The following is a 279,739-nucleotide window of genomic DNA, read 5'->3' as shown; positions in this document are numbered from 1 at the left end:
CCCAAGCCCCCAGAAGCACTCTGCAGTGCTCCGCATGGCCCATTTTCACCAAAAACGCACCTGTTTTTGGCCTACCGAATGCTTCTGGGGGCCTGGGAGGGCAAAAACGTGACACGCGGAGGGCTTGGGAGCCCAAAAATGCCCGTATTTGGTCTATAAGACGCACCTAAATTTTCACCCACTTTTAAGACGGAAAAAACATGTGTCTTACACTCCAAAAAATACAGTATACTGATTTTTAAACCTAGGAGGCTGAATATAGGTAGTCACCAACTTACAACCGTAATTGAGCCTGGAATTACAGTTGTAAGTCATGTTGGTTGTTAAGCGAGTCACCATATGAACATGATCAATTTTATGATTATTTTTTTTTTTTGCAGTGGTCATTAAAAGAACCCATTATACCCAATAGGTGAGGGTTTTTTTTGCTAGAACTGGGAAGTAAATGCCGGTTTCTAGGAAGAAATGGCAAAAATTGCCATCACGTGACCACAGGGCTCTGCAAATGCAGACAGATTGTCAAGGGCAGGGGTCTCCAACCTTGGCAATTTCACGACTTGTGGACTTCAACTCCCAGAATTCCTCAGCCAGCATGAGGAATGGCTTGGAGACTGTTGCAATATTTTCAGGATCAGACTCAATAAAGATAATAGAAGTTAGAGCTTTAAATATATTTCTTTTTAATTATGATAGGCATTCTATATTCACTGAATATTCAAGGTAGAAGCGAGCGAGAATGGTGAGGGTGGCTCCTTATATATACAAGGGGTGGAGCTAGGAATGGGAGTGGTAAGTTATGAATACATTAAAGTCCAAAGAATAAGTTAACCTCTGATGTTCCATATATACATTATTTACACATTGGAGAATAAGGCATTTACATCTGACAAATCCCCCTCTAAATGCCGGTTCGTTACACAACACCAATTACATTCTGATTCAGGACAATATAATACATATAATTTAGAAGTTAAATATTTGTGTTGTTTAGAAGGTAAGGGTTTTGTTAATATGTCAGCTAATTGTTCAGAAGTATCGCAATGTATTGCTTTAATGAATCCGTCTTGAGACAGTTGTCTCACATGCTTAAACTTTATATCAATATGCCTGGACCTTTGTCCAATTGCATCGGATCTGGATATTTCAATGGCCGCTTTATTGTCTTCATGCATAATAAATGGTAAAGTGGGTTTCTTCCAAACATCAGTGATCAGATCATTGAACCATACAAGGTTATTTGCAGCCTTGGACAAACAAACATATTCCGCTTCTGTAGTAGAAGTGGCTACTAGTTCTTGTTTACCAGTATACCAGTAAACTGGACAATCATTCAATAGAAAAACATAACCAGAAGTACTCTTTCTGCATGATGTATCACCAGCCCAATCTGCATCAGCATAACAAGTAATTTTTGGTTCTCTGTCATTATTGGGTTCCAGCATTAAACAAAAATCTAATGTACCCTTCAGATATCTTAGAATTCTTTTGACAGCTTCCCAATGATACAAGGTTGGTTTACTAACATATCTTGACAATAGATTGAGAGGTAATGCAATATCTGGCCTAGTCCAATTAGATATATAAAGGAGTGAACCTATAACTGATCTGTAAAATGTGTTGTCTTTAAACTCAGGGGAAGATTCATCAGTGTTTCTAAGAAAATCAGTTTGCATAGGGGTGTCACAGGTTTTGGCATTATTTAAGTTACATTTGTTTAGGAGTTCGATGATTTTATCTTTCTGTGTAAGTTTGAATCCCCTTTTAGTTTTGTTAATTTGCACACCAAGGTATTTATTCACTTTACCCAGAGATTTCAGTGAGAAGTGTTCATTTAACTTATTTACAAAGATTTCCCTGCTCTCTTTATGCTTTCCAATGTATAAAATATCGTCCACGTAAATTAATACAAATTCAATATGATCATTACTCTTTTTTACAAAGAAACAATTATCAGCAGTGGTGGCGTTGAAATCCATGGTCTTAAGTACTTTTACCAAGCAATCGTACCATCTTTTGCCGGATTGCTTTAATCCGTACAGACTCTTATTTAATAACCAAATTTCGTTCTTATTAGTGTATTGACTGTGTGGTGCTCTTACATATATTTCCTTATCTAATTTTGCATGTAAGTATGCGGTCTGTATGTCATATTGGAATACGTCCAGATTGAGTGCAGATGCTACTACAAGGGCTGTTTTGACACTCTCTGTTCTCACTGTGGGTGAATATGTATCAGTATAGTCTTCTGGATATTTTTGTGCATAGCCTTGTGCAACTAGTCTAGCCTTGTATAAGGTATTGCCTCCTTCTAAGTTCTTAATTTTATAAATCCACCTGGTACCTATAATTGTTTTATCCTTAGGTGCGATCGCAGGTGTGAATACATTTAATCCTTGTAAACTTTCCATCTCTTTTTCCATAGCTAGTTCCCATTTTTCTCTTTCTTCATGTGGAAGTTTCAATACTTCTTCATATGTATTAGGTGTTATTTGTTCTTCATTCATATGCATTATGTAATCTTTGTATTTATTTGGTATTTGGTTTCTATTGTTTCTAATAGTTCTTTCAGGCTTGCTATGGTTATCATGCAAATATCTAGCTTCCTTTTTTGTTAATGTGTCTGTCTTTATTTTATGCTGACTATTAGTCCAAGTTTTGGTTTTGTTCTTACTTTTGTTAATATTTTGATTTTCTGTTGTTCCTTCCTCGCAAGATATCGTATCTTTACATTTATTAGGAAATATTTCATTAAGGTGCAATTTTGACCAATTGGCCTGTTCATGGAACACAGCTGTTCTGGATACTATAAATTTGTTATTACTATCAATAAATCTGTACCCTTTGGTTCCAGTTTCGTATCCCATGAATCTTAATCTCCTGGATACGTTTTCTCCCTTTCTCCTCAATTGTTTAGGTATGTGTACGTCTGCAGTGACTCCAAATATGTGCATGTGTGATAATTTGGGTTTTCTATTGTACATCACCTCATATGGTGTCTTATTCACAATACTGGACCAGGTTCTATTTTGAGTGTAATTCGAATAATGTAATGCCTCTGACCAAAATTGTTTGCCTAAACCAGCATCCTCTAATGTGCACCTAATCATGGTTTGTAGTGTGGAATTTTTCCTCTCTGCAACTCCATTTTGAAATGCAGAAAAAGGATTGGACGTGAAATGTAACATTCCTCTATCCTTTAACCATTGGGAGAATTCTTTAGACATGAACTCACATCCCCTATCTGTCATAATTTGCTTTATTCTGATATTATGTTGTGTTTCTATACGTTTGTAGAATTCCTTAAATTTCTGAAATGTTTCATCCTTGTGCTTTAATGTGTAAACAAAACCATATCGGCTGTAGTCATCCACTATTGTTAGGAAGTAACGTTTTCTATAGGTAATTGAGGGACTTAATGGACCAACTAAGTCCATATGTACCAAATCAAAAATATTGTTAGTTGATCTGTTAGATTTTTTTGGTCTGGGACTGGTTTTTAGTTTGGTGGATTTACATACTGAGCATTCCAAATAATTTTCACAATTTTTTATTTTGACACCTTCTGCGTGTTCAGTCATTTTTTGTACTACAGGAAAGCTTGCATGTCCTAACTTCCTGTGTAAGATGTGAGCACACTCATCATGAATTGGTTTACCTATTTTTGGTTTCTTTTCCTTGTATGTATTTTTGTGATCATGAGTTATTCTACACTCATCATTGTCACTGTTACTGACATTTTCATCATCTGCTTCAATACAATCTTCCATATTTGAATCAATGTTATGTAAACATCTTTCTTTAGTTATCAGATAGGGTAGACCTCCTTTTATCATTACAGTACCTACATTTGTTTTGTTCTTTTCTATAGTTGCTTTCCCCTTTGAGAAAACTATATTGATATCAGATTCTCTGCTTAATTTTATGGCACTTAGTATGTTGTGAGGTATTTCTGGGATTAATAATACCCCCTCTATTTTCCCTAGACCAGGCAAGGTCACATTTCCTTTGCCTAGTACTTGAACCTTTTCTTGATTAGCTACCTTTATCACAAACTTATCTTCTATAAATGAAGATAATATACTTTTGTTGTTGGTGGTGTGATTTGTTGCACCAGAATCAATAAGCCAATTGTTATTCTCATCCTGCTGTGTTCTGGTGCTGTCTTGTTTATTTAGCCCATTCAGTGACCCAGATTTCCTCTCTTTTGAATTTTCTCTACCCCCTCTACCTTCTTTGTAATTTGGTGGACTTCTATATTTGTGTCTATCTGTGGAAGATTGTCTGTAATTATATTTGCTCTTATATTCTGGCCTATGTCTCTCTCTTGAGACTTTGGGGCAGTCTCTTCTACTATGTTCCCTGGATCCACAATTGTAGCATCTAAAGGCCTCATTATGTTTATCTTGAAAGACTACTTTCCTAAAAGGTTTGTGGTCTGTTTGGTTACTGGATCGATTTTTTCTTGAATTGTCTTCTGCTATCAATTTGTTAGATAGGCTTTCTATGGATAAATATCCCAAATTAATGGTATCTAAGTGTGACATAAAGCTATCCCATGATGGATCAAGTGAATTGATAATAACACTTTTCATTGTTTGATCTGAAATCACTTCCCCCCTCAATTGTAGCTCAGCTCTTATTTTGTTTAGATTTATCAAATGCTCACTTATAGAAACCCCTGGTTTTACTCTAGAGGAAAAGAAATCCTTAGACATTCTTGTGGTTGTAGCTACGCTATCGCTGTGAAATAGATTAAACATGCATTGAATTATTTCTGATACTGTTAGGTTTGGTTTGATGCTATGATACATTGCAGGAGACACGCTAGATATTATTATGAAAAATGCTCTATGATGTAAACAATCTATTTTTAAGGTCCAAGGTCTTCTTGGAGGGCTAGTTATAAAGAATAGTAAATTTTCTTTCATGAAAATAACCTGAAGCTGTTGATACCACTCTTGTAAATTAATGCCATCAATTCTAAGTTTTGGGAAGTCACTGGGTAAGTTACCTACATTATTCTGTCCATTACTTACAACCTGGGGCAGTCCGTGATCTCTCAAGTGCAGGAAGTTACAGAACGGCATTGGGATGCTTGCAATGAGTCTGCGCGGTTCTCTGGCCAGTTCAAGTCTTTCTGGGTCGTCTACGTAGTTTCGCACATGCGCGTTGCTCATTTCTTCTTTGGTGGCGTCGTGGAAGGTTCTCTCCCTTTCAGCTCTCTCGATCCGCTCCTCCTCAGATGAGTCGGTCTCTGGCTCGGTTTTTGGGGTTCTGGTGGTGGCGACGGTTCTTTTCTTCTTTTTGTGTGCGTTGGCATTCGATCTTGTCTGTGGTGTAGGGCGAAATCGGCATGGCTCTCTGGGCTCGGGCGTCGTCGCTTTCGAAGTCAGGATGGGAGCGTGCAGGTCTTGAGTCGCCGGTTTGATTTCTTGCTTCTTCGTAGATGTCTTGGTAATTTTCAGTCTTGGCCCAAAAGCAGCAAAAAGCGTTTTTATTGCTGATTTTACTTGAGATTTTGTTAAATCGTCTTCACTTTCTGATTTTGGATCATCTGAAGAGTTTGAGACTTCTTTCTCACTTTCTTCGTCTGATAGTGTTTTTCGCGCCAGAAATTTTGAACTGAGCGTTTTGATTGGCTCTGCTCCATTCTCTTTTGAAGTTCGTTGAAACCAAGATGGCTGCCATTCAAAATTTCGCGCGGGATCACATCTTTTCTTTTTAACAACTATTTTCTCAGTAGTCATCTCACTTACGGTTTTTTGATCTTTGGGTTTTTCTTTAATGACGTTTTTCTCTCTCGCTGCTCCGCTGTTCTTCAGCATCTCCTGGAGGTCCGCGATGAGACTTTCATCATTCTTTTGACTTTTTAGTATCTTTAATATCTCTGACCTGAGTTCGTTATTTTCTATTTCGATTTCTTTCTGGTCATTATTTTCACTCATTAGTTCTTCTTCTTCAGTGGTGTATTCTTCGGATTCTCTCGAAATCGCATTGGTGGATTCGTTGATCATCTCTTGATCAGTTTCTATTTCTTTGCTGTAGGCCCTGGTGTTGGGCCTATCTTTCTTGGACATTTTTAATTACTTATTGAGTCAATTAACCATCCTCTGCTACCAGCTTGTTGCAATATTTTCAGGATCAGACTCAATAAAGATAATAGAAGTTAGAGCTTTAAATATATTTCTTTTTAATTATGATAGGCATTCTATATTCACTGAATATTCAAGGTAGAAGCGAGCGAGAATGGTGAGGGTGGCTCCTTATATATACAAGGGGTGGAGCTAGGAATGGGAGTGGTAAGTTATGAATACATTAAAGTCCAAAGAATAAGTTAACCTCTGATGTTCCATATATACATTATTTACACATTGGAGAATAAGGCATTTACATCTGACAGAGACCTTGGCAACTTTACGACTTGTGGACTTCAACTCCCAGAATTCCTCATGCTGGCTGAGGAATTCTGGGAGTTGAAGTCCACAAGTCATGAAATTGCCAAGGTTGGAGACCCCTGATTAAAGGCACAAAAAATGTAATCACATGATGGGAGGCGGCCATCGTAACTTCAAAACCATGTTCTAAGTAGCTCTGGAGAGGTCCATTTCAACTTCGAAAGATTGCAAGTTGAATATTACTTGTATCTATATGAAGAAGTTCTCTTTTGGACAGCTTCTGACACCCCCCCTCCCATTAAAGAAATGATGCACCTTAAAGAGCATCATTTCTTTAAGGTGATTCCGGACCAAAAGATGATATCACTGTTGCCCAGGGAATGCCTGTGAGGGCTCCTTAACTTCTGGTTTCACCATGTGGAATGGGTGGAGCCTGAGGATGAAAAAGGCAGAGCTACAAGGCCTCAATCCTTTGGAATGTGGCTTTCACTCAGAAAAGCATTTTTTTTCCCTAACCAGGCAATTTGACCTGGTGGGATTTGGCCTGTTTTGCATCATTCTGCCAATTGTGGTCCTTGGCACCACCAACCTCCCCAGACTTTTAAATAAACCCCGTGTTTTCAAATGTTTGCTCGCCCCTGTTTTGTCGCACTGCCTGAACTAAGCCTCGGATGGGCAGGGTGAACTAGAGCAATTCAAGAATGCTCCCTCGTGTGCAATGCTCCAGCTGGAGGTTTTTATTAAAAAATCTTAACATTTTCAAAGAAACTTTGGCAACCTGAAGTTGTATGAACATTTATTTCCTAAAACAAGAATTTCAGGAAAGATCCTAGCCAAATGTTGCAGTTGAGTTCCTAAGTGGGAAACTGCAAGAGTCTAGCAATAGCGCTTAGACTTATATATTGCTTCACATAGCTTTACAACCCTCTCTAAGCAGTTTACAGAGTCAGCATATTGCCGCCAACAATCTGGGTCCTCATATTACCGACCTCAGAAGGATGGAAGGCTGAGTCAACCTTGAGCCTGGTGGGATTTGAACTGCCAAATTGCAGGCAGCCAGCAGTCAGCAGAAGTAGCCTGCAGTACTGCACGCTTAACCACTGTGCCACTGTGTCTAACCCTTCTAAGGATTCTGCAGAAATGACTTTCTGGGCAAAATAGCAGAGTCCTCCTGAACACTTTTCTGCTGAAGGCTCAGACCGATTTTTTAAAAATATATTTTAACAGGATACTTTTAAGCAAAAGATCTCTGGTGAGCCTTTGCCTTAGGTTGCTCCTCAAACTTCCCATTTGTGTGAGAAATTGTGTGACCTTCTGCAGATCTTAGTTCCAGATGATGGTTGATGGCAAATTCACTCCGTCTTTCATAGTCTTCATTCCCCAACAGACATGCAAAGTTTTACAAATCTTTGACCCCACTTGGTCCATGTTTTGGGATACCATTATATGTCCTTCAGTTTGTTTTGGCTGAAATCTATTTTTATGCAAATTTAAGATGTTTTTGGTTGATCCTTTCCTAAACTGATTGGTATCTTGACTGCCCAATTGTGAGAATGATTAATTTTTGTATGATGTCTTGTGTTCCAATTGCTGCTCATTATGGGTGACTTCAAACAGCATATTTAGCACAGGACAGTTCATGGCTAATAATTGCCTTCACACATGCAGGGCCCTTTTTGTGAAGTAGCTCAATCCATTTACTTGGTTAGTTAGTTGGGGGGGTGGGTATCAGTGTATTATGTATTTCGCTAAGAAAATTAAGGGCATTGTGTAAATATATTTTCTTGAGTTAGTGCTGGACTTAGTTAAAAAAAATATTAATTCAATATTTAACTTATTAAAAAAGGATTAACATCCACCACAAAGACAAAATCTTTCTAATCTAGCTGTGTGTATATTAATGCAGAATTTTCCATAAATGTGTCAGCGGCTTTAAGCTATCCCATGCGAGTTCTAAAAGCCCTGTGAAGTTTTTTTTTTAAAAGGGAAAAGTTTTAATTAGCATTTGCATTTGTCAGACTAAGTAGTGTTGACTAATAAATAAATAATAAAATTGTTTATTTTTGCTTTACCTTTAAGAACTAAAGAGGCATCATGGCACCATTCCAGTTTTTTTCACAACAACCAGTTAAGTTGGGTTGCCAGAGGGTACAACTAATCTAAAGTCACCTAGTATATATCTATGGCTGAGAGTGGATTTGAATCAAGATATTTCTGGCCTTTTCTACTTACCCAGTCCTGCTACATTTACACTGGCCCTTTCCACTTCCCCAAATATTCCATGGTAATTCCTGACGGGTGGGAATCAGAATATAAAATGAAAGCAAACTCCACTTCCTTCTAGCACTGATGATGTTACCTAGTTGGGTAATAAAACATCTCCAAGCAAACAACCAAGCTCAGAGAGCATCAGATCCTACAGTTCAACCCTAATATTCTATTAGTATGCTCAGTAACCCTAACCCTTCTGCCAACCTAGCAGTTAGAAAGCATGTAGAAAAATAGGGACCACCTTTGGCGGGAAGGTAACAGCGTTCCGTGCGCCTTTGACATTTAGTCATGCTGGCCACATGACCACAGAGGCGTCTTTGGACAACACTGGCTCTTTGGCTTTGAAACGGAGATGACCACCGCCCCCTAGAGTTAAGAATGACTAGCACATATGTGCGAGGGGAACCTTTACCTTTACCTTATGCTTACTATGCTGCCCATCCCTCCCAATTTTGACTACCCATGCAAGCACCAGTTGTAGTTTGCCCCATCTTCAAGGGCAGTCCCACATCTTCAATGTACTTCAGTAGCCTAGTGTGCATGTCGTAAATGCATGAATAAATATTTTATATATTCAACAGGTTCTCCTACATCTACTGAAATCTCTTAACTTGGCCAAGCCTCTTTCGTCAAGTCTAAACCAAAATCTTAGGGTATGAAATTTAGAGTCACAGAGTTACAACTTCATTTCCTAGGAAAAGTTATAATAGTCCCAGCAATGGCTTTTTGAGAACATATGGCTTCTACTCAGGGGTGGGCTGCTGGGGGTTGGCAGGGGTTTGGGAGAACCTCTAGCTAAGATTCTGTTGTCAGCACTTCAACCTGCATTTACTCTAGTGCTGACATAAGAAGGAGAAGAGGGGGCAGCTGGCAAGAGGACGCTTGACTTCTCACCTACTTATTTTCCCTGAAGATAATATCCCCTAGGAGATGAGATGGGAGGGGGGACATTCCTGGGAGCTGAAGTAGTAGATACGGGGAGAGTGATCTGGGAAGAGGGCCAATGAGACGCAGAGAATTGGGGAACGGAAAGGGAAGGTTTGGGGTCAGGAAGTCAGTATTGGCTACGCCACAATCGGGGACAGGTTGTCGTGCTTAATAAAATGAAAGATTTCTTCAAAGACTATTTGTTTGGAAATGCAATTTATTTTATTTGAGACGACATCGAAACCTGACATCTGTACAGATCTGAGAACCCCCAAATCCCACTCCTGGATGGCCTTGCCCACCCCTCCCCTCCCCTCCCCTACCAGGAGTCCCCATGAGGCCCATTTTGGATGCAGGTAAGTGCAGGGCGTGCATGGAGGCTGAAGGACGGTGAAAAACAGGTCTACCGGAAGTTTGGGAAGGCCAGAAACAGGCCTGTTTCTGGCCTCCAGAGGGCTTCTGGAGCCTGAGGAGGCCGTTTTCACCCTCCCGGAGGCTTGAGGAAAGCGTCCAGAGCCCAGGGAGGGCAAAAACGTCCCCCCCCTCACTGTGGTGCAGGAGGCCAACTAGGCCACACCCACCATGGCCACGCCCACCCAGCAACTGGGCAGAGAACCCCTTGCTAACATTTTTGAAGCCCACCCCTGCTTCTACTCCTACAGGCAGCATGGCCTGTCCCTAATGATCAGCTTCTTCTATTATTTTATAGGTTCCTAGTGCAAATCCTTGAGAATATGGAGTGGACTGTCGAAGGTTTATTAAACCTTGGCTGGCCACCGTTGCGGAGAGGGTAATTCTCACAAACAGGACTGGAAGTGCTGCTGCTGACGGGTGCCAGCAGCAGCAGCAGCTATGCTCCACTTTGAAGACTAGCACAGATTCCCGTTTTCAAAGCCCGTCTGTCTCTTCACGGTCTTGGCACGGCCCCCAGTCGCTTGCTCACCCACTACCCTGTCTAAGCCTTGCTCTAAAAATAATGCTGATGGATTTTCCAGAAGCAGCCTTGCCTAGGTCTGAAAACAGCTTTTGATCTTCAGAAGTTAAATCTCCGGCTTTTCCCTTGGTGGAACAAGACATCAATTATGGGCCTTTTGTACACAGGCCATCTGGAAAAATAATGGTACGTGGCTGCAGTTTGGCTCGGCTGGCTGGACAATGGCTTTCTTCTTCTTCTTCGTCTTCTTCTTCTTCACCTAACTCTTCACAGGTGGTCGGTTGGATTTATTAATCGATCCTTCAGAAGAAGCTGAAGGCAGCGGGAAGCGGGGGTGGGGGAGAGAAGTTGTACACTGGGATTTAAGATGAAAGAGCTGCTGGGAGGGAGACTTCTGCAAAATTAGATTGCTGTTTCCATTTAGAGACAAAAGAGATAGCGAGGCCAATTCTGGAGCAATTAATCTTCTTGAAACAGTCAGATGGGTAGTTCCTTCCAATATCTGCTGCATGAGTTTTCGGATACCAGGTTCCATATTTCATGGAATATATGGGACGTTTGCCAATTAATCACAAGATAGATTTTTTCCCCCCTCGTCTCACGTAGGACAGAAGTTCAGAACCTGTAATCCTATATCTCCTGGGTGCAGTGCCCAGGGAACTCCAAAATTTGCTATCGAATTGTAATTTTTGATAGGAGAGAATCTGAGCTTTATTATGACAGAGCCAGCATGCTTTGCAAATGATCTGGAAGGAGGGCTGTGGGATGTTCATGAGCACCACATCTTACTGTTGCTCATTAAAGCAACCCAATCTTCTCCAGGCTTCTGTCTATAAAGAGACATTGCTGCCTTAAGAACTCCACCCATTAAAGTTAATGTGACACTTAAAGCTTCCTTGCTAAGGGTTACCATCGTAGCCAGGGGTGGGTTCTAAATTTTTTTACTATCGGTTCTGTGGGCGTGGCTTATTTTGTGGGCATGGCTTGATGGTCATGTGACAATTCTTTAGGATTTAGCAGAGGTACTGTGTTCTGTCCCCGTACCACGCACACACCCCCACAGACGGCCCGGAGTTAATAAGCCACACGACAAAACTCTTTAATGATAAAGCTGGCAGCAACCCAGTGGCTAGCTGCCAATTCAGACTTTACTCACACAAAACAATGATTAGTCCAAATGCAGTCCGATAAAGCAGGCAAAGTCCAGTAACGCAGAGATCATGGAGTATTTCCAGTTTTTGCTCATCACAAACTGAACCGGCCACCACACCCACATTTATACCCTGTGGGGTGTGGTCCAGTGACTCAGCTAATCTCTGGCACGCCTTCCCCTCTGCTGTGCATGCTTCTCCCTGCGCCTCTGTCGAGGGTCCAGCCAGCACTTATCTTCCTCGTTGCTGTCCACCTGTGGCTGCGGGGATGTGCTTGGTTCTGAGCCTATCGTTTGGACTTCGGTGTCCTCCGGAGGCATTGCCAGAGAGGAGGGTCCTGGAGAGGGAGGCCTTGCCAACTCCTCCCCCTCACTCTCAGAGTCTGCATCTGTCGATAGCCCAGGCTCAGGTAACGGAGCCACAACATACTGGTCTACCAGGCTTTTAACTGCTTGCAGAGCTGTACCGGTCTACTCATTTATTTTTGCAGGCACTGGTCTACCCATTTATTTTTGCAGGCACCGGTCTACTCATGTATTTTTGCAGGCACCAGTCTACCACCAAACTGCCTTTTACCACTGATCAGCTGTAGGGTGGCCCTTTGAAGCCCCGCGGCAAGAGTTTAAACAATTTTTTTCCTTCTAGCTGATCAGCTGGGACTCAGGAGGCAGCAATAGATTGGGGGTGGGGCCAAATAAAAGGTAAGAATAACATGGGGGGAGCGTGGGGGCGTGGGGCATGGGGGCAGAACCGGTTTGGGGACATCATATTGTCACTGCTACTGGCTCGGCAGAACCGGGAGGAACCGGGAAGAACCCACCACTGGTCGTAGCTGGGCAGATTTGTGCTTAAGCTGTTGTCTACTTTTCTCCCCCTTTCTCCTGGACACTCACAGTGTCACTATTGTAGTTGTTGGGATTAATTTAGATTAGGAAAGTAGTAAATGAAGGACATCTTTCTCACTGCATTTTTGGATCTAAAGTCCTCAAGAGAGAAAACAAAGAGAGCACAGGTAGTCCTTACCTTACGAATGGTCACTTAGTGACTGTTCAAAGTTATGACGTACCTACCTCTCCATGGATACTTAGGATCCAGTTCTGAAGTTTCAATGCCCCCCTGCAGTCACCTGACCACATTTCAGGTGCTCAGCAAGACACCTGCATTGATGGCCATTTGCAAGATCCCACGGTCGTATAACTGTGTTTCATTTTTTATTTTTATTTTTTACAAAAACCAGCATTTACTTCCAGTTTTTGGCAAAAAAAAATAACCCTAGCAACAATTGGTTTGCTTAACCACCATCACAAAAAAGGTCAGGTTGATCATGTGGATGCCCTGCTTTATGACTGTCGTGACTTATGACCATAATGGGAAGGCTCCATTACTGTTGTATGTGAATTTCATCAATAAACCTTCTTTCCAAGCAACTTCCATGAATCCAGTGTCTTTTTCCCCACTTGGAAATGAATCCAAAAGGATATTTCTTCCAACAGTACCTTAAGAAACAAAAGTAGAACTGAAAATGTCCCAAGGTGCTTTTTTTTTTCCAAGAGACAACTAGACTTTCTGGTTTTTCTTTGAAGACGTTTCGCTTCTCATCCAAGAAGCTTCTTCAGCTCTGACTGGATGGTGAGGAATGGAAGGATTTATACTCCTTACAGACATATGGACATCTGCATTCTTTTAGTGGCTTGTTAAGGTCACTTGGAGGCTTATCTGTGTCATCAGGGTCACCTGAGTGGTGCAAATTGGTGTGGAGACTTCTTGGAACTGTTGAAAGGACTGTGTTGTAGATTGGAGATAGATGAATATTTCTTCAGAGCTGAAGAAGATTCTTGGATGAGAAGCGAAACGACAACCATGACCTGGATGACTGAGAATTGTCACTGCGTTTTTGTGTTTACCAGCTGAGCTCATTATTTCTGGACTGTCAGACTTTCCGTAGCTTGCCAACTTTTGTTATCAGTAACTGATATTACGTGTATTCGCATTCCTTTCTTCGACTTCACACTTTCTTTTGTTCTCTTGCCAGAAAGGTCCGGCTGAGAAATAGCCGGCACGAACTTATTCAAAATGTAACTTATTAGATCAGTTAGGTGTTTTATTTTCTTTATAACAAATAAATGAGTTTTCTTAGAAAATATCTTCGGGTTTTGTTTTCTTAAAGAATACTTGCAAGGAAAGGTCTCGATCCGCCCCTCGTAATCAGGTGCGATTATCCCAAAAGCAGAATGGGATTAATCAACGCCCTGACAAGAATCTCCATAGACATATAGAGCTGAAAAGTCAGGACTGTGCAATGCTTGTGATGTTTGATTTCCTCCTGCAGAACAAACTATATATTTGCAAGCAAGTTCAACCTTTTAGAAAAAGTCAAAGATGAAGCAGCGAATAGCTACACTTCAGTTATTCTTGGACAGATAAACTACCTCTAAAAATTGGCATTTTGCTTTGCACTTAAGACAGCTCCCCTATTTAAAATCTGCTTTATGAAATTAGCATCTAAAAAGAAAATAGGAACAAGAAAATTCAGTGGAACAAGAAACTGTGGACTTCAAGAAAATTATCTACAGATGCCCTGGTGCTTAGAAGCACCATGTTCACAATCTCAGATACAAAATCTTACACAGCAGATTGTGTGTAGGATTCTAAGTGTCAAGTTTTCTATTTAAAACCAAGACGGAAAAGAGGGAGCTGTTAGAAAACCACTCAGTGCCTAAAATAAAGGTTCCTTTGGACTAATTTTCCTTTCTCCTGGTCTGTAAAAGCCATGACACAAATCATGGGAGACTTACCTAAATTGTGGAGACCATATTCACTCATGCCTTCAAAAGTTATGAGTTATCATTTTCACTTTTGTCCTTGGTCATGCTGGCTAGGGTAAAACTCAAAATAACCGTAGGGGTTGCATTCAGTTGGGGCAACCTGGCAAAATCTACTTCTAAGCTTCCCAGCCGGGGGGGTGGGTTCTAAATTTTTTATTACCGGTTCTGTGGGCGTGGCTTATTTTGTGGGTGTGGCTTGGAGGTCATGTGACTAGGTGGGCATGGCTAGCTGGTCAGAGTCATTTCTGGAAGGTCTTCGCACTTATGACCAATCCTCGCACTTACGACCCGACTCATTTGTTTGCTTTTAACACTGATCAGCTGTAGGACGGCCCTTTGAAGCCCCGCGGCAAGAGTTTAAACAGTTTTTTTCCCTCTAGTCATCAGCTGGGACTCAGGAGGCAGCAATAGATTGGGGGTGGGACCAAATAAAAGGTAAGAATAACGTGGGGGGTGGGAGGGCGGGGGGGAGAACCGGTTTGGTGATGTCATATCGTCACTGCTACCGGCTCGGCTGAACCAGACCAAACCGGGAGGAACCCACCACTGTTCCCACCCAAACATTAAGCAGGTCTGATTGGATAGAGAGGACCATTGGTTTGAAAGAGGGGTAAAAGACACTATTTGTGTTAAAATTAAGCAGCTCTCTCTCAACAGAGGCGGAGGAATATAACACTACCTGTTTACAACATACAGTAGTGGCCAAAATTGTGGGAAAAGTGTATTTTTGGGGTTTGATAGCTAATAACACCATTTTTTTTTTTTTTGAGTTTCCGGATAATCCTATACCACTGCTGGAATGGCCTGGGCATAGCCCAGACCTTAACCCAATTGAAAATATATGGATCCAACTAAAAAAACTTGTTAATCAGAAGCGACCCAGCAATAAAACCCAGTTAATAGAAGCAACCGTTCAATCTTGGTTTCACATTATAACAGCTGCAGAAAACTAAAAGACTTGGTTCACTCCATGGGAAGACGTTGTAAGGCCATAATTCATATTAAGGGTTACCCAGCTTAGTATTAACTGACATGGTGATAATTTTTGTATATTTTCAGCCTCCGGAGGACCTCCGGGGAGGTGAGGAAGGCCGTTTTGCCCTCCCCAGACTCCTAGAAAGGCTCTGGAGGCTGGGGACAGCAAAAAACAGTGCTTTCCCACTAACCCCCAAGGCCCTCCAGAGGCAGGAAACAGCCTGTTTCCCTACTTCTGGTGGGCCCAGAAGCCCCGAAAATCAGCTGGCCAGCGCATGCATGCGCGCCGGAGCTGAGCTCAAATACCCACTGATATGGCTAAGCGTGCCACCTGTGGCACATGTGCTATAGGTTTGCCATCACGGATCTATAATGTTATGGTAGTACTACAAAAACAAGTAGTGTTATTAGCTAGTTTTAGAAAATACACTTTTCCTAAAAGGTTTCCACAATTTTGGCTACTACTGTAGTCCTTTCAGCAGTTCCAAAAAGGTTCCACACCTGTTTGCACTCTGATTCAGGTGACTCGGAGTTGCCAGATAAATCACTTTGTGGCCTCAACAGCTCTCAGAGAGAGTGCTAACAAGCAGATGATTCCAAAGGAGTATCTATCCCCCAACCATTCAGTCAGAACTGAGGAAGCTTCTTGGATGAAAAGCAAAATGTCTTCCTCAAGAAAAAAAACAACAACACACACAGCCCAATTGCCTTTTGAAAAGCACCTTTGAGACAACCATGACCTGGATGACTGAGAATCTCCATAGACCCTACTTTTCAAGTCTGAATAAGGTCTGTCAGGTGCTGCCATCTGCTGAAATAAAGACTTCCCTGCTATAAATGCTAGCAGGAATTGGAAGAAACGGCTCATAAGCTGTTCAAGAACTAGTGGGAGGGATGCCAAAGCTCAAAATACCATCCCAAAAACTCAATAAAAATTGACCCTTCTTTTTATTATTTAGAGGAAAGTTATTCAGTATGGGGCAAGTAATCATGTTAATTCAACGCGGAGTGTTTCTGAACCGGCTCTGCCTGCTTCTTTATTGTGGCTCCATCTGTTTGGTGTATGATTGAAGGTTTTCACTCAAAAGACAAGGATTATACAGCAATAGATTTGTTGAAGGCCTTTGGTCAATTTCTCCCTTGATTGTCTAGAACAGGGGTGTCAAACTCAAAGGCGGGAGCTGGATCTGGCCTGCAGGATGCTTAGATCTGGATGCTTAGATCACCACCTGGAAACAGTGAGGGGTCGGCCTGCGGTGCCTCTGCCCTGTGCCAGTGCCAGTGCCCTCTGCCAGTGAAAACAGAGCTTGGGAGGGCCCTCCTGAGTTCCATTTTCACTGGCAGAGAGTTGCAGGAGCCGTCGCAGCCAGAAACGGAGCTCGGAAGCCTGTTTTCGCTGGCAGAGCACTTGAGCCACCACAGGCACCCCGACATGATGTGGGAGGGCCACGCCCACCCTGGCCACGCCCACCCTGGCTCCCTGAGGTCAAACACAACCCTGATGCGACCCTCGATGAAATCGAGTTTGACACCCCCGGTCTAGAATCTAGCCTAGATTAAAGGATTAGCAATAAAACAGGAGCACCACCAGTAGATGGCAGTCACTGTCCTCCAAAATAAAGAAAACAAAATGTATGTGTACCTTTTTTTTAAAAAAAAATCCTCTTTTTGGTCTGAATATGAAATTGTGGACGTTGGCTGCATTCTCATATGTACAGTAACTCCCAGGATTTGGAATCTTTTAAATTTCTTTGCAAGGTTGCATAATCACACTATCAGAAACGTTTGTAGATGGAATATACTAACTAGACTTAATAACACGATTATAGGGTTCATTCCTAACTTTATCTGCAACATATAATCCCAAATAAAATATTCTTTTAACCTGCTTTATAGCTCAAGAATGGTCAAACTTTCTCCTGGCTGGTTGCTTTATATCTTCTGTCGAGAGGTTTTCTTTAGCAATACCAACATTCACAGGGGGGAAAGGGGGTTATACGACGTATGCTTTCTATTTACATTTGCTGTTTCTAAAAAGCACAGGCCTTCTTGAGTTGTTTACAGTGTTTGCTTTTCCCCTTAGCGCAAAAGTCAGCTGGTCTTTGATAGACTGTACATAAACTGAATGCTAAGCCTGACTGTAGAAAATGGAGTGTCAACCCACCAAGACAACTGAAATATCTTGGGTCTATTAAACCCGAATTTCCAATGACCTCTTGGCGGTCTCCATATTTACAACTTTATCTTCACCTTTGTATAAGGCAAGCTCAGTATGTCGTCTTTGTGGTGTCTCTAAAAGATGCATAATTCTGTGCAACATTTAAAGAGCTGGAAGGAACCTTGGAGGTCTTCTATTTCAATCTCCTGCCCAAGGCAGGAGACCTTATACCAGTGATGGCTAACCTTTTCCGGGCCATGTGCTCAAAACATAAGTGTGCGCCCAAACCCCCAAAATGCAATATATGTTAGCCATACATTGCAGAACTACCTCCTACCGGCCTCCCACCGCCCAGTGCGCTCACATAGGACTGCCCTCCTCTGGGTCCCATCGGCCAGACAGTGTCAGCTGGCGGCCCCCAGGATGAGGGCGTTCTCTGTGGTCGCACCGACCCTCTGGAATGGTTTACCCACTGGGCTCCGTACGGCCCCCGACCTCCGCACCTTCCGTGCCGACCTAAAGACATGGCTCTTTCAGCAAATTCCCTGATCTGCCGTGCATTTTAATTTGGGGCATTTGGGGTTTTAAATCGGATTTTAATATTTTAATTCTATTTATTGTTGGGTTGTTTTATTCTGTCAGACGCCCCGAGTCCCTCGGGAGAAGGGCGGCATATAAATATGACAATAAATAAATAAATAAATAAATAAATAAATAAATAAATAAATAAATAAAATGTGCGGAACCAGCGCCTGCGCCCCACCCCATGCATGCATACATGACCCCCTGCACGAGCCTCACCCATTCATGCCTGCACAGCCCCCAACATGCGCCCCGCCCATGTGCACCCCACCCCCCATGCATAGCCCCCCGCATGCCCCCCGCGGCAGAGACCTGACTGGCAGGCAGGAGGCGTGTGTGCATACGCAGAACTGAACTGGGGCGACGGCTCGTGTGCCATCATATCAGACGGGGTGCTCCATGCCACCTTTGGCATGGGTGTCATAGGTTTGCCATCACAGCCTTATACCATACTGAACAAATGGATGTCCAATCTTTTCTTGAAAACCTCTAGTGATGGAGCACCTACAACTCTGGGAAGAAAGCTGTTCCATTTGTTAATTGCTTTCACTGCCAGGAAATTTTTCCTTAGTTGCAGGTAGGATCTTTCTCTTTAACAAGTTTAACAAGCGCTCCATGGCATTGGACCTGGGTATCTTCGAGACCGTCTTCTGCCACCAGTAGCCTCCCACAGAGAGGGTCTCCTCAGGATGCCATCGGCCAAATTATGTCGGCTGGCGACACCCAGGGGGAGGGCCTTCTCTGTGGGAGCCACTGCCCTGTGGAATGAACTGCCCCCGGAAATGCGTAAGATCTCCGATCTCTGTGTATTTCGCTGTGCCTTCAAAACCTTGTTGTTCCGCCAGGCCGGGCTATCAATGTAAAGATTTTAATTGATTTTAAATGTGCGGTTTTAAATTTGGGGGTTTTATAATTGAGCCAATTATTTAATAATTTTAATTATTTTTAAATTTTGTCTGTCTTTGTGTTTTTAATCAGGCTGTACACTGCCCTGAGTCCTTCAGGAGAAGGGCGGTATAGAAATAAAATAAAATAAAATATTAAAATAAAATAAAATAAAATAAATAAATAAATAAATACTTCTTGTCGTGCCCTCAGGTGCTTTGGAGAGTAAGTCAACCCTCTCTTCTCTGCGGCTGCCCCTCAAGTACTGGAAAACTGTATCAAGTCAGGGTAGTTAAAGCCCCCCATTACTGTAGTGGTGTATTTTCCACACACCTTAGCTAACTGATTAACAGCAAGTTCATCTATTTTCTCTGCTTGATTGGGTGGGATTCTATAGGAATGTCATTTCTTTTTCCTCCAGTATTTACCCAAATGCATTCAAGAGGGCTTTGTTCTCTGGTATTACATATTTTTTTTTAAAAAAAAATTGATTTATATGCCGCCCTTCTCCGGAGACTCAGGGCGGCTTACAATGTGTTAAGCAATAGCCTTCATTCTTTTGTATATTTATACAAAGTCAGCTTATTGCCCCCACAAACTGGGTCCTCATTTCACCTACCTTAGAAAGGATGGAAGGCTGAGTCAACCTTGAGCCTTGGAGGGATTCAAACCAGTAGTAATTGCAGGCAGCTGTGTTAATAACAGGGTGCTTAGACCACTGTACTATCAAGGCTATTGCTGTAGAGGTGTAGTGATTTCTTACATACAATGCAATTCCACTTCCTTTTTTGCTGGGTCTGTTTCTTTTGAACTATTTATATCCTTCTATAGAAAAAATATTGAATTCCAAGGAGGGATTAAATAAATGCATGGCATCACCCCACCAGTGACTTTAAAGTCTACCAGTGGTAATAAAAACATTCCCAGTTGCTGAAGACATGTCCCTCCCCCAACATGGATGTTGCCATATTTGTCCATTTAAGGAAGCAAAATCCATGCATCCGTAGGCACCAGGTTGGGGAGATCTGCTTCTGGGACCATTTGCCAAAATCAAGACTTAGCATCTGCTGAAGCCAAGATGAGACAAAGAAGAAAACACAAACTTCAGGAAAAGATTGGCAAAAGAAGGGACAAAAATAGAGAGGAATATTTTAATTTGTGGGAGAAAAATGAGCAAAGAATTTTGCACTCCGTGTGTTTTTGTGGCTGACACAAGTAACACTTTTCTTGTTGGTAGTGAGGATTTCAACTCTGATATGCCCAATTCCTGGCTGTAATAAACATCAAGCAAGAAAACATACAGTAGTGGCCAAAATTGTGGAAAAGTTTTTGAGAAAAGTGTATTTTCTAAAACTAACTAATAACACCACTTTTTTTTTTTGGAGTAGTACCATAAAATTATATATCAATGGAAAGATAATTTAATCGAGAATGTAATGAGATAACTTTTATGAAGGATTTGCTATTAGAATAGCAGTTACAGTATAAAGAAGAAAAGTGAAACACGTAGAAAAAACGAGATATACAAAAATTATCACCATGTCAGTTAATACTAAGTTGGGTAACCCCTAGTATGAATTATGGCCTTACAACGTCTTCCCATGGAGTGAACCAAGTCTTTTAGTTCTGCAGCTGTTATAATGTGAAACCAAGATTGAATGATTGCTTCTATTAACTGGGTTTTATTGCTGGGTCGCTTCTGACTAACAAGTTTCTTTAGTCGGCTCCATAGATTTTCAATTGGGTTAAGGTCTGGGCTATTCCCAGGCCATTCCAACAGTAGAATATGATTGTCTTGAAACTCCCCCCAAAAGTGGTGTTATTAGCCATCAAATTTCAAAAATACACTTTTCCCAAAAGGTTTCCACAATTTTGGCCACTACTATTCTAGATTACAAAAATCTTGCGCCCCTTAAATTCAAACAATTAGTCCAGGGAATGTGATTTATGACAGGGTAGTACATGTAGCCAGTGGTGAAATCCAATTTTTTTTACTGCTGGTTCTGTGGGTGTGGCTTGGTGTGTGTGGGCATGGGCGTGGCTTGGTGGGCGTGGCAGGGGAAGGATACTGCAAAATCTCCATTCCCACTCCACTCCAGGGGAAGGATACTGCAAAATCTCCATTCCCACCCCACTTCAGGGAAAGGATATTGCAAAATCTCCATTCCCACCCCACTCTGGGATCAGCCAGAGGTGATATTTGCCGGTTCTCTGAACTGCTCAAAATTTCCACTACCGGTTCTCCAGAACCTATCAGAACCTGCTGGATTTCACTCCTGCAGGTAGCCAAGAAAGGAAAAACCGCTAAGAAAGAAAAGTTGCACATTTCCCAAGTGACAATATTTTAATGAGGCAACATTGTTTGAAGCAAGCACAATTTCAAAAAAAAAAAAATTCCACAGGAACTGAACTGGGTTATCTAGAAATCAAATGATAGACAGACGGGATTCGGGAATCAAAGCGTCTGACCCTTTCGCCCTCCCCCCAAAGAGAGAAGATACATGTTACATTAAAGCATCAGAAGGCTAGTCTGGTGATTTTTGGAGCGGCTCATTCAACTGAGCTTTCGCACAAAAGCGTTGCTATTCTGAGGACAGTTCTTGTGACACACACAGCTAATAATGGACATCACCGGATGTTGGATGGTGTTGCCTTGAGGGCAAAGAAATTTCACCTGGATTGTTTTGGTCATGTGTGGCGTGCAGCATCGTCCATCGTTGCAGATGCCACAGTAACGGGGTTTATACATCTGGATGCTTGTGCAGTTCTGGTATTCCAGATGGACAGCTGTGGGAGACTTTATAGTTCGGAGGCATTTTTTCCCCTTCTACGAGAAAGAACCGAACATTAATTTGGTGGAGGCTCACATTCAATTTGATGCAACATTGTCGTGATACATTAAAATGGAACGGGTATCATTTCTCTACCATCACTCTGCTAAACAAATAATTCCCTCAACAATGTCAAACTATTTACTAAGTCTGCACTACTATTAATCTTCTCATTGTTCCTATCACCCATCTCCTCCCACTTATGACTGTATGACTGTAACCTTGTTGCTGGTATCCTTAAGATTTATATTGACTTGTTTCCCTATGACTAACTATCATTAAGTGTTGTACCTTATGATTCTTGACAAATGTATCTTTTATGTACACTGAGAGCATATGCACCAAGATAAATTCCTTGTGTGTCCAATCACACTTGGCCTATTCTATTCTATTCTATTCTATTCTATTCTATTCTATTCTATTCTATTCTATTCTATTCTATTCTATTCTATTCTATTCTTTTATTCTATTTTGGCTGGAGACCACTTGTAAAGCTTTTTGGATTAGAATGGAAGCCAGACTGTCTGGGCAAGGATGCTAAATAAGAAATCTGTGCAGAAAATGTTTATGAAGATTCTCAGTCATCCAGGTCATGGTTGCCTCAAAACTGCTTTTTCAAAAGGCAACTGGACTTTATTTTTTCCCTTGAGGAAGAAGAAGACGTCTCGCTTCTCATCCAAGAAGTTTCATTGGTTCTGGCTCGATGGTGGATGGAGGGGATGGAAGGATTAGTTCTGATGGAAGGATTAGTTCTGTGCAGAAAAATGTTGCATGGAAAACTTTACCCTTAGACAAGTCTGGCGTAATAAAAATACCTTTCACATAAAAAGGTATTTAAAGGCCAGTCATCTAACAGATGAGCACAATTCAACTCGACAATTCGACACACAATTCGACACACTGACGATGTCTCCTCGAATGGTGACAAAATGTTTGCAACCGAATTGCCAAGCTCGGAGCTCAGACCAACAGTCCAAAGTCTGGCAATTTCAGAATTGCGTGGTTATAGTGAAATTGCAGGAAAAAAAGTGAGAATTAACGGAAGACACCACTTTTCTTATGTACACAACGTTTTTTTTACAAATGGGTTCCTACAGGCTGTAAATCAACAATTGGCGGGTTAAGATGGACCTTATTTCATATATTTACTTTTGGGGATCTTAATGGAAATTTCTCCTTAGTTCTAGGTTGCTTCTTTCCTTGATTAGTTTCCACCCATTGCTTCTTGTTCTACCCTCAGGTGCTTTGGAGAATAGCTTGACTCCCTCTTCTTTGTGGCAACCCCTGAGATATTGGAACACTGCTATCATGTCTCCCCTAGTCCTTCTTTTCATCAAACTAGACATACCCAGTTCCAGCAACCATTTTTTATGTTTTAGCCTCCAGTACCCTAATCATCTTTATTGCTCTTCTCTGCACTCTTTCTAGAGTCTTAACATCTTTTTTACATTGTGGCGACCAAAACTGGATGCAGCATTCCAAGTGTGGCCTTACCAAGGCATTATAAAGTGGTATTAACACTTCACGTGAACCCAACTCTTCTGCCATAAAAGGGAATAAATGTCCATTACCCCAAATGTCTCTTCTTTTCTTAGAGAAAACTTTCCCAGAATAATCTTATAGTACCACTGGGAAGTCTGACGCAGAAAGTTTGACATGGCTCAAAATCTTTGAAATATCCTTGGAGGCAGACCCCAATTATTCAACCACACCAGCTCATTATTTGTTAAAGAAACATGGAAGGTTGGGATATAGATGGAATCAATTCTTTAAACTGAGAGTTGAAAGATGGCCATATTGTTGTATGGCATGTGCTTCCAGTAGTACATTTACTGCTACTTCGGAATTAATTAATACAAAATAGAGCTGGAAGGGACCTTCGAGGCCTTCTAGTCCAACCCCCTGCTCAAGCAGGAGATCCTATAACATTTCAGACAAGTGGCTGTTCAGTCTCTTCTTAAAAATTCTCCAGTGATGAAGCACCCACAATTTCTGAAGGCAAGCTGTTCCACCGGTTAATTGTTCTCAGTTAGGAAGTTTCTCCTTAATTCCAGGTTGCTTTTCTCCTAATGTCAAGAATGACAAAGGTCTTCCAGACATCTAAGATACTGCCTAGATGGCCTTATTTTGGCGATCCAGTAGCACTGCAAGCTACTATTTGGACCCAGCTGTTACAACGGTACTGATGGTAGCGCCTACATAAAACCATATAGGCTAGCTCCCAAAGACACCTGTCACAAGCATAGATTTTCGTAAGTCTATTTTGTACTGGGCTCCCCCTAAGGGAATCTTGCTCAGCTTGTACTTTCTGGTTTTGCTGGGAGTCCCAGGGTGGATAAAAATCAATGATTTTTAAAAAAAATCAAAAAAATCAGATTTTTTAAATTTAAATCGGATTTTTTTGATTTAAATTGGATTTTTTTTATTTTTATCGAATTTATTTTAATAAAAAACTTTGGGGGTAAAAATCTATCGTAAGATAGTTTTCTATTTAAGATACATAAATAATTTAGTTTATTCAGCATGAAATGGAGCTTAGTTATGTAGCATGAGGCTGTATATTCTGCAACACTGGGACTATCGGTGAGTCAACAGTGGGTCAAAGAAGTAGCAGAGATGACAGTTGCTCTTTAAAAATGATGATTTAAATCGAGTTGATTTAAATCAAGCCTTTTTACTAGTGATTTAAATCAACTCGATTTAAATCAAATCCACCCTGGCTGGGACTACAATTCTCATAATTCCTAGTCAACACGATAATCAGGAAATCCCAGCCACATATCTAGTTTGCTGATATGTTCGCTGCAGCATCAGATTCCATATTGTACTCACAGTATATATGAGTTCTGACTAAAGGAATGTCCGCACTGAATCAGTTTTGTGAGTAGAATTATAGAATTAACAAATGGCTTGAGAGATCGTAGGCCATCTTTTGAGACGTTGGCTAGTCTGCAACAGTCCCATTGCTCTGATTGCACTTGTGTTCAGTGTGTGATGGGAGACTACCAAAAATCTATGTTGTCGCAATGACAATTCCACTTCCAAAGCCACTTCTGAAGATAGGTAAAGGTAAAAGTTCCCCTCACACATATGTGCTAGTCGTTCCCGACTCTGCTCATCTCCGTTTCAAAGCCGAAGAGCCAGCACTGTCCGAAGACGTCTCCGTAGTCATGTGGCCAGCATGACTAAACACCGAAGGCGCACGGAACGCTGTTACCTTCCCACCAAAGGTGGTCCCTATTTTTCTACTTGCATTTTTACATGATTTCAAACTGCTAGGTTGGCAGAAGCTGGGACAAGTAACGGGAGATCACTCCATTACGCGGTGCTAGGGATTCGAACCGCCAAATTTTCAGATCGACAAGCTCAGCGTCTTAGCCACTGAGCCACTGTGTCCCTCTTGAGTCACTGCGTCCCTCTGACGATAAATGCACCCTAAATGACCTACTGGATCAGGTTGAGATTCATCTAGTCCACAAGTCTCCAAACTTTGCAACTTTAAGACTTGTGGAATTCAACTCCCAGAATTGCTCAGCCAGAATTTCTCAGAGTTGAAGTCTACAAGTCTTCAAGTTGCCAAGGTTGGAGATCCCTGGTCTAGTCCAGCATGGTATTTCCCACAGTGGCTCAATCTAAGAAACCCAGGACGCTCACAAACAGGTTGGTAGAAATAACTGAAATGAGGAACTTAATAACCATCTCAACCTTTACCTCCAAGCCAAAATTCTACATGCTCTTCTCTCCAAAATTAATACAGAATTAGCACCAGCACTGGAACGTACCTTATCAGGCGGTGGACTCTTTTCACAGGGGCGCACTTCACATAGCCTCATCTCTTTCACCATCTCACACATCGGGTTCTTGTTGGTGACTCTGGTGGAGGCTCCCATGCCACAGCTGGTGGAACAGGCGCTCCATTCCGTTGTCTGCTCAATGCAGTTAGAACTGGAGTCAGAACCTTCAGCCCCCAAGGTAGCTTCCTGTCTGAATCCTGAAGGCAAAATTGCGACAATGAACTGCTCAGTTGCCCACAGGTTCTCACACAGTAAAAGATTAAGATATTAGCTTCAAACTGGAAAGGATATAGTTGGCGATCAGTGCATGGCTCAATCATGTCCTGCAGGCTACAAAATACTTTTATCACCCCGTAATGGAGTTCGAGCTCTAAATGGAGCTGAGCATTTACAGGCCGGATGCCCTTCCTGATGCCTATGCAGAGTTCACAGCAGATATTTTCTCTTTGCGCCCTAATAGAGAAACATCCGTCACTGCCTATTATTGAATTCTCATCCTTCCAAGTGGAGGCTACTAAAGATTATAATTTTTGCAAAAAAAAAAACTCCAAACAAATTCAGCCATAGGGGCCACACCAAGAAACATATTATACAGGTCCTCTGTGTAGCGGCGACTGCGGGAGGCTCCGCCTACCTGCCCGGATGGCTCCGCCTACCCGCCCGGACGGCTTAGCGCATATACAGAAGCATCGCGCACGCATGCGCATGTGTCCATAAGCGAACCGGTAGCGACCGAAATTGAAACCCACTACTGGATTACATGCTGGTTGCCAGTGCCTAAATTTGATCACATGGGTGCTGCAACCATTGTAATTGCAAACACCTGTCATAAGCCACTTTTTCAGTGCTGTCATAACTTCAGTCGCTAAACAATTGGTCATAAGTGGAGGACTTCCTAATAATTCACCATCAAAAGACATTAGGTGGATGAAGATGATAAAATAAGAATTTATTGCAGAGAATAACCTAAGTAGGGAAATAGAAACATTACATTGAGTTTCCAGCTGTTATGTTATTCCTCTTCTGATTGTTCATTGATGTAAAGGTTGACAACTAATTTCTCTTTCTCAAGGTATTTACTGTCTTTTTTTGTACACCACATTGATTTAATATTTGTTTAGTTTGCTGCCTTGGGTAGCTTCTCAAGAGGAAGTCTATAAATATTTCCATATGAGGGAACTGTAATTTTAAAAAATGATTTTCAAAAACATATGTATTTTGTAATACAGCAAGGATAACCTTGACTGTAAGGTCCCAAATCTATACTCAAGACAGATTTGTAGTCAATCTAATATAGACTCTGAGGTTTGAAGGGCTGCATTTCTTTAATAGGCTAAACTTAATTTTATATAAAGATAGTTCTTGACTTATGACCACAATGGAGCCCAAAATTTTTGTTGCTAAGCGAGGCAGTTGCTAAGAGAATTATGCCTCATTTCACGACCTTTTTTGACACAGTTGTTAAGTGAATCATTGCAATTGTTAAGTTAGTAACATGGTTGTTAAGTTTATCTCGCTTCCCCATTGACTTTGCTTGTCAGAAGGTCGCAAAAGGAGATTGCATGACCCTGGCACACAGCAACCGTCATAACTATGAGTCAATCTGAATCTTGACCGTATGACCATGGGGATGCTGCAATAAGTGTGTCATAAGTGTGTCAATTAAGTCATAAGTGTGAAAAACCGTCATAAGTCACTTTTTTCAGTGCCTTTGTAACTTCAAACGGTTACTAAATTAACTGTTGTAAGCCAAGGGGCTACCTGTATATGGTAACATTAGCTACTTACAAAATTTCATAGCAATATATAATTAATACCAGCAATTAAAGGGGAAAAAAAAATCAAAAATAATAAAAGCACACATGGAAACATCATGTAAAATATATTCAGGAGCAAAGAAACAATAATCTAACAAAATAAAAGCAGCAATTAAAATTCAAAGCAGTATTGTTATTCAATGTTTTGGGAGAATAAAAACGACTTTGTCTAAAGAAAGGCCTTATGTGGTAGAATGCAACAGCTAGACTGTTCCGGGTCACTATTTTCTTAGCTAGGAAAATAAATATTTTTAGATTTTAGGGCTATGACTGGCCCTCCAAAAATTTGAGCACTCTTCTCAAAATCAACCATTAAAGTGCAATTTTTCATAACACAGAAAGAGAAATTTTTGGGAAGCAACCACACTGAACGTAACTTTAAAATAATTCTCAATTACATTTCAATCCAATGATTGACACCCTCCAGAAGTAGGTTCTACTACTACTGGTTCTGTGGGCGTGGCTTATTTTGTAGGCGTGGTTTGATGGTCATGTGACAAACAATTCTTTAGAATTTAGCAGAGGTACTGGTCTACCAGGCTTTTAACTGCTTGCAGAGCCGTACTGGTCTAACCATTTGTTTTTGGAGCATACCAATCTACCCATTTGTTTTTGGAGCGCATTGATCTACCCATTTGTTTTTGGAGCATTCCGGTCTACCCATTTGTTTTTGGAGCGCACTGGTCTACCACCACACTGCCTTTTACCGCTGATCAGCTGTAGGGCGGCCCTTTGAAGCGCCGCGGCAAGAGTTTAAACAGTTTTTTGCCGCTTTGCCACCACCGAGAACATCGGAAACCGCTTTCAGGCAGCTTGGCCTCAATTGCCAATCTACCACCACCGAGCGGTTTACAAGGAGCGGATTGGTTCTAGCCGATCAGTTGGAAGGCTTCTTGGCTTCTCAATTTAAAGCTACGGCGTCTTGTTTTTTTCCCTCTTCTTTGTCAAGTGAGCCCTGATTTTTTCCTTCTAGCCAATCAGCTGGGACTCGGGAGGCAGCGAATAGATTGGGGGTGGGGCCAGGCAGAGGTGGTATTTACAGGTTCTACGAACTACTCAAAATTTCCACTATCGGTTCACAAGAACCAAGGAGAACCGGTAGCAACCCACCACTGACACCCCCTCTTAATTGTTCAACTGTGGCCCAGGGCTTGTCCCTCCAGGAGCCACAAATTCACTATGTTGGTTTTCAAGTTTCTCCTCACAACCTTAAGAATTGAAAACTTCAAGGCACCAGTTTTCATGTTCCCTAAATATCTTCTGTTCGTTCAATGTGGTTGTCAAAAGATACCCAGGAACCTTAAGATCAGCCTTTCTCAGTGAGGTTCTCCGGAATTCTAAGCTTCTACAAGAGGTTGCGAGAGAGAACTTCTACAATCGTAATCCGTGAGAGATTATGATTGGGGGGAAAAAAAAACCTTTGTAAACTTTGCATGCCAAAATGGTGGGAATTTTTATGCATGATTGATGATTCCGTTGCCAGCCTGCTGTTTTGCTGTTGCTGTAAACATCGTAAAACATGGATTGTGCAGGCTTAAAGAGAATCGTATGGTGGAGCTTGTATGCAATTTCCCCCCCACCCCAAATTTTTATGCAGGGGTTCATTGGTGGTTACTGTAATTGAAAACACCACATAGGATATTTATGGTATAAAATTAGTGAAATCTCCCTCCCTATGAATTGCATACATGAGGACATGACATAATATCTCCTCTCCTTGAGAGCTTAATGGAAGACGGGCAGCGTATAATATTCTGATAGTGCAACTGACACAGTGCAATTGACACAATGCCTCCCCATAGTTATAAATTACCTTTGTGGTTGAGTACCTTGATGTTATTCAATGTTTTAGACCAATAAAAGACAATACAGGGAGGTAATTTATACAAGCTAACTCACAAAAATGGCCCTGAATGTTATGTGAAGGTAATTATTAGCCATGAACTGTCCTGTGTTAAATACGGATAGTTCTTGACTTACAACAATTCATTTAGTGACCATTTGAAGTGACGACACTGAATAAAGTGACTTATGGTCATTTTTCGCACTTACGACCTTTGCAGCAGGGGTCACATGATATACATTCGGATGCTTGACCACTGACTCACATTTATGACGGTTGCAGTGTCATGGGATCCTCTTTTGCGACCTTCTGACAAGCAAAATCAATGAGGAAACAAGATTCATTTAACAACCGTGTTATTAATTCAACAACTGCAGCGCTTCACTTAACAAATGTGGTGAGAAAAGTCCTAAAGTGGGGCAAAACTCAACAAACTTTTCACTCAGCAACATAAATTTTGGGCTCCATTGTGGTCGTAAGTTGAGGACTACCGGTATTTCTGGCTCAGGGTTGAAATGATGGGTTCTTGGTGGTCTCTGAGCTTAGAACCAAGGAACTTTCATTTATTTTCTGTTTCTGGTCTTTGGCTGTTATAAAGTTGGAATGCATCTCCATGTGTGCCGTATCTCAGGGGTCTCCAACCTTGGCAACTTTAAGACTTGTGGACTTCAACTCCCAGAATTCCTCAGCCAGCAAAGCTTTGAAGCCAAAGCAAAGCTGGCTGAGGAATTCTGGGAGTTGAAGTCCATAAATCTTAAAGTTGCCAAGGTTGGAGACCCCTGCCATATCTGACTGTTTTGTATCGATAGCCATAAAGCAATTTCATTAAATGCCTATTTTTTTAGGTGTTTTTTGAATCAGTTTTCACTTCCAATGATTGACTGAACAAGAGTAGAAAATGTCTGGAACACTCTACCTGATCCTGTTGTTAGTCTCGCTAATCCCCATACCTTTTACCTTAAACTGTCTACCGTGGACCTTTCATGTTTCTTAAGAGGTCCCTAAGGGGGCGTGCATAAGTGCATCAGCGTGCCTACTGTCCCTGTCCTACTGTCCCCATTTATATGCAATCATTCTATGTGTTTATGGCTGTGTTTTGCCTACTTATATCCTTTTATTTGTGCCAATTTTTTTCATGTGTCCATGTCTATGTCTATACAGTTGCTTGTTTCCTTGTACTTGCTGATAGATAGATAGATAGATAGATAGATAGATAGATAGATAGATAGATAGATAGATGATGGATGGATAGATAGATAAGTAAGTAAGTAAGTAAATAAGTAAGTAAGTAAGTAAGTATCCCTGTAGTTTCCTTAGGGAGATTTCAGAAGTGGTTTGCCATTACCTCTTTTCTAGGGCTGAAAGGGAGGGACTACCCCCAAAAATCATCCATGCTGAAGGTGACATGGTCTCCCAGTTTTTAGCCTAGTGCCCTAACCACTATACAAAACTGCCTCTAATGTCATTCCTTATTACAGGACATTGGAAGGAGAAGAAAGCTTTTAAGTTAAGGTTTTCCCACAATACTAGTGTTTTGTTTTTTTTTAACACTATCACACTGATTTCACATGAGCCTTATGCTATAAGATTTAAACTGGAAGTTTTATGAGTGGCAGAATTTGGTGGCACGAAACCAAAAATGAATCGTGGTCTTGGATGACTAATCCCGCATGGCTTTTAAGCATTATATTTAACCTTAGGGCCATCTTAAGAACTGAACATTTGATTTAAGGTTGTTTTGCCACGTTGAGAAGGAAGCCAACATAAGCAAGATTTCTCCAGTCTCCCATACCATGCATAGTGACTTTCCCAATACAGTCCAGAGAGGCACAACCATTTTAAGGTTGAAGGCCTTACTTGGTCCTTGAATAATGCGCCAAGAAGTGTACTCTAAAAAAGAATTTAGGACCAGGACAAAGAAATGTGAATCACCAGCAGAAGAAGAAGAAAAACACTTAACATGATTGAGTATTAAATGCAAGTAACAGAGAACAATGTCATTTTCAATTAACTTAAATACAGATAGTCCTTGACTTATGACCACAACTGACTCCAAAATTCCTATTGCTAAGCGACACAGTTAAGTGAGTTTTGCCTTTTTTATTGCCACAGTTCTTAAGTGAATCACTGCAGATGTTAAATTAGCACAGGTAGTCCTCGACTTACGACCAGAATTGAGTCCAAAATTTCTGTTGCTAAGCGAGACATTTGTTAAGTGAATTTTGCCCCATTTTACGACCTTTCTTGCCGCATTTGTTAAGTGATTCGCTGCAGTTGTTAATTTAGTAACAAGATGTTAAGTGAATCTGACTTCCCCATTGACTTTGCTTGTCGAAAGGTCGCAATCAAGGTCGGGATCCTATGACCCCAGGACAGTGCAATTGTCATAAATATGAGTCACTTGCCAAGCATCTGAATTTTGATCACATGAGCATGGGGGATGTCGCAATGATCTTATGTGTAAAAACCGGTCGTCAGGCATTTTTTTTTCAGTGAAGTTGTAAGTCTGAACAGTCACTAAATAAACTCTTGTTAACTCAAGGACTTCCTCTAATATGGTTAAGTGAATGGTTGACTCTGCTTGTCAGAAGGTCCCAAAAGGGGATCATATGATTCCAGGAAATTTTCAGTGTCATAAATATGAGCCAATTGCCAAAAGTCTGAATTTTGATCAAGTGACCATGGGGATGCTGCACTGGTCATGTGAAAAATTGGTCATAAGTCACTTTTTTCAGTGCCGTTGTAACTTCCAATGGTCACTAAATGAACTGTTGTAAATTGAGGATTAGAAACAAATTTTGAAGGGCTCCTAGGGCCGTGATGGCGAACCTATGGCACATATGGCATGCGTAACCATATCAGATGGCACGCGAGCTCAGCTCCAACATGCATGTGTGCACTGGCCAGCTGATTTTGGGGCCTACCAGAAGGCAGGGAAACAGGCTGTTTCCTGCCTCCAGAGGGCCTGGGGGGGTGGGGTGGCCCATTTTTCTTTCTCACCTGGCTCCAGATCCCCTCTATGAGTCTAGGGAGGGCGAAAACAGCCTTCCCCACCCACCCCCCTTGGAGGCCCTCCGGAGGTGAGAAATGCCCCGTTTCCCAACTTCCGGTTGGACAGGAAGTGACGTTTTTTGCTGTCCCCAGCCTCCAGAGACTCCTAGAGAGGCTCCTCTGAGGGGGTGGGGAAGGCTGTTTTCGCCCTCCCTAGACTCATAGAGAGGATCTGGAGCCAGGTGAGAAAGAAAAATGGGCCCACAGGGCCATCACCTGCCAGGAGGGGGGGGGTTGCGTGCGCGTGGGCGGGGCGCATAGAATTATGGGTATGGCCACGTGTATGTGGGAACCTCCCCCGCTCCCCCCCCCCAAGCACGTGATGGCAAAAAGGTTAGCCATCACTGTCCTAGGGCTTCCACATTCATTTTACTCTTTTAGATCAACTTGATGCAAGGAATTAAGCCAGAAGTGTTAAACTCAAGGCCCATGGGCCGGAGGTGGCCCGCAGGGCCGCCCTGGGAACAGCGAAAAACTGGCCCATGATGCCTCTGCCAGCGAAAACGTGGCCCTCCCAAGCTCCGTTTTCACTGGCAAAGGGTTGCAGGAGTCCGTCCCAGCCGAAAACGGAGATTGGGAGCCCATTTTCGCTGGCAGAGACACCGCAGGCCACCAAAGATGCCCCTGACACAAGTGACGTCAAGTTGCCACGCCCACCCTGGCCGTACCCACCCAGTTGTCTCCGCGGTCAAACACAACCCTGATGTGGCCCTCCATGAAATCGAGTCTGACACCCCTGAATTAAGCTCTCCTAATTTCTTCTGGAAGAGATCAGAGATCTGTAACACTACACGAAATAAACTCAAATGCACCGAGACAGAAACGTATGTTCTTATCTGCCATACATTCCCAAGAATTGTGCCCCTCCATGACTGGCACTGATAAGTCACAACTGGTCTTGAAGGGTCGCAAGAGCACAGTAGATACTTCCGAAGAAGCAAAGACACCACTCTAAAGCCTTTATACCAGGGGTGAAATGTAAAATGTGTTTTTTGTCGGAAGAGGTTGTAGAAAAAATGCTTTTAAAAGTAAAAAAAAAAAAAAAAAACTCTGATGATCGTGCAACTCAGCTGAGTATGGTGTGAGTGGGGCGCACAGATTTTTGCTACCGGTTCTCCGAACCACCCGCCGACATTACTACCGGATCGGGCGATCCGGTCCAAACCGGGAGCATTTCACCCCTGCTTTACACCAGTGGTGGGTTGCCCCTGGTTCACACCGGTTCTATAGAACCGGTAGTAAAACCGGCAGGAGGCCCCGCCCACTGACCCTGACATCATGAAAATGCTTCTGTGCATGCGCAGAAGAGTGTGCACGCGTGCAGCCCCATTGCGAACCGGTAGTAAACGTAAGTAGAACCCATGCCTGCTTTACACACCTTCCATTGCAAAGTCTGCAGTGTCCTCCGTTTTAGGATCACACGACCACTGTTCACAGCATTCCTTGGGAACTTCAACTTTCCTTGGGAAGGGGCATTCGGGGCCAGGAAGCAACAAATCAACATTGCAGAGGGGCACACAGCTGATCTGTCCATCCCTGCAGGTACAGTGGTATTTACAGTTGGGCTGGAAGGTTTCCCCACTTCGATAAATAATCCCATCAAAAACACAGTTGTCTCCTTCAAGGTCTGAAGCAGAAGAAAAATAAATAAATCAAGCTATGTGTGAATCTTGATGAACGTATCTTTTCTTTTATGTACACTGAGAACATATGCACCAAGACAAATTCCTTGTGTATCCAATCATACTTGGCCAATAAAAAAATATAATTCTAATTCTAATTCTAATCTAGCTTGTTGGAATTCTCAGGTCATATCAATACCAAGAGCAGGAAAGAAAACCAGCATGAAAAAGATCTTAAATCTTCAAAGAAAAACCAGAAAGTACAGTTAAATCTAGCAAAAAGATGGAGCCATCTTCAAGCTGAATTCCTGGTGATTTCATGCACATCCATACAGCATTCTTGGTACCAATGTGACCATTTTTTTTTTCATTTGATTTATATGCCGCCCTTCTCCGAAGACTCAGGGCGGCTTACAATGTGCTCAGCAATAGCCTTCATCCTTTTGTATATTTATACAAAGTCAGCTTATTGCCCCCACAACTGGGTCCTCAATTTACCTACCTTAGAAAGGATGGAAGGCTGAGTCAACCTTGAGCCTTGGCGAGATTCGAACCCTGCAGTAATTGCAGGCAGCTGGTCTTAATAAGCTTAATAACAGGGTGCCTTAAACCCCTGTACTACCAAGGCTCTTCTTGATTTATGGATTGTTATGGATTTATGGATCTTGATTCTTAGTCATCCAGGTCATGGTCATCCAGGTCAAATAACAATCAAAGAGGCATCCCAAAGGTGCTTTTTCAAGAGGCAACTGGACTTTCTGGCTTTTCTTTGAAGACGTTTTACTTCTCATCCGAGAAGCTTCTTCAGCTCTGACTGAAGAATTTCCCCTCCATTCAGTCAGAGCTGAAGAAGCTTCTTGGATGAGAAACAAAACATCTTCAAAGAAAAAACAGAAAGTCCAATTGCCTCTTGAAAAAGCACCTGTGGGATGCCTCTTTGATTGTTATTTGGATTTCTCAATCTGCCCCAGAATTCACTGACAGTCTCCCATCCAAAGAGTAACCAGACCTTACCCTACTTAGCTACTCTGCCCAGGCAAGCTTTTTCTGATCTGTTTTTTTTTTTTTAAAAAAATTGAGATAGATCAGAAGGAAAGGAAAGCTGGCTGGGGAATTCTGGGAGTTGAAGTCCGGTTGGGACCCCTGCCTCAGAAGATTCCTCTCCCTCCGAGAGACAGCGCCTCTCGGGCCGGGAGCGACAGGAAAGCCCCGTTCAAGAAGAGGCCGAAAGTGCCTGCGGGAGAGAGCTCGAGAGAGCCGTTTACCCATACAGACGCCCAAGCCGGCTTCCCTTCCCGCTGCGCGGTCGCAATACAAGCCGGCGCTCTCATCGCAGGGCGTCGCTTCGGAGCAGTTTTCCCCGCGTTGCCGGGCGCAAGTCAGACAGCAGGAGCAGCCGTCTAAGACCGGCGGCACGCCGGGCTCGCAGGCGGGCGGCTCGGCGGGGCACTCGCACGGCAGGCGGCACCGGCGCTCCGGGCTGCGATCCTGCAAAGAGCAAAAAGAGCGAGAAGCGGCGTCAGCGGAGATACCACCTTTCCCCAGCCGCGCCGCTCCGACGCGCAAAGGCAAACCTCGGCCAGGGTCCCCGGGGAGAGGAGGAGGAGGAGGAGGATGCTGGGCGCTTGGGAGCCGGAGAGGCAGCCCAGCCGCTCCCGCCCTGCGTCTCCTTGCGCCTTCCCCATCGCGGTGGATGCGCCTCGCCAAACGCGCAAGCCTCCTTCGGCAGCCCGTTTATACCCGGCGCCTCCACGATCCGCCTCCGCCGGTTGGATGCGCGGCGGGCGCGGCAGAGCCAATGGCGGGCCGCGGTGTCGTGTTCGGCGCCGGCCTGAACAGGTGGCGTTGGAAAAAGTTGTTTCCAGGGTCTATTAGAGAGGACTTCAAATTTGGCCGCTTTAAGACTTGTGGACTTCAATTCCCAGAATTCTCCAGCCAGCTATGCTGGCTGGAGAATTCTGGGAGTTGAAGTCTGCCAAGTTTGAGGACCTCTGTAAAAACAGAACAGAATCCAGGTAGTCCTCGATTTACAACAGCTCGTTTTAGGGACCGGCACTGACAAAAGTGACTTAGGACCGTGAAAATGTATTTGAATATTAGTAGCTCGGGTTGGTTATTGTTGTTGTTGTTAGTTGCGAAGCAGCGGTGGGTTCTAAATTTTTTTACTACCGGTTGTGTTGGCGTGGATTATTTTGGGGTGTGGCTTGGAGGTCATGTGACTAAGTGGGCGTGGTTAGCTGGTCAGAGTCATTTCTGGAAGGTCCTCGCACTTACGATCCGACTCATTTGTTTGCTTTTAACACTGATCAGCTGTAGGATGGCCCTTTGAAGCCCCGCAAGAGTTTAAACAGTTTTTTTCCCTCTAGTCATTAGCTGGGACTCAGGAGGCAGCAAGAGATTGGGGGTGGGACCAAATAAAAGGTAAGAATAACGTGGGTCGGTGGGAGGGGGAGGGCGGGGGGGGGGAGAACCGGTTCGGTGATGTCATATCGTCACTGCTATCGGCTCGGCCGAACCGGACCGAACTGGGAGGAACCCACCACAGTTGCGAAGTCGTGTCCGACCCATCGCGACCCTATGGACGACGTCAGAGGTGGGTTTCAGCAGGTTCTGACCAGTTCTGGAGAACCCGTAGCGTTAATTTTGAGTAGTTCGGAGAACCGGTAGTAAAAATTCTGACTGGTCCCGCCCCCATCTATTCTCTGCCTCCCAATTCCCAGCTGATCGGGAGAAAATGGGGATTTTGCAGTAACCTTCCCCTGGAGTGGAATGGGAATAGAGATTTTACAGTATCCTTCCCCTGCCATGCCCACCAAGCCACGCCCACCAAGCCATGCCACACCCACAGAACCGGTAGTAAAAAAATTTGAAACCCACCACTGGACAATGTTCCACCAGTCCTCTACCATCCTCTGGAGTCCATTTAAAGCTCACGCCGACTGCTTCAGTGACTCCATCCAGCCACCTCGTTCTCTGCCGTCCCCTTCTTCTTTTGCCCTCAATCGTTCCCGGCATTAGGCTCATCTCCAGTGAGTCCTTCCTTCTCATTAGGTGGCCAAAGTATTTGAGTTTCATCTTCAGGATCTGGCTTTCTAAAGAGCAGTCAAGGTTGATCTCCTCTAGGACTGACCAGTTTGATCGCCTTGCAGTCCAAGGGACTCACAGGAGTCTTCTCCAGCACCATCGTTCAAAGGTCTCAATTCTTTGGCGCTCAGCCTTCCTTATGATCCAACTTTCAGAGCCAGGGTTCGTAGGGTTGGCTTAATTTGGACTGGCACAATTCAAAGCACACTGACGATGTCTCCTCGAATGGTGACCCAACTTTTGCAACCAAATTGCCAAACCAACAGCCCAACGTATGACCATTTTTCACACTTACGACTCTTGCAAACGTCCCCTTGATCACATGATGATAATTCGGGTGTCTGACAACTGACTCGTATTTGTGATGGTTGCGTGTCCCCGGGGTCAAGGGATTCCCTTATATGACTTTCTGATAACCAATGGGGAAGCCCGATTCACTTAACGACATGGTGATTTGCTTAACAACTGCGGTGATTCATTTAACGAACGTGGCAAGACAAGTCGTAAAATAGGGCAAAACTCACTTAGCAAATGTCTCACTATCAACATAAATGTTGGGCTCAGTTGTGGTCGTAAGTCGAGGTCTACTTGTAACGAAGTTGGAAGGGACCTTGGAGGTCTTCTAGTCCAACCCTCTGCTCAGGCAGCAAATCCTCTACCATTTCAGACAAATGCTTGTCCAATCTCTTTTTAAAAACTTCCAGTGTTGGAGCATTCTTAACTTCTGGAGGCAAGTTGTTCCACTGATTAATTGTTCTAACCATCAGGAAATATCTTCTTAGTTCTAGGTTGCTTCTCTCCTTGATTCGTTTCCATCTGTTACTTCTTGTCTTTCTGTATTTGCTGTTGCTTGTATAGCTATTTTCTTTTCTCTTTAGTGATTATTCATTTTTATTTTATGTGTGCTTGTTTAATAGTAGTGGATCCTTACAGTTTAATTTTGTCTGGAGTGTCATGAAAACGTTCAAAGTCAGAGTAAAAGATTGGTCCGCTAATCACGTTGACTCGTTTTATTTATTTTTATTTATTTTATTTACTTTATTTCGTCAAGCATGTATTTTATGACAGATACAGGTATAAACATAACTATAAATACATGAAAAGGATACAAATAAAAGAAAACATTAGGACAGGGATGGTAGGCACGCTGATGCGCTTATGCACACCCCTTAGTTCCGTTCAATGGTGTATCTCTTCACCAAAACCCGCTGGAAATAATTCCAGACCTCTATAGATGTAGAAGAAACTTTGGGGGAAGTTGTGTAATACTTGAGAGAAGATGGGGTTAGGGGTGTCCACAGTGGTGGAATTCAAATTTTTATACTATCAGTTCTGTGGGCATGGCTTGGTGGGTGTGGCAGGGGAAGGATACTGCAAAATCTCCATTCCACCCCACTCTGGGGCCAGCCAGAAGTGGCATTTGCCAGTTCTCTGAGCTACTCAAAATTTCCACTACCGGTTCTCCAGAACCTGTCAGAACCTGCTGGATTTCACCACTGGGTGTCCATCTACTTGTGGCTCCTAGAAGAGGTGATTGGGACATCTGATGATCCCGAAGGGCAAACTGGCAGATGTGTGACTTTGCTAATCTGGTAACCCGCTAATCTCTGGTTAGCTAATTGGTGGCTGGGGCGCTGTGGGAACTCAGTGCCAGTGGTTATAGGTAGTCCTCAATGTACGACCACAAATTCCTGTTGCTAAGTGAAACATTTGTTAAGCGAGTTTTGTCCTCACTGTTTTACGACCTTTCTTGGCACAGTTGTTAAGGGAATCACTGCAGTTGTTAAGTTAGTCACATGGTTGTTAAGGGAATCTGGCTTCCCCATTGACTTTGCTTGTCAGAAGGTCACAAAAGGAGATCCCATGACCCGGGACACTTCAACTGTCATAAATGAGTCCGTTGCCAAACAGCGGAATTTTGATCACGTGACTGTGGGGACTCTACAATGGATGTTAGTGTGAAAAACAGTGATATTAAGTCTCTTTTTCAGCGCCGCTGTAATTTTGAATGGCCCCTAAAATGAACTGACGTAAGTTGAGGACTATCTGTATTTAATAATAGATTTTAAAATGATTAATAAAAGGAAGTGATATATTTGTTTCCTGCTGATTAGTACCTCTAACAATATAATTGATTTTATTAATGGGGGAAGGGCAGGGGTGAAATGTAAAATTTGTTACTACTGGTTCTGTGGGCGTGGCTTGGTGGTGGTGGGGTAATGTGACTGGGTGGGCGTGGCCAACTTTTTTTTTTTTTTTTTACTTTTCAAAGCATTTTTTCTAATGCTTTGAAAAGCCTCTGCCGATCAGGCAACTCAGCTATGATCGTCAGAGAGGCTTTTTAAAAAATGCCTCTCTGCTGATCAGGCAACTCAGCTGGGATCATCAGAGACTTTTCAAAGCATTTTTTTTACCACCTCTTCGGCCAAGAGGTTGCAGGAAAAAATGCTTTGAAAAGCCTCTGACGATCCCAGCTGAGCTGCGCTATCATCAGAGGCTTTTTTTTTTTACTTTTAAAAGCATTTTTTCGTCGGAAGAGGTTGTAGAAAAAATGCTTTTAAAAGTAAAAAAAAAAAAGCCTCTGATGATCGTGCGGCTCAGCTGGGCATGGTGGAGGGGGGCGCAGGGATTTTTGCTACCGGTTCTCTGAACCACCCACCGCCATCTCTACCGGATCGGGTGATCCGGTCCGAACCGGGAGCATTTCACCCCGGAAGGGTATCACATAAAGTCATATAGTACCATTTTAGGGGTGTCTGGCACCACAAAGTTTGAGAATGCTTGTACTAAGCTTCAGTCAGATGCAGCATATTATAATTGGGTTGACATAGAACTCCAAGTTCAAACCCAAGAAATGTAAAAACATAGAAAACTGACACAGAAAAAGACCTAGAAAAAGAAGCCACATTATGAATTAGCATGCAGGATAAGCATTTAACAGATTAACAGAGTTGGAAGGGATCTTGTAGGTCATCTAGTCCAACCCCCGACCATACACCATTTCTGACAGATGGCAGTCCAGTCTCTTCTTGAAAGCTTTCAGTGATGAAGCCCCCAGAACTTCTGAAGGCAACTTCTGTTCCATTGGTTGATTGCTCTCACTGTCAGAAAATTTCTCCTTACTTCTGAATCTCTCCTTGATCAGTTTCCATCCATTATTCCTTGTCTGGCCTTCAGGTGCTTTGGAAAATAGCTTGACCCCCTCCTCTCTGTGGCAGCCCCTCAAGTATTGGAAGACTGCTATCCTGTCTCCCCTGGTCCTTCTCTTCACTAGACTAGACATACCCAGTTCCTGCAACCGTTCTTCATATGTTTTAGTCTCCAGTCCCCTAATCATCCTGGTTAATCTTCTCTGCACTCTTTCTAAAATCTCAACTTCTTTTTTATAGTGTGGTGACCAAAACTGTATTCTAGGTGTGGTCTTACTAAGGCTTTATAGAGTGGTATTAGAACCTCACTTGATCTTGATTGTATCCCTCTGTTAATGCAATTTAGGATTGCAGTGGTTGTTTTGATGCTGCCGCACACTGTTGGCTCATATTTAATTGGTTGTCCACTAAGACTCCAAGATCCCTCTCACAGTTACTGCTATTAAGCCTGGTATCACCCAGTCTATATGTGTAATTTTGATTTTCTTGCCTAAGTATAAGACTTTACTTTTCTCTATATTGAATTTCATTTTGTTAGATAGGGCCCAGTGTTCATGTTTGTCAAGATCCATCTGGATCTTGAGCCTATCATCTAGGACCATGATGGCGAACCTATGGCACGGGTGCCACAGGTGGCACATGGAGCCATATCAGTGGGCACATGAGCATTGCCATAGGTCAGCTCCAGTGTGCATGCATGCTCCAGCCAGCTGATTTTTGGGCCTTCTGGTCCCACCGGAAGTTGGGAAATGGGCTGTTTCTGGCCTCCGGAGGGTCTCCGGGGGGATGGGGAAGGCTGTTTTTGCCCTCCCCAGGCTCCTAGAAAGCCTCTGGAGCCTGGGGAGGGTGAAAAACGGGCCTACCAGGCCCACTGTGCCATCGCGTGTTAAAAGCAGAGGCGAGGTGTGGGGGGCACACGCGCATGTGTGGGGGTGGGGTACATTGAATTATGGGTGTGGGCACGCACGTGGGTGACCTCCCTGCGCTCCCCCCACTTTTGGCGCACAACAGCAAAAAGGTTAGCCATCACTGATCTAGGATGTTCACTATTCCTGCCAGCTAAGTTTCAAAGCCTAGCTGCTTTGGCTTATAAACCATGGTTTATGACTTAGAGTGATGTGAATCTAGCCAATTATGGTTTATTCACCTAATCCTGGTTAAGATAGCAATGACGTAGTGCAAAATGTGAATCTGTTTTTGTCTAGGTTTGTCTAGGTACCTCATGCTGAGGTAAAATATGGTTGCTTGGTGACTATCCTGCAAACCAGCGCAATTGTATTTATTCCGTTAACCATAGATCTGTTATAAACAAACTAGCTTATTATATGATTACTAATTGTGACTTAGCTCAGTGTAGGAAACATGCCTCCTTCCCCCATTTTAGTTTCTATCGTGCGAACATTGGAGATAAAGTGGAGGATGCTATAATCTTTCAACAAAATTTGATAGGCATTCCACCAGAATTTCAATTGCCAATTCATTTCCCCCCTTTCATCCAGCACAGTTAAAAGCGATCTTGCAAGAATTCGTGATGATTACAAACATCAGAAAAACAAATACCCTCTCCTTCAATAGCCGCTTTCTTCTTGTAATAAAAAATGGCACCAGGACCAACTGATGAGCACTTGCAAAATGCTTTTCATTTCCTGATCTTCTTTAAAGATACCTATTGATGGGGAGAAAAGTAGAAACTCCAGAATGGTTGATGAGATTCCTTGTAAATTCGAGGCATGCCATGACTTTGTACTCTCTGAACATTCAGAAGTGAATAGCTATGTTCTTGAACTGTTTCCAGCCATAACTTGTGAACTTGTGGAGATGAATCAGGCTGAGCCAAAGGATTGAGAGTACAATGTGTGTATCCTGGTTTAGAATATTTCTTGAACTCTGAAATTAGTGGTGGGTTGCCCCCGGTTCGCACCGGTTCTATAGAACCAGTAGTAAAAGCGGCAGGAGGCTCCGCCCACCAACCGCGACGTCATCAAAATGCTTCTGCGCATGCGTGCGGCCCCGCTGCAAACTGGTAGTAAAGGTAAGTAGAACCCACCCCTGTCTGAAATGTATTGCTTTGGGCCCAAACTAAATATTCTAGCTCTTTTCAAACCTTCTTCTTCTGGAGAAGAAATGAACTGGCCTTCTAATTGGCCTTGTGCTGCAGCTGGAACAGTCTGGACTTGAACCAGGGGTGAAATGTAAAATTTGTTACTACCGGTTCTGTGGGCGTGGCTTGGTGGTGGTGGTGGTAATGTGATTACCGAGTGGCCAACTTTTTTTTTTAACTTTTCAAAGCATTTTTTCTAATGCTTTGAAAAGCCTCTGCCGATCAGGCAACTCAGCTGGGATCGTCAGAGAGACTTTTTAAAAAATGCTTTGAAAAACCTCTCTGCTGATCAGGCAACTCAGCTGGGATCATCGGAGACTTTTCAAAGCATTTTTTTTACCACCTCTTCGGCCAAGAGGTTGCAAAAAAAAAAATGCTTTGAAAAGCCTCTGACGATCCCAGCTGAGCTGCACGATCATCAGAGTTTTTTTTTTTTTTTACTTTTAAAAGCATTTTTTAGTTGGAAGAGGTTGTAGGAAAAAATGCTTTTAAAAGTAAAAAAAAAAAAGCCTCTGATGATCGTGCGGCTCAGCTGGGCATGGGGGGGGCGCAGGGATTTTTGCTACCGGTTCTCTGAACCACCCACCGCCATCGCTACCGGATCGGGCGATCTGGTCCAAATCGGGAGCATTTCACCCCTGACTTGAACACTCTTAAAACTGTAGAGATGATAATAGATTTTAGAAGAAGCTCTCCTATTCTACCACCTCTGACAATATTAGGTAACGCAGTATCAACAATAGAGACCATAACATGTTTAGGTTCTATTATCTCCAAGGACTTGAAATGGACACCAAACATTAGAACCATCATTAAAAAGGAAGAATGTTCTTCCTGTGTCAACTCAGAAAACTCAGTTTGCCCAAAGAGCTGCTGATACAGTTCTACAGAGGAATTATTTAATCTGTTATTTGCACCTCAGTAACTGTCTGGTTTATGTGGTGGCTCAGTGGCTAAGAAGCTGAGCTTGTTGATCAGAAGGTCGGCAGTTCAGCGGTTCGAATCCCCAGCGCCGCGTAACAGGATGAGCTCCCATTACTTGTCCCAGCTTCTGCCATACTAGCAGTTCAAAAGCACGTAAAAAATTCAAGTAGAAGAATAGGGACCACTTGGGTGGGAAGATAACAGTGCTTAGTTATGCCGGCTACGTGACTATGGAGAACGTCTTCAGATAGCGGTGGCTTTTCGTCTTAGAAATTGAGATGAGCACCGCCCCTAGAGCTGGAAATGACTAGTACGCATTTGCGTGGGAACCTTTACCTTTAACTGTCTGGTTTGACACAGCAACCAAACAGGTCAGGTACAGATAGTTAGGGCTGCAGAAAAAATAATAATTGCAACCAGCCTGATTCCATTGAGGATCTATATACTGCATGAACCAGAAAGAGGACTGAGAAAATATCTACAGACTCCTCACATCCTGGACATAAACCAGAAAATACTAAAGGTAAAAATTACAGGAGAAGATTTTACATCTTATAAGTGAATGGAGCAGAACAATTTAACACTGGAGGATATTTTGGAACAATGGACACAGAAGTTAATTTTAAGAATGTCTGTCATTATAGACAACTCTGTTTAAATGATGGTATGGAAGAGGAAAAAGTTCTTGACAATAATGAGACTGATCTGAAAGTGGATTTAAAAAAGATAGACTACAACACCAATATGGAAAAATATATTACAGAGGATATACAAATGAAACGAGGATATCTTAATAATTAAAAGGGACATATAAATAACAAACCAAAGGAATAATCTGAATAACATTTCCATATTGGATTTTACAAAAGAATCTTGTTAAAGTTTTAAAGACAAGACAGAGAAAAATGGAAAAGAAATCAAATTCCAGGACATAATTTGAAGGTATTAAACACCAAGACTGTTAAAAGTAAAGGGAAGAATATAAAGTTGGTTTATTTGATCAAGGTTAAAATAGATATGTTATTATCTCTGGTAACCCTTAATGGACCCTTAATGGATTTCCACTGTTGAAAATTAACCATTTTGCTAAGGAATGTTGGGATGTGACCCCGGTGTGATTTGGAGTCACAAGTAAGATGGGCAACTGCGGAACAGGAGTTGCCTACCTTGTTTTGGAGAGATTTTTGTTGTTGGAAATTCTTGACGGTGGTCATCTCACCACTCTTTCCCCTCCCTAGATTCCTCTACATTGGTCAAGAAATCTTGGAATTTTTCTGGAGGAGGAACAGATAGGAGCGGTTGGTAGGGGAAAAGAGGGATGCTTATCATTTAGAAAAAATGTGCTCAAAATTTGGTTCAGTTAAATGTGGAGTTTAAGATGCTCTTACATCTCTGGGTCTCCAATTTTTAATAAAAATCACTATGGTTTGCAAAAAGTCATCCTGGCTGTCTTCAATGTTGTTTTTACCTAACCCTTGTTGACTGTAAATCAAGACTATATGAACCACCACATTTGGGCAGAAATATTAAGGAAAGGGAGGAATTGAAAGGCAGGCAAGCATAGTCTTGGCTTTGATAGGAACAAAGGACTATTTCTGGAATGCATTGTTATGCCAAGACCAACAGTCTTCTGTAAAAATAGCTCTGGGCACATGTAAGTCTTTGCTGCATATTTCACTTAAACTTCACATGCTTAATTTGGAGTTTAACTGTGGATGCCATTTTACATTTTATGCTATAAAAATGTCTTATGAATTGATAGAATGTCACAGTTTTGTTCTGGGCAAAGCCCGTTCTTTATCAGCGAGAGGGATGGGGATGAATGGGGAAGGATGGGAATCTTATTTGTGTGGCATTCTTTCAGAAATACCTTATGTTCCTTCCTAAAAGAGATGGATCGACCTCGGATGGTTTTAAAATAATGGATGATGAAGGAATGCTTCTTTAAGTCCATGGCTGACCTGGGGAGTTTCAATCTGCCATCTCCGGGCATGGATCTGGGGGCTGCTCTGGAGTTCATGGATGGGGAAGAACAAACTCCAAGTCAACAAGACTAAGCAATTCTGAAGGCTTCCCAAGCTGGGATATTTTCCATCTTTTGTCTCTGAATGAAGTTGAATTCCCCCATAAAGAGCTGGTGCAAATTTGGAGGGTCCTCCTTGACTTGTCAACGAAAATGTTTGTGTAGGTTCACATTGGGCAACAATTGCACCAGGGGTGGGTTCTAATTTTTTTTACTACCGGTTCTGTGGGCGTGGCTTATTTTGTGGGCGTGGTTTGATGGTCATGTGACAATTCTTTAGGATTTAGCAGAGGTATTGGTCTACCAGGCTTTTAACTGCTTGCAGAGCTGTACTGGTCTACCCATTTGTTCTTGGAGTGTCCTGGTCTACCCATTTGTTTTTTGAGTGCACTGGTCTACCACCACACTGCCTTTTAACACTGATCAGCTGTAGGGTGGCCTTTTGAAGCCCCGCGGCAAGAGTTTAAACAGTTTTTTTCCTTCCAGCCGATCAGCTGGGACTCCAATCAGCTGGGAAAAATTGGGGCGGGGCCAAATAAAAGGTAAGAATAATGCGGGGGGGAGGGTGGGGGGCCGAACCGGGAGGAACCCACCACTGAATTGCACCCAGAACTAAATCAGAAGTCTTTTTTTCCACCTTTAGTCACCTCCTGGTTGGATGGAAACTTTGGAATGTAAATAAAATCCCCAAAATCACAGCACTTACATCCAGTGGTGGGATTCAACCGGTGTAACAACTGCTGTAACAACCAGTTTGCTGAGTGCGCGCTTTAAACACACAGTGCGTTTGAAAACAGCTCTAAAACTTACCTTCTATTTCAGCCCCGGTGAGTAAAACAGCTGTACAGCCAAGATGGGCCCAGATGTTGTATTCTGCTCTAGTATTTAGGAGTTGACCCATTAAATAAATATTCCTTCCACATACCAAAGGGATAAGCACATAATATCATATTGAATTAAAGTCTCTTATTATCTCTTCTCCACCCTTCTTAGTTATTTGAATCACTAGCTTAACAGTAAAAATAATCGCATAGGTTCAGAATTTCTCTTGAGAAAAATGAGCCATCCTCTGAGGCTTTTTTTCTTTCTCTGTCTCTAATTCTCTCACAGATAGAGGAAAAGATTGTCCAGAACAAGCATAAAGAATAAACCATTTTTTCCCTAAATATACAAGTTCATAAAGAAGGTCCCAAGATCAATATCCAGTAGATAGGAACCAAAATACTGAAAGTATTTTTGTTAATTGGTATTTTGTAGGATGATTAGCATAGCAGAGGATGCTAGTGTCAGACCTGCCCCAGTCTGATCCCTTAGGGAAGAAAAACCCTCGACTCCATTTGGTTGAAGTCAAAGGCACTTTTACTAAGAGATACTGGTTGCAGTCAAGTCAGGTGGAAATTGAGTTCCCATGCAAAAAGACAAAAACTATTCCCTTCAGTCCCGTTCCTCTTCCCCATGACCAGTCCAAACCCAGCCAATGCAATGCCGCCTGGATGTTATGGGAACTCTGAGGTGTTTCAGCTAGTAAATTTTCCACATCCAGGGCAAATGGCCTTGAAGATGCCTTGGCACGAACTGGTCCCACGGTGATCTGCTTTTTTTCAGCTGTCATCCCCCCTCCCAAATTCCTACAGAAGAATGCATACAGGTTTATTGCTGCCCATTGGATTTTCCCCCATGCCTCCCCCCACCCCGTGTCTTTTGATAGCAGGATGCCAGCGCAGCACCAAGCCAAAGATGGTGGATCTGACAGTTAGCTTGGATGGACAAGCAAACCTGGTTCATCTAGTGCCGTGATGGCGAACCTATGGCACGGGTGCCACAGGTGGCACGCGGAGCCATATTGGTGGGCACGCAAGCTCAGCTCCGGCATGTATGCGTGCGCCAGCCAGCTGATTTTCGGGCCTTCCGGGGCCACCAGAAGTCAGGAAACACACTGTTTCTGGCCTCCGGAGGGCCTCGGGGGGGTGGGAAGGCCGTTTTTGCCCTCCCCAGGCTGCTAGAAAGGCTCTGGAGCCTGGGGAGAGCAAAAAACGGGCCTACTGTGCCCACCGTGCCATCGCATGCCAAAAGTGGGGGGGAGCACGGGGTGTGTGTGCATAGAATTATGAATGTGGGCATGCATGCGTGTGACCCCACCGCACTCCCCCCGGTTTTGCCACGCGATGGCAAAAAGGTTAGCCATCACTGATCTAATGTCAATCCATATTATGACTTTGCTGGTTTAGGCATAATGTCTGAACCCAACTTATTGTAGCTAACTTAAGATGGTGAGCAAATTATAGCTTACTGCAATGTATAAATTCAAAGAGTGCTTTCATAGCACAACAAGTGACATTATAATACATCATCCCAATTAATATCAGGGTCTCTCTCTCTCTCCCTCCCTCCCCCCTCTCTCTGCCTCTCTCCCTAATTATGACATAAAGATGGCCTGGGAGATGCTCTTTTCTGGCAAGTCCTCATGATGTTGGAGCTGAGATTTTTATTAGCTCTGAGAATTCCTGGAGGAACACCGCATCCATCACCCTGTCTGAATTGGTCTCCCAGGACCATTCTCCGGCAGCTGAAGTTTCTGTATCTGCATACACAATATGCCACAGTTTATATATTTGTCATATTTAGAACCTATCTGTTCCAGATAAAACCAGCTATTTATTTATTTATTGGTTCGATGTATATGCCGCCCTTCTCTGGAGACTCAGGGCGGTTTACAATGCGTTAAGCCTTCATATTTTTGTATATACCTGCTTAGTAGGGCTTTCGGGGGGGCCCCAAGCGGTGTTCTTTTTTTTAATACAAAGTCAGCTTATTGCCCCCACAATCCAGGTCCCTCATTTACCTACCTCGAAAGGATGGAAGGCTGAGTCAACCTTGAGCCTGGTGAGATTTGAACTTGCAGTAATTGCAGGCAGCTGGTGTTACTTAAGCTATGTACATTTCACAAACATAATATTAGTATTTGTAGTATTTGTAGAGCGGGGGGTTGGACTAGATGACCTCCAAGGTCCCTTCCAACTCTCTTACAGTTACCTGTTATTTTTAAATTTCCATTCAATCATATCCAGTGTCTTGGAGACTGCCTGTACAAGTCGCTGCAGTTTTCCTGACAAGCTTTTTCAGAAGGGATTTGCCATTGCCTCCTTCCTAGGGCCAAGTGAAAGTGACTGGCCCAGGTCACCCAATTGGCTGTGTATGTAAAATGGGATTAGAATTCTAGGTCACCTCGTTTTTAGCCTGGTGTATTAATTACCACATAAAACTGGCTCTAACATGAGCATTAAAATCTAGCAATTATACAAATATCCCTAAACCCATAAAATTGGATTTATCAAATCGGTAAATAATAGAATAGAATAGAAGAATAAGAATAGAATGGAATGGAATGGAATAAATAGAATAGAATAGAATAGAATAGAATAGAATAGAATAGAATAGAATAGAATAGAATAGAATAGAATAGAATAGAATAGAATAGAATAGAATTCTTTATTGGCCAAGTGTGATTGGACACACAAGGAATTTGTCTTGGTGCATACACTCTCAGTGTACATAAAAGAAAAGATACATTCATCAAGAATCATAAGGTACAACACTTAATGATAGTCATAGGGTTCAAATAAGCAATCAGGAAATAATATCAATATAAATTGTAAGGATACCAGCAACAAAGTTACAGTCATACAGTCATAAGTGGGAGGAGATGGGTGGTGGGAACGATGAGAAGATTAATAGTAATGCAGACTGAGTAAATAGTTTGACAGTGTTGAGAGAATTATTTGTTTAGCAGAGTGATGGCGTTCAGGAAACAACTGTTCTTGTGTCTAGTTGTTCCGGTGTGCAGTGCTCTATAGCGTCGTTTTGAGGGTAGGAGTTGAAACAGTTTATGTCCAGGATGTGAGGGGTCTGTAGATATTTTCACAGCCCTCTTTTTGACTCGTGCAGTATATAGGTCCTCAACGGAAGGCAGGTTGGTAGCCATTGTTTTTTCTGCAGTTCTAATAACCATATGAGTTACTTACGGAGCTGCAAACACCATTCACAGAACCGGAATTGTAATGGGGAAAAACAAAGCTATCACAAATAAATTCTAGCCTCTTCTTATACCCCCATGTCCATTTTGGCTTTGGATGTACCAGGTGTCATAATGATGTCTTATTATTGCTTAATAAGAGTAAATTTGACAATGGAATCAATGAGGGGGAGAGGTGGATCTTCCTTCTCCCTAGGGCCTAGATCGAAGTAGAAGCTAGATGGACAACTGTCTTAGATGTCTATGGAAATTCTCAGTCATCCAGATCACAGTTGTCCTATAGGTGGTTTTCCAAAAGGCAACCTGGTTTTTTCTTTGAACATATTTCGCTTCTCATCCAAGAAGAATTGAAGAAACTTCTTGGATGAGAAGCAAAACCAGAGCCTTGGTAGTACAGGGGTTTAAGGCACCCTGTTATTAAGCTGGTTATTAAGACCAGCTGCCTGCAATTACTGCAGGGTTCGAATCTCGCCAAGGCTCAAGGTTGACTCAGCCTTCCATCCTTTCTAAGGTAGGTAAATTGAGGACCCAGTTGTGGGGGCAATAAGCTGACTTTGTATAAAATATACAAAAGGATGAAGGCTATTGCTGAGCACATTGTAAGCCGCCCTGAGTCTTCGGAGAAGGGCGGCATATAAATCAAATTAAAAAAAAAAAAAACGTTTTCAAAGAAAAAAAACCAAGAAAGTCTGGTTGCCTTTTGGAAAAGCACCTTTGGGACAACTGCCTCAGATCGAATTCCTGATTTAAATGACCTTTTCCAATTCTTGGATTCTATGATTCTAAGCCCTGGACTGACCTTGCTGACTTTATGATTGGGCATGATGGTTGGTTCTATGGTTGAGCATGAAAAATTTGGCATGGGAATGGCTAAAGACTTGAACATTGGGCGCTATCTAACAAAATGAAATTCAATGGTGAAAAAAAGGAAGGTTCTACATTTAGGCAAGAAAAACAAAATGTGCAGGTACAGTATATGTGATATCTTGCTCAATAGTAGTAACTGTGAGAGGGATCTTGGAGTCCTAGTGGACAACCATTTAAATATGAGCCAGCAGTGTGCAGCAGCTGCCAAAAAAGCCAACACAGTTCTAGGCTGCATAAACAGGGATAAAATCAAGCTCACGGGAAGTGTTAGTACCACTTTATAATGCCTTGGTAAGGCCACACTTGGAATACCGCATTCAGTTTTGGTCACCACGATGTAAAAAAGATGTGGAGACTCTAGAAAGAGTGCAGAGAAGAGCAACAAAGATGATTAGGGGACTGGAGCCTAAAACATATGAAGAACGGTTGCAGGAACTGGGTATGTCTAGTTTGATGAAAAGAAGGACTGGGGGGGGAGACATGATAGCAGTGTTTCAATATCTCAGGGGCTGCCACAAAGAAGAGGGAGTCAACCTATTCTCCAAAGCACCTGAGGACAGGACAAAAAGCAATGGATGGAAACTAATCAAGTAGAGAAGCAACCTAGAACTAAGGAGAAATTTCCTGACAGTTAGAACAATTAATCAGTGGAACAACTTGCCTCCAGAAGTTGTGAATGCTCCAACACTGGAAGTTTTAAAGAAGAGATTGGATAACCATTTGTCTGAAGTGATATAGGGTTTCCTGCCTAAGCAGGGGGTTGGACTAGAAGACCTCCAAGGCCCCTTCCAACTCTGCTATTCTGTTCTGTTCTGTTTTATTCTATTCTAAGTGGATCAAAGTCAAGGGGTGGGGGTGGAAATTGCACTGAATTCCATAGCTGAACATGTTAATCTTTAGTGGATGGATTACTTGGTAGTAACCCTGAGTCACAGGGACTAAAAGTGCTTGGAAATAAATTGCTAGTGGGGAATCTATGGGTCTGTTTATTTTGTTTAGCATTTTTGGCTAGAGGCAGGAGGGTAGCTCTTCTGTTTTGTTACTGGCCTGTTCCCATGGAAATAAATACCTACTAGGTTTGGGATGTGTAAAGTATAAATAACAGATAATTTGTTTTTGTTTTTTGTTTTAAGTACGGAAGCATTCAGTAACTGTTTCCACAGAAAATGCATATGGCATGATGAATCAGATGATGAAAGATTCAAAGGAAATGACCAGCATTTCCAAGCCTAAAATGGTAGTGTCATTTGTTCAACAACTTCTACCTAAAATGGTGGTACCGCTTGTTTAACACCTTAGGCAGGAGATATTTCAAGGAAATTAACTGATGTGGCATGTACTTGCAAACCTTCTTTACTCTTCCTTTGATGGAAGAGTAAAAAAATTGATGAAAAATTGGCCCCAGTATGGACATTTAAAAATGGAACTTGTTAGAATTTGGATCTAGGACTGAATCTATGGTGAAATAGATCCATAAAATAGGTTGGAAAATTGAAGCTTGAGTGGATAAAAGATACTTCATGAGTTAGTATGGCACAGCACAGGATCATCACAAGTAATGTGCAATATTAGGAGTGAGGTTAGAATGCTGGGCTGATGATTTTTTTTTTTTAATTTGATTTATATGCCGCCCTTCTCCGAAGACTCAGGGCGGCTTACAATGTGCTCAGCAATAGCCTTCATCCTTTTGTATATATATTTTATACAAAGTCAGCTTATTGCCCCCACAACTGGGTCCTCAATTTACCTACCTTAGAAAGGATGGAAGGCTGAGTCAACCTTGAGCCTTGGCGAGATGCGAACTCTGCAGTAATTGCAGGCAGCTGGTCTTAATAACAGCTTAATAACAGGGTGCCTTAAACTCCTGTACTACCAAGGCTCTGATTGGCAGTCTTGCGTTCAAAACTCGTTGCTGCTATGGGGTGAGGTGAGCTCCTGTTACATGCTCCAGCTCCTGTCAACCCAGCACTTTGAAAGAGGGTGACCGCAAGTAGATAAATGGGTACCACTTAGGTGGGCAGCATCACAGTGCCGAGAAAGGAGCAACCTCTGGGTATCCCTGAGCAACAGTATGTCACCAGCAAATACTTCCCCCACAGTTGTATTAGTATCTGCAATATTATGTACCTGCATATCACTGGTGAAATCTCAACCAGTTTACTACCAGTTCGCTGGCTGTGCATGCACACTGCATGCACGCATGCACAGTTTGCACCAAACGCACGCCACCCCACCTTCCATGGCAGCAACAACACAAATCAGTTTGGGATCCCTGAGTTAGACTTCCTAATCCCATGAGAATCCCAGTTAAATTTGCTGCTTCCCATGATTAGTGATACGATCAAAGCATCCCTTCAATTTGAAAGGAAAAGAGGATTTAATCTCTCCGTCCAGGTTCTTGATTCAGCCCCAAACATTGTGTCTCCATTGGGAAAAGCCACAGTAAGTAGACAATAAACTGATTTGGCTTAACCCCCTTTTAGGCCTTTTCACTCTGAGGATGCAAACAGGTTTATTCTTTTTAATGCAATATGATGCATGTGTGCAAAGGTAGGCATTATGTGGGCCTATGTATGTGGTCTATAATTTTCCATCTGACAAATGATTAACCAACATCTTCTTAAAGACTTCCAGTGTTGGAGCATTCACAACTTCTGAAGGCAAGTTGTTCCACTGATTAATTGTTGTAACTGTCAGGAAATTTCTCCTTAGTTCTAGGTTGTTTTTCTCCTTCGTTAGTTTCCACCGATTGCTTCTCGTCCTGCCCTCAGGTTCTTTGGAGAATAGCTTGACTCCCTCTTCTTTGTAGCAGCCCCTGAGGAATTGGAACACTGCTATCATCTCACCCCTAATCCTTCTTTTCATCAAAGTAGACATACCCAGTTCCAGCAACTGTTGTTTGTATGTTTTAGCCTCCAGTCCCTTAATCATCTTTGTTTCTCTTCTCTGCACTCTTTCTAGAGTCTCCACATCTTTTTTACATCGTGGCGACCAAAACTGGATGTAGTATTCCAAGTGTGGCCTTACCAAGGCATTATAAAGTGGTATTAACACTTCCCATGATCTTGATTCTATCCCTGTTTTATCCACCCCCACCCCTTGACTTTGATCCATTTAGAATAGAATAGAATAGAACAGAACAGAATAGAATAGCAGAGTTGGAAGGGACCTTGGAGGTCTTCTAGTCTAACCCCCTGCTTAGGCAGGAAACCCTATATCACTTCAGACAAATGGTTATCCAATCTCTTCTTTAAAACTTCCAGTGTTGGAGCATTCGCAACTTCTGGAGGCAAGTTGTTCCACTGATTAATGGTTCTAACTGTCAGGAAATTTCTCCTTAGTTTTAGGTTGCTTCTCTCCTTGATTAGTTTCCATCCATTGCTTGTTCTCATTCTTCATATGTTTTAGCCTCCAGTCCCTTAATCATCTTTGTTGCTCTTCTCTGCACTCTTTCTATAGTCTCAACATCTTTTTTACATCGTGGCGACCAAAACTGAATGCAGTATTGCAAATGTGGCCTTACCAAGGCATTATAAAGTGGTATCTAAACCACTAGTAGGGTAAAAGGTTGCTTACCTCTGAGGTATAATACTGCCCTGCAGTCAAGGCCTATGCAAAAATGAACTGAAACCTTTTTGACTGTTCAGATCAATTCAAAAGTCCAAATAGCAATAGCACTAAGCACTTAGACTTATATACCGCTTCATAGTGCTTTAGCCCTCTCTAAGCGGTTTAAAGAGTCAGCATATTGCCCCCAACAATCTGGGCCCTCATTTTACCCACCTTGGAAGGATGGAAGGCTGAGTCAACCTGTTGCCCAAATCCAGTTTCTCTGTCAGTCCAAATGTTCAGATTGGATTGATTCCAAAGTCTGATTAGAGTTCGGATTTCAATTTATGCACAACTGGATTAAATGTGATCAGTATATAATCGTATGAAACTAATACAATTACTATTTCTGAAGCCTCCTATTATCCATTTCTAGATTGAGTATAAACAACGAGAGAGGAATTTTAAACAAGGTTGTTGTTCTAAACTAGGACTGTATGAAACAAAGAAGATTTAAGACTAAATTCTGGCATAACACAGGCTTAGAGTTAAGGATGCTGTGTGATTCTATAATTTCTAATATCTTTCCATAGCCATTCCACAAGGATAAGCCTTAGCACCAGCTGCCATGATAAATAGCTCACGCAAAGGAAAACAGTCTTTTAATTTCAAAAAATGAAAAGAAAAGCACGTTCCTTAGCTGATTGTTGATACTACTTGGCTAGTCAATCTTGTCAGTCAATCATGAATCAGAAATTCTGATAAAGAGCCAAATATTGTGCCTGGACAATATAAAATAATCAAATTGGAAGGGACCCGGGAGGTCTTCTAGTCCAACCCCCTTCCCTTCCCTTCCTGCTTTCCTTTCCTTTCCTTTCCTTTCCTTTCCTTTCCTTTCCTTTCCTTTCCTTTCCTTTCCTTTCCTTTCCTCTCCTCTCCTCTCCTCTCCTTTCCCTCCTTTCCTTTCCTTCCCTTCCCTTCCATTCCCTTCCGTTCCTTCCCCCCCTCTTTCCTTTCCTTTCCTTTCCTTTCCTTTTTCCTTTCCTTTTTCCTTTCCTTTCGTTCTGTTTCTCCAGTAGACCTGATCTGCAGTTGTACCTGCTAAATTCCTAAATGTTAGGGAGGCGAAGCCAACAAAGGAATAGGCCTCAGGCTCTTCAATGAAAATATTTTAATGTTCTGGCGAGCCATGCATAACTAGAAACTATTTTAAAGAAAAAGTATTCCAATCCAAACATGGATTATACCGTATATAAAACACGATCACTTCTGTGGGCCTCACCCGGTGGACCCCTCCCTATTGATTCAAGAAATATTTCATACATATTATGAGTCTACAGAAGCTAATCCATAAGGGCTGTGTTAATAAAAATCGCTTTACATCAGCATGGTGTTGGTTGCTTAGTCATACAAACTTGTGGATCAGTGAAAACATCACAGACTACACGGTTGCATTTTGGACTAATATTATAGCTCATTTCAATACAGGTAGTCCTCGACTTTCAACAGTTCATTTAGTGACCGTTCAAAATGATGATGGCACTGAAAAAAGTGAGTTATGACCGTTTTTTTCCACACTTATGACCGTTGCAGCATCTCCATGGTCACGTGATCAAAATTCAGATGCTTGACAACTGGTTCATATTTATGACGGTCGCAGTGTCCCTGGGTCATGTGATCCCCTTTTGCGACCTTCCAATAAGCAAAGTCAATGGGGAAGCCGGATTCACTTACCGACCGTGTGACTTACTTAACCGCTGCAGGGATTCACTTAACAACCGTGGCAAGAAAGGTCGTAAAATGGGGCAAAATTCACTTTTAAACTGTCTCACTTAGCAACAGAAATTTTGGGCTCAACGGTGGTCTTAAAACGAGGACTACCTGTAGTCCTTTTGTGAGATGACTAAGGCGCAATCCTATATATTTGCCTATATATACTGCAAATGTCTCATTTGAAAGTACACCATTGGTTGGAATTCTTGTGTTTAAACTTTAAGCTATTTCCCAAACAATCTTGCTAATCCAAGCTCTGAGAGGATGAACCACTTCCAATCCAGTGCATTACTGGCTGCCTGGTTTGCCATCACTATGTGTTCTGCCCCAGCTACGGACCCCAAAGAATGCAGCACACACAAAGTCTGTACAAACCTTAGTTTACTAAAATAAAATCAGTTTTTTTCTTCAAACAAAGGCTGTTAATTAACTTTCTTAGCAGCCTGCAAGAATCCAAAGAATAAATAATCTTAATCTTACTGTGGTTGGCAGAAAGCCCAGAAGCAATTTGCAAAGAACTAAGATCAAGGCACGAAGGTATGTGAACTAAGTTGTTCCCTGCAAATTGCTTCAGTCGGCATTCTTCCTTAAATAGGCTAAGGGAGTGGCCAATTAGCCCCAAGCCTTACACTCGAGGAGACCTCCTCCTGAGGAGCCACTCCTGCCTTTTGGCAGCTCTGCGCGCCCGTGCATTGAGAAGAGGCTCCTCCTCTTCGTCCTCTTCATTTAAGGGAGCTTCTGGAGGTTCTGAAGGCCCTGGCTGAATCCCCGCCTCAGACACTACATCTTCTCCAGCCTCCTCATTGTCCGACTCAGCTGGTGCAGCACCACACCAGCCTCCTTGCTGTCTGAATCAGCTACTAACTGCACAGGCTGCGTACGGGCCACAACACTGTGATTGAAAATATATAGATATGGTCAGGGATGGGTTTCACTTACCTTTGCTACTGGTTCACTTGTGCGCGTGCCACTTCTGTGCATGCGCAGAAGCTTCTGCGCATGCGCAGATTGTATTTGATGACGTGAGGGTGGGTGGGTGGAGCCTCCCACCACTGCTGCTACTGGTTTGCCCGAACCGGGGCGAACCAGTAGCAACCCACCACCGGATATGGTATATAAGCACCTTTATCTATTCATGACTGTTCAGCACTATTTTTCACTAGACCCGAAAGAAGGCAGAAAATGGACATTGAGAACTAATCAAGATCATGAGGAAGAAGTCAACAAACTGATAAGAGAGCAACATGAATTGCCTAGCTCAGAGGTCAGCAACCTTAAACACTTAAAGAGCCACAAAGGTCCTAACTGGAAGCCCCGTTCAATTCTGGAGCCGACTGGAAGTCTGGTTCCCCCACCATAGAGTCTCCTTCTAGCATGGTATCCTTTTTTCCTCTGCTGACCGGAAGTCCGGTTCCCCCACCATAGAGTCTCCTCCTAGCATGGCATCCTTTTTTCCTCTGCTGACCGGAAGTCCGGTTCCCCCACCATAGAATCTTCTCCTAGTGCAGCATCCTTTTTCCTCTACCTGTCCTAACCAAAAGCCCTATCAATTGTGGAGCTGACCTGCAACAGTGAGCTGCAGCAGAGGGATGAAAAGAGCCACATGCGGCTCCAGAGCCACGGGTTGCTGATCCCTGACCTAGCCTTAGGTAGTTGGTTAGAATAAAAAATTGGAGGGGGGGGAAGGGAGTCCTTATTCTATTTATTCGTAGCTTTCAAAAAGACTAGCTGGTTAGGGTTCTAAGTAGGTCTTCTTCCCGCTCTTTCCTGACACCCCCAACCCCCAAATTGATGATGCTACAGGCAGCACATCAAAAGAAATACTGGAGAGAAACCCCCAAGAGTCATCCTAAAATATCTTGAATCTTTGGAACAGTCAATATTTTTTCAGGTCCTAGCAATAGGAAATATTTTAATTCTTTGACTTTCCTGGATGGTTTCTTCACAACATTCCACCTTTGTCCCATCTGCTGCCAGCTATCTATGGTTGTAATTGTAACCAAGCTCAGCTAATAAGAACATGCTATTCATCAGCATTCGAGGCCAGAAGCTGAGAAGCTGGATTCAAATCAGCACCTACCTAAAGCACAGTGGGTTCAATCTGCCCCCCGCCCCCATTCTGAAAACAGCTGTTGGATCTATTACTGGGTGGGATGTTTTAGGATTTGGCAGCCCAAGAGTCAAAATGTTGCACCAAGATAACCCGTATTCTACGTGGCATCAAGCCAAACCTTATGATTGGTTTCATAAAAGGATAACCCAAGCATGGATCTGACTCCAGATGTTATCAGGACAGAGAGGATGAAATTCCATCCATGAGATGATATATGAAGAGTAATCTGGAAATCTAATAAGCCTTAGCCTTCTATTTCTTATTCAGTATTATTCCTTTGAACTCAAAACTGAATGCATAATGACTTTTTTTTTTGTCCAGGTATTGACTAGTTCCAAACCTGCTAAACTTCAGCAAGATTAGCAGTTCATGGAGCACTATGAAATGTGGCTTGCAAAAATCCAGATTGCCACTCATTGGCAGGGAAGAGATACAGAAATCTCTAACTCTTATCATCTAGCAATCATCTAGATTTGTTGTTGTTAGTTGCGAAGTCGTGCCCGACCTATCATGACCCCATGGACAACGTTCCTCCAGGCCTTCCTGTCCTCTACCATCCTCTGGAGTCCATTTAAGCTCACGTCGACTGCTTCAGTGACTCCATCCAGCCACCTCGTTCTCTGTCGTCCCCTTCTTCTTTTGCCCTCAATCTTTCCCAGCATTAGGTTCTTCTCCAGTGAGTCCTTCCTTCTCATCAGGTGGCCAAAGTGTTTGAGTTTCATCTTCAGGAACTGGCCTTCTGAAGAGCAGTCAGGGTTGATCTCCTTGATTGGTTTGATTGCCTTGCAGTCCAAGGGACTCGCAGGAGTCTTCTCCAGCACCATAGTTCAAACGCCCCAATTCTTTGGCGCCCAGCTTTTCTTATGGTCCAACTTTCACAGCCGTACATTGCAATGGGAAAACATTTTCCCCAGTTGCATTGGGTAGTCCTAATTACATGCAATTTTAATCTAAGCAGGGAACCTCTGGTTTGCCATCATAAATGTGACAAAAGGAAGGGTTAGGGTTAGGAAGGAGGTCAAACAGGAGGGTCATGCTTTGGGTGTCTTCAATTAAAGGCTATCATCTTATTGGGCTTCTATTGGTGATTCAAGGAATATTTCATATGTATTATGAGTCTCTAGTAGCTAATCCTTACAGCTTTTAAAATAAAAGTTGCTTTAGAACATAGAATAATAGGGTTACAAGGGACCTTCTACGATAGCTCAACCTCTGCTCATGACAGGAGAGCCTATACCATTTTGGACTATCTTTGGGCTTGGTGGGGTAGATACACATCATCATAGAAGAATAAGAAAATAAGAGCTGGAAGGCACTGTGGAGGTCCTCCAGTCCAATCCCCTGCCCAAGCAGGAGACCCTGTACCATTTCAGAGAAATCACTGTCCAATCTCATCTTAAAAACCTCTAATGATGGAGCATCCACTACTTGGGGAGGCAACTAATTCCATAGGTTAATTGTTCTCACTGTCAGGAATTTTCTCCTTAGTTCTAAGCTGGTTTTCGCCTTGATTAGTTTCTGTCCACTGTTTCTTCTCCCATCTTCAGATGCTTTGGAGAATAAGTTGACCCTCTCTTCTTTGTGGCTGCCCCTTTAGATCAGCATGCTCTGTCCTGTACTCTGGTCTACCTAACAAAGCTGACATTAATCATGAGTTCTTGCATAAACCATTTATAAGCTTTATATGAAGAGCATTATAGGCAGGGGTGAAATGCTCCCAGTTCGGACTGGTTCGCCCGATCCGGTAGCGATGGAGGCGGGTGGTTCGGAAAACCGGTAGCAAAAATCCCTGCCACCCTCCCCCCCCATGCCCAGCTGAGCCGCGCGATCATCAGAGGCTTTTTTTCTTTTAAATGCCTCTGATGATCCAAGCTGAGTTGCCTGATCGTCAAGCTGAGTTTGATGATCCAAGCTGACGATCCAAGATGATGCCTGATGATCCAAGTTGAGTTGCCTGATCCGCAGAGGCATTTTAAAAAAAGCCTCTGACGATCAGGCAACTCAGCTGGGATCGTCAGAGCCTTTTGAAAGCATATTTTTACAACCTCTTCGCAGAAGAGGTTGTAGAAAAAATGGTTTTAAAAGTAAAAAAAAAAAAATGGCCACGCCCACCCAGTCACATTATCCCCCCCACCAAGCCACACCCACAGAACCGGTAGTAACAAATTTTAGATTTCACCACTGATTATAGGTGATAATCTTCACCTTCAATTATACCCAGAAGCCAAATGAATTGTGCCTTTTCTGCCACAGCATCTATTCTTTGGAACATCAAACTCTCCAAAATCAGACTGGCCCCAACTTTGCTGTCCTTCTGTACAAAGTTGAAGACTTGGATGTCCTCAAGTGACTGAGGTATCAGGCTGTTGATGGTCCATTGAGAAGTTTGCCTATTGCATTGGTAGGTTAATACTTGGTGACTGGTTTTTTTAAAATTCTGCTAATATTGTTTTTTGTTTTTTTTTGTATAGTTTGATGAATTGCTGGCAACCCAGAGTTGCATTTGTAAGTTGGCCGGTCATGTAAATAAATTAAATCAATCATTTATTTGCTTGCTAATGTCTCAAGAAGCTTTTGCCTCTTTCCCTAAGCGGTTGTGGCAGTAAGTAAAATTTACTGGATCAGGACTGATTTTATAGCACACTCAACTTGTCACAGATGGGAAAAGCGACAGGTTTCAGGAAGAACAGGAAAGAGCCACACAGCATTTGGAGGAAGGGACATGAAGTACAGTGGTGATAATTTCTTGCTGCCAAAGGCTTTCCACCAAGGCAGAAGAATCTTCAGCCAATTGTGCTCCACTTTGTTCCTTCAGCCAGCAGATGCTTTCAAGAATTGTGTTTTCGTTGGTGAGTCATTCTTAAGGAACTCAATGGGGAAAGACAGCACGTAATCCCTTTTAGCAATGCTTGGCCTTGGTTATCTCTTCCTCTAGTGCAGGGATCGGCAACCCGCGGCTCTGGAGCCGCATGTGGCTCTTTTATCCCTCTGCTGCGGCTCCCTGTTGCTGGTCGGCGCCACAATTTTGAGAGGAGCTTCCTTTCTGTGGGAAATGGGTCCAAATGAGTTTTTGAATGTTTAAGGTTGCCGAGCCCTGCTCTAGTGTTTAATCTGCACAACCTTTAGAGCTTTTTAGGGCTGTGCCCTGCTTTGAATTCAGGTTCTAAACAAAAAATGTTTGCTTGCCTTTGGACTTCCATGCACACAGAAACCTCCTTTGGAGTTTACAAAATACAGAATAACAGGGTTGTTATTGTTATAAAACAAAAACAAAAAAATGGGCAAAAATACACAGATGACTAGAAAAGTTAATAAGAGAACATGTAGATTTTAAACCTGAACTTTTTTCATTAGGGATGATATCAGAAAAATTTGATAAGAAAATGATGTATTTAGTATTACATGTTTTAACAGCAGCGAGGATTATCTTCGCACAATATTGGAAAAATGAAGAAACACCGCAAGATGAAGAGATCATTAAGAAGATATTAGACTGTGCAGAAATGGACAGACTTACATTGAAAATCAAACAGAAAGAAGACACAGAATATTACCGTGTTTTTCGGAGTATAAGACACACCAGAGTATAAGATGCACCTTAGTTTTTGGGGAGGAAAATAAGAAAAAAGCTGATTGGCAGGTAGATTGGCCTTCTCGAATACCCCCAATCAGCTGTTCCCAGAGGTGAATTTTAGCAACAGGTTCCTTGGTTGTGAGCTCTGTGCCTTGCTTTTTTTTTGCTTTTTTTTTCAGCCTCTGAAACTTCTGAAACTCTGTTTCAGAAAAAACTTTTTTTCCTACCTCTGAAAGCCTCCGAAACAGCTTCAGAAAAAAAGCCTCTGAAGCTCTGTTTGGGGGCTTCTTTTCTGAAGCTTCGTTTCTGATGCTTTTTTCAGCCTCTGAAACCTCTGTTTGAGAAGCTGGGCGGGGCTACATTCAGAGTATAAGACACACCCAGATTTTCACCCTCTGTTTGGGGGGAAAAAGGTGCGTCTTATACCCCAAAAAATACGGTACCAAACACAGAACTTATTTTACCACTGGTTGGAAAAAAGGGGTGGAGAGTAAGAATGGAATCTGTACTATTAAGCCAATTAAATACCCAGACAACACAAAGCCCAAAGAATTGTTATTAATAGAAAATTAATAAAAATTATTTAAAAAATACAGAATAACAGAGCTAGAAGGGATCTTAAGAGTAGCGGCCCCCAACCTTTTGGGCACCAGGCACCAATTCTGTGGAGATAGGTTTTTCCGCGGACCAGAGGGGACATGGTTTCGTGTGCTGCCTAAATCCTGCGAATGGGGCTTCACTTGTTTGCGCATCCCAGTTTCTGACATACCATGGTCTGGTACTAGTCCAAGGATGAAGGGTTGGGAATCCCTGCCTTAAGAGGTCTCCTGGTCCAACCTCCTGCTCAAGCTGGAGACCCTATACCAGTGATGGCTAACCTTTTTGCCATCGCATGCCAGGAGTGTGTGTGTGTGTGTGTGTGTCACGCGCACGTGTGCCCACACCCATAATTCTATGCACCCAGCTCCCACGCATGCACGCGTGACCTCCCCCAACTTCTAGCATGCAATGGCATGGTGGGCCTGGTAGGCCCATTTTTCTCTCTCCCCAGGCTCCAGAGCCTTTCTAGGAGCTTGGGGAGGGCGAAAACGGCCTTCTCCACTCCCCAGAGGCCAGAAACGGCCTGTTTCCAACTTTCGCTTCCACAGGCCTTCCCTCCCCCCAAGGTTTCCCATTTCCCTACTTCCGGTGGGCTCAGAAGGCCCGAAAATCTGCTGACTGAATCTGCGCTCTAGCTGAGCTCGTGTGCCCACCGATATGGCTACACGTGCCACTTGTGGCACATGTGCCATAAGTTCGCCATCACGGCCCTATACCAATTGTTGGAAGAAATATCCATCTGGTTCAGTTCCAAGCCGGGAGAAAGATATTGGAAACATAGAGGCTGATTGGAAAGATGGTTTAATGATGAAGCAGAAGCACATGTGGGGTTCTGGGCAGCTGACCACCTGGAGTTGAGAGTGAGGGGTATTTATACCTTCTCTTGGGCTTTGAACTTGAACTTCCTGTTCCTGTGCAAGAAGGTGTATTCTATTGGCTGTTGTAGGGGTCATAGCTGGCTCTGTAGGTTGTCTGAGCCAAACTTGGTTGAAGCTTGGTCTGCTGATGCAATGAAGGGGCTTGTTAGGCAATTCCTATTCTGGCTAAGGGCTTATCCTACGTTTGTTCAGCCCTTAATGCAAGCAGTAATGGGTTACCAAATCTGCATTTCTAAAGCTGCCCCAGCTCAGTATCTGCTTGAGAGTGGGTGGGCAGGGAGCTGAGGCTCTGAGTTTCTGTCTCCCTTAAGATTTTTGTTTCTCTTTTAGGGTGTTGGAAGAAATATCCTTCTGGATTCAGTTCCAAGTGGGGAAAAAGACACTGGATTCATGGAAGTTGCTTGGAAAGAAGGTTTATTGATGAACAGGATCACATAGCTTGAGTTCCTGAAAGGATCACATGGCTTGAATTCCTGAGCTGGAAAAAGGGCAGACTGCTGAGAGTGTCTTGGTTTTATGCCCTCTGTTGGGCTTTGAATTTGAGCTTGTATTCTGATTGGTTGTCAGACTCCCATGGGGCCATACAGGGGCAACTCTGTAGGCTGTCCTGAATCCCAAGCTTGGTTGAGCCTTGCTGGGTGATGTAATCTTCCCAGGTGCCATGTGGTGAATTCTGTTGTTAGATAGGTAGAGGGCTAATCCTACCTTTGTTGGATCTTGGGTGAGGGCATTTGCCTATGAATAGACCTAGCTATCTCTTTATCTCTTAAGCATGGACATCTGCTGTGGGCTATTGAGGGTGGTGTGGGCTATTAAGAGTGAGTCTGTTCCCTGCCTAAAAACATGTTTCTCCATTTCTCATCCAGGGAAATATAATATTCTGCCTTTTTAATATTTCCTAGAAATATTTCATTTTTCTAGGAGAGGGTGGGTGCTAACTTCCTACAATGGGAAATATTTTATCCTGCCTTTTTAAAATATTTCTCAAAATATTTTATTCCTGGGGGGGGGGGAGGGTAGCTTCCCACACATTCTAGAGTCTAGACCGGGGGGGGGGCAACTGTGGCCCTATTACAACCTGTGGACTTCAACTCCCAGAATTCCTGAGCCAGCTTGGCTGTATCAGGAATTCTGGGAGTTGAAGTCCACAGGTTGTAAAAGGGCCACAGTTGCCCACCCCTGGTCTAGACAAATGGCTGTCCAATCTCTTCTTAAAAACCTCCAGTGATGGAGCACCCACAATTTCCAGAGGCAGGCCATTCACTGATTAGTTGCCTCACTCTCAGGAAATTTCTCCTTAATTCAAAGATTAATTCAAAGTACTCTCCAGCTCGGTAAAAGTTCACCTCGGTGCCCCAGTGTTCTATAAAAAGTAAAATAAAGCAGCTTCCAAGTCCAGCCTGAATAGTGGTTGTAGACTCCACACCGCTTTCTGGGCAGCAGTATGGCAATGGTACGTTCCTGCTGTCTTCTACTTTTTAAAAAATGACTTTCTAGTCTAGCCAAAGCCCTGGACGCTAAACAGGACTGACTCTATTTAACTTCTGAGATCAGCCAAGGATGGCCACATGCTGGTTTCACACCCCTCCTCCCCTACCCCGGTTCTCTACTACACGGAATAAGGATGTCAAGTAATGTTACAGTGCCATCTATTGGTGGAGAAGCAAGTTCTGGGCTTCACAGCAACCTTTGTGGATGGTTGTAGTTCTCACCATCCTTAGTACTCTGTATCAATAGAGGAGAAATATTTGTAGCTCAGGGTTGAAATGAAGGTCCTTGGTGCTCTCTGAGCTTGGTGCTTTTCTTGCAGGCATTTTATTACCCAAAGTAGTTGACATCATCAATGCACTGATGACGTTACCTTGTTTGGGTAATGAAACATCTGCAAGAAAGCAACCAAACTTGAGAGAGGACCAAGGAGCCCTCAGTACTCTGTATCCCAGTTTGCCCTATGTTAGAATAGCATGAAGAGCCCATTGTATATGATTCTACCCACTTTCCTATTAAACATTAGAGCTGGGAAATGAACTTTCAAGCCATCTGGTCAACTTTTCTGCTGTACTTTTAGGTACACCAATGCCCAACCTTTTTCTGTCTTTTTACTTGTGATACATTTTCTGTACATAAAATGTTAATTGGAAGCTGCACCTGGCATAGAATGTGCTAGTATGAAGGTATACTCTTCTCATCGTTCCTATCACCCATCTCCTCCCACTTATGACTTAACCTTGTTGCTGGTATCCTTAAGATTTAAATTGACTGTTTCCCTATGACTATCATTAAGTGTTGTACCTTATGATTCTTGACGAATGTATTTTTTTCTTTTATGTACACTGAGAGCGTATGCACCAAAGACAAATTCCTTGTGTGTCCAATCACACTTGGCCAAGAAAGAATTCTATTCTATTATTCTATTCTATTCTATTCTATTCTATTCTATTCTATTCTATTCTATTCTATTCTATTCTATTCTATTCTATTCTATTCTATTCTATTCTATAGGAGCAGTTTGGTACACTCATTTATTTACGGCTACTTGTGAATCAGTCTCTCAATACATTTTTGGATGAAATTCAAGGAGCTGGTTGGTCAGCCATAAACCTCTCCCTGGTAGAAGGTTTGATTATTTGTGGGTTTGCTTCAGAGGAGGGTTTCACATAATTTTACCACTGGTTCGCCGCACACCAAAAATGTGAGCGCATGTGCACACACGCTTGCTTCACTCATGCGCCTTCCACTCATGTGCGCGGCCTTCCATGCATGTGCTTTGCTTGTGTGCGTGGCTTGCATGTATGCACGCAGCTTAGAAAACATGGCTAAATAGGATGGCATAGTGCCGGGACAGGTGGACAGGCCCGCCCGCAGGTCGCCACAACTGGTTCGAGCGAACTGGTCTAAACCAGCCTGAACTGTCTGAATACCTCCACTGGTTTGCTTGTCTCCAAATATCTCAGTCTGTCCCACAACTACACAATACCATCTGATGGGACCTGGGATGCATTCTGTCCTGTTGTTCTGTTTTTCCTTCTATGATCATGTATATCGATCCCATCAAGCCCAAAGAAAGTCCGGAATGGTATATGATTTCCTGCCATGGGCAGAAGATTGGTCTGAAAGACCTCCAAGGTCCCTTCCAGAGCTATTATTAGTGATGGCTTCTCTGGATGCCAGCTCAGAAAATGAGGAAGAGCCGACTCCAGGGACTTTGGAAGTGGGGGGGTGCGGAGGAGTGTGGGAAGTTGCTGAGGGCCCAAGTCAGGCGCGTAGAGGCCAGGCACATTGAAGGGGTCGCTGGAGGAGGGACCAGATGAACACCTGGATGGTGAAGAAAAAGGAGATGCACAGTTGCAGCTGGAGAGCTCAGAGGCCCCACTGGAAACACTGGATGCAGAAGGTGCATAGCTGCAGCCGGCCAGCAGGGACGAGGAGTTGCCTCCTCCATCTGATCTACGGACATGCAGGGCAGAACAGAGGCAGGCTCAACAGAGGTCGGCGAGGCAACTCGTGAGGAGGCAGCCTCACTCCTCCTAATGAGCTATACCAATGAGCGCCTATTTAATCAGATGAATGGAGCAGGGGGTTGTTGGAATCTTATCTTATTCTAATGCACCAAAAGGAATTGTAATAAAATGCCTTTTCTTCCTTTCCCCCCTCTTTTATACCCTTTCCCCTCCCTTATTTTTCCTCTTATTTATTTTTGCATTTTATATTATAAATTCATTTTAAAAAAGGAAACAAGCACCCATTCTGCTGTGTGCATGCTTTGCCTTCGTGAGTTCAGTTTCCTCGACTCTGGATTGTGCTGTGCTTGTGTGTTTACACCTTGGTTTTGTTCATGGATTTTGAACTTCCACCTTGGACTTTGCGGACTTTTGCTTTTGGATTTGGTAACCTTGTGTAACGACTGAGCAGTGTTGGGTTCAATAGGATTGAACCTTGCATTGGGTGCAAGTAGAGACCTAGGGGATTAACATTGAGGGCTTTGATTATCACGAAATTCGGCAAAATCCTTGTGTGTGTTTGTTGTGGTCCGCCAGTGGCCAGCAGAGCTGGCAGCATATTCAGTCAGTGAGGAGGTTGGGGAGGAACATGGGCCAGTCCTGAATCTGGGAAAGGCTTGGATGAGGGCTCTGCGTCAGAGGCAGAGAGGGGGCCAAGACCACCTGGTAGTTATGAGATGCCTCTGGAGTCAGACATCAGCGAGGCAGAGGAACAGTTGGAGCCTGTCCTGGAGTGTGCGCATGCGCAGAGCTGCCAGAAAACAAGAACAATTAAGAAAGCAGGGTTGACTTGGGAATAAGGCTACACCTTGGAGATGATTGGCCCCTCCCATAGGACATAAAAGAGGAGTGAACGGGACGTGGGCTTTTGCAGGAAGCAATTAATTCATTTTGGCCGATTCAAGATTTGAAAGTTCTTTTTGTGACTCTGTGCCAAGTTTGGCCTTGCTCTGCGTCTGGAAATTAGCTCTCTGGCAACATTCCAAGTGAGATAGGTGGGTGTTGATAACCTTCCTCTGAAAGACTGTTTGTCAAGCTTTGCGGACTGTAAATGAAAGTAATTTACAGTCTTATAAATAAAAGAGGTTTTGCGGGACTAAGACTTTGCTTCATGCTTTCTAAGGAAGCCTAGGACAGAACAGTGTTGTGCATGTGGACTAAAACAGGACATTATTCGATGTTCTATGTTTTGCTGAGCTACTCTGGAGGTTAGAGTGTTCGATTAATTATAAGGATAAATTCCAATAAAAATATAAAGGGAATGTAAAACAGCCGAGCTCAGATTTACGAGATTTTGAACTATTGCACACCTCCTTTGTTGTGATAGCAACAACGGCAGTAGTAAGGCCTGCTGAAGTGTTGTATGGCAAAACTGCCCATCCAGCAGTTCTAACCTGCTTCTAACTTAAATACATTTTATTTTGCTTTGCAGACACAGCCCTCTTTTGACATGGGACATGAATTACACAATAGCTTCAACTGTCAAATGTATTCCCCTTTAATAGCAGTCATATATTTGCAATAGGAAAAACAACACATTAAAACCACTTTGTGACTTGAATCTGAACCCATCTTCCATAACCAGACTGCAAGCAACATGCATCCAATTAAATAACCTGATCTGCCATTAAGTGCTCTTTCTCTGGTTCACGTTTGATTTCTACCCGATAGCAATTTACAGTAATGTAACACAAAACGTGGGATATGAGAGGCATCAAACAGTACAATAATCTAATTGTATGATCTTTCCCCAGAACCTGAAGGGTGAAAAATGAAACAGAGCGTACAACTTCAAATATAAAATTGTGAAAGCACTAATGTTCAGAGGGAGACAAGAAATTTCCAGAACAATTAAGCACAAACATTTTCATAAGCAGAAACGAATGTATTGGAAACATTCTAAAATATTAGTCGTTTTGCTAAAATAAAAACAAGAAGCTTCTTTGGCTTCTACATCTAAAGCTGATAAATAAATGAGTTTATATGATAAATTAGAAAAGGGAGGGAGGGAGAGAAGGATAGAAGGAAGGAAGGCTGGCTCTCTTTTGCTTCCCAGTTATAGGAAATGGGATTGCAGAGTCTTAATATTTGTACAAGCAAAATTTGTATCAATGGAGTATGCATAGAGTCGCCAGTCCATCTAATTCTTTTAACTTGCCCCACTAGCAAATTTTTAGATAAAAACTGTTCTTGAATAAAACATGTTTCCCTTGAATATAGGCACATAACTTCAAATACATGACCACAACATTTCTCAGGTTTACTACACCAATGGAAAATGAATTGTGACATTAGTTTGTCATTTCACTCATGGATATATATATATATATATATATTTTAAAGCCACAACTATCTTTTATGAAAACATCATTGTCTAGCAAAGCTACAACTAGATTCTGGTTAGGCAGAACCTAAACACATGAAATATTTTCTCCTGCTGCAAATTATTCTTTCAACAGAGACACAACACAGTATTTGTAAAAGGTTCCACTTTTGTTGATAGTTTAGGATCCTTGTGTGACCTGGCTTGTATGAGTATCAGCATAAAACTTATAGGAGTATTAATCTATTGTGCAATGCTAGTAAGGTTTAACAACTCAAACAGGAATTCTATTTTGGATTACCAGAATTCTGGTAATCTCCCAATTCACAGGGCTGCAATTCTTGAAAGATAAACATGTGCTAGATAGTGCATGGGGAATGGGTAAGGTCAAAATTATAAGGAAAAATGGAAAACCTAAGAGAAACATCCTTGTTTATTTTCCTAAATTAGGAATTTTAGGAATTAAAAATAAATTGTGTGCATGTGTTCTTATTTTAAGAATAAAATAATATATTCCTTGCACTTAAAAATAATACTATTATAGTCTGGCCTAAGATTCAGAGGTTGCAATCTGGTACTTGTGAATAATTCTGAGAACCGAACTCACCACCTTTTGGGCCTAGGAAGGTATAGCAATAGCAATAGCACTTAGACTTTTGTACCGCTTCATAGTGCTTTTACAGCCCTCTCTAAGTGGTTTACAGAGTCAGCCTCTTGCCCCCAACAATCTGGGTCCTCATTTTACCCACCTCGGAAGGATGGAAGGCTGATGGAAGGGATAATTAAATCCTGAAATTTGGCAGTCCATGTCAATCCTGCTGAAATTAGACAGCTGGGCATGGTGGACCGTAAAGCATGGTTTTTTCAGCTAAAAAAACCCAGCAATACAAAGTACAGCCTGGGTTCAAGTCCCGAGTGCCACCCAATGGGGTGAGCTTCTGTTACATGCTCCAGCTCCTTCGAAAGCATGCAAATGCAAGTAGATAAATAGGTACCACTTTGGTGGGAAAATAACAGAGCTCTGTGCACCTTTGGTGTATAGCCATGCTGGCTGCATGACCACAGAAATTGTCTTCAGACAATGCTGGCTCCCTTGTCCAAGAAACGGAGATGAGCATCGTTGTCTTTCTTGATTGCATGTATGCGATATATTGCACATTTGCTAAGAGCTTTTATTTCTCCTATAACCATCAGAGCACCAACATTCAATTGTCTGCTAAAGATAGTATTATAATACTGTGGGATGAGGGAGGGGCAGGTTGTAAGTTAATAGACACAATGTTCTTGGGAAGATCAACCTAGCAACTGAAAACATTGGCTGAGTGGAAACTGTCCCAGCACCAGAGGTGAGATTCAAACATTTTTACTACCGGTTCGGTGGGTGTGGCTTGGTGGGCGTGGTATGGCTTGGTGGGCATGGCAGGGGAAGGATAGTGCCCCCATAGATGGGGGCAGGGCCAGTCAGAATTTTTGCTACCAGTTCTCTGAACTACTCAAAATTTCTGCTACCAGTTCTCCAGAATTGGTCAGAACCTGCTGAAACCCACCTCTGCCCAGCACAATATGTTTCATGCACAGCTGACATATCTAAAACATTGCAACAGAGAAAGAACCTGGGGAAGGAAAGAAGGAGAAAAATGTAGGTCACTGAGAAAATTCTGTGGAGCAATGGATGATATTTTGGGGCCCTCCATGCTGTTGGTAGAGAGGTATTTCAGAAACATTTGTGTGGGGAAGAAAACAAAAGATTTCATCTGAAAACGAGGATGAAAGTGGTTGGTGTTTTAACAGAAATTTCTACCTTATTCTCACTGAAGAAAGAATATAAATATATATACACAAAGGCCACTATTGCTATTGTCTGCCTCTTGTCAAGCTAGGAATTTTGTTGCATCCCAAACTGATAATAATCCCTTCTGTTCCTAAAACCTTGCTTCTTAATACTACACCCACTTTTGGGGACATGGGAATGGTGCTGCTGAACCGAGATAGCAGCTGCGGTACAATCTCAACATAAACACAGATTTTCCCCACCACCACCCCTGAGAGTGTATATACTGTACTTATGGCATGGGTTGGGTGTGTTCGTCTCAGTGCTTTAGAAAACAACAAAAGTATTCCAAAACATCCTTTTGAACGCCACTCCTATTTGATGGGACACGTTGGACTCTGTTTGAGAGTTGAGCAAAATCAGCTAGGATGTAGCGGAGCTGGTGGCCTCTTTCCGATGCTATAATTTCCATCTTCTTAAAGCCAGGGTGGTGCTGCATCCATAACACACCGTTGTTACAAAGGAAAAAATCTGGAGTGGAAGAGGAGGCACGGAAGAAGAAATAGAAAGGAAAACGGGTATCAAAAGTTTGGCAGTTGCGCTGATCTTTAATGTTCGTTTTCTAGATTGTTATTTTCACACAATAAACATAGCACGTTGCACTTCTTGAAGCATTCAGTGTTTCGTAAACTTAATGTTTGTATTTGGCTTACTTCAGTGGTATGTTGCTCCCGGTTCGGTCCAGTTCTTTAGAACTGGTAGTAAAAGCGGTGGGAGGCTCCGCCCATCTGCCCAGACGTCATAATTGACGATCTGCGCATGCACAGAAGCGTTTGCATACTCCCATTGCGAACCGGTAGTAAAGATACGTAGAACCCACCCCTGGTTTACTTCATAGGAAGGGAGCATGCGCCCACATGGGTGATGTATGATCTTTTGTTGTATGCTGGGTATGTCTATGGAGATTCTCAGTCATCCAGGTCATGGTTGTCCCAAAGGTGCTTTTTCAAGAGGCAACTGGACTTTCTGGTTTTTCTTTGAAGACATTTTGCTTCTCATCCAAGACGTTTTTTCAGCTCCATAGACATTGAGTTGTAATTAGTTTTTGGGGTTGTCTTACAGGTAGTCCTCACTTAATGACAGGCCTTAACTTCAAAGTTATGATAGATCAGATCACCCCAGTGGTGAAATTCAAATTTTTTTACTACCAGTTCTGTGGGCGTGACTTGGTCGGCGTGGTGTGGCTTGGTAGGCGTGGCAGGGGAAGGATACTGCAAAATCTCCATTCCCAGCCCACTCCAGGGGAAGGATACTGCAAAATCCCCATTCCCTCCCCACTCCTGGGAGAAGGATATTGCAAAATCTCCATTCCCACCCCACTCTGGGGACAGCCAGAGGTGGTATTTGCCAGTTCTCCGAACTACTCAAAATTTCTGCTACCGGTTCTCCAGAACCTGTCAGAACCTGCTGGATTTCACCCCTGGATCACCCCCAAAACTACTTACAACTCAACATTTATGGAGCAGAAGAAGCTTCTTGGATGAAGCTTCTTCAAAGAAAAACCAGAAAGTCCAGTTGCCTCTTGAAAATGCACCTTTGGGACAATGCTGGGCTGGAACCCTGAAGACCATGAATACTTAAGAGAGAATGCAGTGTAGTGGTTGGAGCAGAAATTCTCCACCTTTAAGTTGCTAAGGAAGAGAATGCGAAGAAGAGGCTGTAGGCACTTTTGTAAAATGGCAGTCTATAGGACAGTGATGGCTAACCTTTTTGCCATCGCGTGCCAGGAGAGGGGGGGCGGTCGTGCATGCATGTGCCCACGCGCATGCGCACGCAATCCCACCCACCCCCGCTCCTGGCACATGATGGCCTGGTAGGCCCATTTTTCTTTCTTCCCTGGCTCCAGATCCTTTCTATGGATCTGGGAAGGGCGAAAACAGCCTTTCCCACTCCCTTGGAGGCCCTATGGAGGCTGAAAGGGCCCATTTCCCAACTCTCGGTGGGACAGGAAGTGATGTTTTTTGTTGTCCCCAGCCTCCAGAACCTCTCTAGGAGTCTGTAGGAGCCTCTCTAGGAGTCTCTGGAGGCTGGGAACAGAAAAAAAGTCATTTCCTGTCCCACCGGGAGTTGGGAAATGGGCCCTTTCAGCCTCCGTAGGGCCTCCAAGGGAGTGGGAGAGGCTGTTTTCACCCTTCCCAGATACACAGAGAGGATCTGGAGCCAGGTAAGAAAAAAAAAACGGGCCTTCCCCACCCCCCGCAGGCCCTCCAGAGGCAGGAAACAGCCTGTTTCCCTACTTCTGGTGGGCCCAGAAGGCCCGAAAATCAGCTGTCCAGTGCGCGCATGCGCCCCAGAGCTGAGCTGGCGTGCCCACTAATATGGCTCCGCGTGCCATAGGTTCGCCATCACAGCTATAGGAGAAGGCCTACTCCATGGCAGTTAGAGGGCTCACAATCTAGCCACACTGATGAGCCTTCTTCCTATTCGGTAGTGCTGCTGTCACCTGCTGAGCTCCACAAAGGTGGTAATAAGCAGCATGAAAGAATAGCTCACTACCCAGATTGGGACCCAGAGTTTGGTGCTGCCTGGGAAGGATTAAAACAGCCCCAACCTCCTCATAACTGGAGAGTTTGTCTCTTAGGGGACTGGAGCAGGGGTGGGTTCTACTTACCTTTACTACCGGTTCGCAACGGGGCCGCGTGCGCTTGCTTGCTTTGCTCGTGCGCGCGCAGAAGTGTTTTGATGATGTCAGGGTCAGTGGGCGGAGCCTCCCGCCAGTTTTATTACCGGTTCTATAGAACTGGTGCGAACCGGGGGCAACCCACCACTGGACTGGAGGCTAAAACATATGAAGTACGATTGCAGGAACTGGGTATGTCTAGTTTAATGAAAAGAAGGAGACATGATAGGAGTGTTCCAATATCTCAGGGGCTGCCACAAAGAAGAGGGAGTCAAGCTATTCTCCAAAGCAACTGAGGGCAGGACAAAAAGCAATGGGTGGAAACTAATCAAGGAGAGAAGCAACTTAGTTCTAAGGAGAAATTTCCTGACACTTAGAACAATCAGTTGCCTCCAGAAGTTGTCAATGCTCCAACACTGGAAGTTTTTAAGAAGATGTTGGATAACCATTTGTCTGAAGTGGTGTAGGGTTTCCTGCCTAAGCAGGGGGTTGGACTAGAAGACCTCCAAGGTCCCTTCCAACTCTGTTATTCTAATCGATTCTAAAAGGGAATTGAAAGTGAGTGTGGGTGTGTCAAGAAGGGAGTCAAACTGGAAAGGCAGTAGAGATGTCCTTATCCCCAAAGATAAGCAGTCTTCAGCGAGGAGAAGAAAACTGCAATTCTTGGAGCTGCAAGACCGACAGAGAAGCAGAGCTGAGAACAGGTGAAGAAAAAAAGACTGACCACAGTCTGCAAGCCCACTGCATGTAGCAGCCCAGATGCAGAATTCCAGAAACTAGTTCCAGAAAGAGAGGCCTGTGAGGGCTGGCAGAGAGAGAGAGAAGTCTATTTGCCAGCCTATAGAGAAGACAAAAGGGTTTTCATGTGCAGATAGACTGCGATGGGCTACAGGAGCAGAAGACCCACCAAATGACTATCATAATTCAGACAGTCATTAAATGAATGGTCATAGGAGTGATGCGGTGGCCTTGAGGTGGAGCTCTCGTCTCACAATCAGGAGGCTGTGAGTTCGATCCTAGATAGAGGCAGATATTTCTCTCTCTCTGGGCACAATGAGAATATATCTACCGAACCAATCTCCGTATTGGCATCAGGAAGGGCATCCGGCCAGTAAACACTCTGCTAGCTCCATTCAGTTGCCCAGACTCTACCCTGCAAGGGATTATGGGGTTGCTAAAAGAAGATGGTGATTAAATGAATGCTCATAAATCGAGGACTAACTGTAGTTAGATTTGGCTGATCACCGAACATCCCTGAGTGATACTCACCGCAGCTGCTATGCTTAAATTATATTCATGGCTATCTAGAAGTGCTCCGTGGGTGGTGTTGCTTGAGACGAGATTGGTGGTCTTTAGTGGGTGACTGTGCAAAGATGTTGTTGCAGTTTGCAGTAAGAAGGTCCCAAAGTAGAAGACAAAGACGGCTGCGTGGTAAAGGAAATCCTGGGGGAAGCAAAAATGCAAAAGTAAAAAAATTGAGAAGATTGAACATTTGCAGGAATCAAATGATTGGCTGCGCAAAATAGATTATGTCTCATGTCATCACATTATTCTTGTATGTCTAAAAGGGTTTTGAAGTATTTCTAGCAGGACTACCAGATTCTGTAGCAGCTTTGTTCCCTATGCTATCCGTCTGGTAAACTCGCAAGATTCATTTTTCTCGCCATATACATGTATACATCCGAACTAGACTATGTCGTTTCTCTGTGTCATATAATAGATGTGGGTACATGCATAATTTTCTTTCTTTCTTTCTTTCTTTCTTTCTTTCTTTCTTTCTTTCTTTCTTTCTTTCTTTCTTTCTTTCTTTCTATCTAAGGGGCTATAAGTGGCTAAGACGCGGAGCTTGTCAATCGAAAAGTCAGCAGTTCAGCAGTTCGAATTCCTAGTGCCGCATAACGGGGTGAGATCCAGTTACTTGTCCCAGCTTCTGCCAACCTAGCAGTTCGAAAGCACATAAAAAATGCAAGTAGAAAAATAGGGACCACCTTTGGTGGGAAGGTAACAGCGTTCCATGCGCCTTTGGAGTTGAGTCATGCCGGCCACATGACCATGGAGACGTCTTCGGATAGCGCTGGCTCTTTGGCTTTGTAACAGAGATGAGCACTGCCCCCTAGACTCAGGAACGACTAGCATATATGTGCGAGGGGAATCTTCACCTTCTATCTATCTATCTATCTATCTATCTATCTATCTATCTATCTATCTATCTATCTATCTATCTAGTCATGTTTTATTTATTTATTCAATTTATATACCGCCCTTCTCCTAGTGGACTCAGGGCGGTGCACAGCCAAAACTAAAATACATAACAATACAAAATTTAAAATTAATTAAAAGAATTATATACTTTGGCCCGAATTAAAACAATGCGAATTAAAACCCATTAACAAATTAAAACTAAACAATTAATAACCATTAAAAAACTAAAAAGGGGGGCGGGGTTCACGCCAGCCCTGCTTGCTGGAAAAGAAGTGTTTTCAGGGCTCGGCGAAAGACCCGAAGATCCGATATCCTTCGTATCTCCGGGGGCAAATCGTTCCAGAGGGCGGGGGCTGCCACAGAGAAGGCCCTCCCCCTGGGGGTCGCCACCCGACATTGCCTGGCCGACGGCACCCTGAGGAGTCCCTCTCTGTGGGAGCGTACTGGACGGTGGGAGGCTATCGGCGGCAGAAGGTGGTCCCGCAAGTACCCAGGTCCTATGCCATGGAGCGCTTTAAAGGTGATAACCAATACCTTGAAGCGCACCCGGAAGACCACTGGAAGCCAATGCAGCTCACGCAAGAGAGGTGTCACATGGGAGCGACCCCTCGCTCCCATAATCCCCCGCGCGGCCGCATTCTGCACCAGTTGGAGCCTCCGGGTACTCCTTATGTAGTGTATATTGGAGGTAGTGACCCTTTGAGAGCTGTATGCAGTGAAATTTCATTTTAATCTATGCTGATTAGTGTACATTCAAAGTGACAATAAAGTTATTCTAAATCTAAGTCTAATCAATGGAACCCAGAACATGCTATTTATGTCTGTTCTTACAGGATGAAAAGAAGCTAAAGTCCATCTAGTAGCTAGAATTAAAATGAGGACTCCAGCTTCTGTTAAAGAAAGAATGAAGGACTGAGTGTCCATGGAGATTCTCAAGGTCATCGTTGCCCCAAAGGTGCTTTTCAAAAGGCAGCTGAATGTTCTTGGGTTTTTTCTGCAAACCGCTTCTCATCCAAGAAGCTTCTTCAATTCTTCTTGAGAAGAAGCTTCTTAGATGAGAAGTGAATGCTTTCAAGGAAAAAAAAACATGTACATGTATACATCCGAACTAGACTGTGTTGTTTCCCTGTGTCATATAATATAGGTGGGTGTATGCATAATTTTGTAATACTCTATTAATTTTGTCATGTATACGTAGTGTTTATTGAAGGTGGTGACCCTTTGACAGCTGTATACAACGGAATTTCATTTTAATGTATGCCAATTAGTGTACATTCAAAGTGACAATAAAGTTATTCTAAGTCTAAGTCAGAATTAATTTGCAGAATTTTTTTTGGCCTCAGGGCTGGGATTACAACACAATATCCAGGAGTCTGCCATTCCTGTGGTCCTGTCCCTAGGTAAAGGTAAAGGTAAAGGTAAAGGTTCCCCCGCACATGTGTGCTAGTTGTTTCTGGCTCTAGGGGGCGGTGCTCATCTCCATTTCTAAGCCAAAGAACCAGCGCTATCCGAAGACGTCTCTGTGGTCATGTGGCTGGCATGACTAAATGCCAAAGGCGCACAGAGCGCTGTTACCTTCCCACCAAAGTGGTTCCTATTTTTCTACTTGCATTTTTTTACGTGCTTTCGAACTGCTAGGTTGGCAGAAGCTGGGACAAGTAATGGGAGCTCACCCCGTTACGCGGCACTAGGGATTCGAACCGCTGAACTGCCAACCTTCTGATCGACAAGCTCAGCGTCTTAGCCACAGAGCCACCATGGTCCTGTCCCTAGGCAACTATTAACCAGGAATGATCCCGCTTAGCATTGGAGGCCAAAGGTGGGCAGAAGCAGTTGACTTATGGAGACATATTTTTACTGAAAGGAATGCACGATGTAATATTATCACTCTCAGGGTGAGCCTGCTGTTCTCCCTTCTGCCTGCAGTTCCCAAAGCTGAATCAAGAAAACATGACAGTCGTTTAAGGCAAAGAAAAGAGCAAATGCAATTTTTTAAATAAGAAAAGCTCTTTAAGTCTACCCATCTAATTTCTACCCCTGTGTGAGTGTGTTTGTTAGTCTTAACTCTTGGAGAGGGCAGGTTTTGGGCAACATTTTCAGAAGTGTCCCAAAGGTGCTTTTTTCAGGAGTTTCTTGTTTTTTCTTGCAGACAGCTGGTCATTTGCATCCTTTTAGAGCACGCACTTGGAGGTTTATCTGTGTCCTCAAGGTCACCTGAGTAGTGCTAATGGTTCTTGTAGTCTGCAATTTTTCCTCTGGAAATCCATTCCTTATTCCCACAACATTCAAAGGGTGTCCACCCCAAATTGGATAGCTAAAAGTTTGTAGAGGTTCAGTTGCCTCCTAAAAAAGCACCTTTGGGACAACCACGACCTGGATGACTGAGAATCTCTACAGATTTTCAGAAGTGGCATGTGATTTCCACCTTCCTCTTTCGAAGGCTAAGTCACCCAGCTGATTTTATTTCTAAAGCAGGACTAGAGCTGGTTTGGTCCAAAGCAGTGGTCACCAAGTGGTGGTCTGTCGACCACTGGTGGTCCGCAAGAAAATTTTGGTGGTCCGCAGAAAAATTATTTGCATTTTTTATATTGCACTAAATCAGGGGTCCTCAAACTACGGCCCCTGGGCAGGATACGTGCAATGAATGTTTGTGTTGCTGCAGAGAGTCTCCCCATTCAGGGTCTTTTTGTACAGGTTGGAGGGGGCAGGAATTCTGACTTGGGGTCTGTATACCATATTTTTCAGACTATAAGACACACTTTTTTGTCTCCCAAAAGGGGGCAAAAATGTCTGTGCATCTTATAGACCAAATATTGCCGAAGCCCAGCCTACCCACCAGCCATTTTTTGGCCTCCGCACGCCCTGTTTTGGGGCCTGTTTTCAGCCTTTTTCAGGCCTTTTTTCAAGTTTTTTTTTGAGGCTTTTTCAGCCTGTTTTTTTGGAAAAAACAGCCTTGAAAATGCCCCCCAAAAGCCTCAAAAATGGGCCAAATGAAGCTCAGAAATGGGCCAAAAGAAGCCCAGAAATGGGCCAAAAGAAGCCCCAGAAATGGGCCACAAAAAGCCTCAAAAATGGGCTGCAAAAAACCTTGAAAACAGGCCGAAAAAAGCCCCCAAAACGGGCAAAAAAAAAAAAGGCCAGAAAAAAGGGAAACCAAAATCTTTTTTTGTTGTTTTCCTCTTCTAAATTTAGGTGCATCTTATAATCAGGTGCGTCTTATAGTTTGAAAAATACGGTACTTAGAATTCCCAAATGCCCTTAATAAGGAACTTTCTCTTATCTTGAATAAACTTATCATCATGAAATGAGTGGATCTGTCCTCTCATTGACTGCTGATTGGTTTAAAACAAGAGAAAGCAAAGATGGGGGGGGGTTGGAATAGAAAGTTTCTCCTCAACAAGGGGGAAATTAGATGGCCCACAACCTATTGATTTTTCCAGGAAGCAATCATAATGTGTTTATGCCCAGAGGATATAAGGAAAACTAGTGGCCAGTCTCCTTCAGAGATTTATTGTTTCTCTTGTAAATGCCTGAGGATGATTGTGAACTCAATCAAATTGTATCCTCACGGCAATTCCAGTCACATCTCTGAACACAGCCCTATTAACAAACCATTCAACAATCACCATGGTTTGTATGAAGCCCAGGAAGAACGAGAAACATTCATTCAATTTTAATTTTAATGCAAGTCTATTAATTTCCTCATTCTCCTAGGTGAATACGAATAACAGAATTGGAAGGAGTCTTGGAGGTCCTCCTGTTCTTTCATCAAACTCAGTCATCTATGAGTTGAATCTGCAGATCAGTGTATCCTTGGGACATAATTATGTACAATAATGTTTTACAAGAACAAAAAATTGATACCAAAATTTGGGCCAATTTATTTTCCAAAGCATCAGAGGGCCGGACAAGAAACAATGGATGGAAACTAATCAAGGAGAGACGCAACCTGGAATTAAGGAGAAACTTCCTAACAGTGAGGACAATTAACCAGTGGAACAGCTTGCCTTCAGAAGGTGTAAGTGCTTCATCACTGGAGGTTTTTAAGGAGAGACAATCACTTGTCTGAAATGGTATATATAGGGTCCCTGCTTGAGCAGGGGGCTGGACTAGAAGACCTCCAAGGTCCCTTCCAACTCTATTCTATTCAGAATACGGGAGAAAATTACGTCAGGAACAAACGCATGCCAAACGTAGAGATTTTCAGGTGGATTTTTAAAAAAAACCAAAAACAACGTTGAAATGCTCACGATACAGCAGACCTGACCAGGGTCATTTTAGGTTTCAATGTTTACTTTAATACCGAGCAATGGATCTTTCCTTGTTTACTGTGCAAACAAAGGCAGAATTAAAGTTAACTCGGCTTGTGAGTTTGCAGCTTTCCAGAGCAAAGGTGCCCTTGCAATCCCAAAAAAGAATAAACAAAAGAAAGCCAAAATCCACAACCAAGGCATCAAGAGAACACACAAGTAAATCATCATGAACTTCCATCTTTACAAGTTCATATGCGTGCACAAACATTAAAAAAAATAACACAGCAGTAAGCTACAATTGCATTAATGGAATTGCTCCTCCTGTGGATTTATAGCATGGATAATTCTTTTGGATTTGGGCCTGTATACTCAGCAATTCGTCAAGTAGCTCCTTACAATTGGCATTCTTAAAAGGAGTCTCGGCTTCCTTCCGTACTTACTGTGATCTCCCCTATACTCACAAAAACGGTAATTCAAGAAAACTTTTCACTTTAGATAAAACGTACATGCAGAACATGCAGGAATAAGCCATTCTTTCATCAACCATCTCTATTTTTTTTTGTTTCGCAATACTTAGCAGCAACACATTGGGCAGTGACAACTCATTTCTAGCAATGGGTCTTCTAAAACAAACAAAAAAAAAAAACAGCCTTCATTTATTAATACCGTGTTTCCCCGAAAATAAAACTCTGTCTTATATTTTTTTGAACCCTGAAATAAGCGCTTGGCCTTATTGCCATGTGCTCAAAAGCCCGATTGGGCTTATTGTCAGGGGATGTCTTATTTTGGGGGAAACAGGGTAGTACAGATAGTCCTTGAGTTATGACTTTAGGCTTAGCGACCGTTTGACGTTATGATGGATCTCCCCTCAGGCTACCTTTCCCCAGTTATGATGGCCGCCTCCACCCTTGAGGTCATGTGATCACATTCTGGGCACTCAGCAACCAGACTATATGGTCACATGACTACAACTTATGATTTTTGCTGGAAAATGGTGTTTACTTCAGGTTTTGACAAAAAAAAAAAGCACATTGCAGTCAATAAGTTTGCTTGATGACTGCAGGGTTTGCTCAATGACCACTTCAAAAAAAGGTCATAAAATCAGGCGCAGTCATGTGATGACCCATTTAATGACTGGCACAAATTACAACCATAATTATGGGTTTAATTACAGTTGTAAGTCAAGGACTATTGTAGGAGAATCTGCTTTATTAATCCCGATGATTTAATGTGCCAGATCCAACACTAAGGCAGTGTTTTTAAAAGCTTTGTTTCAACAGGTGCTTGGATTGTTTGACCCAAGCAAACCCCAAATATGAACCTTCTCTAATCTGGCATCTGTAATGGCTAGAAGGAAGAACCTTGAGGTACAGGAGGGAAGAACTGCAACCAAGTTAATAGTCAGATAAGAGAAATATGCGTGCAAAGCAGTTATGAGTTGTTACTGGTTCGCCCTAGTTCAGATGAACCGGTAGCGGTGGCAGCGGCAGGCTCCCCCCACATGCCCAGACATCATAAAAACGCTCTGTGCATGCGCAAAGTGCCGTGTGCTCATGAAGCAAGCACCTGCATGCTCCCAACAGCGAACCGTTAGCGAAGAAAATTGAAACCCACTACTGGTGCAAAGCAGAAATATAATTTGAGAGTACCATTTCAGACATGACCCAAAGGTGCTCTTTTTCAAGAGGCAACTGGACTTTCCAGTTTTTCTTTGAAGACGTTTCACTTCTCATCCAAGAAGCTTCTTCGGCTCTGACGGGATGGTGAGAAATGGAAGGATTTATACTCCTTGCAGACAGCTGGTCATTTGTATCCTTTTAGAGAGTAGTTGAGGCCACTCGAAGGTTATACTTTGTGACACCAATAAACCTCAACGAATCCCTAAAAGAATGCAATGACCAGCTGCCTGCAATGATTGTAATTTGAGGACTACCGATATGCCGAAGCAAAATAAATCACCTTGTAGTTTTGTGATAAGTATAAATTCATTCCTGAAAATCCCTCTGACTTGTTCCCAGTGTTTTTTTTTTTTAACTTGCAGCCTTTTTGCATGCTTACCAAACGGTTCCAGTCGATGGCAATTCTCTCTCGATAACTGAAGAGGAAGACCGAAAGGAAGGAGAGGGAGGTGAAACAGGCCGTCACAGATACAAACATTACCCAGCCTTGTAGCAGAGGCAAAGGAACTTTTGTAGCAGCTACTAGTATCCATACAAGTGCTCCAAAAAGCTGTAAGACACAAACATATAAAGAAACGGTAAGGAAGCATACGCACATACATGCCTATGACTCTATTCCTTTTTGTGACAAAATTATACATACCCTGTTTTCCCGAAAATATGGCCTATCCAGAAAATAAGACCTAGCATGGTTTTTATGCCTGCCTAATATAAGCCCTACCCCCCAAAATAAGCCCTACTTAGGAGCCTGCGCAGCCCATTCCATCTGGTCGCTCACAGTACCGCAGGGTGGTGGTGGAGCTGCCTCATGCGCCTTGCACCGGCTTACCTCAGGGCCCCTGCAGCCAGGCCATCCATGCCCCAATACTTCTCAGCAGCAGCCATGTGCAGCAGGAGCTCACATGGCCGCTGGCCCACTTCTTCTGCTAGCTTGTGGCCAAAATGGAGCAGGAGGCCGAGCAGTGTGTTGGTGCTGCGGCTGTGAGGCAGGTGTCAAGGTGTTGATGGCTTGGCTGCAGGGATCCTGAGGTAAGTCACTGTGGGAAGCATGGGGCAGCTCCACCCCCCATCACCTCATGGCCACGGCACCAATGCTCTGTTGCGGCCGCGAGGAAGCAGAAGAAGTGGGCTAGTAGCCACACGGCATCCTGCTGGATGGGGCTGCTGGAGCTGCCACTGCAAGGTGAGGCAGTTGTTGGGGCATGGGTGGCCTGGCTGTGGGGGCCCTGAGGTAAGCCAGTGCGGGTGCATAGGGCAGCTCCATCCCCTCCACCTTCCGGCGGTGGCACTTATTTTTAGCTTTTTGCTCTACAGACCTGTGAAGGTCACAAATACAAGGACTGGTTGGTTGCAAAGTTAGTTTTTAATCACTGTTGCAATAATGAATAATTATTATCTGAGACAGTCACTAAACAAGGACTACTTATATGTTGTTGTTTTTTTTTTGGAAAATATATGCAACTCACCCACCCACCCACCCAAAAGACACCCCCCCCCAAAACCAAACACTACTCAAAAAGAAATTATATGCAGATAAATCTCCAGGGCTTGTGTATTTTTAAATTGACAAGTAATTCTGTGGTAAATCTTTTCCTGTCACTTGCTTAGGAAATCAATAGAATTTCTTTTTTTTTTAAACAAGGTGTTAAAACATTTGGGGGAAAAAAAAGAAATTTAAAAAAAACCCCAGCATTGCTACTAGGCAAAAGCGTTGATTTTTATACTGGTTCTTCTTTACCCTGTCATGGAGAAATTAATCTGATATACTTTATCATTGTATCCCCATGGGAGAATGTCTTTCCCTGCTTTAAGCCGCAATGTGATATCCACTTATCTGGGAAGAAGATTCCACTGAACATAATGGGACTATTTTAGACTTGCACAGAAATGTACTATAATTTCTTATATTATTCAGGTATTTGAAAAACAGTCGATACTTCTTTTGGGTCTCAAAGCATGTTTCATTCACAGAACAATCTGGATCAATCGACTTGAGCTTCTTTAAAGGCCCAGTGTCTGATTTGACAGTGCGCTATCCCAAAATAGGAAAACCCCACAAAAATAGACAACAAAACCCCCCACAAAAAAACATATGAGTGCATTGTCTGCTTGTTATACATTCCATCTAAGGCAGTGTTTCTCAACCTTGGCAACTTGAAGTCCATTCATCTTCAAGTTGCCAAGGTTGAGAAACACTGATCTAAGGTCAGACTGTCAACATCACTTAAACTATAGCTGGGTCGAAGTTTGGAATCCGTATTTAGGATAATTTGGTCTTTAAGATTATGATTACTGTAAGATTAAGACTGCAATTTATACAGATAGCCCTTGATTTACACAACAGTTGATTTAAATTAAATACATGCCAGCTGTCAAGTGTCCGAATTTTGATCATGTGACCATGGGGATGCTGCAACAGTTGTAAGTGTGAAAAACAGTCATAAGTCACTTTTTCAGTGCCACTATAAACTTTGAATGGTCACTAAATGAATCATGGTAAGCCAATGACTACCTGTATCTTGGTCTGGTCTCACAATGCTTCTTCACGATCAATCAAATTTGGCTAGGTCAGTGGTGGGTTGCCTCCAGTTCGGACCGGTTTGCTAGAACCGGTAGTAAAACTGGCATGAGGCCCCGCCCACTGCCCCAGATGTCGTCATCGGAGATCTGCGCATGCGCAGTTCCCGTTGCGAACCGGTAGTAAAGGTAAGTAGAACCAGGGGTGGGTTCTAAATTTTTTTACTACCGGTTCTGTGGACGTGGCTTATTTTGTGGGTGTGGCTTGATGGTCATGTGACAATTCTTTAGGATTTAGCAGCGGTACTGCTCTACCAGGCTTTTAACTGCTTGGAAAGCTGTACCAGTCTACTCATTTATTTCTGCAGGCACTGGTCTACTCATGTATTTTTGCAGGCACTGGTCTACCCATTTATTTTTGCAGGCACTGGTCTACCCATTTATTTTTGCAGGCACCGGTCTACTCATTTGTTTTTGGAGGACGCCGGTCTACCACCAAACTGCTGTTTACCACTGATCAGCTGTAGGGCAGCCCTTTGAAGCCCCGCGGCAAGAGTTTAAACAGTTTTTCCTTATAGCCCATCAGCTGGGACTCAGGAGGCAGCAATAGATTGGGGGTGGGACCAAATAAAAGGTAAGAATAACGCAGAGAGAGGGTGGGGGGGGGGTTGGGAGGGCAGAACCGGTTCGGTGACATCATATCATCACCGCTACTGGCTCGGCAGAACCGGGAGGAACCCACCACTGGGCTAGGTGTTGCCAATTAGCTGGGTCCTGAAAATAAAAATGAGTTAAAATAAAATTATAAAACAGAAGCACAATTGCTGTTGCTTTTTCTCCACAGAACTTTGTATCAATCAACAATACAAATCCCTTCAATTTGAAATAACTCTCTCCAACCACTGATATTAAAGGTAAAGGTTCCCCTCGCACATACGTGCTAGTCATTCCCGACTCTAAGGGGCGGTGCTCATCTCCGTTTCAAAGCCGAAGAGCCAGCGCTGTCCGAAGACGTCTCCGTGGTCATGTGGCCAGCATGACTAAATGCCAAACGTGCACGGAACGCTGTTACCTTCCCACCAAAGGTGGTCCCTATTTTTCTACTTGCATTTTTTTACCTGCTTTCGAACTGCTAGGTTGGCAGAAGCTGGGACAAGTAACGGGAGCTCATCCCGTTACACGGCACTAGGGATTCGAACCGCTGAACTGCCAACCTTTCAATGGACAAGCTCAGTGTCTTAGCCACTGAGCTACCGTGTCCCAATCACTGATAAGGTTTATTTTAGCCAAATAAGCATGTTGGGAGGCTAAGGAGTTTAAATGAGCCACATAATCCAAATCTCATTCTATTCAATGGAGCATCTTCCTGATGTTGTTTGCCTGTCTTTTTGATGGGAAAACAAAAAAAGATTTTATGGAATTAGAAATTCCATAATTCCAGCATAGATATCATACAGAGACGAATCCAGCTTCAGTCTCCGACATCTGCTCATAATAGATTTAACAAGGATCTCTTGACTAGAAGTCTGAAGGCAGTGATTGAAAGTAATCAATCTCATCTCTCTTCGTGCATATAATAAAGAAATACAGAAATATTTTGGAGGGCTACATCAAAATTGAAGTGTGTTGCTTTTTTTTTTTTTTTTACAGCTATGCCTCTGTGTCCATGTAATGATTCATATTCCTGTTGCCAAGACAACATAAGTATGATGCCAGTTCCAACGCCAATTACTACTGCAAGGCAATAGTTAGTTAGTTTCGGTTGATTCAGCCACAGGGACGTGTCCTTCGAATCGCCCAGCTACGGCAGTACAGTTTTGTTAGGGCACGTTGCCTGTGCTACAGCAAGGCTGCCAAATCACATGCATAACATCCCAACACTATGGAGCCATTCACGAAAAACCAGTGCAGGCATTTGAAACAAACAAACAAGCCAAAAAAAAAAAAAAAAAAAAAAGGCTCTGCTGCCAATCACAACAGCTCTCAACTCCTTTTCTGGATTAAAAAAAAAGCTTGCAAGGAGGCTGTAAGTATATTTGGTTGAACCTACCGGTACTTACAATCTCCCATAGACACGGGAAACCCGATTATACAAGCCTGTGTGTTCCCACGGGAGGTTTTAAACTTGTTGAATGGAATGGGACAGCCACGGAACTATCAGAATGCCTGCTTTATTTTCTATTTTTAATGCTTGAAGAGGACTTTGGTGATCCCTGATTTATTGGGGTTATGGAGGCATTGTAGTTGAAGGATCAGCATAGAGGGGGCCCTAACAGATTTAACAGAATAACAAGAGTTGGAAGGGACCTTGGAGGTCTTCTGGTCCAACCCCCTGCTCAAGCAGGATACCCTATATCATTTCTGACAAGTAGTTACCCAGTCTCTTCTTAAATGCCTCCAGTGATGGAGCATCCACAACTTCTGAAGGCAAAATGTTCCACTGGTTGATTGTTCTCACAGTTAGGAAATTTCTCCTTAGTTCTAGATTGGATCTCTCCTTGATTAGTTTCCATCCATTGTTTCTTGTCTTGTCTTCAGGTGCTTTGGAGAATAGCTTGACTCCCTCTTCTTTGGGGCAACCCCTCAAATATTGGAACACTGCTATCATGTCTCCCCTAGTCCTTCTTTTCATTAAAATAGACATACCCAGTTGCTGCAACTGTTCTTCATATGTTTTAGCCTCCAGTCTCCTCATCATCTTTGTTGCTCTTCTCTGCACTCTTTCTAGAGTCTCCACATCTTTTTTACATCGTGGTGACCGAAACTGAATGCAGTATTCCAAGTGTAGCCTTACCAAGGCATTATAAAGTGGTATTAACACTTCACGTGATCTTGATTCTATCCCTCTGTTTATGCAGCCTAGAACTGTGTTGGCTTTTTTGGCAGCTGTTGCACACGGCTGGCTCATATCTAAATGGTTGTCCACTAGGACTCCAAGATCCCTCTCACAGTTATTCCTATTGAGCAAGGTATCACATATACTGTACCTGTGCATTTTGTTTTTCTTGCCTAAATGTAGAACCTTACTTTTTTCACCATTGAATTTTATTTTGTTAGAAATGAATGAATAAATGTTAAAGCAATTCTCCAAGCCAATTTATATCTAGCATAATGAAGGTGGAGTATCTTTTTCTCATGTTTGTTCCTTTTCAAAGACTAAGGATTTTTCCCCCTGATCTGCCCACTCCTTCCTGTAATAGTCTGACTCCCAGGATCTATTAGACACAGATCACAATGTATGACAACTGCAGGAACGCATATCCTGAATGAAATAAATACTGAAAGTGAGATTTATCCGCCAGAAGAATAAGAGGAAAATAATGAAAGAGGATGTGGAAGCTGCTTGGAACAGGGTGAACAGAATTTCATAATTTCTCATCCTAATAGGAAGTACAAAAGATTATTTTGGGTGGGATGACGATGTGAAAGGAGCTGCAGATGAGATAAAAATGCATCGAAGAAAATACTAATTACTGCAGAATAAATGGTAGAGAAAATATAGAACCATTTTGACAGAAATGAAATACTTTGGAAGTGGGTTAAGAAGGCTAAGCAAGGAACATGGAATTGGAGTTTAAGATAAAATTGATGAAAAGACTTGAAGTGATATAGGTGTATGTGAGTTTTCTAAGCACATTTTTAGAGATTTGTATAAAACGATAACAATCTATGCAAGTGGGGATTGTAACACATGCTACTAATATTAGAGCTCAAGAATAAAAAGATGAAGTCATTAATGCAGCAGCAATGTTGCAAATTATGTAAAGTTTTGTGCAAATATGAAGTTAAAGATTGGTTGCCAAAAGTGTGAGAATAAATGAAGTAACATACAAGAGAAAGTATCTATGAATTTTCATTCTAAGCCCATCTTCTTCAGAACTTCAACAAAGGGAATGGGTCTTTCAACTCCAGTTCTCTAGTAAAAAAAAGATCAGTGTTTCTTAACCTTGGCAATTTTCAGATGTGAAGACTTGAACTCCCAGAATTTTCCAGCCAGGATGGTCCCCAAATCTTATATTGTTAAGGTTGAGAAACACTTATCTATGCCAAAAGAGGAGAGGATAAAGGTAAAGATAAAGGTTCCCCTCGCACATGTGCTAGTCATTTCTGACTCTAGGGGGCGGTGCTCATCTCCATTTCAAAGCTGAAGAGCCAGAGCTGTCCAAAGACGTCTCTGTGGTCATGTGGCCAGCATGACTAAATGCCAAAGGTGCCCGGAACGCTGTTATCTTCCCACCAAAGGTGGTCTCTATTTTTCTACTTGCATTTTTTACATGCTTTCAAACTGCTAGGTTGGCAGAAGCTGGGACAAGTAACGGGAGCTCACCCCGTTATGCGGCACTAGGGATTCGAACCGTTGAATTGCCGACCTTTCAATCGACAAGCTCAGCATCTTAGCCACTGAGCCACTGCATCCCTTCAAAGAGGATAGCCTTATGCAAATGAGGGCAGAGATACAGCCTCTTTAAAAGTTTTAAAGAAGTGATGATTTAGCAAGTATAAATGTCCCACTGATTGAATTTAATCATTTCAAAGAACGATTAAAGAGGCAGGAGCCATGTTGTAGTTTGTTACTGGCTATCCAATTTGGAATTTAAGAAGTCCTGTCCAGCGTCCATCCAGATAGTCTCGTGTCTTACATGACCATAGAAGCACACTTTTTTTGCCCTCCTAACTGTAATTTGGTCACATTTACTGTCCTGCAAACTGAAGAAGGAAATTGACTTTATGATTCCTGGCAGAATCACTGCATTGTTCTTAATGCGCTGATCCTGAAACATTTCTAGACACCAGCAGCAAAAGTTTATCGCTATGTCCTACTGTATTGAAAAATGAATAATTTCCAGGAGAATTTGTTACGTAGAAGTAGATACGCATATCACAGGTGTCATCACTGGATAGGTAAATGTTTGTAAGTGGTGCCCAGAGTCACCACTTGACGAGATGGGTGGAACATAAATCAAAGAGGGAGGGAGGGCGGGAGGGAGAGAAGAGAGAGAGAGAGGGAGAGGGGGGGAGAGAGAGGGGGTGAGAGGGAGAGAGAGGGAGAGAGAGAGGAGAGAGGGGGGGTGAGAGAGAGGAGAGAGAGGAGAGAGAGGGAGGAAAAGGAGGAGAGAGAAAGAGAGAGGAGAGGAGAGAGAGGGGGGGTGAGAGAGAGGAGAGAGAGGGAGGAAAGAGAGGAGAAAGAGAGAGAGTGGGGGAGAGAGAGGAGAGAGAGAGAGGAGAGAGAGAGAGTGAGTGGGGAGAGAGGAGAGAGAGGAGAGAGGAGAGAGAGAGGGGATGAGAGAGAGGAGAGAGAGAGGAGAGAGAGGGAGGAAAGAGAGGAGAGAGAAAGAGAGAGAGGGGGGGAGAGAGAGAAGAGAGAGAGAGAGGAGAGAGACAGGAGAGAGGAGAGAGGAGAGAGAGAGGGGGGTGAGAGAGAGGAGAGAGAGGGAGGAAAGAGAGGAGAGAGAAAGAGAGAGAGTGGGGGAGAGAGAGAAGAGAGAGAGGAGAGAGAGAGAGAGGAGAGAGAGAGATACTCAGAAGTCACTTAATTTCATTTTCTCATGCCAATTCACACTCTCTGTGTCTAAGAAATTAAAACATTGTAGCATCCCAATCAACATATGTATTATATGGATATTGTAGAAATAACCAAAGGATGGACTGGGATCATACATCATAGTAACCCTAACTGTTTTTGCTTCGTTTTGACTTAGTGTGATACGTGACTCCAGCTATTTTAATTGTTACTATAATCAAATAGCATTCCGTATGTTAAAAAAAAAAAAATCCACCACCAAAAGCCAAGCTAAGCGTGGCTTCTCGAATTTTTCCCAAACCTTTTATGAGAAGCGGCCACAGTTATTGTATCTTCTTCTACGTAACAATGTAATATGTTACGCCTCTGTGTGTGTTCCTGTTCTCTTATAGCGTTCCTACTGTATGGGCATGTATGGGTGTGCTGGGAAGCATGAATCAGATTATATATGCACAGTTCTGAGTCATGTGAAGCAGGAAGGCAGTGGGTGGGAGGCTTAGAATGGAGAAGTCATCAATATTTGTAGCTCTGGACTACCCTGCTTGCCCTCTGGGATGACATCCCCCTCCCCCAAGATCCAGGTAACTGTTACCTGAGGATTTTGGAAGCCACTAAAGAGCCAATTATGCTCCTAAACTCTATTGGATATACAGCAGTGGCCAAAATTGTGGAAACCTTTTGGGAAAAGTGCATTTTTGAGGTTTGATGGCAAATAACACCACTTTTTTTGGTGGGGGAGTTTCAAGACACTCATATTCCACTGCTGGAATGGCCTGGGAATAGCCCAGAGCTTAACCCAATTGAAAATCTATGGAGCCGACTAAAGAAACTTGTTAGTCAGAAGCGACCCAGCAATAAAACCCAGTTAATAGAAGCAATCATTCAATCTTGGTTTCACATGATAACAGCTGCAGAACTAAAAGACTTGGTTCACTCCATGGGAAGACGTTGTAAGGCCGTAATTCATGCTAAAGGTTACCCAACTAAGGATTAACTGACATGGTGATCATTTTTGTATATCTCGTTTTTTTCTACGTGTTTCACTTTTCTTCTTTACACTGTAGCTGCTATTCTAATAGCAAATCCCTTATAAAAGTTATCGCATTATATTCTTGATTAAATTATCTTTCCATTGATAATATATATAATTTTATGGTACTCCTCCTCCAAAAAAAAAGTTATTAGCTAATTTTAGAAAATACACTTTTCCCAAAAGATTTCCACAATTTTGGCCACTACTGAACTTCCTTCTGTTTTACAGGTAGTCCTCAATTTACAATTGGGAGCAAAATTTTCACTGCTAAACAAGAGGTTGTTAAATGAGTCATGTTGAATTTTATGACTTTTTTTTTTGGCCATGGTTGTTAAGCGAACCACCGCAATTGTTAATTGAATTAGATAGTTGTTAAGCGAATCCGGATTCTCCCATTGAGTTTGCTTATCAAAAGCTGGCTAGGAAGAAAGCCAAATGGTAATCAGGTGTTAGAGACACTGCAACCGTTGTAAGGGATGGCATGCTGGTTACCAAGCACCCAAATTTTGACCATGTGTCTATGGGGATGCTATGATGGTCATAAGTGTGAGGATTGATTGCAAGTCTCCTTTTTCAGGGCAACTAGGTTTTTTTTTTTTTGTCTTTGTACTTTAAAAAACAAAAAAGAATAATTGTAAGCTGTCCAGAACATTGCGAACTAAGCAACCTATAAACTTAAGATATATATTTTTAAAAATCAATAAAAATAAAAATGACCAACTATTCCTTTCACCAGGGAAAAATATCTGATTTCTTTTTCGCTATAGCCTCATTTTTAAACTCATTTTTAAAGGGTTTCCCCCCCATCACATCAAATTCAGCCCTATTCTGATCTATTTTAGAGAATTATCTTGCTGACAGGTGGACAAAGAAAATACCCACCATTTACATAATTTATTTCCACATTTATTAGATTGGAAAAAATAAAAGAACAAAAAACCTCTATTTTAAACAGCTTCTTGTTATCCCTCTCTTCACATTAATCCCCTTCCACAATGGCCAACTAAATGGATTTGTCCTGCAATAAAGTAGCATATTTTGATAGCAAGCAGGCACAAAATGACAGCAGTAATATATACTACCCATTTTGTTCAGGGCTGGCTTCATATCATACCCTTTACTTGGTTACTGATTCATTTTTCAGCTTTGCACAATCCTCTGTATTATAAGCTAATTAAATGGGGTGAGTTTCTCCATTCAACTAAGTCATTAAAAATCTAACTACAGTAATCAAAACCAATCAAGGTTAGCATATCGTTTGAATATAAAAGCTAGTTTAACTCACAGACAGGTGATAGGTAGTCTTTGACTTACGACCACAATTGAGCCCAAAACTTTCATTGCTAAGCAAGACAATTAAGTGAGTTTTGCCACAATTTAGGGCCTTGCTTGCCACAGTTAAGTGACTCACTTCAGTTGTTAAGTCAGTAATATGGTTGTTAAGTGAACCTGCCTTCCCCATTGATGTGGCTTGTCAGAAAATGGCAAAAGATGACCACACGATCCTAGGACACTGCAACCGTCATCAATACATGCCAATTGCCAAGTATCCAAATTTGGATCATGTCACCAGGGGGATGCTGCAATGGTTTCAAGTGTGAAAAAAAAGGCCATAAGTCGCTTTTTTCAGCACCGTTGTTAACTTTGAACAGTCAGTAAACAAATGGTTTAAAGTCAAGGGCTCCCTGTATTGCAATACTCTTTCAATGGGGCTGTCCTTGAGCACCATTTGGAAGTTATAACTCAGGGGTGTTAAACTCAAGGTCCGGGGGCCAGATCTGGCCTGTGGGGTGCTTAGATCTGGCCTGTGGGACCATCCTGGAAACAGTGAAGGACCAGCCCGTGGAGCCCTCCCGAGCTCCATTTTTGCTGGCAGAGAGTTGCAGGAGTCCATCACAGCCGAAAATGGAGCTTGGGAGCCCGTTTTCGCTGGCAGAGCACTTGGGCCGCCACAGGCACCCCTGACACGAGTGACGTTGAGCTGGCTCTCTCACCCTGGCCCCCCAAGGTCAAAGACAACCCTGATGCGGCCCCGAGTTTGACACCCTTGTTATAGCTGGTCCAGATTGTGACAGCGCAGGCAATGATGAACACAACATGACATCCCCCTCTGGTCATCACTAATTTAGGACCTGCACTGGTCACCTATTGGCTTTCAGGATGCAATTCAAAATTCTGGTGTATCCCGTATACAGATTCACCCGTTTGAGATGGGCGGGTATACAAACTGAATGAATGAATAAATGAATGACTAAAAAGCTGCTTGTGGAATTAGACCTGGTTATTTGAAGGAGTGCCTATCACAAATAGTTTCTGTAAGGCCTGGCACAGTGGGTGTGTTATACATCCCTTTAATTAAACAGTACTTTCATTTATCAGGACCTAGGAAATAGGTCTTTTGACATAATATTGGCCTCTGGAAAAAATATCTTCCCAGAGATTCATATAGCTCCCACCCTGATCGACATTCTAAAGATCATTAAAAATCTAGCTTGCTTCCCTTAATGTTGAGCCTCTGTTAGTTTTATTTTATTTTTTTTGTAAACTGTGTATTTTCTTTTCAGATGTACACAATTTCCTCTCTTTATTTTATTGTTCTTACTTTTTAAAAGGCATGATGCCCAGAGTCACTTGCAGCCAGGTGGCCTCTAAATTTAATACAATAAAATAATAATAGTTTAATGGGTCGTGTGAATCCAGCGGCTGAGCAAATTGCAAATCCAAATGTGTCTTGTTTGGCTTTGATCCAGAATGCTGTTTATATAGCCAGCTACTTATGATTTATTCCATAAAATAGTATCTGGAAGGCCAGGGGACAGAACTTTCTGGGACAGTAGCAGGATTGTGCTAGAGAAAATTTGCAGAAATCTCTTGGGGAGTTTGTCAGAGTTCCTTGCTAACAAAAAAATAAAAATAAAAAAATAAAAAATAAAAAAATCAACAATTACATAATATTTAACATTATGACCATGCAGAGTGATGAGACAATGTGGAGAAGAGCACCAAGGAACTGCTCCCAGCAATTTAGTCATGCCTTCAGGGATAGAGTAACAAAGAAGATGTTTCAAGAGTTGTTTCAAAGTTTTATCCTGTGTAAGCAATGACAAGTAGAACAATGTTTGAGTAGGACCTGTGAGATGTTAGCTTTGTACACTGCTATCTAGCTGCATTAATCACTCTTACTTTCCTACACTAATTTGGTTCCAGGAAAGAGTAAGCGAGAGAAACAGGATATCATTGTTTTTCAGACCACCTGTTAAATGCAGGAAAGAACCAAGGTGGTTCAGATACAGGTTTGTTGCATGCTAAAACTCTATACAAGAATCTGAACCACTAACGGTCCAAGTAAATTGGTGGTAGATAAGAGTCAATGGAATTCAAGGTGGGCCAGACTTAGATCTCTTATGGACAATAAAGACTTGAGACTGATGAAGCGTTTGATTCCCTCCTTCGGGGTCAGACTGCTTATCTCCTTCATCACCAAATAAAAAACTTTTGGTGCTTTGTCTTCCCTATTGATTGTCTGTGACTATCTCTGCAATGTCCAGATGGCTGTAGAAGGCCACCCAATGATGCTGTGTGATGTCATGGAAAGGCAGTGGTGGAATTCAAATTTTTTTACGACTGGTTCTGTGGGCATGGCTTGATGGGCATGGTGTGGCTTGGTGGGCATGGCAGGGGAAGGATACTGCAAAATCTCCATTCCCACCCCACTCCAGGGGAAGGATATTGCAAAATCCCCATTCCCATTCCCTCCCCACTCCTGGGGGAAGGATATTGCAAAATCTCCATTCTGACCCCACTCTGGGGCCACCCAGAGGTGGTATTTGCCGGTTCTCCAAACTACTCGAAATTTCCATTACCGGTTCTCCAGAACCTGTCAGAACCTGCTGAATAGCACCCCTGTGGAAAGGGATGGGACAATCTGTTGTAGGGTTTTCCTGGAGAGCTTTAAGAGCAGGAGGCAAGCTTCCTTTAACCACCTGAAGACGTCTTTTTCACATTTATGACAAATGTTTTGATGACTCCCATCCCCAAAAAGTAATTAGTAATTTTTTGGGGAGAAGGGAGTAATTTTGAATTTTTTGGAGAAGGAGAAATTTGGCCTCTCTGCTGTTGAACTCATGTGACACTATGTCCAGATGCTGGAGGCCCTGTGCAGACCATATTGATCTTCCCTGTACTAAATCATGATTAAACAAATCATGGTATCATATAATAGGTGAGCTAGGCATTATGACATCCCTTTAATCTCACCTGTCAGTGAAGACAAAGTCAGAAGAGGGTGAAGCCAATCCCTAAAATGAGCTGGTGATGAGATGGGACTTTTCTCTCTGATAATTGGGCTGCTAAGGGGGCATTCAGGTGTGTCTTGGGACTTCTCTGTTACCTATCCTTAGTGCACCCTGATCCTGTCTCTGCAAAGAACAGCAGGAAGAATGACATTCAGATACCGAGCAGGCAGGCAGGAAGTGGTTGGAGGAGTAATAACAGAGTGCAGTTTCAACAACATAGGTGTGCTCGAGAAAGGTGTAGGAGAAATAGAGATTAGACTATCAGAAAACATTGCCAGCTTGGTTTCTAGAAAGGATCTTTTGGTTTATTGGCACTATGGGAGATGAAAATCCAGCAAATAGAACAGAATTAACAGAGTTGGAAGGGATCTTGCAGATCTTCTAGTCCCACCCCCTGCTCAGGCAGGAAACCCTGTACCATTTCAGACAAATGATTGTCCAACCTCTTCTTAAAAACTTCCAGTGTTGGAACATTCACAACTTCTGGAGGCAAGTTGTGCCACTGATAAATTGTTCTAACTGTCAGGAAATTTCTCTTTAGTTTTAGGTTGGTTCTCTCCTTGGTTAGTTTCCATCTATTGCTTCTTGTTTTGTCTTCAGGTGCTTTGAAGAATAGCTTGACCCCTTCTTCTTTGTGGCAACCCCTTAGATATTGGAAGACTGCTATCGTGTTCCCCCTAGTCCTTCTTTTCATTAAACTAGACATACCCAGTTCCTGCAATCGTTCTTCATATGTTTTAGCTTCCAGTCCCCTAATCATCTTTGTTGCTCTTCTCTGCACTCTTTCTAGATGTTCTTTCTTTTAAATGCTGTCCTCTCCCTAACAAGGAAATCACTCAGTCTGAGACTTGTGTGCATCATAAAAATGTTACAGGAATTTTAGGAACCTTATTAGAGAGAAGTGATGACAAATCATGCCTCTGAACTGACTTTAGTGGCATGTAATCAGTTGTCATCATCACAACACTTTTTGTGCTGTTTGGAAACAAAAACAAGCTGATCTTGAAAGAAAAGGGTGTGGTGATGTTTTTTAAAAAAAGCTAAATAAGAAGTACAACTGAAGAGGAGATGCTCTGCGGGTATTTTGTCCCATCTTGACTTCTAGAGATAAATTTCCTCAGGTATAAAGGCAGGAAGAGATCTCCACTTGAGATTCTAGAAAGCTAGTTACATAAAACTGGGCTAAATTACTACCCACCCAACAGATTTATAATTAAATGAGAGAGCAGGAAGCTTTTAGCTAAATGGATAAGGGAGAACCAAAGTGGAAGGCAAAGGTCTAACGCACAAATGACTAAAAAAGGATACGCCACTGAAGCAGATCCCCACAATAATCTGAATTCCAAAAACGAGTTCATTTCCTGTGTTCCCCTCACACCCCACGGTCAAATCAATAAACCGTGTTAGGCCTTAACATTCACACCATATGCTAAGAAAACATTCGGGTGCTCACAATATCCTAGACTAAGAGGGGAAGCCCCTCCTCCCCATTTTATTTTAGCTTAACCTATTAGGCAGTCCTAGTTATAATAAGATCTGCATCTACCAGCTATTCTGCTTTGAGAAATGCAGCAGCCCACCAGGAAAACAACAGGGGGGAAAAAATTGGAATATTCTACAGTGAAGGCCTTGGGGGAAAATATGCAACATAAATAGGAGCGGGGAAAAGCTGGAGCTTGAGGCTGACGTCGCCAGAAGTTGGGACAGGCGGCTGTTTTTTTCCCCTCTCCTGAGCGTCTGACAGCTGTATGCAAGGTGCAGAATCCAACAGGTGTATCTGCTTCCCAGCATCGGGCTGCAAGACGGATCTGTGCGTAGTCAAAGGTGTTGTGTTTTTTTTCCCCCCATCGCGGAAGTCAACTTTTCTTGATCTGCCCAGCTACCTACCAGATCCAGTCCTTCTACCCAGTCGATCGCTTTGATTTTCTATTAAAGGGGACTCGGCCGAAAACAAAGCAAGCAAGCAAGGGCGCTCCTAGACCAAGGGAAGAATAAGAGACGACCCTCCCCTCCCACGATCCTGGCCGGGAAGAGCCTGTCCCACCTGTTGCCCCTCCGCCGCCCACGGTTCCTTCCCTCCTCTCCTTCCTCCTCCCGCCCCTCCCTCGGCACTCACGATCTCCAAGCAGATGAAGGCCCCCGAGTAAGTGCGCAGGATTTCCACGCCGGAGGGGAGATTCACGCGTGGCGGGGGGTAATAGGCAGTGGCGTTGGGCGGCGGAGGCATGGAGCCCCCGCCTCGAGCGGAGATCATGGTGCGGAAGGATCCGAGCGGCCGGCCGTGGCGGGAACACAAGGAGCGGGAGCCCCTGACGTGGCCTCGCCAGGTATGGCAAGACTTAGTTACGCCAGGCGGAGGAAGCCGGAGCTGCAGGTGGCGGCAGGGCGGGAAAAGGGGGAAAGGCAGGCGCGTTGGTCCGGCGCCGCCCGTCCGTCCGCCCGCACGCCCGCCCCTTTCCGAGGCTGTGGCGAGGGCGGCTTTTTGCGCCCACCTTCCCGCGCCTTCGCAGTTCCGGAGACCGCCGGCCTTCTCCTTTCCAGCGTTTCTCACCGAAGCTGTTGTTAACCACAACTCCGGCGGGGCGTGAGGTGGGGGGGGGACACAAAATAGGCCCCCGAATGGACGTCACCCGACGCCCGTGACTGGGTAACCCTTAGTCCAGGCTTCGCCCCCAAATTCCTGCCTCCCTGCCTCTCCACAGGCGGGAGAAGGTTATCTCGGGTTAATTGCCGCCAGTCGCAGGGAAGGGACTCTCGGCCTATTCGCACGGCGCCTTCGCCCGCGCTTTACCTGAGTGGAACCTGCCTTGGGCAAAGCGAGCGAAACGCGCTCGGGTTAACTTCGAGTAAAGGGTTTTTTGTATGTGTGGATGGGTGGGTTTGGTTTTTTTTTTTTTTTTTTTTAGGGGCAACTCGGGATGATGTGCATAAATGTCTACCGTCCCTGTCCTAATATTCCTTTTTTACTCTTACTCTTTTCATGTATTCAAATTATGTTTATACTTTTACCTGTTATCTTATATATGCTTGACAAATAAATAAATAATAAAATAAATAAATAAATAAATAATAAAAAACAAACAAATAATAAAATAAAATAAAATAAAAATGTGAATCTGGACATGTGCATAGCTGTCCATTTTCCCTCCTGTTATTTTCTTGTATTTCTTGAAGCAGAATAGCTTGTAAATGCAGATCTTATTATAACTAAAACAAAGGTAAAGGTTCCCCTAGCTAGCACATATGTGCAAGTCATTCCCGACTCTAGGGAGCGGTGCTCATCTCCGTTCAAAGCCGAAGAGCCAGCGCTGTCCGGAAACGTCTCCGTGGTCATGTGGCTGGCATGACTAAACGCCAAAGACACATGGTGGTACCTTCCCACCAAAGGTGGTCCCTATTTTTCTACTTGCATTTTGTTTACGTGCTTTCGAACAGCTAGGTTAGCAGAAGCTGGGGCAAGTAATGGGAGCTCACCCTATTACGCAGCACTAGGGATTCGAACCGCTGAACTGCCGACCTATGGATCAGCCGCTGAGTCACTGCGTCACAACGTGGTGTCACTGACACAGTGTGGACTTGGTTAATTCAGAGTGTTGAGGGAATAGATAACTATCCTAGCAAAATTTTCATCCCCCCCCAACTGCACTTTTCGAAAGAAGTGAGAGAGGGAATGCTTCTGGAGGTTATGGTTCTGCGCCCTTTTTCTTACCCAACTAGAGAGCCTCCCACCTGCAAACTTTGTTGCTCTTAAAAAGCTGGGGCTGACCTTGCGTCTGAATAGTGGAAGACCACCAGGTGATCCGCAGGATCATCTGGTGGATCACCTGGTGGTCTCCCACTCTTCAGATTGTCAGGGATGCTACATATCTTCTTCAGGACATGTTTTCCTTGTTACCTTCTGGGAGGAGTCTTTGTGGTTATCCGAAGCAGAACATCCAGATTCAGATCCATATATATATGGATGCATATATGTGTGTATATAGCATGTGTAGTGTGTTGGGTATGGGTATATACTTTCTTTTGAGAGCAGGCAACAGAATTTCATTTTTAATGTGTGCCAGTGTGCTCTCAGAAAAAAAAAATGATGATAAAGATTATCTTATCTCTACATAGAATTCTTAATTAAACCCTTAGCGTTGAAGGTGTAACAAACTATTTCCTATTTCCATTTCATGTCATGGAAAACTGGCTCTGGAATCAGCAATAAACAAGCTCAATTCAAGGGAGACCTTACTTTAAAAGCCCTAATTTTAAGTAAGAGAGAAGGCTTCAACTGCAGCAACTAAAATAGCAATAGCATTTAAGTTATATACGGCTCCATAGGGCTTTACAGCACTTTCTGGGCGGTTTATAATGTACAGCATTATTTGCATGTACATCTGGTCCAGATTGGACAAAAGCAAAAAACTGATTGTGTTCATGTGATTTTGTTAACCTAGATCCTGAATTAAGTCATTTTCTGGGATTATAGAACCTTCTGAATTTACCAAAACAGCTAAGGTGTCATGATACATGAAATCACTGAAAAAAAGAAAATCCCTTACATAGTAAAAACTAACCAAGTTTTAGCAGGTTGTGTGAATGTAGCTATTAGGCCTTGACATAACCTGATTTGGGATGTTGTATGAACACAACTGTTTAGAGGGTTGTTGATGGCTTATAACAACATCTTTGACAGACTTTAAATAAAATCTTTGACAGTCATTGGTGCAACTCAATTTCCTGAGTTTGCAACACACGTGGAAACGTAAATAATAGACTGGTTTTGAGCCATACGCTAAGCTCAAATGGACTTGGCTAATTTGTTTTTGTTTTCTGCTTTAATTATTTAAATAAATCCCACTTAATAAACTGGAATTGAGGAAAAGACAGATATGGACAGAGCAATCAACCATACTTCTAAGTAAACATAACTGGCTAAACTTGTTAAGGTTGTGATGGGCAAGAGCTTAATTATTAGCCATTTCCAATATCTACCTGAGACCGCAAGTGATACTTGCATATTGCCTGTACATTACAAGACTTTCATAATAAAAGTTCAGCTCAGTTTCCACATGGTATTATTGGGCACTCCCAGAATTATATCGATTTAGATGCAAGATAAACCATCCTGTTTTCTTGCAGGTGGATCAGAATAAACGCCACCTCTATTTCCATTCTTATAGCCAGTTAGCAATTTACACTATGCTTCTCTGCAATATATCCACTTACTGTATATAAATGGAGAAAAAAAATAGCTTTTTTTGTAATCCAGGTGTTATTGAATAAAAAAGCACTTTTTAAAAAATAAATACTTCTTCCCATGATAGGTTGGAAGAAGCAGCATCTGGAAAAGATAACAGTAGATCAGTTCATGCTTCGTATTCTCAGTCAGTCTCTTAGTAGATTGAAATAATCTTGAAATGTTGCTCAATAACAGGCTTAGATCTATATTGCAAGTTCAGGATCGGTCTGAATCTCAGAATATATCACTTTGTAGTGTGCATAAGGGCTGAACTGTACAGCAACCCTGAGGCATGTCAGAGATCAGAAAAGGATGAAAATTGAATACCTTATAATGACCTTGCATCATTTTCTATAATACTGCTGGTCAAAAATATTCCAAATTACTCTCACCCCAATTAAGTGGTTGCAAAAATCCTACTTACAGATTCTTCTCCAAGCGAATCACTTAAGCAACATTTTAATGTACCTGTTTCATTAATTCAATATACACATTACAGGTAATCCTTGACTTAAGGATCATTCTACAGCAGAGGTGTCAACTCAAGGCCCGCGGGCTGGATCTGGCCCACAGGGTGCTTAGATCTGGCCTGTGGGGCCACCCTGGAAACAGCGAAGGACTGGCCTGTGGTGCCTCTCTCAGCAAAAATGGAGCTCGAGAGGACCGTGTGCGGCCCTCCCGAACTCCATTTTCACTGGCAGAGGGTTGCAGGAGGCTATTGCAGCCAAAAACGGAGCTTGGGAGCCCATTTTCATTGGCAGAGCACTCGGGCTACATGAGTGATGTCGAGCTGGCCATGCCCCCCCACCCCCCCGAGGTCAAAAACAACCCTGATACGTCCCTCAGTTTGACATCCCTGTTCTACAGCAATTTCTTGAAGTTATGATGATGCTAAGAAAAGTGATTTACAACTGTAAATCCAACATACGATTATTCCAGCATTCCCACGATCACATGATCAGAATCTAGGCTTTTGGAACCAGCTCATATTTACAATGATTGCAACATCTGGTGGTCATGTGACTGTCATTTGCAACTTCCCGGCCAGCTCCTGACAAACAAAGTCAATGGGGAAGATGGCAGGGAAGATTGCAAGTGACGGTTCTGTAATGTCTCACTTAACAACCATGGTAATTCACTTAACAACCATGGCAAAAAAAGGTCACAAAATTGGGTGTAATGCCTCAGTTAACAACTGCATTACTTATGTTATTTTTTTTTGTTTCAGTTGTGGTCGTAAGTCAGGGACTACCTACCGTGTTTCCCCAAAAATAAGACTGGGTCTTATATTAATTGTTGCTCCAAAAGATGCATTAAGGCTTATTTTCCGGTTAAGCGTTATTTTGGGGGAGAAGAGCCTTGGTAGTACAGTGGTCTAAGGCACCCTGTTATTAAGCTGGTTATTAAGACCAGCTGCCTGCAATTACTGCAGGTTTGAATCTCGTCAAGGCTCAGGTTGACTCAGCCTTCCATCCTTTCTAAGGTAGGTAAATTGAGGACCCAGTTGTGGGGGCAATAAGCTGACTTCGTATAAATATACAAAAAAGGATGAAGGCTATTGCTGAGCACATTGTAAGACGCCCTGAGTCTCCAGAGAAGGGCGGCATATAAATCAAATTTTTAAAAAAATTAAAAAAAAATATGATACTAAATGCGTCCGCCTGGCTGACGATCTTAACGGGGGCTTATTTTGGGGGTAGGGTTTATATTACGAGCATCCTGAAAAATCATGCTAAGTCTTATTTTCCGATTAGGTCTTATTTTTGGGGAAACATGGTATATGTCTATCCAATGCATTAAGAAGAAAGAAAATATGTCTGGTTTTATAAAGCTTGGAGATTTTCAGCTTGGCTATAGGGTTAAATGTACTATTAATAATAGGATATCTATTTCCAGACCTGTTTAGAATTCTTTATGTGATTTCAAGGGCCTCCTATAAGACCTCTTGTTAATTTTTTATGCACACCCTTCTAGGTGTGACTATAATGAACATCTGTGTCTATGCATCATGTTTCAAGATTCTTTTTTAAAAAATTACTCATCCTATTCCTGTGGCCCAAGCAGCACCACTCGTTCAGGTTCAACTACATAGTTGCATAGTAATCCGTAATCATGAAATAAGTCCTTGATTATCTCAATGACCCAGATGGTTCAACACAGCTCTCATCCTGGCCTAGGAAAGGAATGGCTTTGAAATAGCAACTCTGGTGTCTAATGTAGGAGAAGATTTGTGGCTAGAATAGAATAGAATGTGTGATTGGACACACAAGGAATTTGTCTTTGGTGCATACGCTCTCAGTGTACATAAAAAGAAAAGATACATTCATCAAGAATCACAAGGTACAACACTTAATGATAGTCATAGGGTACAAATAAGCAATCAGGAAACAATATCAATATAAATCCTAAGGATCCAAGCAACAAAGTTACAGTCATACAGTCATAAGTGGAAGGAGATGGGTGGTGGGAACGATGAGAAGGTTAATAGTAGTGCAGACTTAGTAAATAGTTTGACAAGTTAGTAGTTAGCAAGTAAATAGTTTACTATTTAAATAGTAAATAGACAAGTAAATAGTTAGCAAGGAAATATTCAGCTTTCAAAAAAAGGCAAGAAGAAACTGCGGCTAGAAAAATGAAGCATCCACGAGCAGGGCTGTCTAAGAAAAATTGGCTTGGTTTGCTTAGAAAAAGAGAAATATGAGCCAATGCCAGATGGCTTGAAAAAGTGCACAATAAGGAGGGACTCTAACGAACTCAAGGGCTAAGATAAAAGTCTGTTTATGCATCCTTGAGTTGACAGAAACCTTTACTGGCATTAAATGTACTGCCCCCCCCCCAATTTCATACCATCTCCAGGTATTAGTTGGTGAAGCCTAGCAGGTTTTATCCATCTTGAGAATATTCTTTGATGATTTAGAACAAGAGTGCAAATGCTACTTGAATGCCAGTACAATTAAGGATGACTTAAGCCTATGACACTCATGAGCTTGGAATGTGATTAAGAAGTCAACATCAAGGAGATATGGGGGGGGGAGGGAGAAAGAGAAAAATGGGGAGGGAGGAAGAGAGGGAGTGTCTCAAAGATACTTTACCAAAAGGCAACTGCTGTTTCTTGGTTTTTAATTTGAAAATGTTTTGCTTCTCATCAAAGAAGCTTCTTTTTCAGATCATGGGACAACCATGACCTGGATGAGTGGAGAGAGTGAGAGCAAGAGCGAAAGAAAGAGAGGGAGAGAGAGAAAGAGAGAGAGGTGTTTCCAATGTGTGGGAGTATATTATGATTAGGCAAATAGGAAAGGCTGTCAGTCTTGATCTGAAGATATCAATACAAGCAATCTGTGTTGGTAGTAGGGAGTGTGTTACTCATTCATTTGTTCAGCATATATGTCAGTCAGTATGACTCTGAGCAGTGTAAACTTCACCATTTTGTAAACAGGTTAAAAAATCATAAAGCCAAAATACTCCAGTTAGAGAAGAAAAGTCAACAATTCTGAAAACTGTTGAGGAAGGGACTTTCCACCCCAAGCCCACATTTGGAGAATCTCATTTTCAAAAGCTTCCTATTGAAAGAGCTGAATGGGGGGACCTAATTACAATTTGAAATAATTGTTCTCATTTGGGCTCTGATTTGCAGTGTTTATATGCAGGGTTCTTTTAATAAGAATAGAATTCTAGTTCTGTGCCATCCATGGGATTTACATCCATGGGATTTTTATCGCTTCATTTGGATGCTTGAATAGATCAGGCAAGGTAGCTAACAAAGAAAAGAAGTCCAACCTCCTTACCTTTATTCAACTATGTGAAAGTGGATATTACAACAGGTTTCGCTTTCCAGACAAAATGACTTCCTAAGATCCCTTATTTTATAAAACTATTGGTATGAGAGTCAGTTTGGTTTAATGCTTAAGGCACTAGAAATCAGGAGACTGTGAGTTCTAGTTCCACCTTAGGCATGAAAGCCAGCTGGGTGATTTGAGGCCAGTCATATTTTCTCAGTTCACAATGTCAGATTTGGGTGACAAGCTTACCAGTCAATTCCTGTTGTAACCAATGGATCAACAGTCAGTTGAATCCTAGAATAGAATAGAAATAGAAATAGAAATAGAAATAGAAATAGAAATAGAAATAGAATAGAATAGAATAGAATAGAATAGAATAGAATAGAATAGAATAGAATAGAATAGAATAGAATAGAATAGAATAGAATAGAATAGAATAGAATAGAATTCTTTATTGGCCAAGTGTGATTGGACACACAAGGAATTTGTCTTGGTGCATACGCTCTCGGAGTACATAAATGAAAAGATACATTCATCAAGAATCATAAGGTACAACACCTAATGATAGTCATAGGGAAACAGTCAATATAAATCTTAAGGATACCAGCAACAAGGTTACACTCATACAGTCATAAGTGGGAGGAGATGGGTGATAGAAACGATGAGAAGATTAATAGTAATGCAGATTTAATAACAAGTTTGACAGTTTGAAGAAGAAAGGTGGGGAGGAGGAGGAGGAGGAGGAAGAAAAGAAAGAAGAGGAAAGATGAAAAGAAAAAAAAGAAAAAGAAAAGATAAAACAACTGGAGCATCTCCCAACTTGATACCTAAGGGGTCCCAGAGCTGCTTGTTGCTATTATTATTGAAATATGTGTGAGATCATTAAATTTTACATTGATATTCCTATCGAAGATCTTCTGAGATATTAGAACAGGGACACTAACTTTCATGAGTTTTCAAGCAAAAACACAGATCTAGGTCATTCAGGTTTTCTCTTAGGAAACACTGTTTCTGTTTAGTGCTAAGGACATTTGATCTCTTAAGTATCTGAGATCAGGAGCCATGGCGTTAGACCAGAGGTATCAAACTCAAGGCCTGGGGGCCGGATCCGACCCACAGGATGCTTAGATCAGGCCCGTGGGGCCGCCCTGGAAACAGCGAAGGACTGGCCTCCGGTGCCTCTGCCAGCAAAAATAGAGCTCGGGAGGGCTGCGTGTGTCCCTCCCGAGCTCTGTTTTCACTGGCAGAGGGTTGCAGGAGGATGTCCCAATTGAAAACGGAGCTCAGGAACCCATTTTCACTGGCAGAGCACTTGGGCCACCACAGACGCCCCCAACACAAGTGATGTCAAGCTGGCCACGCCCACCCTGGCCACGCCCACCCCGAAGAGCAAACACAACCCTGATGCGACCCTCAATGAAGTCGAGTTTGACACCCCTGTGTTAGGCAAGCCCATCTTTAATCCAAAAACCAAGTACACTTTAATCTCCTTTTCCTATTTTAATCCCACTATTTATTTATTTGTCAAATTTATATACCTGCACATCTCTCTCGGCGTACAGCAAAGCTAAAAAAATCGATTAAATTAATAAATAGCAAAGCAATACTCATTATAAACAAATTAAAGACGAGAAGATAAAACTAAAAATAAGAAATATTAGGCAAGAAGATTAATAATAGGAGAGCCGTCAATAATCCCTCTGGGTCCTCAGCTTAATAGTACAACCAGGTTCTGAGGAACCTTTGGGTTACAAAAACTCTCTGAGATAGCTTGGGCGACACTTTAGAAACACACTTTCTTATGATCAGTGTGAGTCTTTAGGTGCTGCAGAGTCTACTTCTTGTCTTTTGATTTGCAGTTGTGTAATTTCACTGTTGTGCCACAGGTACACAGGGAAAGGAGGGTCATGTAAGGACGAAGTTCAATGGTTGCTTAGTCAATCTTGGTATTTTTCTCCCTCCCACTCATCCCCCCCCCATCCCTGACAGCTAACTAATTAAAAATCAGAAGTATGAGTAGATACCACCATTAGGATGATAGAAACTCCTGAGGAACCAACTAACTTTTTATCTTATTTGTATAGTGCATATTTAATCCCACTCAAAATATGCATAGAGTAGATCTAGAATGTTCGTTCTTGCTAGCTCAGGGTGTAATTTTCAGCTGCCTAAACAAACACAGCATTTGCTTTTCTTGGTTTCTATCCAAGGAGGAGTGCCATCCTGTGATAATGGTGTGCTATCACATCCAGTTATATTGCACAGAAATCATATGCTATTGTGTCTTATCAGCGAGTTATGCCAGATCTGGTGTCTGTAAACCTCTGATGAAAAATTAATTTACTAATGTTGCTTTCATATTTGTACCTTGAATGGAAATAAAAACGGATGTTTAGCTGGCAGAATGACCAAAGTTGGCTCCATATATTGTGGGACTCGTAATCAAAACTCTCTAACAGAGTTCTCTTTGTTTAGTTATATGCATATTACACCCAGTTTGTCTTAAAGAGGCATATCCTGGGTCTCCCAAAACCCAGTTCTTTATCCACATAACAATTCTGTGAGGGAGATTGGTCAGAATAAGGGGCCTTATTATAGAGCCTTGGTGGCGCAGCAGACTAAAGCGCTGTTAAGTAACACCAGCTGCCTGCAGTTACTGCAAGTTCAAATCTCACCAGGCTCAAGGTTGACTCAGCCTTCCATCCTTTCAAAGGTAGGTAAAATGAGGACCTGGATTGTGGGGGCAATAAGCTGACTTTGTATAAAAAGAACACCGCTTAGGGGGCCCCGAAAGCCCTACTAAGCAGGTATATACAAAAGTATGAAGGCTATTGCTTAACGCATTGTAAGCCGCCCTGAGTCTCCGGAGAATGGCGGTATATAAATCAAACCAATAAATAAATAAATAAATAAATAAATAAATACATACATACATACATACATACATACATACATACATACATACACGCATCCGTTGAACTACATAGCAGAATGTCAATTTAAATGGCAATTCTCATCGTTCGTATCACCCGTCTCCTTCTGTTGTGGCTCCGTTACCTGACCCTTCCACTAATCCACTTCCACTAATGATTGTATGACTGTAACCTTCTTGCTTGTATCCTTATGTGTCGAGCCGCGTCCGCAGCTCAACACACGAGCTGCAGACGGGACAGAAATGCGGGAACCCGGGTGGGCGGCAAGAAACCTGGCGCGAGGACCTGCAGCGAGAAAATACGGGGGGAGGACTGCAACAAAGACGGGGACACAAACGGTGGTGGTGGCACAGGGTGATCGATCAGGCAAGCTATGCTGGACTCACGGCAGGGGTGGGTTCTACTTACCTTTACTATCGGTTCGCAGTGGGGCTGTGCTTTGCTCGCGCGTGCACTCTCTTCTGCACATGAGCAGAAGCTTCGGCACATGTGCAGAAGTGTTTTGATGACGTTGGAATCGGTGGGCAGAGCCTCCTGCCGGTTTTACTACCGGTTCTATAGAACCGATGCAAACCGGGGGCAACCCGCCACTGACTCACGGCACTATCGGATGACGTTGGGAGCGACGAGCAGGTGCCTTGTTTGATCCAGACCGCAGGACAGCTGAGAGAGCAGATGCCATGTGCCTAGACAATTAGAGGGGCGGCGCATTGCTTTGAAAACTGGCACTGAGAGGCGGAAGCTCTCAGCCCGACTTTGCAATTGTAAAGCTCAATGTAACTTGTAGCCTGCTTGTAGCAGAAATAAACCCACATCTGGCAAATATTCCATGAGTTTCCAGTTAGTTGCAAAGGCTCAGCACAAGTGTGGCCAAGTGGCTGAGATTACGATTCATATTGACTGTTTCCTATGATTTGATTGCTTATTTGTACCCTATGACTATCATTAAGTTTTGTACCTTATGATTCTTGACGAATGTATCTTTTCTTTTTATGTACACTGAGAATATATGCACCAAAGACAAATTCCTTGTGTGTCCAATCACACTTGGCCAATAAAGAATTCTATTCTATTCTATTCTATTCTATTCTATTCTATTCTATTCTATTCTATTCTATTCTATTCTATTCTATTCTATTCTATTCTATTCTATTCTATATCTAGCCCTCTCCAATATTGTTCAGGAGAGTGTCTCAGACTTGACAAAAAAGTATCCCATGGCCTTTGGCACAGCCTCCCAGAACCCACAGTCAACAGCTTAAATAGATTTAAAAAAAACTGGTTATTCAACCACATCTGGAGCCATAGCCACACAATATGATTATAGCAGAATAATAGAGTTGGGAGGGAACTTGGAAGTCATCTAGTCTAACTCCCTGCTCAAGCAGGAAACCTATACCATTTCAGACAAACAGTTGTCCTATTTCTTCTTAAAAACCTCCGGCGTTGGAGCATCCACAACTTCTGGAGGCAAGTCATTCCATTGATCGTTCTTACTGTCAGGAAATTTTTCCTTAGTTCTAGGTTGCTTCTCTCCTTGATTAGTTTCCACCCATTGCTTTTTGTCCTGCCTTCAGGTGCTTTGGAGAATAGGTTGACCCCCTCTTCTTTGTGGCAGCCCCTGAGATATTATCTTATCTTGCCCCCCCCCCAGTCCTTCTTTTTATTAAACATTTATCATAGTGGTGGGCTTTCTTTCCATATGTCTGAGTCAGTGTTGACTCCTGATGACTGCCTAGACAGATCCCTGTAATATTCTTGGCAAATTTCAGATGTGGTTTTGCCACCTTTTTCGAGCTGAGGATTGCAGTAGTCCTTGCTTAACAACAAGTTAGCGACTATTCAAAGACTTCCCAATAGCTACTTAAAACAATTCCAGAGTTCTGACAACTGTACTCCTTTCAGCACATGATTACAGTTTGGGTTCTTGGGAACTGGCTCACATTTATGGCTGTTTGCAGCATCTTATGGCCATATGACCATGATTTTTGGCATTTTTTTTGCCAGTTTCCAGCAAAAAGCATCCAATGAAGGCAACAGGTTCACTTAACGACTATGACATTTGCTTCACTTCTGCTGCAAAAAAAGATAGTAAAATCAGGCATGGACACAGGGTGACTTGCTTAATGGCCACTTAATGGCCACTTAAAACTGTACTTCCAGGCTCCAATACGGTGGTTAAAGTGACAATTATCTGTATTGGGCCAAGATCACTAAACTGGCTTTGTGCCTAAGGAGGACTAGAACTCTTGGTCTCCCAATGTTCCAGCCTGATGCCTTAACTTGGCTTTGCATGGTGATGGACAGAATTTTCAAGCATTTAAGTCTGAGATGTTCTGCTTTGAGTTTGAAGTACTCCATACCATAGAGCTATTCCAGAATTTCTGGGGGCGATCCAAACTGTTCTGACCATTCTGGACATGCTCTAAACTTAAAATATGCTCTCTGTAACCCGACCTGTTGTTTCCAACTCCCATCAGTTCCAGAATGGTTGAGAAGAGTGTCCAATAGTTTCAGTAAAGTAAAGCCTTTCAGATTTTAGACTCATTTGTATTCCTACATTTACATATAGTAAATATGTATAGTAATATAGTATAGGATGGAAGGGATCTTGGAGACCTCCTAGTTCCGTGATGGCGAACCTACGGCACACAGGCCAGAGGTGGCACGCAGAGCCCTTTCTGTGGGCATTGCATGCCGTCGCCAGCTGCTCTTCTGGTTTCTGGCACGCGCATGCTCGAAGACCAGCTGATCTTCGCACAGGCACGCCAGCCAGCTGGTCTTTGAGTTTCCGGGACTCCAGTGTGCACGCGTGTTCCGGTTTGGGCACTCGGTGCCGAAAAGGTTCACCATCACTGTCCTGGTTCAATCTCCTGCTTGAGCAGGAGACCCTATACCAGGGGTGTCAAACTCGATTTCATTGAGGGCCGCATCAGGGTTGTGTTTGACCTCAGGGGGCCCGGGTGGGCGTGGCCAGGATGGGTGTGGCCAGCTCAACGTCACTCGTGTTGGGGGTGCCAGTAAAAATGGGTCCCCAAGCTCCATTTTCGACTGCGATGGCCTCTTGCAACCCTCTGCCAGTGAAAACAGAGTTCGGAAGGGCTATCTGCAGCACTCCCAAGCTCTGTTTTTGCTGGCATAGGCACTATGGGCCAGTCCTTCACCATTCCCAGGGTGGTCCTGTGGGCCGGACTTGAATTTGGCATCCCTGCCCTATACTATTCCAGACAAATGATTGTCCAGTCTCTTCTTGAAAACCTCCAGTTTTTTTTTTTTTATTTGATTTATATGCCGCCCTTCTCCGGAGACTCAGGGCAGCTTACAATGTGCTAAGCAATAGCCTTCATCCTTTTGTATATTTATACAAAGTCAGCTTATTGCCCCCACAACTGGGTCCTCAATTTACCTACCTTAGAAAGGATGGAAGGCTGAGTCAACCTTGAGCCTGGCGAGATTCGAACCTGCAGTAATTGCAGGCATCTGGTCTTAATAACAGGGTGCTTTAAACCACTGTACTACCAAGGCTCCTAGTGATGAAGAACCTACGGCTTCTGAAAGGAAACCATTCCATTGATTAATTGTTCTAACTATCAGGAAATTTCTTCTTAGTTCTAGATCAGTTCTTTCCTTGATTATTTTCCATCCATTGCTTCTTGTCCTGCCTTCAGGTGCTTTGGAGAATAGGCTGACTTCCTCTTCTTTGTGGAGCCCCTTAGATATTGGAAGACCTCTTTACTTACGATACAGAAAATGAGTTCAGACTATCAGTTTCTCTGCTCTTCCTCTGATATAAATGAGATTAACAGTCCAAGACATTTGATCAAGGATCTTTTAAAGAAAGCAAGCAGGTTTTATTTTTGCAATTCCTTCATCAAAATGTAAGCCAGTTTATCAGCATTCTTCTGGATTGCTTGTTTCCTTCTTGTGGAGGAGTAAAAGTCATGCATCACCTAGAAGGAGTTGTAACATGTCATCTTAAAATAAATTCCTTTCTTTTTAAAAAGCTGGAGAACTAAATACATGAAACCAGAAGTAATGCTGTAGGCTTACAATTGAATTCTATTATTCTAGTGGGATTTGGGTCAAAATATGTAGATCCCGTAAATTGAAAATGTAGAATTTGTTACCCCTTGAAATATTCAACATCTGCTGCTTGCTCATTAAAGGAATTATTTGCTAACATGATCATTTTTTATCCGTTTGGAAGAAATATGAAAAAAAAGAACCATACTTAGGCTTAGAGTTAGAATAACTTTACTGTCACTTCGAATGTACACTAATCGGCATATATTAAAATGAAATTTCATTGCATGCAGCTCTCAAAGGATCACCACCTCCAATATGCACTACATAAGCATGACAAATTAAATAAATAAATAAATAAATTTGCATATACCCACATATATGTCACGGAGAAACAACACAGTCTAGTTCAGATGTATACATGTACATGGTGAGAAAAACGAATCTTGTGAGTTTACCAGACGGATGGCATGGGGAACAAAGCTGTTACAGAATCTAGTATCCTGCTATAGATACTATGAAATCTCCTCTTGGAGGGGAGCAACAGAAACAGACTGTGAAGTGGGCATGTGGAGTGTCTAACAATGCTTCGAGCTCTAAGCACATAGCACTTATAAGCAGTATCCCGAATAATAGGAAGTGACTTTCTATAATCTTCTCGGCTGTCCTTACCATTCTCTGTATGGACTTTCTATCTGAGGCATTGCTGCCACCAAACCAAACAGTGATGGCTAAGTTTGTTAAAATGCTCTCAATCGTGCCTCTGTAAAAAGTGGCCAGGACAGAAGGAGACAGATGTGCTCCCCTCATCCGACATAGGAAATGGGGAGGCTGGTTTGCACACTTCATTTTTTTAAATACACTTTTATAGTAATAAATGCAATCTGAAACATTCTCAGAATCCAATAGAAGAGAACTGACCAAGCACTGATGTCGGATAATAAAATGTCTGCAAACCAATTTGGAAGCTAGCTTTTAATTATCCCATCAGCTTCAGCTGGGTTTTAAAATCTAGACTGGGTCTATTGTTGTGTGGTTGTAGCCTTGGGAAACTGGGCTTAAAATTAACCCTAAACTTCACTGTTGAATCATTACCAAGCATGGGCAGTGCCTTTAAAGACATAGACCATATCCTGCAAAACTTCATAAGATTTCTCCTTCCTGCTATGTTATTCATAAGATTTCTCCTCTTCCTGCTATGTTATTCTCTGCTCAACAGGACTATACTTGTTATGATGAACTCCACCCTTCTTAATGAGTAAAACATTGGCTTCAGAGCTGCGTGGTGAAACTTTCAAGCTGGATAAATAGTTTGGGGCTCTCTGAAAGTGGAGCAGAACGAAAACCAGATGAAAGAGAGAGACTTGTACTTAATTGGGGGGAAATGTCCATCATTTTCAATGCTATACTTGTGCATGTGGATATAATCTTTTGCCACGGTTCATCTCTTTTTCTGATAACTGGACTATAAGTAACATCAAGATATGGAACCACTCAATGCTAATGCAAGTTTTAACATGAACAATCATTGAATGTTCCTCAAAATATTTGAGTATATTGTACTCTAGCAAGTGAGCAAGAAAGTGAGAGCAAGAGAGGGGTGTGGAAGTATATGGGTGTTCTCTAATTCCCCCCCCCCCACTGTAATACTATTGTGTAATCTATTCAGTGGCATCTGCCGGTTTAAATCCAAGATCTACGATCAAGTCTCCTTAGATGGCAAAAAAAAAGTAAATTTATTTACAGGAAGGCTGACAAGGAAACTCAGTAACTTCGTATATTTAGAACAGTAAGTTTCCTGCAAAAGGAATAAAAGGTATGTGCAGGGTAGTCCTCAATTTACAACTGGTTGCTTAGCGTTGTTCAAAGTTACAACAAACTCCAAAACAGGAACTTGCAGCTTAGATTTGTAGTTCTGATGCCCCACAAAATCATGACATGGTCACATTTTGGGTGCATGGCAACAGCTTGCATTTATGATCATTTGCAAGATCCCAAAGTCACATGATTTATGTTGGTTTTTGTTTTTCTTTTTGGCCACAAATGGGCTTAAATCTAGCTTTCCTCATTGACTTTGCTGGTCAGAAGGCAGCTGGGAAAGTTACAAATGGTGATCCCATGACCCCAGGACAGTGCAACTGTCATATGTCAGTTGCCAAGTGCCCGAATTTTGATCATGCGCCATGAGAATGTTGCTACGGTTGGGCGAAAAGCAATAGGTCACTTTTCCCGGTGCTCTTGTAAATTCATATGGTCACTAATTGAATGGTTGCTAGTTGAGGACTACCTCTATGCTACTCCTTGGACTATGTGAGATGATAGCGTCTGACCTGGGGATTCATGATAGGTTTTTCCTTCATCTTCCTAGTGAATACAGACTGTATCTTCCTTGTGGCTTATGAATTATAAGGCAAGTTTAAGTTTTCAGACCAGTGGTGAAATTCACCCAGATCTATCCGGCTTGCACGATCCGGTAGGGCCAGTGGCGGGAGATTCCGCCCACCTACCCGGATGTCATCACATCCCGTTTTTGACCCTCTGCACATGCGCGCACACACACTCATATTTGTGATCCAGTAGTGAAGGTAAGTGCATTTCACCCCTGGTTCAGCCACTCCATGTACTGCTTGAGTACATGGAGTGGCTTCTTCTGCTGATTCTGGCCTTTGTCCTCAAATTGGTGATGTGACAACCCAGTTAGTTACTCAGACACCGTGGCTAGGATGATGGGGGTCCCAGCCTAGAGAATAGTTTCAAGTCCCTAATTGCCTATCAAGGGCTTGTTTTCAGTGTATCAGAACTGTCTATCCTGTTTCAGGTTCCAAACTGATACACACTCAATTGCTAGGTGAAAATAGCAATTTACTCAAGGCTGAATAGTTCACAGACAAGGAAAGGAATATAAATCAAAACAGAGTATTTTGGAGAAAAATGCTTGCCTGAGTGGTTTCACTTTCAATAGAAGCACAGAGAACAATACTATACTGTAGTCCAAATTCAGTCCAAAGTTCCGAGAGCCAAGTCAGGTTTGTCAGAGTTTGTCAATCCAAGGTCAGAGTTTTACAACAATGACACACCAGAGCAGGAAATCAGAGGGCTGCTTGTAAATCAAGTTATAGCCAGTTGTCTTTAATCAAGAGTTACTTCCTTGCTTGGCAAGGAGCCTCATTGAGCGACCTTGCTCTACTCTCTGCTCCACTCCCCGAGTTCAAGGGCTTTAAGACTGCCTGTCATCATCTGATTGCTCCAGGTGTTCGGATGGTGCCTGTGTTGGATGAGCCTCAGGTGATTTCTGGCTTGGCATCTCCTGAACTGAAATTTCACAGATTCAGTTGGAGTAGTTTTTTCAGAGTCCTAGGCCACGACACTATATGGTTTTGCTTATTTGGGGTTTAAGTGTAATCTATTCAGAGTTACGGTGTTTGAATATACATTTTTGAAATAAAATAAGCAACTCAATAAAGTATTCCACCGTAGATTGCAAAAAATTCAGAAATTCATTGTTGCTCTGATCTGCTTCATTTGAATAATAGCACTATTATGCAAATAAAATGATCTCTGTCCTGACTTCATTACACAAATAATGTAAATCAGGGCAATATCTTCATATTTAGTGGACAGTTAGAATAGTGAACCATCCCTTTCCAGTTAGTCTGTTGATTTTTAAAAATTAGAATATTTATATATTATATTTATATTTATTAAATTTTTATACCGCCCCCTCTCCCGAAGGACTCGGGGCGGTGAACAGCCAAGATTAAAAAACATACCATATAAACATTAAAATACATTTAAAACAAAATTAAATCCAAAATGGCTCCCCAATTTAAAACGCCTTACCCATAACCCTATAATTAAAACAAATTTAAAATTTCCACATTAAAAGGGGAAGATTTAGGCCAGGCCAGCTTGATGAAATAGAAGAGTCTTAAGCGCGCGGCGGAAGGTGCGCAGATCTGGGATCCTCCGTATCTCTGGGGGGAGCTCGTTCCAGATCGTAGGTGCCCCCACAGAGAAGGCTCTCCCCCTAGGGGCCGACAGCCGACATTGTTTGGCCGACGGCACCTGGAGGAGCCCCTCTCTATGGGAGCATACTGGCCGGTGGGAGGCTATTGGTGGTAGCAGGTGGTCCCGTAAATAACCAGGTTCTAAGCCATGAATAGAACAGAACAGAACATAATTCTTTATTGGCCAAGGATGATTGGACACACAAGGAATTTGTCTTGGTGCATACGCTCTCGGTGTACATAAAAGACAGTTATAGTATCCTATGCAACTTTTTCTATGGTTTTAAAATACAGTTGCTCCCCCCCCCTCTAGGATTTTAAAGATAAGAATGTTGGAAAAAGAAATACATTTAAAAAAAAAATCTGTCCTGGATATATGCTTTATTGGGCAGGTTTGTGAGCAGGAATTCACAGATGTTAGAGGATTCCTTTAGGTGCAGAGGAACCCATTTTGGTCTTTTTGAAATCAGTGATGGAGTTCTAGTATTACTAATTATCATGGGGTACTTTGGCATAGAATCATAGGATTTGGAGTGGGTTGCTTATGTCGGGGGTCCCCAATTCCCAGCCTGTGGCCGGGTACCAGGCTGCTGCCTATTGGGAACCTGGCTGCACAAAAGCAGTATTTGACTGAACAAAGCTTTATTTGCACAAGCAGTGGGTGCGTGCACGAACCTTCGCCAGTGGCTCAGTGCCACTGTTGATCCACGGAGCCAGAAAGGTTTGGGACCGCTGGCCTATGTCATCAGGACCAACTCCTTGTTGCAGTGCAGAAATCCGAATCAAAGCACTCCAGGAAGATGATGGCTTAGCCTCTTGAATACATTCAAGGAAAGACAATGCATCATTTCTTAGGGAAGTGGGTTCCCTTGTTGGAATGCTGTTAGAGGTGGTCCTCTTTTAGCGACTTTGTTAAGCAGAGTAGTTGCTAAGTGAAACCACAACCGGGCTTATGATCTTTAGCTTCCCTTTGCTGACCTGCAAAGGTTGTAAATGCAAGAATTGGTGGCAAGGCTACTTTTCCATCGCTGTCGTAACTGTCGTAAAGGAGCTTTTTCAAGAGGCAACTGGACTTGCTTTGTTTTCCTTGAAGATGTTTCGCTTCTCTTCCAAGAAGCTTCTTCAGAACTGAAGAAGCTTTTGGATGAGAAGTGAAACGTCTTCAAGGAAAAGCAAACAAAGTCCAGTTGCCTCTTGAAAAAACACCTTTGGGACAACCATGACCTGGATGACTGATAATCTCCGTAGACACTATAAATTATCCCTAAACAAGGACCACTATCCTAGGTGATTAGAATCACAGGGCAATTTGATCATATTTAAGTCTCCTTAGTGTAGGAATCCAAATTAAAGCCTCTCTCTCAAATGACTAGCAGGCCTCTGCTTGAATATACTCAGTGGTGGGATTCAAATAATTTAACAACCTTCTCTGCCCTAATGACCACCATGGGTGTGGCCATGGTGGGCGTGGCCAGGGGGTGTGACAGGCAGCACGGCATCCTGCACCCCCTGGGAGCAAAAACAGGCCCAGGGGTGGGGCCCTGTTTTGAGCCTAGTAGGCCTCCCTGCAGCCTCCTGGGAACAAAAATAGGCTGTGGGGCGGTGGGGGTGTCCACTGCACCCTCCCGTGCCCCATTTTAGGCCTCCCTGCACTTACCTGGGAGACAAAATGGGGCACGTGGGGACTCCTGGAAGAGGTATGGCGGAGCGGGGCCAGCCATCAATTTAACTACTGATTTGCCCAAACTGGCTGAATCCCACCACTGAATATACCTAACAAAAGGGAATCTGTATGCATGAATTGCCTAGTTTTGCTTCCTGACAAGTTGCTGAAATGCAGTAGTCCTTATAATATTGTAATTGTGTTTTATAATTACAGACCCAGCATGTTCTGTCACACTGGTGATCGAAATAGGATGGCTGTGCTTGATTGGAACCAAAGACTTCTGAGAAGCGGGGAGATTGCTCTTTGTGGTAGATTAAAGCAGACATGCTTCAGAAAAGAGGGAGACCAAATCCTTTTTTATGAAAAATAGGCACCGCAAAATCTCCTCTTGGGTGCACAGCTTTGGAAATACGCAAGGCTTTGTGTCGGCACATTGTGCTACAGCATGAAGTATAAAATTGACAAGAATTTCTACATTACAAAGGATTCTTTTCATCATGAAGAATGATAAAATAGGAAATCCAATTTTGAATGTATTATTTTTAATCTCAAAGGATGCACAGACCATATAATGTTGATTTATGATGCGAAGTGAATGGCAAAAGCAGGAGAAGTTGTAAACTACAGTTCTGTTAATATATTTGTATGTGTGGGGAATATTTATGTGTGAGAGAGCATGCATTATTCCATGTGTGCATAGAGAGAGCAAGCAAACATATACATACAATGAACATTCCCTTCATTTCATTGCATGTTGCTACAATTTTTCTGAGGTCACCAATTCTCCAGTGAGATCCCTGGAGAGGAAAAAGCTTTTCTTTTTTAAAGGCCTTTTTGGGGATGGTGTTGAAAGAAAACAAGTGTCTTAAAGCTTAACAATGGCTTAACACACTCATTTTTGTTCTTATTTCCATGGAAAAATAAAACCCAACATGCTACGAGGAACTGGCTTTGTATTCACTAAATTGTGGCAGTGCAATTGTAGAAAAGCTCTAGGAATGGCAAAAACAAAGACTGGAGAATTTATGGGTCTTAAGTTTCTCGTTCTTGTTTTAGACGAAGATAAATTTGCATAATACGATAATAGAATTCTGCACAGTCTCATACATAGGCTTGGAAACCAACTCAGGAAAGATTTTGCCAAATGCCATTTGGGGATTAGTGTGCAATTAGTTGCTTCAATGCCCTCTGCTCTTTCTGCTGGGCACTTTTTATACTACTGTAATAGAGTGCAAAAGTGCCATGGTCTGGCAGTATTAGCAATTGATATCCTTTTCTGAGTGTTTTAGTGCTTCTCCTGCAGTGACATCCCTAACTGTTTATGAAGAATTATTATATACTCTAGCAATTCCAAAGTAGGAAAAAACCCCTGTCCAATCACCGTAATACAAAATAATAGAAAACCACACAAAATGCAGTAGTAAACATTCTGAATAATATAAAATATATGAATGACCATATCTAGTTCAGTGCAGTGTAGTGCCACAATGAGTAGAAATATTTCAGCATGCATTTAAATTCCAATAGAGTTGTATCAACCTTCTATTCTTTATTTGTTTCATTTGTATACTGCTGAATCTGCAAAGATCACACTGCAGTTAATAACAATAGTGGCCAACAGTGATAAAGCTAAGACATCCCAGTACAATCAAAATGTCTGCAAGAAATTTGAATACATTTAAAATATGATAAATAACCATAATAGTGAGAAAGGACTAGAGAAAAGAAACAAAATACAAATATCTGCAAATAGAAATAGAATGACTGTGGCAAAAGAAAGCAATGATAGTACCAATAGTAATAGGCACCTTGGGTGCAATCCCAAAACAATTGAACCAGTACCAATTGAACATCATTGGCATTGACAAAATCACCATCCGTCAATTGCAAAAGGCAGCTATACTTGGAACAGCTTACATCCTGTGACAATATCTTTACCACCATGAAACATCAACATCTGCCTATCTCAGGTCCTTGACAGGACTCAACAGGGATAAAAATGTCAAGTTGAGTTTAAACATCTGGCTGATTGTGACCAATCACAAAAATGGAGCAATCACTAAAATAAATTATCATCTTGATATGTATCTCAACTACTAATGAAGCAAATTTCAGTTCCAAAAAGAGGCCATTCTATTTGATTAGAGTCATGAAAGATAAGCAATCACTTCTAAACTCCAAAAAAATAGGGGACAATCTAAAACAATTCCCAGCATGAGTGCATCATCAATTCTGGCGGAGTGGACCACCAAATAATATTTAGTGTATTTCTTATACACTAAATATTATGAATCCTTGGCATGCTAATATTATCTCATGCGAAAACTGAGATCTTGTGAGAATTGCTGCTCTCAACTGATTTTGGCCAGTTTATTTCATTTGGGGGTTCCATAAACCTGTTTATACTATTGTATGTTCATTACAGAAAAGAAGTAGATTAGCTTGGTCCCTTTGATGGATATTTATTAGTTTTGTAAAAGTTTTTGTTGTTGTTAGTTGCGAAGTCATGTCCGACCCATTGCGACCCCATGGACAACGTTCCTCCAAGCCTTCCTGTCCTCTACCATCCTCTGGAGTCCGTTTAAGCTCACGCCGACTGCTTCAGTGACTCCATCCAGCCACCTCATTCTCTGTCGTCTCATTCTTCTTTTGCCCTCAAACTTTCCCAGCATTAGGCTCTTCTCCAGTGAGTCCTTCCTTCTCATTAGGTGGCCCAAGTATTTGAGTTTCAAAGTAGCATCGCTTTAAAGAGTTGAGTCAACAGCATCAACACCTCATTTCCTGAACCAATTAGCTTTCTCCACAGCCACCAATTTTTTTTAATCTTCTGCCCTTGTCTGCCTCTGTCTGAAAAAAAAAATTAACTATGGTTGGATAATACTTGGTCTTCCTTTGGATGACATCCTGTAATTATTTTTTAAATAAACCTTTCTTCCCTTTTTCCAGCATCTTTGTAGATGGTACACATTTGGCAGAATAATGGCAGGGACTGAAAGGCAGTTCAGAAAACTGGTTGATTCCAATGCTGTCTCTGAAATGAACCTGTGATTCAGGTTTTTCTGCTCTTTTTTTTTCTACTCATTGTCACAAATCAAAAAGATCATAGCCCAATGTCCCAAAAGAACAATGGATAAAATAATCCTCATTTTGCATTGCAATTGTTATCTGGTCACCGCAGCAGTACTTCTGCAGTTCTAAATTTCATTTAAAGCAAGATCTTTGCATCTTCTCACATTTCTGGTATGAAAGGCTCCATTATGTTAGTAAAACTATACATTTCCTCTTAACAGAAAACGAGCCCAGATTTTTGCCTGCTGCGCTGGTTTTCTGTTCTGATTTGTTTCAGTAGGCAGGGCTGGCTGTACAAAGAGCTAGACTGAAGCAGGGACGTTGGGCAACAGATGTTGGGAGTAGTGCAGGAGAAAACAGTGTGATATTCAGCCTGCCTTGTGCTCTTATAGGTAGCCTCCTGTCTTAAGATCCAATGGGAAAATGTGTTCAGAAGAGATTGTGGAGCAGGGAAGAAAAGGAGGTGTATCCAACCACTATTAACAATGAGCAGATGGATAATTTAGGATCTATCTAATTAAGAAAAAGGATGGTTAGCTCATTGGTCCTGAAAAAAGCAGTTGAAATGATTCTCAGAGACCCTGCTTTAATGCGTGTAGTGTACTTTAAAAAATGAACGCTACAATTCTGTCTTACTCAGCTTTCAAGATTTGGCACCTTAATGTTTTACCTTCTTAACAATAAATTAACTATTGTGTTTCATAGTGAGCTCTCCTGCTGAGTTGTATTCTGCTGTTGGGACTTGATACTGTGCCATAATCAGTAGTGGGCTTCAAAACCCATCACTACTGGTTTGCTCGTGGGCGCGAGCACGCTTGCATGCGCTCACAATGCTTATGCGCAGAAGCGTCCAGGTGGGTGGATGGAGGCTCCCGCCACCATTACCGGTTCGCCCCAGATCGGGCGAACCGGTAGTGGCGGCAGGAGCCTCTGTTCACCCACACACCCAATCTGGGGTGAACCAGTAGCAACCCACCACTGGCCGTAATCATTGATATACAAATATAGGTAAGTCTTTGACTTACAACAGTTCGCTTAGTGACTATTCAAAGTTATAACAGCATTGAAAAAAGTGACTCATGACCATTTTTCACACTTATGACCATTGCAGCATCCCCATGGTCACATGATTTACATTCAGATGCTTAAGAATGAACTCACATTTATGACAGTTGTATGCCCTGAAGTCCTGTGATCCCCTTTTGCGACCTTCTGACAAGCAAAATCAATGGGGAAACGAAACGATGTTACTAATTTAACAATTGCAGTTGTTATGTATTGAATGTATATAGTTGTGTTACGCCCTGCTAAAGTGAAACTAACCTTTAGATGACCCTCACTGTTAGCTCCAACTGTTTTGGAGGGAAACTTGGAACATTCATATTTGGGTGGGCTTTTTCAAGGATTATGATTGGTTAAGGCCTTGTGGGCCTACAGCAGTGATTGCTAACTTTTTGCCATTGTGTGCCAGGAGCGGGGTGTGTGTCACGCACTGGTGTGCCCACACCCATAATTCTATGCACCCTGCATCTGTGCATGCGACCCCCCCCCCACGCTCCCCACACTCCTGGCATGTGATGGCACGGTAATCCCGTTTTTTGCTGTCCCCAGCCTGGGGGACTGGAAGTTGGCAAACGGTCCATTTTCGGCTTCCGGAGGGCCTCTGTGGGGGGGATGGGGAAGGCAGTTTTTGCCCTCCCCAGACTCCTCGAAAGGCTCTGGAGTCTGGGAACAGCAAAAAACGGGACTTCCGGTCCCACCAGAAATTGGCAAACGGGCTGTTTCCGGCCTCCAGAGGGACACTGGGGAGGTGGGGAAGGCTGTTTTTGCCCTCTCCAGACTCCTAGAAAGGCTCTGGAGGCTAGGGAGAGAGAAACACGGGCCTTCCCCACCAGCTCCCGAGGTCCTCCTGAGGCAGGAAACAGCCTGTTTCCCTACTTCTGGTGGGCCCAGAAGGACCGAAAATCAGCTGGCCGGCGCGTGCATGCGCACCGGAGCTAAACTCACGTGCCCACCAATATGGCTACGCGTGCCACAGGTTCGTCATCACAGGCCTAGAGTATAAATTACAGGCATTTGCCTGCTGTTCCTCAGTTCCAGTTTTGAGTCAATAAATGCTGTTGTAGCTATGCTGGTCTGCTTCTTGCCTACTGAAGCCCTCTACACAATAGCAGTGATTCACTTAAGAACTGTGGCAAGAAAAGTTGTAAAATGGGATAAAGCTCACTTAACAAATTTCTCACTTGGCAACATAAATGTTGGGCTCCATTGTGGTCAGAAGTTGAGGACTACCTGTATTCATGAGAAACTCCCATCTTGAATTTGTCAGATGTAAATGCCTTATTCCCTAATGTGTAAATAATGTATATATGGGATATCGGGGGTTAACTTATTCTTTGTTTCCTAATGTATTCATAATTCACCACTCCCATCCTTGACTCCGCCCTTTGTATATATAAGGAGCCACCCTCACCATTTTCCTCGCTTCTATCTGTGAATATTCAGTGAATATAGAATGCCTGTTATGATTAAAGAGAGATATATTTAAACCTCTAATCTTTATTATCATTATTGAGTCTGATCCTAAAAATATTGCAACAAGCTGGTAGCAGAGGATGGTTAATTGACTCAATAAATAATTAAAAATGTCTAAGAAAGATAGGCCCAACACCAGGGCCTACAGCAAAGAAATAGAAACTGAACAAGAAATAATCAACGAATCCACAAACGCGATTTCGAGAGAATCCGAAGAGTACACCACAGAAGAAGAAGAACTGACAAATGAAAATAATGGCCAGGAGGAAATCGAAATAGAAAATAACGAACTCAGGTCAGAAATATTAAAGCTATTAAAAAGCCAGAAGAATGATGAAAGTCTCATCGCGAATCTCCAAGAAATGCTGAAAAACAGCGGAGCAGCGAGAGAGAAAAACATCGTCAAAGAGAAACCCAAAGACCAAAAAACTGTGAGTGATATGACTACAGAGAAAGTCATTATGAAAAAGAAAAGATGTGATACCGCGCGAAATTTTGAATGGCAGCCATCTTGGTTTCAACAAGCCTCCAAAGGGAGCGAAGCAGAGCCAATCAAAATGCTCAGTTCAAAATTTCTGGCGCGAAAAACGTTATCAGACAACGAAAGTGAAAAGGAAGATTCGAAATCTCCAGAAGAACCCGAATCAGAAAGCGAAGACGATTTAACCAAATCCCAAATAAAATCAGCAATGAAGACGCTTTTTGCTGCATTTGGGCCAAAATTAAAAATTTCCAAAGCGCCAACGAAGAAGCAAGAGAACAAGCCGATACCTCAAGACCTACACGCTCCCATCCTGACTTCGAGAGCGACGACGCCCGAGCCCAGAGAGCCATGCCGATTCCGCCCCACGCCGCAGACCGGATCAAATATCAACGCACACAAGAGAAAGAGAAGAACAGTCGCCGCCATCAGAACTCCTAAAACCGAGCCAGAGACCGACTCGTCTGAAGAGGAGCAGAGCGAACGAGCTGAAATGGAGAGAACCTTCCACGACGATGCCAAAGAAGAAATGAGCAACGCGCATGTGCGAAACCACGTAGACGGTCCGGAAAGACTTGAACTGGCCAGAGAACCGCGCAGACTCGTTGCGAGCATCCCCATGCCGTTTTGCAATTTCCTGCACTTGCGAGATCACGGACTACCTCAGGTTGTAAGTAATGGACAAAATAATGTGGGAAACTTACCCAGTGACTTCCCAAAACTTAGAGTTGATGGCATTAATTTGCAAGAGTGGTATCAACAGCTCCAGGTTGTCTTTATGAAAGAAAATTTACTATTCTTTATCACTAGTCCTCCAAGAAGACCTTGGACTTTAAAAATAGATTGTTTACATCATAGAGCATTCTTCTTAATAATATCTAGCGTATCTCCTGCAATGTATCATAGTATCAAACCAAACCTAACTGTTTCAGAAATAATTCAATGCATGTTTAATCTGTTTCACAGCGACAGTGTAGCTACCACTACAAGAATGTCTAAGGATTTCTTTTCTTCTAGAGTAAAACCAGGGGTTTCCATAAGTGAGCATTTGATATCTCTAAACAAAATAAGAGCTGAGCTGCATCTGAGGGGGGAAGTGATTTCAGATCAAACAATGAAAAGTGTTATTATCAATTCACTTGATTCATCATGGGATAGTTTTATGTCACACTTAGACACCATCAATCTAGGATATTTATCCATAGAGAGTCTATCTAACAAATTGATAGCTGAAGACAATTCAAGAAGAAATCGTTCTAACAATCACACAGAACACAAATCTTTTAGGAAGGTAGCTTTCCAAGAAAAATACAATGAAACTTTTAAATGCCACAATTGTGGGTCCAGGGAACACAATAGAAGAGATTGTCCCAAAATATCAAAGGAGAGACATAGACCAGAATATAGAAGCAGATACGATTATAGACAGTCTTCCACAGATAGATATAAATATAGAAGCCCACCAAATTACAGAGAAAGTAGAGGGGGTAGAGAAAATTCAAAAGAGAGAAAATCTGGTTCACTGAATGGACTAAATAAACAAGACAGCACTAAAACACAACAAAATGAGAACAATAATTGGCTTATCGATTCTGGGGCAACCAATCACACCACTAATAACAAAAATATTCTGTCTTCATTTACAGAAGATAAGTTTGTAATAAAGGTAGCTAATCAAGAAAAGGTTCAAGTATTAGGCAGAGGAAACATAACATTGCCTGGTCTAGGAAAAATAGAGGGGGTATTGTTAATTCCTGAAATACCTCATAACATACTAAGTGTCATAAAACTAAGTAGAGATTCTGATATCAATATAGTTTTCTCAAAGGGGAAAGCAACTTTAGAGAAGGACAAAACAAATGTAGGTACTGTGATGATTAAAGGAGGCCTACCCTATCTGGTAACAAAAGAAAGATGGTTACATAACATTGACTCAAATATGGAAGATTGTATTGAGGCAGATGATGAAAATGTTAGTAACAGTGACAATGATGAATGTGAAATATCTCATGATCACACAAATACACACAAAGAGAAGAAACCAAGAATAGGTAAACCAATTCATGATGAGTGTGCTCACATCTTACATAGGAAGTTAGGACATGCAAGTTTTCCTGTAGTACAAAAAATGACTGAACACGCAGAAGGTGTCAAAATAAAAAATTGTGAAAATTATTTGGAATGCTCAGTATGTAAATCCACTAAACTAAAAACTAGTCCCAGACCAAAAAAATCCAACAGATCAACTAACAAAATTTTTGACTTAGTACATATGGACTTAGTTGGTCCATTAACTCCATCAATCACTTATAGAAAACGTTACTTCCTAACAATAGTAGATGACTACAGTCGCTATGGTTTTGTTTACACATTAAAACACAAGGATGAAACCTTTCAGAAATTTAAGGAATTCTACAAACGCATAGAAACACAACATAATATCAGAATAAAACAAATTATGACAGATAGGGGATGTGAATTCATGTCTAAAGAATTCTCCCAATGGTTAAAGGATAGAGGAATGCTACATTTCACGTCTAGTCCATTTTCTGCATTCCAAAACGGGATTGCAGAGAGAAAGAATTCCACACTACAAACCATGATTAGGTGCACATTAGAGGATGCTGGTTTAGGCAAACAATTTTGGTCAGAAGCCTTACATTATTCAAATTACACTCAAAATAGAACCTGGTCCAGTATTGTGAATAAAACACCATATGAGGTGATGTATAATAGGAAACCCAAATTAGCACACATGCACATATTTGGAGTCACTGCAGACGTACACATACCTAAGCAGTTGAGAAGAAAGGGAGAAAACGTATCCAGAAGATTAAGATTTATGGGATATGAAACTGGCACCAAAGGGTACAGATTCATTGATAATAATAACAAATTTATAGTCTCCAGAACAGCTGTGTTCCATGAACAAGCTAATTGGTCTAAATTACATCTTAATGAAATATTTCCAGATAAATGCAAAGACACAAAATCTTGTGAGGAAGGAACATTAGAAAATCAAAATATCAACAAAAATACAAACAAAACCAAAACTTGGACAAATAGTCAGCACAAAATAAAGACAGACACATTAACAAAAAAGGAAGCAAGATATTTGCATGACAACCATAGCAAACCTGAAAGAGCTATTAGAAACAATAGAAATCAAATACCAGGTAAATACAGAGATTACATAATGCATATGGATGGTGAACAAATAACACCTAATACATATGAGGAAGTATTAAAACTCCCTTATGAAGAAAAGGAAAAATGGGAACTAGCTATGAAAAAAGAGATGGAAAGTTTGCAAGGATTAAATGTATTCACACCTGCGACTGCACCTAAAGATAAAACAATCATAGGTACTAGGTGGATTTATAAAATTAAGAATCTAGAAGGAGGCAATACTCTATACAAAGCCAGATTAGTTGCACAAGGTTATGCACAAAAATATCCGGAGGACTATACTGACACATACTCTCCCACAGTGAGAACAGAGAGTGTTAAAACAGCTCTGGTAGTGGCATCTGCACTCAATCTTGATGTATTTCAATATGACATACAGACTGCGTACTTACACGCAAAACTAGATAAGGAAATATATGTAAGGGCACCACACAGTCAATACACTAATAAGAATGAAATCTGGCTATTGAACAAGAGTCTATACGGGTTAAAACAATCTGGCAAAAGATGGTATGATTGTTTGGTAAAAGTACTTAAGACCATGGATTTTAACGCTACCACCGCTGATAACTGTTTCTTTGTAAAAAAAAGTGATGATCACATTGAATTCGTGTTAATTTATGTAGATGATATTTTATATATAGGAAAACACAAGGAGAGAAGAGAAACCTTTGTAAATAAGCTAAACGAACATTTTTCGTTGAAATCTCTAGGTAAAGTAAACAAATACCTTGGTGTACAAATTAACAAAACTAGAAGGGGATTCAAACTTACTCAGAAAGATAAGATTATTGAACTTCTAAACAAATGCAATTTAAACAATGCTAAACCATGTGACACTCCTATGCAAACTGATTTCCTTAGAAACACTGATGAGTCTTCCCCTGAATTCAAAGATAATACATTTTATAGATCAGTCATAGGTTCACTTCTTTATATATCTAATTGGACCAGGCCAGATATTGCATTACCTCTCAATTTATTGTCAAGACATGTTAGTAAACCAACTATGTATCATTGGGAAGCTGTCAAAAGAATTCTAAGATATCTAAAAAGTACATTAGACTTTTGTTTAGTATTAGAACCTAGTAATGACAAAGAACCAAAACTTACTTGTTACGCAGATGCGGATTGGGCTGGAGATATATCATGCAGAAAGAGCACTTCTGGTTATATTTTTCTATTAAATAACTGTCCAGTTTACTGGTACACTGGTAAACAAGAACTGGTAGCCACTTCAACCACAGAAGCGGAATATGTTTGTTTATCCAAAGCTGCAAATAACCTTGTATGGTTTAATGATTTGATTTCAGATGTCTGGAAAAAACCTGCTTTACCTTTTGTTATGCATGAAGATAATAAAGCAGCCATTGAAATATCCAGATCCGATGCCATTGGACAAAGATCCAGGCATATAGATATAAAGTTTAAACATGTGAGACAATTGTCTCAAGATGGATTTATCAAAGCAGTGCATTGTGATACCTCTGAACAATTAGCTGACATATTAACGAAGCCTTTACCTTCTAAACAGCACAAATATTTAACTTCAAAATTATATGTCTTATATTGTCCTGAATCTGAATGTAATTGGTGTTGTATAGCGAACCGGCATTTAGAGGGGGATTTGTCAGATGTAAATGCCTTATTCCCTAATGTGTAAATAATGTATATATGGGATATCGGGGGTTAACTTATTCTTTGTTTCCTAATGTATTCATAATTCACCACTCCCATCCTTGACTCCGCCCTTTGTATATATAAGGAGCCACCCTCACCATTTTCCTCGCTTCTATCTGTGAATATTCAGTGAATATAGAATGCCTGTTATGATTAAAGAGAGATATATTTAAACCTCTAATCTTTATTATCATTATTGAGTCTGATCCTAAAAATATTGCAACAGAATTTTGCTCAGAAAACAAAATCAATTCCCTTAAACTTTTGGGAGGAATCTAGCACTAGGGGAGCAGTCACAAATATTTTCTGTTTTACTCATTGGAGCTCTGAAAACTCTTCTTCCAACTCTTCTGCTCTGCATGTGCGGACCAAACCTAAATTCAAGCAACAAACTTTCTTTTTTATGACAAGATGACAGACATAGGTGGTCCTCAACTTTTCTTTTTTTAAATTAAATTTTTTATTTTTCAATATAATAATTCCGTCTTCAATTGAACAGTGTGTCGTCCAGGTTACAGATATCTTTATAAAGTAATAATCAAAATTTACAGCAATATTCATTACTTTCATATTAATTCTATAACATTAAAATGATAATATACATAATAACCATAATATTTGCTTCTCTCTCTTAACATATCAAAAATACATACGTGGTTGGAAAAAATGATAAAGCAGCACATTGACTTAAAAGCAGAAATATTCTTGTTGGGGATTTTGCCCGAAAAATATAATAAGGGGAATGCATATTTAATTATTCATATATTAACTGCAACTAGAATTGTATTTGCACAAAATTGGAAAAGTGAAGAGATTCCCACAGATGAAAGTGTGATTAGGAAAATATTAGAATGTGCAGAAATGAATAGACTAACACTAGCAATCAAGGAAAAGGAACAAACTGAATATTATATGACATGGGACTTATTTTATCAATAAAATAAACGGAAGTTAGTGAAATAAAGGTGGTCCTCGACTTACAACCTTTTGTTTAGTGACCATCGGAAGTTGTAGCACAAGTGATAAAAGGGACCGACAGACAGTCCTCACACTTACTATTGCTGCAGCATCCCCATAGTCATGTAATCAAAATTTGGGAACTTGGCAACACGCCTGTGTTTACAATGGTTGCAGCATCTGTGGTCGTGCGACCACCATTTGCAACCTTCCCAGCTGGCTTCTGACAGGCAAAGTAAATGGGGGAGACTGGATTTGCTTAACAACGGCATGATTCATTTAACAACTATAATGATTTGCTTAACAAACATGGCAAGAAAGGTCATGAAACTCACTTAACAACCGTCTTGCTTAAAGATGGAAATTCTGGTTCTAACTCTGGTTTTAAGTCAAGGATTAACCTGTATGTAAGGAACTTAGTAGGACCACACCTAGAGTACTGCATCCAGTTTTGGTCACCACGCTATAAAAAAGATGTTGAGACTTTAGAAAAAGTGCAGAGAAGAGCAACCAGGATGATTAGGGGACTGGAGGCTAAAACATATGAAGAACGGTTACAGGAACTGGGCATGGCTAGTCTAGTGAAGAGGAGGACCAGGGGAAACATGATAGCAGTGTTCCAATATTTGAGGGGCTGCCACAGAGTGGAGGGGGTCAAACTATTTTCCAAGGCACCTGAAGGCCATACAAGAAATAATGGATGGAAATTGACCAAGGAGAGATTCAACCTAGAAATAAGGAGAAATTTTCTGACAGTGAGAACAATCAACCAATGGAACAGACGTTGCCTTCAGAAGTTGTGGGAGCTTTCAAGAAGAGACCGGACTGCCATCTGTCAGAAATGGTATAGGGCAGGGGTGGGTTCTAAATTTTTTTACTACTGGTTCTGTGGGCGTGGCTTATTTTGTGGGCATGGCTTGATGGTCATGTGACAATTCTTTAGGATTTAGCAGAGGTACTGGCCTACCAGGCTTTTAACTGCTTGCAGAGCTGTACCGGTCCACTCATTTGTTTTTGGAGGCACTGGTCTACCCATTTATTTTTGCAGGCACCGGTCTACTCATTTGTTTTTGCAGGCACCGGTCTACTTATTTGTTTTCTTTTAACACTGATCAGCTGTAGGGCAGCCCTTTAAAACCCCGGTGGCAAGAGTGTAAACAGTTTTTTTCCCTCTAGCCATCAGCTGGGACTCAGCAGGCAGCAATAGATTGGGGGTGGGGCCAAATAAAAGATAAGAATAATGCAGGGGGGGGCAGGGAGGCAGAACCGGTTCGGTGACATCATATCGTCATTGCTACCGGCTCGGCGGAACCGGGCGGAACCGGGAGGAACCCACCATTGGTATAGGGCTGCGATGGCGAACCTATGGCACGTGTGCCAGTGCCCTTTCTGTGGGCACGAGTGCCGTCACCAGCTGCTCTTCTGGTTTCCAGCACTCCAGCGCGTGCGTGAGCGCCTGCGCAGCACTGAAAAAGGAGGCTTAAGAAGCCTTTTCTAAGGTAAGTAGAACAGCAAGGGGGGGGGGAAACAGCTGTGCCGCGCAATTTAGATTTGCTAGAAAGCAGGATTTACTGCTTTCTAGCGAATATAAATCGCGCGGCACAGCTGATCTTCGGAAATACTGGTTTGTCCGAACTGGTAGCATTTTTGGGGGGCGAACCGATAGCTTTTATTACTACCGGTTTGGGAGAACCGGTCTGAACTGGTAGCGTTTCACCCCTGGTATAGGGTCTCCTGCTTGGGCGGAGGGTTGGACTAGATGATCCACAAGGTCCCTTCCAACTTTATAAGTTTTAGAAAGATGCTTTACTTAAAATTAGAGAAATTGTAACAATTGGAAGATTTTCAATTGCATGATTGGAGTCTATAAAAGGACAAATTCTAAAAATATAAATAAGATTAATTAGCGAAAACTGCTATATAGGTCATTGATTATTATTAAGATATTGGAGTGTATTACTTGGAATAAGATTTAAGAAAATGTATGGCATAAAATGTTCTGGTTTATTATTTTGATATTAAATGAATGATTGTAATATTAGGAATTATGTTAAATGAGATTTTAAATTTAAGGGGTTTAATGTAGAGATGAAGGGAAAAATGGAATTTGGTGAAGATTAGAGTTAGGATGAATGGGCAATATGGATTTAAAAAAAGGGAAAAGAAGGGAAAATATTATGGCAAAAGGGAATATATAAATTGTATTGAAAAATTGTTTAAATTTATGAACCGGCCAATACTCTGTTCAGAAAAAAAATACATTGTTTGTGTGTTTGTCTCTGTGTTAAAAAATTAAAAAAAAAACTTTTTACAAAAACAAAAAGAAAAAGAAAAGGTCCCTTCTAACTCTGTTAATCTGTATCTGTATCTGAACTGAGACCAGGTTGAGGACTTGCGTATTCTGAAGTAAAGATGTAAAGGAATTTTGCCATGTTAATTTGCTAGAATCAAATTTCCAGGAAGAAAATCCATGTTAATTTGGAAGGTGTGAAAGTTGGATGTCCTGACCCCATCCCACTTTTGCAAGGGGGTCAGGGTATCCAACTTTTTCCAATTTTATCATACTAGAAAAGCTCATGCCGTTAATAGTAGCTGGAATAGCCAAGTGCCTTTTGTAGCACTTCCCGGATCAACTATATGACCGCACAAATCACACAATCACACGTTTATTCCAGGAAGCGTGACAAAAGAGATGCAATCTCTGTAACAAACCCCTTTGGCCATAAATATAAATCTGGCCATTTTGTGCATTTTCAGAAAGAAATAAATCTTCCCCCACTACCCTGGATTTATATCCGGAGAATTAATTAAAAAACTAGACGTAAATCTGATGGAATAGAACTCTGCTCGGTTACCAATCCATACATTTGCAGCTGAAAAATTTATTGTCTTTGTTCTTTCTCTGATTTCCCCTTGTCCCCATCATGTGTGCCATAGGGCTACATTTGCTTCAGATCAGTGGTGAAATCTAAAATTTGTTACTACCGGTTCTGTGGGCGTGGCTTGGTGGTGGTGGGGTAATGTGACTGGGTGGGTGTGGCCAATTTTTTTTTTTTACTTTTAAAACCATTTTTTCTACAACCTCTTCGGCGAACAGGTTGTAAAAAAATGCTTTCAAAAGGCTCTAATGATCCCAGCTGAGTTGCCTGATCGGCAGAGGCTTTTTTTCTTTTAAAAGCCTTTGCCGATCAGGCAACTCAGCTTGGATCGTCAGAGGCTTTTAAAACCATTTTTTTCTATAACCTCTGAAGAGGTTGTAGAAAAAATGCTTTTAAAATTTTTTAAAAAAAGCCTCTGATGATTGCGCGGCTCAGCTGGGCATGGGAGGGGGGGGGGCAGGGATTTTTGCTACCGGTTCTCCGAACCCCCTGCCTCCATCGCTACCGGATCGGGTGATCCGGTCCGAACCGGGAGCATTTCACCCCTGCTTCAGATGCCTATGTGCAGAATATAAGAAATAAGAAGAAAAAAGAGATCAGAGCCAGAGTTCAAATTGTGAGAGCTTGACACAGGCCCAGTCAAAAAAAAGGCTGTTGTAGAAGACTTATTTTTCATAAAATAGGTATAGGCAATTCTTGATTTGACTTACATTTGAACCTTGACTTACCACAGTTCGTTTAGTGACCGTTCGAAATTACAACCGCCCTGAAAAAGTGACTTACGACCGCTTTTCACACTTATAACCATTGCAACATCCCCATGATCATGTGTTCAAAATTCATATACTTGGCAATTGATTCATGTTTATCATGTGATCACCTTTTTGAAAGCAAAGTCAATGGAGAAGCCTGATTCACTTAACAACCGTGTTACTAACTTAACAACTGCAGTGATTCACTTAACAACTGTGGCAAGAAAGTTCGTGAAATGGGGCAAAGTTCACTTGACAAATATTTCGCTTAGTAACATAAATTTTGGGCTCAATTATGGTCATAAATCAAAGGCAACCTGAACTGTAAAACAGAGGGCATGGCCACTCACATAATGCAGGTAGTCCTCAATTTATGGCCGTTGGTTTAACAACTGTTCGAAATTACAACAACACTGAAAAAAAGTGATTTATGACCCATAATCAAAGTTTTGACCATCATACCACCCCCCGTGGTCACGTGATCACAATTTGTGGCCTCTGCTGGCTTCTCACAAGTAATATCAATGGGGGAAGCCAGATTTGTTTAATGACTGCCTGATTTGCTTAATGACTGTGATAAAAATGGTTGTAAAATTGGGACTACTTCTAACCATTTTACTGAAGATGTATTGGTTTCCTATCATTCCAATAAGTGAGATTATATGTCCATTGTGACCCAAAGGTGCTTTTTCAGGAGTCAACTGGACTTCCTTGTTTTTTTCTTTGAAGAGGTTTCACTTCTCATCCAAGAAGCTTCTTCAGCTCTGACTGGATGGTGAGGAGAGCTGAAGTCAGAGCTGACGAAGCTTCTTGGACGAGAAGTGAAACCTCTTTAAAGAAAAAAACAAGAAAGTCCAGTTGACTCCTGAAAAAGCACCTTTGGGACAACCATGACCTGGATGACTGAGAATCTCTATAAACTTTTACATATCCATTTTAAAGCAAATAAATATGATGCTAGACATTGATGCTTTGTTTTTCAGTTCGCCGGATTTCTGGGGTGTTTTTTTTGTGTGTGGCTATAATAATGTTAAAATTATGTCATGAAGACAGGATCTGGTGCACACTAAAAAAAGTCTCTGGTGGTACATAGGTGCCTGCAGGTAGTACGTTGCCTACTCTGTCTTAACAGAAAGAACAAAATTCCATCTTAATTCTGTGGTACTAAAACACAAACTTGGAAGAAATAAACCACAATTTGGAATGTTAACGTCCAATTGTAATTTGTTCCCATGTCCCTCAATGAGAACCAGATTGTGGGTTCCTTGGTGCTCTCTAAGTTTGGTGGTTTTCTGCACTGATGATGTTACCTAGTTGGGTAATGAAACATCTGTGAGGAAGCCACCAAACTCAGAAGGCACCAAAGACTCCACGGTTCAACCCTGAGCTACAAATACACTCTGCCATTGACAACCAGATTCTTTCCAAAGGCCCGTTAATCCACAATGTGATGCCCTCCCTATATCTTGAACTCCAGTTCTCATCCTTCCACCCTTGTGTGAGGACAGGATGATGAGAATTGAAGTCCAACTGTCCTGAGCGACCTCAGGCTGAGGAAAGACAGTCTTAAACCCACTAGCTGTTGTGGCTCCGTTACCTGAGCCTGTGTCATCGGCAGTAGAGGACTCCGAGAGTGAAGGAGAGGAGTTGGCAAGGCCTCCCTCTCCAGGACCCTCCTCACTGGCAATGCCTTCGGTGTCCGCCGAAGGTCAAGAGATAGGGCCGGGGCCAAGCATGTCCACGCAGCCACAGGTGGACGGTGATGAGGGAAATGAGTCTTGGCTGGATCCTCGGCAGCGTCGCAGAGATAAGCGCGCGCAACAGAAGAAAAGGCGTGCCAGAGATTAAGCTGAGTCACTGGACCACACCCCACAGGATATAAAAGGGGGTGAGGTGGCCATTCAGACTCTGTGACGGACAAAACTAACTACTATCGAGTCACATTGCATCTTTGGAAACAACATTATCGGCCTTGGATTTATTTTACGAACTGGACATTTCTTGACTGTGTGTATTTTGTTTTTGAGTAAAGTTCTTGGCAAGCAGCTACTGGGTTGCTGCCAAGTTTCTTATCGGAAGAATTGGTTGTCTGCCAGTTTATTTAACCCCCAGCTGTCTGTTTGTGTGCGTGTGTGAGACGGGGACAGAACACTAGCTGACAAAGAACGATTCTACAGTGCACTTTAGGTGTCTTCTTCAGCCTACGTCCTCCTCTTTGGGAATTCACAGACAAAATACATGGTGAGGTGACATTCCGTATCATTCCATTTCCCAGTGCTGAGCATCTCCACACAGTCCTCATTCCCTTCGGTGTCCTGAGGTGCTCCTTCTTTCCAATTGCTATAGCTTTGCAATGGCGTACGGTCCGCATACATGAACTGGCCTTCCTTCTCCATGTCATTTAGCCCTATAAAGACTCGGAAGAAGCCACTCTGGGAGACGTAATCAGAAATCACCGTGTTAGCGGCTTCATCCTTCGGCATCGCTAAGATTCCTTCTCGAATCCTGCAGTGAGCGAGGGCTTCCCTGTAGTTCTTCTCTTCCTGAACAAGATAGTAGTATTTTTCTTCTGTTTCTCTGATGCCTGCTAACACTTTTAGAAAGAGACATAAAAAAAAAATCTGGTATGTTTTTTTAAAAAAAACAATAGCCATTTCATGATGCCTAAGTCTATAAATACGGATGTGTATATATAAACAAAGGGACGTGGTGGCTCAGTGGCTAAGACGCTGAGCTTGTTGATCAAAAGGTCAGCAGTTCAACAGTTCGAATCCCTAGTGCCGCGTAACGGGGTGAGCTCCCGTTACTGTCCCAGCTTCTGCCAACCTAACAGTTCGGGAGCACGTAAAAAATGCAAGTAGAAAAATAGGGACCACTTTGGTGGGAAGGTAACAGCGTTCCGTGCGCCTTTGGCGTTTAGTCATGCCGGCCACATGACCACGGAGACGTCTTCGGACAGCGCTGGCTCTTCGGCTTTGAAACGGAGATGAGCACCGCCCCTTAGAGTCGGGAACGACTAGCACATATGTGCGAAGGGAACCTTTACCTATATATAAACATGGAAGACCCCTGGTGGTGCAGTGGTTACAGTGCAGTACAGGTAATCCTCAACGTATGACCATACAATTGAGCCCCAAATTTATGGTGCTAAGTGAGACATTTGATATGTGAGTTTTGCCCCATTTCATGACTTTTCTTGTCACATTTGTTAAGCGAATCACTGCAGTTGTTAAGTTAGGAACGTGGTTGTTAAGTGAATCTGGCTTCCCCATCGACTTTACTTTCAGAAAGTGACAAAAAGGCCTGACCCTAGAGTATTGCAACCGTCATAAATATGAGTCAGTCGCCAAGCATGATCATGTGACCGTGGGGATGCTGCAATGGTCATAAGTGTGAAAAAGAGCCTGTAGTACAGTGGACTAAAGCACTGTTATTAACATCTGCTGCTTGCAATTACTGCAAGTTCAAATCTCACCAGGCTCAAGGTTGACTCAGCCTTCCATCCTTTCAAAGGTAGGTGAAATGAGGACCCAGATTGTGGGGGCAATAAATTGACTTTGTATAAATATACAAAAGGATGAAGGCTATTGCTTAATGCATTGTAAGCCACCCTGAGTCTCCGGAGAAGAGCGGCATATAAATTAAAGCAAAAAAAAAAAAAAAAGGTCCATAAGTCACTTTTTTCAGTGCTGTTGTTAACTTTGAACAGTCACTAAGTGAACTGTTGTAAGTTGAGGACTACCTATATTGCAGTTTAACTCTGCCCACAGCCTGGAGTTCGATCCTGATGGGGGTCAAGATTGGCTCAGCCTTCCATCCTTCCGAGATTGGTAAAATGAGGACCCAGATTGTTGGAGGCAATATGCAAATAATGTATCTACATTGCAAACTGCCCAGAGAGTGCTGTAAAACACTATGGGAGAGGTATATAAGCTTAAATGCTATGGCTGTAGCCAAGCACGAATTGGATACAGGAAATATATTTTTGAGTTTGTAGCACATCTCCAGTTTAGAATGTCCTGCACCCTGATAATTTATCTTAGTAATTCTGCCCCCAAACTCTGCCATTTCATAGTTAGAAGCCCGCCCACATCTCTTTGCTATATATTCTCTATTTTCTTGGGGGGCAAAAAGCATATCCTTAATTTATTAACTACCTTCTTCTCTTCCTAACCATCAATCCTGATTAGTTTCTTATTGAAAGTTCATATCCAATATCTATGTCGATATGGAACATATACTAGAACTAGATACTCCTCTCTGGTACAGATAGTCCTTGATTTATGACTGTAATGGAGGCTGCCCATCACAGTGGTAAATTATGATTGTTGTAAAATGGGTGGGTCATGTGGCCAACCTGATTTTACAATTTTGTTTTGGTGTGATGGCCATTAAAGTGACTCTGTGGCTGTTGAGCTAATGCTGTGGTCGTTAAACGAACCAATGGTTGTCTCTGGCCGTGGTTTTGCCCAAAAGAGAAAGTGATGATTTTCAGTAAAACTGTGTAAAATGAATTCATGTGTTCGCAGGATAGTAATAGCACTAGCACTTAAACTTATATACCGCTTCATAGTACTTTTACAACCCTCTCTAAGCGGTTTACAGAATCAGCATCTTGCCCCCAATGATCTGGGTCCTCATTTTACCCACTTTGGAAGGATGGAAGGCTGAGTCAACCTTGAGTCGGTGAGATTTGAACTGCCAAACTGCAGCTAGCAGTCAGCTGAAGTAGCCTGCAGTACTGCACTCTAACCACTGTGCCACTAACCACCTCTTAACTTTACCAGGATGTGGTAAACGATTGTAAATATGTGTTGCCAAGCACCCAGAGTTCAGTCACATGATCACCCACCCATGTCAAAACTTTGAATCCAGGTTATAAGTAATTATTGTAACTTTGAATAGTCATTAAGCTATTGGTTGTAAGTTGAGGACTACCTGTACTTGAGCATGAACTTTATTCGCTTTCCCCCACAAACATTTCCTGTATTATCAGTGAATTATCAGTGAATTAGCACTGATTAGCACTGAAGGCTAGAAGTTGTGCAAAAATGCCCAAATCCCTCAAAGACCATGCCATCAAATTTCAGGAGAAAACTTACCCATTTTTGGTGGTGTGCCGTTTTCTTTTCTTTGATAACATTTTTTGATAACAAGACTCATATCAAAATTGTTATTAGAAAGAAGGAAACAGTATGTCACCAAAAATGGGCAGTTCCCCCCTGAATTTTAATGGCACGGTCTTTAAGGGATTTGGGCACTTTTGCACAGCTTCCAGGAGGTCCCATGTACTACCAAGGCATATAAAGAGCCTTGGTAGTACAGTGGTTTAATGCACCCTGTTATTAACACAGCTGCCTGCAATTTCTGCAGGTTCAAATCTTACCAGGCTCAAGGTTGACTCAGCCTTCCATCCTTTCTAAGGTAGGTTAAATGAGGACCCAGTTTGTGGGGGCAATAAGCTGACTTTGTATAAATATACAAAAGTATGAAGGCTATTGCTTAACGCACTGTAAGCCGCCCTGAGTCTCCGGAGAAGGGCGGCATATAAATCAAATAAAAAAAAAAATCCCCAATTTAAGGATATGAAACCTACCATTCTTTACGAAAGTAATGGAATTTTTGAGACGAGCCACGTTGATGTCCAATTGTCCGACAACTTTGCGATATTTCCCACAATCACAGACACCACCTAATTCAGTATAAATATAGAAACATTAATTATCAAGATGAATAACACAATGCTATGGGATTTTGGTCCGAAGCAATTTTAATGAGTCCTATCTATTCCCCCTTCCATCTTAATAATATTTTAACCGTAGTTATTTATTGTATTTATGTATCTCAATGTCTCACAAATAATTCAAAATATAGAGATATTGTTTGTCCTCAAAATAAAGAAGGCCTTAAGTTGAGTTGGTGATGTCAGAGGAATTGTCTTGGCTATTACAGATAGTTCTAGCTTTCTGACTGCCTTGTACAGCGACGGCTTGCATTTACAACAGTGATGGAAAAACAAATTTGCAACACCAGTCCTCGCATTTATGACCTTCACAGCAGTGGTGAGTTTCAAAATTTTTTACTATCGGTTCTGTGGGCATGGCTTGGTGGGTGTTGCATGGCTTGGTGGGCGTAGTTTGGAGGGCATGGCAGGGGAAGGATACTGTAAAATCTCCATTCCCTCCCCACTCTAGGGGAAGGATACTGTAAAATCTCCATTCCCTCCACACTCCAGGGGAAGGTTACTGCAAAATCCCCATTTCCTCCCAATCAGCTGGGACTCGGGAGGCAGAGAATAGATGGGACGGGGCCAGCCATAGGTGGTATTTACCGGTTCTCCGAATTACTCAAAATTTCCGCTACCGGTTCTCCAGAACTGGTCAGAACCTGCTGAAACCCACCTCTGCTTCACAGGTATGGAAAGCAGAGAAAAACTGAAGTAAAGATCATAAGCACGGTTACGATTTCACTTAGAGAGGTCTTTGCTTAATAACCAACTTGCCAGTCCCAGTTGTGATCACTAAATGAGGACTTTCTATATTGTGGAAATGTTTGCCATTATCTTCTGCTGGGGTTAATTTTGAATTCCAGAAATGACCTATTACAACCAGGAGGCAATTCTGTTGCTGCTTGTATTTGCAAAGTAGGAGAGGCAAAAAGAAGTTGAATTTGATCCTATATTGAAGTAAGAGGGAAGCTGAGGTTGTTACTGTTCATTTCTAGATCCTCCTTGCAAATGAACCACATCATTTATATGTACTAAGTATTTTATTCTACTTTTTTTTTTTTTTTTACAAAAATCTGGTAGTTTTATGGGAGTTAACAATATCATAAAAAGTAGAGTTTCTCAGGGCAAGTATTAATATTACTACAACTAGCAACGTGCTTCCCCCAAATTGCTTAGATGCATTCACATTGAACGGCTATATTTTGAGATGTTTTTGCTGAAAACCAGAATTTACTTCTGATTTTTGGGAAAACTGGCCCATAACGAATACTGCAAAAAATGTAAAATGAGGTCGGTTACAGCCATCATTGGTCCTAAATCAAGGACTAACTGTAAAAAGCAATCATTTGGGCAAGATGGCGGTCATTTGTCCCATGCTGGCTGTGGAATTCTGGGAGTTGAAGTCCACACATCTTCAGATGCCCAAGGTTGGGAAAGACTGGATCATATCATAAACTTACTAAACCAGCTGGCTTTGCATCCCTTGCTAAAACACAATAACCAAGCCAAAGTTAAAATTAACCAGGCTTATCTTGTTTTATGAATACATCTGCTGTTTTTTTTAACTCATTAAGTATGTTGAGTGAATACAGTCATTGGGTGTAACATTAAAAACATTTTTTTGAAACTACATTTTTCATAAAGAGTTAATTAAATGAAAATGGCTGAGGGCAGAGGGCTGGATCACCATGGCATTTTAATTGGTGCAGGCCTAATTCTGACTGAAATGGACTGTACCATTTCAAAGTGCAGGTAAGACTTTATTCTTTCCCTTCAAACAATCCCTTGGTCAACAAAATTTGAATCAGAGAGCCGGACTGTGGCCTTGGCTACCTCTTATGGGGCTGTTTCGAATATAGCAAACCTACCTCTAGCTTAAGAAAACACTGTTTATTAAGAACGTTTTCAGAAAATTGGCTTTTTATAGGTAGTTCTTGACCTAGGACCAGGGTCAATTCAAAAATTTTAGCAAGGGGTTCTCTGCCCGGTTGCTGGGTGGGCATGGCCATGGTGGGCATGGCCTAGTCGGCCTTCTGTACCATGGTGGAGGGGGCTTTTTTGCCCTCCCCGGGCTCCGGAGGCTTTTCTCTAGCTCATGGGAGGGCAAAAACAGCCTCCCCAGGCTCCGGAGGCCCTCTGGAGACAGGAAATGGCCCCGTTTCCAGCCTTCCTGAACTTTCGATAGGCCTATTTTTCGCCCTACCCGAGCCTCCACACGCGCCCTGCACTTACCTGCATCCAAAATGGGCCGCATGGGGACTCCTGGGAGGGGAGGAATGGGCAGGGCCAGCCAGGAGTGGGATTTGGGGGTTCTCTGAACTGCACAGAATCTTAGCTAGAGGTTCTCCTGAACCCCTGCGAACCCCCAGCAGCCCACCCCTGCCTAGGACCAGTGATATTTGTAGAGTGGGTCACCTGTGTGACCGACCCTATTTTATGAGGTGTTTTTTTTTTTTTTTTTTGCAATGATTGTTAAGTGAAACAATGGTTCGTTATGGATCAGATTTTCTGAAAATCAGAAGTAAATGCCAGTTTTCAGCAATTACATGATAAAGATCAGTCATGTGACTGCTGGGAGATTGGATCTTCATAACTCAGTTGTAAATACTCTTGGGGAAGCCTATCGTAACTTCAAAGAGTCACTGAGCCACTGATCATAAATAGAGGACTACCTGTACTTTCCAAGCACTTCAGTTTAAAAACTTGCCTGTCTAACTACTCTAACCAGAATTAGCCTGGCCAATTAAACCCTACAGAGAAAAACTCTTTCGGATTCCACATTTTGGGGAGGTCTGCGGAGGGTAGGATGGGAAATGAAACAAGGAGGAGTTGCTTTTCCTTGGTAGAGGAACAGCCTCCAGGAGAGATCAGGTTAGCCTCCTCCTTATCCCAAACTAATCCCAAACAGTTTTGGTCACCACATTACAAAAAAGATGTCGAGACTTTAGAAAAAGTGTGAAGAAGAACAATTAAGTTGATTGAAGGGTTTGGCTAGTCTAGAGAAAAGAAGGACTGGAGAGACATGATAGCAGTATTTCAGTATTTGAGGGGCTGCCACAAAGAGGAGGGGGGGTCAATTTATTTTCCAAAGCACCAGAAGGCAAGACAAGAAACAATGGATGGAAACTAATCAAGGAGAGAAGCAACCTGGAATTAAGGAGAAACTTCCTAACAGTGAGGACAATTAACCAGTGGAACAGTTTGCCTTCAGATGTTATGGGTGCTTCATCGCTGGAGGTTTTTAAGAAGAGACTGGACAGTCACTTGTCTGAAATGGTGTAGGATTTCCTGCTTGAGCAGGGGGCTGGACTAGAAGACCTCCAAGATCCCTTCCAGCTCAATTCTGATTCTGATTCATTGATATTTCAGAAGCTTATAAAGACAAGTGTTCTTCCAGAGATTTTTCATCACATCCACTTCATCGTTTTTTGTTTTTTTTAATTTCCACTGATTTTAGTTCTCAGTTTAGCCTACAGCCCTTGGATGTCTGAGCTATCGGTCAGGTCTGATTCTGTTTAATTTATCTGAGATCAGCCAAAGTTGGCTGGTACTGCCATCTGCTGTGATGGTGATGGGACATGCCAGGATAATAAAACACGTTTCCTCCTCCTTGCCCTCTGGACCAACATGCTAGGGTACACAGTGACTACAATTTGATTGTCTCTGATCTAGAAGACAACAAAGGCATCAGAAATGCAAAAGAAGAACAAACAACGTGTACCTGCTTTCCCCTTCCCTCCTGCGCCTCCAGATTCGCCCTTTACTCCTTTGTCACCTAATTAAAGAAGAAAATACATTGCCTTCAAGTGGAAAGTTGCAGGCACACTCACAAAATAGGTCTTGAGAAATGGATAGAGCGCATAGGTGGGATGGACAAGGTAAATAGTTCAATTTTACATAGGTTGAATTCAGCGGTGGGTTTCATATTTTGTTACTACCAGTACTCCCTGCGCATGCATGCTTTGTGCGCGTGTGCATCTTCCACACATGTGCCCACCCCAGGGGTGGGTTCTACATACCTTTACTACCGGTTCGCAACAGGATCTGCATGCGCAGATTGCTGATGATGACATCCGGGGCAGTGGGTGGGGCCTCCCGCCGGTTTTACTACCAGTTCTTGCGAACCGGTCCGAACTGGGGACAACCCACCACTGGCCCAGCCTCAAAAATGTACCTAAATAGGACAGCATAGAGCCGGGGTGGGCCGACCCACGATTTCCACTACCGGTATTCCCGAACCGGTCTGAACCGGCTGAATACCACCTCTGGTTGGATTAAGTTCTACTGAATACAGGTAGTCCTTGATTTACAACAGTTTGTTTAGTGACTGTTCAAAATTACAACGACATGGACCATTTTTCACGCAACTGTTGCAGCCTCCCCATGGTCACATGATCGAAGTTCAGGCGCTTTGGAATTGGCGCGTATTTATCACCGGTGCACTGTCCTCGGGTTATGTGATCACTTTGTGCGACCTTCTGGCAAGCAAAGTCAATGGGGAAGCCAGTTTCACTTAACAACTGTGGCAAGAGAGTTTGTAAAATGGGAGAAAACTCACTTAACAAACCTAGCAAAAAAATTTTTTGGGTCAATTGTGGTCATAAATCAAGGACTATCTGTTCATTGGATACAATTGAATCTATTTTCGTCTACCGTAGACTTGCCAAGGCTTTTGCTTTCTGATAGTTAACTTCAGATTTTAATAGATGATCCATTAAAAGTTTAAAGACTTAGTGGCTAGGTGTGCCCAGTACTTTTGTTTCTTCAGGGAATTGCAGCAAAAACGGAGACGGACAATAGCTGAAAAGAGTTAATGATGTAATAAGTGAATATACCTAATGCAGGTACGTTATGCATTTCACTTTTGGAATGAGGAATTTTTTTTTTTTGCAGGTTGTGGAGGCACTTAAGGATATTATTTATGAATAAATGGGAATTCTGAAGGTGGAAGGTTTTTTTTTAAAATGGGATTGCAGTATATCGCAGCGGTCACCAACTGGTGGTCCGTGGACCACTGGTCGTCTGTGAGAAAATTTGGTGCTCCACAGAAAAATTATTTGCATTTTTATATTGCACTAAATCAGGGGTCCTCAAACTACGGCCCCTGGGCTGGATACATGCAGTGAACATTGCTGCAGAGAATCTCCCACTTCGAGGTCTTTTTGTGTGGGTTGGAGGGGGGTAAAAATTCCGACTTGGGGTCTGCTTCAACCTCCTGGTGCGGGGCTTTCGGCGAAGGCTGGAGGGAAGTTCTCTGGTGGCGAAGAGCCAGAGGGCCTTGTTCCAGTGGGACTGCCTCGTGGCCTGGAACTGGCTGACTATCTCAGCCCATTGAACCTCCAGGTGCCGGTACCTGGCCTTGCACTCCTGCGGGTCTTCCCTCTGCTTGGAAAGCCTATGCTTGTAGTCCTGAGTGAGATGCTTCTGCTGAGCCTGTTTCTCAGCCAGATCCAATTTGAACTGAGCCAGCTGTTTTGCCAACTCTTTCTCATGGTGGTTGCTTAGCTCCAACAACTACTTCCTGTTGGGGCCCTAAGGAACCCGGGCGGGGAGGCGAGGAGTGGCTGGGAGGGGAGGGGTGAGTAGCGGCTGGCCAGGCGCCCCTCGATGTGAATGACATTGAATTGGCCACGCCCACCCAGTCACATGACCATCTAGCCACACCCGCCCAGCCGGTCATTAGGCAGATCATATTAGTGATCCGTGGGATTTAAAATTATGAATTTAGTGGTCCCTGAGGTCCAAAAGGTTGGGGACCCCTGGTATATAGCAATACACAGGAGGTTTAACTTTCCTTCTCTCGCTGCATTTTATGAGAATCAATCCCTAGTTGCTATTAGCCCCTGGCAGGACAAAAAACACAGCGCGACTTCTGTTTTTAAAGGAAAAAAGATAATTTTCAATAGGACAATTGGAGAGGAAAGAAGGCAATCTTCTGTATTCCTGCATTGTTTGCAGTGGAAAAGAGTAGACATGTTTATAATTCTGCATTCACTACCATATTCAGCCAGTGGGAGGAAGGATTATATATGTGATGGCTGCCACCTCCATCTCCACCTCCATATGTTTTCTGTAACAAACTCAATCTTTCCATTCTTATTTTTGTTTTTTTCCCCCAATCTGCTTTGCATTACCCATATCTCCCACAGTTGGTGAAGAAACTGAAAAGAGGTAGGGCATTTAAATAACAAAAACCTTAAATTTGCTTCCAAATCAACCATGACATTTTCACAAAGAAGATACATAAACTTTTGGAATGGCTTTTACAATCCCTGGATTTAAATATTCCTGGAAATCCGTGTGGGGGGGGGATCTCAAACATGTAGTGCATTGCAAGGAATCCCAACAATATTTCTAAGGTAGAAGAATTCTGTAAGAAACAGTTAGAAAATATACAACTAAGAGTAAACAAGGATGTTCTTGGATACAACAGAAAAGCGAAACAGTTGTTGCCAATTTAGATAATGCCCCTGGAGCATTTTTATTCTAGAAACATCTGAGAATTGCATAGAAATGCATATGTTGTTCATGAATGTGTAAGTGAACTTGATAATGTCTGCCTACCTCATATTATGAATTCCCAAATGCCTATTAGCCAAGCTCCCAACAGAGCTGCATTAAGTTTGACTAACCAATTCCAAAATTCCTGCTTCCATAGGGAAATCCCAAATTCACACTTCTGTTCCCTTCAAAATAAAATTGACCATGTAGCTTTCAGGAGGTATGGTTGATAGGGATATACCGAAAGGGATGTAGGAACTTGGATAGATTGACTGAGACTTTTATGAATCTTACTGGAAGGGATGGGGATTGAACCTATGACCTTCTGCATTTTTTAAAAAAAATTTGATTTATATGCCGCCCTTCTCCGGAGACTCAGGGCGGCTTACAATGTGTTAAGCAATAGCCTTCATACTTTTGTATATTTTTACAAAGTCAGCTTATTGTCCCCACAAACTGGGTCTTCAATTTACCTACCTTAGAAAGGATGGAAGGCTGAGTCAACCTTGAGCCTGGCAAGATTTGAACTTACTAATTGCAGACAGCTGGAGTTAAATTACAGTGTATTAGTCTGTTGAGCTATCCAGGCTCCCAATGAGTTACAGTTGTTCCAGCACAGACTAGGAGGGTCCTATCCTTGATTGGGATGTGAGAAGACTGCAACTCAATGGTGGCCTGTTCTTGAAATGCGTGGTTATGACGAGCTTTTCCAAAAACATAGACAATACCAAAAAGAGTCTGAATGAGCTCATGTTGGTAGCCATGGTACGGGAAGCATAAGTTAACAGTACTTGTGTTTTGAAAATAAAAGCCTTCAGTTTCATTTGGAAACATAAATAGCAGGTGTTTTTTTATTTTATACTGAGGTTTACCATCCAGTGAAGACATGTGATCAGTTAATACTTACCTCTTCTGCCAATTGGTCCAATTTTACCTATCATTCCTTGTTCACCAATATCTCCAATTGTTCCTTTGTCTCCTGAATCAGAAATACAATAAATAAGAGTTTGTTTCATTGAGTCTCAGAGCACAATGTAATTGTATTTTAAGGTACTGCGCATTAATCACAGGACTAAATAGTCCTGACTATTTAGTAAGGCTGTATTACTATTCTTCTCATCTTTCCTAATATCTATCTCCTTTTCTACTTATGACTATAACTTTGTTGCTTGTATCTTTACCATTTATATATTTTTAAATTTAGTGTCCTACTATGATTTATGTTGATTGCTTATTTAATATCCTATGACTATCACTAAGTGTTGTATCTTCTGATTTATGATGTATATATTTTTATGATGACTATGATCATGATTTATCACATATAGCTTTTATGTACATTGAGTGCTTATGCACCGCAGGCAAATTCCTTGTGTGTCCAATCACACTTGGCCAATAAAGAATTCCTATTCTATTCTATTCTATTCTATTCTATTCTATTCTATTCTATTCTATTCTATTCTATTCTATTCTATTCTATTCTATTCTATTCTATTCTATTCTATTCCATTCCATTCCATTCCATTCCATTCTTGTAAAGGGCCAGGAATTATAGAGATTGAAGCCTAAAATAGGAAAGAGTTCTTTAAATTAGAGGTCTCCAAGCTTGGCAACTTTATGATTTGTATACTTCAACTCCCAGAATTCCATGTTGGCTGAGGAATTCTGGGAGTTGAAGTCCACAAGTTGGAGAGTCCTGCTTTAAATAATTTCCATTAGAGAATAGCAATAGCAATAGCACTTAGACTTATATACCGCTTCACAGTGTTTTACAGCCCTCTCTAAGTGGTTTACAGAGTCAGCCTATTGCCCCCAACATTCTGGGTCCTCAATTTACCAACCTCAGCAGGAAGGAAGGCTAAATCAACCTTGAGCTGGTGAAATTCGAACTGCCGACAGCAGGCAGTCAGCAGAAGTAGCCTGTAGTACTGCATTCTAACCATTGTGCCACCACAATTTGGGTGTCCCCACCTCATTTCCACAATATTCCAGAAGTATTTTGCTGTTTGCCCTAAGAAAGAAGATGCCGGACTAAGATAACCATGTTCTAATCTAGCACTTCTCCATTAAGAGGAGATGTATGTAGCTATGAAATGGTTGAAGTTTCTCCTTCTAACTGGACGTCGAAGGAGGAGGGTTGTATTAGTTTGTGAAAGCAAAACATAGACTATGGAACATACAGTCATAGGCTGGAAGGGATCTAAGAGGTCACCTAGTCCAACCTCCTGCTCAAGGCAGGAGCTTACACCATCCCAAATGGTTGGTGGTTGGTTATCAAATGGTTATCCATTTTGTTTTTCAAAACCTTCAGCGATGGGAGCACTCACAATTCCAGGAGGAAAGCTATTCCATTGATTAATTGTTCTCACTGTCAGAAAAGTTCTCTTTAGTTCTAGGGTGGATTTTTCTTTAACAAGCTTCCACCCGTGACTTCATGTCCTGTCCTCTGGTACTTCGGAGAATAAGTCAGTCCCCTCTTCTCTGTGATAGCCTCTCTAGTACTGGAAGACAGTTATCATGTCTCCCCTAATCCTTCTCTTGGATAGGCTACACGTACCCAGCCCCTCCCAAATGTTCATCATATGATTTATGATACATCTAGAGCAGGGGTCCTCAAACTTTTTAAACAGGGGGCCAATTCACAGTCCCTCAGACTGTTGGGGGGCCGGACTGGCTGGGCGGGCGTGGCTAGGTGGTCATGTGACTGGGTGGACATGGCCAATTTATCAGTCTAAACAATACACACAAAGTAAACTTTAATTTGTTATGCTCCTGGGGGTGGAAAGCAGGTTAGTGAAGGGATGTGGTTGCCTTAGGGTGTGTATGAGGGACTTCTGTTTGTGTGTGTCTGTGTGTGTCTCCCTCCCTCTCTTTCTCTCTCTCTCTCCCTCTCTCTCTCTCCCTTTCTCTCTCTCTCCCTCCCTGTCTCTCCCCCCTCTCCCTCTCTCTCCCTGTCTCTCCCTTTCTCTCTCTCTCTCTCTCCCTCTCCCTCTCTCTCTCCCTTTCTATCCCCCCTCTCTCCCTCTCTCTCTCCCTTTCCCTCCCTCTCTCTCCCCCCTCTCCCTCTCCCTCTCTCCCTCTCTCTCCCTCTCTCTCCCTTTCTCCCTCTCTCCCTCTCTCTCCCTTTCTCTCTCTCTCTCCCTCTCCCTTCTCTCTCTTCCTCTCTCTCCCCCCTCTCCCTCTCCCTCTCTCCCTCTCTCTTCCTTTCTCTCTCTCTCTCCCTCTCCCTCTCCTCCTCTCTCTCTTCCTCTCTCTCTCTCCCTCTCCCTCTCCTTCTCTCTGGAGGCCAGAGAGGCCAAAGACGGCCCTGTTTTTGGCCTCCTGAGACCTCCACACCTCCCATTTCTGTCCTCCCCGGTCTCCAGTACCACTCTACTGCCAAAAAATGAGTCAATTTTTTGCCTCCCCGGCCTCCAGAAGGCATGTGGGGGCCGGCGGGTAGGCAGGGCGATGTGGGCGGGGCAGCCTGGTGGTCCTGTGCGGGCTGGATTAATGGCTTTGGTGGGCCTTATCCGCACTGCGGGCCATAGTTTGAGGACCCCTGATCTAGAGGATTAAGATAGCACCTTTTCCAAGTCCCCAATTTTTATTTTTTTTTAAAAAAATTGTCACATACTCTTTGCTATTCCACTTAAAAGGTGTTGCATATGCTTTTCTTGTCCATTCCAACAGACTGGAGCTCCTTTTGAAGAGAGTTTGACTTTGATTTGTCTCCATTAAAGTACCCTGCTGAGCTGTCAGGTAACAGATGGCTGTCTCTCCCTTTCTTTGCACTCTTACAGAAAAAAACAACAACATGACATTTCCAAGCTTATCTGCATCACTCAAAACTCCCTGCTGAGAGGCTTGTAGGAGTTATGTTTTGGTCTGAAAAAAATATTCTTAAATGATGACTAAGAAAAAAAAAATCATTAGATGTACCGGTATATGCAACTCCCTCAGTGTTATTCTCATACACTGATGGGCAAGATATGCATGTCAACAGAGTAATTAAGAACCTATAAAAAAACTCAGCTGGATTAAACCCTATGTAGACCAGCATTCTAGGTCACACCGTGACAATTAGATACACCTGGGAAGCTCACAAGTTTGAACTCAGATTGAAAGTCCCCTTTCATTTTGTTTCCAAGCAACCAGTTTTTTGAGCAAACTGTTGATGATTCCGAAGGTAATAAATAGAGCAGTACAATACTTTGGATTTGATTCCTCTGCATTCTGGGAAAAGATACAGCTACTTCCATAAGTAGCAGACAGGAGTGATCTTTGAATCTTTGCATCCCCTAAAATGCCATTTGCACAGCCAGTCTCAGGGGCCTCAAGGCATGCCTTCCGACTGACCTTTAGAATAGAATAGAATAGAATAGAATAGAATAGAATAGAATAGAATAGAATAGAATAGAATAGAATAGAATAACAGAGTTGGAAGGGACCTTGGAGGTCTTCTAGTCCAACCCCCTGCCCAGGCAGGAAACCCTACACCACTTCAGACAAATGGTTATCTAACATCTTCTTAAAAACCTCTAGTGTTGGAGCATTCACAACTTCTGCAGGCAAGTTGTTCCACTTATTAATTGTTCTGTCAGGAAATTTCTCCTTAGTTCTAGGTTGCTTCTCTCCTTGATTAGTTTCCACCCATTGCTTCTTGTCCTACCCTCAGGTGCTTTGGAGAATAGCTTGACCCCCTCTTCTTTGTGGCAGCCCCTGAGATATTGGAACATTGCTATCATGTCTCCCCTAGTCCTTCTCTTCATTAAACTAGACATACCCAGTTCCTGCAACCGTTCTTCATATGTTTTAGCCTCCAGTCCCCTAATCATCTTTGTTGCTCTTCTCTGAACTTTTTCTAGAGTCTCAACATCTTTTTTACATCGCATGAGCGATGTAAAAAAGTGCTTATAGCACGAGCACTAGCACTTAGACTTATATACCGGTTCACAGTGCTTTATGGCCCTCTCTAAGCGGTTTACAGAGTCAACATATTGCCCCCAACAATCTGACTCCTCATTTTACCAACCTTGGAAGGATGGAAGGCTGAGTCAACCTTGAGCCTGGTGAGATTTGAACTGCCAAATTGCAGGCAGCCGGCAGTCAGCAGAAGCAGTACTGCATTCTAACCACTGCGCCACCATGGCTCTTAATAACAGGATCATCTCTCCCCAGTTGCTTCTACTCTGGTCAGGTGCGAAAGATCCACACGTGAAGGTCTAATTAAACTGATTTATTGCTAAACAGCCTATGCATAGAATCTTCCCAACTAACAGTAGGCACCTGCTTAGAGTTTGATAAGAGTCAACAGAATTCAAGGGAGGTTGGACTTAGTCTGCTTGTGACTATGTAGGGATTCTAGGCTGATTCCACTTTTGACTCCACCTTAGCTTCTGCTACTCCTTCTGCTACATTCCATACCATTTGGTCTGGCAAGAGGACCATGCTATGGATGCCATCAGCTAAGGAGGGCCAGCTGGTGGGACCCAGGAGGAAGGCCTTTCCTGCCATCTTGTGGAACATAATTTTACCTGGCTAAGATTAGGTTAGCCCAGATCTTACTGGCCTTTCACAAGGCCCTGAAAAACTTGGTTTTCTGCCCAGGCCTGAAGCCCAGAAAGTGTGATAAGGCTCTGTTTCTTGGCTTTGTTGATGGTTACCATATTTTTGGGAGCATAAGATACACCTAGTTAAAAAAAAAAAAAAGATGCACCTGAGTATAAGATGCGGCTTAGTTTTTGAGGAGGAAAATAGGGGGGGAAATCTGCCTACTAGGTATTCATCTGGCTAGCATCCTTAGTCTGGTCAGCTTCAGCACATTAGTTTGCTGGTTTTTACCCCCTGCTTGGGGATAAAAAACAGCTTCTAAAGCACAACTGATCTTTGGAGAGAGAAGCAATGAGAAATACTGGCAAACCACTAGCTTCACTTGCTAGTGCCTCGTTAGGGCTGAAAAAAGGCTTCGAAAAAGCTACATTCGGAGTATAAGATGCATCCAAATTTTCAGCCTCTTTTAGGAGGGAAAAAAGTGTGTCTTATACTCTGAAAAATACAGTATTTTATGATGCTCGGCTGCTATGGGGTTTTATTTTATATTATGTGTTTTATTTGTTTTTATCTATTTTATTACAAACTGCTAGAGTCATATTTGTGAGGTAGATGGCTGTATCAATCAATCAAACCATTTCTGAAATATTACTAAAACTCCAGAGACCAGATCACTCAGCCACCAACATCAACTGAAATGTTACACAATTTTTTAAAAAGAAAAATTACAGTATTACTCTGGATAATTTTCTTTATAAGCTTCCTTTTAAAAAGCTCCTTTCCTCCTGTGATTAAGAAGCAAGATAAGCTTGTCAGAGTGTAAAAATAATTTATGGAATAACTGAGTTTATACACTACACTTAACCAGATTAGATGAGGGCCTAATGGCTGCATTGCCATTACATACTAAACTTGGATAAACCTGATTTTTTTTTTACGGTTTACTGTCCTGTCCCAACTGCCATTTGGGTTAATTTAGAACCAGGTTAAGCATGCAGCCAGTGTGTAACTCTGAAGTAGTAAAGGACCGTTCCTATGTTTTTAACTGTAAAGAGAGTACAATAATTTTTTTTACCTTTGGATCCTGTGGGGCCAAGTTTCCCAGTTTTTCCCGTTTCTCCTTGGTCTCCCTTGTCACCGTCATCTCCTTCAATCAGAAACAAAAAAAGAAGGGGAAGACAAAGTTTAGGAAATGCTGATCTGATTTTATTTTTGAAGACATGATGCCTGATGGCTCAACTCTTATTTTTTGATATGCCAGGTCCTTCATAATACCTAAATTACAGAATAACAGAGTCAGAAGGGACCTTGGAGGTGTTCTAGTCCAACCCACTGCTGAAGGAGGAAACCCTACATACCAGTGATGGTTATCCTTTTTGGTGCTGACTGCCCAAAGTCTGTGCGCCCGAATGCATGCGCGCGTGTCCCTATCCCCAAAATGCAATGCAAGTGCCCCCCCTTGCATGTGCCCTGGCCCCACACATGTGCATGTTTTCCCACGCATGCCCTCCGTGGCGCATGCGCCCCGGCCCCCCTTTTGGCTTCCAGGTTGCATTTCTGCCGCTCGTGCCTTCCCCAGTCTCCTCAGTTTCTTCCCCCAGCACGCCCTAGCTTTCTCCTGCATTTCTGCCAAGGAGAGGCACCTTCAGAGGGTGGAACATGCAGTGATTGGGGAAGGCACAGGCAGCAAAAATGCAGGAGAAAGCTAGCTCGTGCTGGAGGCAGAAACTGCAGAGATCGGGGAAGGCTCCGAGCCCCGAAGATCAGCTGGCTGGCGGGAGGCGCGCGTGCCATAAGTTCGTCATAACAGCTATATATCATTTCAGATTACTATTATTATTATTATTATTATTATTATTATCATCATCATCATCATCATCATCATCATCATCATCATCATCATCAAATTTATATACCGCCCTTCTCCCAAAGGACTCAGGGCGGTGCACAGCCAAAGTAAAAACATAAATACAAACATTAAAATACAGTTAAAAAGATATATATGCGTTTGGCCCCATAGTTAAAAAAACAATAACAAACCTATTAAAAACATTTAAAAAAGTGTTAAGCCAGCCCGGCTTACTAAAAAAGAAAGGTCTTAAGGGCACGGCGGAAGGCACCGAGGTCTTGGATTCTTCGTATCTCTGGGGGCAGCTGATTCCAGAGGGCAGGTGCCCCCACAGAAAAGGCCCTCCCCCTGGGGGCCACCAGTCTATATTGCTTGGCTAATGGCACCCTGAGGAGGCCCTCTTTGTGGGAGCACACAGGTCGGTGGGAGGCCATTGGTAGCAGCAGGTGGTCTCGAAGATATCCAGGTCCTATGCCATGGAGCGCTTTAAAGGTGATAACCAACACCTTGAAGCGCACCCGGAAGTCCACTGGAAGCCAGTGCAGCTCACACAGGAGAGGTGTTATGTGGGAGCGCCATGCGGCTCCCGTAACTACCCGCGTGGCCGCATTCTGGACCAGTTGGAGCCTCTGGGTGCTCTTCAAGGGGAGCCCCATGTAGAGAGCATTGCCATAGTCCAGGCGAGAGGTGACGAGGGCATGAGTGACAATACCTAGTCAAGCACCATATATTCATCACCACTCTCATATTTAGGATACTAAATCTGTGTGAAATGTTGTGAGTCTGTCCTCTCAGAATAGCTGGGAGAAGTGGTCAAAACATCAATTTGCCAGAAGAGAAAATGGACAATGCTTTTCCATGTCCCTATTCAATGCCAAACTCAATCTATCTGTAGCCCAGCCACAGTTCTCTAAATACAAACATCAATTATACTAAAGTGGCAGTTTCCCAAGGGTGGTAACTTCTGGATTTGTAGACTGCAACTCCCAGAATTCTCCAGCTGGCCTGGCCTTTGCTAAGAATTCTGGGAGTTGTGCTCCACATCTCTGAAAGTCGTTCAACCTTGGAAATGCTGCATTAGCGGCATGCCAGCTGTCTTTGAAAGCAAATGCACACACTTTGAAGAATTGATCATTAAAATCAAGAGGAACAGGGAGTGTGTCCATGGTTGGTATCCATGGGAACAAAAGGGACTGTTCTGGTACTGTAATAGATTGCCGATGTAAAGCAATGCTTGGCATAAGTGCACATGTAAATTAATATAATTCTGTACATTCTTCCTCCACAGATTTGACTTTTAGCTATTTAACGGAGGTTGGTTTTTTTTTGTTGATTTGCCTTCTCTTTCATACTAAGTCAATGACTTTTAATGACTTTAAAAGAAATGTCAGGCTTTAAAAAGCTAAGCTGATGGCCATAGACTTAAAAGTCTCATATTGAACATGAAATTTGCATATCTTGTTGGAAATCCTGTTGTTGCTGAGATCTTCTTTGGGATAATAATGAACTAGGGAAGATGGTTCCTTTGATGGCCCTTAAAATAAGCTAGGTAGGTAGGTAGGTAAGTAGATAGGCAGGTAGGTAGTATTGAAAGAAATATCCATCTGGTTTAATTCCAAGCCAGGAGAAAGGCACCTGAGACAACATATTTATAAATATTTAGGGGAAATATTTTATCCTGCCTTTTTTTATATTCCTCAAAATATTTCATTCTTCTGGGAGGGGTGGTGGTGGCTTTCCACAATAGGTAGGTAGGATGCATATATTGGAAGGCTGATCGGGGAGGGTTTTTGTGCCACAACAGAGTCCTCCATACAGAACAATATCTTATGTGGAGTCCCATCCACATAATAAGCCAGTATATTGTTTGTTTGCTTTTGGCTTGGTGATATTTGCACCCAGGCTTTTTCATACGTAAACCCAGTTTTATGGCTCATCAGCAGTGGTGTGTTCCTCCCGGTTCGGCCCGGTTCGGCCGAGCCAGTAGCGGTGGTGATATGACGTCACTGAACTGGTTCTGTTTGTTCGGGAGCTGATCCCTCCGGCCCGCCCCCGTGTTATTCTTACCTTTTATTTCGCCCTGCCCCCAATCTATTCACTGCCTCCCGAGTCCCAGCTGATTGGCTAGAAGGGAAAAAACTGTTTAAACTCTTGCCGCGGGGCTTCAAAGGGCCACCGTAAAGCTGATGAGTGTTAAAAGGCAGTGTGGTGGTAGACCAGTGCGCTCCAAAAACAAATGGGTAGACTGGTGCCTCCAAAAACAAATGGGTAGACCAGTACAGCTCTGCAAGCAGTTAAAAGCCTGGTTGACCAGTACCTTTGCTAAAACCTAAAGAATTGTCACATGACCATCAAACCATGCCCACAAAATAAGCCACGCCCACAGAACCCGTAGTAAAAAATTTAGAACCCACCCCTGCTCATCAGGAGGTATAATCTCAGTGATTATGGCTCCTTTGGCAAACTAGGGTTAAACCACACCCTAGCCTTTCTTTTCTGAGATCAAATATAGGACAAACCCCTTTGAACAAAGCTGGATGAAAGTCCATTTCCTTAAATATTCAGCTGTTAAATAAGAGACATCATGAGGAAATGTACCAAGATTTGCTCCTTGCTGCCCTCTTGTGGTCTTTTGTGTTGTGATGTTTGCTTTTTTTTTTTTAATGATTTTTTGACAGGCTTGGCATTCCTCAGCAAATTATGATGTGGGAAGTACACGGATACCACTATTATCCTTTATACAATAATCAGTAGTACAATTCAATTCTGATTTGATCAGATTTATACCCCATTGAGTTCAACAGGTCAACTGGACGTCCTTATATCCTTGGGGCAGTTGAGCAAGGGCATTGAAAATTACAGTCTGAATATTTGTTGAAGTCACATAATTCAGAGGTAGCTGTGTTGGGTTACTGTAGCAAAGACAAGGTCTCTTTGAACATTATAGTTATGGAGAAAAAGAGTGTGGCATTTGATTTTATGCCCAGCTCCATCTAGAACCTGGAAGTTTGGCTTTTCCAGAGTGCGGCCCCAACAAGTGTGCGTGCATGCAACATTTCCACATGACCTTTTCGGCACTCAGTGCCAAAAAGGTTTGCCATCACTGCTGTAAGCCAACACAGTTCTAGGCTGTATTAATAGAGGGATAGAATCAAGATCAAGTGAAGTGTTAATACCACTTTATAATGCTTTGGTAAAGCCACACTTGGAATTCTGCATCCACATTTTGGTCGATGTAAAAAAGATGTTGTGAGTCTAGAAATAGTGCAGAGAAGAGCAGCAAAGATGATTAGGGGATTGGAAGATAGGAAAAACAATTGCTGGAATTGAGTAAGTCTACTTTAATGAAAAGAAGGACTAAAGGTGGCATGATACCAGTGCTTCAATATCACAAAGGAGAGGGGTCAACCTATTCTCCAAAGCACCTGAAGAACAAGAAGCAATGGATGGAAACTAATCAAGGAGAGAAGCCACTTAGAACTAAGGAGAAATTTCCTGACAATTAGAACAATTAATCAGTGGAACAACTTGCTTCCAGAAATTGTGAATGCTCCAACACTAGAAGTTTTAAAGAAGTGATTGGACAACCATTTGTCTGAAATAGTATAGGGTTTCCTGACTAAGCAGGGGGTTGGGCTAGAAGACTTCCAAGGTCCCTTCCAACTCTGTTATTCTGTTTGTGATTCTATTTGTGATTCTACCTCCAGGTAGGTCTTGTCATAACTTTAAATGCTTGCTAAGCGACTGGTTGTAAACCGAAGACTACCTGTAATGTAAGCCTTGGTGTCCTTCACTTCCTGCAAACTTACTTTTTCCCTCTTGTTTTAATGGCAGTGTTTGTGCTCTCATCTGCTATATCCCTGGCAGATTTAACTTTCTCCTGTATTTCATACCGTGAAAAGCTTTGTTGCTTAATTTCTGCCAGATAATTAGAGGCAGGACATCTTTTGAGTATAACAAAAAGCTGGCCCTACTGCGTAATGTGCTCAGGATGTTATGTGAATTGGTTCTGGCAGGAAAACAGAACAGCAGGTCTCTCTCTCCAGGTTTGTCAAGAGCCAACCATTGGGAGTGTTGGACAGCTGGATTCTAACCACAGTGGCCTGAAAGATCATTACTCTGGGCCACCGTTGAAAGTTTAAATGGCAGCTATGTTGCTCAGAGCAGTAAACTGGGTTTTGTTTGTTTTTGTAAAGCATGCCTCCAGCCTAACATCAACTATTGGCCTGGACAATTGCCTAGGCCGCTGAGTGCTGACATAGGCCACAGACACGGACTGACAGAAAATCAAGTTTCCAAAAAGTTTCCTTCAGTTTCTAGCCCTCATGGAAAGTGTGGGAAGCCACCATCTCCCAGAAGAATGAAATATTTTAGGAAATATTAAAAAGGCAGAGTATTATATTTCCTCAAAGGAGAAATAGAGAAACATGCTCTTGGAGACAGAAAGCAGCCCCCAAGTCTTTCCTAATAGCCCCCAGCAGATATTTTGTGCCCATTGAGAAAGATTGGGCCAGTCTACCCACAAAACAAAAGATTTCCAGCTGTGGATGTGATTAATACATGACCCCTTAGGACATAATAGGATTAACCCATCTAGCAGCAGAGCTCATCACATGGCACAATCTCTGGGGGACATTGCATCACCCAACCTAAAGCTTCAACCAAACTTAGCTTAGACAATCTACAGAGCCAGCTATGACCCCTACAACAGCCAATAGAATACATGTTCTTGCACAGGAACAGGAAGTTCAAGCGCAAAGCCCAAGAGAAGGTATAAAACCCCTTGCTCTCAACTCCATGTGGTCAGCTGCCCAGAATCACATGTGCTTGGTGGTTCTGTTTCATCAATAAATGGACCCTCTTTCCTTTTTTTTAATAAGTTTTTTTTTAATTTTACAACAACAACACAACACAACTCAACATACAAAACCCAAACACATAATATGTGTTTCTTTTTACCTATCAGTTTCGTTCCTCTTACTTTCTACTTTCTACATTCCCCATTTTTCCCATCCTTTATTATCATTATCTTTGTCATATTTATTTCTAAATTTCTAATTTTATTCATTTACAATATTTTACACATTTGTCATATTCTTCTCTCCATTCGCCTTTACTTTCTCTAATCTCGAGCCAATTGTACCACTTAGTCCATACTTGGTAGTATTCTGTATCTTCCTTTTATTTCTTTCATTAATTTATCCATCTCCACACAGTCTAGGATTTTCTTAATTATTTCTTCCTCTGTTGATACATGTTCATTTTTCCAGGACTGTGCGCAGACTATCCTTGCAGCTGTAATTATATGCAAGTTTAAATATCAAATTTCTTTACTGTAGGGTCTGTTTAATATCCCCAGTAAAAACGTCTCTGGTTTCAAGTCCACATTGTAGCCAATTATCTCTTCTATCCAGCTTCTAATTTTAACCCAATATTTTTTCGTCTTAGGGAGCATGAAATGGACTCTCTTTCCAATCAGCCTCCAGCCTCCATTTTGTCTCCAGTGCTTTTCTCCTGGCTTGGAACTGAACCAGATGGTTATTTCTTCCAACAAAAGCATACGGAGAAGGAGATCTTAACAATTAAAGAAGTTCTTGATTAGTATAGTGTAGTCTAGGACAGAACCAGACACAACTCCTTGTTGCTCTTCAATGCTAGATGTAATGCAATTCATTTTGCCACCAGGGGTGGGTTCTACTTACCTTTACTACCGGTTCGCAGTGGGGCCACGCGCGCGCGCTCACTTCGCTTGCACGCACTCTTCTGTGCAAGCGCAGAAGCATTTTCATGACATCAAGGTCAGTGGGCGGAGCCTCCCGCCGGTTTTACTACCGGTTCTATAGAACCGGTACGAACCGGGGGGCAGCCCACCACTGTTTGCCACATGTAAATTTATAGACATATAAAGAACACAAGTTACCTAATTTGTTCCTCTGTCTGCAGGATTAAAGTTTGGGAGTGAAAGAGCTCTGACTTTTAGGATTTTTAATTTCTTTAAAGCACGGCCATTACACGGCCTGGTCAAGAAGGGAGAGATGGAGAAGACAACAGGAAAGGAGTCCTGCCAGGTTTGAGGATGTGGTGTTGAAGTCCTTCCATTTCTAGCAAGGAATTTGGAATGTGGTAGTATCATTTTTCAGAAGAGAATTTCTGCAACTATGATTATTAGATGGGTAGTGAAAGCAGCAGTGACCACAAGAAACAGGCTTTCGAGGTGCCGACTGATGCCAGGGAGTTTATAATTGACATTTGTCAGAATAATGAAAGAGAAACCCTCCAAACACACCACACTGGTATGGTGTACTCCCATTTTATCCCTTCCAAAATGCCTTCACTTACTTCACTTAAAACTCCATTCAAATCCCTTTGAAGTTCCTATTAAATTTCATTGCACGTTGCTATCCCTTTTCTTTCCCCCCCAACACACCAAAATATTCACATCATTTTTGATGTGGAGGCCCAATTGTGCAATTACATCAATAGATCTTCCCAATTGGACGTCCTTATATCCTTGGGGCAGTTGAGCAAGGGCATTGAAAATTACAGTCTGAATATTTGTTGAAGTCACATAATTCAGAGGTAGCTGTGTTGGGTTATTGTAGCAAAGACAAGGTCTCTTTGGACATTATAGCTATGGAAAAAAAGAGTGTGGCATTTGCTTTTATGGGAAAACATAAAAACATTAAAGCATGGCCATTACATGGCCTGGTCAAGAAGAAAGAAATTTCCCAAACGAATTGGGAAATAATTAAGATTCTATTCAAGACATAAAGAGCCAACTTTATGAGTATGTCTAGTTTAATGAAAAGGAGGGCTAGGGGTGACATGATAGCAGTCTTCCGATATCTCAGGAGCTGCCACGAAGAAGAGGGGACCAACCTATTCTCCAAAGCACCTGAGGGCAGGACAAGAAGCAATGGATGGAAACTAATCAAGGAGAGAAGCAACCTAGAACTAAGGAGAAATTTCCTGACAGTTAGAACAATTAACCAGTGGAACAACTGGCCAGAGAAGCTGTGAATGCTCCAACACTGGAAGTTTTTAAGAAGAGATTGGACAACCATTTGTCTGAAATTGTATAGGGCAGTGATGGCGAACATTTTAGACACCGAATGCCCAAACTGTGCGCACATGCCCAAACTGTGAACATGTGCATGCGCCAACATGCGTGTGTATATGCGTGGACATGCATGCATGCACAGCAGAGACCCAAAGACCAGCTGGCTGGCAGGAGGTGGGGCATCCCAACACTGGCAGCATGGCAAGAGGTAAGATCTTTTTCTTTCGTGAACTTCTGTTTCGTTGTTTGCAGCGAAACAGAAGCTCACAAAAGAAACACCACAGAGATCTGACCTGGGGTGACGGCGTGTGTGCCAGCAGAGAGGGCTCTGTGTGCCACCCCTGGCTCTGCATGCCGTAGGTTTGCTATCACAGGTATAGGGTTTGCTGTCTGAGCAGGAGTTGGACTAAAAGAACTCCAAGGTCCCTTCCAACTCTGTTATTCCATTCTGTTCTGTTCTGTTCTGTTCTGTTCTGTTCCATTCCATTCTGTTCTGTTCTATCCTACCCTATCCTACCCTACCCTACCCTACCCTACCCTACCCTACCCTACCCTACCGTATTCTATTCTATTCTATTCTATTCTATTCTATTCTATTCTATTCTATTCTATTCTATTCTATTCTATTCTATTCTATTCTATTCTATTCGACTCGACCCTACCCTACCCTACCCTACCCTACCCTACCCTACCCTACCCTACTCTATTCTATTCTATTCTACCCTACCCTACCCTACCCTACCCTACCCTACCCTACCCTACCCTACCCTACCCTACCCTACTCTATTCTATTCTATTCTATTCTATTCTATTCTATTCTATTCTATTCTATTCTATTCTATTCTACCCAACCCTACCTTACCTTACCCTACCCTACCCTACCCTACCCTACCCTACCCTACCCTACCCTACCCTACCCTACTCTACTCTACTCTGTTCTATGAAAGTACTGGAAAGAAATGCAATTTATGATTTGCCTCAAGTCCAGGTGACCAGGATTTGCTGATATGTTCACCAGGAGCTGAGCCTGATTTTATGGCCACCAATCAACTGTAGGTTAGTCTTCTCTATTGTGTTCCCCCATAGGTACCTTGGCTGTGAAAGTTGGACCTTGAAAAAGCAAGGCAAAATCAACTCATTTGAGCTGTGGTGTTGGAGAAGGCTCCTGTGTATTTATTGGACAGACTTCTGGGTTAGCCTGAGCTTCCATTATATCCACCTTACAAAAGAAACATGACAGGAAAAAGCTTATATATGTCTGTTTTGTTCTATTATGAGAAACTCTTTTTGATTTTTGCTTTTAAAAAAATCTTCAGAAGGAAAACAAGGATCGCTGCATATTTTATATTGGAATGGAATACTGTAGTTCTGCAAATTAGATTTTAATATCACATGTATTTGAATTAGATCCTTCCTAAAAGCAGTAACATTTTTTCCCAGGTTTGTATGACAACCTGAACAAAGCTGAGTTGATTTAATTGACAGTGGAGAATTGATAGTGTCACATACGTGTTTTCAATTTATTCTCATCATTTTAGAGTCTTAGAAGTTCTTATACATAGCCAGCAGGGGGCAGTCTCAAACCCTCCATTTGAGCCCTTGCTACCGTTACTGTTTTATTATTCATCAGCAACCACAGGGATTCGATCCTGTATACTGCGGCAGGACTCCCAAATTTTACTTGAGAGAGAGAGAGATTTTACTTTTATTTTTATTGCATTCTCTGCTATAAGTAACTATGCTATAAGTCAGCATGGATTGTGGAGATAATCAGATCGCCCATGCCACAAGATTTTAGTTGTCAACTCTCACAGATAAAGTTTTTAGTTAAATACACTTTTACTAGAATCGATGAATTATGTGCTCTGCTTAAATGTCAATGCTGGATTTTTAATCTGTTTATTTAGCCAGCTTGATGTTTTGCAGAACAGTTAGGGACAAATTCTCACTTCAAGCAGTTTATAATTATCTGAGTTTGCTCTGCTTGGAATTTTTGGGTGCAAATTCCATCAAGTACAATCAGATTGTAACAATAAGAGTGTACATAATATTGCCACTGAGATCGCCCATTGATCAGAGAGATGCCACAGGGAGTCCTTGAGTTACAACTATAATCTGATCCCTGACAATTACGGTCATAAATTATGACAGACGTAAAGCAGGTTACCCTGTGATTGAACCAGTGGTAGGTTTCAAAAAAAATTACTACCGGTTCTGTGGGTGTGGCTTGGTGGGCATGGCATGGCTTGGTGCGCGTGGCTTGGTGGGCGTGGTAGAGGAAGGATACTGTAAAATCCCCATTCCCTCCCCACTCCAGGGGAAGGTTACTGCAAAATCCCCATTTCCTCCCAATCAGCTGGGACTTGGGAGGCAGAGAATAGATGGGGGTGGGACCAGTCAGAATTTTTACTACTGGTTCTCCGAACTACTCAAAATTTCTGCTACCGGTTCTCCAGAACTGGTCAGAACCTGCTGAAACCCACCTGTGGACTGAACCCAATTTTACAACTTTTTTTCTGGCGATTGTTAAGCAAATGTGAAGGTCGTAAAGCTGAAGTTGATAAGCGAATGCTGTGTTGTTAAGAAAACCCATTGTTTGCTACGGGATATTCTTTGTTGTTCTAAACCAGCAGTCAATACAGATTTCCAGAAAAACTGTCATAAATTGCAATCATAGTATTACACATACCATGGATGCAACGTTGGGCAACATTCAGCCAGCCGAACGCTTCAGTCATAAACATGTGAACAGTATGGATTTGTGCCCTGTGGTAAAATGGGTGGCAGATAGATAGATAGATAGATAGATAGATAGATAGATAGATAGATAGATAGATAGATAGACAGACAGACAGACAGACAGACAGACTGACTGACTGACTGACTGACTGACTGACTGACTAGCCACTGGTATAGGGCAGGGGTCATCAACCTGTAGCTCTGGAGCCGCATGTGGCTCTTTCAACCCTCTGCTGCGGTTCCCTGTCACTCAAAATATGTGTCACAACCGTCAATGTGCGACACCCGCTGGCACGCAATTTATTGAGCTTTTCAACCCCCGGTAGGCCAACCATGGATAAATCCAAGAAAAGTAAAGTTTCTGAAGAAAACAGAACGTTTACTTCAACTATATATGCTAGTTTTGTGACTGCTCAAGAAATAGTCAGGCATGGGAAGGGTTTTGTGGCTCCCGATGTTTTCTTTTCTGTGGGAAACGGGTCCAAATGGCTCTTTGAGTGTTTGATGTTGCAGACCCCTGAAATAGGGTCTCCTGTCTGAGCAGTGGGTTGGATTAGAAGACCTCCAAGGTCCTTCCAATTCTATTATTCTGATAGATGATAGATATAGATAGTTAGATAGATAGTTAGATAGCTAGATAGTAGATGATAGATGGATAGATAGATGATACAGATTGATAGATGATAGATAGATAGATAGATAGATAGATAGATAGATAGATAGATAGACAGATAAATAGATAGAGATAGATAGATAGATAGATAGATAGATAGATAGATAGATAGATAGATAGATAGATATAGGCAGTCAGGCAGGCAGATATATAAATTCATAGGCCTATTGCTATTCCTACAGTAATCAAGACAAATAATCTTTGCAACATGAAAGTTACACAGTACAGGGCTTTCCAAAATCCACCCATGTAGCATTTAATTAAAAGCAAAATCTTTTCCAGAATTGCTAAAGGTGAGTTTATAATCAGAAATTCTAGGTAAAGATGCTGGGGCTAACAGCTGTCCTTCACTGAAATCAAAACATTTGCACACTTGTTTTCTTTGCCAAAAACCACTCTCAGGAAATATTGCAGGCCCATCGGGTGATGACGGCAGCCAGATCGATGAAAATATTTGGATCCTTAAATGCATTGATTAATAAGCAGGAAATTATGTTTGAAATATTCATTAATTCGTGTCATAATTCCTCAGTCGAAAATTCCAATTTTCCTCTAACTAGCTTAGGCTGGTTCGGTTTTGTTGTCTGTAGATGTGCTGGATGGCTCCACAAATAACCCTTTTCATGCTTTTGCACTCAAAATAAGATTGAAAGCTTACACGATAAGCGACTCAACAACATTATCACCACAGGAAGCAGTTGGAAAGTAGGCAACCTTATTTCCCATTTCTTATGGCATAAGAGCTTGCAGGAGGAGAAGAGGAGAAGGGGAGAGTAGAATGACAGAAAAGGCATTTGTGTTTTTACCTCAGAAATCTTTCTAGTGCCTCACCTTTCGGTCCAGGTAAAATGGTATGCGTGGAACAGATCTCGGTTGTCTGTCGGTTGCCATCTTCTAAGCCAAATATTTGAACCAGGACAAGAAACAACACGAAGCAAGTTTCATGTTTCCACTGTTGCTTCTCCATGTCGTCCACCGCTGAGCTCTTACAGAGGAAATGCCCTTCGTTGTTCCACTCTCAATAATTGCTAAAATAAGATTTCCCATATAACTCTGGAGAGCAAGATAAATGGAAAATTCCCTTTGATTGCAGCTTTAAAAAGTCACTGAAGAGGCCTATTAGGCTGTGCGTTGACGTGGGTTTGAAAAGCGAGTCATGGAGTCGAGATCCAGCGTTGTCTAGCAGATTTATGCTGCACTGACAGTTGTTTATTAAACTTTATCAGTTGGCTGTGAAATATTTAAGAGCAAACAGGCTGCAAGAGTGATCTTGAATGCCTAAGCCTGCCTCTGTTTTGTCTCTGCCTGCTGTCCGAAGGACCAATTTCTTCTCTGTGTTTGCTGAGCAAGTAGACTACCAAAAGCATGAATTTTAAATACAGGTAGTCCTCGACTTACAACAGTTCATTTAGTGACCATTCAAAGCTAACAACAATGCTGAAAAATGTGACTTATGACAGTTTTTCAGAGTTACAATTTTATAATCCCTGATCAAAATTCAGATGCTCGGCAACTGGTTCATACTTATGACCGTTGCTGGGTCCGAAGGTCATGGGATCCCCTTTTGCGACCTTCTGACAAGCCAAGTCAACAGGGAAGCCAGATTCACTTACCAACCAGGCTACTAACTTATCAACGGCAGGGATTCCCTTAACAACGGTGGCAAGAAACGTTGTAAAATGGGGAAAAACCAGGGTTGAAATCCAGGAGGTTCTGACAGGTTCTGGAGAACCGGCAGCGGAAATTTTGAGTAGTTCGGAGAACTGGCAAATACCACCTCTGGCTGGGGTGGGAATGGAGATTTTGCAGTAACCTTCCCCTGCCACACCCACCAGGCCATGCCCACAAAGCCACGCCCACAGAATCGGTAGTAAAAAAAATTGGATTTCACTACTGGGCAAAACTCACTTAGCAAATGTCTTAACAAAAGAAATTTTGGGCTCAATTGTAAGCTGAGGACTACCTATATATTAATGACTAAAATAATGAAAGTTACTTCCAAGTAAACCTGCTTTTGATTCACTATAAGACATCGGCCATGGACAATTTGTATTGGAAAGATTATAGCAAGAAAATGATTGCGGAATGATACAGCTAGTCCTTGCCTTACCACCATTCAGTTCAAAGTTATGACTGCTTTGGACCAATTTATGATTGGTCCGCGCACTTACGACTGTTGCAGCATCCCTACAGTTATATGATCAAAACTTTTTCCATTTAGCAATCAGAATTTATGAGGATTGCAACATCCTGGGGTTACACAATTGTCATTTGTGGCTTCCAACAAGCAAAGTTCAATGAGGGAAGCCAGATTCGTTTAATGACTGCATGATTCACTTAAGAATTGTAGTGAGTCACTTCACAAGGGTGACCAAAATGTCACAAAATCAGGCAACCCGCTCACTTAACAATCGTCTTGCTTAACATTGGAAATTCTGGAGCCCATTGTAGTTGTAAGTCTAAAACTACCAGTATGGGAGTCCTAGAGATTTTCCCCCTACCCCAAACCCTGCTCAGCTGCTTCATGGTGGAAGGAGGGTTTCTGTCCAGGATGAACATAAGCTGCTAGGAACCTATACAAATCGTATATGCTTCCATCAGAGTTGCCCAAGGTTTGAAGGGCATCTTGGCTGCCCACCTATATTGATATAGTCATATTATTATATAGTGGAGGCAAAAGATCACTTTAGTGATAATGGCAAATGCATCAGTTAGCATTGTTTAGCATGAGCCACGGTGGCACAGTGGTTAGAGTACACTGCAGGCTACTTCTGCTGCCTGCTGGCTGCCTGCAATTTGGCAGTTCAAATCCCACTAGGCTCAAGGTTGATTCAGCCTTCCATCCAGGAGTGGGCTGCTGGAGGTTCACAGGGGTTTGGGAGAACCTCTAACTAAAATTCTGTGCAGTTCGGAGAACCCCCAAATCCCACTCCTATCTGGCCCTGCCCACCCCGCCTCGCTCCTCCCAAGAGTCCCCACGTGGCCTGTTTTGGATGCAGGTAAATGCAGGATGCGCACGGAGGCTTGGGGAGGGCAAAAAACGGACCTACTGGAAGGGCCTCTGGAGCCTGGGGAGGCCGTTTTCGCCCTCCCAGAGGCTCGAAGAAAGCCTCTGCAGCCCGGGGAGGACAAAAACGCCCCCCCCCTGTGGTGCAGGAGGCCGACTAGGCCACGTCCACCATGGCCACACCCACCCAGCAACCGGCAGAGAATCCCTTGCTAAAATTTTTGAAGCCCACCCCTGCTTCCATCCTTCCGAGGTGGGTAAAATGAGGAGCCAAATTGTTGGGGGCAATATGCTAACTCTCTAAACCGCTTAGAGAGGGCTGTAAACAGTGGTGGGATTCAGCCAGTTCACACCACTTTGGGAGAACCGGTTGTTAACTTTCTGTGCAGTTTGGCAAACTGGTTGTTGGAAGAAATCATTAGGGCAGAGAACCGGTTGTTAAATTACTTGAATCCCACCATTGGCTGTAAAGCGGTATATAAGTCTAAGTGCTATTGCTATTGTGCATGAGAAAGCAATGGTAAATCACTTCTGTATTTTATAGAAATACACCTACTCACCCACAACTACACAGACACAGATACACACACACATACACACACACGGACAAAAATTATGAAATGATTGATGATTCCGGGAGAAAATCTATCTGTGTGGCTGCTAAGAGTTGTCACCGGCTTGATGACACATCATCAATCAGGCAGGAGGGGGAATATTAATTTAGCCTGCATTTTCTCTGCAACCGTGTGTATTTCTTCCTTTTTGAACCATCATGATAATCCAAAGCTTTATTATTTGAAATTTGAAATTCTCCCATTTTTTTATAGTGAAATTGGCCACATAAAAATATAGTAGGGAAAAAAAAAAGCCGATTGATAGGAAACATGCACTGTATCACGTTTGCCAAAAATGCAGGCTTGTCATAAGCAAAAATTGCAACCGCAGTACAATACACCACGGTGTGATGTACGTTGGTGTCTGCATCAAAATGCATAGACACTGGCACAAATGAGAAACGTGAATAAAAATGAAAAATGGAGAAAAATAAACATTGATTATTTATTTATTTATTTATTTATTTATTGAATTTATATACCGCCCTTCTCCCCGAAGGGACTCAGGGTGGTGAACAGCCGAAAATTAAAATAACATACAATATAAAAGTTAAGATAACTAAAAATAAATTAAATTAATCAGCCTCCCAATTTAAAACCCCAAGCTATACAATTAAAAACTAATCCATAAAACCTATTCAGGCCAGGCCGGCTTGCTGAAATAAAAACATCTTCAGGGCCTTACGGAAAGTGCGGAGATCTGGGATCAGTCGTATTCCAGGAGGTAGCTCGTTCCAGAGGGCGGGTGCTCCCACAGAGAAGGCTCTCCCCCTGGGGGCCGCCAGCTGACATTGCTTGACTGACGGCACCCTGAGGAGGCCCTCTCTGTGAGAGCGTATTGGCCAGTGGGAGGTTATCGGTAGCAGAAGGCGGTCTCATAAATACCCTGGCCCTAAGCCATGGAGTGCTTTAAAGGTGAGAACCAACACCTTGAAGCGCACCCAGAAGACCACCAGGAGCCAGTGCAGCTCACGCAGGAGAGGTGTTATATGGGAGCGCCATGTCACTCCCGTACAAAGGACAATTAATTTGTCCTTTCTTAGTATATATCTGGTAGCATTTCACCTGCCCCTAAGGTATGCAGGATCTCAACTGTAGGGTATGGTTTTTTAATTGGGAATATTGGATAACTTCAGATAGCTGGGATTATTTTCAAATTGCAAGGGAAAGCTGTAAACAGGAGGGTGTTTCCAATGTCAGCTGGTGGGAATTCATGCCCCTCAAATCCAGAGAGAAAGTTAGTGAAGGCTTAACAGAATAACAGAGTTGGAAGCGACCTTGGAGGTCTTCTAATCCAACCCCCTGCTCAAGCAAAAAATCCTATATCGTTCCAGACAAGTGCAATCTGTTCTTAAAATTCTGCAGTGACTTAAGCCATATTATCTGTAATATATCTGAGACGAAGCTCAGAGCCATTCTTCCATCACTGGATGCTTTTAAGAAGAGTCTAGACAGCCACTTATCTGAAATAGTATAGGTTCTCCTGATTGAGCAGGGGGCTGGACTAGAAGACCTCCAAGGTCCCTTTCAGATTCTATTCTATTCTATTCTATTCTATTCTATTCTATTCTATTCTATTCTATTCTACTCTACTCTACTCTACTCTACTCTACTCTACTCATCAATTCTGACATGAGAGTCTTAGAGAGTTGTCATGTAGGTACACAACTCAAAGTATTTCATAGTTTTTGCACAGAGTACTGTATAATGAAAAATGTAGAACAACCATGTAGCTCATCTCAAGGTCTACTTAGTACCATATCAACAAACAGTAGGCGACAATGTGTTATTATCAGAGTGCAAGAATATAAACTTGCATTCTCAACGTTAATGTAAATACGTTCCCCTTGAATTTCCAAAATGTGTCTTTACTCTGCCAGAAGACAGGAAACGAGAGGAGAGTTGTTAACTTCTGGCTTAAAATAAATCTTAACTTTCATGACCCGATAACACTCAGAAGGCAAGAGCTACCGTGGGAAAGTATTTCCTGCTTAATTTTTAGTAAACATTCATGCAATTCCTTCTGAAGTGCATGTTGTCTTAAGAAAATGGAACATTGAGTTTCCTGTCGTAGCTGTTTTCAAATGGTTCATTTAATCAGAGAAAAATTAGGAGCCAATGCCAATGGCACTGGATAGATCGTGTCCAGATGAATTTATAGAGGCATGGGAGTGAATGGTGGAGATTGTGCTGGGAATAAATAGCGAAGAGAGGCCCTGATTATGATTACTATTATTTATATATCTATTTATGACTGGGGAAGCCAGTCAGTCAGCCTTCCCCAATTTGGGAGTGCAAATTTTTTTTTTGATATGGGATGATCTTCGTTGCTTTTTAAGAACAGGATGTGTTAATCAGTGGTGGGTTCCTCCTGGTTTGGCCCGGTTCGGCCGAGCCGGTAGCAGTGACGATATGACGTCACGGTAGCTCTTGATGATCAATTAGTTGTGTTATTTTTCTTGATTCTCTTTCTTTTTTCAATTTATATGCTAACCATCTGCCTGGTTTATTTGCATTTTCAAAGTAGTTCTGTTTAGCAGTTCTTATTTTTTGAGCTAATTCTTCCTTTTCCAGTAGATCCATTTTGTGCTTTATAGTATCCATTTTAATTTTTACATCTTTCTTATATGGATCTTTCTGGAGTTCTTTTTCAAGTCTTTTATGATCATCTCTCAGTATTTTAAGGGTTTGTCTTTTCTTCACATTTCTTTTCCGTGTGTAATCAATAATTAATCCTCTGGCAAAGGCTTTCCTTGTATCCCAACAATTTTGTATCAATGTTTCTTTCTTATTTTCTTTAAAGAAAAAGTCCAATTCTTGTTTCATTTTCTGTGCAAAATCTTTCTCTTTTAATATTGTATTATTCAATGTCCATCTAGATCTGCCTTTTCGCCCTTTCCAAATAGCAGTCACCAGGTTATGATCCGCCCATGTGTTACTATCTATATTCAGTTGTTCAATATTTAAAGTCAATTCCATTGTTGTCCATATCATATCTAATCTGGACCAAGATAAGTGTCTATCGGAGTAGAAAGTGTATTGTCTATTTTTCCCATTTCTCTCCCACCAAATGTCTTTCAGGTTTATTTCCTCTATCATTTAAAAAAAAGTTCTCGGCAATATCTTTCTACTATATCTTGTGGTTCTACTTTTTTTTTTTTTAAATTTGATTTATATGCTGCCCTTCTCCGGAGACTCAGGGCGGCTTACAATGCGCTAAGCAATAGCCTTCATTCTTTTGTATTTTATTTTATATTTTATATATTTTATATATATTTTATATATTTTATACAAAGTCAGCTTATTGCCCCCACAACTGGGTCCTCAATTTACCTACCTTAGAAAGGATGGAAGGCTGAGTCAACCTTGAGCCTTGGCGAGATTCGAACCTGCAGTAATTGCAGGCAGCTGTTCTTAATAACAGGGTGCTTTAGACCACTGTACTACCAAGGCTCTTGTTTTGTAGTCCAGTTTTTCATCTACAATTCCATTAAAGTCCCCCATCATACAAACATTTTCATACTCTATTTCAATTATCTTATTATGTAATTTCCTGTAAAAGTCACTCTGATTATTGTTAGGGCCATATATTGCTATTTTGTTAGGGCCGTATATTGCTTAGAGACAGACATGATTAGATGGGAAACATTTATATACTTGTGACAAGGGGGTAGGGACTTCATTTTTTTCATTTTATCTGCTGTACTTACGTGTCTTTTCTTTCTTGCACTTTATATATTTTTTTGTTCTTAATTTTTTGTACTTTCTATTACTTTTTATTTCTATAATTATATCTGTGTAATTGTAATCTCTAATAAAATTATTATTAAAAAGTAAATTTCCATGGTCTCAGTGGCTTCTTCTGTTTGAATAGGATCTCTGTTTAACTTAACCTTGCAAGATCATACGGACTTATGTAAATAACGGGGGATATAAATGCACACACACTCTTATGTCTGACTCCAAAAACAATTCCTAAATCAAGGTTTTATGAATGAGAACCTAGTAGAATAGATGGAATAGCTCAACTCTAAATTTGTTTGGATAACGCATATATCAGGATCTGTTTCAAGCAGGGATGGGCTGCTGGGGGTTCGCAGGGGTTTGGGAGAACCTCTAGCTAAGATTCTGTGCAGTTCGGACAACCCCCAAATCCCACTCCTGGCTAGCCCCGCCCACCCCACCCCGTCCCTCCCAGGAAACCCCACGCGGCCCGTTTTGGATGCAGGTAAGTGCAGGATATGCACAGAGGCTCAGGGATGGAAAAAAACGGGCCTACCGGAGGTTTGGGCACATTTCTGGCCTCCAGAGGGCCTCTGGAGCCTGGGGAGGGCAAAAGCCCCCCCCGTGGTGCAGGAGGCTGACTAGGCCACACCCACCATGGCCACGTCCATCCAATAACCGGGCAAAGAACCCCTTGTTAAAATTTTTGAAGCCCACCCCTGGTTTCAGATCTTGATTTAAGTCATGTTTTGGGACAAAAGTTGGTCCAGTAGATATTTTACACCATGTAATGGAACTGGAAATAAGAGTTCCTTGGTGCTCTCTGACCTTGGTTGTTTTCTTGCAGATGTTTCATTACCCAAACTAGGCAACATCATCGGTGCTCATTCTTCACTAAGCTTGACTTTAAAAACGACACTCTTTCTCTTTACAGTGCAATATACAATCAACACTACTAAATCTTTTGAGATCAGCCAAGGCTGACTAATTGCAATCCAATGAGAAGGCCAAGACTGACTGAACCAATGCAAAATCAGGGAGAGTTAAATGTCAGTATTACTAGGCCAGCCTTTTCAAACCTGCTGTCTTGAAGGTCATGAATTCCCAAGTTTCATTTTAAGAGTTGTCCCAGCACATCTGGAACCTGCAACCCCCGGCTCAAGCAGAAAATCCTATAACATTTCAGGCAAATGGTTGTCCAATCTCTTCTTAAAAATATCCAGTGTTGGAGCACCCACAACTTCTGGAGGCAAGTCGTTCCACTGATTAATTGTTCTAAATGTCAGACAATTTCTCCTTAGTTCTAGGTTGGTTCTCTCCTTGATTAGTTTTAATCCATTGCTTCTTGTTTTGCCTTCAGGTGCTTTGGAGAATAGGTTGACTCTCTCTTCTTTGTGGATATTGGAACACTGCTATTATGTCACCCCTGGTCCTTCTTTTCATTAAACTAGACAAACCCAATTCCTGCAATTATTTTTTCATATGGTTTAGCTTGAGTCTCATAATCATCTTGGTTGCTCTTCTCTGCACTCTTTCTAGAGTCTCAATATCTTTTTTATATTGTGGAAACTAAAACTGGATGTAATACCGCAAGTGTGGTCTTGCCAAGGCATTATAAAGTGGCATTAACACATCACATGCTCTTGATTGTATCCAGTGGTGCAATCCAAATTTTTTTACAACCGGTTCTGTGGGCGTGGCTTGTTGGGCGTGGTGTGGCTTGTTGGGCGTGGCTTAGTGGGCAGAGCAAGGGAAGGATACTGCAAAATCTCCATTTCCTCCCCACTCTTGGGGGAAGGATATTGCAAAATCCCATTCCCACCCCACTCTGGGGCCAGCCAGACGTGGTATTTGCTGATTCTCTGAACTGCTCAAACTTTCCGCTGCCAGTTCTCCAGAACCTGTCAGAACCTGCTGGATTTCACCCCTGACTGTATCCCTCTATTAGTGCAGCCTAGGACAGTATTGGCTTTTTTGGCTGCTGCCACACCCTGCTGGCTCATATTTAAGCGATTGTCCACTAGGACTCCAAGTTCCCTCTTGCAGTTGCAACCACAATTTGCAGAAGCAAAGTTACAGTACTTCAGTTTGTCTTAACGGAGCCGATCCGAATATTTTACTCCATTTCTTTCTTTTGCTTCGATTTTATTAGCTTGGAAAAGATTTGCAACATGGGATCATCACTGAGCATGCTTGCCAGCCACTCTTAAAGGCTGGTCACCTCATCCTAGGCAGCAAAGGAAGAGAAGGAAGGATGCAGCACTACATTAACAGCAGGGAAAGGCACATGCTTGACTTGCTGGCACAGAGCAAAGAGGTTAAATGAGAACACGTCTGCAGGAGAGCAAAGAGAGTTGAAAAAAACACATTGTGATGTCAACAGCCCAAACTCTGCTCCTTGTGGGCTTGAATTGCAACATCACGTGCAAGTAAGCAGAAGGCAGAATTTCAGATGGATTTCACTCTGATGAAACCATGGCTTGCTGCAGACGTCCAAGAGAGGAGAATGACCCAATGGTAATGACGCATACAGTTAGTCCAAACAGAGTTTGTTCTCTTGTTCAACTAGCCATGGCTGGCCCCGACTCTCTGTAACCATGAAGCAACATAGCTGAGTGATTCATAGGGTAATTGCAAGCTTGAAGGGCAAGATATTTTGCCTGAAGGTACTTGTCAGATGTAAATGCCTTATTCTCCAATGTGTAAATAATGTATATATGGAACATCAGAGGTTAACTTATTCTTTGAACTTTAATGTACTCATAACTTACCACTCCCATTCCTAGCTCCACCCCTTGTATATATAAGGAGCCACCCTCACCATTCTAACTGCTTCTACCTTGAATATTCGGTGAATATAGAATGCCTATCATAATTAAAAAGAAATATATTTAAAGCTCTAACTCCTATTATCTTTATTGAGTCTGATCCTGAAAATATTGCAACAAGCTGGTAGCAGAGGATGGTTAATTGACTCAATAAGTAATTAAAAATGTCCAAGAAAGATAGGCCCAACACCAGGGCCTACAGCAAAGAAATAGAAACTGATCAAGAGATGATCAACGAATCCACCAATGCGATTTCGAGAGAATCCGAAGAATACACCACTGAAGAAGAAGAACTAATGAGTGAAAATAATGACCAGAAAGAAATCGAAATAGAAAATAACGAACTCAGGTCAGAGATATTAAAGATACTAAAAAGCCAAAAGAATGATGAAAGTCTCATCGCGGACCTCCAGGAGATGCTGAAGAACAGCGGAGCAGCGAGAGAGAAAAACGTCATTAAAGAAAAACCCAAAGATCAAAAAACCGTAAGTGAGATGACTACTGAGAAAATAGTTGTTAAAAAGAAAAGATGTGATCCCGCGCGAAATTTTGAATGGCAGCCATCTTGGTTTCAACGAACTTCAAAAGAGAATGGAGCAGAGCCAATCAAAACGCTCAGTTCAAAATTTCTGGCGCGAAAAACACTATCAGACGAAGAAAGTGAGAAAGAAGTCTCAAACTCTTCAGATGATCCAAAATCAGAAAGTGAAGACGATTTAACAAAATCTCAAGTAAAATCAGCAATGAAAACGCTTTTTGCTGTTTTTGGGCCAAGACTGAAAATTACCAAGACATCTACGAAGAAGCAAGAAATCAAACCGGCGACTCAAGACCTGCACGCTCCCATCCTGATTTCGAAAGCGACAACGCCCGAGCCCAGAGAGCCATGCCGATTTCGCCCTACACCACAGACAAGATCGAATACCAACGCACACAAAAAGAAGAAAAGAACCGTCGCCACCACCAGAAACCCAAAAACCGAGCCAGAGACCGACTCATCTGAGGAGGAGCGGATCGAGAGAGCTGAAAGGGAGAGAACCTTCCACGACGCCACCAAAGAAGAAATGAGCAACGCGCATGTGCGAAACTACGTAGACGACCCAGAAGGACTTGAACTGGCCAGAGAACCGCGCAGACTCATTGCAAGCATCCCAATGCCGTTCTGTAATTTCCTGCACTTGAGAGATCACGGACTGCCCCAGGTTGTAAGTAATGGACAGAATAACGTAGGTAACTTACCCAGTGACTTCCCAAAACTTAGAATTGATGGCATTAATTTACAAGAGTGGTATCAACAGCTTCAGGTTATTTTCATGAAAGAAAATTTACTATTCTTTATAACTAGCCCTCCAAGAAGACCTTGGACTTTAAAAATAGATTGTTTACATCATAGAGCATTTTTCATAATAATATCTAGCGTGTCTCCTGCAATGTATCATAGCATCAAACCAAACCTAACTGTATCAGAAATAATTCAATGCATGTTTAATCTATTTCACAGCGATAGCGTAGCTACAACCACAAGAATGTCTAAGGATTTCTTTTCCTCTAGAGTAAAACCAGGGGTTTCTATAAGTGAGCATTTGATAAATCTAAACAAAATAAGAGCTGAGCTACAATTGAGGGGGGAAGTGATTTCAGATCAAACAATGAAAAGTGTTATTATCAATTCACTTGATCCATCATGGGATAGCTTTATGTCACACTTAGATACCATTAATTTGGGATATTTATCCATAGAAAGTCTATCTAACAAATTGATAGCAGAAGACAATTCAAGAAAAAATCGATCCAGTAACCAAACAGACCACAAACCTTTTAGGAAAGTAGTCTTTCAAGATAAACATAATGAGGCCTTTAGATGCTACAATTGTGGATCCAGGGAACATAGTAGAAGAGACTGCCCCAAAGTCTCAAGAGAGAGACATAGGCCAGAATATAGGAGCAAATATAATTACAGACAATCTTCCACAGATAGACACAAATATAGAAGTCCACCAAATTACAAAGAAGGTAGAGGGGGTAGAGAAAATTCAAAAGAGAGGAAATCTGGGTCACTGAATGGGCTAAATAAACAAGACAGCACCAGAACACAGCAGGATGAGAATAACAATTGGCTTATTGATTCTGGTGCAACAAATCACACCACCAACAACAAAAGTATATTATCTTCATTTATAGAAGATAAGTTTGTGATAAAGGTAGCTAATCAAGAAAAGGTTCAAGTACTAGGCAAAGGAAATGTGACCTTGCCTGGTCTAGGGAAAATAGAGGGGGTATTATTAATCCCAGAAATACCTCACAACATACTAAGTGCCATAAAATTAAGCAGAGAATCTGATATCAATATAGTTTTCTCAAAGGGGAAAACAACTATAGAAAAGAACAAAACAAATATAGGTACTGTAATGATAAAAGGAGGTCTACCCTATCTGATAACTAAAGAAAGATGTTTACATAACATTGATTCAAATATGGAAGATTGTATTGAAGCAGATGATGAAAATGTCAGTAACAGTGACAATGATGAGTGTAGAATAACTCATGATCACAAAAATACATACAAGGAAAAGAAACCAAAAATAGGTAAACCAATTCATGATGAGTGTGCTCACATCTTACACAGGAAGTTAGGACATGCAAGCTTTCCTGTAGTACAAAAAATGACTGAACACGCAGAAGGTGTCAAAATAAAAAATTGTGAAAATTATTTGGAATGCTCAGTATGTAAATCCACCAAACTAAAAACCAGTCCCAGACCAAAAAAATCTAACAGATCAACTAACAATATTTTTGATTTGGTACATATGGACTTAGTTGGTCCATTAAGTCCCTCAATTACCTATAGAAAACGTTACTTCCTAACAATAGTGGATGACTACAGCCGATATGGTTTTGTTTACACATTAAAGCACAAGGATGAAACATTTCAGAAATTTAAGGAATTCTACAAACGTATAGAAACACAACATAATATCAGAATAAAGCAAATTATGACAGATAGGGGATGTGAGTTCATGTCTAAAGAATTCTCCCAATGGTTAAAGGATAGAGGAATGTTACATTTCACGTCCAATCCTTTTTCTGCATTTCAAAATGGAGTTGCAGAGAGGAAAAATTCCACACTACAAACCATGATTAGGTGCACATTAGAGGATGCTGGTTTAGGCAAACAATTTTGGTCAGAGGCATTACATTATTCAAATTACACTCAAAATAGAACCTGGTCCAGTATTGTGAATAAGACACCATATGAGGTGATGTACAATAGAAAACCCAAATTATCACACATGCACATATTTGGAGTCACTGCAGACGTACACATACCTAAACAATTGAGGAGAAAGGGAGAAAACGTATCCAGGAGATTAAGATTCATGGGATACGAAACTGGAACCAAAGGGTACAGATTTATTGATAGTAATAACAAATTTATAGTATCCAGAACAGCTGTGTTCCATGAACAGGCCAATTGGTCAAAATTGCACCTTAATGAAATATTTCCTAATAAATGTAAAGATACGATATCTTACGAGGAAGGAACAACAGAAAATCAAAATATTAACAAAAGTAAGAACAAAACCAAAACTTGGACTAATAGTCAGCATAAAATAAAGACAGACACATTAACAAAAAAGGAAGCTAGATATTTGCATGATAACCATAGCAAGCCTGAAAGAACTATTAGAAACAATAGAAACCAAATACCAAATAAATACAAAGATTACATAATGCATATGAATGGAGAACAAATAACACCTAATACATATGAAGAAGTATTGAAACTTCCACATGAAGAAAGAGAAAAATGGGAACTAGCTATGGAAAAAGAGATGGAAAGTTTACAAGGATTAAATGTATTCACACCTGCGATCGCACCTAAGGATAAAACAATTATAGGTACCAGGTGGATTTATAAAATTAAAAACTTAGAAGGAGGCAATACCTTATACAAGGCTAGACTAGTTGCACAAGGCTATGCACAAAAATACCCAGAAGACTATACTGATACATATTCACCCACAGTGAGAACAGAGAGTGTCAAAACAGCCCTTGTAGTAGCATCTGCACTCAATCTGGACGTATTCCAATATGACATACAGACCGCATACTTACATGCAAAATTAGATAAGGAAATATATGTAAGAGCACCACACAGTCAATACACTAATAAGAACGAAATTTGGTTATTAAATAAGAGTCTGTACGGATTAAAGCAATCCGGCAAAAGATGGTACGATTGCTTGGTAAAAGTACTTAAGACCATGGATTTCAACGCCACCACTGCTGATAACTGTTTCTTTGTAAAAAAGAGTAATGATCATATTGAATTTGTATTAATTTACGTGGACGATATTTTATACATTGGAAAGCATAAAGAGAGCAGGGAAATCTTTGTAAATAAGTTAAATGAACACTTCTCACTGAAATCTCTGGGTAAAGTGAATAAATACCTTGGTGTGCAAATTAACAAAACTAAAAGGGGATTCAAACTTACACAGAAAGATAAAATCATCGAACTCCTAAACAAATGTAACTTAAATAATGCCAAAACCTGTGACACCCCTATGCAAACTGATTTTCTTAGAAACACTGATGAATCTTCCCCTGAGTTTAAAGACAACACATTTTACAGATCAGTTATAGGTTCACTCCTTTATATATCTAATTGGACTAGGCCAGATATTGCATTACCTCTCAATCTACTGTCAAGATATGTTAGTAAACCAACCTTGTATCATTGGGAAGCTGTCAAGAGAATTCTAAGATATCTGAAGGGTACATTAGATTTTTGTTTAATGTTGGAACCCAATAATGACAGAGAACCAAAAATTACTTGTTATGCTGATGCAGATTGGGCTGGTGATACATCATGCAGAAAGAGTACTTCTGGTTATGTTTTTCTATTGAATGATTGTCCAGTTTACTGGTATACTGGTAAACAAGAACTAGTAGCCACTTCTACTACAGAAGCGGAATATGTTTGTTTGTCCAAGGCTGCAAATAACCTTGTATGGTTCAATGATCTGATCACTGATGTTTGGAAGAAACCCACTTTACCATTTATTATGCATGAAGACAATAAAGCGGCCATTGAAATATCCAGATCCGATGCAATTGGACAAAGATCCAGGCATATTGATATAAAGTTTAAGCATGTGAGACAACTGTCTCAAGACGGATTCATTAAAGCAATACATTGCGATACTTCTGAACAATTAGCTGACATATTAACAAAACCCTTACCTTCTAAACAACACAAATATTTAACTTCTAAATTATATGTATTATATTGTCCTGAATCAGAATGTAATTGGTGTTGTGTAACGAACCGGCATTTAGAGGGGGATTTGTCAGATGTAAATGCCTTATTCTCCAATGTGTAAATAATGTATATATGGAACATCAGAGGTTAACTTATTCTTTGAACTTTAATGTACTCATAACTTACCACTCCCATTCCTAGCTCCACCCCTTGTATATATAAGGAGCCACCCTCACCATTCTAACTGCTTCTACCTTGAATATTCGGTGAATATAGAATGCCTATCATAATTAAAAAGAAATATATTTAAAGCTCTAACTCCTATTATCTTTATTGAGTCTGATCCTGAAAATATTGCAACAGTACTTTCTGTTGAGTTGGAGGCTGTACATTGGGGCACTGAATTGTGAGCAAGCAAGACAGCTCTATATTCCATAGGCACAAATATTTCCCCCATATTGGATGTCCATATCAGTGGTGGGTTTCAAAATTTTTTACTACCGGTTCTGTGGACATGGCTTGGTGGGCATGGTATGGCTTGGTGGGCATGGCTTGGTGGGCGTGGCATGGCATGGCTTGGTGGGCGTGACTTGGTGGGTGTGGCAGGGGAAGGATACTGTAAAATCTCCATTCCCTCCCCACTCCAGGGGAAGGTTACTGCAAAGTCCCCATTTTCTCCTGATCAGTTGGGACTTGGGAGGCAAAGAATAGATGGGGGCGGGGCCAGTCAGAATTTTTACTACCGGTTCTCCGAACTACTCAAAATGTCCGCTACCGGTTCTGCCAAACTGGTCAGAACCTGCTGAAATCCACCTCTGGTCCATATATATTCCCTAAACCCCTAACAAGGTTATATCGTTATAACTTTGAGCTAGGGCAATGGTTCTCAACCTTTTCTTCACCATGGAACTGCTTTAAATATATTTTGTGGCCACGGTCCATGGCCATGGACCCCCAAGACTTAAGATTTAAATCATAACATTTCTTCAAGCCTTCACAGATCCCCTGTGACGACATCATGTCCCCCCAAGGGTCTGCAGACCTTAGGTTGAGAACGGGGTGAAATCCAAAATTTTTCCCTACCGGTTCAGTGGGCGTGGCTTGGTGGGCGTGGCAGGATAAGGATACTATAAAATCTCCATTCCCTCCCCACTCCAGGGGAAGGATACTGCAAAATCCCCATTCCCTCCCCACTCCTGGGGGAAGGATATTTCAAAATCTCCATTCCCACCGCCCTCTGGGGCCAGCCAGAGGTGGTATTTGCTGGTTCTCCAAACTACTCTTGTTTAGCAACAGAAACTTTGGGCTCAATTGAGGTCATAAATCGAGGACTACCTATAGTCTGGCATATTTGAGACCCCCAGTTTCTGTGAGGTAATAGTTTGCTTTGAACAAGTAAACGCTCTAAATCTTTGGTGCAAATATAGAATATCCACACTGTTTCTCTACATTCTGCTGTGCATCTAACAAGAACTCAAAAACAGCATTACTAAGAGTGTCTCATTGTTGAGGATATACGTGTAATGACACAAACGACGCCACCTCAATTACATTTTGGATCTTTTCCTCAGTTGTCCCAAAGCAATGCCCACATATGTCAGCCCAATGTAAAACCTCCATGTTAGCATGGTAAACCAATTTCTACGGAGTGCTGATATTCACCCAACATGGACTTCGATTATTACCTCATAGCAACAGGGACCAACTGTGGCTCAACAGACAGTCCGCTCTCTTGCGTTCTTCATAAATAACCACAGCAGAAGAATGTTTTCAGCCCCCAAAAGAATTTCTTAGACATATTTATGTGTTCCCCTCCAAGGAATATTCACTGCAACCACTATGAGTAACAACCCACAGAGTCTTTCTCAGCATGTGTGGGCAATGGGATACCTACCGCAGCACAACACAGCACAACACAGCACATGGCTTACAGTCATTCTCGGGATCATTAATGCAGATTTAGTTAGTAGCGACTGGTTCCTTGGGAACAGGTTGCCTTTATCCTCTGTGGTAGCTTTTCAAGGGGCTGAAGCATTACACGGGATCTGGGATTTGTATAGTCTGGAACGAGTCTTTAGCCCTCGTCTAATATTGTCTGTCAACTTCAAATGGATCAGGCCTGTCGCAAGCATCTTTCCAGTTCTCAGCTCGCCACACGGTGTGCGAGGTGGGGGAGAAGAGGGGAATGTCAGACCAGACAATAACAACAGATCATCCTGTGGGAACCAAGATCATCTCAGCAGGTGCTGGCAAGAGACTAAGAGGAGTTGCCGAAGAGACGCCAGAACACCTAACTGCACAATGTGACCTATGACAATAAGGGAGGGAATTATCTATTCTTTAATTATACTGAAACCGTGGGAATGGAATGGAATGGAATGGAATGGAATGGAATGGAATAGAATAGAATAGAATAGAATAGAATAGAATAGAATAGAATAGAATAAGAATACGAATACGAATACGAATACGAATAAGAATAAAAATAAAACTGGAATGGAATGGAATGGAATGGAATGGAATGGAATAGAATAGAATAGAATAGAATAGAATAGAATAGAATAGAATAGAATAGAATAGAATAGAATAGAATAGAATAGAATAGAATAGAAGCGGGAAGGGAACTTGGAGGTCTTCTAGTCCAAGCCCCTGCTCAAGCAGGAGAACCTATACTATTTCAGATAAGTGGCTGTCTAGTTTCTTCTTAAAAATCTCCAGTGATGGAATGCCCATGATTTCTGAAGGCAAGCTATTCTAAATAGTTAGAGCTGGTTTTGTTTTCATCCATGCCGAACACCCATACATATAAATACACATATATATTAATCACTGTTAATAAATCACTGTTTATTAATCATAATATTTTGTCTCCCATCTTTTGTGGACTCTTAACTTCTTGCTTTGAGATGATCAAACCTTAGACTTTTCTATGGCAAGAAAATTCGTAAAATGGGGCAAACATTCTTTTAACATCTGTTTCACTCAGTGATAGAAATTTTGGGCTTAATTGCGGTGGTAAGTCGAGGACTACTTGTGTCTACTTTGGTGTTTGCAGGAGATCAAGGAGGTTAGTGATAAAACATGTGTTGTATTAAGTTACCATCATCACAGTTTGTGATTGAGTGTGGTACAAAATTGATTGATCACTCATTGGGGAATGAGTGAAGAGGCAACCACACAATCCCCCACTGAAAGGAATTGAAAGCTAATCATTTCTGTTTATTTTTTCCCAACACATCCCAACAATCATTTGCTTACTGTAAGCAAAAGGGGGCACAATGGTTCAGCTGTTAAAGACAGAAAGCTTGTCAGCTGGAAAGCTGACAGCCTGGGTTTGAGACCCGAACACCGCATGATGGGGTGAGCTCCCGTTCATTGCCCCAGCTCCTGCCCACCTAGCAGTTCAAAAGCATGCAAATGCGAGTAGATAAATAGGCACCACTTCGGTAGGGAGGTAACAGTGTGTCATGCGCCTCAGTGTATAGACATGCTGGCCACATGACCTCGGAAATGTCTTCGGACAACGTTGGCTCCATCAGCTAAGAAATGGAGATGGGCACTGCCTCCTAAAGTTGGAAATGACTGGACAGGATAAATCTTTACCTTTAAGCAAAATTCAACTGGAGTTGTAGTGAGGAAAGAAAAATATTGGAATGATGAGCTAATTCTTCACTTGACCAAAGGAGAAAAGGGGAGGAGAACAGCTTCCTAGTATGTCAGATTGGTGGATTAACTCCAGAAAGTTTGAAAATGAAGGTAAGGATTTAACATCAATAAAATCTCTCTCAATGAATGATGAAAGTACTTTAGTGAGCCACAAAAAGCATTTGTGTGTGTGTGTGTGTATTTGTGTGGAAATGCTTAGAGATGGAGCATTCCAAAATTACTGATGAGGCAATATCCAAGAAGCTGTATAGAAAGCAGGGGTAAAATCCAGCAGGTTCTGACAGGTTCTGGAGAACCGGTAACGGAAATTTTGAGTACTTCGGAGAACCAGCAAATACCACCTCTGGCTGGCCCCAGAGTGGGGAGGGAATGGGGATTTTGCACTATCCTTCCCTTGGAGTGGGGTGGGGATGGAGATTTTGCAGTATCCTTCCCCTGGAGTGGGGTGGGAATGGAGATTTTGCACTGCCACGCCCACCAAGACACACCACGCGGATCAAGCCATGCCTACAGAACCGGTAGTAAAAAAAATTGGATTTCACCACTGATAGAAAGTATATCAAGATGTCATTGTGTGACTAAGGAAAAACAAAATAGCTATCCTGTGGTACCACAAAGAAGACTTACTTGTAAACTGCTTTGTGCTTGACAAATGAAAGGACACAAAAGCACTCATAACACAAATAGTAATCATGTGAGCAGCTAAACTCAAAACTGTTCCCATCAGGAAGCACTGAAAATGTGATAATGTGGCTTCAGCCAGATTGTCATGGTTTATGGCTGCTGTATTTGTGCAATTAAAAGCCAGATGATGCTTGCATGGCAGCAAAGAACTACAATTTTAATTATATACAAATAATCTACATTTTTGCAACTAGACGAGATAGCCCTCACAGTGCTAATCCTACTTTTCTCAAGCTAGCATATTCCAGATTTCTCCAAACAGTTCCCATCATCCCCATTTATCAGGGCTAGTAAGAATGATGGGAATCAGCACTTCTACAATTTGGAAGGCTCAGAACTGGAGAAGGTTGTAAACAAGCTATAAAAAATGGCCCAAACATGTATAAAATAGTTCCAGGCTAGGGCATCGTTTCCTTAAAATTCTCAGTATTGACAGTAACAACACCAAGAATGAACCTGTGCTCTAGACAGACACTGGAGTTAGTCAGCTTGTGTGAATCACTGAGCAAAGAAATCAATGTTGAGAGCACATGGCCCTTGAGGCGTGACCGGGAGCCGTTGGGGTAAACTTTCACTGCTGGTTCAAAACAAGCCATCAGGCAAAACGGTAACCACTGAGATGTCTACAGCTCAGCCAAATTATAGCGTTTTAATTGGAGCACAACATAAAACAGAGTGAGTCAACCTCCTGTAATTTTTTAGCAACTACCACGTGTTGTGGTATTTGCTCATGTCTGTTTTCTAAACGGTGGAGTTCTTCAACAAAACATAGAGTTCCTTGGCCGAAGCAAAGTTTTACTCACACTTGGTCATTATTCGTTGTAGTAAGATATTTGCACCATCCTCTCCACAATGGTTACTATAGGTGAAGAAAATAAAATCTGAGCTCGAGGGCTGTTAACAAGCCAGGAATATTTTTACTATGGTTTTATTGAAGGGATAGGCAACCTTTTATGCATTTTTGGAGCATAATTAAGGATTCTAGGGACTTCTTGGTTGTGTAGCAATATCATTGGAGGAGATCAGGGTGGGGTTTTTTTTCCCCTTTCAAAGGAGCAGAGATTTGCAGGAGTGATTAACGTTTGTTTTGTTAAAAATATAAAAGGACACTTTTCCACTAAATATGGATATGCCACTAAATTCCTTCGGCTCAATCTTGGGATAGGGAATTCCAGAGATTGCGGTAGAATCTCCAGCAAGACTGAAGGGGGTTGTGGTTGTAGAAAGTCAGTACCCACCCACCTTCCTAGAGAATGACATATTTTGGGAAATATTAAAAAGGCAGGATAGAATATTTCCCCTAAAGGAGAATGGGGGAAAAAATGCTTAAGGGAGGCAGAAACCAGCCTGAGTTTCCCTGCCCCATGTAGAAACTGAGGAGGCCAGCTTTTAGAAATACAATTTGGTAATCCATTCAGAAAGACTGGGCCAGACAGAAACTCCAAATAAGCAATTAGGTTGAAAAGATTAACTCAGACAAACACCTAGGACAGTGATGGCTAATCTTTTTGCCGTTGCATGCCAAAAGCAGGGGGAGTGAGGGGAGTTCGCCCACGTGCATGCCCACACCCATAATTCAAAACACCCTATCCCCGTGCATGCGCGCGCCCCCCGCTTTTAGCACGTGATGGTATGGTAGGCCCGTTTTTCACCCTCCCTAGCCTCCAGAGGCTTTCTAGTAGCCTGGGGAGAGCAAAAATGGCCTTCCCCATTCCCCCAGAGGCCCCCCGGAGGCCGGAAAGAGCCCATTTCCTAACTTCTGGTGGAACCGGAAGGCCCAAAAATCAGCAGGCCAGCACACGCATGCGCGCTGGAGCTGAGCTATGGCAATGCTTGCGTGCCCACTGATATGGCTCCGTGTGCCATCTGTGGCACCTGTGCCATAGGTTCGCCATCACGGACCTAGGATTTGCATTTTCTCCTTCTGCCTATAGAGCCAGCCATGACTCCATAGGAATCTGGCAACCAATAGAATACTAAAGGACATGTTCTTGCACAGGAACAGGAAGCTCAAATACAAAACCCAAGGAAGGTATAAAAACCCACCCACTCTCAACTCCATTTTGTCATGCCGTCCCAGAATCACATGCTGTTGGTGGTTCTGCTCATCAATAAACCAACTTTCTTTCCAATCAGCCTCCATTTTATTCCCGGATTGGAACTGGATCTGGATTTTTCTTCCAACAATGTTAAGAGGGACTCCGGTTCGAAGTCTCTGCACGGCAGTAAGTGGCACAGGCTGGAACTCCCCCAGAATTCTTGAAGGCATCTCTTGCGGTTCCCAAAGGACTGTAGCCAGCATGGCAAGATTAATGTCAGGCAAGAAAAACCAGAGCCACTGGTGAAGAGTCTCAACAGGAGTTTAATTGCTCGTCAACTGTGTTACAAGAATCTCACCGGACTGACTACATTCCCTTGGGAACAGCAAGATAAGCCTTCAAGGATTCTGGGAGAGCTCTGGCCTGTACCACTTACTGCAGTGCAAAGACTCAATCACAGGCCTCTCTTGATGCCTCCTTCCAGTCCAGTCTCCAACTAGAGATTCTATCCAACTGGAGATAGGCACAAAAGACTACCTAGAGAGAGAGAGAGAGAGACTACCTATGGCTTGTAGGTTGTATGGTACCCACTGCTGCCTTATCGGACTATTGTGTTCTGTCAGTGTTATAATTTATTTTGTTTTAGTATTATTATTTTCTGCCTTGAGATATGAAATAGAGATTTGCATTCACTTATGGAAAGTGAATGCAAATTGAATAATCATAAGAGCCATGATTATGATGGCTCATGTTACAAATATTTAAACAGAGCTTCTAAAAATATACAAAGAAAGATTAACCAGTTATTATTCAAAGGAACCCACAGTGAATATTATGAAAAGAGAAATCTAGTTATGTCGATGAAATAAGACCTCGAGTTTAACAAGCCTACAATATTGACATAAACTATATTTGTGTATTCCTTTCAGACTTTTTTCCCCTAGTCCCATGCCACAAATATTTTTCTCATGAGTTCTTACATAAAAATACTGCTCTTTTTAAAAAAAAGAAAAAAATACATGCATCTCCAGCAAATTTGGAAGATATTTGAACATGAACTTCAATGGAAGAACTTTTACATGCCAAATATAGAAAGTATCTCCATGCAGAAGCTGAGGGAAAAAAAAGCTAATCTTATATGAAATCTTGACAAGGTTGGTGTAGACAATTCCAATTTGGCTAAGCATAAAGGAGATAACAGACTGGTGAAATTCAGCCTTGATTTCATTTCAATTACAGATTTCAGAGTGAGGTGATTCAATTCAAGGCAGAGGTGGGTTTCAGCAGGTTCTGACCAGTTCTGGAGAACCAGTAATGGAAATTTTGAGTAGTTCGGAGAACCGGTAGTAGAAATTCTGACTGGCCCCGCCCTCATCTATTCTCTGCCTCCCAGGTCTCAGCTGATCGGGAAGAAATGGGGATTTTGCAGTAACCTTCCCCTGGAGTGGGGTGGTAATGGAGATTTTACAGTATCTTTCCCCTGACACGCCCACCAAGCCATGCCCACCAAGCCACACCCACAGAACCGGTAGTAAAAATTTTTGAAACCCACCACTGATTCAAGCCACTTCAACATTCAGTATCCAATTAAAATGCAATATATTTTTTGCTCCTCCATGTTTTTAAAAGCAGAAACGAAGAAAAAAAATCCACCTATAGAGAAGAGACTTCTGGTCTAAATGCATAATAACGATTTGATTTGATTCAGCCAAAAGAGGAAAAGTCCTACTTCAGATTAAAAACAAAAACTTCCCAAAAATTGTTAAAAAGTGCTTGGCCATTTTCTTGGAGGGGACAGGGACAATCGTGATGGCTCAGGTAAAACCCTTAAGCCTCTTTGATATGAATAGACACCCATTACAGATGATCCTTGACTTACAACCCATTCATTTAGTGACTGTCCAAAGTTACAACAGCAGCACTGAAAAAAGTAAATTGTGACTGATTTTCACACTTATTTGGGACCTTAACAACTGGGATATATTTATAACAGTTGCACAGTTCATGGGATCACCATCTGTAATGTTCCCAGCTGGCTTCCAACAAGCAAAGTCAATGGGGGAAGTCTGATTTGCTTAATGACCACATGATTCATTTAATAACTGCAATGATGCTTAACAACTGTGGCAGAAAGGTTGTAAAAATGGGTCAAAACTCACTTAACTCTAGCAAAGTTAGCAAAGGAAATTTTGAGCTCTGTTGTGGTTGTAAATCAAGGACTGAAATTCTTGTCACGGGTTGCAAATAATCGGTTCAGATGTAGATAGCTGTGAGGATACTAAAATCACTTTCAGAAGACTGTTTTGAAGGACAGTCTTCTGCAATTAGGCAGTTCACTCCTTGAAATATTGTCCAGCAAAGTTAATAAGGAATCTTAATCAAATAATTTTAGTTATTTTCCAGGGCCCTTAGAGAAATTATGTCAAATAGCTCAGCATTAATACTCTTTTCAATGCCCAAGTCTATTCTTGGCCACCTGACATAATTTATATACAAGTTTTTAATGCAAACGATGGATGCAATGCAGTTAGAATAATTTAATAACTGTTCTGCTATCACATTACAATTTTCCCACAAGACAAATCCCTTTGGGGAAGACATCTCATCTTGGCAGTTTTTGAGTGGTTTAGCTTTTTGTGGTAGCTTGTCAGTTCGTCAACTTTTCCACACTCACTTTAAAACACAAGATAGCTTGGGATCAAAGTCGTCAATCTTGCATTTTGGCAAGCCAGAAGTGGGGGGTTTGGATGCCACTGGGGCAGGGGTGAAATCTATTTACCTTCCTTACCGGTTCGGAAGTGCACGCACATGCACAAAACCTTCTGCACATTACTTACCTGAGCGGCGATCGCTACCGGATCACCGAACCACAGGGAAAAATCGCTAGCGGCTCCAGTGATCCGGTCTGATCTGGGAGCTTTTCACCCCTGCACTGGGGGTGGCACTGTGATATCTAGCACTTCAGGTGGCAGGTATGCATAAGCTTTGGACAATGCTAATCCTGGCTTGTACAGAGGTGTGTAATCAGTAGCATGAGAAATTTGAGTGCTGCGTGCAAGATATTTTAAGGATGTAGGGCAGGGGTATCAAACTCAAGGCCTGGGGGCCGGATCCAGCCCGTGGAGTGCTTAGATCTGGTCTGCAGGGCCACCCTGGAAACAGCAAAGGACCAGCCTGTGGTGCCTCTGCCAGTGAAAATGGAGCTTGGGAGGGCCACATGTGGCCCTCCCGAGCTCCATTTTCACTGGCAGAGGGTTGCAGGAGGCCATCACAGCTGAAAACAGAACTCGGGAGCCCGTTTTTGCTGGCAGAGCGCTCGGGCCACCACAGGCACCCCCGATACGAATGACGTCGATTTGGCCACTCCCACCCTGGCCACACCCACCCCAGTCCCGACAGGTCAAACATAACCCTGATGTGGCCCTCAATGAAATCGAATTTGACACCCCTAAAGCCTAAAAAAGACTTGCAGTCAGTATGAATGTTGAAGATGTGGCCATAAATATAGTTGGAACCCTCTGCTTCTGCTCAAGAGTTGCCTTGAATCGCAAGATGGACAGCATATAAATTGACTGACTGACTGAATGAATGAAAAATAGGAACAGTCTATTTGAGCACAATTCATTCAGCAGAAAATAACCTCTTAGGATAGCAAACAATTAATGCCTCTGAGCCATTCATCAATCTGTGACTAAACCCAGCTAATCCTATAATGAGTGGCATAGCTGATCATAGTTGGATTCCTCCCCACCCCCATCATATGCACAGCATCAAAAGATAGTAATTTCTACTTCTCTTTAAAAAAAACCGCAGTGAATATCAGGTTTGTTAAGCCAGCACAGAACTTCCTTAACTCTAATAGCAAGTTCCACTACTATTGATTCTATAATCAGGAGATCATCCATATGTGGAGCTGAGATTCCAGAAAATAGAGTCTCCATAAAATGTTTCAATATTCCAGGGATTCTGGAGATTCCTAATGCCTCTTGATGGAAAAATGAAACTAAAACATATGAAGAACTGTTAAAGGAATTGGTTATGTCTAGTCTAATGAAAAGAAGGACTAGGGAAAACATGGTAGCATTGTTCCAATATTTGAGGGGTTCTTGTAAAGACGAGGGGGTCAAACTATTTTCCAAAGTACCAAAAGGCAAGAAAAGAAACAATGACAGAAACTAACCAAGGGGAGAAGCAACCTAGAACTAAGGAGAAATTTCCTAAAAGTGAGAGCAGTCAACCAATTGCCTTCAGAAGTTGTGGGTGCTCCATCACTGGAGGCTTTCAAAAAGAGACTGGACAACCATTTATCTGAAATGATATAGGATCTCCTCCTCAAACGGGGCTGGACTAGAAGACCTCCGAGGTCTCTTCCAACTCTATCATTCTACAGAACATAGAATGATAGAGTTGGAAGAGACCTTGGACATCTACTACAGTATCATCCATAGTCAATTGCTGGTATGCTTCCTCTAGATCAACTTGGCAAAGGCTTTCTCTCCATATTATTGTTGTTGTTGACATAGTCAGCCAGATATTTAGACTGGATTTGACATTTTTATCCAGCTATCTAGAACAGGCAGATGTTGATGTTTGATGATGGTAGATATATCATCACAGGATCTAAGCTGTTCCAAGTAAAGCTGCCTTTTGCATTTGACTGATGGGGATTTTGTCCATGCTGAAGGTGTACAAGTGGTTCCTCCAGACTGGTAGCAGGGACTGTGGTATGTGTAGGAAGTTAGCATCCAGCCCTTTCCTAGAAGAATGAAATATTTTAGGAAATATTAAAAAGGCAGAATATTATGTTTCCCTGGATGAGAAATGGAGAAGCATGTTTTAAAGATGAAGCAGCTCCCACATTCCTGCCCCCCAACCCTTTGTCAATGGGCCAGAGGTAGAAACTCAATTCCCTCCCATCTTTGTCAATGGACCATCATCTGCAACACAATAGGACCCATCTAGCAACAGAAATTTACCACATGGCACCTGGGAAAATTACATCAGCCAGCAAGGCTAGCTAAGACCCCCACCCCCTGGGAGTCTGACAACCAATCAGGACACTCTTTCGGGGCCCCAGGAAGTTCAAACCCAGAGAGGGCATAAAACCCGGGGACTCGCTGCATCTCGGCCCTTTTCTGTTCAGGAACTCAAGCCATGTGATCCTGTCCACCATTAAACCATCTTTCCAAGCAGTCTCCATGTTTCCAGTGTCTTTTTCCCCACTTAGAGCTGAACCCAGAAGGATATTTCTTCTAACAATTGTTTGGTACTATCTGCAGATTCTAATGGAGGATGAATTTTCTGTATTCAGTTCTGAATGTTCAGTGTGTTTACATCAGTTGCTGTCTTCTTGATTTCTGTTGTAGGAAAATAGCTGCACTGGCTAATCTCCTTTCCAAGCTACTGCAAATGCCACAGAACAGCCACTCTTAAAGTGCTTCATCGTAAACCCTACATACAGAGCGATTCCTCCGTTTCTCCTCTAAAAGTCCCCCAAATTGTAATATCAAGAGAAAGAACTCATGTGATAGAAACAGCTTGTGAAATTTAAAATCCATCTAGTGTGACTGATGGAACAGGTGAGAAATTATCTTTCTGTGATCTCCCACACTCATCAAGTATCTTAGGCTTTGAAAAAACTGGAGCAAGCGAGGGCTTTTATTATAGAAAGGTCTGCACCCTGCAGGGAGTGAAAAAGATTTATTTTTGTTTAGAATTATCTCTTTCTTCGCTTCAAGATAAAAAAGAAAATCATTCTGCATATGAATTGTAGGAAGCAGGCGGAGTAATATCCAACTTCAATGTGTCCAAGAGTAAGCATTTTCTTTTCTTTTTTTAAAAAAAAGAATAGCTGGAATTTCTCAGGTTTCCAATTAGAGATTATTTTGACTGCTTACTAGAGCACATAAATATTCAACCGCTTTCCTGTTGAATATCAGTTCTTAGAATATCCTACCTTCCTCACCAATAATGCTATGTTGTGGTTTGAATTGAAGCCATATGCACAGACTCAAACAGAAACTACTCTTTACAATAAAGCTGTTAAGAATATTGATGAAACTCCACAGATGTTTCTGTATCTCTATTCTGCTCTTCTCTGCTTGGAGTTTTGTAATTCAAATCTGGTGGCCTTAGAGGAGGGTGTCAAAATCGATTTCATTGAGGGCCGCATCAGTGTTGTGTTTGACCTTGGGGGGGCCAGGGCCAGTGATGGAATTCAGCTGGGTCTATCCGGTTTGGGTGAAACGGTAGCGGCGGCTGTGGGAGGCTCCGCCCACCCTCTCGGACGTCATCACGTCCCATTTTTTGTCCTCACGCGATCACATTTGTGAACGGTAGCGAAGGTAAGTGAATACCACCCCTGGCCGGGGCATGGCTAGGGTGACTGGGGTGGGCATAGCCAGCATGATGTCACTTGTGTCGGGGGCACCTGTGGTGGCCCAAGCGCTCTGCCAGCGAAACAGGCTCCTGAGCTCTGTTTTTGGCTGCGACGGCCTCCTGCAACCCTCTGCCAGTGAAAACAGAGCTCGGGAGCCCGTTTTTACTGGCAGAGGCACTGTGGGCCGGTCCCTCCCTGTTTCCAGAGCGGCCCTGTGAGCCAGATCTAATCACCCTGTGGGCCAGATCCGGCCCCTGGCCCTTGAGTTTGACACCCCTGCCTTAGAGAAAGGAAGCCAAACAAACAATATGTTGAGCCATGCGTGATATATCAAAACAACTATTTTTTGCCATTTCTCATCCTGACATATTGAAGTGTGTGATATTCCATTGTAGAATGTGGAACACAAGTTTAAAATTCACCTTAGTGTGATTGATTATGTGCCATCAAGTCATGGTCAACTCCTAGTGACTGCATTGATAAGATTTTCTCCATGATAATCTGTCCCTAACCTGTTCTTTCAGGTCTCCCAATGGTACATTTATCACCATAGTAACTGAATCCATCCATCTGGCTGCCAGTCCTCCTAGTCTGATTTCCTTCTATCTTTCCTAGTATTATAGCCTTTTCCAGAGGTCTTTGGCAAACATGCTTGAAATAGGATAATTTGAGCCTGGTCATTTGTGTCTTGAGTGAGAACTCTGGGTTGATTTGTTTAATGATCCATTGAATTATTTCCTTGGCTTTCTTAGCTGCCCATGGTATTCTCATGAAGCTTCTCCAACACCAAAGTTGACATGTTTCAATTCAGTACTCTTCCTGTCCTGCTTTTTCAAAGTTCAACTTTTACTTCCATGCACTGTCACAGGAAATATCACGGATTTGCACACATACCAAGAAGGAAATACCTAGAAGGCTCCACATCCATTTGCACTACTCAGGTGACCTTGAGGACACAGATAAACCTCCAAGTAGCCTCAACAACTCTCTACCAGAATGCAAATAACCAGCTGTCTGCAAGAAATATAAATCCTTCCATTCTCCACCATCCAGTCAGAGCTGAAGAAGTTTCTTGGATGAGAAGCAAAACATCTTTAAAGAATAACAAGGAAGTCCAGTTGCCTCCTGAAAAAGCACCTTTGGGACAACCATGACAACCTGGCTCACTGAGAATCTCCATAGACATACGGCTTGCACAATTCCATCTCATCAGCATATTGATCCTTCAATGCACCTAGAATCCTAGTTTCAGGATCCAATCCAAGTCGGTCACTGGGACCAGAGGTTTGTTTTGCAAGTTTTGTTCTTCCTAGCTTATTTGCCTTCATTCATGAGTCCTCGCTCACATCTCTTATGTTAACATTAATCTTTTCCTTTAGTTTCAACTACATTTTTAAAAGTACTCTTCAAGTATTTTATTGCTGTTGGAACGAGAAAATATATGGATCTCTCAGTCTTCCTTTTCCCTCCCTCCCTCCCTCTTTCCTTCCTTCCTTCCTTCCTTCCTTCCTTCCTTCCTTCCTTCCTTCCTTCCTTCCTTCCACGTTGACCTCTGGTGAATGCCTGGACAACTCCCTGCAGTTTTCTTGGCAAGATTTCAGAAGTGATCTGCCATTGCCTTCTTCCTAGGGCTAAAAGGGAGTGACTGGCCCGAGGTTACCTTCTGGTTTGTGCCTAGAACTCACAGTCTCCTGGTTTCTAACCCAGTGCCTTAACCACTACACTAAATTGGTTCTCAATCCTAGGACAGAATTACTGTTTTAAAAGAACAGTTAAGTCTGGCTCACCTTGGTTGATTTTTCAGGATCAGCTGGGTTGTTAAAATGTGGATGGGGATCAGGAAATCTAATTTGAAACATCTGCTTTTCCCTTTGTTTACTTTATATTTGGATTGTAAAGTATCTCCTATAGCACAGAAGGATCCCTTGAAGGACTTACTTAAGAATGACAAGGTAGGAGGTAAATTGCAAATAGATGCAGCATCAATTCCTAGGCTAACATTCTTTCTTTACTGTTATTTTTTAAAAAAATAAAAACATAATAACATCAAAGAGATGTTTATTTCATTATTTCCACTTTTAAACATATTATTTTCAGCAACCCAGGCAGTGTTTGTATCTGATAAACATGACCCTCTCTAACACATACTGTCCTCCCATAACTATCTCCCCTCTAAAATTATCCAGTGATTTTTTCCATTACTACTCATTGTTTTCATTTAGCAGCTGGTGGGAGAAATTAATAGCTTACTTCAATTCATTTTACAAGTTTGTGGCATAGATAACATTTGAACTGGGGACTTTCCAGCTCATTTTCTTGGCTTCCCAATCCTCCCAGCTATCTGTTAAATATCATATTATGAGACTCATATCATGTTTTGCGAATAGTATTATCATTATAAGTTGTCCCGAGGCGATTCTTAGATTTGAGAAAATAAACGTTAATAGTCTAGTGATACATTTCTTTGCAAACTGAGCTTTGGAAGATGCTTCTGAATGAATAAGAAACAGAGTCTGGTGGCAAGTCTTCCCCTCCAAGCTAAGGATATTATAATCTAGGTGTCTCTGTTTGAGAAAAACCCAAGTCTCATAGCCAAGTAATTATTTAATTAGGCCCATCAGAATGTCCCCAAAGCAGATGAAAGCTTTTGAGTTCTCTAAAACATCTGGCAAGATGTTACAAATTAGAAGATGGAAAAAAATCAAGGAAGTCCAAGAATTCACATCAAATCACAGCTTTTTGCTTTTTCATAATACAGTAAATGTGAACAAGGCATTTCTATAAAGATCTAGCAGTCTAATCGGTAAAACCCAAAGTCAGACTTTCATTCTTCTCCACATCAAGCACAAAGTCCAGAAGCGGTTTCCATGTGGAAACAAAAGTACTTATGTTCTTCTCTTTAATCAAAGTGGTCAGTTTTGTCAACTCCATCAACTTCTGCAACCATTTGTCCATAGTAGGAATCAAAGTGTCCTTCCATTTCTGTGCATACAATAGTCTTCCTGCTGTCAACATACATTAGTGGCCAAAATTGTGGAAACCTTTTGGGAAAAGTGTATTTTTGAGGTTTGATGGCTAATAACACCACTTTTTTTTTTTTGGAGTTTCAAGATAATCATATTCCACTGCTGGAATGGCCCGGGAATAGCCCAGACCTTAACCCAATTGAAAATCTATGGAGCCGACTAAAGAAACTTGTTAGTCAGAAGCGACCCAGCAATAAAACCCAGTTAATAGAAGCAATCGTTCAATCTTGGTTTCACATTAGAACAGCTGCAGAACTAAAAGACTGGGTTCACTCCATGGGAAGATGCTGTAAGGCCGTAATTCATGCTAAAGGTTACCCAACTATTAACTGACATGGTGATAATTTTTGTATATATCATTTTTTCTATGGTGATAATTTTTGTATAGCTCATTTTTTCTATGTGTTTCACTTTTCTTCTTTATACTGTAACTGCTATTCTAATAGCAAATCCTTCATAAAGGTTATTGCATTACATTCTTGATTAAATTATCTTTCCATTGATATATAATTTTATGGTACTACTACTCCCCCCAAAAAGTGGTGTTATTAGCTAGTTTTAGAAAATACACTTTTCCCAAAAGGTTTCCACAATTTTGGCCACTACTGTATATAATAACAGAGTTCCAATTTTTTTTCTCTAGTTCTTTTTCCATTAAGCCCAAAAGGAAAAGTTCTGGTTTCATTTTTATCTCCATTTTCAAAATATGAATCATACTCTAATTTTTTTTTGCTTTATCACATGTCCACCATAGATGATAAAAAGCTGTGATTTGATGGTAATACCTTATTTTACTGTAACAGAGTCGGAAGTCAATGCTTCTTTTTCATTCTCATCTTTCCTCACTTCTCTTTCCCTCCCCCCCCAGTGCTTTTCTATTTACTTTGTATTTTGTATTTTATAATATTTTATAACTCAATAAAAATGTTCATGACAAAAAAGAAAGTCCAAGAATTAGACTTGGCGGTTCAGCCATGAAGTCTGTCAGAGCCGAGGTGGCGCAGTGGTTAGAGTGCAATACTGCAGGCTACTTCAGCTGACTGCTAGCTGCAGTTCGGCAGTTCAAATCTCACCGGCTCAAAATTGACTCAGCCTTCCATCCTTCCGAGGTGGGTAAAATGAGGACCCAGATTATTGGGGGCAAGATGCTGACTCTGTAAACCGCTTAGAGAGGGCTGTAAAAGCACTGTGAAGTGGTATATAAGTCTAAGTTCAATTACTATTTAGACAATCTCAACCATGAAGGTTGTGAATTGACTGCAGAAGGTGATAAGAGATGTTCTCAATGTCAAAGTAAGGTTGACATTGTCAATATGATTGGCCTGTAGCTCTTCTCTATTTATAAATCATGCTAAGCCACAAGGGTGTAAGGGCTTATAATACATTCAATAAGCAAAAAGGTGAAAACACATTGAGTCAGAGGCCATTCACTTATCCGCCTAGTAAATTCCTTAAAGATTACCCTATCTAATGTTTTGGCCCTAGGTATATTCAATATATTATAAAGGAATAACAGGTTAGAAGAAGCTATCTTGATCCTGGGGGCTAGATGTTGTAAGAGAAGCATCAGATAGCATTGTTTAGTAGAAAGGACTCAAAGCATACTCAGTATTCATATCAACTCATTTTATGTGTACATTAAATAAAGAGACGGTATCCAACTTTAGCATGTTCCTTTCCCAATTCTGAATCATTTTCTTGTCCCATATTTTATTTGGATTGTTCCTGCATGGTCATTATATATTATGCTTTGTTATTTGCACTGCTTTATATCAATTATTGGAATACAAGAACCATGTTGGTGCAGTGGTTAGAGTGTAGGACTGCAGGCTACTTCTGCTAATCACTGATTGCCAGCAGTTTGGTAGATCAAATCTCACCAGGCTCAAGGTTGACTCAGCCTTCCATCCTTCCGAGGTCGGTAAAATGGGGACCCAGATTGTTGGGGGCAATGTGCTGACTCTGTAAACCGCTTAGAGAGGGCTGTAAAGCACTGTGAAGCGGTATATAAATCTAAGTGCTATTCCTATTGCTATAATGATTTCATTTTTATCACGACAGGATAGACATTACTCATCAGTTGTTACTCATTTGTAGTACTGGAAACTACATCTACTGAAATTTGAATTGAGACTGGAGCAAATTCAACTTCCAAGTTTCTTTAACTATTAGAAATGATCACTAAATCTTCAAAGACAGAAATGTGATGAATCAATACGACATGAAAATCTTGGACACTGAATGGAACAAGGAACTGAAGATTTTGTCTAAACAATGAGGAATTATCTTAATGTCTGTATAAAAATGTAGTACATTTAAAGTCAATTGTTTTTTCACCAAAAAGTAATATTTTAGACTTACTGGACCCATTATGTAAAAAAAGAAGAAGAATTGATATCATTATTTTGCTGCAGATGTAATGAGATGCAATGAGATTAATGGTTCATTAAAACCTATGTCCTAAATTTATTATGATATCCTGAGGAGAAGGCATTAAGTGTATATTAATCTGATTTTAAGGCAGGGTTCAATATTTTTAGATTCTATATTCTCTTGAAATAAATGGAAATTGACAGCCAGGAAATAAAAATGGATTTTCTTCTTCCTTACTTATTGCTAAGAGATTAAACCTTCAACAATGGAAAAATACATTTATGGCCTAAACAACTCAGTGAAGATCTGATGTTACTTGCAATTTCTTAAGAAGTTGCTTACAGGTTTAAAGAAATAAGGCCATTGTTTGTTGATACTATTGTGCAAATCTCTACATGTGTCTGGACAAAGAGAGAGAGAGAGAGTTGTTTTCTTAAAAGCTTGAAGAAGGATTCAGACCAACTAAAACAGTTTATAGAAGGGCTGTACGATAATGATGGGATTAAAAAGCCAAATCTTGTGAACAGAGTTTGAAGCAATTTGGAATGTTAAGCCTTGAAAAGAGAAAACTGAACTGGAAATTACGAAAGACAGAAGACAGGCTCATGCTATACTGCAGGATATACAGCAGATTCTGGTTAAATGTTTGAAGAAAAAGAACTTTTCAACAACAAAAGCAATTTGGTAATGCAGAGAGATGGCTGGCCTGTCCTTCATTGGATGTGTCCAAGCAGAGATTAGACAGACAACCTTTTGGGTGAAGGATTATAGGAAGTTAGCACCTATCCTTCTCCTAGGAAAATGAGATATTTTAGGAAATATTAAAAGGGCAGAATATTTCCCCTAAAAGGGAGGCAGAAACTCAGCTCCCCATCTTTGTCAATGGGTCATTAAGGCCTTAAGGCCTTAAGGAGATAGATCTTTGTTATGTAGAATAGACTGGGCCAGACTATTCTACTTAACAAAGATCTACCTCCTTCAAGCAGAGCCATAGTAGGAATTGCCCAAAGCCCCTTCATTACATCATCACCCAGCAAGGCTCAACCAAGCCTGGGATACAGACAACCTACAAAGTTACCCCTGCATGGCCCCATGGGAGTCTGACAACCAATCAGAATACAAGCTCAAATTCAGAAGCCCAGAGAGGGCATAAAACCCAGGCACTCTCAGCATCTCTTCCCCTTTTTTTTCCTCTTCACCCAAGATCTTCAAGGCACGTGACCCTGTTGATCAATAAATAAATAAATACATACATACATAAATAAATAAATAAATAAATAAATAAATAAATAAATAAATAAATAAATAAATAAATCTTCTTTCCAAGCAGTCTCCATGTTTCCAGTGTCTTTCTCCCCACTTGGAACTGAACCCAGATGGACATTTCTTCCAACAGGATTGATTTAAATTCTTGCTCTGACAAGGGATTTGATTCAAATACTGAAATGACTTCTACCAATTCTATGATTTTTTAAAAAAATTATGTGTTCTCTGTTCTCCTAAATCACTGCTCTCATTTCTCTTTACCAAAGAATCCTAACCAGGTTGCTTCTGCATTCCTTATTGGTGGTCCATTATCAATCTCCTCCTCCTCCTCCTCCTCCTCCTCCTCCTCCTCCTCCTCCTCCTCCTCCTCCTCTTTCCTCTCAGAATTAGATACATTCCCATATCCATTTGAACTGAGCCATGAGCCACACCCACCTATCACCAAACGGAAGCGATAATTTCTCCAAGATATTCTGTTTAATTTTGATTTATATTTTCCAAATTTTTTACCTGACAAGCCTGGGTTTAGATCAGGGGGTGCTATTCAGCAAGTTCTGACAGGTTCTGGATAACCGGTAGCGGAAATTTTGAGTAGTTCGGAGAACCGGCAAATACCACCTCTGGCTGGCCCCAGAGTGGAGTGGGAATGGAGATTTTGCAATAGCTTTCCCCCAGAAGTGGGGAGGGAATGGGGATTTTGCAATATCCTTCCCCTGGAGTGGGGTGGGAATGGAGATTTTGCAGTATCCTTCCCCTGCCACACTCACCAAGCCACACCCACCAAGCCACACTACGCCCACCAAGCCACACCCACAGAACCGGTAGTAAAAAAAATTAGAATTCCACTACCGGTTTAGATGTTTATGCAGCAAACGAAGAGCAATTAACTCAGGTGGAAAATGTGGCTTGGTCCTTAAAATCCTCTCTGCTGTTGTTTTGCCTAAGTACCTCACTTGCTGGTATTAGTATTTGGTTCCAAAACAGAGGAAGCCCTTGAAAATTGCTTATAGTAACAAAGTGCAACGGACAGTGCTTGTTGTGTGTCTTTACGGGCTTCTTATTGACACAATTCCTGAGTCTGAGTAAAACTGTGGTCAGAAGCTCTGCAAACCAACGGAAAATGCTGATAAAAGGATCAAGTCAAGGTGCCACAAAGATCAGGATTATGAAAAAAAAAATGTTCCTCAAACACTGGTTTGAAGAAGGAGTGTTGGTCTGCTTATGTATTGGGTTGCTCACCTGAGAAAGATAAGCAAAATTTTAACCACCAAGTGGTTAAACTCACCTCTAATTAAACCGTCATGAGTCCATCTGGAAACTTCCATTTCCAACCTCAGTTCCGAACATCCTTGAAACAAGATTTTCATTGTTCAGATGGGAGTGGATTGCAGAAATCAATGTAAACAAGTGAGCGAATGGGAGACTTCCGAGAAACAACGGTTGCATTGCAGAACAAGCATGTAAATAGGATTTCTTGGTTGAAATATAGTCTTCAGGTCATCAGAATTGGGGTGAAACTAAGTGTCAGGGAAGAAGCATGGCTGGTTTTCCATTTCCAATGGGTCTCTTCCATCATCATATGAATTGGGAGGAAAGGGAATTTTTTTTTTTACGTCAAAAGGGAAATAGCAATAGCCCTTAGACTTATATACCACTTTACAGTGATCTACAGCCCTCTTTAAGCGGTTTACAGAGTCAGCATCTTGCCCCCAACAATCTGGGTCCTCATTTTACTGACCTCTGAAGGATGGAAGGCTGAGTCAACCTTGAGCTGGTTATGATTGAACTGCTGGCAGTTGGCAGTGTTTGCCTGCAATACTGCATTCTAACTACTGCAGCACCATGGCTCTTTATATAGGATAGGGGCACATCTACAACCACAGTCACTGGCTTCACAATGCCCAGTGCAACTGGAGAGTTGAAGCCCTACTCTTTTTTATACCTAGCCCAGTGGTGAAATTCAATTTTTTTTACTACCGGTTCTGTGGGCGTGGCTTGGTGGGCGTGGTGTGGCTTGGTGGGTGTGGCTTGGTGGGCATGGCAGGGGAAGGATACTGCAAAATCTCCATTTCCACTCCACTCCAGGGGAAGGATACTGCAAAATCCCCATTCCCTCCCCACTCCCGGAGGAAGGATACTGCAAAATCTCCATTTCCACTCCACTCTGAGACCAGCCAGAGGTGGTATTTGCTGGTTCTCTGAACTACTCAAAATTTCCGCTATCGGTTCTCTGAACTACTCAAAATTTCCGCTACTGGTTCTCCAGAATCTGTCAGGACCTGCTGGATTTCACCCCTGACCTAGCCATATCCTTTCTTCATCTTTCCCCATCCTTTTCTTTTATCACAGGAGCAGTAAGGCCAGACTACAGAATGAAAAAGGGGTATTTCTGAACTCGAATGAAGATCAAAAGGCCATTAATTTCTTCCTCGATGCCTAACTTTAGGATCAAAACAGATGTGACTCAAGTTTCAATGTCAATTTCCATTCCATTCTTTAAAACCACTTCAGAGAATTTTACTTTGAAAGAAGAATAACACTCAGAGGTAGACAGCTTGGAATTGTAGCCCAAAATATCTCAAATGTAGTTTGCCAGCAATCCTCCCAACACCACATATTTGTTTCTCATCAAAAATCACCGATTTCCTCCTTCACCAAATCCTGATGCAACTCTATTGGCTATTTGTTAATATATTTGAAGGTCAAATCATTTGATAAATGCTTGAATGATATTTCTGGAGCTAGAAGGAAATCCAAAAGCTCGATAGCAGATCTTCCCATTTTAAGCAAAAATACCCAATTCCTGACGGTAGCCCTCCTAAAAATAGAAGCCAATAGGTGTGGTCTAGTAAGAAATTCAATTCTCGTGTAAGTCCCACCAAGAACTGAATGTTCCCATCTGGAATAGTGGACATGATCTGTCTTCTTCCCTGCTATTATTTGGCATTACCGTCTAACTGGAAAAGGAAAGTATAATTTTATATTACATTCTGGAAAGCCCAAATCATCCGTGGAACAAACATGTGGAAGAACTCTTCCATTCTTATGTCTGACTTTGGTGTTCATCAGATGAAGTTCTCTGGTCAGTCTGTAAACATGTGCCAAGTAAAAAAGAACTGGCATTTGGGTCCCAGACATCAAAGAACCTTTTCACAGAATCTGACGTAATGTTCACTCTTGATTTTGTTTTGCCAAGCAATTATATAGTATAAAATTGGTTTCCGTTGTGGTGAATTTTGATAAAATGTTAGATCCGTAATACTAGTGTCCCTAGTGGTCTGGATTTAACTGATTTTATGGCAACTTTTTCCAACTTTGGGGTCTCTCTCTCTATCTATTTTTTACTCTATAAACTTTGAATTAATATCTTAGCAAATTCCATTGGTTTTGGTAATATTGGCATATAGATTTGGCAGGATAGTTAGAACTGTATGAGTTTCCACATTTTTATGTCTGCTTGATAAAGCTCCACTGAACACAGGTGCACTTACTTCTAAGTAAATATACATTGTGGGATGCTTTGAGTATCTCTCTCTTACTCTTCAACAATCCATGAAAAATTCCATATCCGGCACTTGAGAATGGCTTGTTATGGAAACCAACTTAAAAGCTCTTCTTTAGTTTCTCTTTCTTTCTTTCTTTCTTTCTTTCTTTCTTTCTTTCTTTCTTTCTTTCTTTCTTTCTTTCTCTCTCTCTCTCTCTCTCTCTCTCTTTCTCTCTCTCTCTCTCTCTCTCTCTTTCCCTCCCTCCCTCCCTCTCTCTCTCTCTTTCTCTCTGGAGAGAGATAGCAAGTTACTATGCAAAGGACAGCCTTCCAGAAACTCAAGACTATAACCCTATAGACTCATAGTTACAGAACAATTTAACTTAGTTATATTGATTGACTAGCTGGACGCCTGTGCTTCGCTATGTGATCAGACTTGATAAATTGACACTTAAAGCCTGAAACTTAATGTAGAATGTGTAACTCCGTAGCATCAGAGTATGTTGATATAAGGCAACTGGGAGTTGGAATATAGGGGGAGTGGGAGTAGAATATCCCAGCCCGCAGGGCGGATGGGTCACACGCTGGCCACACCCACGCCCAGTTTAGTGAAGGGATAGCATCAGAGCGTGTTAATATAAGGGAACTGGCAGTTGGGACAGAGTTCCATTCAGGTGGGGAGTGGGAGTAGAACGTCTAACTCCTTAGCATCAGAGCATGTGAATATAATACTGTATATGAAATACTAATGATCTGATGGTCATTTCAAAAAATCCTTTCTTAGCGAGCACCTAGAAGCCAAGAGGAACATACGTGCCAAATCCAGACTATATATATACTGTATATAGAGCGAAAGAGAGATATAAACATGTAAATACATCTATCTGTGTGGTCGCTAAAAATCAATAACTACTTGATAGCATATAATCATTCATTCAATCTGGAACTATGAACCCATGGGATCTCTTAAGTTTCTGGAAGGCTGTTCTTTGCGTAGTAGACTTATGCAGTAACAGCCTTCCAACTCAAGGAGATAATCCCATTATTTCCTTGCCATCACTGTTGGGATGCTGACAGAACATCTTCTTCCAATCCACTTTCTTTCCCCAGTGATGAGGAAACATGAGAAGATATATCTTCAGGTTGTTGAGTGGTGGGGGAGAGAACAGAAAGTCATTGTAGGACTAAAAGTACAGGCACCAAAAGGTTTGCTTCTGCTCCTTTTATCCTACTACTCATAGATCATAGGACAAGAAGGAAGGAGAGAAGCAGCGGTAAATGTCGTTTTGCTGCCAGTTGTTTGATCCCATGGATTGAAAGAATTTAGAAGAAGACCCACTTAGTCCCCTTCTCTCCTACCACTGCTTTTCTTGTCATGAATGGCAGGAGAAGTGGGGAGAAAGAACAGCGGAGCAAAGAAGAGGGATGGCACCTTTGATGCTAATTCTCAACCCCACAGAATCGAAGCAGAATAACAGACTTGGAAGTGACCTTGAACTTCTTCTAGTCCAATCATTTGCTCAAGTGGGAGACTCTGTATGTACCATTTCAGACAAATGGCTTTACAATCTCTTCTTCAAAAAACTTCCAGTGTTGGAGCATCCAACACTTTCTGGAAGCGAATCATTCCACTGATTAATTATTCTCAAACTGGCAGGAAATTTCTCCTTAGTTCTAGATTGGTTCTCTCCTTGATTAGTTTCCATCCTTTGCTTCTTGTCCTGCCTCCAGGTCAGGGGTGGGTTCTAAAATGTTTTACTACCGGTTCTGTGGGTGTGGCTTACTTTGTGGATGTGGTTTGATGGTCATGTGACAATTCTTTAGGATTTAGCAAAGGTACTGGTCTACCAGGCTTTTAACTGCTTGCAGAGCTGTACCGGTCTACCCATTTGTTCTTGGAGCGTTCCGGTCTACCCATTTGTTTTTGGAGTGCACTGGTCTACCACCACACTGCCTTTTAACACTGATCAGCTGTAAGGCAGCCCTTTGAAGCCACGCGGCAAGAGTTTAAACAGTTTTTTTTCCTTCTAGCCATCAGCTGGGACTCGGGAGGCAGTGAATAGATTGGGGGCGGGGCCAAATAAAAGATAAGAATAACGCGGGTAGGGCGGGAGAGAACCGGTTCGGTGATGTCATATCATCACCGCTACTGGCTCGGCCGAACTGGGCTAAACCGGGAGGAACCAGGTACTTTGAAGAATAGGTTGACCCTCTCTTCTTTGTGATCACCCCTTAGGTATTAGAATACAGCTATGTCATTCATAGTCCTTCTCTTTGTTAGACTAGACATACCCAGTTCCTGTAACCATTCTTCATATGTTTAGCCTCCAGCCCCCTAATATATTTCTTGCTCTTCTCTGTACTCTATCGTCTGTCTATCTATCTATCTATCTATCTATCTATCTATCTATCTATCTATCTATCTATCATCTATCTACCATCTATCCTATCATCCATCCATCCGTCCATCCATCATCTATCTATCTGTCTGTCTGTCTATCTATCTATCTATCTATCTATCTATCTATCTATCTATCTATCTATCATCTATCTACCATTTATCTATCATCTATCTACCATCTATCTATCATCTATCTATCTATCTATCTATCTATCTATCTATCTATCTATCTATCTATCTACCATCTATTCTATCATCTATCTATCTATCTATCTATCTATCTATCTATCTATCTATCATCTGTTATCTGTCATCTATCTATATCAATCTATCTATCTACCATCTATCTACCATCTATCTACCATCTATTCTATTATCTATCTATCTATCTATCTATCTATCTATCTATCTATCTATCTATCTATCTATCTATCCATCCATCCATCCATCCATCCCTGCTTTGCCTGCCTGCCTATCTTAGGGTCAATGTTCAGTCCTGGTCACTGCCTGGGCAAGTCTCTGCAGTTTTCCTGGCAAAATTTCAGCACTGGTTCACCCTTGCCTGCTTCCCACGGCTGAGAGAGAGAGAGTAACTGGCTCAAGGTCACCCAGCTGGCTTCATGTTAAAAGCAAAAGTAGAACTGCTGGTCTCTCACTTTTTAGTCTGGTACCTTAACCATCACAGGTTCTCATTGACACACACTGTATGCAACATTAAAATCTTGTGGCTTTAAACCTACAACCCTTTCTCGCCTTTGTTACTTCTGAAACCGTAACTCTCCAGTTCCCTGGACAAACACAGACTGAACAGCTTCCCTGGGCCGGATATTATTCCTTGTTCTAGCCAGCTGTCACTATACAGAAAATGTTTTTTGTCCTATCTCTCCTTTTATTTTTCACAGCAGAGGTATTATAAGCGTTCAAGAGATGTGACGGTCAGAGGCAGAGCCACAGAGATTCCATTTTTTAAAAAATCAGTATTTTAGAGGTAGAAAGGAGAAATTCAGTATCCGCTGAGTTGTATGAGAACAGGCAAGCATTTTTTTCAGCCCTCAGCACAGCTAATTAGTTTTCATTCTTTTGTGTTTTTCTTTCGCCTTCCTCTTCCCTAACCAGTTATAGTATAGCAAAGCACGCTCCGTTCATTTTTTCTTGTAGATTAGTTTTTATTCTCAAAAGCATTCTAGATGAATAACTTTTAATATTATGTTATGAGCCTGACGCCTATGTGTTGTCACTAAGAACCAGAACTACTCCAATTTACTTACCTAAGTAAAGTAAGTAGGTACTTCTTACTTTAAGAAAGTAAGAAAGTTATGAAATTAACTTTATTACAAGTAGTCCTCACTTAATGACGGGTCTTAACATCAAACTTTTGTGGGATCACCCACAAAGCAACTTACAACTCAGTTCCAGAGTTCCGATGGCTGCACACACACAAACACATCTGTAGCAGGGGTGGGTTCTAAATTTTTTTACTACTGGTTCTGTGGGTGTGGCTTATTTTGTGGGCGTGGCTTGTGGGGGGTTAATGTGACTGGGTGGGCGTGGTCAACTTTTTTTTTTTTTTTACTTTTAAAAGCATTTTTTCTACAACCTTAAGAGGTTGCAGAAAAAAATGCTTTTAGAAGCCTCTGACGATCAGGCAAGTCAGCTGGGAGTCTCTGGAATCAGTCTCTGTCAGTCTCTGGAGGCTGGGGAAAGTCAGTCTCTGGAGGCTGGGGAAAGCAAAAAGCGTCACTTCTTGTCTCACCGGCAGTTGGGAAATGGGCTGTTTCAGGCCTCCGGAGGGGGTGGGGAAGGCTATTTTCACCCTCCCCAGATGCATAGAGAGGATCTGGAGCCAGGTGAGAAAGAAAAACAGGCCTTCCCCACCCCACCCCCAGGCCCTCCGGAGGCAGGAAACAGCCTGTTTCCCTACTTTTGGTGGGCCCAGAAGGCCTGAAAATCAGCTGGCCGGCATGTGCATGCGCGCCAGAGCTGAGCTGGCGTGCCCACTGATATGGCTACATGTGCCACATGTGGTTCGCCATCACAGGTCTAACCCATATTATCTAAGTTAGCACCTTTAGGTGCCAGCTGCGTCCTTCATTATCCAGAGAGATGCAAGCACCATAGAAAAGGAATAAGTTTATACTACATACAGTCTTCCCCAGTGATGGATTTCAATTTTCAGAATTTTCCAGCGATTGAAGAATTCGGGAGCTGAATTCCTGAAAATTCTGGAGCTGAGGGCATACAACTAGAGTGCTCAGTTTCGGGTGAAGGCAGTTGTATCCTATATCATGCCAAAACTCCTTTGTTGACTGGTCAAACCTGGCTAAAGCTTCCTAGACGCTCCACCTGGCCAGAATCTGGTTTATACATGGAGAGTGTAGCCATTTCATAGTGCATTGGCCTCTGAGAAGAATTTGCAGATTTCTTTTATGGTTTACCCTCCCAAATAGCTTTTCAGTACTTTTTCCTCTGTTATACACACAATTTAACCCCACCTCATTGGTACTTCTTGGGCTTGGGGCCTAGTGGCAGAAATTTTTTAAATGTGGAAATCTCTAGCTGCCATTATCTTTCCCATTTATCCTTTCAACCCACAACGATGTCATCAACCATCCAATTTGACACCATTCCCAAATCCACCACAAAGCAGTTACTTCGGTGGGATTAAGAACAATTAAAAATATCTGCTACATCTATGTCAACATAAGACCTTATGGCAGCATATGTAAGCGCTTGGAGCCAGTGAGCCATTCTTTGAATTTGGGGAGCAATTCATGGGGATGTGAGCAGCGTTTATCAGAAGAAAAACAGATGGAATTGCTCCCTGCAAACCTTTAAATTCTCCCAGGTTGATCTTTTATTTTATTCTAATCAGCTGCTGCATCCTCCCACTCCTTTTTTTAATTTTATGAGAATGCCAATGGGGCCTATGTAAGGATGATGCTGGCCTTCTCCCCTTGGCTGCCAAAAAAAATAAATCTTTCTTTTCTTGGATAGATCAAAACTTGTCCAAAGCAGGCCCAAAAAGATGTTGAGACTTTGGAAAAAGTGCAGAGAAGAGCAACTAAAATGATTAAAGGCCTGGAGACTAAAACATATGAAGAACGGTTACAGCATTTGGGTATGGCTAGTCTAGAGAAAAGAAGGACCAGGGGTGACATGATAGCAGTCTTCCAGTATTTGACTGGAACAAATGACTGCCACAAAGAAGAGAGGGTCTACTTATTTTCCAAAGCGCCAGAGGATAGGACAAGAAACAATGGATGGAAACTAATAAAGGAGAGAAGCAATCTGAAATTAAGGAGAAACTTCCTAACAATGAGAACAATTAACCAGTGGAAAAAGCTTGCCTTCAGAAGTTGTATGTGCTCCATCACTGGAGATTTTTAAGAAGAGACTGGACAACCGCCTCCAAGGTGCTATTTTATTCTATTCTATTCTATTCTATTCTATTCTATTCTATTCTATTCTATTCTATTCTATTCTATTCTATTCTATTCTATTCTATTCTATTCCATTCCATTCCATTCCATTCATCTCCCAAAACAACGTCTGTGAGTAGTATAGAAGATTGCAATTTTTACTTGTAATGAGTTCCCAGCTGGCTCTGCTGCAGAGTTTGACACAGTGTCCTCGCTGTGCTTATTCTATATGTGATACAAGGAAGTACACTGTTGACTTTTTACTGTTGACTAGTCATTTGTTAAGGAGTGCAATGATTCAGCAATTAAAGACGCTGAGCTTGTCAGCTGGAAAGCTGGGTTTGAGACCCAAGCACCACGCAACGGGATGAGCTCCCATTCATTGCCCCAGCTCCTGCCCACCTAAGCAGTTCAAAAGCATGCAAATGTGAATAGATAAATAGATACCACTTCAGTGGAAGGTAACAGCGTTCCGTGCACCTCGGCATATAGTCATGCCAACCATATGACCACAGAAATGGTCCTTGGACAATACTGCTCCCTCAGCTAAGAAATGGACATGAGCACCACTCCCTAGAGCAGGTGTCAGCAACCTGCAGCTCTGGAGCTGCATGCGGCTCTTTGGCCCTCTGCTGTGGCTCTCTATCGGGTGATCCCACCACTGGCTGATCCCACCCCTCGCCCTCCCCTCCCAGTCACTCTTCGCCTGGCCTGAGAAGGTAAGGGCAATGACGGGGGATGGAGAAACAGCTGGGGCAGAGGCAGAGAGATACAGAGAGAGTGGGAGAGAGAGAGACAGAGAGATACAGGTGGGGGAGAGAGAGATGTCAAAAGGGTTTTGTGGTTTCTGGTGGTTTTTAACAACCGGTTTTCTGCCCTAATGACCGTCTGGATAGGCGTGGCTTGGGTGGGGGTCATGTGACTGGTAGAAGTGAGTGATGTCGAGTTGGCCACACCCACCCAGGTTTTGTGACTCCCGGTGTTTTCTTTTTTGTGGGAAACAGGTCCAAATGGCTCTTTGAGAGTTTAAGATTGCAGACCCCTGAACTAGAGTTATATATGACAAGATAGGGGAAATCTTTACCTTTACTTTTATATTATTTGTTGGCTTTGTCAATATATGGATGGAAGTAATCACTGCCTTTTGCATAGTCTCTGATTGGACTGCATTGGCAAAATTTCCCAGGACACTAGCTATATCCATCCTTTTTAAGATGTCCATGAATTTTCTGCTTGTGGGACATTCTCCATGCTTCTCAGGCTGAGAACATACTGTGACATACAGTATCTCTGTACCTGTGAGCATAGGGTTGCTGTTTTAATTTATGGCCTACATTATTTGATTAGAATTTAGTATTCCCTAAAATGAAATTTAAACTCAAGGGACTCCAAAGGGGTGCTTTAATTGCATCAAAGCTGGTAGCTGTGGATAGGCATATTTAAGGAACAGTTACATCAGTAATATTTTCCTTAGCCCTGTCCAAATTCCCGTGCCAAGTTATGCAACATTGCCGCAGCAATAACGGAAACCTGTTTTCATTTAAAAGCCACTAGACCGCAAGATATAAAACATAGGATTTAAATTGTCCATGCTCTGTTTCTAAGCAAATTTCAGAAGTTAGATCTTACTGTGTTAACATGAACATGTTTTCAGTGGACTCCTGGACACAGGGGAAATGAAGCAACTTAAAAGCAGGTCAATCCTTTGCATAGAAACAGCATTTATTTATCAAAATTTATCAAAATCTATCCTTTGCATAGAAACAGCATCCCAGAACAATGCTGATTTTGGGGGGTGGGGAATTCAAATGATTAGTGCTTGCCTACCTAATTAGGTCATACTCTGAAGCAGTGGTGAAATTCAAATTTTTTTACTACCGGTTCTGTGGGCATGGCTTGGTGGGCATGGTGTGGCTTGGTGGGTGTGCCAGGGGAAGGATACTGCAAAATCTCCATTCCCTCCCCACTCCAGGGGACGGATACTGCAAAATCCCCATTCCTTCCCCACTCCTGGGGGAAGGATATTGCAAAATCTTCATTCCCACCCCACTCTGGGGCCAGCCAGAGGTGGTATTTGCAGATTCTCTGAACTCCTCAAAATTTCCGCTACCGGTTCTCCAGAACCTGTCAGAACCTGCTGAATTTCACCCCTGCTCTGAAGGACATAAAAGCTTACACATCCTCTGAAGCACATACAAGAATGAATGAGAATTCATTAATGCATTTCCTGCATGGATAGGAAATCATTCTCGTAGACCTCTCAGGTCTTTTCATTATAGGCTGCGTATGAAGAACATCAAATGGACACTGTGGTGTATTAGCCATATTTTACAGAGCTCCAAAATTGAAAGCTTATTTCCCTTATGTTATTTCCCTTCTATGTTACAGTCATCAATTCTTGGCTGTTCTATCTATATGTGCGAGTGCATGGGCCCAGCATGCTAAAACAGACAGAGCTGTAACTTTCAATCAGTTAGTTATACTTGGAGGACACAGCAAACCATGGCCAGTTACAATCTGCCGGTTGCCCTGAATAACATCCCAGCCATCGTAGTTGGGTTTGGCCAGATGACACATATTTTTGTTTTGCATGACAGTGGTCTGGATCTAGACAACATGTAAAGCTGTGGTTCAGGTGAGTACACTTTAAATAAACCATGGGTATAAATTGTGGTTAAGATGTTCCCTCTTACCCATAATTTAACCTATGGTCCATTTTCAGAATTTTACTAACCATAGTTTACTATGTTGTGCCATCTAGGTCTGGGTATATTGGAGTGGATAAATTAATGTTTATTTACCCTGCAAGATAGCTATTGTTTCACATTTGGCTCCAAACCAAAAAAAGAATCCATTTTTTTCACTGTATCAATTGCTACTTATTGTTTATCTGATGGCAGAACCAACTGGGACAAAAAAAACCCAAAATAGCTACACATAGAGCTAGAGAACAAAGAAAATCTGGAATCACGTGTCTTTCTTTGAGACTAGCTTTCAAACCAATATCTAGCAAAAAACAAGAAACCCCATTGCTACAAACCAGGAAGGAGTTACGATGCAATAGCCAGCAGTTCTGTCTTTTGCCATATTAAACCATCAATTTCAACTGCTGTTATTTCAATCCCGACAGAATATTACGGTGGGATTCTCCATTCTGCCTGCTCTGGAAAGCAAGCTATTAAAGCTGGCTGAAAGGGTAATTCCAATATGCAGTTGAGATCTTTCAATTATGGGAATTTTACTGATGAAAAAGGGCAATATCAGAAAAGGAAGTGTCACCAAGTAAGGAAATTCAGGATGTGGAAGAACAAAATTTGTCTGAAGTGCTGTAGGCTTTCCTGCCTAAGTAGGGGGTTGGGCTAGAAGACCTCCAAGGTCCCTTCCAACTCTGTTATTCTATTCTATTCTAAATGAAAAGATGTGGAAGCTGTAGCTGCAGATCGAGATTGTGGCATACGCTTGTCGTCCAATGTGCTTTGGTTAATATGACCTTATAATAAAGACACAGCTAAGTAATCCTGGTGGTTCTTCTTATCTGGAGTACTTCAAAGGGCTAACAGTAGTCTACCTTCAGATGAGGAGAAGAGGGATCTAATTTGAACTAACAAAAAAACAAACAAACATGAGAAAATCTCTTTTATAGAGACAAATCATTGGGCCATCTCATTCAGTGCTGTCCATTTTGACTTGAGTGTTCAGAACCCCAAACTTGGAGACGACAGAGGTAGGACATGACACATCCTGTCCATCAAACATATCCATTACTACCACTGATTGAAAGCCTTGTTCCCATTTTTCCTTACTGTGAGTGGGAATCCTCTAAGAGTACCAAAATAGTAGTGCAGGAAGCAAAGCTACTTGTGACTCAATTGTTAGCCACATGAGTCAATCGCGGTTAACTATCGGCAGCTACCTTTGTTCTTGGGTATTTATATCTATGACCGGTGACGTTGGGAGAAGGTGGAGGACAGTTTTTTCCAGGTGATCTGTTCAGTGTTGAATTTTCTCTCCAAAACCATTTCATGGGCAATTAGGCAGTGCAACTTTTAAGAAAAGCAGAGTCTGCTTTGGTTTCTTGGCCTTCTAACTAGGCGGAAAATAAATATCTCACTACTCCATTCTTAATTTAACTGGCCAAGTTCACTTTTCTTTATTTCCTTCCTGTCCATTTGTGGGGTATTGCTGGCACTCTCATAATACCCCTTGTGTTTCTAGAACTGTCTGGCTCTGCTTGAACCTAAGTGTAGCTGACTGTGTGACTGAGTAGTTGGGTCAATGATTAATGAAATATCCTGCTTTTAAATGAGCGAGTTTTCTGAAACAAGGACAGACTTGGTGTGTTTTAGGAAAAGACCTCACTGGGAGCTTTAAATAAGCTTTGCTGTTCAGGCTAAGGGCTGTAACACTTTAACAACACAACTTCTCTTTGTGAAGCCGCACATTTTCTAGATTCCAAATTTCTGGGAGCTCCTAGAGATGGCTTCAGAAAAATTACATAGATAACTACAGTAATAACCAGTAAATATTTCCATAAGATCATGTTGCAAACTATTCTAAATACACTAAAACAGTCACTTCGGATACAAATAATTAAATAATCAGTTTCAGTTGTCTTTAAAAAATATTTTTAAATAAAAATATATATTTTAAATCTTATATTGCAGCGGTCCCCAACTTTTCCATCTCTGCAGACCATTGGTGGGGGGAGGGAGGGGGAGAAGGGAAAGTTCAGTGCAAGCAACAGGCGCACATGTTCAGAAAGCTCCATTTGCACAAGCAGCAGGCATGCACACCTGCCATTTGCACAAGTAGAGCTTTGCATGCTCACCTGACCCTTGTATCGCCCAGTTTCCAATGGGTTGCCTCTCAGTAGTGGGCCACGGCCCGGGGGTTGGGGATCTCTGCTATATTGTTTTCAGCATAATGAATTAAATATTGCAATATAAATCTTTAATCTGTTCATGTCTTCTTTCTTTACACTAGGACCTAAATGAGCAATGATTTTCCCCCTGCAAATCATCCTCTGCAATAAGAGAAATTTTGCTACAGGCTTTGTCTTTTCAGGAAGCAGTGCATAACTGCTATCCAACAAGATACAATTCAGTGATGAGAAAAGTAAGGTCCGACACTTAGGCAGGAAAAAACCAAATGCATTGGTATGGAACAGGTGGTACCAATCTTAACAGCAGTAACTGAGAGAGGGATCTAAGCAGTGGTGGGATTCAGCCAGTTCGCACTACTTCGGGAGACCCGGTTGTTAACTTTCTGAGCAGTTTGGCAAACTGGTTGTTGGAAGAAATCATTAGGGCAGAGAACCGGTTGTTAAATTACTTGAATCCCACCACTGGATCTAAGTATCCTAGTGGATCACCACTAGAGTGGTATGAGCCACCCTAGTATGAGCCACCAATCTGCTGCAGCTGCCAAAAAAAGCCAATGCAGTCCTAAGATGCATCAACAGAGGGATAGTGTCAAGACAACAAAAAGTGATACCATGTTTCCCCGAAAAGAAGACCCTGTCTTATATATATATATATATTGCCACCAAAAAAGGCACCAGGTCTTATTTTTGGGGGATGTCATCCGTTGACTAACCTCACTTGCACGCATCACCCCCAGCTTCCTTTTCGTTGTCAGAGGCCTTCAGGAACTTACTTAGGGCTTATTTTGGGGGCAGGGCTTATATTGGGTGCACGTATAGAAATCAAGCTAGGCTTACTTTCAGGGTAGATCATATTTTGGGGGAAATAGGGAAGTACCATTTTATACCACATTGGTGAGACCACACTTGGTATGCTTCATTCAGTTCTGGTCATCAGGATACAAAAAAGATGTTGAGACCCTGCAAAGTGTGCAGAGAAGATGATAAAGGGTCTGGAGGCTAAATTGCATGCTGAATGGTTGAGAGACCTACTGGTAGCCTATCAAAGAGAAGGATTAGAGAGGGGACATGCTAATTGTCTTCCAATACTTGAGGGACTATCACAAAGAAGAGGAGATTGACTTACTCTCTAGGACACAAGAGGGCAGGACAAGAAGTAATAGATGGAAGCTGGCCAAAGAGATATACAACCTAAAAGGAGAAATTTTCTGACACTAAGAGTAATTAATCTATGGGATAGATTACTTCCTGGGATTGTAGGTGCTCCATCACTGGAGGTTTTCAAATATAGACTGAACAATCATTTGACTGGGATGGTCTAAGGCTCTTGCTTTGAGCAAGGGGTTGGATTAGAAGACTTCTGACATACCTTCCAGCAGTATGATTCTCTGATAACCCACTTTAATAAATCTGTTAGTATATTCTTTAATCAAGTTGCAGTGGCATTATATACCTTAATTCAATATGATGGACAATGATTGATTAATCGTTCATAAACTGAATTTGCATTACATGCCACATGCTTCAATGCTTTTAATTGTGCAATTCCCCTCTTTCATTTCTGGAAGTTTACAAAAGTCCAGAAAGCAACTTTCATTTATATCCCCCCAATATTTGTCCACGGGTTTTTTTCCTGTATTTTTTTTTAATCATACAAAAAAATAAATAAAATTGAAATAGCAACAGTGTTTATAATTGTTTGTATTGGGGATTGTCCATTAGGAAGTACCAAGACATACTACTGAATATATGGTGCGATTCTTATGATTCTTATGATTCTTGATGAATGTCTCTTTTCTTTTATGTACACCGAGAGCGTATGCACCAAGACAAATTCCTTGTGTGTCCAATCACACTTGGCCAATAAAGAATTCTATTCTATATTAAGAAATCCATTCATAATAAGGCAGATATAATGGTCACCTGATGCAGAGAAGGAAGTAACTGCAATATTCTGAAGTCTACTTTCCTTAACTTTCTCTACTAACATAGCTGGTAGTAAGAATCACCACGAGGTTTCCAGTATTTCACACTCCCTTCTTCAGAGAGGTCAGCCTACAGTTCTTGGAAGCAAGAACACTATTTGAATTCATTCTAAAACTGGCCAAAAGAAGCTAGGATTTAGTCACTTCAGTCAGAACTATTTATAATGTCTATTTGTGGATGATAAAGATGGATACTTTGACTCACTGCACGCAATCACTAAATATAGCCACGTACCTCTTGGAAAATCCCATAATGATGACTTTCTGGTGTTCCTAGATGCCAGTGAAGGAACCAACAAAGTGATGCAGATGGGTAGAATTTCTTGTTGCCAGGATAGGGGTAAAGAGGTAGCCTGGAAACTGTTTGTTATGTCAAGTTTTGCAAGATTCATCCTCCCCCCTCAATTCTTCAGAAGATGCACCTGCATTTTGTTTTTAATTGTAGTCCATATAGTATCATTCCTGGGAAAGGGAGGGACTTTTTTTATCACCCTGTTGATTGGTCAAAACAAGAAGTATTGAATGTCTTGATGACTGTGGCTTAAAGAGTTGCTTCAGTAAAATATTTCATCTGTATAATTTATACAAGTTAAGAATTTTAATCTATAAGCTCTTCTAGGGATTCATTTTAGGTCATAAGCAGAATGCTTGATCTACTGAATCTTTAAATGATGGGTTAATTGCCCAATCTCTAATAAATGTGCCTTCCTCTACATCTGGGGTGTCAAACTTCCGGCCCGCGGACCAGATGCGTCACGTGCTAGCCACGCCCACACCCGGTTTAGTGAAGGGGGATAAAGTCACGAAATGTCACCTGACGCCATGACGATGTGACTTTGACACCCCTGCTCTACATAATTTCTGCTACTGATGAAAATGCTTCTTTATTTTTAAGTAAACCTAGCCTTTGGGGAAGTTCAGCTGTGGTTTTTGATGGGATTTCCATCTTTTCCCCCCTAAACTCAATTATAACTGTTTCATTTCTGTTTTTTCCTTCACTCTCCCTTGTTGTCTGGTTTGGTAATAGGCTGTCACCTTACCAGAATGTGGTGTTTTGTAAGTTGGGGTCTTTACCTACTTGAGACAGGGAAACAGGCTTAATTTATCCTTTGTTGTATTTATTGTGGGTTTAAAGTAGCATTTTCTCCTTGAGCTGACCGAAGGCAGCTCAAACTATGTAAAATCTGTTAGGCATTGTCACCCATTTTCTTGGAAGTAAGTCAGATAACTGTAGAATAGTCAAAGGGCAACAAAAACAGGCTAGGAGCAGCAAAACTGGATGCCAGTATGAGCAGAGGTGGTATTCAGCAGGTTCTGACCAGTTCTGGAGAACTGGTAGCAGGAATTTTGAGTAGTTCGGAGAACTGGTAAATACCACCTCTGACTGGCCCCGCCCCCATCTATTCTCTGCTTCCCGAGTCCCAGCTGATCAGGAGGAAATGGGGATTTTATAGTATCCTTCCCCTGGAGTGGGGAGGGAATGGAGATTTTACAGTATCCTTCCCCTGCCATGCCCACCAAGCCACCAAGCCATGCCCACAGAACCGGTAGTAAAAATTTTTGAATCCCACCACTGAGAATGAGACATTTGGTACTGCAACCAGTATGGAAGATGTACATTGATATAATTTGGTGAAATAGAGAGAAGGAATGAGGAGTGAATCACTAAGATATGAAAGAAAAGAGAAGGGGTTGAGATGGAGGAAAGTTATGGTAGAATGGAATTAATGAGATCTTCAAAAAGAAGAAGGTGAGAAGTTTAAGACCTAGAGACATTGAAGCAAAAGTGCTTTGTAAGGATAGAAAGACACGGAGAGATAGAGTATATTGAATTGTGCTTCTACAAAGGAGATTTGGCTAGTTTTCAGTTCTCTCCCTTTCTCTCTTTCTATGTCATTTACACTTAGGATAAAATCGCCTTTCTGAAGGGAAGCACACAATGTGTACTTTTCTGTTGATTCAAGGATGGGTAGATCACGCTCTAACTCAGCAGTTGGGATAGGCCTTTGGACTTTCATGGCAGAAAGTAGCTTCTTCTCTGGTAATATTGAACTACTAACTAGAACATACAAAACCTTTGCTAGACCAATTCTCAAATACAGCTCATCTCTCTGCATATCGGACATTAATACAATTGAAAGAGTTCAGAGATATTTCATGAGAAGAGTCCTCCACTCCTCTGCTCGCAATAGAATACCTTATGCCACCAGGCTTGAAACTTTTGGCTTAGACAACTTAGAACTATGCCGCCTTCGGTCTGACCTAAGTGTAGTACATAAAATTATTGGCTACAATGTCTTACCTGTCAATGACTACTTCAGCTTCAACCACAACAATACATGAGCACACAATAGATACAAACTTAAGGTAAACTACTCCAAACTTGATGGCAGAAAATACGACTTCAGCAGCAGAGTGGTCAATGCCTGGAATGCTCTACCTGACTCTGTGGTTATTTCCCCAAGCCCCCATAACTTTAACCTTACACTGTCTCCTGTAGACTTCACCCCATTCCTAAGAGGTCTGTAAGGGGCGTGCATAAGCGCACCAGTGTGCCTACTGTCCCTGTCCTAATGTGCCTTTTTATTTGTATCCATTTCATGTATTCATAATCATATTTATACTTTTATTGGTTATCTTATATATACTTGACAAATAAATAAATAAATAAATGGTGACCCTACAGATTTAAATGCATTTATCTAATTTTTTTTCCCTATGGTCCTCCCTCTACTATTGTTCCAAGGTATAGAGTTGAGGTACAAATGACTAGGTTCAAATTATCCTACCTCAGACACATTATGTGAAGACCCAGCTCTTCAGAGAAAGCTTTCATGCTGAGAAAAAAAATGGGAGAAAAAGAAGAAGAGGACAACTAGCAGCAAGGTGGATAGACTCAGTTACAATGGCAAAGGGTACCCTGGTGAAAGATTTGAAGGATCAGGTTAGACACAAGTAATCATGGAGAAAATACGATCAGTAAAGCTAACGGAAAGGTTTCCCTTGTCCAGTTGTGTCTGACTCTCCATGATGCTGCTCAGCTCTGTTTCTTAGCTGAGGAAACTAGTGTTGTCCAAAGACATTTCTGTGGTCATGTGGCCAGAAGACTATATGCCGAGGGGCATGGAATGATGTTACCTTCCTGCCAAAGTGGTACCTATTTATCTCCTTGCAGCTGCATTCTTTTGAACTGCTAGGTTGGTAGGAGCTGGGGCAAGGGATGGGAACTCACTCCATCGCAAGGCACTTGGGTCTCAAACATGGGCTGTCAGTTTTCCAGCTGACAAATTCACTAAGCCATTGTGAATTGACAATAGCACATTATCTATCTATCTATCTATCTATCTATCTATCTATCTATCTATCTATCTATCATCTGTCTGTCTGTCTGTCTGTCTGTCTGTCTGTCTGTCTGTCTGTCTGTCTATCTATCTATCTATCTATCTATCCATCCATCCATCCATCCATCCATCCATCCATCCATCCATCCATCCATCTATCTATCTATCTATCTATCTATCTATCTATCTATCTATCTATCTATCCATCCATCTATCTATCTATCTAATAATGAATCTTGTGTACTTTCATTTCTGTAAATTGTCATGGGAAATTTGGAGATTTGGTAATTTTGTGAGCTATCAGCTGTTTTTCCATTTTAATTTTTTAAAAATGGGGATATGTAAATGTACCATCAGAGGCTTTTGGTTGTTATTTGAATTCTATACTGAGTTGCTAATGTTAACATCATGATTGGCTCACAGCTATTATCATTGTCAAGGTATACTAACCCAAGTCACAAAAAAGAGCATTTCACTAGAAGTTACTTTGCCAAATGTTCTTTCAGACACATATCTCTACCAGTCCTAATTTTCATTTGCCTGAAATGGCTTTTAAAATAAGTAAGAAAAGGGCCAACAGATGTTTACCTGAAATGTTTATTTTGACCCCAAATGACTTACAGAAAAATACGTTATAAAACAAGTTAATTGGAAGTTGCAACCACTAACTTCAGGTTTCAACCTTTTGCACAACAGTTAAGGTTCACTCAAATCTACAAATCTGAGTACCTCAATTCTTTAAATGGCTTTTTAGTTTGGATTAGGCAACAGTGCTTAAGAACAAACCATTTTAATGGTTTTTTTAATGGATACCAGAAGTGATGGCTAGGCGCAATCTTTGTTTTCAATCTGCAGGATTGTTTTTCTTCCAATCTAACCTGCGGTTGAAAAGTGAACTGACCTAATTTGGATTATAGAAGTTAAAAAAAGCATTTTAGAGCAGGCGACATTTAAGGGTTTAAGAGGTTTTAGCTGGGAGCCGTTGGTGTACCAATGTAGAAATGTAGGTCACTATAAAACGATATAGTCACTGGAACCCTTGATTAGGTTTCAGTGGAAGATGTTCTTCTAAATACAAATAGCCATACCAGAGGACCATATTTTATTTAAACAACAATGTATAAATTATCCATTTTTTATCTGCCATAGTTCCAATGCTGATAAGGCCTCCAGAAAAACCCATTGTATAGGTTCAAACTATTGTGTGAACCTTTTGGAAATGGCATATCAAAAATTTGGAAAATGCCTAACTTGACTTTGCTGGCATGTCACCCCTCCCCCCATACCAAAAAGAAACAATTCTTTACATATTCATTTATTTTAAATATATACAGTCCAATCATGTGTGTGATCCCCAGGACCTGGTGTGTGTTGTGCCCCGGCAGCAGAGTTAGACAGTGAGGAGGTTGGGGAGGAACGTGGGCCAGTCCTGGAGTCTGGGGAAGGCTTGGATGAGGGCTCTGAGTCGGAGGCAGAGAGGGGGCCAAGGCCATCTGGTAGTTCTTTGCTGCCTCCGGAGTCTCCGGAGTCTGACATCAGCAAAGCAGAAGAACAGTGTGAGCTTGTTCCCAGTGTGCACATGTACAGAGCTGCCAGAAGACAGGAACAATTAAGAAAACAGGGTCGACGTGGGAGTAAGGCTTGGAGATGATTGGCCCCTCCCATAAGATATAAAAGAGAAGCGAACGGGACATGAGCTTTTGCAGGAAGCAATTAGTTCATCTTGTTGGTAAAAGCTCTGGAAAAGCTCTGTTTGACTCTGTGCTAAGTTTGGCCTTGCCCTGCATTCGGCAATTAATTCTCTGGCAGCATTCCAGGGAGATAAGGTGAATGTTTGTAAACACTTCCCTGATAGACTGTTAGAGAAGCCTTTCAGACTAGGAATGACAATAATTCACAGCCGTTTGAATTAAAGAGGCTTGCCGGGACTAAGTTTGTACTGTTTACTTTCTAAGGAAGCCTAGGTCAGAACAGTGTGTGTCACTTACCTTTGCCTGGTGTTATTTTTCTGTTGAGAGGGTTCTGGGACTTATCCAAGACTGTTCTGGGTTGCATGAGACCTTTATTCTATCTTCAACCTATTCTGCAAAGCACCTGAAGGCAGAACAAGAATCAATGGATGGAAAATGATCAAGGAGAGAAGCAACCAGGAGAAATTTCCTGACAGTTAGAACAGTTAATCAGTGGAACAACTTGCCTCCAGAAGTTGTGAATGTTCCATCACTGAAGGTTTTTAAGAAGAGATTGGACAGCCATTTGTCTGAAATGATATAGGGTTGGACTGGAAGACCTCCAAGGTCTCTTCCAACTCTGTTTTTCATTCTTGAAGCAGCTTTCAAGAATGCTCTTCTGCGACCTCTGCAGCCTCTGAAAATCATGCAAAAGCACATTCTTGTGTGATTTTTAGAGGTCGCACAAGAACACAGCCCTCTCATACAATTCCTGGAATGTCCTGTAGTCAGCAGAAGTAGCAGGCATAGCTGGAGGGCGAAGGGAAATGTGTCATCAGCTTAGAGTCCTTGCGTTGCCACAAGAGATCCAAGTCCAGCCCCACCCTGATTTCTATTGGCCCTCATCTAGTGCCAATTTAGAGCTAATCATTAGTTAGTCAATAAATCATTTTATGCTCCAACCTTTGTACCTGACAGGTCCAGATCAGTGGTGGGTTTCAAATTTTTTTACTACCGGTTCTGTGGGTGTGGCTTGGTGGGCATGGTATGGCTTGGTGGGTGTGGCTTGGTGGGCATGGCAGGGGAAGGATACTGCAAAATCTCCATTCCCACCCCATTCCAGGGGAAGGATACTGCAAAATTCCCATTCCCTCCACACTCCTGGGGGAAGGATATTGCAAAATCCCCATTCCCACCCCACTCTGGGGCCAGCCAGAGGTGGTATTTGCCAGTTCTCTGAACTACTCAAAGTTTCTGCTACCGGTTCTCCAGAACCTGTCAGAACTTGCTGGATTTTACCCCTGAAAATAGCATTAGACAAAATGGTCTAGAGCACAAAGCATGGATTCTGTGAATAAGAGTCATCACAGTAATGGGAAACAGAACACATATCTTTGAGTTACGACCACGATGGAGCCGGCCCATTACAGTCGTAAACCAGGAGGAGTCACAAAGCAGGATGGCCACATGACTGACTGGCCCAATTTTACAACCTTGTAAAATCATGAAGCTGCGGTCCTTAAGTGGATCAATTATTTGCTATGGGACTGGTTGTGTAGAAAAGTGGAAGTAACTGCAATCACATGACTGTGGGATGCTGCAAATGGTGGTAAGTGTGGCCCAGTTGCTAGGTACCCAAAGTGCGGTCATGTGACCATGGTGGGGGGAACGACAAACCATCAGTACCTTGAATCCAGATTATAGGTAGGCCCCAAATAGGTCTATCAGAATTTCAAAGTCACTAAATGACTATTCATAAATTGAGGATTACCTGTATCCCTAAGATCTCAGTTCGGCCTAATCTCCTAAAATATGCCATTCAAGGAAAACCAGTTAAAAATGTTCTACAGATGGCATTTTACACCAGTACGGCTTGCTAAAATGTCTCCTAACAACTCTCCAAATTGTTGGAAATGTAAAAAAGTCCCCGGAACATATTACCATCTCTGGTGGACATGTCCTAAGGTGAAAAAATATTGGGCTAAAATTAGAAGTTGGATAGAAGAGATAATTGGTTGCAATGTGGACTTGAAACCAATGACGTTTTTACTGGGGATATTGAACAGAACCTACAGTAAAGAAATTAGATATTTGATTTTGCACATAATTACAGCGGCAAGGATAGTCTATGCACAGTCCTCGAAAAATGAAAAGGTACCAACAGAGGAAGAAACAATTAAGAAAATCCTGGACTGTGCGGAGATGGATAAATTAATGAAAGAAATAAAAGAAAAGGAAGATACAGAATATTATCAAGTATGGACTAAGTAGTACGATTGGCTCGAGATTAGGGAAAGTAAAAGTGAATGAATGATGTGACAAATGTGTAAAATATTGTAAATGAATAAAACTGGAAATAAAGGGACGATAAAGATAATAAAGGATGAGAAAAATGGGAAATGTAGAAAGTAAGAGGAATGAAACTGATATGCAAAAAGAAACACATACAGTATTGTGTGTTTGTGTTTTGTAAGTTGTGTTGTGTTGTTGTTGTAAAATTAATAAAAAATTAAAAGTATATATATATGCCCTAATAGTAACGTGTATGAAGGGTTTGTGTTATGAATTTAGCAGCAGCATCAGAATTTGTTTGTGGCATTAAAAAGGACAAGTATATTTCCTGGACAGCAACCTGCACCCATATAGGAGACTAACAATATTTTACATTAACCAGTTCAGTCCCGACACATTTTCTCTGAAACTATGTGGGTTTCGTATGAAGCACATCTTAATGAGTTCAGATTGCAACAAAGCACAAAAAGCTTTTAAACAACCTACAAAAAAAAAATATTTCCACGCGGTTCCTGCTTTGCAAACAAACACTGTGTCTGTTCTATGCCAGCAAGCAGCCTTTGTGGATTTGTACATCTGTTGCACAGCAACACTCCTAAGTCATTACGAGCTGCCTTTTTCCCGTTATTATACCCTTAATAAACGTGTATTTACCGCTCTTAGTATATTTTCCAGAGAAATGGTAGCAAACAAAGCCAAACACAGCATTTTCCGTTACACTATATTCCAACCAGCAGTAGAGAACGTACCGTGCTGGCTTGAAAGGAATCCATGGAAAGGACTCCATGATCTGGTGTGTTTTATTGATGGAAAAGTACTTCACACTAACTCTCTGGGGTTCTTCCTTTTGACTGCATATTAGTTTAGCCATGTAACATGTTTACACAGGGAAGCATGAACTCAGACAACAAACCAGTGCTGGTAATCCTGGAACATTTTCTTTTTCAGATGAGTCAACCACAAATGTCAGTTCAGAAGGTGAAGGGTTGGCAGGGTAGAAGAAGGAGAAGGAGAAGGAGAAGGAGGAGGAGGAGGAGGAGGAGGAGGCGAAGGAGAAGGAGGAGGAGGAGGAGGAGGAGGAGAAGAAGAAGAAGGAGGAGAAGGAGAAGAAGAAGAAGAAGAAGAAGAAGAAGAAGAAGAAGAAGAAGAAGAAGAAGAAGAAGAAGAAGAAGAAGAAGAAGAAGAAGAAGAAGAAGAAGAAGAAGAAGAAGAAGAAGAAATGGGTGGAAGCTTTTTAAGGGAAGATTCTGTCCCTCACTCTGTCAAGGACCTTGGAGTACTCGTCTCTAATGATCTAAGTGCCAGAGCTCACTGTAACAGCATTGCCAAAAAGGCATTAAGAGCTGTTAACCTAATCTTGTGTAGCTTCTTCTCCGGTAATATTGTATTGCAAACTAGGGCATACAAAACCTTTGCTAGACCAATTCTGGAATACAGCTCATCTGTCTAGAGCCCTCACTGCATATCGGACATTAATACAATTGAGAGAGTCCAGATGTATTTCACAAGAAGAATACTCGACTCCTTTGCTCACAACAGAATACCTTATGCCCCCAGGCTTGAAATTTTGGGTTTAAACAACTTAGAACTACGTCGCCTTCGGACTGACCTAAGCGTAGTACACAAAATTATCTGCTACAACATCCTACCTGTCAATGACTACTTCAGCTTCAACCACAATAATACCCAAGCACACAACTCCAGCTCCAATAGCATATATTAAAGTTGTTGCAGTTAAAAAGCTCATAGTTGGATCTTGGGATCGAGCTGGCAGTCCGCCGCGAGGCGAGCTACCGCCTGTCCCAGCCTCTGCCTCTTGGCACTCCCCCAATGCTCTTAACTGAGTGTTCCGGGGGTCCGAAGCATTTACTTTGAAAAAAAAATACTTTGAAATAGATACAAACTTAAGCTAAACCTCTCGAAACTCGATTGCAGAAAATACGATTTCAGCAACAGAGTAGTCAACAGAGCGGTCAATGCCCGGAATGCACTACCTGACTCTGTGGTTTCATCCCCCAAACCCCAAAACTTTAACCTTAGACTGTCTACTGTTGACCTCACCCCATTCCTAAGTGGTCTGTAAGGGGCGTGCACAAGTGCACCTTCATGCCTACCATCCCTGTCCTAATATTCCTTTTTTACTTACTCTTTTCATGTATTCAAATTATGTTTATACTTATATTTATTATCTTGTACATGCTTGACAAAAATAAATAAATAAAAAATCCAACATGGAAATAAGGAGGAATTTCCTGATAGTGAGAATGATTAATCAACGGAACAGCTTTCCTCCTGGAGTTATGGCTCCTACATTGGTGGAGTCCCAAAGGTGCTTTTTCAGGAGGCAACTGGACTTTCTTGTTTTTTCTTTTGAAGACTTTCGCTTCTCATCCAAGAAGCTTTTTCGGCTCTGACAGAGCTGAAGAAGAGCTGAAGTAGCTTCTTGGATGAGAAGCGAAAAGTCTTCAAAAGAAAAAAAAACCAAGAAAGTCCCGTTTGCCTCCTGAAAAAGCACCTTTGGGACAACCATGACCTGGATGACTGAGAATCTCTAATGCATTGGTGGAGGTTTTCAATAAAAGATTGGACAATCATTTGTCCAAGATTTTATAGGACGGCAGGGGGGTTGACTAAATGACCTCCAAAGTCCTTTCCAAGATTCTATGATTCCATAGAATCACATAAATTTTGGATTCCATAGAATCCAAGGTTCTATGACTACAAAATCGTTCTCTAACGTTGCCTGGACACCTTGAAATATGCCTCCCCAAAACCCAAGATCCAATTACAGGTAGCCCTTGACTTACAACAATTGAGCCCAAAATTTCAATCGCTAAGCAATGCAGTTGTTAATTGGAGTTGTGCCCCATTTCACAATCTTCCTTGCCCCAGTGGTTCAGTGAATCACTGAAGTTGTTAAGTTAGCAACATGGTTGTTAAGTGGCTTCCCCATTAACTTAGCTTGTTAGAAGGTCACGAAAGCTGACCATGACACTCCAACCATCATAAATACATGCCGTTGCCAAGCATCTGAATGTTGATCATGGGACCACCGCAAGGGTTAAAAGTGTGAGAAACAGTCACAAGTCCATTTTTTTCAGTGCCGTTGTACTGAATAAATGGTTGTAAATTGAGGATTACCTGCATTCCCACATGATTTTCTGAACAGACTTTCAAAGGCTAACTCCTATGCTTTTCTTCCATGTTAATCAGCAGTGGCCTATTCCAAATTTTACTCATTGCGAGATGGTTGTGATATGTATAGTGTTTATGTTTTTATTTGCAAATTGAGTAGTGGTAATCCCTAATCAGGGGTGGACTTCAAAAATTTTAGCAAGAGGTTCTCTGCCCAGTTGCTGGGTGTGTGTGGCCATGGTGGGTGTGGCCTAGTCGGCCTCCTGCGTTATGGTGGTGTGTGTGTGTGTGTTTGTTTGCCCTCCCCAGGCTCTGGAGGCTTTTATCGAGCCTCCGGGAGGGCAAAAACAGCCTTCCCAGGCTCCAGAGACCCTCTGGAGGCTAGAAATGGACCCATTTCTGGCCTTCCCGATCTTCCAGTAGGCCTGTTTTTCACCCTCCCCGAGCCTCTGTGTGCACCCTGCACTTACTTGCATCCAAAACGGGCTGCATGGGGACTCTTGGGAGGGGAGGGGTAGGTGGGGCCAGCCAGGAGTGGGATTTGGGGGTTCTTTGAACTGCACAGAATCTTAGCTAGAGATCTCCCAAACCCCTGCGAACCCCCAGCAGCCCACTGCTGGTATCTAATTTGTAACTGAATTATTGGAAATAAATAAACATCCAAACTCCTTGTTCTGCATGATTCTATTGCTGGTTCATTCCTGATAGATTCGGTTCTTTTGAAAGACTCAACAGTTGTTGTCATCGGAGTTTTGGCAGAATTGGTAAAGTAGCAATCTAGAGATGCTGGTTGAATGGGGAAAAAACCCCCCACCTGTCTTTCATGTAAATAAGGGCTGAAGGAAATGAGGATCTTGTACAGTAGAAGCCGAAAATGCCTTATTTATTTTGTCAGATTTACATGGCCATTTACGTCTTCCAAGATTGAAGCACTATATAAATGCATTTGCCAAATTTCATAATGGCTGTAATACAAGAGTGAGAGGAAAAGAGAACAAAGGATGCTGATTGTCAGCAGGCAACACCTGACAGGGGTGGAAGGGGGTTTTGGACAGTAGTCTTGCTCTAAAGAGACCTTCCAACTTTTCACAAATAAGGAACACTGGGAATAACAGTTCAATTGTCAGAGTTAAGATTAACAACAGCTAGCACTTCCCACTACAATAGCCTGCCATGCCCTGGTTAATCTCAGGCAAAAATAATATCTATCTATTTCTATCTATCTGTATCTATCTAGGGGGCGTGATGGCTCAGTGGTTAAAGATGCTGAGTTTGACTGACAATCTGGGTTCAAGACCTGAGCACCACGCAATGGGGTGAGCTCCTGTTACCTGCCTCAACTAATGCCCACCTAGCAGTTCAAAAGCATGCAAATGTGAGTATATAAATAGGTAACCCTTTTGTGGGAAGATAACAGTGTTCTGTGCTCCTCGCCGTATAGTCATGCTGGCCACATGACCGTGAAAGCATCATCAGGCAATACTAGCTCCATCAGCTAAGAAATGGAGATGAGCACCACTGCCTAGAGTTGGATACAACTGAAAAGGGAAAACATTTATCTTTATGTCTTTCTATCTGCCTGCCAGCCTGCCTGCCTGTCATCTGTTTTCTTCCCCATCTTCCCCATCACTCTTCTTCAACTTGATTCAAGAGAACCTTCACGTTTACTATCTATCCATCCATCCATCCATCCATCCATCCATCCATCCATCCATCTATCTATCTATCTATCTATCTATCTATCTATCTATCTATCTATCTATCTATCTATCTATCTATCATCTCTATATCTATCTACCGTGTTTCCCCGAAAATAAGACCCTGTTTTATATTTTTTTGAACCCTAAAATAAGCGCTTGGGCTTATTGCCATGCACTCAAAAACCTGTTTGGGCTTATTATCGGGGATGTCTTATTTTGGGGGAAACAGGGCATCTATCTATCTACCTACCTATCTATCTATCTATCTATCTATCTATCTATCTATCTATCTATCTATCCATCCATCCATCCATCCATCCATCCATCTATCATCTCTCTATATATATACAGTATATATCAATCATCTCTATATCTCTATTATTTATCTCTGTATCTATCTCTATCTCTATCTATCTATCTATCTATCTATCTATCTATCTATCTATCTATCTATCTATCTATCTATCTATCATCTCTATCATCTGTTTTCCTCTCCATCTCCCCCCACCAGGCTTCTTCAACTTGATTAAAGATAATAAAATTGCACTTTTAAAGACAAGGGGAAATTCTCTCCTTGGAACCGATCCAAGGGTGAGGCTTAATTCTGTTTTTCCTCCTCCTATTTTGTAATGGCACATCTCCATCAGTTCTCTAGGGCAAAAGTCATTCAGATCAGAACATTAAACTATTGGATTTAATTATACACAGTTGCCTGCACATCAACATCACAATGTTTGACCCTGCAATTCCTCCTGAACTATTCCCAAGCACTCTTTATGGAGAGATTGCCAACACTGGGGCCCTTCAAATTGTTTTTAAATATATCTGGAGCTTGTTAGTGAATTATTCCTGCAACTAATTCACCAAAGAGCAAGACTGACAAGTTAGCTTTCTCCTCTCAATAGAGGACAGTAACTCCTTGATTTTAACAAACTTCCACTCAGTAGATGTCAGATGCAACTGGCAATATCTGAATCCAGATAAATCGGTCTAAATTTCATATATATTGTATAAAATGTATATACATTATGCATTTACTATATATTTCATAACATCTATGTTCATTATGAAGATTCAGACGTAATGGACACCTCTTCTTCCCCAAAACAGGCCCATAAATTTAAGGTTTTATTGTTCACAGCTTATGGTCTACGCACCTCATTCTCTCTCTGTAATATAATATTCTCCATATTCATAACTTCTGCAGGGATTTACGGTACTTGTCCTAAGCTCCAGTTTGTTACTGTCTGAGATGCTTGTGGCTGAGGTTCTCTTAATCCTTTCCAGAAGGCACCTGGTTGCTAGATATGTCTCTACAGCTCGGCCAAGCTACACCTTGTTCCTTGGCAATGCACCAGAATTTTCTCAGTAAACAAGGCATCCCTATTGCTGGGAAAACACCTAGCCCTCCAACCTTCTTCAAAGTTTGCTTTTATGAAAAGGCATCTCAGTCACTCATTGGTTAATGTGCATCCTTACTCCATGGAGCTTGTTGGAAATTGTGGTTTAGGGGAATAGTGGATGAGGAATGCCTATAACAACAAACTGGATACACCTGAAAATCTTACGCAAGAGTTTCTGAATTTATTCAGGGATGAAGTGATCAAAAAGTGGGTGTGAATCTATTTTCCTTTTTATGCTGAACAATAATCTCTGTGGTCAGCTGCAGCCTTTTGTCTTCACATACTTCCATTAAATTGAAGAATTTAATCTTCCCACTGGATTCTTTAAGTGGCTTCTCTGTCTTTCTCTTCTATTCCTCTCTGGGGGAACCACCCCTCTCCCTTGAGAAATTGTCAGAGAATTTTAGAAATGCAGATAAATTGGCCAGCCTGGTTTGTGGCCCATGAATTGGGTGAAGAATGTTGCAAAGCTATTTATGCCCACTTGAGGAATAGGCTTTGCTAGAAAGGAGTATTGAGTTATTAGTTTGGATTGGAGAAGCAAGAGAAGACTTCAGCTTGTTGGAAGAAATATCTGGGTTCAGTTCCAAGTGGGGAAAAAGACACTGGAAACATGGAAACTGCTTGGAAAGATGGTTTAATGATGGACAGGAATAACATGGCTTGAGTTCCTGAACAGGAGCACATGGCTTGAATTCCTAAAGTAGAAAAAAAGGGGGTGAGATGCTAGGAGTGCCTTGGTTTTATGCCCTCTGTTGGGCCCCACCTCAGTGTTTCCTGTTCCTGTATAAGAAATGTATCCTGATTGGTTGTGAGAATCCCAGGGGTGCGGGTCTCCCAAGTTTGTTTGAGCCTTGCCATGAGGTGTTTCTGTTGCTAGTGAATTTCTGTTGCTAGATGGGTCCTATTGTTTTGCAGATGATGGTCCATTGACAAAGATGGCGGGGGGAATGAGTGAGCTTGGCTGAGGCCTTAATGGCCCATTGACAAAAGGTGGGGGGGACAGGGAGCTGCAGGGAGCTGCTTTGTCTTTAAAACATGTTTCTCCATTTCTCATCCAGGGAAATATAATATTCTGCCTTTTTAATATTTCCTAAAATATTTCATTCTTCTAGGAGACTTCCTACAATCCCTTCTTTTTTTTTCATGTGTGGAAAAAAAAAACATGTGGGACACACATGTTCTTAGCAAAAGATTAAAATTGATCAGATCAGGGAGACTTGATGGGTGCTTTTAATTTTTTTTCCTGGTGCAAAGGGGAAGGCATTGATAGAGGCAGCAGAAGGATTCCTTCAGTGGCTCCCAAAAGGAGAGCTTACAACCATGAAGGTCTAGCAGCCAGGGCAAAAGACTTTGTGTCCTAGAAATACAGTTCTTGAAGTGTGGACAACTTCTACAAGGACATTGGTTCTAGATCAAAGGCTTCTTTTGTAAAGAAGATAGATAATAGCAATAGCAATAGCACTTAGACTTATATACTACTTCACAGTGCTTTACAGCCCTCTTTAAGCAGTTTACAGAGTCAACATATTGCCCCCAACAATCTGGATCCTCATTTTACTGACCTTGGAAGGATGAAAGGTGATTGAACCTTGAGCCAGTCAAAACTGAATTGCAAAACTGCTGGCATCTGGCAGTCAGAGGAAGTAGCCTGCAATACTACATTCTAATCACTGTGCCATCCTGGCTAATAGATGATAGATAGATAGATAGATAGATAGATAGATAGATAGATAGATGACAAGCAGACCGATAGCTATCTATTTATCTATCTGGCTAGCTAGATACACAGAGAACGAGAGAGAGAGAGAGGGGGGGGGGAGAGAGAGAGGGGGGGGGAGAGAGAGAGATAAATGGTGGATAGATAAATGAATAGGATAGGATAGGGCAAGGGTGCTCAACCTTTGGGCCGCAGCCCACTATCGGGCCATGGTCTGTTGGCTATTGAGTGGCTGGCCAGTGCACACGCATATGTGTGCATGCCCACCCCAGGCTCCAGGCCCATTCATGGGCCTATTTGTGCATGCGCATGCATGCGTAAAGGCACCTGCCCCTCCCCCCTCTGGGCCGCCAACCCAGAAAGGTTAGAGAACGCTGGGATCGGATAGGGTATGATAGGAGGGACAGAAGATAGACAGTAGATAGATACTTTTTAAACACATATCCCCCCAATTTGTCCCCCTTAGAAATTTTCTTAGATCCACCTAAGGATCAACTCCCTTTGGGAACCTATCCTAGACTTGTTGGGGTCCTCCAAAGCTGGAGTGGGTATAAATATAGAGAAATAGAAACCTATTCCATTTTCCATCATTTGAGAATTTCCTGAAACTCATGTTTGTTACTTTGCTTGTCGGAAGCTGGCCGAGAAGATTGCAAAAGGGGATCACGTGTCCCTGGGATGCATGCATGCTGATTACAGGGGCGGGTTCCAAATTCCGTTGCTACCGGTTTGCTCATGTATGTGCATGCACTCATGTGTGCACCTGATCTTCTGTGTATGTGCAGAAGCTTCTGTGCCTGCGCAGAAGCGTCTGGGCAGGTGGGCGGAGCCTCCTGTCACCACCGCTACCGGTTCGCCCGATCCAGTGCAAACCGGTAGCAACCCACCACTGGCTGATTCCCAAGTCTCCAAATTTTGATCACATGACTGTGGGGATGCTGCAACAATTGTGGGTTTGAGGGCCATTTTTTTTCAGTGCCATTGTAACTTCAAATGGTCACTAAATAAATGGTTGTAAACCAAGGATTACCTATAGTCCAAGTTATCCTGGTATTGCCAGGTTATATTACAGAGCATTGCAGAAAGAGATATGGGCAAAGGAAATAACCATCCTGTTTTCTAATAGAAAATTTTAAAAAATTCTGCTGCTAGCCTACAAAAATGGAATCCCAAAAGAACAAAGATGGGTAGCAAATGGGACAAACCAGTTTTGGTCACCACAGTATAAAAAAGATGTTGAGACTCTAGAAAGAGTGCAGAGAAGAGCAACCAAGATGATTAGGGGATTGGAGGCTAAAACATATGAAGAACTATTACAGGAACTGGGCATGGCTAGTCTAATGAAGAGAAGGACCAGAGGAGACATGATAGCAGTGTTCCAATATTTGAGGGGTTGCCCCAGAGAGGAGGGGGTCAGGCTATTTTCCAAAGCACCTGAAGACCAAACAAGGAATAATGGATAGAAACTGAACAAGGAGAGATTCAACCTGGAAATAAGGAGAAATTTTCTGACAGTGAGAACAATCAACCGATGGAACAGAAGTTGCCTTCAGAAGTTGTTCTTCAGAAAACTTCATCCCTGGAAGCTTTCAAGAAGAGACTGGACTGTCAGAAATGGTTTCCTGCTTGGGTGGGGGTTGGACTAGATCACGGGTGTCAAACTCACCATGTCACGTTGCTGTCACATGACGTACAGGTTTCACAACATTTTTTCCCTTCATGGAGCTAGGTTGGGCGTGGCCTACACATGATGCATCTGGCCTGCAGGCCACCAGTTTGACACCACTGGACTAGATGACCTACAAGGTCCCTTCCAACTCTTCTATTCTATTCTATTCTATTCTATTCTATTCTATTCTATTCTATTCTATTCTATTCTATTCTATTCTATTCTATTCTATTCTATTCTATTCTATTCTATCGTATGTGTTCAAGGACAGGAACAACTGGACATCAGTTCAGATTTGAAACCAAGTTGTTTTATAGTTATAGCAATCTCTCAGTACCATTGCTAATTACCGATAATGTGATACCATCCAGAAGAAAGGACCGGCCAAAGATTTACAGAAAAAACAAGCCAATGCAGGTAGTCCTTGACTTGCAACCACAATTGACCCCAACATTTCTGTTGTTAAGTGAGACATTTGTCAAGTGAGTTTTGCCCCTTTGATTGCCACAGGTGTTAAATGAATCAGGGCAGTTGTCAAGTTAGCAACACGGTTGTTAAGGGAATCTGGCTTCCCCATTGACTCTGCTTGTCAGAAGGTCGCAAAAGGGGATCACATGACCCTGGGGCACAGCAACCGACATAAATATATACGGGTCAGTTGCCAAGCAGCTGAGTTTTGATCACGTGACTGTGGACGGTCATAAGTGTGAAAAATGGTGATAAGTCACCATTTCAGTGCCGTTGTAACTTTGAACCAGAGGTGGTATTCAGCAAGTTATGACCAGTTCTGAAGAACCGGTAGCGGAAATTTTGAGTAGTTCGGAGAACCGGTAAATACCACCTCTGGCTGGCCCTGCCCCCATCTATTCTCTGCCTCCTGAGTCCCAGCTGATTGGGAGGAAATGGGGATTTTGCAGTAACCTTCCCCTGCCACGCCCACCAAGCCACACCCACCAAGACACGCCATGCCCACCAAGATACACCCACAGAATTGGTAGTAAAAACTTTTGAATCCCACCACTGCATTGAACGGTTACTAAATGAACAGTTGTAGGTTGAGGACTACCTGCAATAGAATAAAACTAAGAAGATAAAGAAAAAGTATAAGGAAAATTGTACCAAAAAAATCGCGTATTCAGTGAGCAGAAGAACATGTTTTTTTGTGGGGTTTTGCTTTCACCAAGAATTCAGCCTGCAGCAAATGCAACATATGTGAGGCTCTGGCACCCAAGGGACACCAGATGTTGTGTTAAAGCAAACAGCATTGCATATCCATCACCCTTTTGCCTTCCTAAATAGGGAGGGTGGGCACTGAAGTTGCTTCGCGGAGTCTGGAGAACGCTGTCTCTGCAGCAAAATCCTTCTTCCATTTAGTGAGAATCCAATCTGAGTTATTTTTTTCCTCAGAAAATGAAGGCAGAACATCTGTTTCCACAGCTCCCTCCGCATTCTTAATGCCATTCCTGATAAGACAGGCTCCCATAGTTTTCTCTTGAAGGATTCACTTTAGGGAAAGATTAGTGGTAAGCCTAAGAAAACTAATTGCCTTACTCATTTTTCAACTGAGACAAGACACTTTTGCCGTTTTCATATATTTTATCCATGTTTCATTATTATGAACAGAGGACTAATCTGTGATATAAAATAGTTGCCTTGTTAACATAAACAATGCTGGTTTCTTTTTTTTTTTTTTAATGCAGGAATGTTTTCGTTCAATTACCAATGCAATGATTACGTAGCATACAGTGAATTTAGTTTTCTCTAACTGTGATTTGTTGAACAAGCCAGACCTAGTCTTGCAGATAAATCCCAGTTTAGTCAATTCCTGGTTTGATTTGAGGGGACTGACTTATTCTCGAAAGAATCAGAGGACAAGAAGTAATAGGTGGAAGCTTGTTAAAGAGAGATCTAACCAAAAAGTAAAAAGAACTTTTTTGACAGTGAAAACAATTAATCAATGGAATAGCTTGCCTCCTGAAGTTTTGAGTGCTGGAGGTTTTTAAAAATAGATTGGACAACCATTTGATGGAGATGCAATAAGGTCTCTTGCCTTGAGTAGTGGGTTGGACTAGAACAGGGGTCTCCAAACCCTCTTCTGTGACATGCCAGAAACTGGGCCACGCAAACAAGTGAAGCCCTATCCACGGGATGCAGGCAGGACATGAAACCATGTGCCCTCCAGTCCGCTGAAGAACCTCGCTCCATGGAACTGGTCCCTGGTGCCCAAAATGTTGGGGGCCACTGGATTAGAAGACCTCTGAGGTCCTTTCAAGCGCCATGATTCTATGTTCTGTGATTCCCTTCCCTTTTTAGTTACAATTTTCTTGAAGCTCTGGGAATGATTAGAAGCAGAGATGGTATTCAGCTGGTTCCGACCGGTTCGCCCAAAACGAACCGGTTTGCCCAAACCGAACTGGCTGAACCGGTCTGAACCGGTAGCGGTTCACCCACCTGGGCTCTATGCCATCCTATTTAGGCACATTTTTGAGGTCGGGTACATGCACGGAAAGTGCATGTGCCAGCAAAGCACATGCGTGGAAGGCTGGGCACATGTGTTGGTGGGGCGCTTGCGCTTACATTTGCGAACCGGTAGAGAAAGTAAGTGAATACCACCCCTGATTAGAAGCTTTGAGGAGCATAAGCAGGGGTGAAATCCAGCAGGTTCTGACAGGTTCTGGAGAACCGGTAGCAGAAATGTTGAGTAGTTTGGAGAACCGGCAAATACCATCTCTGGCTGGTCCCAGAGTGAGGTGGGAATGGGGATTTTGCAATATCCTTCCCCCAGGAGTGGGGAGGGAATGGAGATTTTGCAGTATCCTTCCCCTGTCATGCCCACCAAGCTACGCCCACCAAGCCACACCACGCCCACAGAACCGGTAGTAAAAAAATTTGGATTTCGCCACTGAGCAAAAATCATATCAAGAATAACCAGGAAGTTATAAACAAGCCATTTGTTCATATGTCACATAAATCCACAGTAATAATAGCTACAATAATTTAAAACCGTGGCTTGCAACTTAAAACAAGCCATAGTTTGTTCATTGACCTTAGATATATCTCATCATAAGCCCCAACACAACAAACCACATTATAGTTTAGTAAAAAAATGTATGAGCCCACCTACAGATATGCTATCATAGCTGATATTATAGTTAACAAATGAGCACAGTGAAATTGGCTGGTACATTTTTGTCCATAGTACTATCACTGTTAAATGTGTGGGATTGCTTTCCGCACAACAGACTTAATTATGACGTTGTTAGTGCTCATTTCAGGTCACACAACTTGTGTGCAACCATTTCAAGCTTCTTCTTCTCTTTTTTTTGCAAAAAGTTTATTTTTATTTTTTTCAACACACAAATTACATCTTTTCAGAATAGAGCCTTGAGCTGGTCATCAATTTTTACAGGTTTTTTTTCCATCTTTAACAAAATTTTGTAAATTCTATTTTGCCATAACACCTATTTCTTAATCTTAACTCACCTATCTCAACTAATACCATCTTAAAAAAATAAATAAATCAAATTTACTTAATCAAAACAATTACCCTTCTATTAACCCCTCTTAAATCTTAATTCAATTAATACTTCATAGTACATTTCACAATTCTTACCCTAAATCCTCACTATTAACAATACTTAATCTTAAATCACCTATCTCCCCTATTACCATTTTATAAAAAGTTTACTCTTATTTATTTAATCAAAACAATTACCCTTCTATTAATCCATTTTAAATCTCAATTCAATTAATACCTCATAATACATTTCACAATTCTTAGCCTAAATCCTCACTATTAAGAATAGAGGTCAAACATGTTTATGTTTCAAAATCTTATTTCCCTTTCTAAAACTTCCCCACATTTTTTACTTCGTATAATGCTCAATAAATCTTTATTTCCCTATTACTTCACCAAATGTAGATCCTATCTCTAATCCCAAAAATATAGCAATTTAACACTGAAATATAGTTCTTAATTCAAATAAGACTACAATACAATTTTCGAATTATTTCCCACAATTCTATCTCTTTAACCATACCATTTGTATAAAAAACAGTTTGAGTAATTCTTATTTGTAATTCATAGTCCTATATTATTTCAATCTTCTTTTCTTTTTTGCTTAGATAGATACAGTATATATTATCAAAAATATTGAAAATATTAAAATATTAAAGTTATTGAAAATATTCAAATTATTGCAATTGTTATAGGTATTTAAACAATATCCCAGTTTTTATAGTCATCAATTATTGTCAAGTAATACCATGTAACATCTTAATAAAAATTGATTCATTATGTCCATTGATATATTTCCTTTTAACATAGTCTATTTCTCATATATTATAGCTTCCATCCATATTTCAATTTTAAGTATCTGTAACATATTCTTCTCATATTTCTGTTAACCATCATTAATCTCAATATAGTTATTTTGTAGATCAAAGTCTTGGACTTTTCTATCTTACCCCATATTCCCCAATTCTTTCACTGTTAATCCCAGTGTAATCATCTTTATAACTATTGTTTTTCACAATATAGTCTCTAAAAACCTCCTTTTATTATTACTATTCACCTGTGCATTACTTATTGATATTTAATTACGTTGTCTTTGTCTTGTTTATTTCCAGCCGTTATGTCTTGTTTCTTCATTTTCTTGTCTGATTGCATATACTTCATTTCAGCTTCAATATCCTCTAATTTTGTCCTCCATGTGGCATTTTAATTTTTTTTTTTTTTGCTTTAGTTTATATGCCACCCTTCTCCGGAGACTCAGGGTGGCTTTCTTATTTCCATTTCAAGTCAAATACATCAATTTGTTCCTTCTCTAATTCCTGCGCCATTTTATTCTTTTTAAGTTGATGTTATCCCAATTGTAAGAGTTACGTTGTGGTTCCTCTTTTCTTTTTCTTTTTTTTCCCCCATAGTCAAGCCGCCTGCAGACAAAGAAATCATCCTCCACAAATTCTCACGGTTGTTATCTGTAAAGTTCACGATTTCCCAAAACAAAAACCAAGTTGCAATGTTTCTTTTTACTCCAGAAGGTGTCTCTCTGCAATTCACAATTTCCAATTGTTTAACAAGTATCCATCTTGTTTCAGTTACATAACAATCTTACTTGGCTTCTCTTTTTCTTTTTAGTTTTAAAAGTATCAAATCTTTTTATTAAAGTCCAGTCCAAATTTAAACTCTTCCAATCCTTTGACCATATCTCAATGTTTAACATTTCCAATTAGTTTTATTCAAAAATCAATTTTCTATCAGTTTTTTTGCCTCTTTAAAGTTACATTTCAAAATCTTCTTTGCCCCCGTGCTCCTTAGCCGCTATTTTATCGCTAGGGGTCTTGTAGTTAAAAGATGTTTCCCTTAAATGTTATTACAAGCCTGGGTTGGCTGTCACTCACCCGGCTTCGAAAAACTCCGTTCTGTTCCACTTTCCTCCAGCTCAATACTTGATCCGGTTGTCCCAGCTTTGTGGCAGTTGCCATGACTGCCGCCCCCGCCGCCAAGTCACAGAGAGTTCCCTCCGACCTCCGAGGAACTTGCCTGTTCCTCTTGGTCATCCGAGGTGCCTCTCTTTCTTCCCTGTCCCTGCAGGATGGTTTTAATCCGAAGACCCATCAGTGGCGGTTCGTCAGCCGGGGTTTTCGCAGAGCTCATCGGAGTCTGCTAATTCCCCGACTGTCTCGCCACAACACCAAACCGGAAGTCCCAACCATTTCAAGCTTCTTGAGAGGGTACTCAAGATAGAAACATTTTGACAACTTCTGCTGTCATAATCTGATCTCCAAGGGGGAGATTATGGATGGATTAACATTGTTCTCAGGATAACAAAACACTCCCACATCTGGTTAACCAAAGTACAGAATCATAAAACAAATATTAGCTAGAGACAGAAATATATACCCATCAAAGTTGGGAAAATATATCCATCAAAGTTGGGAAGATCTCCCAATCAAAGCTTATTTTGCATCAATGCCATGTGTGTAACTTGTGATGGGTTTAGAAAAAAAAAAAAAGACAATATTTTATTGCTTCTTTTGGATCCATAGCTTGCAAGGGGAAAAGATGTTGATTTTGGCACCAGCCAATTCTGGCTTATCAAAGAGGCTCATGAATAGTGAGCCTCTAAAATCAAACTGGATATTTGCAGAAGTGATTAAAAGTAGATGGATTGGAAACTCTTTGAATTTTATTCAAGGATCACAGCTGCCCACTTCAATAGCATTCATTATAAGTTGTAAACCAAGACCAACCAAAACCAAGGAACTACTGAACAAACATAACTGGCTTTTCTCTGAGATCTGACTTCTCGGAAGTGTGTGTCATGTTACCGAGTCAGTGCGCTCTTTCATTTTCTGGATGTGTAGATTGGGGAAGAATATTTTAAGGAAAAGGGCCTCTTTCCTAGAAGTTACACATAAAAAAATGAGTCCAGCCTCTGGAGATACAGTAGAGCAAGTCACGTTAAGTTTATTTATTTGATTTCAGAGAGGCCGTATTTCATGCTTAGCATGGAATGTTATTCTTCCCATCCAAGGAATTGAAACTAAAAAAAATCTCAACCCAATTTATCTCAACCCAATTCCTTCGAATACTTTGGGATTTGCACTCCTACTTGTTCAGTTTCAGCCGATGGCTCAGCACAGTGGTGAAATCCAAATTTTTTTTACTACCGGTTCTGTGGACGTGGCTTGATGGGCGTGGTGTGGCTTGGTGGGCGTGGCAGGGGAAGGATACTGCAAAATCTCCATTCCCTCCCCACTCCTGGGGGAAGGATACTGCAAAGTCTCCATTCCCACCCTACTCTGGGGCCAGCCACAGGTGGTATTTGCCGGTTCTCCGAACTACTCAAAATTTCCGCTACCGATTCTCCAGAACCTGTCAGAACCTGCTGGATTTCACCCCTGGCTCAGCAGCTATGCAGATGGCCTTGACGTATGACCACCAGTGGTATTCACTTACCTTCGCTACCCACCTTCATGTATGTGCAGGGCCTTCTGTGCATGCGTAGAGGGTCAAAAAAGATATGTGATGATGTCTGGGCAGGTGGGCAGAGCCTCCCGCAGCCGGCGCTACCGGTTTGCCTGAATACTAGCAGAATACCACCACTGCTTATGACCACAACTGCTAAGCAAGGTAGGTGTGAAATAAATTTTGCCCCGTTTTACAACCTTTCTTGCCGCAGTGGTTAAGTGAATCACTATGGTGGTTAAGTTAGTAACACAGTTGTTAAGTGAATCTAGCTTCTGGCTTTGCTGAGGTGATCACAGGAATCCGGGACACTGCATATATATGAACCAGTTGCCAAGTGTCCAAATTTTGATTATGTTACCAAGGTCGTAAGTGTGAAAAACGATCATAGATCATAAGTTTTTTTCAGTGCCCTTATAACTTCAAATGATCATTAAACAAATGATGGTAAGTTAAGGTCTATAATGGGAACAAGGGAACAATAGTGTAAAGGGAACAATAGAATAAAGAAAACCAGTATAAACCAGATAAAGTCACTATGGCCTATTGATCTCAGTGTTATGTACTTTAACTGACCACAATCCTCCAGAGATGTAATCTCTTTCTCCCTCCCTCCCTCTCTCTTTCTCTCTCTCCCTCTCCCTCTCTCCCTCTCTCCCCCATCTCTCCCTTCTCCCTCTGTGTGTATCAGTGGTGGGTTCCTCCTGGTTCGGCCCGGTTATGCCGAGCCGGTAGCGGTGACGATATGTCGTCACCGAACTGGTTCTCTTTGTTTGGGAGCTGGGCCCTCCTGTCCCCGCTGCATTATTCTTACCTTTTATTTGGCCCCGCCCCCAATCTATTTGCTGCCTCCCGAGTCCCAGCTGATCAGCTAGAAGAAAAAAAACTGTTTAAGCTCTTGCCCCGGGGCTTCAAAGGGCCGCCCTACAGCTGATCAGTGTTTGCCTTTTAACACTGGTGGTAGACCAGTGCACTCGAAAAACAAATGGGTAGACCGGTGCCTCCAAAAACAAATGGGTAGACCGGAACGCTCCAAGAACAAATGGGTAGACCGGTACAGCTCTGCAAGCAGTTAAAAGCCTGGTAGACCAGTACCTCTGCTAAATCCTAAAGAATTGTCACATGACCATCAAACCACACCCACAAAATAAGCCACACCCACAGAACCAGTAATAAAAAAATTTAGAACCCACCCCGGTGTGTATGTGTGTTTGTGGAGAACTTAACTAAGAATCCTTTGCATTCTATATTGAAGAGAAGAAAAAGCTGAATATTGCAATCTTCTATCAAAGATCTTGTCATATTAAAGGCCCCATGTTAACCTGTTTGCATGCTGGGCACCAAATCACCTGCTTGTAAATGCACTTTTAAAGATGGGCTGTTTTTAAAGCTGTGGTTGGGATTCAGACAAGCCCCCATTTTGCCCCACAATTATTCTTTTGAAAATCTGAGCAGCCTCCTTTTTATATGATTCACCTGCCAAGCACTCAATTGCTGCACTCAATATTCATGTATTTTTTTTTCTCTTTCCACAGATCAATGACAAGATTAAAACTTAGATCCATTTATGGATTCAGTTATTATAATGACAGGCTAGCTAGAAAATAAATTCATAACAATCTTAGCTCAAACATGAGAGGAAAGCAAATCCTGAAAGGCAGGAAATGAAACAGTAGGAATTGGGAACATGCCAAATAATGTTAAATCAATACAGAAAACAGAATAATGGAGTTGGAAGGGACCTTGGAGGTCTTCTAGTCCAACCCCCCACTTAGGCAGGAAACCCTACACCACTTCAGACAAATGGTTATCCAACATCTTCTTAAACATTTCCAGTGTTGGAGCATTCACAACTTCTGCAGGCAAGTTGTTCCACTGATTAATTGTTCTAACTGTCAGGAAATTTCTCCTTAGTTCTAAGTTGCTTCTCTCCTTGATTAGTTTCCACCCATTGCTTCTTGTTCTACCCTCAGGTGCTTTTGGAGAATAGCTTGACTCCCTCTTCTTTGTGGCAGCCCCTGAGATATTGGAATACTACAGTATACAATACTTTACTTCAAAGTTCTCTACTATCCTTCCTTCCTTCCTTCCTTCCTTCCTTCCTTCCTTCCTTCCTTCCTTTCCTCTATCCATCTGTCTGTCTGTCTGTCTGTCTGTCTGATAGACCTACCTACCTACCTACCTACCTACCTACCTACCTACCTACCTACCTACCTACCTATCTATCTATCTATCTATCTATCTATCTATCTATCTATCTATTGTCTGTCTGTCTGTCTGTCTGTCTGTCTGTCTGTCTGTCTGTCTGTCTGTCTGTCTGTCTACCAATCATCTATCTCATCTCAGGATACCCAAACTTCCTTTTTTACTATTCTCTATATAATATTATTTGTGCTTGCTATCAATCCTTGTATTCTGTTTGCAAAGGAAAAAAACAGCTTTTTGAGTCAACCTGGCATAAAAATGGTACTCTTTAAAAAATGGTTGGGGAACATTTTGACCCACTCAGACATTCTATTATTGGTTCAATTTATTTATTGGTTCAATTTATATGCCGCCCTTCTCCAGAGACTCAGAGCGGCTTACAATGCGTTAAGCAATAGCCTTCATACTTTTTGTATATACCTGCTTAGTAGGGCTTTCGCCCCCCCCCAAAGCGGTGTTCTTTTTTATACAAAGTCAGCTTATTGCCCCCACAATCCGAGTCCTCATTTTACCTACCTTGAAAGGATGGAAGGCTGAGTCAACCTTGAGCCTGGTGAGATTTGAACTTGCAGTAATTGCAGGCAGCTGGTGTTACTTAACAGCACTTTAGTCTGCTGCACCACCAAGGCTCTATAATATAAGAATAGGCTGTCTGCAGCTTTTAGGCCACTTGCAGCCTTCAGATTGAATTAATCTAGCTCTTTTACTGTTCATTTAAAGTAGCCAATGCAAATTATGAAAGAATTATAAAGAATTCTTTACTGCTGAGGATGTTTTTTGAAGAAGAAGACGTAACAGAGTTGGAAGGGACCTTGAAGGTCATCTAGTCCAACTTCCTGCTCACGCAGGAGACCTGTACTAGGGATTCGAACCGCGACCTTTCTGAACGGCAAGCTCAGTGTCTTAGCCACTGAGCCATCTAGTCAGGTCACTTCTGATCCAAGAAGCCTCATCGCTTGTGACTGGATGGTGGGGGAAATGGAAGGATAGGTCTCCATCAGTGGTGGAATTCAAATTTTTTTACTACAAGTTCTGTGGGAGTAGCTTGGTGGGTGTGGTGTGGCTTGGTGGATGTGGCTTGGTGGGCGTGGCAGGGGAAGGATACTGCAAAATCTCCATTTCCACCCCACTCTAGGGCCAACCAGAGGTGGTATTTGCCGGTTCTCCAAACTACTCAAAATTTCTGCTACCGGTTCTCCAGAACCTGTCAGAACCTGCTGAATAGCACCTCTGGTCTCCATGCCCCCACCATCCAGTCACAACTGATGAAGCTTCTTGGATGAGAAAAGAAAATCTTCTTCCTCAAAAAAACCAGTTCAGTTACCTTTTGATAGAAAGCACCTTTGAGACAACTATGACCTGGAGGACTGAGAATCTCCATAGACATTCAACAGAGAAATGTTCTGCACTCCCACAGAAGCGGGTTAGAAAGCAGTCATTCTGAAAGGATTTCAAAGAGAAATTTCAAAATGCAATAGCTGAATGACATCTTCTGCAAGATGCTGATTTTTGTCTTGTTTATCATACTACAATGATAATTAGGCTACCAATGCCTGAATATCTGAATGATCGCTGATAACTGTGAATGACTACTGTTAAGAAAAATAAATCCCTACTGTTCATGCTTTTTTTGTATCTCATTTCTCTCCATTGTTCTCTTTGTTGTTTAAAATTGTACTCCGGGAGGTATCTAAGTGTTTACCCTCATCTACATGTGAGACTGATTAAGCTGAGTGTTTGCAATAAAAGTGTGTGCCATAATAAATTCATTCACTCAATGGCATCACATCACTATTTATTCCTTTTACTGGAAGAGGACTCTACTTGACAAGAAAATGCCATTGTAGAATCCTACTCATGGATGTTTCCTTTTAGTCTGCAAAGAAAATACCCTTCAATAATCTTTTAATATTTTACGTGCTTGCTGACTGCCTTCATCTTTCTTAAGAGGTTTAAAGACATATTTTATAAAGAAAATGGGCCTTTGTCTCAGTAGCCTTCACAGGATGGCTTTTTTATATTCTTTGGCTTGGTGTATTTTGTATAGGGTTACCAGATCCTTGGTAGTACAGTGGTCTAAAGCACCCTGTTATTAACACAGCTGCCTGCAATTACTGCAGGTTCGAATCTTACCAGGCTCAAGGTTGACTCAGCCTTCCATCCTTTCTAAGGTAGGTTAAATGAGGACCCAGTTTGTGGGGGCAATAAGCTGACTTTGTATAAATATACAAAAGTATGAAGGCTATTGCTTAATGCATTGTAAGCCGCCCTGAGTCTCCGGAGAAGGGCGGCATATAAATCAAATTAAAAAAGATTGCAGAAGTCCAGATATCCACTACAGGGCATCATCTTTTGCTGCCTTCTGTGATCTTCCATATTTCTGTAGCCCAGTTCTGGTATCTCTAGCCATTGTGATTCAGAACCAGAGGTGAAATCCAGCAGGTTCTGACAGGTTCTGGAGAACCGGTAGCGGAAATTTTGAGTAGTTTGGAGAACTGGCAAATACCACCTCTGGCTGGCCCCAGAGTGGGGTGGGAATGGAGATTTTGCAGTATTCTTCCCCTGCCACGCCCACCAAGCCATGCCCACAGAACTGGTAGTAAAAAAACCTTGGATTTCACCACTACTCAGAACTATGGCTTGTGACTTAACAGGTTATAGAAAAACCCAAAATATAGCAATAGCTCTTAGACTTATAGTGCTTTACAGCAGCCCTCTCTATGCAGTTTACAGAGTCAGTGTATTGCCCCCAACAATCTGGGTCCTCATTTTACCAGTCTTAGAAGGTTGGAAGACTGAGTCAACTTTGAGCCTCCAATCAATATGGAGTCTTAATCTGATAGAGTTGTATTGGAAAATAAATTATACATAAATATATATATGAGCCCCTTCCCACCTTGTGCTAAATTGAATGTATGTGTTCTGCCCCAGCTATGGACCCCAAAGAACGCAGCACACACAAACTCTATATAAAGCTTATTTTACTCAAATAACTCAGTCTTCATCAACCAAAGGCTGTTAATAAACTGTCTTAACAGCCTACCAGAATTCTAAGATAAGGTAATCACAGTCTTACTAGAGTTGGCAGAAAGCCCAGAAGCAATTTTGCAGAGAATCCAGACGCGAAGGAGAGTGAACTAAAGTTGTTCCCTACAGTTTGCTGCAAGCAAACTTCCTTAAATAGGCTAAGGGAGTGGCCAATTAACCCCAAGCCTTACTCTTGAGGAGACCTCCTCCTGAGGAGCCACTCCTGCCTTTTGGCCGCTCTATGTGCCCGTGCATTGAGAAGAGGCTCCTCCTCTTCGTCCTCTTCACTTAAAGGAGCTTCTGGAGGTTCTGAAGGCCCTGACTGAATCCCGGCCTTCTCCAGCCTCCTCACTGTCCGACTCGAGCACCAGCTGCACAGGCTGCTGGCGCAGCACCACACCAGCCTCCTCGTTGTCGGAATCAGCTACAATCTGCACAGGACACTGATGGGCCAAACAGTATGTGTCTTTTTGTAGGCATGCCCTGCACCAGTTGCTTTTTTATATATTTGTGTCTTTGAGACATTGTTGACTTCTGGTGATTGCCTATCCAATTCCCTGTAGTTTTATTGGCAATGTTTTCAGAAGCATTTTGCTATTTTTAGAGGTGGGAGAGTGTTACTGGCCGAAGATCACCAAGATGACTTGTGCCTTAAATGAGTCTAGAAGCCTCAGTCTCCTTGTTTCTAGCCTGATGCCTTAAACCCTGAAACCAAGCTGGCTTTCTTTGCTTATTCTAGTAAATAAATAAAGTAATTGCTGCAAGATCAGTTGCGAGTAACATCTGTTCCCATTTTCAAACTTCCCAGTATTGGCTTATAAACCATCTACATTGTTCATTCAGTTCCATCACATCTTGAAACTGTGTTGGGTACTTCCTGGGTGTAATCAACAATGCCTGATTCATGTTGAATGAAACTTTGGCAGAGGGAATTCAGATTTAAAATTACAAACTGCTTGTAATTTTGAGTAGACAATTCTCAGTGGGTGACTAGAGAATCCTGCTTTTCTGCTTGTTCAATCCCAGTAGCAAAGAAGACAGTAGCAAAATTGCATACAAGCAGTTTTGTCAACAGCACTGCTAAGAGATGCAGACTTTGCAATAAATAGTTATTGCCTTCGCTTCTTTCTTACCGGCACTTAACTCTAGTACAAACATTTATTTATGTTTATTATATCATATCCCCATAATGCTAACTTCATCTGATATCTAGCTTGGGACGGGAGTGAGATAGGCTTAAGTCATCCTTAGATATGCTGGTGTGAAAATATATTTTCCCTCCCCCATTTTTAAAAGCCTTGCAACCAGTGGTGGATTTAGCTGGTTCCAGCCGGTTCAGGCAAACCAGTAGTTGGCTGGCCCCTCCCCTCCCCTTCCAGGAGTCCCCTCGCTCTCCACTTTGGCTCCCAGGTAATTTGCTCCCAGGGGGTTGCAGGAGGCTGAGTGCTGCCTGTCAAACCCCCTGGCCATGCCCACCATGGCCACACCCACCCAACCGGTCATTAGGACAGAGAATTGGTTGTTAAATTATTTGAATCCCACCACTGCTTGCAATGTATGTAAAACTCTGACGTGGGAAGTCAAGTTACAGTGATTTGAGACAGGATAGAGACTGGCAACGGGAATAGCAAATGTCATGCTGTTTCCTTGTGAGTCAGGAACGGATGGTGAGAACTTCATTCAGCAAAGGTTTTGAGAGCTGAAGCTGTCAAAATTGGAAGCAGAGGGCAGGAGACCAGACAAGATTTAATACAGTGCAGGATCTGTCCACATTCTTTTCTCAGAAAAGAGCAGAAAAAATGTCCATGAAAGGACAGTAAGGAATATGCCTTTGCCAATGATCCACTTATTCTCATTAACTATGATACGTTGGCTACTCAAATGTCACCTTCAGACATTAATTCCATTCTCTCATAAATATTCTTCTACTTGGGTAAGAAGACAAAATGTTTCCTCTTCTCAATGCTTGTTTAGAAAGTGATTAAACGTGTGTTCTGTTCCGGAAGTGAGATAATTTTTTTTACTACTTTTGAAGCAGCAGACTAAATTAGGAGCTCCTGATCAGTTTAAAAAAAAAAATTAAACGTGGTTGAACATCAAAAACCGAAGTCTCATTAGGAGACAGATACAGACCAGAAGAATCCAAGAGAAAACAATCTTTACATGCAATTTAAAGACTTCAGATGTTGAGGACGAGGAAGAGGAAGAGGAGAAGAAGACGATAAGGAAGAGGAAGAGGAAGGAGAAGGAGGAACATTCTACCTTGTTCTATTAAAATAAAATAAAGCTATGCCAGATTTATGGGTTTTGCTGGTTTTTTTTAACTACGTTGTGCAGGGTTCATTGGCTCTACAGGAGAACTTTACTGAACATAAAAGAAAAAAGAGGGAAAGAAAAAGAAAGAAAGAGTAAGAAGGAGAAAAGAAAGAAAAGAAAAAGAAAGAAGGAAAAAAAGAAAGAAAATATATTGTTCTCTTATGAAAATGATTTCTTGAAATTCCCTGAGCATTTGAAAAAAATCATTGAGATTACTGTACAGAAAGTGGGAGTGCAACTTTTTAATCAGCTTTGAAGTACTTGATCTTCTTTCAGGTTGAGTTAAAGTTTATTGTTAATTTGCTCCAGTGGATGAAAGATACAGTGAATTAAAAGAGTTGGACTGGGAGAATTTCCTGCTCTATTTGTGAATTGGAAAATTGGAAAAACTTAAAGATTAATATTCAACAGAGGCCAGTACTTTCACTTTTAGGATTGATGGATAAACAATTAGAAAAAAGTCATGGGAGACTATTTCAATATATCATTATTGTGGTGAGACCACTATATGTACAAGGATGGAAAGATTCGGTACGACTTATCATGGAAGAATGGTTGACAGAACTTGACAGAACTTGCTGAGATGGACAAATTGATTTATTTGATTGGAGAAAAGACAGTATCTACATATTTATTGGTGACTGGATATCCCTTATGTATTTTTTGCATAAAAATGTAAATAATTTACTTGTGATTGATGGTTTTAATGAATAGACAGGATAGAGTATAGAAAGAAGATAGTCACAATGTAACTTTAGAGAGAGAGGTTAAAATATAACTATACTTTTAACTGCTGTGAAGAATAGCAGAAGCTAATTCTTTGTATCTTGTTTTTTTCTTTCTTTTTTTCTCTTTTCTCATTACACTCCTTCCTTCCTTCCTTCCTTCCTTCCTTCCTTCCTTCCTTCCTTCCTTCCTTCCTTCCTTCCCTTCCTCACTCTCTCTGTCCCTCCCACCTTGCTTCCTTTCCTTCCTCTCTCCCTCCCTCCTTAATTTAGTTTGCAGTCATTCTTACCATTGTTCTTACTGTTTTAAAGTTAAAATTATATTTTAAAAAGGAAAATTTGATAGGCAAAGATTGGAAAACTAAACTTCCCCAAACATTTTTATCGCTTCAACTAGAAAAAAATATATAGCTTATCATAAATATTCTGAAGCAAAGATGAAGCAGATTGCCACCTGCTCTTCTAGTGTTGGTTCCATAAAATAAAAAAGTGTTATATGGAAATTGCTCTCCTATCTAGCTACACTAAGATAAACCAATGTCCACCTTTTCTCCTTCCTGAAATCAGTGACGCTGAGTATATTGTGAAGAAAAAATAGCGTATTTATCCATATAGTTCTGTATTTGTGACACTGGTTTTTGTTGTTAGCAGTTGAAGCTCCACTTCAACAAGCCAACTTCATAGTATTTCTTTGGAAATTGGTTCTCTCCAGAATTGTCAGATAATAAAAGTATTTGCCAAGGTATACAACCCATTGCACCTGAGATAGACCCATTGTAGGTCAAAACCGAGGGAGGAGTCAAACATGTCATCAGTCTCGAGTCTCTTTGAGATCCAAGTCCAGTCCACCTTGAATTCCATTGACTCTTATCTACCATCAGTTTGCTTTGACCATTAGTTCAGATTTTTGTAGAGTGTGTTAGGAAACAATAAACCTATATACATTTGAACCAACTTGCTTCCTCAGTTCTTGCCCCTGACACCCCTGGCCCTCATTGTGGCTAAAATAAAGGAAATCAGCTTTATTTCCAATGAGTTTACTACAAAACTCTGCAGGATGGAAAAGTTTGTTCTAGCTTTACTGCCCATAACATTGCCTAAAATTTCACTGGAGGGAGCTACTTTCCTGCTATTCCTCTACTAATACTAGTCTGGTACACAATAATCACAAAGTGGGCTGCATTTTCTGTATGATCTCATCTCCCTATTATAGCAGGGCATTCTGTGAATTACTTCCCGAGAAAATTTATAGGTTGGTATGATGGAAAAGGCTCAACTAGATAATTCAGATTTCTAAATTTGGGTTGAATATGGGTCAGTATGTTGCATGTATTTCCTACAATAGCTGATAGTGGCCAGAAGAGATAAAAACAGCAATGAGATCATTAGACAAAGAATTGGCATAGAATCAACCTTAAATTAGATACAAAAAAAAAAACAGCAAATAAAGTGATTTGCTCACTTTGAGAGGATGTCTTGGGATTCCATCCCAAACAAAGCACATACAAAAAGAGAAGAAGGCCAAAGAACACAAAGCAGACCCAGAAGAAGATGGAGACAACATCAAAGACACATCACAACAGCATGAAGTAACAATGTTGAGGCTGCTGGAAGAACAAGAAGTAGAACTTTGTATCTCCCTTGACACCCAAAGCGGTAAAAGAGGAAGTAAAGAATGGAGCAACAGGATTAGAAATCTTGGTTAGCATTGAATAACAGGGAAAGAAATGGCCAGTTTTGACCTATTTTGGTTAATATGCCATAAACACAACTCATTTCCCGTTTTGCTCCACGCATGCTCACGCATACAACAGTAATGAAAAGTTCTCAATGAGAACACAGACTATTTCTTGTTAATGTCAATAATAGAACTTGGGGAAAATGGTGGTGGAAGAAGAGAAAAGAAGGGAAAAGAAAGACTGAAGGTAGAAGAACTGCAGGAAGAACTGAAGGAGTCCTCCACTCCTCTGCTCGCAACAAAATACCTTCTGCCACCAGACTTGAAATTCTGGGCTTAGAAAATTTAGAACTACGCCGCCTTCGGTATGACTTAAGCGTAGCTCATAAAATTATCTGCTACAATGTCCTACCTGTCAATGACTACTTCAGCTTCAATCACAACAATACACAAGCACACAATAGATACAAACTTAAGGTAAACCACTCCAAACTCGATTGAAGAAAATATGACTTCAGCAACAGAGTGGTCAATGCCTGGAATGCACAACCTGACTCTGTGGTTTCATCCCAAACCCCCCAAAATTTTAACCTTAGACTGTCTACTGTTGACCTCACCCCATTCCTAAGAGGTCTGTAAGGGGCGTGCATAAGAGCACCAGTGTGCCTACCGTCCCTGTCTTAATGTTTCCTCTATTTGTATCTATTTTATGTATCCAATCCATATTTATACTTATTACCTAATACATTCTTGACAAATAAAATAAAAAAAAGAGAGAGAGAGAAACTCAAATAATGTAAGAAAAAAGTATTACAAGATAGATCGCCCTCCCAACAGAATGAATGGAGAGTTGGATACAGGGGAAGAGAATGTGGAAGCTACATGGAACACAATGGAAAGAAGGATGTGACGGAGTGCCACAGAATTCAGTGGGCAACCACAAGGGCCACACCACTTTCCACAAATGGAAAGTCAAAATGACACTTGAGTGGTGATGTCATCATGCAAATATTACCCCTACGTGCAGATCATCCTTGATTTACAGCCATTTATTCCATTGATTTAGCGACTATTCGAAGTTATAATGGCAATGAAAAAAAAACCAACATATTTTGATCAGTCCTTGTAATTAGATTATTGCAGCATCCCCATGGTCATGTGACCAAAATTCAGGTGCTTGGCAACCAGTATTCATTTACAATCTCGGCGGTCATGTGATAAACTTTTGCAACTCTCACAGTCGGCTTCTGACAAGCAAAGTCAGCATGAAAGCTGGATTCTCTTAACAACTACGTAATTTAACTTAACAACTGAAGTGATTCACTTAACAAGCATGGCAAAAAGAGGTCATAAAATTGGGCTCAACTCATTTAACAACTGCCTTGCTTAGCAATGGAAATTTTGGTCCCAATTGGGGTCCTAAGTTGAGAACTATGTCCTGCCATCTCATACAAGTATATAAGCTGAAGTATTTGCACACTGATTTCATTACGTTTTAATATTAGTCTCCTTGCAAGTGACCATGTCTGGTGGGAAGCATAGAGAAGGATGTCTATGGAGATTCTCAGTCATCCAGGTCATAGTTGTCCCAAAGGTGCTTTTTCAAGAGGCAACTGGACTTTCTGGGTTTCCTTTGAAGACGTTTCACTTCTCATCCAAGAAGCTTCTTCAGCTCAGAGCTGAAAAGAAAAAGTCCGAAGAAAAACAAGAAAGTCCAGTTGCCTCTTGAAAAAACACCTTTGGGACATAGAGAAGGATGCTGGGTGGATTGATGAAGGACAAGAAGCTGTGGCTGACGAAAAAAGTCAGAGAGGAGAATGCTGAAAAAACAAGAATGAGAGAAATATATCAAATAATGTGTATATGTTCTGAAGGAAAATAATAATCCTTAAGGAAGGATTACGATGAAAAGAGGCAGAGAAAATGCCGAATGATTTTGTTGGGGGGGAAAAATGCTTTGGAAGTGAATACAAAGAGCTAAAACAAAGAATGAATGGAATTAAAAAGAAAAATAGTTTGAAGGAACTAAAATGGAAGAATGCTGGGTTAAATATTTTAGTGATTTATACAGGACTAAGAACTACTATGTCAAAGAGTGGATTTGAAAAGAATGCTATAAGTGGCACTGTTGAAGAAAAATTGATGAAGAGGAAAATGTAAGTACCATGCGCATATTGAAAAAAACTGGTAAATCTCCAGATGTCAATGGTTTATGCATATGATTTATTTATGGAGTGTCTCTGAGACTTACATGGTATGTCTGTAAAATTGCACCTTTGCAGTATGAGGATTAAAAGAATACCAGCATTGTTCCCTATGCAAATGGAAAAGTTGCAAGAAGGAACATATACTACAATGGGTTTATTTTATCAAACGTTAAGCACAATTCTAATGGAAAGGGTACAGGAGGTGACAGTGAGCAGAATTTGGGAAGTGTAGTGTTGCAGACAAGATTTCCATTCCTTTATAAAGTTCTCAAAGGAAGTTCATTAGGCATTAGTTGATTTTGAGCAGAATTTTTCAAACCTGGCAACTTTTAAGATGCATGTTGCCTGGGAATACTGAGAGTTGAAGTACATACATCTTAAAATTGCCAGGTTTGAACAATACTGATTTGCAGAAAGCATATGATAAGGTGAATTGTGAATTATGGAACATTCCATGCAAATATAGCTGAGGTGGCGCAGTGGTTAGAATGCAGTATTATTTCTGCTGACTGCCAGTTGCCAGCAGTTTGGCAGTTTGAGTCCCACCGGCTCAAGGTTGATTCAGCCTTCCATCCTCCCGAGGTCGGTAAAATGAGGACCCAGATAGTTGGGGGCAAGTTGTTGATGCTGTAAACCACTTAGAGAGGGCTGTAAAGCACTGTGAAGTGGTATATAAGTCTAAGTGCTATTGTTTTAGAGTTGAAGATGGGTTGTTGAATGCATTTAGAGTGCTTTATTATAAACATTGTATTATTTGTATGGGAACAAATCAGTGGTGGGATTCAGCCAGTTCTGTCCGGTTCGGGCGAACTGATAGTAGTGACTGTAGGAGGATCCACCCACCCACCTGGATGTAATGCGCGAGCAAAGAGCATGTGAGGAAGACTGTGCTCACATTTGTGAACCAGTAGGGAAGGTAAGTGAATCGCACCTCTGGAACAAACTGGCTGCTTAGTGAATGGTTCAACACTGAGTAAAGAATAAACAAGAATGTATGAGATACCTTTGCTAGCCTGCACTTCATATTCACCAACAGCAGCATGGGCCTCCATATACATTCAAGGCAAATGAAGAATGACTTGGGAATCACGTATGCAGGGAAATTGCTGTCCTTTTTTCCTTTCAACAAGAAAGAAAAACCATCTTTCAAGAATCAGGGCAGAAATAAGAGCAGGAGAAATAAATGCATAGTTTCCTGGCCCTGAAGTAACCTGAAAAAATAAGTTCAATAGATTTTGAGAAAAATTCAATTTGAATGAAAGAAGAGGTCACTGTAATGACTGCTATTCAACAGGGAGAGTAGCAGCGTATCGTATTAAAATATAATTTATTAAAAATAAATTTAAAAATTATATATATATAAAAAAACAGGGACAGTAGCAGCAACCCAGGACAGATATATGGGATAGATATATGGATGGATATCTTTTTTTAGAATATCTTTTTCTTTTTTTTTGAAAGAACATTGTTGTTTTATGTCTGTCCCATGGGGAGCAGTGTAATTTGGGATTTTCCTAATCCCCCCCCTTTCCTTATTTATTAATTTATTTAGCATTTGGTGATGTTACATTAGCCAAAAGACTATAGCTGTGATGGTGAACCTATGGCATGTGTGCCGGAAGTGGCATGCAGAGCCATCTCTCCGGGCACGCCAGCTGTCACCCGTTGCTTTTCTGGGTTCCAGTGTGCACATGTGCACTGACCAACTAGTTTGTGTGTGTGTGGGAGTGCCGGAAACCAGAAGAGCTGCTCCCCGGCACACATGTGCAAACTTCAACTAAACCTGGAACTCAGAAAACCTACAGTGTTAGCTATGACCCCTACAACATCCAATAGAATACATGGTCTTGCACAGGAACAGGAGGTTCAAGTGCAAAGCCCAAGTGAAGGTATAAATACCTCTCTTTCTCAACTCCATGTGGTCAGCTGCCCAGAATCACCCATGTGCTTCTGCTTCACCATTAAACCATCTTTCCAATTAGCCTCCATGTTTCCAGTGTCTTTTCCCCCCGGCTTGGAACTGAACCATATGGATATTTCTCCCAACAATATGTATGCGCTGATCCACATGAAGAAAAGAAAAATAATAATAATGGAGTTGCAAAGCTGTAGAAAGGAGTTTGCTGGGGCTTGTAGTGGATTTGCCCTATAGTCACTGGCCAATAGGTTCTCATCTCAGTAGCCCTTCTTCAGTTCAAATGAAACCCACAGGAGAAATTACTGAACTTATCTTTTTTGTCCTCACACATCTTAGTCAGGCAATTATATCTTTGTTTGGAGGGCTGCAACGTGTCCTTAAATTGCTTCCATCTTGCTTTTTGTTTTGATTTTAGGGACGCTTCTTTCCAAAGAAATAAGTACATCATCGCAAGCAAAATAAATCCTCTTGCACCCTTTTCCTTAAGAGGGATGTAGGAAGTTAGGACCCACCCCTCTCCTAGAAACATGAAATATTTTAGGAAATACTAAAAAGGCAGAATATTTTCTCTACAAGAGAAGTAGAAACTCAGAGAAGCGTGTTTTAAAGACGAAGCAGCTCCCACCTTCCTGCCCCCCAACCTTTGTCAATGGGCCAGAGGCAGAAACTCAATTCCCTCCCATCTTTGTCAATGGACCATCATCTGCAACACAATAGGACCCATCTAGCAACAGAAACTAACACAATAGGACCCATCTAGCAACAGAAACTCACCACATGGCATCTGGGAAGATTACATCAGCTATCAAGGCTAAAACCCCCACCCCCTGGGAGTCTGACAACCAATCAGGATACTCTTTCTGGGCCCCAGGAAGTTCAAAGCCAGAGAGGGCATAAAACCACGGCACGCTCAGCATTATTTATTTATTTATTTATTTTATTTTATTTTATTTCTATACCGCCCTTCTCCTGCGGGACTCAGGGTGGTGTACAGCCAAGATAAAACATTGCATATAAAATTTAAAAACAATTTAAAAAACAATTAAATAATTTCGGCCCAAGATTTAAAAACAACCCAATTAAAACCGAATTCAATTAAAACTGAGAGGATGGGATCAAGCCAGCCCGGCTATATGGAATAAGTGTGTTTTCAGGGCCTGACGAAAAGTCCGGAAGTCTGATATCGTGCGTATCTCAGGGGGCAGGTCATTCCAGAGGGCAGGTGCTGCCACAGAGAAGGCTCTCCCCCTGGGGGTCGCCAGCCGGCACTGTCTGGCCGACGGCACCCTGAGGAGGCCCTTTCTGTGCGAGCGAACCGGTTGGTGGGAGGCTATTGGCGGCAGAAGGCGGTCTCGCAGGTACCCCGGCCCTAAGCCATGGAGCGCTTTAAAGGTGGTCACCAACACCTTGAAGTGCACCCGGAAGACCACAGGAAGCCAGTGCAGCTTGCGCAGGAGAGGTGTCATATGTGAGCGCCCCGTCGCTCCCATAATCCCCCGCGCGGCCACATTCTGGACTAACTGTAGCCTCCGGGTGCACCCCAAGGGGAGCCCCATGTAGAGAGCATTGCAGTAGTCCAGGCGGGAAGTGACGAGTGCTTGAGTGACCGTGCGTAGGGAGTCCCGATCCAGAAAGGGGCGCAACTGGCGTATCAGGCCCTTTTCTGTTCAGGAACTCAAACCATGTGATCCTGTCCACCATTAAACCATCTTTCCAAGCAGTCTCCATGTTTCCAGTGTCTTTTTCCCCACTTGGAGCAGAACCCAGAAGGATATTTCTTCCTACAGGGAGAAACAAGAGTAGCCCCTTTTGTAGGTTACACTAGCCTCTTTTATAGATTATGCTATGTACTCTTTTATAGGTTACACTAGCCTCTTTTATAGATTATGCTATGTACTCTTTTATAGGTTACACTATATTGGCTTTAAAAAAAAAAACTTTCTGTCTTAAATTTTTTTAAACCAAAAAAATTAAAGGTGCCAGTCCAAACACAGGTGATTCTGCAAACTGGCATAAAAAAACGCCTTGAATTAAATGACAAACGTTTGTGGGTCCTTTCACCTGATGGGGAAATAAAACATAAAAGACTTCCCATTCTTGCTAGCTCCCTTCACACACTTACACACCAACGAGTCCAAAGCAGGAACTTTAAAGGGGAAAAAAAAAAAAGACAGTTTCAGGGAGTTATTTTTAAAACGCCGTTCCTATAACAGGCAGGACTGCGTGAATAACTCAAGTCTTTGTTGTCCTGAAGGTGACACTTCCTTGGACTCCCCCTTTTTTGCTCAGAAAAGGGGGGGGGGAGGCAGTTTCACAACGGAGGTGGTGGCTAGCAGACAGTAATTAGTTAACCCATCCTTCTGCCTGAATCCTCCTCCTCCTCTTCTCCTCCTCCTCCTCCCTCTCTCTCTGCCCTCCCAGAACCTGTGGTTAAGAAGTTGCATGAAATCATCAACAGGTTCCTTTAAAAAAAAAAACCTGAAAGAAATTGATCATGGGGAGGGAGGGAGGATTTTAAGCTGAGCCACGTTTTCCTGCTGCATGGGGGTCACAGAAATATATATAAACGAGGCTTAAATGTGTCGAGGTCCTGTTTGCAAGCTGCTACTTCCCCGGCTATCCGATTGCCTTTCCAGCTTCTTAAGAGTTGTAACGCCGCCGGTGCAATGACCAAATTTCTGTGCTGCACGCTGCTGGTAAGTCTTTGCCTCAAGGCTGACGGTTGCTTTGGAAAGTGCAAACAAAGTAATGAGGTTATTTCTCTCTGTTTCTTTAAAGCTGTGTTTGCCTCTTAAGTCTTTAGTAGGGCTTTGGTCTGTTGGAGCAAATAGAATAGAATAGAATAGAATTCTTTATTGGCCAAGTATGATTGGACACACAAGGAATTTGTCTTTGGTATTTATGCCCTCAGTGTACATGAGGAGAATAAAATACATTCATCAAGAATAAAAAGATACAACACTTAGTGATAGACAAGGTTACTAATAAGCGATCAAATCGTACTAGGAAACAAAAACAATATAAATTGTAAAGATACAAGCAACGTGGTTATAGTAATAAGTGGGAAGAGATAGATACTAGTAAGGAAGAGAAGAATACTAGTAATACAGTCTTAGCAAATTATTTGACAGTGTTGTCAAATTTGGGGCAAGCTCCCTTTTGTTTCTAGAGGTAAAGGAAATGTTTCCCTGACTTTTTTTTTTGGAAAAAGGAGTATCTTCTGAACCTCATTGTATCTTCACATGACAGGACTAAAACCATTGCAAATGTCATTAGCTGGCCGATAGACCATGATTGTCTGTGTGGTTGTAAGCTACGGGACAGCAAGCAAAAATCTATGGGATGGAACTGGATAGGGCAGCGGTCTCCAACTGGTGCTCCACGAGAACATTTTGGTGGTCGGCAAAAAAATTATTTGCATTTTTTATATTGCACTAAATACTATTTATCTTTTTAAAAAATTCATATTAGTGGTCCGCGGGATTTAAAATTATGAATTTAGAGGTCCACGAGGTCCGAAAGGTTGGCAACCTCTGGGATAGAGCCAGTGGTGGGATTCAGGTAATTTAACAACCGGTTGTCTGCCCTAATGATTTCTTCCAACAACCAGTGTGCCAAACTGTTCAGAAAGTTAACAACCGGTTCTCCCGAAGTGGTGCGAACTGGCTGAATCCCACCATTGGATAGAGCATCGGTGTCCTTAATTTTAAATGGGTCTGTATGGATGTAAGAGGCTGCTGGATACAGAGTCAGACCATTGAGCTATCTTTCCCAGCATTATCTACTGTGTAGGGGAAATATTCTCCAGAGTCTCAAAACAGAGATCTGTCATGATATTGAGAGAAGCCAAGCACAGAACCTGGATCTCTCTCCTTCTACTGCTTCCTCCTAGTAAATAACTACAAATCTTTGGGCATTTTCATATCTAGCTGTGTATACAGAGCTCCCAGTGACATTGAAGAGAATAGAAAAGTTCCATAGATACTTTAGAACCAGTAAACGATTATATGCACCATTAAGTGCTGCCTATTCTTCAACTTCTTGAGCTGCTCTATTATGGAATTACAATGGGGATCATCTACTGAATTTATATCCCACCCTGGGAGAATCAATATCTATAAATGTAATTTATCACAGAATCAGCCCATAGCAAGGAATGGTAATGCCCTAGTGTTGTTTTGAAGCTATATATTCAATATATTTCATTTTGGGAAAAGAAAGCAAAGGCTGTTTGATAAAATAACTGCGAATGCTGCCTTTATTTCCTGCCAACTTTGTTTCATGTGTATAACCGGTGAATTAATAATATCTTTCACCGAGTCGGAAGCTTTTCAGACAATAAAAGTCCTTGAGCTCTGATTTTTATATAGATTAGATTTTGTTTTTGAATGGAATTCCATCCGATAAGAAATGTCTTGCTCAAGCCTCATTTCCCCAGTGGTTATAAAGAAAAACTTTGCAGTTGATTTGTGTTACTCCCTGCCCCAAGAAAACATAAGTACAAGATATGGAGATAAAAAAAGGTCCAACTGGACTATCTCCGTTGAAATAGCAATAGCAGTTAGACTTATATACCACTTTACATCCCCCTCTAAGAGGTTTACAGAGTTGGCATATTGCCCCCAACAATCTGGGTCCTCATTTTACCAACCTTGGAAGGATGGAAGGCTAAGTCAACCTTGAGCTGGTGAGGATTGAACTGCCAAATTGCAGGCAGTCAGCAGAAGTAGCCTGCAGTACTGCGACTTTTTCCCCTTCGCTAAACCAGAGGTGGGTATGAGCAGCATGTGACGCATCCGGCCCATGGGCCATGAGTTATATCATCCCTGGTCTGGAGCATCTAGATAATTTTTAAAGACTTAATTTTGTCTGAATCAGGAAATACAGGCTCCTCTGATTGACTACTACAGGTAGTTCTCGAGTTACGACCACAATTGAGCCCAGCATTTATGTCGCTAAGTGAAACATTTGTTAAGTGAGTTTTGCCCCATTTTATGACATTTTTCACCACAGTTGTTAAGCGAACCATGGGAGTTGTGCGGTTAGGAACACGTTTTTAACTGAATCTGGCTTCCCCGTTGACCTTGCTTGGTCTTAAGTGTGGAAAAAAAATGGTCGTCAGTCACATTTTTTCAGTGCTGTTGTAACTTTGAATGGTCAGTAAATGAACTGTTGTAAGTTGAGGACTACCTGTACGGTGTATTTTGGCATAGCACCCTGGCAATCTTAAAACAGTTGCAACAGCATTCTCTAGTTTGGTTTCATTACCTTTATGAAATCTAAGCACAAGAAAGGTTTCACAGGGATAAAAGGCATTCATCCCCTTTGGTTTCTCATCAGGTTTTAATTAAGTCAGCCAGGTGCTGCCACCTGCTGAAGATACTGAGCAATAGGAAGAGATGATTAAAGCTACTGAATGTTGCTTCTAACATCTAATGGGGGTTCTGCTCCAGTTTAAAAAAAGATGGCTTAATGTTTTATCTCGCTGTTTCAGGTAAACTCTCCTTTAGGTTGAGCCAAAGTTGGTACCTTCACAGTCATCCTGGTTTGGATCTTCAAAAAAGAATCAAACAAATCCCTCTGTTAATGCAATTTAGGATTGCATTGGCCAAAAAAGCCAATGCAATCCTAAATTGTATTAACAAAGGGGTTCAATCAAGATCAAGTGAGGTACTAATTCCATTCTAATAAAGCCTTCGTAAGACCATACCTAGAGTACTGCGTCCAGTTTTGGTCACCACACTGTAAAAAAGATGTTGAGACTCTAGAAAGAGTGCAGAGAAGAGCAACCAGGATGATTAGGGGACTGGAGGCTAAAACATATGATGAATGGTTACAGGATCTGGGCATGGCTAGTCTAGTGAAGAGAAGGACCAGGGGAGACAGGATAGAAGTCTTCCAATATTTGAGGGGCTGCCACAGAGAGGAAGGGGTCAAGCTATTTCCAAAAGCACCCAAAGGCCAGACAAGGAATAATGGATGGAAACTGATCAAGGAGAGATTCAACCTAGAAATAAGGAGAAATTTTCTGACAGTGAGAGCAATCAACCAATGGAACAGCTTGCCTTCAGAGGTTGTAGGAGCTTCATCACTGGAAGCTTTCAAGAAGAGACTGGATAGCCATCTGTAGAAATGGTGTAGGGTCTCCTGCTTGGGCAGGGGGTTGGACTAGATGAACTACAAGGTCCCTTCCAACTCTGTTACTCTGTTAAAGTTCTGTGTCAATTTCTTGGCATCAGTGTGGATATATTTATGATTGCAATGTTTCTTACACTTCAAGGCTAGCCTACAGCACTTGTACTTCTGAATGGTTCCTTATCCAAATACTAATGAGATTTGATCCTGCTCTAGTTTTTTAGGATGAAGAATGCCAGGCAGTGCAATCCAAACATTTGCAGGGTAGTGATTGGGGCTTTTGACGGGGGAAGGTCCAGGTGTAAGTTCTTCAGCCCTGGAAACTTACAAGATGACCTTGAACCAATCACCCTCTCTCAGGCTATCCAACTTGATATGATTATTATCATGGGGGGAAAATGGAAGTGTTGTGTATGCTGCTTTGATTTCCTGGAGGAAAGTAAAGCTAGAGGTCAAATAAATAGAATAGAATAGAATAGAATAGAATAGAATAGAATAGAATAGAATAGAATAGAATAGAATAGAATAGAATAGAATAGAATAGAATAGAATAGAATAATTTTATTTCTATACCGCCCTTCTCCTGAAGGACTCAGGGCGGTGTACAGCCTATTAAAAACACAAGACAACATCAGTTAAAATAGTTTAAAATTATTAAATGAATTCGGCTCAATTTAAAACCCCAAGAATTTAAAACCCAATTTAAAATTGTTATGTTGATAGCCCAGCCTGGCGGAACAACAGGGTCTTGAGTGCACAACGAAATACCCGGAGGTCGGAGATCTTGCGCATTTCCAGGGCCAGTTCATTCCACAGGGCAGGGGCTCCCACAGAGAAGGCCCTCCCCCTGGGTGTCGCCAGCCGACATAACTTGGCCAATGGCACCCTGAGGAGACCCTCTCTGTGGGAGCGAACTGGCCGGTGGGAGGCTATTGGTGGCAGAAGTTGGTCTCGAAGGTACCCAGGTCCCATGCCATGGAGCGCTTGGTGCATCAGAGAGAGATTTTAATATCCGAGCTTTCTCTATACAGTCTTGCCTAGTGGATCTTTGACTTCAGTGGTTAAAAATCTAATGCAGAAACATACTGATACAGAATGCAATAGAAAAGAAGTAGCGTTGAAATGAATTCGGTCTTAAGTAAGGATTCTTACTTAAGACAGCCAAAGGACTTTCAGATTGATAACCAAAGTGGGGACAATAGAGATTAAACAGACACCCTCTGCAGACATACCAATAGCCATATGCTCAGCCACCGAGTCTCATTTCTGTATGTTTCCACAGAAATATCAAGTATAAAATGTTAAAAACTGTCCTACCCACATATATAGGTAGACAAATATGGGCCAAACTCCCACATGAAACCTTAGAGCAGTTGATAGAACAGGATACATTTGAAGCCATGGCTCATTATTTGCAGCAAGGTTCAGAGGGAGAAAATATACTTATATTCTTTGCATTTTTATTGGGTTAAATATGAAGCTACTACTATTAGGTAAAGGTAAAGGTTCCCCTCGCACATATGTGCTAGTCATTCCCAACTCTAGGGGGCAGTGCTCATCTCCATTTCAAAGCCGAAGAGCCAGCTCTGTCTGAAGACATCTCTGTGGTCATGTGGCTGGCATGACTAAGCACCGAAGGCGCACGGAACGCTGTTACCTTCCCACCAAAGGTGGTCTCTATTTTTCTACTTGCATTTTTTACGTGCTTTCGAACTGCTAGGTTGGCAGAAGCTGGGACAAGTAACGGGAGCTCACCCCACCACTACTACTATTGGTCGGCACTAAATTGAGTTAGTAGCTAATTCTTGGATGGTGTAGATTTTACACAGTCATAAAATACCTTGATGTATCCAGGTAGTAAAAGATGATGTCATTTCAAGAAGAATGTAGGCCAGGCTATCCATGAATGCAGTTTAGCATTTGAGTAAACGAGGCAAAATCTTTAGCCCCATAAGCTTCTGTCCTGGTGCTCCTTGGAGTGAATATCATTGGCTCCTTGGAGCAATAGCGTATTTCCAAAGAGAGTACTACTCCCAATAATGCTCTCCAGTAATCTGTCTCTTCTCTCCACCTCCTGCATTCACCTGGGAGATGGTGATTCTCTCATGGATTGATGGGTATATATACTGTATGCTTCGCAGACTGTCAAGGGGTGTAGAAGCAGGGTAGTGAAGGAGGCACTTTTGGCAAGATCTCTAATCTAGACCTGCTTTCTTCAGGATTGATCTCCCCAGGTTGTTTTCTCTCAGGCAGCTCTTCTTGTCTTCAGGACTGGACTTGTCTGACACAGCAAGGCATTAGGCTTCCATTTTTCCAGGTTGTAGGAAAAAGGTCCCTCACCATAACAAGTTCTGTCCTCAACAAATGAATGTTCACTATTCTGCATCAAAGTGGCCACAAATAGACACCTATCTATCTATTGCCATGAGTGAAGATGGCAGTATAACACGATCATGATGGCCAACTGCTCTACAATCTAGTTTTCTGCGGTATCTCAGGTCAATAGCTGGCTATGTTTGTTTCATCCTCTGTCATCTTCCCCACCTCCCTGCTACCTTATAGAATGGAAATGGCTGGACCCTCTGGTCCCATGGAACTGTCTTTGCAAACTGGACTTGAACTGGTTTGTCTTTCAAACAGAGCGATGAGTTCATTAGATAGAGGACTGCTCACCTAATTCCAGATTTCTGAGCTTTTCTGGACGATGATCATAAGTACAGCTGTTATATACCTTTTCAAGATATTATAATGAATAAACTAACAAAATAGAGGGAATCCTATTTCTATAATATAAGTATTCATCATCTTCTTTTAATGACCCCGTAATCCTTTGCAGGATAGAGTCTAGGCAACTGAATGGAGCTGAGTGTTTACTGCCCGGATTCCTTTCCTGTCGCCAATGCAGAGTTATATTCTCATCGTGCCCAGAAAGAGAAATATCTGCCTCTACCTAGTATCAAACTCACAGCCTCCTGATTGTGAAGCAAGAGCTCTACCTCTAGGCCACCGCACCACTCATTTCTCTAATATAAGTATTGAGTCAGTGAAATTGATTAGTGCAAGATTAACAAATGAGCCAAGGAACTGTGGTCCAGCAATTGTTCCTTCAAACTAGAGAAGTAAATAGAGAAACTGAACAGTTTGGTTCGGTTTATACATATGACATAAAAGATTGCCAATATTGAGGATTCAGGTTTGTTTGTTTCCATCCACAGTCCCCCTCCCCTTTTTTCTTCCCTTTGTGTGTATGTGTGTGTGTTTTAAGATAGGAAACTTGAGAAACACGGCCTATTTTTTAAAAATTGCTTTATCCATTCAAAAGCTTTTTCAAAACTGTATCAAGGCTTAAACGAATAACAAACTTTTCTTCTTCCCATAATATGTAATAGCTCACCGTCATGATTTGGTGGCCTTTGTTCACTTTTAAGAGCGTTGAAAAGAGGAGAAATCAGAACAGATTAATTGTTTATTAGTTATTGGCTGTGATAGCTGAACTGAATCTCTATCACCAGGACACTTATCTCCCTGAATATTAGCCAAAAAAATTAGAGGTTTGGGGATAATCAAGTTTACGTAATGCTGGTGAGCTCCCATTTGTTGGCTAGAATGAGAGCCAAACTGGATTTTTGCCTGAAGGCAATTACAATGTTCTTACATAATGTAGAAAAGCGAATGCCAGAATTTACAGATTTGCCTTGGCGCTTGCCCAGCCCTTGGCAGCTGTCATCAAAGAAAAACTAGGTTTCAGGATGTGTTTGCAATTCCAAACAGAGAATGCTTTATCTGTTTTAGTAAATCCAAGCATTCTTCTGTGGTCTGGGTGAAAAACCCAAAACCGAAGCATATAATCAATGTTGAAAAAACTAGTTTTTTATTTAAAAAAAAAAATCACAAGGCCGTGATTGAAAGAGGAAAAAAAAAAGATACTTGAAGGAATATGGACTGAGTTGGTCATTGCCATCCAATCTGTATTTATTTCACAAGGGTAACATTGGCTTTCATTTGAAGATCAGGGGGAAAACTTTTGCGAAAGTCCAGAATTCAATTAATGGAATGTAATTTTCCAAAATCTCTTCTGGCGAGGCCCCAAAAGGATAGAAGTCAAGCCTCCTTTGAACTGAACTGTCATTCATGTTATTTTGATGATAACGGTAGAGGTGCAATTACCCTTAGCTTTTTTATTTGAATACTAGGCCCTATTTAACAAAATGAAATTCAGTGTAGAAAAAAAAGTAAGGTGTTACATTTAGGCAAGAAAAAACAAATGTACAGGTACAGACTAGATGAAATTTGGCTCAACAGCAGTAACTGTGAGAGGGATCTCACAGTCCTAGTGGACAATCCCTTAAATATGTGCCAGCGGTGCATGACAGCAGCCAAAAAATGCCAATGCAATGCAATCCTAGGCTGCCTTAACAGAGGGACAGAATCAAGATCGTGACAAGTGATACTATATAATGCCTGTCAGGTTTCGATGTCATCTCAAATAAATTGCACTCCCAAACAATTAATCTTTGCTGAAATATTCCATTTATTGAGTATGACAGATCTGGCCCCGATTTCGTCGTAGCCGATACTAACCCTCTGACCCCCAAACCCTTCCCTTTCTGTTCCCCAATTCTCATCTTCTCATTGGCCAACTTCCAAGCCAGTGCAGCTCGCGCGGGAGAGGTGTTATATGTGAGCGCCCCATTGCTCCCATAATCCCCCGCGTGGCCGCGTTCTGGACCAACTGCAGCCTCCGGGTGCACCCCAAGGGGAGCCCCGTGTAGAGAGCATTGCAGTAGTCCAGGCGGGAAGTGACGAGTGCTTGAGTGACCGTGCGTAGGGAGTCCCGATCCAGAAAGGGATGCAACGAGCATATCAGGCGAACCTGATAAAAAGCCCCCCTGGCCACGGCCGTCATATGCTCTTCTAAAGACAGCCGTGCGTCCAAGAGGACGCCTAAGTTGCGAGCCCTCTCCGTGGGGGCCAGTGATTCGCCCCCAATAGCCAGCGATGGCACCAGCTGGCTATATCGGGACGCTGGAAGCCACAGCCACTTGGTCTTGGAAGGGTTGAGTCGGAGCCTGTTTCTCCCCATCCAGGCCTGCACGGCCTCCAGGCACTGGGACATCACTTCAAGGGCATCGTTAGCTTCTTAATCCAGAGAAGGTTTTCTAAAAAGGAAATAATAACTCTTTGTACAATACTGGAGTGTTTTTAAAAGTTTGAAAGATAACATCTGTAGTTTTTAATTAGATATATTATGACAACATTTCAGGCTAACTAATACAATGGAAGGTTACTGTATATGAAAATTGGTTGAAGTTGACAGGCAGAGATGATAAAATTTGTCATAATGGTCTGTGACAAATATCTGAGATCTTACGTAGCAATAATTATTTTCTAGTAACGTGCCACTTGTGGGACCCCAGTTTCGGTGTGATAGATCTTGATCTAGCATTGTTGAAATTTTTATTTTTTTAACATACTATGATGTTGGTTTCAAAATATGGTTTCAAAATATGGTTCAAAACACATAATTCAATGTGTTAATCCAGCCAAATCACAGTTATAAAGGATGACTTAGTACTTGAGGGCACCATCAATGTATTGCAATAATAATAATATAACAACAACAACAACAACAACTGCACTACTTGGAACATCATACATCTTAAGAAGGTACTTGGTTGATACCTAGGATGCTGGCAGCAACCCGTATCAACCATTAGCACCAGTCAATGGTATTTGTGATGCATTTTTGAATGTTCAGTTGACTGAGTTCATATTTAATGAATAAAGATGATGATGATGATGATGATGATGATGATGATGATGATGATAATAATAATAATAGAAGTTATTTATAATAATTGAATAATTATTTATAATAATTGAATAATAATAACAATTGAAGTTGAGCGACTGTGGAAAAAGAAATCTTGTGTTGTCCCGATTGTAATTGGAGCCCTTGGAGCAATACCCAAAGAGCTACCCCGCTATTTAGAAATTCTAAATTTGCCAGACTTGAACATTTTGACTCTACAAAAAACCACCTTACTCGGAACAGCTTACATCCTCCGACGATACCTTAACAGTTCCTAGGTCCTTGGTTAGCACTCGAGCTGCTGAGCTATTAACCAGCCTCAAAGGCTGTGAATCTCACTAAAGATTGAATAATAATAATAATAATAATAATAATAATAATAATAATAATACCCTGTTTCCCCCAAAATAAGACATCCTCTGATAATAAGTCCAATCAGGCTTTTGAGTGCATACGCTAAAATAAGCCTCCATCCAAAAATAAGTCCTCCCCAAAAATATTTAAACGCAGAGCTGGAAATCAGTTAACACAACAAGAGGATCCCCATCTTGCTCCACGTGCCCCAAAATAATAAGACGTCTCCGAAAATAAGGCCAAGCGCTTATTTCGGGGTTCAAAAAATATAAGACAGTGTCTTATTTTGGGGGAAACATGGTAGGTACTTGTTTGATACCTAGGACGCTGGCAGCAACCCATATCAACCATTAGCACCAGTCAATGGTATTTGTGATGCATTTTTGAATGTTCAGTTGACTGAGTTTCATGTTTAATGAATAAAGTATATAATAATAATAATAATAATAATAATAATAATAATAACAACAACAACAACAACAACAACAACAACAACAACTTTAAAACTTTATTTTATGCAATAAACTTTATGAAATAAAACTTTATTTTATTTCAACAGGCTGGCCTGGCCTAACTTCCTTTTAATTGTTAATTGTTAATTTGTTTTAAAACAATAGGGGTGTTTTAATTTGTTTGGGCCAAATATTTAATGTGTTTTTATATTATTTTTTAAATTTTGTATTATGTGTGTTCACCGCCCTGAGTCCTTTGGGAGTAGGGCAGTATATAAATCCAAAAATAAATCAAATAAAAATAAATCAAATAAAAATGCTTTAATTTAATTTTATTAGTTATTGGACATCTCAGTCAAGTGGACAGTCCAGGAAACTCTTCCTCCAAAGTATCTCCATTATGATCCTATCACCTCCCGCCAGCTGATGTGCGACCAATGTCCCCCAGGAACCTATGTCAAACAGCACTGTACAGCGTCGGCGAAGACGGAATGTGCTCCTTGTCCGGATCAATCTTATGCAGATGAATGGAACAATAATGAAAGATGTCACTACTGCAATGTGATATGCCAGGAACTGCAATACGAAAAGATCAAATGCACCAGCACCAGAAACCGTGTCTGTGAGTGTGTAGAAGGACGATACCTCAACCTTGAATTCTGTTTGAAGCACACAGCATGTCCTCCTGGATTTGGCGTCGTTCGAAAAGGTATGTATGTTCTTCTTTTCAAGAGATGATTTCAAGATTGCTCAACCATCAAAAGCTGTTTCAGGGTCACTTAGGGTGAGTAAAAAATATCTTCTGGACAATTAGATGGAAAAGTTACTGCTCCTAACCAGCCAGGTGTTATGATAAAAGAGTAAACTCTGGTTTATCCTATCCTAAAGATTAAATGGGGATGCGCTGACTCAGCGGCTAAGACGGTGAGCTTGTCAATCGAAAGGTTGGCAGTTCAGGGGTTTGAATCCCTAGTGTCGCATAAGGGGTGAGCTCCCGTTACTTGTCCCAGCTTCTGCCAACCTAGCAGTTCAGTAGCACGTAAAAAATGCAAGTAGAAAAATAGGGACCACCTTTGGTGGGAAGGTAACAGCGTTCCATGCACCTTTGGCATTTAGTCATGCCGGCCACATGACCACGGAGACATTTTCAGACAGCGCTGGCTCTTCGGCTTTGAAACGGAGATGAGCACCGCCTCCTAGAGTCAGGAACGACTAGCACATATGTGTGAGGGGAACCTTTACCTTTAAAGATTAAAACAAAACAAAAACATAGACTGATCTAATTGAGGCAGAATTTATTGAAAAGACAGTATGCTAGAATGGCTAGCAATTGGAGTAAAGATCACGCTAAGCAAATAACAGCACGGCATGAACTAATATATTAACTGCATTTGATTTTGTTATTTTTTAAAATTATGGTATAATTATTCTGTTTCTATTAATCAAAGAATAGCGTAGTACAAAGAATAAACAAATAGGATGGCAGCCATGACAGAAGTCTTTTGGAACTCCAACTAGGAGCCTAAAAGCTATCTAAGTAATGCCACACAAGATTTAACGTGTCCAGCAACATGAGGATATTATTTCGTTAGGTAAGGTAATGTCTGTAAGAAAACAACCAAGCTCAGAGAGCACCAAGGACCCACCCTACATTAATATTGGTACAGGTAGGAATGAATGAATCAGGATGATTAGGGAACATATGACGAACCATTACAGGAACTGGGCATGGCTAGTCTAGTGAAGAGAAGGACCAGGGGAGACCTGATAGCAGTGTTCCAATATTTGAGGGGCTGCCACAGAGAGGAGGGGGTCAAGCTATTTTCCAAGGCACCTGAAAGCCAGACAAGGAACAATAGATGGAAACTGATCAAGGAGAGATTCAACCTAGAAATAAGGACAAATTTTCTGACAGTGAGAACAATCAACCAGTGGAACAGAAGTTGCTTTTGGAAGTTGTTGGAGCTTCATCACTGGAGGCTTTCAAGAAGAGATTGGACTGCCATTTGTCAGAAATGGCATAGGGTCTCCTGCTTGGGTGGGGGGTTGGACTAGATGACCTACAAGGTCCCTTCCAACTCTGTTAATCTGCATCTGTAATAATTTAAAACCATCTGAGGCAGGAGATACGATCAGATGAAAGCAATGTCATGAGAACAACATCAAAAAGAAGTTACTAGGATATACTTAAGTAGTGGTTAGATGCAAGTAAGAAAAAGCTCTTACTAAGCTTACTATTTTTGCCATCTGCTTGGAACTGTAAAAACAAACATCCACCTGGCTTTGAACACTTCCTAAATAAGCATGCTCAAATGAACATGATGGATGGTATATTTCTTGTGAGAACTTGCAAGAACTGTCTCCTCGGACTGTTACCAAAAGGAATGTTGCTGGCAGCTGAACAAAATATTCTTCTTGTATGATAATGACTAATCTAACGGCGGTTGCAAATTGCATTCCACTGAGTAACATGATGGAGTGCCCTCTTTCATGGGAACATTATCTGAGATGCAATATTCATGGGTGATAACTAATAACATTTTTCATTGGGAAGAAGGCGATTCCAGGGCCTTGTGTGCCTTGGCAGACAATAGAAGTGTTAATTGATATAGCACTAGGAGAATAATTATAACAGTATCAGGGTATCAGTGAAAGTCATCATACCTGAATGGACATCATTAATTTCCTGCATCACAAATGATCCTTGTAGAAGGAAAAAGACCAACCCAAAGCTGTAAGGAGTTCTTTTGAAAGAAAAATTGGCAGTATCCTGCATTTCAGTCAAAATTAAGACCATATTAAATGTATTTTGAAAGGGATGTTGATGGGGAAGGAAAAATGTAATCTGTCACTGAATGGACAAATTTCAGAATTTAGACTGAAGTTAAGCATGAATACGATCTGCATTTAAAACACCCTGTACAAATTGTTGTTCAAAGCTAATAAACACCTCACAATGGCTCATTCTCTACTACTTCCATCATTTACCATAGTTTATTGAACAGACTTTTCATTTAAAGTGTGATGCATCTTCTAACACTGAAGGAAACAAATACAGTAAAGGTAAAGGTTCCCCTCGCACATATGTGCTAGGTTCATATGTGCTAGTCGTTCCTGACTATAGGGGGCAGTGCTCATTTCCGTTTCAAAGCTGAAGAGATAGCGCTGTCCGAAGACGTCTCCGTGGTCATGTAGCTGGCATGAGTAAACACCAAAGGCACACGGAACACTGTTACCTTCCCAGCAAAGTTGGTCCCTATTTTTCTACTTGCATTTTTTACGTGCTTTCGAACTGCTAGGTTGGCAGAAGCGGGGACAAGTAATGGGAACTCATAGTAGGTGAGTATGCAGCAGTAGCGATTCGAACCGCTGAACTTCCGACCTTTCGGTCGACAAGCTCAACGTCTTAGCCACTGAGCCACCGCGTCCCTACAAATACAGGGACAAATACAGTAGGTCGTACATAAAGAGGATTTCCTATACTGACAAAGATGTAAGCATTCTTAGAGTTCAAATCTGACATGCAAAAAAACCCAAACCCAACTTATGTTTCAAATAAAGTATTTTGTTTATGGTATAGAACATAGAAAAATCTAAAGATACTTGCTATTATACTTTCCATATAACATATTGGTTTGTATTGCATTTTGCTGATCTTCAAATCATGGACTGGTTATTTGTGCTCTCCTATTTTATTCCTTTTATTTGAAAACTGCTGACCAGCAATAGCTTCCATGTATTAATTATTGGGCAAATAGATGGGGAAGAAATGGAGGTAGTGACAGCTTTTATTTTCCTGGGCTCCAAGATCACCGCAGATGGGGACTGCAGCCAAGAAATTAAAAGACGTTGCTCCCGGGGAGGAAAGCTATGGCAAATCTAGATAGCATACTAAAAAGCATCACCCTGCCAACAAAAGTACATATAGTCAAGGCTATGGTTTTCCCAGTTGCAATGTATGGCTGTGAAAGTTGGACCATGAGAAAGGCTGAGCACCAAAGAATTGAGGCCTTTGAACTATGGTGCTGGAGAAGACTCCTACGAGTCCCTTGGACTGCAAGGCGATCAAACCGGTCAATCCTAGAGGAGATTAACCCTGACTGCTCTTTAGAAGGCCAGATCCTGAAGATGAAACTCAAATACCTTGGCCGCCTAATGAGAAGGAAGGACTCACTGGAGAAGAGCCTAATGCTGGGAAAGATTGAGGGCAAAAGAAGAAAGGGACGATAGAGAATGAGGTGGCTGGATGGAGTCACTGAAGCAGTAGGCATGAGCTTAAATGGATTCCAGAGGATGGTAGAGGACAGAAAAGCCTGGAGAAACGTCTATGGGGTTGTGATGGGTCAGACACGACTTCGCAACAAACAACAACAAAATTAATTATTGCTGTATCTGCCTCAAGAAATCATTTTAGCAAGTTATATTTGCAAACATAGTATGGTATTTTTAACACAGCCTCATTCAAGTATAACTGACAAGTTTGGAAAGCAACTAAATTTTGGACCTACTAAATAAACATGTATCTTCAAGTGAATCTTGGCTATTTGGACAAATCCATTGGCAACATTTTTGGAAATTGCTTTTTGGAAATCCTTTAGGAGTGACAGAGAGTGACTGGCCCAAAGTCACCTAGCTGGCCTTGTATTTAAAGCAGTACTAGAATTCATGGTCTCCCAGTTTCTAGTAATATACATGGAGGAAGACTGAAAAGAAAAAAGCACCTTAAAATATTGGCTTCATTTTCAGAGTTCTGAAGCAAAATGGGGAGAATGTTGTGAATAAGTATTTTTTTTTGAAGCTAATCTACATAACGTCTTGCAAGTTTTATGCCTCCTAATCCATTTGATGGTTTCCAGTCTGGACCAATATTTCAATGAAAAGTGCTTCCATATGTGGAGAGCCTGGGTACTAATTCTGATCCCACATAGAGGCCATTGTAGCAGGGTTGGGTTCAACTTACTTTACTACCGGCTCGCAACTTCTGCGCATGCGCAGATCACCCATGATGACATTGTGGCAGGTGGACGGAGCCTCCCGACGGTTTTACTACCGGTTCTATAGAACCGGACCGAACCGGGGGCAACCCACCACTGTATTGTAGTTATCCTGATGAAAAGTGAATATGTTGCAGCGTTGGAGTACCAAATGAAAGTTAGAATGGGTCTGCTAGATCAGAGCTGTCAAACTCCCAGTCCATGGGCCAGGTGCATAATACACTGGCCACACCCATGCTCAATTTAGTGAAGGGGGGAAAAAAAGTCCTGCTATGTCATGTGACACTGCCATGACGATGTGAGTTTGACACCCCTGGCCTAGATAGAAGATCAACAGGATGAAGAAAAGACCACAATATTTGGGGTATTTTTGATTCAGCTGATCAAACAGAAGATCTTCTTTAAAGGGAAGTTTCAGCTGTTTCTTTAAGTCTGTAATGAATCAGCCCCATAAAAGGCCCTAGGGCCGTGATGGTGAACCTGTGGCACACGTGCCAGAGGTGGCACGCAGTGCCCTCTCTGATGGCATGTGAGCCATTGCCCCAGTTCAGCTCTGCTGCACATGTGCATGCGAATGCGCCTCTCACCAGCCAGCTGGTCTTTGGGTCTCTGCCGTGCATGCACGGGGGGTGGGGTGCATGCAGGGGGCATATGCACATGTGTGGGAGGTGGGGCGCGTGGGGAGGCACATGTACATGTGTGGGGGCAAGGCACATGCGCGGGGGCTGCAGGCACATTGCATTTTGGGGGTTCGGGTGCACGTGCATGCATTTGTGCATGCATGCGTGCGCACTTTGGACACTCAGCCCGGAAAAGGTTAGCCATCACTGCCCTAGAGATTCCACAAAATTAAACCACCTCCCATTTTTAGCTCTTGTGGGTGAGAACTAAAGTTCATCTCAATCTGTGCTTCATATGACCTAAAAAGCCTAAACAAAATTGGAAGAAATGGCCTGCATGGCATCTGCAACAGTACTTTGCCACAGCGTCTGTTTTTCTGCATAATAGTGTTTATGATGATAATATTTTCCACTGCAAGTTCCATGTGAGCATAGTGACAATAACAGCCTTTGTTCTCAACCCCAAATTTAATTTACTTTTGCAAATATTTTAATTTAAAAAAGAGCGCACAAAAAACAATTGCTCTGAAAAATAACTTGATTATCCTAGGGAAGAAAACACAACCACCACCAGTAATATATAGTATCTGACATGTTAGTTTGCAATACCTTTTATTTTATCTTGGAAAATTTCATAGTTATCTAGTCACCTGAAAGTAGAATCAATACATAACCTTTACAGAGCTACCTTAATAAATTATAACTTGCCTTTAAAAGTCTGTGGAGACTCATTTAGTGTTTCCAAGTACATAAGTTACCTAATTCTATCTTTTGGTCAAAGATAACAACAACAACAACAACAACAACAACAACAACAACAATTCTACATCATTCTCAGCAAGGATTTTTTCCCATAAAAACAACAAATAGATATGTATACAAGTGGGTTTGGAAAAACAACCATTTTCTTTGATTTATTACACAAATGGAAATTTGCTCAGAAGAAGCTTAAATCTATCTGATCAAGTTGGAAGCCCCAAAGCCATCTATGAAAGAGTGACCATGAAATTATAAAACGCCAGCTGGTTGATAAACTCTCCCTTTTCTGCTTCCAAATTGTGTAAGAGATTAGGGTTGTTAAGCATCAACAGGCTATAATGTAGGGTTGACTTGCTCCATGAAACTCACACGGGAATAGTTTCAAAAGCCAGCTTCAAGGAAAATAATATTTGTTGTCTGCTGAATGACACAATAGAATTGATTTCAGTGTCCAGAATAAAAAGGGGAGAATTCATTAAAAGTGTTTAGGAACTGTTTTATCAGTGGTGTTATCAGTGGGGACAAAAGCACCAGTTTCTTCATCAGCCCTTCTAACAGCTGCTATTCTCTTTGTATTTGACAACAGGAATGGGTAATAACAATCTGCCATTTTGAATTTCCCACAGTTCCATCAACTTTCTGACATAAGGTGGTGGAATATTAAAATAACAGCCTCTTTTTTGGCATGTTACTTCCTGTCAGTACTCTGAAGACACATTATGGCTCAGCAGGTATTCTGGCTCATTTAGGAGAAATGCAGAATGTGGATAATTAGGAAATGCCAAACCAGAGAGCTGTGTGGCTTCATTGTCTCAAGCCAGCCAGAGACAAGATGCTGATGCTAATTTTATCCTTGGTGGGGGGGAAGGAATCAGCTGATTAACTACAGTTTTGGAATTTAGGAGTTAGGTGGGCTATCCAGTAACCAGCATCATCTGAATTTCTTCTTCTTCCTCCTCCTCCTCCTCCCTCCCCCTCCCTCCTGTTCCTCCCTCTTCCTCCCCAAAAGTTATTCGATGACAATATGTGGCAGTGCGGCACTTGTCTCCCAGTTTTTAAAGAAGCCATGCTTTTTCTCAGGATCATACGGAAGCTGTATAAGACATCTTGGGAAATCTTGGGAAAAGATGCAATTGGTTTAATTAGTTGCACTTCTGATTTTATATAAGCTCATATATTCCAAAGTATCTTTTTCTAATCATTGTTGAAGTGCCTAATGTTTATGATAGATGAAATAGATGGAGAGAGATGGAGAGAGATAGATTGAGAGAGAGATAGAGAGAGAGATAGAGAGAGAGATGTATACAGAGCAATAGATAGATAGATGGATAGATTGATAGATGGATGGATGGATGGATGGATGGATGGATGGATGGATGGATGGATGGCAGAGGTGAGTTTTAGCAGGTTCTGACCAGTTCTGGAGAACCAGTAGCGGAAATTATGAGTAGTTCAGAGAACCGGTAGTAAAAATTCTGACTGGCCCCACCCCCATCTATTCTCTGCCTCCCAAGTTCCAGCTGATTGGGAGGAAATGGGGATTTTGCAGTAACCTTCCCCTGCCATGCCCACCAAACCACAGCCACAGAACCGGTAGTAAAAATTTTTGAAACCCACCACTAATGGATGGATGGATGGATGGATGGGCAGATAGATAGATAGATAGATAGATAGATAGATAGATAGATAGATAGATAGATAGATAGATAGATAGATGGATGATATAGTTTCTGATTGAGTCAGACTAGTTTTGTATGAATCATCTGGCTGAACGTTTCATTTAAAAGCTATGTAGTTGAAAAATACTATTCTTCCTATAATAGGATTTCTTTGTGCAGTGTTATTGTTTTTCATTTAACCTGGACGAAATACAAATAATATTTTCTGTCACCTTCTGAAGTGAAATAGCTCCTTTCTCTGGGGAGTTTTCTGAATTATTATTATTATTTTTTTTACAAAACCAAAAGATCAGGGTGAGATTTGAAACATTAATCTACCAAAATATGCTGGATACCAGTCTTTCCTCTTTCAAAGAAAATCAGATTGTTTTTTCATTTCTATCCTTGGTGTTGTGGCCATTAGTGAATGGGAAATTCTTGAAGTGCTATAAACAAAGTGATTGATAAATCGTTTTTTTTTTAAAAAAAAATCTCTTTCCTTTTCTGCAGGTACCCCTGAAAGCAACACCGTTTGCGAGAGATGCCCAGAAGGATATTTCTCTAATGATACATCATCCAAAGCTGCTTGTCAAATGCATACTAACTGCAGCGCCCTGAGTCTCAAATTGGTGCAGAAGGGAGACTCCACACACGACAATGTGTGCCAGGGAGAAGACAGTGACAAATTGAATCAGCAATGTGGAATCGGTGTGTATATGATTCAAAACAGAAAATACAGGTAGTCCTCAAGTTACGACCACAATGGAGCCCAACATTTATGTTGCTAAGTGAAACATTTGCTATAAGTGAGTTTGTCCTACTTTACGACTTTCCTTGCCACAGTTGTTAAGTGAATCGTTGCATTGGTTAACTTAGTAACACGGTTGTTAAATGAATCTGGTTTCCTCAGCGGCTTTGCTTGTCATATGAACCAGTTGCCGAGCATCCAAAATTTTGATTGTGTGACCATGGAGATGCTGGAATGGTCATAAGTGTGAAAAATAGTCAGAAGTCACTTTTTTCGGTGCCGTGGTAACATTGAGCGGTCAGTAAATGAACTTGTTGTAAGTCGAGGACTACCTGTAATGAAATTCCTCATGAGTTCACAGCTGACCTGCAGTTAGAAACACAGTGAGAATTTATTTAGTGTTGATTTTGTATATTATACCTACCTGTCTAATATGCAGATTGGAAAATTATTGTCCGGTGGAAGGATTCTCATAGAGAAGAGATAGAATGGATTTATTCATTATTACCTGTGAGGAGAGAAGCAAAACCAATGGGTTGAATCTGCATGAAAATAGTTTCAGACTAAATATCAGGAGGACCTTTCTGACTGTATAACGCAGGGCTCTTCAAACTTGGCAGCTTTAAGACTTGTGGACTTCAACTCCCAGAATTCTCCAGCCAGCTATGCTGGCTGGAGAATTCTGGGAGTTGAAGTCCACAAGTCTTAAAGCATAGCTGGCTGGAGAATTCTGGGAGTTGAAGTCCACAAGTCTTAAAGCATAGCTGGCTGGAGAATTCTGGGAGTTGAAGTCCACAAGTCTTAAAGCTGCCAAGTTTGAAGACCTCTGGTATAATGGAAACGAATAGAACGTCATGTGAACTAGGCAAATACAGGTATGTTCTGTCCCCGTACCATGCACACACCCAACCAGCCAGCCGAGGGTTAAATAAACTCTTCAAACACTCAACGTCAGTGATAAGGAACTTGGCAGCAACTCCGTGGCTGCCTGCCAAAAACTTTTACTCCGATAACACAGACAAAAATACACACAGTTTGAATAGTCCAGTTTGTAATTAAATCCACAGCAAATAGGTGTTGTGTCCGAAGGTGCAAAGTGCCTCACCAGAGATTAGCTTTGTCCGTCACAGAGTCCGAATGGCCGCCACACTCCCTTTTATAGCCTGTGGGGTGTGGTCCAGTGACTCAGCTAATCTCTGGCACGCCTTCCCCTCTGCTGCGCATGCTTCTCCCTGCGCCTCTGGCGAGGGTCCAGCCAGCACTTATTTTCCTCGTTGCTGTCCACCTGTGGCTGCGGGGACGTGCTTGGCTCTGAGCCTATCATTTGGCCTTCGGTGTCCTCCGGAGGCATTGCCAGAGAGGAGGGTCCTGGAGAGGGAGGCCTTGCCAACTCCTCCCCCTCACTCTCAGAGTCTGCATCTGTCGATAGCCCAGGCTCAGGCAACAGAGCCACAACAAGGTAGTCCTTGTCTTACAACAGTCCATTTAGTGACCATTCAAAGTTACAACGTCATTGAAAAAAATGAGTTATGACCATTTTCCACCCTTCCACCCTTGCAGCATCCTCATGAGCATGTGATCAAAATTCAGACTCACGGGCTCACCTTTTGCAACCTTCTTGACAAGCAAAGTCAACTAGAAAGCCAGATTCACTTAGCCACCAGGTTACTATCTCGACAACTGCAGTGATTCACACTGACATTGTGGCAAGAAAGGCCGTCAAATGAGGCAAAATTCATTTCCCAACTGTCTCACTTAGCAACAGAAATTTGGGGCTATCCTTTGGTTGACGTTTCAGACCAGAATCTGGAATGTCATCTGTCAAAAGATATTCTGGCGGATCCTGCCTTCAAAGCATGATTGAACTAAATGACCTCTAAAATTCTTTCAAATTTAGGATTCTATGAAATAAGTAACTATGAAATTGATACGGATCGCAAACACATCTTTTCAATTCAAAACAGCATTGGGCTTTTTCTCCATTCTGTTAACCTCATTGTCTTTGCCTTTAAAAAAAAATCATTATAGAATAGAATAGAATAGAATAGAATAGAATAGAATAGAATAGAATAGAATAGAATAGAATTTTTTATTGGCCAAGTGTGATTGGACACACAAGGAATTTGTCTTGGTGCATATGCTCTCCGTGTACATAAAAGAAAAGATATGTTCATCAAGAATGGCCTGGTTTAGCTCAACAGACAGAAACACTGTAATTTAACACCAGCTGTCTGCAATTAAAAGTAAGATCGAATCTCGCCAGGCTCAAGGTTGACTCAGCCTTCCATCCTTTCTAAGGTAGGTAAATTGAGGACCCAGTTTGTGGGGGCAATAAGCTGACTTTGTATAAATATACAAAAGTATGAAGGCTATTGCTTAACACATTGTAAGCCGCCCTGAGTCTCCGGAGAAGGGCGGCATATAAATCAAATAAAAATAAATAAAATAAAATAAAATAAAAAGAATCATAAGATACAACACTTAATGATAGTCATAGGGAACAAATAAGCAATCAGGAAACAATATCAATATAAATCTTAAGGATACAAGCAACAAAGTTACATTCATACAGTCATAAGTGGGAGGAAATGGGTGGTGGGAATGATGAGAAGATTAATAGTAGTGCAGACTTAGTAAATAGTTTGACAGTGTTGAGGGAATTATTATAAGAATTATAAGAACTTTGCACAGCAACACTCTCTGGCTTGTCGCAGCCTGGAGTGACACCTTCTCTTTGTTGGGGTGCTCTGTGAATCTTCTGCTGAGCAAATCTAGAGTCTCACTTCCTCCAGGGAAGCAACGCAGTGCAGCTGCTCTGTTTGAAGTGAGTGCCATCCTGCTTCAAAAGGATATTTTTATACACTTTGCCCTCCAAAGGAAGCGCTCTGTTAACACTTGCAAAGTGTTAAGATCAAAATAAATCCCATTCTTTTTCAGTAGGGCCCAATCCCTGTTGGTCTTCGTAGGATGGTAGCTTTTAGAAAAACCGTACTGTACTTTCTCACAGCAGTTTTTGACAGTTGCCCCAGAGGTTAATGTCCTGATTTTAAAGTCAGTATCTGTATGCTTTTAGATGTCACCTTGTGTGAAGAAGCGTTCTTCAGGTTCATCGTGCCTAAAAAACTATCTTCCACCTGGCTGAACACCCTCATGGACAGTCTGCCTGGGGTGAGGATCAGTCTTGAAAACAGAGAAATAATTAAACAGAAGAGTAGCCTGCAAGATCAGACGTTTCAGCTACTGAAGTTATGGAAAGAGCAAAATAAGGGCCATGGTACAGTCAAGAATATTGTCCAAGGTACGTACTAAAGAAAAGCAAGAAATTATGTTTACCCACTGGGTCCATTTCAGAGGTGAGTTTCTGCAGGTTCTGACCAGTTCTGGAGAACCGGTAGCGGAAATTTTGAGCAGTTCGGAGAACCGGTAGTAAAAATTCTGACTGGCCCCGCCCCCATCTATTCTCTGCCTCCTGAGTCCCAGCTGATCGGGAGGAAATGGGGATTTTGCAGTATCCTTCCCCCGGATTGGGGGGGTGAATGGAGATTTTATAGTATCCTTCCCCTGCCACACCCACCAAGCCATGCCCACAGAACTGGTAGTAAAAAAAATTTGAAACCCACCACTGATCCGTTTATGTAAGATGTTTGTTCCCGAGTATAGATTAAATCACCACAACAGTTAAAGCGATCAGTTGAAGGTGGCCATTGTGGTTCTCACCTCAGTAATCAGAGCAGCTTCTGAGTGCATAAGCCACGTGGCCACGTTTTGTATCTTTTAGTTAGGCGCTGGAGAACTGAGTGTATGCAAGTAGGAGACCAAGTGCAAAGCAGCGGATAATTGGGTAGCTTCTCCCTTTCTCTTTTCTTCTTTGCTTTTAGTGCTCAGTAGGTTGAGGGGATTTTCTTTGACTGCAGTATTTATAGCAGCCTGGAGCAAGATAAGAACTGTCATTCCTTATCTTTAGCATTTGGACTAGGTGGAGGTGACTACAATCACCTCCTTAAAAAGTGATTGCATTAAAAATGCTTTCAAGGTTAGGGTTTTCAAATAAATGTCCTTTTTAAAAAAATTTGAAATTAGCTTTCTGTGGCTTTCCACTTATAATAGTGGCCAAAATTGTGGAAACCTTTTGGGAAAAGTGTATTTTCTAAAACTATCTAATAACACCATTTTTTTTTTGAGTAATACCATAAAATTATATATCAATGGAAAGATAATTTAATAAAGAATGTAATGCAATGACTTTTATGAAGGATTTGCTATTAGAATAGCAGTTACAGTATAAAGAAGAAAAGTGGAACACGTAGAAAAAAAACGAGATATACAAAAATTATCACCGTAGAAAAAATGAGAGATACAAAAATTATCACCATGTCAGTTAATATTTAGTTGGGTAACCTTTAGCATGAATTATGGCCTTACAACGTCTTCCCATGGAGTGAACCAAGTCTTTTAGTTCTGCAGCTGTTATCATATGAAACCAAGATTGAATGATTGCTTCTATTAACTGGGTTTCATTGCTGGGTCGCTTCTGACTAACAAGTTTCTTTAGTCGGCTCCATAGATTTTCAATGAAGTTAAGGTCTGGGCTATTCCCAGGCCATTCCAGAAGTGGAATATGATTATCTTGAAACTCCACAAAAAAAAAAAAAGGTGTTATTAGCCATCAAACCTCAAAAATACACTTTTCCCAAAAGGCTTCCACAATTTTGGCCACTACTGTACTCCTAAGCATTACATAAAGATGCCATAACTTCCTCCCTGCTATTTCTCCATGAAGTTGCCTTCATGTCTCATCCTTAGTTCAGTTATAGGACAGGTTAAAATTATTATTACCCTGTTTCCCCGAAAATAAGACATCCCCTGATAATAAGCCTAATTGAGCTTTTGAGCGCATGCGCTAAAATAAGCCTCCCCCCCGAAAATAAGCCCTCCCGGAAAATATTTAAATGCAGAGCTGGAAATCAGGTAAGATGGTAAGAGGAGCCCCATCTTGCTCCATGCACCCCAAAATAATAAGACCTCCCCAAAAATAAGGCCAAGCGCTTATTTTGGGGTTCAAAAAAATATAAGGCAGGGTCTTATTTGGGGGGAAATACAGTAGGTGTGTTGATATTAAAACAGAGTTTCCTCCCTTACTGGGATATCACCCAAAGTAACCTCAAGATGGGTAAAAGCAGTTAGATTGTGACCATGAGGAAATGCATTAAAAAGGCAAGATCATGACAAAGGGGAGAGAAAATTTCTTAGAGGTATTGAGTTCTAGAGCCAGTTTGATGTTAGTGGTAAAGGCACTGGGTTAGAAACCAGTGAGTTGTAGTCCCATTATAGGCATGAAGCTAGCAGGGCCAGTCACTCTCTCTCAGCCCTTGGAAGCAGAAAATGGCAAACCACTTCTGAAATCTTGCCAAAACAACTGCAAGGACTTGTCCAAGCAGTTACTAGGAGTCGACACTGACTTGAAAGCACACACCCAAAATATTTTCTGACAACTTAATTTCACTTCAGCAGTGACTTTTCAGTGCTTTCAAGTTAATCTTGACTTTTGATGACTACATAGACAAATCTGTGCACGAGTTTTTTTGGTAACATTTTTGGGAAGTGATTTGTCATTTTCTTTTTCCTTGAGCTGAGAGAGAGAGGAACTGGTACAAGCCAGCTGGTTTTGCGCCTGGCAGGACTAGAACTCCCAGCCTCCTGGTTTCTAGCCCATGCCTTTAATCATTTCACAAAATGACTTTGGAAATGCCATCAGACACCAGGATCGTATTATCTTATGTGGTGGACATGTCCAGAAGCGAGAAATTATTGGATTAAAATTAAAACATGGTTAGAAGAAATGATACAACAACATATGGATCTAAAACCTGAACTGTTCCTATTGGGTATCTTACCAGAGAAATTTAGTAAAAAAATTACATATTTGATTATACATGTTATAACTGCAGCGAGGATAGCATTTGCGCAAAGATGGAAAGCAGAGAAAATTCCTACAGAGGGAGAAGTAATTAAGAAAATATTGGATTGTGCAGAAATGAATAGATTGACTTTGGCAATTAAAGAAAGAGAGGAATCGGAATACTTTAAGATATGGCGGCAATTTTATTGGTTAGAGAATATATAGGGCAATGTTATAACAAAATGAGCAAAGAAGAAAGAGGAGAAAGGAGATAGATAAATGTATTAATAGAAAAGTAAGAAATGTGGGAGAAATGTCACAATAAATGAAATGATATGATAAATATTGGAGGAGTAAGAAGAAGCACAAAAGATCTACTCAGATGATACACTGAATGATTGATTATGTACTGTATGTTTGTTTGTCTATAAAATAAAAAATGTTTTTTTTAAAAAATGACTGGGTACAAAATGAAAATTCTTTTAGAGAAATCTGAGCTTGTTATAGCTATATGGAATCTAATCAGCCCAGATGGCATTGTATTCATATACTCAGATTTCCCCTTTTATTGGTTTTAATTTGTAGGGTAGATTTCAAGAAAGTATTGACAGAAAGAAGGGCTTACATCTATCAGCATTGTAGGGAGATAGGTTCAATCATATTTTTGTGACCTTAATGAAGAGAACTAAACAAATTTAATTCTCTCTCTCTCTCTTTTTTTTTTTAGGTATTGATCTTTGTGAAAATAATGTCTTAAAGCACATTGGCCATCTCAACATCACCCTTGAGCAGATCCATATGCTGATGGAAAATTTGCCAGGGAAAAATGTAGGCAGAGAAGAAACTGAAGAGATTTTTAGGATGTGCAAATCCACAGAGCCAATTCTGAAGCTTTTGAATTTGTGGAGGATAAAAAATAAAGACCAAGACACCATGAAGAGCTTGATGTTTGGACTGAAGTATCTGAAATCGTACCACTTCCCCAAAACAACAATTCAAGGTTTTCGGAAAGTGGTGAAATTCCTTCACAGCCTCACAATGTATAAATTATACCAGAAGCTTTTCTTAGAAATGCTAGGAAACCAGATCCATTTGGTAAAAATGAGACGTGGGTAGTTTTAAGTTCTCTGATCTTTCATTTGCCACTTGCTGCTAGCAATAATTAAATGGGGGGAGGGGAATGTTTTCCTATAGAATAATGCTTATTTATATTTATATGACTGACTGGGATAGCTTAGACCAGGGGTGGGCAATGATGGCCCCTTTATGACTTGTGGACTTCATTTCCCAGAATTCCTGAGCCAACCATGCTGGCACAGGAATTCTGGGAAATGAAGTCCACCAGTCATAAAGGGGCCATCATTGCCCACCCCTGGCTTAGACTATCTTAGAATTTTTGTTGTTGTTTTGTAATATTAAAATGCTTATCTGGACTCTGACTCCATCCAAGAATTCCAGTGAATTCCATGGACATAGAGAGAAATAATAGCAAACACAAAAAACAAACAAAAAAAAAGCATCCCAATTT

General features: G+C 41.7%; 4 protein-coding genes and 1 long non-coding RNA gene across 6 annotated transcripts; 2 read left to right on the top strand and 3 right to left on the bottom strand.

The window, feature by feature from the left end:
• Positions 1 to 21,428: 21,428 nt before the first annotated feature.
• CCN3 (cellular communication network factor 3) lies at positions 21,429 to 35,814 on the bottom strand. Its single transcript, XM_034422319.3, has 5 exons — positions 35,636 to 35,814; positions 35,327 to 35,549; positions 33,818 to 34,066; positions 25,717 to 25,925; positions 21,429 to 21,930 (listed from the first exon to the last, which is right to left on the bottom strand). The coding sequence occupies exons 1-5, from the start codon at positions 35,744 to 35,746 to the stop codon at positions 21,658 to 21,660; spliced, it is 1,065 nt and encodes a 354-aa protein (XP_034278210.2). The 5' UTR covers positions 35,747 to 35,814; the 3' UTR covers positions 21,429 to 21,657.
• A 31,889-nt stretch (positions 35,815 to 67,703) lies between these two features.
• Positions 67,704 to 96,813, bottom strand: MAL2 (mal, T cell differentiation protein 2). The gene is made up of 4 exons (XM_034422219.3): positions 96,620 to 96,813; positions 81,517 to 81,687; positions 74,273 to 74,446; positions 67,704 to 70,854 (listed from the first exon to the last, which is right to left on the bottom strand). Exons 1-4 carry the CDS (start codon positions 96,755 to 96,757, stop codon positions 70,783 to 70,785), a joined length of 555 nt encoding a protein of 184 aa, XP_034278110.1. The 5' UTR covers positions 96,758 to 96,813; the 3' UTR covers positions 67,704 to 70,782.
• Positions 96,693 to 195,559, top strand: LOC117668376 (uncharacterized). Of its 2 annotated transcripts, XR_015733437.1 has the most exons (5): positions 96,696 to 96,830; positions 137,630 to 137,739; positions 188,953 to 189,165; positions 190,834 to 191,249; positions 195,053 to 195,559. It is a non-coding gene; the product is annotated as an uncharacterized LOC117668376 (long non-coding RNA). The 2 variants fall into 2 exon arrangements; XR_004592265.2 differs by lacking the exons at positions 137,630 to 137,739; positions 188,953 to 189,165; positions 190,834 to 191,249; positions 195,053 to 195,559 and adding an exon at positions 116,349 to 117,841 and having other exon boundaries at positions 96,693 to 96,830.
• Positions 127,526 to 162,985, bottom strand: COLEC10 (collectin subfamily member 10). The gene is made up of 6 exons (XM_034422218.3): positions 162,591 to 162,985; positions 150,514 to 150,585; positions 144,814 to 144,885; positions 141,127 to 141,180; positions 137,274 to 137,369; positions 127,526 to 134,270 (listed from the first exon to the last, which is right to left on the bottom strand). The coding sequence occupies exons 1-6, from the start codon at positions 162,724 to 162,726 to the stop codon at positions 133,879 to 133,881; spliced, it is 822 nt and encodes a 273-aa protein (XP_034278109.2). The 5' UTR covers positions 162,727 to 162,985; the 3' UTR covers positions 127,526 to 133,878.
• Positions 195,560 to 253,153: 57,594 nt separating the features above from the next.
• On the top strand, positions 253,154 to 279,503 carry TNFRSF11B (TNF receptor superfamily member 11b). Its single transcript, XM_060681686.2, has 5 exons — positions 253,154 to 253,476; positions 263,873 to 264,242; positions 272,075 to 272,272; positions 275,386 to 275,610; positions 278,939 to 279,503. The coding sequence occupies exons 1-5, from the start codon at positions 253,447 to 253,449 to the stop codon at positions 279,325 to 279,327; spliced, it is 1,212 nt and encodes a 403-aa protein (XP_060537669.2). The 5' UTR covers positions 253,154 to 253,446; the 3' UTR covers positions 279,328 to 279,503.
• The last annotated feature ends 236 nt before the right edge of the window (positions 279,504 to 279,739 follow it).

This window comes from Pantherophis guttatus, chromosome 3 (assembly GCF_059756535.1).
Source record: "Pantherophis guttatus breed Tessera chromosome 3, ASM5975653v1, whole genome shotgun sequence".
Lineage (NCBI taxonomy): Eukaryota > Metazoa > Chordata > Lepidosauria > Squamata > Colubridae > Pantherophis > Pantherophis guttatus.
Note: the sequence above shows the minus strand (reverse complement) of the source record. Positions and strands in the feature narration are given on the sequence as shown.

Coding starts and splice junctions, on each gene's coding strand:
- CCN3 (XM_034422319.3), bottom strand. CDS start 35,746: ATGGGGAAGGCGCAAGGAGACGCAGGGCGGGAGCGGCTGGGCTGCCTC. Junction 35,550..35,635: donor CCCCGGGGACCCTGGCCGAG/GTTTGCCTTTGC, acceptor TGCTCTTTGCAG/GATCGCAGCCCGGAGCGCCG. Junction 21,931..25,716: donor AGAGTCCACCGCCTGATAAG/GTACGTTCCAGT, acceptor TCTTTCTCGTAG/AAGGGGAAAAAATGCCTCCG.
- MAL2 (XM_034422219.3), bottom strand. CDS start 96,757: ATGATCTCCGCTCGAGGCGGGGGCTCCATGCCTCCGCCGCCCAACGCC. Junction 74,447..81,516: donor CCATCGACTGGAACCGTTTG/GTAAGCATGCAA, acceptor TGCTTCCCCCAG/GATTTCCTTTACCACGCAGC. Junction 70,855..74,272: donor ATTTAAGCATAGCAGCTGCG/GTGAGTATCACT, acceptor CTTCCACTCCAG/ATTTTTTCCTTTGTAACAAC.
- COLEC10 (XM_034422218.3), bottom strand. CDS start 162,726: ATGGAGAAGCAACAGTGGAAACATGAAACTTGCTTCGTGTTGTTTCTT. Junction 144,886..150,513: donor TGGCCCCACAGGATCCAAAG/GTAAAAAAAATT, acceptor TTTCTGATTCAG/GAGACAAAGGAACAATTGGA. Junction 137,370..141,126: donor AGGAGGGAAGGGGAAAGCAG/GTACACGTTGTT, acceptor ATACTGAATTAG/GTGGTGTCTGTGATTGTGGG.
- TNFRSF11B (XM_060681686.2), top strand. CDS start 253,447: ATGACCAAATTTCTGTGCTGCACGCTGCTG. Junction 253,477..263,872: donor TTCTGTGCTGCACGCTGCTG/GTAAGTCTTTGC, acceptor TAATTTTATTAG/TTATTGGACATCTCAGTCAA. Junction 272,273..275,385: donor GAATCAGCAATGTGGAATCG/GTGTGTATATGA, acceptor GTATGCTTTTAG/ATGTCACCTTGTGTGAAGAA.